This window comes from Danio rerio, chromosome 20, assembly GCF_049306965.1.
Source record: "Danio rerio strain Tuebingen ecotype United States chromosome 20, GRCz12tu, whole genome shotgun sequence".
NCBI lineage: Eukaryota > Metazoa > Chordata > Actinopteri > Cypriniformes > Danionidae > Danio > Danio rerio.
The window spans coordinates 21,379,703-21,668,060 of record NC_133195.1 but is presented as its reverse complement, the minus strand read 5'-3'; the positions used below and the strand labels follow the sequence as shown (position 1 = coordinate 21,668,060).

At 35.7% G+C, this 288,358-nt stretch overlaps 7 protein-coding genes and 3 long non-coding RNA genes across 61 annotated transcripts in view; 2 read left to right on the top strand and 8 right to left on the bottom strand.

Annotated features, from left to right (window-relative positions):
• fndc4a (fibronectin type III domain containing 4a) overlaps positions 1-5,720 on the bottom strand; it is a 70,149-nt gene extending 64,429 nt beyond the window's left edge. The window contains exons 1-3 of one of the 2 annotated variants that reach the window (XM_073934074.1): positions 5,680-5,720; positions 5,547-5,597; positions 4,923-5,070 (exon numbers count right to left, since the gene is read on the bottom strand). In XM_073934074.1, coding sequence (XP_073790175.1) covers positions 4,923-4,932 — 10 coding nt within the window. In that variant the 5' untranslated portion in view covers positions 4,933-5,070; positions 5,547-5,597; positions 5,680-5,720. The remainder of the gene's footprint in view (positions 1-4,922; positions 5,071-5,546; positions 5,598-5,679) is intronic. The other variant, XM_073934075.1, reaches the window with a different exon arrangement.
• Positions 5,721-13,513: 7,793 nt separating this feature from the next.
• Positions 13,514-35,721, bottom strand: blk (BLK proto-oncogene, Src family tyrosine kinase). Of its 43 annotated transcripts, none has more exons than XM_073932991.1 (18): positions 35,673-35,721; positions 34,697-34,767; positions 34,536-34,623; positions 32,583-32,695; positions 32,138-32,179; positions 31,423-31,487; positions 31,260-31,338; positions 30,826-30,862; positions 30,214-30,307; positions 29,236-29,334; positions 28,907-29,010; positions 26,089-26,238; positions 18,440-18,592; positions 15,513-15,692; positions 15,342-15,418; positions 14,544-14,694; positions 14,068-14,199; positions 13,514-13,958 (listed from the first exon to the last, which is right to left on the bottom strand). In XM_073932991.1, exons 7-18 carry the CDS (start codon positions 31,335-31,337, stop codon positions 13,756-13,758), a joined length of 1,458 nt encoding a protein of 485 aa, XP_073789092.1. In that variant the 5' UTR covers position 31,338; positions 31,423-31,487; positions 32,138-32,179; positions 32,583-32,695; positions 34,536-34,623; positions 34,697-34,767; positions 35,673-35,721; the 3' UTR covers positions 13,514-13,755. The 43 variants fall into 43 exon arrangements, with proteins under 43 accessions (XP_073789092.1, XP_073789098.1, XP_073789106.1 ...); XM_073932997.1 differs by having other exon boundaries at positions 32,583-32,692; XM_073933005.1 differs by having other exon boundaries at positions 32,583-32,645.
• Positions 35,722-55,247: 19,526 nt separating this feature from the next.
• On the bottom strand, positions 55,248-58,109 carry LOC141379553 (uncharacterized). Its single transcript, XR_012396398.1, has 2 exons — positions 55,679-58,109; positions 55,248-55,596 (listed from the first exon to the last, which is right to left on the bottom strand). It is a non-coding gene; the product is annotated as an uncharacterized lncRNA (long non-coding RNA).
• Positions 58,110-59,075: 966 nt separating this feature from the next.
• On the bottom strand, positions 59,076-127,609 carry rp1l1b (rp1 like 1b). Its single transcript, XM_017352701.4, has 7 exons — positions 127,431-127,609; positions 120,995-121,137; positions 116,648-117,160; positions 89,752-89,902; positions 84,212-84,833; positions 75,253-75,430; positions 59,076-72,296 (listed from the first exon to the last, which is right to left on the bottom strand). Exons 5-7 carry the CDS (start codon positions 84,719-84,721, stop codon positions 61,225-61,227), a joined length of 11,760 nt encoding a protein of 3,919 aa, XP_017208190.1. The 5' UTR covers positions 84,722-84,833; positions 89,752-89,902; positions 116,648-117,160; positions 120,995-121,137; positions 127,431-127,609; the 3' UTR covers positions 59,076-61,224.
• Positions 127,610-131,641: 4,032 nt separating this feature from the next.
• Positions 131,642-134,939, bottom strand: sox7 (SRY-box transcription factor 7). The gene is given in 2 exon segments (NM_001080750.2): positions 131,642-133,452; positions 134,527-134,939. Coding segments are annotated over 2 exon segments (1,173 nt in total). The 5' UTR covers positions 134,759-134,939; the 3' UTR covers positions 131,642-132,511.
• A 1,422-nt stretch (positions 134,940-136,361) lies between these two features.
• LOC103909310 (uncharacterized) lies at positions 136,362-140,542 on the top strand. Of its 3 annotated transcripts, none has more exons than XR_012396391.1 (7): positions 136,362-137,071; positions 137,369-137,424; positions 137,825-137,878; positions 137,985-138,106; positions 138,488-138,602; positions 139,257-139,362; positions 140,302-140,542. It is a non-coding gene; the product is annotated as an uncharacterized lncRNA (long non-coding RNA). The 3 variants fall into 3 exon arrangements; XR_012396392.1 differs by having other exon boundaries at positions 137,005-137,071; positions 137,988-138,106; XR_012396393.1 differs by lacking the exons at positions 136,362-137,071; positions 137,369-137,424 and having other exon boundaries at positions 137,988-138,150; positions 138,444-138,602.
• Positions 140,543-151,547: 11,005 nt separating this feature from the next.
• On the bottom strand, positions 151,548-203,365 carry pinx1 (PIN2 (TERF1) interacting telomerase inhibitor 1). The gene is given in 7 exon segments (NM_001013265.2): positions 151,548-152,150; positions 191,486-191,571; positions 201,445-201,528; positions 201,797-201,878; positions 201,962-202,054; positions 202,841-202,950; positions 203,330-203,365. Coding segments are annotated over 7 exon segments (1,068 nt in total). The 5' UTR covers positions 203,349-203,365; the 3' UTR covers positions 151,548-151,556.
• An 8,678-nt stretch (positions 203,366-212,043) lies between these two features.
• On the bottom strand, positions 212,044-217,387 carry tdh (L-threonine dehydrogenase). 4 transcript variants are annotated; one of them, XM_073932337.1, is made up of 9 exons: positions 215,927-217,387; positions 215,237-215,872; positions 215,068-215,110; positions 214,898-214,968; positions 214,402-214,551; positions 213,864-214,036; positions 213,692-213,782; positions 213,134-213,403; positions 212,044-213,057 (listed from the first exon to the last, which is right to left on the bottom strand). In XM_073932337.1, the coding sequence occupies exons 2-9, from the start codon at positions 215,424-215,426 to the stop codon at positions 212,918-212,920; spliced, it is 1,128 nt and encodes a 375-aa protein (XP_073788438.1). In that variant the 5' UTR covers positions 215,427-215,872; positions 215,927-217,387; the 3' UTR covers positions 212,044-212,917. The 4 variants fall into 4 exon arrangements, with proteins under 4 accessions (XP_073788438.1, XP_068071509.1, XP_005160513.1 ...); XM_068215408.2 differs by having other exon boundaries at positions 215,237-215,436; positions 215,974-217,387; XM_005160456.3 differs by having other exon boundaries at positions 215,237-215,436; positions 217,284-217,387.
• Positions 217,388-217,824: 437 nt separating this feature from the next.
• On the bottom strand, positions 217,825-265,007 carry mtmr9 (myotubularin related protein 9). Of its 4 annotated transcripts, none has more exons than XM_073932884.1 (12): positions 264,962-265,007; positions 262,540-262,745; positions 254,461-254,569; positions 253,256-253,381; positions 251,850-252,023; positions 251,545-251,762; positions 248,178-248,339; positions 244,361-244,502; positions 241,139-241,359; positions 237,182-237,333; positions 226,434-226,611; positions 217,825-218,778 (listed from the first exon to the last, which is right to left on the bottom strand). In XM_073932884.1, the coding sequence occupies exons 2-11, from the start codon at positions 262,719-262,721 to the stop codon at positions 226,448-226,450; spliced, it is 1,650 nt and encodes a 549-aa protein (XP_073788985.1). In that variant the 5' UTR covers positions 262,722-262,745; positions 264,962-265,007; the 3' UTR covers positions 217,825-218,778; positions 226,434-226,447. The 4 variants fall into 4 exon arrangements, 3 of the variants coding, with proteins under 3 accessions (XP_073788985.1, XP_005160521.1, NP_001038535.1); XR_012395636.1 differs by lacking the exon at positions 217,825-218,778 and adding an exon at positions 223,643-225,696 and having other exon boundaries at positions 225,866-226,611; XM_005160464.6 differs by lacking the exon at positions 217,825-218,778 and having other exon boundaries at positions 223,643-226,611.
• Positions 265,008-266,907: 1,900 nt separating this feature from the next.
• Positions 266,908-273,609, top strand: si:dkey-155d18.1. The gene is made up of 9 exons (XR_001796750.4): positions 266,908-267,232; positions 268,301-269,311; positions 269,940-270,101; positions 270,302-270,399; positions 270,500-270,550; positions 271,240-271,621; positions 271,705-271,881; positions 272,090-272,219; positions 272,391-273,609. It is a non-coding gene; the product is annotated as a si:dkey-155d18.1 (long non-coding RNA).
• Positions 273,610-288,358: the final 14,749 nt, after the last annotated feature.

The following is a 288,358-nucleotide window of genomic DNA, read 5'->3' as shown; positions in this document are numbered from 1 at the left end:
CTTCATATCTGTGAAAAAAAAACAATAACACTCGGATGAGCACATTCCATCTGGCATTGCTTCAAAATAAATTAATTAGTAAATGCAGAATAGGATGACATGCTGCATTTGAAAAATACTGGCTTGGATAGGATGTTCCTTCAACATAAATTCATCAGCCCTTCTCTTTCCAATATGCATATTACTTACACAAATGAGACTTTAGATATCAAAAAATGAATCATTTAAAGAGAGGGGGGAATAGAAGTAAATTAACCATTAAATATTTCCAAAAAGATATTGAAAATGAGAAAAATATTTTATTTTTATGAACTGTTTTTTTTATGTTTGCAGGATTGAGAACTGAATATAGAACAGCTGTAGAAATACTATGGCGAAAAAAAAAAATCAATGGAATAGTAAATGAAATATCTGAGGAAGTAAATTCCCACCAAAACAAAGTGTATTTTTGGTTTGTTTAATAAAAATAAAAGAATGAGCACGTACGACTATTGATTTTTCCTGCAACAGGCTCTCTAGGGCTTTCTAATTGTTTCTGGGAGAGGAAGAGAGAAGGCGATGGTCAATTCCATCATCAGCAAGGACAGTACTCTAGGTCAAAGAAACATTAATTTGTATGCCAACAATGCCAGCTTCTGTAGATTGATATTAATCATCCACATACTTAATTATGCGCTCTAGGGATCTGCATTGTTGCTCAGTATATTTAAAACTCCCTCAATTGAATTAAATTCAATTCATCTTTATTTCTATACAATGTAGATTGTGTCAAAGCAGCTTAACATCGAAGTTCTAGTCAATTGAACCTGTGTTAGTCCAGTTTTCAGAATTGAAGTTCAGTTTAGTTCAGTTCAGTGTGGTTTCATTTTCACTGCTGAAAGTCCAAAATAATATATTTAAAAAGGTGGCAACACCAATTAGGATTAGGATAAACTTTATTTGTCCCTGGAAATTTGTCTTAGACAAAAAGGTGCTAGACCATTGCTCTGCAGCCAATAAAATAAATAAAACAAACAAAACAATTAAGAACAAACAATAAAGAAAATACATTGTTTACAAAATCAGACAATATATAAAAATTAAACGTATAAAAGCACAAAACACAGTCAGGTTTTAATGTGCTACAGGTGCATAGTTCTTTGTAGAGTTTAACAGTTTTATCGAGGCAGGAACAAATAAAATCTTTAACCAGTTGGTTTCACACATCTGCATTCTAAGTCTTTTTCCTAACGTTAACAGCTGATATTCACAGAAAAGAGGAATTTGGACAATATACACCCAATTTATATATACGCCTTGAATCAGTCTTTTTAATTTAATAAATTGGTGTTGCCGCCTTTTTGAATACATAATTTAGCACTTTTTGCTGTTTGGCGCAGTTACCATTTAAAGTGATGTGTATGCTTTTGGGCAATTTTTCACTGCTGAAAGTCCAACTACTGAAGAGGCTGGCTGCGCAGCTCCACAAGTCCCAAATTGAAATACATATCAGAAGCTTTTGTAAGAACTTGGCTAAAATTCCTTTGTTAGAAATAATTCAGGAAACTAGTCAAACTACAAAAGTGAGGGGGATGTGACACCATACATGAGCAGCATATATGTCTGCATATTTGTAAGTTTTAAAATTCAATCTAAAGTGCTATTCATATTCACACTTCATGCCACTTTTTCTATTTAAATAAGGGGAAAAAAAACTGTCAACAAATGAACGATCTAAATTAAAATCATAAATGCGCACTATTTACACAAAATAAGGTGTATATACACAAATAAAATTATTTACTTAATTTGGACTCTTCTATATTATTAGAGCTACAGATATACAAAGAGCAAACCATATAGTTAGAACATTACAAAACTCACTTCACAGATCTCTGACAACAACCAGTAATGGCTAACAATATTACAACTGTAACAAACTTACTTCAATTATAAGAAATTATCTTTATTAGTGCATATGAAAACTCACTTACCAAATTTTTTTAATATTATGAAATGAAGAGAATGATATAGGACTGGTTTTACACCATCAATTTGAGCCTGAGGGATCTGGAAATGTAGGCAAAGGCAACTTTACATTCACAGGGAGTAAAACAGTGTGTGTTTTTACATGGGTACCAATAATCCGATTTTAATGCGATTAAGACAATACTCTAATTAGGAGGCTACCATGTAAACAGCAATTTTTGATTAATTTAATCTGATTAAGGTCATAATCAAACTAAACAGAAATCACATGTGGAATATGCCGATTTTAGTCGCATTATTAAAGTGCAGTACAGGATTGTAAAAATTGAAATCAAACTATCACCGTTGTGTAGGATTTTTACCACATTTTTGTGACAGGATAATTATGCATTTTTCTTATTTATTAAAACAATAATACAAAAATATACACATTTTGAAGTAGTGACTTTTCTTTGTGTTGTTGTATATGCCTCTGTTTGTTGTGGGTCTCTTCTCTCCGCTGTCTTTCCGACAAATTTAATTTGAGCGCACATGTGCAGTGAATCAGGTGTTGACATGTGGAAGCTTGCCGGCGTGTTGGTGAAGTCCATTTAAACCGGGCTAGAACATCATTCGGAGAGTCTCCTCTCTCCTGGTTTGTTTTGTTCATTTGTGAAAAAAAAAAAAAACTAGTGTTGCATTTGCTCAGTAATGTTGATGAATTGGAACATTGAGTGTTGACTATTATTAAGATCAATACAGAGACACGTGATGAGGAGGATGCCTTGTTTTATTAAGTTTTCTCATGTTTTGCGGTTAGATGGGAGGTAAGTGAATGTTGTTTAATTTGTATTATTTCATGTGCAGGTAAGAGGGGTTAAAACTTAGTTGTTGAGTTTTTTGTTTGTTATTTTGGCTTTACGTCCGCAAGATTTTTATATCTCCTTTAAAGTTAAATGTCAAATTAAATTGACTATACGTTATTTCTTGGTCGATCGTCTTTGTTGTTGTGTTTTTTTTGAACGGGAGATGAGACTCCGGGCTCCTCATAAATTTAGATGTGTCCTATTTATTTTTATTTTATTTTATTATTACGGGTCTGGCTTTCTTTGAAGAGCCGTGCAAAGTTAGATAATGTAACAATGAATAGTCTATACACACTTAGGCATGGGACAGTAACCATTTCCAAAGTTTACCACGGTTTAGAAAAGTCAAGGTTTTAAGACCACCAAAAATTTCTGTAATTCATTGCTAAGGTATTTGTAAGATTTTTATTTACATTTTTTTCTTTCGTTTTTAGGACAACAGTATCTCCAGCAGAGACGATGTCCAAGATGCCGTTTTAAATCGTAAGGAAATCTGTGTTTTTAAAACTAATGAAGACAGCAGAAATCAATGACTCATTTGAATTATTCAGCCTGACATGTTTACTGTTCCAAAATATATTAAATGTTTCTCAAAATAAAATATATTGTGTTCAAAGGGGAAAAAGTTTTATTTTTTTTTACCCAGACATTTAAAAAGAACATATTGTAGAGCAGTAATCACAATACTGTGATACCGTGATATTTTTATCTAAGGTTATCATACCATCAGAATCTTATACTGGCCCATGCCTAATAACACACAGCTGTTTGACACTATTCTCTGCACCTACAAAGTCCAATTCCAATAAAACAACACTCTTCCAGCAGTTCATACTTGCATCCAATATCTCGTTTTTCACGGGGGGGCATGCATGAAATGTTCCTGAATGAAAGTAAAAGTGCCAAACTGCAGTTAAAGTCTGAAAATTTAAAATAAAACGCCGGAAATTACATGAAACTCAGAAGCAAAATGTAGATAGTGTGGTGACACGATGACATTAATCAAATTATGTGAAAGAAACATGCAACTCATGTAAACACCTTAATCATATTATTGTCTTATTCAGATTAAGGCAAATTATTTGATTACTGATGTCCATGTACAGTTAAAGTCAGAATTATTAGCCTCCCTGAATTATTAGTCCCCCTGTTTATTTTTAACCCAACTTCTGTTAAACAAAAAGAAGATTTTTTCAACACGTTTCAAATTGTTTCAATAACTCATCTCTAATAACTGATTTATTTTATCATTGCAATGATGACAGTAAATAATATTTGACTAGATATTTTTCAAGACATTTCTATACAGCTTAAAGTGACATTTAAAGGCTTAACTAGGTTCACTAGGCAGGTTAGGGTAATTAGCCAAGTTATTGTAAATGATAGTTTGTTCTGTAGACGATTGAAAAAATATATCGCTTAAAGGGGTTAAAAATTGTCCTTATAATGGTGTTTTAAAAATTTAAAACTGCTTTTATTCTAGCTGAAATAAAACAAGTAAAACTTTCTCCAGAAGAAAAAATATTATCAGACATACAGTGAAAAATTCCTTGCTCTGTTGAACATCATTTGAGAAATATTTAAAAAGGGGACGAATAATTCACACTTCAACTGTAAACACTGATTCATGAACTGAACACCTAACTATTTATGGGCAGCCAGTGAAGACCAGAGACTGGTAGAATTGTTACAACCCAATGTTAGCTTGTGCAGAAAATGAAGCTGAAATGACTGGCTTCAGTAGTATTCTTTTGGGAGATAATAATTATGTATTGTGCACTTTAATCTCAGAAATTCTTACATTTACAAAGAGCAACATTACAGACTGCAGGAAAGATAATGCAGCAAAACAGCATAATAGCAGCACTTTGAAATTGTTCAAAGAAATCTTTCAAACTTTAAAATTTTATAAAATTTTATTAGTTCTAAACATTGTTCTGGTTTGGTATATGCTTATCACTGAAGCGAATAAATGTGCAAGATTTGCAATTGATTGAATTGCACACTACTCTTAAAATGAAGACTTCTGTAAGGCAGCATATTAGTCTTCAAATAAAAAGAGGGATGGGTAATTTTAATGAGGTTTCTCGTTAAGAAAAGAATACCCACCTGAATGCATCTTTAAACTGGGACAATGAATCGTTTTATTCTTCTACATTTCCTTACTGTTTTGTATTCATATCACTCTCTGTCCACTGATGGTGAGTATAGGAGGGAGGGATGGAGTGATTGTGAGGAGAATATTTCGGTCTTCCATCTGGGGTGCGTAAATGAAACAAAGCACAGCAAAGTCAACCCAAGGACAGAGGTTACATTAAACACATCCAACAAGAGACCCTTTTGTTTTTTGGTCTTGTCTGACTGCCAAAAGCATATCATTTTGTGTTACGTGAAAAGAATAACAGTAATATACAGTAAGTTAATATTTTGTGACTGGTATGGCATGCAAATTGCAAACTCTATCAGTCCACAGATTTTTGATAGAAACTGTCAGATTTTTTTTTCCTTTTTGCTGTTCTCAATTGTCTCAAGTCTGGACTATGTTAGTAAAATTTGGACAATGTAATTTGGAGACACAACTTATGTCTGAAATACAGAATGTATGGTGTATGGGTTATGGAGTAAAATGTTAACTCAAGTTCACCAACAAGCCACCAGTCTTGAGCTGCACACATTTGATGAAAATAATACGCAAACATATTTCAGGTAGGCTATGAGGGTTACGGTACTCACCCCTCGGTCAAGGTTCAAAATCTCACAACGTGTACTGACAAGTTGATGCTGCTGATGATTGAAGGATAAATTAGATAAATGATACGATTAACATTTGCAAAAGCTCAATAAAAGTGTCAAAAGTCTATTCAACCTGGACAACAGACACCATCGATCATGAGGAAAGTAGCGTTTGAATCTTTCAATGAATCAGTTTACAGAACATGTCTGCGAACCGACTCTTGCGCAAATCCAACAGACTCGTTAAGAATAAAATGTTATATATATTTATAATGGAAACTAGTCTTTATACTGTAAACCTTCTAAGCACAGTGTAAGAGAAATTAACGATGAAGATCTCTATTTCCATCACTTCACTGTTCATGTGAAAAGATGCTTGAATCTTATTAACGAATCGATTGCTTCACAAACAGTGATTCATTGGCGAATCAGAAGTTTAAAAGAAACGCGTTTTTATACAGTTCATGGTTTGTCTGTAATATTATCAGTATAACAGTTTTTAAAAAAAAAGTTACTAAATGTCTGAGGAGAAGAGACATTGAAAAGATGTAGAGATTTATACATTTTATAGATTTTATAGATTTATAGTGTTATACTATATATAGTATATAATAGTGTTTCATTTATAGAGCTTTATAGTGTTTTAGCATCTAATTAAGAGATATTCGTGCTCACAGCCAGGCAGTGGATTTTTTTGTATGTTTAAGATGAAAAGTACAGTGTTTGACTAGGTATCATTTATAATGTCAAATAATGTGTGTTCTCGCACACTATCAGAGGCTACAGATGCTCAAAGAAACCTAAAATCTTAATTGTGCTTGACTACCACCTAGTGGAAATGCCAGAGAGAGACAGAAAAGAGAAGAGCCCATTAAGAGAATCTAATATCAATTCACTCTCTGGCCATCAAAACAAACAAATAAAATAAATTAAAGGTTTTACTGTTTCTAGACTTTTTACTATTATAATTTGAGTCTAAGTTAACTCTGTGCAGAATGCTTACATATTACCTGCATTTTTATTTATATGTTTAAATAGGCCTAATTTATTTTATTTGAATTTTTATAATTTCAATATATTTTTTCATGCAGCCAACTCACGTATATATGTGTAGCTTAATGATTTGTTTTTATCCATTTTTAAAAATGTAAAATGCTTTTCATATCAAAACCATACTGAAGCATTAAGTAAACAATCCAGCATTGAGCAGTGTTGCCAACATAATATTTTATTGTAATTTGAAAATTGTAGTTTTATACAAAAAAGAAGGGGGAAAAAACAGTTTTACAATTGACAAAAACTTTGGCCTCACATGTACATTTCTATGAACTTGAAAATTCAGATAACAGGGTGGTTGTGTTTGCCAGGAGACAATGTAGAGTAAATGGAGCCATAAAGAGGTTTTGCAGCCTGATGGAACATGGCCAATCCGGATGTTAAATCAAGAGGTGCTCATTGCATACTTTTTCAGAGAAAACCTCCTCCTGTAATCTTTATAATGGGTTGAAGTTTTTGCAGATAAGCAATTTGTGATGATGCATTAGGATAATTGGTCTTCTGTATGTATAAATCACACTGTTTAGGTAGCTGGATAAAACCTTGCTGAGAGAGTATGCTGACTCCTTGTCTAACCCTACTATTTGTTTTATTCAAACAAAAACACTCATGCAATCATATGCATTTCATGATGCATCCATCTAACATTGCTGTGAAGAGCTGGATAACAACCTAATTATACAGTACGACAATAAATAACACTCTCATTTCCACTGCCACAGTCAATAAAGCCTAACCAGCCTAACTAATCACCGGTTAATTTATCAGCCAATGTTTAATATCATCATTCCATCAACACAATGTTACTTTCAGACAGCTTTAAAGAAAAGCTGTCATAATCTTTTTTTCCCCTTATTGTGACATATTTAAGAAAAAAGTAGGATTGAATTTTGGATTGGATTTTGTCCATCAGGAGACAGGAACTGATCGGATGGGATTGGTTTGCTATTAGTTGATTTTATGTCATCATATAAGAGAAACTGTAAGTGGTAGAGGAAGTGAATTTGATGAAAGATTAAAACACACACCCACATATATATTGTATGTATGTATGTATGTATATATGTATGTATGTATGTATGTATGTATGTATGTATGTATGTATGTATGTATGTATGTATGTATGTATGTATGTATGTATGTATGTATGTATGTATGTATGTATGTATGTATGCATGTATGTATGTATGTATGTATGTATGTATGTATGTTTGTATGCAGGTTAGGTAGGTAGGTGAAAATATTCATGGAAATATTCCCACATAGCAAAATTTCTCTGGCCCAGGCCCAGATCTGGCCAACACAATCAGCTTTTGCTTGACCCACATGCTGCAGTGAATTACGGTACATGATTGGACCAAGTCTGGCTTCCAGACAAGAGCCAAACATGGCCCATATCTTCCTGTTCCTGTCTAAATTTGATAAACATATGAAGGATTTCACTTTATGGACGCACTTTTATCTCGAAGTGACCTGATTGGTAGAATTTTTTCTTTACTTAAAAATTATTTAAATGTGTTTTAAATGTGGGTCAAGATAGGCCAAACTTATGTGGCCCACACATCAATTTTTAACATCTGCCACATTAAAGACAATGCCACCTCTGCCAAACCAGGGCCATGTTCGGCCCACATAATGTATGACAGTGCCAGACAAATGCAATATGATGAAATAGTCCCACCCTCTAATTTAAAAAGCCATTCACTAATTGGTACAGTCATCGCACCACCACAACTGTGTTCTAAAACGTGTGCCTAAAGGGACATTTCACCCAAAAATAAAAAGTTTTGTCATCATTTACTCACCATATACAATTGATAGCTTTCAGTCGCATGACCTGTGCAGAGACTTGGCGGGCAAAAAAACAACAGACCTTAATGGTAGATACACTGGTATCTCCATAAAAATGCAGCAGAAACCGATTAATAACTCATATATACCAAACAAACAGAATAGCAATATGATCACAAACTGAATAGATGTTGGGCACTTGCGATCCATATTCTGCACCTAGCTGTGTTTCAAAGTATGAAAGTCTCTGTCAGAACTCCAATTCAATGATGTTTACATCTGTCTTTCGGATATTTCTTAGCAAATTAATGACTGGTGACGGTTACAGCAAGTTAATGTCTGCTTTTGTATTTAGTGTCAGTTGCTTTTGCTTAGATTGATATTTGTTTGCAGGGAAAATCTATTCATTCATTTATACTTAAATTTCAATTTATACTGCAATTGCACTTAGAATAGAAGCTGAATAAAAAGCATACAAATCTACTGCCCTGGTTATACCGTAGATTGTTAAGAGTCAATGATGCTACCATCCGGTACAAATCCATAAATTTCTACTTTCGGGCTGTTGTTTCTTTGAGGGAATTCTGTAGAAGCACAGCACAGGCATATCTCCTCCTCGTTTAGTAATGCTGTGTGTTATTACACAACAATTGTTTGGCTTTTTGGCTAAAAAAGAGAAATCACTTAGACTGTGAGTTGGCAGTCAGCAGGAGTTTTTTCCCATTATGTGTTCTCCTAATGGTGTGACATCACATGAATACCATCAAACTATCCCAACCATTTTGAGAGACATTTCTCTGTTAAAAACAATTAAATATGCAGGAAGTAATTCATAGTTTATTTACTTGGTAATTTTAAGGCAACAGGTTTAATCACTATTTTAGGTAAAGTCAACTAATCACCTTTTTTTTTACAGTATCTTACATCTCCCCATCTTATTACATTTGCAAATACATTCGCTAATGCAGCAATTCCATTGGCTGTTGTGATTGTGGTTTCACACATTTCAAGAAGCAAGACTTTTGCCCTTCCGTTTTGCAAATCTGTCACAAGATCCGAGTCTAAGAGATTATAAAAAACCCCTGACTGCTATTGGAGAAAAAGGCTTCTCGGGTCAGTATGTAAAAGTAAGTCCCTTTGACTTAAAATGTTTTATAAATATTTCACTGGATCTCAACATGAGTCATCACGCCTCAATAAAAAGGCTTCCCCAAAACACTTCGCTTTACTGGGCCCCTTTGATTTGTCATGAATGCTGAGAAAAGTGTGCTTGGAATTTTATCACGAGAGGAGAAATTGCTGACTCACGCCTTCCTGTTTGAGCTGAAAGCGGCAGCAGGAAACCACAGCAGCAGAGGTCTGGGTGTTGGTTGTGATGTCGCTCACTTATCTCTATTCTCTAAACATTTAAAGCCCCAGGGGTGAGTTTAAGGCAGGGAGCAATGCAGGGCAGTTCTCATATTCATCTGAGCAACAAGAACCAGAGCTGCAGGAGAGATGTTCAGCAAAGGATCTGACTTCAGGAATGTGATATTGCTGAACCAAAGTTGGAATATTTACCTAAACATAAATGTATTTCTTAAATAGGCTAAAATACAATAAAAAAATGAAAATTTAAAGTAAACAAACATATGTATTATTGATTTTTGCATCGAAGGTCTAAAATGAACATTTTTCTCTGTCTGGTATAAAGAAAAGAAACTATTGCCGTAAAAGTGAATTTGCAAAACCTGCACACGAGTCTCAGAAAGAAAATGCCAATTTCTGTATCATTTATTTTTTTATATATGTATTATTATTATTATAATTATTTTAATTATTATAATTATTATTAGTAGTAGTAGTAGTAGTAGTGATTGTGGAAAGATTGTGAATGTATTTAAATTCATTGTTATCTCAGTCTTTTGTGTACTTCTAGGAAGTATTAATGCCTTTCTGTTACTGTTCAAGCATTGTTAATAAAAAAAAAAAAGAAAATAGAAAATGGCGATTTTTTTTTTATCCTTAAAGGCTTTTAATCTGATGTCTTAACTTATTTATTACAAAATCTGTATTTCATATTTAAAGATGGCTGACCTCATTTTATCTAGATTTAATCCTTTAGCGGGTGAGAAATCATGGAAACTTTTACTGACATTGAATACAAAATAATGTAAAAATATATATAAATAAATAATATGAAGGCTAAGTCATAAAAGTCTTGTAACCCCCAATAAGACTCCAAGACTTTTGCAATGAATATTTTAATGAGTGAGCTATAAAAGGTTGATAATGAAAATTTAAAAATGAACCTTCTTAAAAAAAAGATTATTGTTTTTAATGAATTTCCTGCTCCGTTTGGATAATAGTTTCCTAAAAAGTGCAAAAGTGAAATTGTAATATTTTGTCTGAAGATAAATAAATACCTTCTTAGCACAATAAACATACCAATACTATACAGTTTCAGCTACAACTTTTCAGTAAGAATTTTCTAAAAAAAACATTGCGAATTAGGGAGACGCAGTGGCGCAGTGGGTAGCACGTTTGCCTCACAGCAAGAAGGTCGCTGGGTCGCAGGTTTGAACCTTGGCTCAGTTGGCGTTTCTGTGTGGAGTTTGCATGTTCTCCCTGCATTTGCATGGGTTTCCTCCGGGTGCTCCAGTCTCCCCCACAGTCCAAAGACATGCGGTACAGGTGAATTGGGTAGGCTAAATTGTCTGTATTGTATGAGTGTGTGTGATTGTTTCCCTGAGATGGGCATCCGTTGCGTAAAAAACTTGCTGGATAAGTTGGTGGTTCATTCTGCTGTGGCAACCCCAGATTAATAAAGGGACTAAGCCGACAAGAAAATGAATGAATGAACACTGCAAATTATTTATTTGGGTTAGATTTAAACAAACAATTTATATTCAGTAATATTCAACTTTATTTATTTGTTTAAATTTAGGCCAAATCAATTGTTTACAACCACTTAACTTTTAAAAGAAAAAGTAAATCCAAGGATATTTGAGCATAAAAATATTTTAAATACTTTTATCAACCACACATGTCTGATGTAGTGTATATAAGCACTAATTACTGAGGCACCATTATCTAATTCTTCAATCAATTCCTGATGAACGGAAGCCTCACGGCCTGTTATCTCAGGAGGAAGCCAACAAATGACAACAATCATTTTAAGGTTTCCTGCTTAAAACTGCCTCTGATGCTGTTTTCAGTTTCTTTAAAAGAGACCTATTATGCCCCTTTTTACAAGATGTAAAATAAATCTCTGATGTCTCTACGGTGTGTGTGAAGTTACAGCTCAAAATACTGCACACATACATATATTATTAATTCTTTGAAACTGACCTCTTTAGACTTTATGCTCTTTAGGCTTTGAATTTAAAGCGACAGTTACCAAAATGGCACAATTTGGATAATTGTGACATTTTTGTAACTGTTGTTTTAAATTCAACTGAGATCTTTTTAAAAGAGGGCGGAGCGACAAATGGCCGTGCCTAATCATGGTGGCAGATTTAAATAAGTAGTAATGTTATCTAAGTAAAAAAAAAAAAGAAAAAGGAAATGTGAAAAGAAGTGTTTCAGGAGAGGGCAACGTTGCTATGTAGACTACAATGTTCAGTTGTGCATCCTAAAACTCCACATTTATAATCTTTCCTCACTCACGGCTGTTTATGCTAATGAGGGGAAGATTGTCACTAATGGGCGTGGCTTTCCCCCTAGTGAAGAATGTCAATATAAGTGTTTCTGCAGACTGTTCTTATCAATATATAATGTTACTTAATTTTTTTACCATTAGAGGCTGGCTATTGTCACACACTGATGCCACACAACTGTATTTAAAGCCATTATAATGAGATTTTTACATAATAGTTCCCCTTTTTTTGCATATCCAAATAAGATAATAATAAAATAAGAAAATTAAAAACGAAGAAAGAAACTTCTGTACATTAGCATCTAACATTAAAGGGCAGAAATGTCCTTTCATCACATTAGAAATTTCAGCACTGACTGCTGCCAATTAACTGATGATTTATTTTTTTATACATCTCACAATTCACAAAATAATTTATTTCTAACAATGTCCATTACCATATTATTAGGCTACATTTGACCAAAGTAGTGAGGTGCTGTATCGCTACAATCGTATTAAAGATGAGGATACTGCCGTTTTTACAGCACCTTTAATGAATGCAACTTATTGTATGCAACAACAACAAATCAGCTACTCTCAACCCAAGTTACTTTTTTTTTTTAACCAAACCACATTTGTACTATTATAAACAATACTTGTGCCTTGTTACTAGGAACTTAAAGGCAATGTCACTGCAATGTCAAACTTTTTCATCAGAGAAGAAATCGGGTGTGTTTTCCGCTGTGATGAACTGATGCTTATCATAATGATCTTTCAAAAGTATGTGTAGTTTAGACAAACTTTAATCAATAAGGATAAGTCAATACTTTTCATCCAAAAATGCAAAATTACTTTAAAATTAGTAAAATTTGTAAAATTATTACTTTTCAAATTAGGCAGCGTTTCCATCCAATGAGTCAAAGAGAACAAAATCGTCATGTCCTGATTATCTGGCACCAAATATCAACAGTAAAAACAGAATTTGCTGCTTACAGTAGGAGAAGCTGCGTGAATCTTTTCTTCATTTAATAAATGTCTTGTGCCTCAGAACGCAATCCTGACACGCAGTGAACACATGGTAGCGTTTAAAGGCGTGAGACGCGGAGCGCAGACACTATTAATTTTGTAGGTAATCCATAATATAATAACACTAATACTGAAATAAAACAACATTTGAAACAACATTTCATATGGTTTACAATGTGCTCAGCCTGCTGGTTTGTCAAAATCACATCACTTTTTATAATGCGCACACTGGAATTTGTTTGGTAAAAGTGTTTCCATCGTAGTTTATGCATATCTTTTCTTATCAAATAAAACGTTTATGCACTTTTTAAAAATGTATGCGCATCTTGCCGTTTCAATCAAAAAAAAAATTTTATGCGCATGTACAAAATGCACATAAAAATAGGTGGATGGAAACATAGCCACTGAAAGCTGTGATTGAGTCTAAACCTTCTGCCATCAATCTGAATGTCTGGCCAAACAAGACTAACTGACAATATGGACTAACTTAAATATTTTATTGAAAACAATACAGACTTGAAAGAACAATGAAACAAATGTAAAAAGAACAACGTAGAAATAGATGGAACTGTGAAAATGTGCCAAATAAAATATTTACTAATATACAAGGAGGCAGTTTTCTTGCTACAGTATATTCCCCATAATCCATTTTGGTGTGGATTTAGTCCATTCTGTGTTTTGTACATCCTTATTACAGTTCATACAGTTTCCACATGGAGGTTATGGCTGCATCTCATACTGGCCTTCAGTAGCAATGAAGAAGTCATTGAGTGTGTCCTGCAGATATTCAAAAGTAGGCCTGTCCTCTGGCTTTTCCATCCAACACTTTGTCATGATGTCATAGAGCTCTCCTGGACATGCGTCTGGACACGGCATCCTATAGTTCCTGTCAAGGTTACGGATCACCTCCGGATTCGTCATGCCTGAAATTGTGAAGAAAATCCCAACCTGGTTGCTCAAGATCTACTCATCTCTCCTACACAACACAGCTGTGAGTGGAAGCCAAAACCCAAGTGAGGAAAAACGTATTACCTGGATACGGTACTCGGCCATATGTGACAATCTCTGTTAAAAGAATTCCGAAGGACCACACGTCTGACTTGATGGTGAAAGTACCGTAGTTGATGGCTTCAGGAGCCGTCCACTTAATAGGGAACTTTGCACCTGATCAATAAAACAAGATGCAATGATAGGCCATGAATAGTGGTGTGGAACATATACTGTAAGCATGCATGGAAAATACATTTATAATTTGATTGAATCAGTTACTGAAATTACTATAAATAAAGCCAGAGTGATCATGCAATCACGCTGTAAAGTGGAAAAAAAGTCACCACGGAAAGTTCAACGCAGATAGAAGGTGGCGTTTTTGAATATCAGCAGCTCGTATCAAACTTTAAAAATCAGATATGTCTGTGCATTGCATTAGAAACCAAATGTCAGAACTGACTGGTGCTTGTTAATTTGTGGTAGTGTAAAAAAGTAGCTAAATACATTGGTGTACTCACCCTCTTGTGCAGTGTATTCTGTTTCTATGATCCTGGCAAGACCAAAGTCAGCTATTTTACAGTGCAGGGTCTCTGAGACGAGAATATTAGCGGCACGCAGGTCTCTGTGAATGTAGTTTTTTCTCTCGATGTAAGCCATGCCCTCCGCTATCTGTGAGAATATTTATTTAGGGTGAGTTCAACACAAAAATTAATCATTTAGTTATTTTTTACTCACACTCGGATTTAAACTTTAACAAATTTCTTTCTTCTGTTGAACACTGGGGGGCGGGGGAGTGGGGTGGGGGGGGGGGGGGGGGCTAATAATTCTGACTTCAACTGTATTTTGTGTACAGTACATTTGCATTGCAGACTATAAATATCAGACAGCATCAACAGTGGGCTCTAACAGGAAGCTGTGTGTTGCATACAGAGACCAAGATCACAGTCATGCACAGTTGGGGCTTCAGTGCGATGGAAAAATCTACGCAATATCCTGCCCGGAAGATATTAATCTGAATTTGTGGTGGATCTTAAAAGTGTTCAGCTCTACTAAATGCTCAGACCATGAGCTTACAAAACCAAAAAGGCCATTTCCTCTTCTCATCTCTGAATAGTTTTGATGCAAAGCAGTTCCTAAAATAGTTACAAAAGTTGCATGAATGTGCACAAATGCATACTATTAAACACAAATCATCAATGTGCACAATGTTCAAGTGTTTTTGTTTCAAATCTGCAGGGCCACAGAAATATTTAAGTGCTGCTAAGTAACGAAGGCAATCAAAAGAAATTAAAACAAAATAAATAAATGATTCTTACTTGAGCAGTCATATCAATCAGCTTGGAAAGTTTTAATTTATGGCCATCGTCTGTCTTCAGAAAGTCTAACAGGCTTCCTTAAAAAGAAAAAGGACAATTGCATCATTTAGACATTTGCCACATAATTTAAAAACACACGTGTTTTATTAAATATAATAATATGGTTCTAACCATTAGCCATGTACTCAGTGACAATATAAATGGGCTCTCTGGTGACGACAGCGTGCAGTTTGACCAGTCTCTCATGCTGGAGCTGCTTCATCAGATTGGCCTCCTGCAGGAAGGCTTCAGGCTCCATCGTGCCTTCCTTTAAAGTCTTGATGGCAACTTTTTGGTTGTTTTTGTAGAACCCTAAATACAAGAGCAACAGACACACAGGCTTGTTACTGTAAGTATTCGCCACAGCGGAATGAACCGCCTACTGTAAATATAAAGATTCTATTTACTGTTTGTGTGTATAAATATACTGTATATAAAGGAAATTAGGTCAGAGATTGCTGCAACTTATGTCATAAAAACTATGTATATTTAGTTTTTTTATGACTGATTATTTTGGCCATATGTTTAGATTAATAAGAAATCAAGAATTCCTTCACAGAATCTTTTATTCTGTAATCATCTTTGAATAATTTTCTTTTGTTTCTACTTTCAGAAAGTATAAATACACAAACATACTACACAAAATACATTTAGAAACAAATTGTCATTGTTTACAAAGAACATTTAACTCTTTTTTACACATCTGGCAAACAGCCTAGTCATTTTGTGGTTTAGTTTAGTTTAGTTTAGTTTAGTTTAGTTTAGTTTAGTTTAGTTTAGTTTAGTTTAGTTTAGTTTAGTTTAGTTTAGTTTAGACTTTATTGTTCATTCTATTTGGCACAGAAAGGAAATTTGTCTTTGAAACTGGTAACTTACATACAACCATACATTAATCACATAATATCATCACTTTTTAAGACAACAACATTAATTAAAAACTTTAAACCAAATTAGCCCCATACATATTACTGCAGATCATTCTTAACATTCACCCCATCTACATCAAACAGTGATCCTATTTAAGACAACAACTGCAATTGGGATAAATGACTTTTTGTAAGAATTTCTTCGGGCTCTAGGAATTTTAATCCTGCATCCAGATGCTAACATTTCGAGTGAAGGGGATGTGTATTATTTTTAAACATTGCAGTTGGTCTTTTTCCATGAAGGAATCAAATAGAAACTGCAGCAAATGTTGTTTGTTGCCAGTTATCTTATTTGCCTGATTGATAATTTGCGATGATTTTTTTTTCTGTTTGAGTGTTGTGTTACCAAACCATAAAAAGAAATATTATATGTGAGAACACTGTCTATTAATGGTCTACATGCCATGTTTAAAGTCTGTGTACTAAGATTAAAATTTCCCAATTTTCAGTGGAGACTGAGACGCTGACTTCCCTTCTTATAAACAGCCTCTACATTATTATCAAAATTCAGTTTATTGTCAATAATTGTGCCTAAATACTTCAAATTTGAGACCTGCTCTACTATTTTTCAACTTATGATGAACTAGATAAAATCTAGTATCTACTGCTCTTTTTTAAGCATAAAACCTACTAAATATATAACGATAAAACAATTATTATACATTTTCAAATACACTTAAAATAATTCTGTTCAAAAAGCAACAATAAATATTCTATATTATAAACACTTACAAAAACATATTCTATTAATAGTATTATTTTTCCACCATACAAGAAAAAATAAAGTAATTTATAAAACCATTTAGCAAAGTATATTAAAGTACATATTGTAGAATTTACAACACATTAGTTAATTAATGCTAAAGAACACTGCAGTATTAATTATCTTAAACTAATAAACTGCAATTAATGCTGTAGTATCCTTTAGCTACAGTAAACTGTGGTTTATTGTAGTATAATATACCCTATAGTTGTAGAAAACAACATTATTAGGTAATGTGTTTTTATTCCTAGTTATGTATTACCACAGCAACAACCACAACACATTCATTCAAGCACTTAACAATTATATGAACCAAAATCACTATAGTATTTACTATAAATGACTATATTATTTATTTCCTAAGGGAGTCTTAAAGTTCACTGTGATAATTAAAACATGATTAGAATAAACATACATTTAGTGATGATTTGCACAGACACATACAGTAAAGGAAATTGGGTCAGAGATTTTTGCAACTATTGGTTAATGCTCACACTCGTGGTCAAAATCAAAGCTATTGCAAGATGCAAACAATTTATCATTTTTTGTGGTTTGCATGTGACAATATCATACAAAGCCACATGACACACAGACACATGGCCTTAGACAAACCTATTTTGACCAGGGCCATTAAAATAAGAATTTGACTCTGAAGTGTGCAGAATGCAACTTTTTTGTTAAATTTAGCATCTGAATACATCAAATACTGAAAAACATATTTGGTCAAAAATTGTATTTATGGAATTGAGGAAACACTGCCAGATTAAACACATGCTTTGCTGATGTCAGAATATTGAAAACTGGCTCCTACTATTGTTTTATTCTTAATTCAAATTGAAAATTCATTCATTCATTTTCTTTTTCGGTTTAGTCCCTTTATAAATCCGGGGTCGCCACAGCAGAATGAACTGCCAACTTATCCAGCAAGTTTTTACGCAGCGGATGTCCTTCCAGCCACAACCCATCTCTGGGAAACATCCACACACACACTACAGACAATTTAGCCTACCCAATTTACCTGTACCGCATATCTTTGGACTGTGGGGGAAACCGGAGCACCCGGAGGAAACCCACGCGAAGGCAGGGAGAACATGCAAACTTCACACAGAAACACCAACAGAGGCGAGGTTCGAACCAGCGACCTTCTTGCTGTGAGGCGACAGCACTACCTACTGCGCCACTGCCTCGCCCATTGAAAATTTTATTTAATTCAATTTAAAACCATTAATATGACTCTACATGATTATATTTTATGCGTTCATATGTTTTAGTATTGTTAAAAACTATCATTTTAAATTAAGAATATAACACAAATCATCTTTTTGACCCTAACACCCAAACTCAACATTGCTGAACTTTCTGCTTCTTACCCATCCACACTTCTCCAAACTGACCAGCACCCAATTTCTTCACCAGCTTCAGAGTTTCTCTGGGAATCTCCCACTCATCCTGAGCCCAGGGTCTCTGAGGGGCGGTGCTTTTACAGGGATTTCCTAACCTCTGGCACAAACCATCCGCTGTCCCTATAGGTAAAAGAACAAAAATCTTCATGGCAATGACTCTAGCAATAAGGATGTGAATAGCCACAATATTGTTGTTTTTTTCTGTTTTACCAATAAAAATTTATTCCATCAAAGCAGGACAAAAAAAGATTTTTGTTGAATGGGACTTTTTTAAATAAATCGAGTAAGTTAATATTTCAATTATCCATTCATAAAGACAGTCACTTGTTTTGTTTCTAAATTAATCAGTTGTTCTGAATATCTTTGAATAAAGGATTCAGGGATTTAGACAGTGGGACTCTTCAAATTGCCCACACTTGCAGTCTTGGCCACTTTACTATTTAATAAATTACATAATTTATTTTATCTATTTGGTCCATGTTTGGGCAAAAACAATTCTCATCTACATTTACCAAGTGCGAAAATATGAATCCAGTGACAGTGATTCTTGTTTATTCTCGACACAACTGAGTTAAGTTTGATGACTTTCTGGTATTTTAAATTAGTTTTTCATAGAAACAGAGGTTGTGGAATTTAATACTAAGGAAATTAACTACATTTATAACTGACAGGAATGTTAAAACACAATGGGTCTTATTCACTAATAATTGCATGTACTTTTTACAAATATATGCGCACATTTGAATTTACAAAAACGTTTTACTAAATTCTGAACACGTGCATACAGGCACATGAGCTTTAAAAATTTGTTCATTTGTTAGTCAATTTGGAGCGTTCTAAATGAGCACCCATGTGCGTTCAATCGTGTCCATGATTAAAGTTTGCATTTACATATTACAGAATATGCATCCGTTATATATATATATATATATATATATAGTTATATTCATTCATTCATTCATTTTCTTGTCAGCTTAGTCCCTTTATTAATCTGGGGTCACCACAGCGGAATGAACCGCCAACTTATCCAGCAAGTTTTTACACAGCAGATGCCCTTCCAGCCGCAACCCATCTCTGGGAAACATCCACACACACATTCACACACACACACTCATACACTACGGACAATTAAGCCTACCCAATTCACCTGTTCCACATGTCTTTGGACTGTGGGGGAAATCGGAGCACCCGGAGGAAACCCACGCAAAGGCAGGGAGAACATGCAAACTCCACACAGAAACGCCAACTGAGCCGAGGTTCGAACCAGCGACTCAGCGATCTTCTTGCTGTGAGGCGTCAGCACTACCTACTGCGCCACTGCCTCACCTATATAGTAATATATGTGTATATATATATATTATTTATTAATTTCTTTTTTTGGTCAATAAACTATTACCTCAATAAATCGTTTCACAGCACTATTATATATGTATGTATGTATGTATATATATATATATATATATATATATATATATATATATATATATATATATATATATATATATATATATATATATGCAATAGAAATGTAGATATATGTGACCCTTTACCACAAAACATATACAGTGTGGTCATGTACATTTAGCATTTTTTTTCTCTAAACTGACAAGAGTTAGGTTAGAAAATTAATTCATTCATTCATCTTCTTTTCGGCTTGGTCCCTTTATTATTCTGTGGTCGCCACCAACCACCAACTTATCCAACATATGTTTTCCGCAGCGATACCCTTCCAGCCGCAACCCATCACTGGAAAACACCCATACACTCTCATTCACACACATACACAATGGACAACTTAGCCTACCTAATTCACCTTTACCACATGTCTTTGGATTTGTGGGGAAAACCGGAGCACTCGGAGGAAACCCATGTGAACACAGGGAGAACATGCAAACTCCACACAGAAATGCCAATCGACCTAGTCGAGGCTCGAACCAGCAACCTTCTTGCTGTGAGGCGACAGCACTACCTACTGTGCCGAAACATCGCCCAGGTAAGAGAATTTCTTTGGTTTGATTGTTAAAGATGTATAGTTTAAAGAGGCTTTTGTCCTGGTTTGAGCTGCATTTCTACCATTGTTGTAATGAATATTGTCTGAATTGATGGAATTATGAATGTTGAAATGTACAGATAGGCTTTAATACATTACACCATTCTTTTTGGAAAGGACTTAAGTAAAGAGACTGATTGATCATACAGTATATTGTGCAAAAGCCTTAGGCCAGCAAAGCTGGTATAGTGTATATATATATACATAAGTTGCAGTTTCATTATAGAAACTGAAACTCTGGTCAAATCAGTCTTGTAGGTTTCATGACTAAATTTGAAATTTCCTGATGGTCAATCTTCTTTGATTGCAAATTCCACCAGTAAGAGCAGAGTGTGAAGGTTTAATTAGCAGAGTTATAGAACAGTTTTTATTAAAATATTGCAATGCACACAATAAATTGTGCTGTTTGTCTCACGGGCGCATCTGCTTAGTAAATGAGACCTATTGTTTTGCAAGTATTAAAGTATGTTAAATACATATTTGAATCTACAGTGCTCAGCATATGTAAGTACACCCCTCACAAATCTATCTTTTAAATTCATATTTTTAATAGTAAGCTATACAATATTGTAAATGCATATACATTAGATTAGTCAGTACTGAAGCCAAATCTGGAACTTTTCTAACAAAATAACTCAAAACTAGTACACCCAAAGTTATATGCTATAGAGAAATCAAGAGAAGCAAAAAAATCGAAACATTTAGTTGAAATTTTGTACTGTAGGTTTTGTGTTTTGTTTGTTTGTTTGTTTTTTGCAATATTTTGCTTGATTTTAATTGTATTATCTTTCAATTTCTAATTATGTTTGGTGACTATAATGTTATTTTAATAAATATATCTGTTTAATAAATCTGTTTTGGTTGAATGCACAAACACATTGCCTATATTCACTGAGAAATGGATAAAAATATTCATTTTCAAAATGGGGTGTACTCAATTATGCTGAGCACTGTATATTGTGCTCTAATCTATAATGTATAAATAATGTATTATTTTTTACACAAAACTGGATGATTTATCAGCGTTTCTGCAAGTTTCACCAAATCACATTTTAAAACATTTAAGCCATTTTAAGACAATTATGAATAAAATTTTAGACTTATACAGGGCTAAATGCTAATAAAAGTTTTCTAATATCCCCGTCCGAATAGATTTTTCACTTGCCCTATCAAAAAATGATTAAAATTGAAAACATTTAATAAAACAATAATAATAATTTTGTTTAAATTCTTTTTAAATGAATATTAAATAATAATATTAAATAAATCCATTCACAAACCCTATAACCCTTACCAAGAATAGAACAAAACATCAATTACTTGTCAATTACTTTAGTCTACAATAATGATAATAATGAAATAATAAAATAAAAAAATAGGTCAGGTCAGTATTCTCAGCAGTAAATAAATGGAGAACTTTTAAGGAAATGTTACTGTAAGGAAAGTAATTAAATTATATTTTTAAATAAAAAGTTATTATTTTTATTGAGATGGATTGCTGGTGATGGCCAGATTGGGTAGCTAAAACAAATGAGCAAAGGAAAATTTAAGACCTGTTATAAAAGATTTAAGACCTACAACACAACATTTCAGTAGATTTAATTTTAAAGGCCTAAAATTTAGCTTTTGAGATTTAAGACATTTTAAGACTTCTTAAGTCCCCGCGGATACCCTGTTTTTAAACAAACAACGTATGTTTAATTGCTGTGTTGTTTCTAAGAGAGGTGCAAACATTTTATACCAATATTTAGGAAAAATATTCTCCGCAACACATTTTACAATGTAATTATCAATAATTTTTAATTAACACTGCAACGATTTCCACAACATCTTGTGAGATCTACAAATTAGCATATTTAAAAAGACTCAGTGATTCACCATCACCTACAGGAGGTTTTAGTGTCATTTTTATATATCCATGACAGGCCAAACTATGGCACAAAAACACAATTAACTTAATACTTTACAATTCTCATTATCGAAAATATATTGAGATTTCTTTTTTCTTATTATCATACTGATAGTGTGGACGCTACTATAGTTATTATTCTTGGTGTGACTGAATAGAGTCACACAAACATAAAAAAACGTTAAAATAATTTAATAAAACAAGCATCTACTGTAGTTCACTGCAGAGCCGGCCCAAGGCATAAGCGAGCTAAGCGGCTGCTTAGGGCACCGGGGCCACCAGAGGGCCCCCAAGAGTGTTTGAAACAATGACTGTAAAAAATATGGACGACGCGACAGCCCTTTTTCCCATTGAACGCCTTGAGGGCAAAACGCCTGCTTGACGGGCACAAACTGTCGCAAAAGACTGCTGAAATTGGAGCCAGACATGCGCAGAAGGATTGTCTGATGGAGCCAGAGGAGGAGCCGCGAAAATGAGCGGAGTCGAGCTTCCAATCAAACGCTTTATGTAAAATCAACTACGCCCCCCGAACTGCTCAGCATGCGTTTGCTGTCATATCAACACAAATGGATGTAATAACGTTAACAAATATGAGGGTTTTATATATTCAATCGCGCCAGCTCCAGGCCGCAGCGCATAACTTTACTCGCGGCGTCGCGGGCTGATTCCGGCTCGCATGCGGCAGCACCGGCTCGCTCGGCCGCCGCATCTGGCTCGATTGACTCGGACTGGAATCGGGCAGTGAGTCCAGGCATCCGGAGTAGGTCCAGCAGAGGTAACATTAGTCAGTCTGAGCTCTAAGAGATAAGTTCCCGGCAGGCGAGAATCTAGCCGGAACTGTGTTTTGCTATCTGGGTGGCTAGGCGTGTATCAGCAAACTAATAAAGCCCGAAAAAAGCCCTGAACTTAGCGAATAAACAGTGTTCCACCAGGATCATGTATGTCAGAAACTATAGTTTACTGCTGAACTCATTTTGTCATGGTAAAATAACACAGAAATCGAATAATAACATTTCAGTCTACTTCAGTCTCCTGCCGAAGCTCAGACGCCGCGCTTTGAGAAACTGTCAATCACAGCTGTAAATCACGATGACACGCCCAGCATTAAATTACTGCTAAAAACAAACTGTTTACAAAAATGAAGATCTGCACCTATTTCAGCACAATAACCAGTGCCTTAATCGACCAGAACTATCTTTCGGGACATTTTATTGCAAGTGTAATATTTTTTTTTATTTGGGCTCAAGTCTCCTTCATTAACACGGGGGAGGCGGGCTTTATGACTTGTACTGCAGCCAGCCCCCAGGGGGCGATCTAACGGCCGAAACCTTCACTCAAACGTAGGCTTGCGGCACACTTGGTTTGAAATTATTGTGTGACTTTCGTTTTAGTTTGTTGAGTTGTTGATTAGTGATGGGACAAAATATGTGCCCATTTATAGTGTTATTTCTGACAGCGATACATACTCAGGCGCCAAGATATTTACCTAAATTTACAAAAGATCTGATTTAATTAATCAGTTTTCCACACTGACTGCAGCAGATAACCGCTTTAGCTACAGTACACCCAGCCGCCACCAGGTGGCGCTTCGCGTAATGGCGGATCATCGGACATACACCAGCGTCATGTAAACCACTGAGATGAGCCATTGCAATGGTGAATATCTCAGGCATACAGACACTTTCTTCTGTCCAAGCTGGGCCAATGTATTTGTGTGTTTGAGACATCCAGCTCCCCCGAATTCGCCACTAGTTTCTAACAGACGCGCTTTCACTTCGCTATATCACTCGCGCGTGCCCGCGGCCAGTGCAACTTCTTATGTGCTCAAACTTTTTAACTCCGCCAAAATATATAAAGATATCAATAGGACATGAACATATAATTACAAGGGTCTTGCGTTTATTTGACTCTTACAGAACTTGTCAAAGTCTTGTGGGTGGTATTTTGGCAAAAAATATTAGGGGAATTAAAAAACTTAAACAGATAAGTAAATAACTAATGTTCTCCACTGCTGAAAACATACGTACTCAGAGGAGTCTGTGCTCACCTCTCAGAGCATTCTGATCAGTTGAAAAAATAGTGGGAATACATATTTTTTTATTAAAAATAAACCTGGTTTAAGCATAAAAATTTTCCATGTTTACATAAAATGAGTTGGTCAAGTTGTAATGTTTTAAGTTTACAGAATGCAATAAATTACTTTTTTGACAGTTTTTTTCTTAAATGCACATTGCACAAAATTGAGATTCTGCTGCTGTGATAGATGCTCTTCAGTCATAAACTCCTCTCTGCACATCAGCATTTTTAAGCTTGTTTGACAGATGTGCACTTGTTTTACATTGTTGCAAATCTATAAATGCGTGTTTATAAAAGAATATCATAATTTTTTTTGATGCATTTTCCCCCTCGTTTACCAAAATTGTGATATATTGTGGCTGGTTTTCTTGTGATCTATCAATATATCTCAGAATCATTGATATCGTGATTGAAGCAGCAGTGCCCGGAACAGCAGCAAAATGCTTTTTCATGAACTTGGTGATAAAAAATAAGCTTCTGATTTATTGACAGTTGGTAAATACACTGCAAAAATGATTTTCTTTCTTATAGTTTTTGTGTGATTTTTAGTCCAAATATCTAAAAATTCTTAAACCAATACACATTTTCTAGACAGATTTTTAGTCAAAATTATGTGAATTTTTCATTAAAAAAGCTCAATAATCTGCCAATTAGGGTAAATAAAGAATATTGTTTTAGGTTTTAAATAAGATTATTTTACTTATCTCATTGGCAGATTAATTTGTTTTACAAAAAAAAAAAAAAATCACTTAATTTAGAATTTGTTTCTGAAAACTGAACAATTTTTGTACATATTTAGTAATTTGACTAATATGCGAGTATGTCTAGAAAATGCTTCCTGATTTACTTTGATTTTAGTTTAAATAGATGTTTTAAGTTATTTGAACTACAAAATACAATATGATTTTTTTTCAGTGTTAACATTTATATTCAATAAAAAATAAATGTATCTTTATTGTCACTATGTTTGACAGCGTCTTGTGCCTGAATAATAAAAAAAAAAGTATTTTATTGGCTACTTCCAGCTGCTTTTGTTTCTGCCAGCCCATATTAATGTTTTGTGTCAATTATTTAGATTTGGGCAAGTAGTAACATAAAAAGTTGGATCAATAGGAAGTTGTTTCTGCAGAATAATATTTAGAATTGTCTTAAAACATATATTTTATGATGTAAGCAACACAGCTACAGCGAATAAAATCGATAATGTGTGTTTTAAATTTATAGTGTGCGAATTATCAAGGATTTACGATAATTTGCCATATTGTTTGCACCAAGGGGGCCCCAAATAAAATCCTGCTTAGGGCCCCCTGAAGGCTTGGGCCGGCCCTGGTTCACTGAAATGAAACTATGTTTACTGGCTTTATAATACATCCCCAAACCAAAACGTAGAAAAATGACTCGTACACAGTTCTATAAAAAGACACAACAAACCAAAACGGTGGCGATGGTGCAGTCTATGAGCTCTGACCTATTTATCTAGTGGTTAAAGCAAGTGTTTATCCTGTTCTTTGCTGCTTCCACCACAGAAACTACACAGTAGAGGAAACAGAAAAAGCCTTTGCTGCAGCTCTGAGCACTTACTAGAGTAATACTTCACCAGCTCTTGAAGAGAAGAAAAGCTTGTGGACGGGGAGATGTAATATCCGCCATTATCCAGGGCTCGAATCTTATAGTGCTTGACCACATCACCCTGCTCTGGAGTGGAGTCTCTGATGGACAGAGAGAACGCACCTGTGAAGGAGCATTCACAAACATGAGTTAAATAAAGACCAGCTTCAGATTCAGACAAATATGTGATTAATAGATGCTCAAGTGAATTCAATCTGACAGGCACCACTGGAATGAAAACTAAAAATAATCATAAAAGAGTTTCATAAACAGATCATTGGTGGGTTTAGATGTAACTAAAATAGCTGATGTTGATTAATGCACCTTGTATAGTGTGATAAATTCTTCGATAAACTGGTCACAAGCTGTTTAGTGGGGTTTTGTAAGTGTAAACCTCCCTTAAGGTATGCTGTAAATAAAATTCTCCCTGCCTTAAATTTTTCAGAATCAAATGAACTTCATCTCAAATCATTCAAACTGACTAAAAATACAACAGTAAATTTTGTACAACAAAAAAGAAACTGGTTATTAAAAATTAAAGAAAGAAACTAAAAATTAAGAAACTTTTTAAATTAAAGGCAAAGTAACATAAAGGCATTTGTTTTCATGACTTTTTGTCATATTTTTTTACAGTGTAGTAATATAAAACTGATGATATAATGAAAAAATAAAATAATGATAATGAAATAATGACAATATAACTGTATAAAAACTAAAAAAAAAAAAATATATATATATATATATATATATATATATATATATATATATATAAATAACATTATAAACAAGATATAAATATTACGCATACAAATTTATTTATCAGGTTTTGATACTTTATGCATAAAATCAAACAATATTAGTTATTTCAAGGTTTACTAAAATGAAAAATAATAATAATCTGCATAAAAAAAATTATAAATTCCAGTTACGTCTAGTTTCTGCACCTCCCCTGGCTCTAAAATCAGACAAACAGAAAAGCTTAGAAAAAAGTTAGAAAAGCTATTTTTATCTCTACTTATGCTCTGAGCAAAAACACAAGCAAATCTCAGTACATAGTTTGACATTTATTTGCTCTTTCAGCGCTCTGCATGATGTGAACTGAAGATCAGCAGATCAGACCGTAAACTTTGAAAAATGCATCCTTTATCAACAAAGAATTTGAGCAGAGTCAAATAAAAGTAACATTCTGAACGCTGAATATTAGGAGTTCCTTCAGATATTCATTTAGTTTGAATGGTCTGATGTAAAACACTCATTTACAGTGATAGAATAGTGTACACTAATGAAAAAAAAATTAAAAGTTCTGCTTCTCTGGATTTAGAGGATATGGATTTATTTGATATTGGTTTAAGTAAAATATTCATATGGACCCTTTTCACAAGACTGTTATAACGTGTTTAATGGTCATCATGATCTTAAATCCTTGAAAGTTTCTAATGTTTGATAAAATGTTAAATTTGATCAATGTTTTTAGTTAAAGCTTATGTGAGGTGTTTCTAATGCAGCGTTTATAGTGCTGAGAGTAAATTTGACGTTATTCTCTCCTCTGGCTGCCGTCATCAGTCTCACACAATTTTTTTTCCTTTTTCTAAAAGTCTTGATAACACCATCGAGAAGTTTTTTTTTTTATTGTTACAGCAAATAGAGTTGTAAAAAAATTATTTGTTGTACTCTCCCATTCACTCAGTTTACCCAGCGATGTTGCCTTCCGCTACTGAGCAATCCGGAAATGTGAAAAGGGTCTGTTGGTTTATTTTATAAAGGTTTGATAACATTTCTTTCAAATCACACATTACAGTATTGATATTTGTAGCATTTTCCCTAAAAAAAAATTGTCAGATTTTTTCAATTCGTTTATATTTACTATGACAAACATCTGCACTGTAAAAAAAGGTTCACTCAACTTAAAATTTTAAGGCAACTTGCTACAGAGCTTTTTGAGTTGACTTAACTTTATTAGAGTCAAGTGCAAAATTTGGGTTGAAAACTGAATCATCTCAAAAAAGCTCTGCAGGAAGTTGCCTTACAATTTTGAGCTGATTCAACAATTTTTTTACAGTGGGTTTTTTGACCAAATATTGATTTCTAAAACTGAATACCAGCATGTTCTAAAACGTGACACTTTTTTGTTATCTTCTGCACCAAAAATGCTCAATTTGTAAAAGTGTAAAAAATTGTTTTATTTTAAATTTGGAGAAAATATCACAGAATAACAATTATTATTACTTGCAAACTAAAACCTCAAACATAAAAAATACTAAATCGATATAAAGTTTTTAAGTGGTTTCTAAAATGTTTACACAGATCGACAGTACTATATGATTTCTTTAGTATCAGTTAGGTAATATTGGTTACTTTATTAGACTTATTTTGCAGCCAGGAGTCCTAATTCATGACACAATGCCTCACAAAATCTTACAGACAGTAACAAAATCAAAGCCTTCAAGAGTCCAGTCCTCTCACAAAATTAATCAAATGAATAAACCAAATAAATCCTCTCTTCTTAGTCCAAATGGTATATAAAATAAAACTACAAGCAACAGAAACACCTCGGCTTTAGCCTATTTTTGTATCCTTAAGTTCTACAACTTGACACTTGTATTTCTTTTTAATATTGCTAAATAATTAATTAAAGGCAAAAGCCCTTAAACAACTGCGTGCAATAAGCACTATATTACAATGTTATTGTAATAAACTGCAGCAACAAATTAATAAATAAGTCATTGATCCTAACCAGTGAACCACTGACATACAGTACAACACAATAAGTGATAATGTGGAAATGTCTGACCTTTGGTTGTTTCACTTTCTCTCACAAGAAAGGAACCAGGTTTATTTCCTGGTGCTAGCAGAAGACGCTCTGTATCTCTACGATTCATGTCCTTAAAAAACCATCTGGAACAAAAACAGGAACCTTAATAATATCATTCTTCTCCAAGTAAGTCAGCAAATTATACAACAGACAAGGGACATTCCAAAGATGCTGATATTATTAAGCACAGTAAAACAGCAGAGCAACATTTGGAGTCCACAGCTGAAATACAGCAAAAAGCAGCAAACACTATTTATCGTGAGAAAAAAAAAAAAAAAAAAACATTTATTGATCATATTTGCTCTTACCGCTCCACCTGTAGCGTTTGCGCTCTTGCCACATACGTAGATGGAATAAATCCCTCATAACCTGTGACCAAGGACTTCGCCAACCACCATTCTCCATTTCTAAACAAACAAAAAACAACCAAGACATATCAGATTTAGCTTTTTCTTTTTACTGTGAGATTGAAGTTTGTACTAATTTACATGACTTTGGAATTGAAACATTTAAAGCAAATCTGGAGTGAGTTTAAATGAAGCATAACAGCAATATTAACACTTTTTAAAAAACATTTTTGAGGGTATTTTTAGCGCCATCTCTCAGCAATTCATAATGTTTTGATTTAGCAACTAATTCAAATGAATTCGTCAGATCTTATTCATACATTTTAGTATAACTTGTTCATGTCCCAAAGAGGGGTAGGGTAAAGGGGGAGTTTGGGGGCACAAATATCATAAATTTTTTATACAAACGGAATTGTATGAATTTGTATGAGTTCCCTTCTGTTCTGACGAGTTACATTGCCTTGTGACATCAGGTTGGGTACTTTTGGAACACAGATTCAAATTTAATTAGATTTGATTGATTTATTTCGAACAAAATAATAAAACCTTTAAAACAATTATTCAAACACTAACAAATGTTATCATTATGAACAGAACATCTGAATATCTGTATAAAACAAATTTCAATCATTAAGAAATGCACAAGTTTAATATTATTCATTATTCTTTGTTGCCCCAAATACCCCATAATTTGATTATCAAATTATTTAATCTCTTATCTTTTCATCCACTTTTATCTATTCTGTTCCCTTATAGATACCATTTGTACATTTGCTTAAATTGAGCGTCATAAAGTTAATAAGTTCTAACTTAAGCTTTGGATTCTTGTACAAATAAATACCCAATACTTCACAACTTCTTGTTATATTATAACATGTTAGAATTTGTGCTGTATTTTAGTTATAGTCTATATTCATATTTAGCAAGTTGTTTACTCACTCCTTAATAATCCTGAGTCTGTCCCCTTTTTTGAATTGAAGATCATTTTCACTAGCAGGCTGGAAGTCATATTGTGCAATAACAACATCTTCATCTGAAAAAAAAAAGTTAAATTTGTTAAAAAATTCCTTTCAAATAATCTTACATCTGCAACATCTCATCATGTAAACCAGGGTTAAGAAATAACATTTTCTCTTATGAAAAGTGAATTTAATTACCTCTATTTTAAACATTTACCTATTTTAATCAAAATACTCTAATACATAATAACCAACTGATAACTAATAGCGCCAATACAACTCATTTTTACATTTCATTTTGATCAAAAGCTTAATTATTTTTGGGACATGTTTTGTCTGCTTTTCCTTGCATTTGTGATGTATATTATTGTCTTTATTTTAGACAATGCAATATGTTTAATGATGTGACCATAGCATTATAAAAGTTTCCTTTTCCTTTCTTTTTTAGAAAAGATTTTAACATTTTCAGTAGAAACACAGTGATTAGGCCAAAAACCATAATGACTATTCAAATATTACTAAATAAGTTGCAATAAACAGATACTCTTCACTAATGCCAAATTCGATAACTGAAATAAAACATATGCATTACCTTGGTTGTTGTTTTGCTTCTTGTGATCTCTTGACGCCTGTAAATAACAAGAATAATATATAATATATATAAAATATATATAACTTATTGACCAAAATGTTTGTTTTTTAAAAACAAGACATAATACATTTTTAAATATAATTTAAGATAACATTTGTAATTAGTTACTTTACACCACTGGTAACACTGCATTACAACATACCACAATGTTATTACAAACTATGCTTCTGTGACTTTAATGTCATAAACATAATTTTTACAAACATAAAAAGAAAGAAAACACAGAATACAAAAACTATTAGCTTTTTTAAACTTAAAAAAATTAATAATAAAATAAAATAAAATAAAATAAAATAAAATTAAATTAAATTAAATTAAATTAAATTAAATTAAATTAAAAATTATAATTAAATACTAAAACCAGCAATACTTACGTGAGATGTCTTAGAGTTTGTTGAATTATAATGCTCATGACCTTTTGGATGGTTCTGGTCACTACAAGCACAACCCATCCTTAAAAATGAAATGTGATCATCTTCTTGTGTAGGGTTAATTAACATTTATTTATAAAATTTGATTTGATGCTGGAAATCACACCTTGTGGAGTTCAGTAAAAGTCCAAAAGATATGCTGAAAGGTCCAGATATTCATCATTCTTGGTGCTAAACAAAAGAAAAAAGATTTTTAAGCTCATCCACATAAGTTACACATTTATTTATAAATACTGTACAGCATCAACAGTTAATGATTTCACTATAATTAAACGATTTACTCAACCAGACAGTCATTGAAAATGCAAATCTCATCACACAAATAATAAACCAACATATTAAATATGAAGTGTCATCCATACAATTATAAAATGAACACAGTGTCTTTATACTTTAGTTTGTAAAATACAATAGTTTGCTAAGTTTAGATGACTTGCTCTAGCAAACAGAAATCTGAATCTGATCACATAAATAATAAACCAACATTTTAAATATGAAGTGTCATCCATACAATTATAAAATGAACACAGTGTCTTTATACTTCAGTCTGTAAAATACAATAGTTTACAGTAAGTACAAACAGATGACTTGCTCCATAGCAAACACAAATGTGAATCTGATCACAAATAATAAACCAACATATTATAAATGAAGTGTCATCCATACAATTATAAAATGAATAGTCTCCTTATGCTTTAGTCTGTAAAATGTAATAGCTTATACAAATAGATGACTTGCTCTATAGCAAACACAAATGTGAATCTGATCACACAAATAACAAACCAGCATATTAAAATTTGAAATAAAATGTGACTTCTTACCCTTATGTTATGAAAACAGATTCCATCGGACAAAAGTATGAACTAGTTCAAAAGATAAACAAGACATTTCTTAGACAATTAACAGATCAGTGAGTTACGTAAAAATGTTAACAGTGATGTTGAGAATACTTTGGAGATGATTGATGATCATTTTTACATTACCTTTTTAAAATTATTAATAAATACAAGCATCATCATTATCTAAATCACACTTATTATCTGTAAAGATGATGTAAAACAAACAATTTTACTCAGAAATTACTAGTAAATTTCTCAAACAATTACAGAACAACAGCCATTAATTAATTTTAAAGTTAAACTTTTTGCGTGTCATGGTTAACATGGTCAAATAATCTAAAAATGTAACTTTAAAAAACTCACTAAGCAATCATGGTCAACTGCTGTGCACTTTTATTTTAAAGTAAATTATAAAATTTGTACTTACATGTTATGTGTCCTCGGCACTCTTAAATATGTAATAATCCAATGTTAGGTTTTAGGTATCTCTCTTGTTCATATATAAAAAATAAATAATTGAAGACATGGAGAGACTATCTACTGCACACACAGACACAGAAACACACAGGTTTAGTCTGCATTAGAGGCCCAGCACATATGCCCTAAGAGACCCCATTAGTGGAAAGAGATAAACAGAGATCAGTAGTTGTGTTTATTTAGCTTTCCCCTCCCTCCCTTTCCTCTGTCACTGGTTAATTCACAAACTATGTAAATGCCTTAAAGTAAAGCATGCATATGATGACCATGTGATGTCAGACAACGAAGCTGCACCCAACAGCATTTTCAACATCCTTATTCTGGGAAACTGTTTCATTCTTGAAGAGTTTAGCCAAATTCATGATGTTGTTGTTTCTATGCATGTTGGCAACAAGGAAGCATGAGCACTTCTTAGAAACACCGAAATAACAATTCCAAATATGTTTCAAGAAATGAAACCTTCTTTAAAAATCATAGAAGGAATCTGTTCTCATTATATAGACTGAAAAAAAAAATTTGGTTTAGAAATTATGTTTACACAGAAACTGCAAAAAAGTTCACAAATAATTAGACCACCAAAAAAGGATTACATACTTAATTAAATGTGAAATTTTTAAGAATATACAGTGCTCAGCACAAATAAGTACATCCAAAAACTAGTACACCCAAATTTTGGCTATAGAAAAATATTAAATACAAATTTAAAAAAGAGGAAAAATCAAGAAAAGCAAAAAATGTAAAAATTTTGTAGGTTGCATTTTTTTTTCAATATTTTGCTTGAATTTAATGTGATTATCATTCAATTTCTAAGTATGTTTGGTGACTACAATATAATTTTAATAAATATATCTCTTTAATAAATCTGTTTTGTTGAAATGCACCAAAATACATAGCCTAAATTCACTGAGAAATGGAAAATTTAAATATTCATTTTCAAAATGTGGTGTACTTAATTATGCTGAACGCTGTAATTTGTGTTGTTAAAATATTCTCTAATTATCATTTAAAAAAATAGTAGCTTCATATTATGCCTAAAGATAAAAATATATACTAAAATATTGTCAAGTTGAACAAGATACAGCTGATTCAAGTTCAAGTCTGCATCTAAATAGGATTTAGCTCTACACAGCAGTAGCTTTTTTCACAGGATGTTGTTGGCTAGCCCCTACAGACAGCGTTTCCCTTTATAGGCACTGCGGTTTTCTACGGTTAAATTTCAGTTAATCTGATGTCTATCTTTTGCACATTCATTTTCTTTGCAGTTTTTAAACCCTGTTAGGTCTTGAATATTGGATTAAATCACAACTATTTTGTGGCTTTAAATTTTCGTCATATCACATCATCTTTAAAACTTGTAAATTCACAACATCCTGACTCCTTCTGCACTACACAGAATTTCGTCCAGCCAGTCTCGAAATGAGAATGTCCCTCCTTTTAATGCCAAGTATCAAAATTACTTGAATGATTTAGATTTTTGGGAAGTGGCATAAATTAAAAATGCCAATACCTTTTGGAACAACTCACTATCTTCTGTAACACAGCAAATGTCATGAAGGAAGTTAGGTAACTGTACACTCTCAGAAATAAAGGTATGCTAGCTGTCACTGGGGTGGTACCTTTTCAAAAGGTACGGTTCGATTTGTTCCTAAAAGGTTCATATTAATACCTCAAGGGTGCATATTAGTACCTAAAAAGTACAAAAGTGATCCTCTTAAAATGTGTAGGTACTAAAATATACCTTTGTAGTACCATTATAAACCCTTTAAGTACAAATGTGTACCTTTTGAAAAGGTATCACCCCAGTGACAGCTTGGGTACCTTTATTTCTGAGAGTGTATTTCGGAGTAAAATGTAACAAAATGATGCAATATTTTGGAGGGAGACATTTTGTGAAGGTACATACTGTGAAGGGCAGCAATTATATCACACCTGCAGGTTCTGTCACGATGGACGTCCAGCGTTCTCCATTCTCTGGCGCCTAGACAGCAGCTCTGCAGAAAAAGTTTGGCCAGGAAATGTTTATGCCCAACTGAGCCTGGTTTCTCTCAAGGTTTTTTCCTTCACCTTGGTCAATTGGTGAAGTTTGTTTCCTCGCCGCTGTCACTAATGGCTTGCTTGGTTTGGGACTTGTGAAGCTGCGCATCAAAAGATTTGCTCTTTAGTGTTTCAACTTTTTAGCAGTAAAAATTAAACCACACTGAACTGAACTGAACTAAACTGAACTCTGAACAACTCTGAAAACTGGACTGACAGTTTCAATTCACTAGAACTTCTATCTTAAGCTGCTTTGACACAATCTACATAGTAAAAGTGCTATAAATAATAATAAATAAGAAATAAAGATGAGTTTTATTTTATAAATCTGCATAGAAGCCTCACAGCTCATCTATATTTCTGCTTTTCTTACTTGTTCACTATGTAGGGAAGAGCGAGCACAACCAAACACTTTTTAACTTTCTCAGTCTGTCTGAATGTACATGGTGTTCTTGTATTCCTTTTTAAATTAATTTCACACTTGTCTGGTACAAATATTGCTATGAACATTAACATAAATAACATTTGAGTTTAACAATAAGCCCACTGTACAGCATAGAATTCAAAACAATGTGGGAAATGGTTGATAAAGAGAGACAGTATGTCACAGAAGCTTAGTTTCTAATAACACTGTGGTATGTTGTAATGCAGTCTACAGGGTTTTTCTGTAGGCCTACAATTTAAACTGGTTATATTTTCTGCAGTAGTAGCAATTCTGTGTGCTAAATTAGAGTCTAAAGATTAAATAATAGCAGATTTGTCTCATTATATAAACAATAAAAAGATGAAAGGTTACTTCAGACAGGAATTTACTGGAATCTTCAATGACATCTTCGAATATTTTTGTTGTTGTTGCGTCGATATGACAACTAGTGAATACCGTTTGTTGTGTTATGTGTTAGAAACATGCTTGTCAACTTACCGATATAAATTACAACAACCTTACTTATAAATGTAACGTAATACTTTATAGAACAACTGAATATTTTCAGGCCTATATACTTACGCATGCTGAATGAAACTTCGACGAACACGTGCAGTTTTGTTTATTAACCGCTAGAGGGTTGCCATGAGTTGCATTTTTCCACCCAAATGTTAACTCGAGTATTCAAGCAAATTCAACACAATATTCAAGAGGTAAGCATATCGTAATTTGCAAATTTCAGTTTATGTGTTTTGTTATTGAATGATAATATTGATATACAGTATCTTGACAATGACTTGTATTGAAATCTGGCTTGAATCTATTTCTGACCTAATTCCCCCTCTTTTACCAGCTTTTTTGTCTTTGTTTATCTGAAAAATGAACACCAAAACACTAAGAGAAAGCCTGACAAAAAAATAAATAAAAGGAATGATGACATTGCTTAAGCTTTACAGAATGTTTTATTAGCAATAAACTTGGATGAATAAAGAAGACATCATATCACATAATTATACAATTAACTGAAGATACAAAAAAAACAAAAAAAAAACAAATAAACATTTTTGGTACAACACAATTTTTTCTGCACATTAAATTTTTGCCCAAACAAAGTTAACCTTTTGCACAAGTTCCTTTTTTTGAACACTAACTTTTTGGCTTAAACAAATTAATTGTACAGTTTTTTTTCCTTGCAAAGCACTAACTATTCTTTTTTTTTTTTTTTTTTTTTGCACAATAATATTTAGCTTTATTGTTTAAAGTTAGTGCTTAGTTAGTGTTTTGCTGTGTGGGTGTGTTTTTGTGAACATGTCTTTTCGCACAATACAAACCTTGTGTCCACACTAACCTTTCTGCCCAAAAGAGTTGTTGTTGTTGTTGTTGTTGTTGTTGTTGTTTATGTGCAGATTTCTCATTGCACAGCACTAACTTTTTTGTGCACACTAACATTTTGCTCCAAAGTATGTTAATGTTGTGCAATCCTGAGATCTCAATATCTATGCAAATAGAATTAGAATTTATATAGAATTATAGGCATGAAAACGTTGGTGGGAAAAATCAAGAAACCCTAGACTATACTCAGAATACATCCATGACATTTAGCGTTGTGGACCTTTTTGCTCAACACTATAACATGTAATAGTTGGTGTTGTGCAAGAGTTTTGCACATTTCTTTACGTGAATCCTTGTGTTGGGCTTGTCCTTTGTGTACAATTTTTCCACATTAACATTTATAGGCCAAAACTTTCTTCTTTTATCTTCATCTCCTCATTCTTATCCTTATTCTCCTCTATATGTATTTCAGTCTCTTCTCTTTTATCCTTATCTGCCTTCCCAATTAATAGTGTGGGTTAAGCTTACCTCTCTACCAATCTCTTATTATCAAACTTGACACAGCGGTTTTCATTGTTTCATATGTTCTTTTTTCATTTTCTGTTTAGCACTTCACATCTCTTCATTCTTCTCTCCATTTTGAACATGTCACTGTAACTGGGCAAAAGCAAAAGATCTATCAACTGGTCAAAAGAGGGAGAGGGGAGACATCACATCATTTTTATTTAATAAAATACAACATTGTACTCATATAAAATGCCAAATAATATTTTTTAACAAAAAATATTTATTTATTTATTTATTTATTTTGTTTGTTTGTTTGTTTGTTTGTTTGTTTATATTTATTTACTTAAATATTTTAATGAAGTTGCCTTGATGAATAGGAGGAATCTCTCGATTGAGTTTGAATTTGTCTTAATAATTTCTTCCATGAGTAATAATTTTTTTCCAGGATTTTTAATCATCAGGTTTCAGTTGGTTTTAGCTGTAGAAAATATCAGAAATTAAAAATTAAAATAGATTCAAAAACAAAACACGAGGCCATTACAAACCGTTCACAAGAGGGCAGCAAAGTTTAATTTGGACGTTATGCCTAGAACACTTTAATCTGTCTCTTCTCAGACACCCGCAATAAAATGTTGCAATTTCTATATAATGACTACTGTTTTTAACGGTAATAAAATTTTTGATTACAATTTTAGATTTTTTTATTTAGCCTAATTTAGGAATGTCATTAGTCGTTGTCACTGTACCCGTTATCTCAATTTCAAACTTGAATTTTTGAATTCCAACAAATTTCCATTTCCCATGTTATTAATTTCATGTTCCTTGTGAATAGAGTAAAAAAGTTATCATTGTACACCCATTGCTGATTGATTACATTTAGAACTGGGGGGGGGAAGTCTAAATGAGACTTTTCTTTCTTTTTCTTTTCTTTTCTTTTTTTTTTTTTTTTTTTTTTTTTGTAAAATAAACCATCTAATCAGGTTTGCAATTCTGGTTTATTTATTTATTTATTTTTTGACATATTAGAGTCAGGTTTTTACAGATGAATATTTTTATCACTTAATAGAAAAACATATTGCTAACATATAAGTTTACCAATTCCCACTATTAGTGTTTATTGCTTTATCCTCCATATTATCAAAATATTGGCTGTTGATTAGTACTCATAAAGATCTTATTATCTACACCCATAATCCTATCCAGTGGCTAAACCCAACTACCTTAATTAACTGTTAACATGCAGCAAATTAGAAGTTTACTGAGGCAAAAGTTGTGTTAATAAGATTTGTACAATTATTTTTGACAGTCTTTGTGACATAAAATGTTGTCTATAACCAGGCAGAGTATGTATAAACACATTTATCTGTATCTATATGTAGCCTATACTGTAGATAAAAATATTGATATGTATAAAACTAAGGAAAACAAGTTTGGTGTAAGTGCTGCTAAAGTGTATATTTATGGCTCAGAGTAGAAAAAAAAAACTATTTCCAGAAAAATACTTAAAAAAAGATTTTTTTATTATTAGTAGTATTTTTGTAATTGAAATCTAAAGACACAAACTAATAAATTACAATAAAAGAAGCTCTTAAAATGTGAAATGTTTTCTTAACACAACATAGATTTAAAAAACACCATAAAAATCTCAAATTGTAAGATGTTTGATAAAAAAAATGTTTTTGGCATGTAGTTCTCTTTCCTAAAGACATTATTTTACATCTTATTCACGATTGTTATAGTAATTTGTATTAAACTAGAAGACCGTCATTAATATCAAAGATGTTAAAACAAACGTCAACATTATACGTATATTAACCAGTGCAAAATTGTTTATTACACTGTAAAAAGAGGAAACTTAAACAAATCATTACCCACTAACATGGGAAAAAAATCATTTGTACGGAAATAAAAGTATTTTTACTATTATTATTACATTACAATACTATATTGTATTTGTACTGTACTGTATGTACTGTTTCATTCTTGTTTTCTTAAATAAATGACTAAAACTTGTTATACCTAAAATGACTAACTTAAAACAGTCATAAATTAAGTTTGGTTTGTCAAACTTAATTTCTTTAATTGTATCAAATTGAAGAAATTTGTTTAAGTTTTCACTTTTTACAGTGAATATGAAAAAGAGAGTATTCTGAAGATGACGTCACTCTATACGCGATCATTAAAAGAATTCAGAGCAACAAAGGAAACAAACTATCATAAGCATCAAACAATAGGTTGTTGATTAATCATTTTATCTAAAGTAAACTCAGTTTTCCCATATAATCAGGAAGACATTTATCACATTAATACGAGCACTACATAAACAATTATATCAAGGAAGTGCAGTTAACTTAAATCACTTCAAAGTTGTTTCCTCTCAGTTCCTGTTTTCCTGTCAGAATCACTGTTTGATTGTGCATGAATGAGAGTAAGTGTCAGGTTTTTAGAGGACCACCTGTGTGTGTGTGTGTGCGTGTGTGTGTGTGTTTGTGTGTATTGGGGCCTTTGACATGCAGTGCAGGTGTGTGATGGGAGTTTGTTAAGGGTGTCCTGGTAACACATTCATCTTTTTCCCACTCTGGTTTTCCCAGAGATTGCGGATACTGCGTCCCTACAACCCAGGTCCCCAGACGCTGCATCCTGTCCAGCGGAGTAACCTGAATAACAGTGGAAGCGAAGGAGCGGAGAGAAAACCTCCATGCCCTGCCCACGTTCACAACAATGTGCAAACCCTGCAGAATTCATCCTGCACCATCTCATTGTGCTGTGAATATACATACATGTGAAACCAGGGCCAGCTGTCATGCTTTCCACTCGTGAGTATTTCTCAGGGATGGTTATTTTTGAAAGTCAGGTTTTGTGCAAGCACATGAAAGTACAAATATAGACAGGGCGCTTCCAGTGTTGTTAACCAGGAAATATACAGACACTAACTTTATGTTTCACCATATAAGGCTAGTTGTCACAATGAAGCATATTTAATATGTTAATTTTTGGTTTTTATAGAATTATTGAATATACTTTACAATAAGGTTTCATTAGTTAATGTATTTACTAACTTGAACTAATAATGAATTGTAACGTGAAGTGGACGCTGACAACAGGGAGTGCAGATCCAAGTGCAGGGTTTATTTAACAGGAATGGTCAGGGAAGCAACAGTCAACACAGGAGCAAACAGATGTAGCTGTATAGTGGCAATCCAGAGTCGTAGTCAAAGAACAGGCGGATGGTCAATAAAGGCAGGCAGGCAGCATACAATGTAAACAAACAAAACAAAGCGAAGGTCAAACACACAGCAAAGCAAGGAAAACGTGTCGTAATGTTCACTTAACACTTCAACAAGACTCAGCAATGAGTGTCTCAAAGTGAGCCTTATATATGTGTGTGTTATCAGTCATTGAGCAGCATCAGCTGTGAGAGTGTAATCAGTGGTGACTTGGAGCAGGTGTGTGTGTGTGTGTTGCATGACTGAATCTGTAGTCCATGAAATGGCGGATTTGTAGTCTGTTAGCAAAACAGCTTATGTTTTACACATTGGATAACCTTCCAGCTGCAACCCAGTTCTGAGAAACACCCATACACACTCGCATTCACACACACATACTAAACGGCCAATTTAGTGTATTTAATTCACCTATAGCGCATGTCTTTGGACTGTGGGGGAAACCGGAGAACTTCGAACCAGTGACCCTCTTGCTGTGAGGCGACAGTGTTAACCACTGAACCACCATGTCACCTTGAAGCATATTTAAGATGTTAATATTTTGTTTATTTTATGCACCATAAAATATCTGTTAATTGTTAAATATCTATTAAACGTCTTCAAAGTTGTTTCCTCTCAGTTCCTGTTTTCCTGAATCCATGTTTTCATAGGACCACCTGTGTGTGATGTGAGTTGGTTATTTTTGTTAGATATATTCACAGAATTGTGTATTGTGTAGAGAATTAACGAGTTCTGTATTTTGCGGTTCACATGATGTCTTTTGTTTATTTACAGTTATGAATTGCATTATGGTAGGTTTATCTTTGCTCTGTTGACATTTGATGTTGAATATTCAACACTGCACATTAACAAAGTGACTTTATTACAATTTTAGTAGTTTGAGATATAACAAGATTGAAAAAAAATATAGAGAGAATTAAGTCTGTAAAACAACAGAAAATGTACGGGTATTTTATTACCAGGACTGTAATTGACAACACAAACACAATGTATCACTTGTAGACAATGTATGACTTCAAACTATTAAAAAAAATTGTAATAAAATTATAGATAAATTAAATAGAATAAATTATATTTTAGACTTTTCATCATTAAAAACGTTTGAAGAAAGCATAAATAAGTGAAAATAAATAAATCACCAAATATGGAAAACGATTTAATTACAGAAATTGTTTCCAGTGTGTATTTAATTACATTTTTACATTTTTTAATTAATAACTTATCTTTTGAGAAATTTAACAGTGTTTCTAGAACAAATATATCAACATCTGCTTATGTGTATAATGTATACACAAATACACAAAGAAATGAAGACAAAACTATTAGTCCTCCTGTTATTTTTTTTCACATAAGCTGTTTAACAGAGTATAATAATTTTTATAAATAATTTATGTTGTCTTTTGCTTTGATGACAGTAATATTTTTCTAGTTGTTTTGCAAGGCACTAGTATTTAGCTTAAAGTGCAATTTAAAGGCTTAACTCTAGGTTAATGAGACAAGTGAGGTTAATTCGTCACCTTAGAATTATAAGGTTCTATCTGACATTTTTGTCAAAATTGAGTTATTGACATATTCTTATTAATTGACAACTTATTTACATTATGGGATGTTTTTGCAAGTTGTTTGCATTTTAAGACTTTATTTAAAAAACAAATGTTACACACACACACTGTTTGCTATATGGAATTCAAAAGCTTTAAAGCTTAATCTTAAAATCGTTCAGAACGCAGATAGAACCTTATAACTCTAAGGTGACGAATCATTGAGAATTGTTTTGTTCAGTAGCCCATTAGAAAACATATATTTTTTAATGGGGCTAATAATATTGACTTTAGCAGTTTTACTCAGCCGAATTGAAAGACAAAAGACTTCCAAAAAGAAGAAATAATAAAACTTACTGTGAAAAATAATTGATGTTCTTGTTGGAAAGCCATACCTTTTGTCCAGTAAATATATTTGGCCAAGTCTATGAGCTGTCTTCTGAAGTTCAGGTGGTTATCGCAGAAGTTTTGGAGAAAGTGCCCAAATTGCATGGGTATTCATTTCCATCTGTTCATTGGTTTGGGGTTGGCAGTTTGTGGATAGACTAGTGGTCATGTCTGTCCTTGCTATTTCATGAAATTTGTTCAAACCACAAAGAGATTAACATGAGACCTCTGCCTGAAACAATGTCCTTGGGATTTTTAAACATCTGAAAACAAGTTTGAAGAGAACAGAACTCTCAGCTGTTTACATTGGTCAAGTGTGAGCCAGATCAGATAGACCTTTCCCAAGTCCCTGAAGGCAGCCATCTTCTCTCACTAAACATAATTTAATCCCTGACCACCTATAGCTTCATAGTGCTCCTAGTGGTGAGGAAGATAAACTACAGGAATGACATGGTAACGGTTCATAGATTGTTAATCCACTTAGAGGAATTAGTCTGCAGGATATGGGGTATCTGTCTACTATTTGTATACAGGAATAACCTTGAGGAAGGTTGGTGGTGAAATTCACTTCAAGATGACATCAGGGGTGAATGGGAACAATCAGATGAAGGATCTGGAAAGTGGAAAGAAGCGAGAACTCTGTGAGATGAAGTGCAGTCAGAATGATATGATGTTTCTTATCATGTCACCAGAATGATTTAGTCAAAGTGAGAGGGCTTGATTGGCCTTAGTGGGGCTGGTGCCAACAGATGGGCAAGCGGAATTAATGAGCTTGTTTCGTTTATGGTTTAGGTTTGGAAGACAAAAAAAGTGTGATTACCTAATATTTATAGCTGCCAAGAGAGCTCAAACATGCTGCAAGATAAAAATAAAACTACACATGTAGAAAAACACTAACAATCTGAGAAAACATCATAAATTTAACCACACAAAGACGCAACTTCTTACAACACATGCAAATAGAGCAACAAGCTACAAAGAGCGCAGATCGTGCTGTGAAATGAAATGAAATAAAAATTTGGTCTGCCATTTGTAACATGTTTCTGTATTTGCATTTGTTGTGAGAAGTTGTGTGCATGCCATGTGATGTTTCTTAACAGTCATTGTTTTTCTATTTGCATGTATTTTTTGAGCACATTTCAGCTCTCTTGGCCTCCTTAGTTCTAAAAAGTCCTTTGCTGCGTCCCAATTCGCATATGCTATGAACTAATAGTAGTAATAGTATGTACTTTTTTTTGAAGGGAAGGTTTATACTTTTAAGTGTGTAGCAGAGAATGCCACACGCTACCATCTCGTTAACAGATCATTCTGTTGCTTAGTTATGAGCTCTGTCAATCATCCACACATCATCTACAGTACATTTCTTTCATATCTAATTTCCTACCTTAAAGGAGAAGCAGCAGGAGGTTAATCTGCTATTTGTGTGTCTTTGATGCAGAGAAATCTCCTAAGGTCTTTGGATAATCATATGCATTCAGACGTTGATAAACATATCTTGGTATAAGTTTACGAAGTTGTTACAGATGAAATATAAAACACAGAATTGTGCGCACATCTAAAAATCTTGAAGGCAGGTGCTCAATCCAAAATAAACACAGTAGCAAATGATCAAGAGAAAATTTACACTGCCACTTTAGCTCTCAAAAGTCCTTTAATATCACTCACAACGTTTTGACCCACATGCTCTTCATTAGGTAAAAGATTAAACATAACACGGAAAACGTGATTTAAATGTTTTGCAGTTGGTTAGATATTGATTAACAGTCATTCAAACATCTTTTTGGAAGCCTCTCTACTTGACGGTCACGTGTCCACCATGTTTGTAAAAATTCAGGATGCGCACGCAGTGAGGGAACAGAAAAAAAAAAAACAGGAGCGCTAGCATTTACAGCGAGGGAATGACATCCGATGTGGTTGTTGTTGTATTAGAAATAGGTTATATTGATAACATATTATATATTATTTACACAATGCTTTTAGCATATTATAACAGCTTTTCACCCAGTAATTAGCACAGTGATTTGGCAAAATTAATGTTAAAGTGAGCAGCGTTCATCTGACAGGACCATTTGTGATTGCACCCTCCCAATGGATATTGGATAAGACGAAATGACCAAGCATCCAGCCCGAAATATCTCATTGAAGTGTTTTTACAAGAGAGAAGTTAAAGACCTACAAGTCTTTGGATGCCAGCAATTTTGTTCTGTGTGGTCATGTGTAAGAAATAATGTTCCATGAAAACCAGATTCAGAACTTTGCAGTGCTAAAAACCGAGCTTCTGCCTGGCCAAACACAAGGAAAGAAGACGGAACTGTACAAGGCCTGGGTAATCATCAACAAGCGAAACACCTGCATTCTGACAGCAAACTGCACCTGTATGGCAGGATATGTGAACTTACACTTTTACATTTCATTCTAAGCATTCAGTGTCTGCAGTTTAATAACCATAATTACTTGTTTTTGCTGACATCATTGCTGCAATCAAAAACAAGTATTGTGTACGATTCAGCATAGCGTGAAGGCCTCACTCCATCCAGCTCTTCTGATGGCTGTTAGCCAAAGACGTCTGCAGTTGGTATTAAAAGCAGTGTGGTGTACATTAAAATTTAGGTTTTCATTCATTCATTTACTTGTCGGCTTAGTCCCTTTATTAATCCGGGGTTGCCACCGTGGAATGAACCGCCAACTTATCCAGCAAGTTTTTACGCAGCGGATGCCCTTCCAGCCGCATCCCATCTCTGGGAAACATCCACACACACACACACACTCATCCACTACGGACAATTTAGCCTTCCCAATTCACCTGTATCGCATGTCTTTTGGACCCAAATTTGAAGTTTTCTATTTTTGAATTCGAGTTTGGCCTCCTACTGCACAACACGACATGTTTGCTATTGCAACCGGGGGTTTTTTTGCAACCGGTATGCACCTTTGAACCCATGTGACGTCATGTGTGATGTAGGTTTGTAATTCCCCTATTCACATGCACACATCAACATGCAATGTATTGTGGGCAATATCAGCGGTTAGAGTGTGGAAGGTTATACACTTCGAATTTTTACTGGAAATAGTAAACCATCTCGGAACCTTTGGCATACTCTTTTTAACATACCACGACTTGGGACATCCTAAATCTATTTTCAAATACTATTTAGGACAGATAGTTTGCAAATTGGGATGCAGCAAATGTAAAAAGTCTTAACCTGTGCATGGACTCTCAGGCAATGACTGTGCATCAGTTATGGACTCTCAGGCATTAACCCACAGGTAGGCCTTACAGTATATTAGACTTTTTAAAAGAGTGCTCTCTCCCAGACTGTTTGCGTGCACCCATTGCTTACCGTGCCAATCCCGCAGCACCTGAGGACAAAAGAGAGAGCGAAGCCCCCATTCACAGCCTTGTAGGGGTGCTTCCTCAGCGGACGGGGGAAAGCGGCGTACTTCCTCTCACCGTGTGGGAAAACTCCTCTGCCTCTCTCACACATCAAGCCGGACAGAGACTCACTCATTTATTCGTCCTTTATTAAATGAGACCATGGACACATCAGTCACAATAACAGTGAAGTGAACAATGCTCTCAAGGGCCTGTTGTTGAGCGCAGGTTTCCAGGACTGCTGTATACATGCCACTTCCTTTGTGGAATCAGTTTTTGTCAGGAGCTGTAGCTCTGAAAAGACACGTCCTTGGCACCAGAGCCATATCCTACAGTAAAAAGACATGCCAGGATTGATACAATTATCAATGATTGGCTCCATCTCAGGGAGTTTTGCTGTTTGTGTCCTTTGTTTCTGTTCCCAAGAATCAGGTTATCTATGAAATTTTGAGAAAGCTTAATATACAATATATAACAGTAATCAAACAAAAAATATATATTTCTATTTTGAACTTTGATGGGAAAAATACTTTTGCTTTTGAAATTGTTATATGCTTTTTATGTTGTTTTATTCTACAATGGTATATTAATTTGTCTTTGTCCCTTGCTTCCTGTTTCCTTTTAAAACAATGATGATTTAGATTTTTTTTGGCATTTAATTTAATATTACTAATTTATTTGACTTACATGATCATATTTTGTTTAACAATACAGAGTTTGAACACTTTTATAATGGTAGTTGTTTATACTGTATATATGTATATGTATGTATACTAAAATTTATGTAAAATGTGTTTGTAGCATCTGGGAGCGTATAGACAGAAAAATTAACTACTTGTAGTACATTACTACTTTTTCAGACTACTTGCAAATTGAACTACTGTATAACTATTCAAAATACAAAGAAAGTGAGAAAATTTGTGTGTGTGTATATATATATATATATATATATATATATATATATATATATATATATATATATATATATATGTGTGTGTGTGTGTGTGTGTGTAGTTGGAAGTCAGAATTGTTAGTCCCTGAATTATTAGCCCCCTGTTTCCCCAATTTCTGTTTAACGGAGAAAATATTTTTTCAACACATTTCTAAACATAACAGTTTTTTTAACTGATTTATTTTATCTCTGCCATAATGACAATAAATAATATTTGATTAGATATTTTTTCAAAACACTTCTATACAACTTAAAGTGACATTTAAAGGCTTAACTTGGTTTATTAGGCTAACTAGGCAGGTTAGGGTAATTAGGCGAGCTATTGTATAAAAATGGTTTGTTATGTAGGCTATCGAAAACAAATATAGCTTAAAGGGGCTAATAATTTTGACCTTAAAATGTTTTTTATAAAATGTAAAAGCTGCTTTTATTCTAGCCGAAATAAAACAAATAAGACTTTCTCCAGAAGAAAAAATATTATCAGACATACTGTGAAAATGCCCTTGCTCTGTTAAACATCATTTGGGAAATATTTTAAAAAGAAAAAAAAATTCAAAGGTGGCTTGATAAATCTGACTTCAACTGTATGTATATATATATATATATATATATATATATATATATATATGTATATATATAGCCTTATTAGTACTGGGTTGGACGCCCTTTTGCCTTTAGTACTGCCTTAATCCTTTGTGACATTGAAGTTACTGGAAATATTCCCCTTAGATTTTGGTCCATACTGACATGATAGCATTACCTAGTTAGTGCAGGTTTGTTGGCTGCACATCCATGATGCGAATCTCCCGTTCCACCACATCCCAAAGGAGCTCTATTGGATTGAGTTCTGGGCACTGTGGAGGCCATTTGAGTACAGTGAATTCATTGTCATGTTCAAGAAACCAGTCTGAGATGAAATGGCATGTTATCCTGCTGGAAGTAGCCATCAGAAGATGGGTACACTGTGGTCATAATGGAATGGACATGGTCAGCAACAATACTCAGGCAGGCTGTAGCACTGACATGATGCTCAATTGTTACTAATGGGCCCAAAGTGTGCCAAGAAAATATCCCTCCAACAATATGAAAAACATAAACACCATTACAAACAAACATTTAAAATACAAATTCTCACTATAGACTTCCTTGGAGACAGTATTCTATAGGCTAAATAGATATAGTGCATCACACCTGCACAAAATCACATCAATCAAACACAAGGCCAGTAGACCTAGGGGCAAAAAACATTATGTAAATATTTAGTATACAACAATTCATTCATTAATTTTCTTGTCAGCTTAGTCCCTTTATTAATCCGGGGTCGCCACAACGGAATGAACCGCCAACTTATCCAGCAAGTCCCTAGGCAGCGGATGCCCTTCCAGCTGCAACCCATTTCTAAGAAAAGTATACAACAATATAGAATGCAAATACACTTACAAAAAGGATTTTAAATCAAAATCCAAATTTAAACCTCTCGGAGATAAAGTGTTTAGTGTGTAAATGTAAAACGTTTCCCTCTGTAATAAAAGTCTATCAACATCGCCACCTCTTCTCGGCACCTTCACTTGTTCAATGCCAATATGTGACTATTTCTGGAGTACTTCCATTTGCAATGCTTTACCTGATGAAGACCATGTCGGTCGAAACGTTGTGATATTGACAATAAAAAATTTTTTTTTTGAGAGCTAAAGTGGCAGTGTGCCGATTTACTTTGAATCTTTTGCTACTAATGTTTGTTTTTTGATCGTGCACCTGCCTTCAAGATTTTCTAGATGTGCGCACATTTCTGTTTTTTGCAAGAAAATATCCCCACACTATGACACCACCACCAGCAGACTGTACCGTTGATACAAGGCAGGATATATCCATAATGTCATGTTGTTGACGCCAAATTTTGACCCATCTGAATGTTGCAGCAAAAATTGAGACTCATCAGACCAAGCAATGTTTTTCTAATCTTTTACTGTCCGATTTTGGTGAGCCTGTGAGAGTTCTGTCTTAGCTGACAGAAGTGGTACCCGGTGTGGTCTGCTGCTGTAGCCCATCCGCCTCAAGGTTGGACGTGTTGTGCGATCAGAGATGCTTTTCTGCAAACCTAAGTTGTAACGAGTGGTTATTTGAGCTACTGTTACCCTTCTATCAGCTAGAACCAGTCTGGCCTCTGACCTCTGGCATCAACAAGGCATTTGTGCCCACAGAACTGCCGCTTACAGGATATTTTCTCTTTGTCAGACCATTCACTGTAAACCCTAGAGATGGTTGTGTGTGAAAATTCCGGCAGATCAGCAATTTCTAAAATACTCAGATCAGCCTGTCTGTCACCAACAACCATGCCACATTTAAAGTCACTTAAACTGCAGCAGATAGTCTTGATCATGTCTACATGCCTAAATGCATTGAGTTGCTGCCATGTAATTGGCTGATAAGAAATGTGCGTTATTGAGCAGTTGGACAGTCAGTGTGAGTGTATATTAATAATACAATGTCAATAAAACAACGTAAGAATTTCAGACTTTATGAAAAGCCAATAATGAATTTAATCATAAAAATATATACAATTTAAAATAAGTATTTTTACACATTAACCAACATCTGCTACACATGCAGCTCTTTCTGCTAATTTCACTTTTTCCCACACTCCTCGACAGATAGGGAGAGGGGGTGGAACTGGACTACTGATTTTCAAAGAATGAAAATTTACTCTGAGACCGTCCCTGGCAAAGATCAGCTCCTTTGAGTTCCATGCAGCCACCGTTATTCACCCCTTCTACATAAATGTGGTTGTCATCTACCGCCCACCAAGTACATTAAGTCTCTTCTTCGATGAACTGGATGTTCTTCTCTCATCTTTTTCTGATTATGACACTCCCCTGTTGGTGCTGGGTGACTTCAACATCCACATTGAAATACCTTAAGCTACTGACTTCCAGACTCTGCTTGCCTCTTTTGACCTCATAAGAGCACCTACTTCTGCTACTCACAAATCAGGTAATGAGCTAGACCTTATTTACACTCGACATTGCTTCGCTGATCAAACACTAGTAACTCCACTACACACATCGGATCATTTCCTCCTGTCTCTCAACATCCACATTACTCCTGAGCCACCACACACTCCAACGCAAGTTGCCTTTCACAGAAACCTACACTCTCTCTCACCCAATAGACTATCCACCATTGTTTCAGACTTTCTTCCTCCATCTTGCAAACTCACTGCACTTGATACGAACAGCGCCACTGATACACTCTGCTCCACACTAGCATCATGTCTAGACAGACTATGTCCTCTTACATCCAGGCCAGCCCGTGCCAGTCCTCCTGCACCCTGGCTCTCTGATGCTCTCCGTGAGCATCGCTCAAAACTTCGGGCTGCAGAGAGAACTTGGCGGAAAACTAAAAATCCTGCATAGCTCATAACATACCAAACTCTTCTGTCCTCGTTCTCAGCTGATGTTACTTCTGCAAAACAGACATACTTCCATCAAAAAAATCAACAATGCCACCAATCCTCATTTACTCTTTAAAACATTTTCCTCCCTCCTCTATCCTCCTTCTCCCCCCTCATCCTCCACACTTACTACTGATGACTTTGCTACATTCTTTTGCACCAAAACTACAAAAATCATGCTTAATTTGCTGCACCTAAAACAAACAGGCAAGATACACCACCACACCACACACATTCACCTATTTTTCTCAGCTCTCTGAGTCTGAGGTTACCAAACTTCTGCTATCTAGCCATGCAACCACCTGTCCGCTTGATCCCATTCCTTCTCATCTCTTGCAAGCCATTTCTCCTGCAGTCATACCAACACTGACTCATATAATTAACACATCTCTTGACTGTGGTTTATTACCCACTTCATTTAAGCAGGCTAGGTAACCCCACTGCTAAAGAAACCCAACCTGGATCAAAAGCTACTTGAAAACTACAGACTGGTATCCCTGCTTCCATTCATGGCCAAGATTCTGGTGAAAGTCGTGGACTTTCTTACTCAAAACAACCTCATGGACAACAAGTAATCTGGCTTTAAGAAAGGCCATTCAACTGAGACTGCCCTGCTCTTGGTCGTGGAGGATCTCAGACTGGCTAAAGCAGACTCTAAATAATCAGTCCTCATCTTGCTGGATTTGTCAGCTGCTTTTGACACTGTAAACCATCAAATCCTGCTATCTACGCTTGAGTCACTGGGCTTTACAGGCACTGTTATTAAGTGGTTCAGATCTTACCTCTCTGACAGGTCATTCAGGGTGTCTTGGAGGGGAGAGGTGTCCAACCTACAGCATCTAAACACTGGAGTACCACAGGGCTCTGTTCTTGGGCCACTTCTCTTTTCCATCTACACATCTTTAGGATCAGTCATCCAGAAACATGGATTCTCCTACCACTGCTATGCTGATGATACTCAGCTATACCTCTCTTTTCACCCTGATGATCTCTTGGTTCCAGCTCACATCTCAGCCTGCCTGTCAGACGTTTCACACTGGATGAGAGATCATCATCTTTAGCTTAACCTCATGAAAATGGAAATGATTGAAGTTTCTGCCAACCCGACTCTACATCATAACTTTTCAATCCAGATGGATGGGGCAACCATTACTGCATCTAAAATGGTGAAAAGCCTTGGAGTAACGATTGATGACCAACTAAACTTCTCTGACCACATTTCTAGAACAGCTCGATCTTGCAGATTTACACTCTATAACAAAATCTATCACACTATATCAGAAAGGTTCGACCCTTCCTATCTGAACATGCAGCTCAACTCCTTGTTCAATCTATTGTTCTCTCCCGACTGGACTATTGTAACTCTCTACTAGCTGGGCTTCCAGCTAACTCTATCAAGCCTCTTCAGCTGCTCTAGAACACAGCAGCACGAGTGGTCTTTAATGAACCTAAAAGAGCACATGTCACTCCGCTGCTCATCTGTTTGCACTGGCTGCCAGTTGCTGCTCGCATCAAATTCAAAGCTCTGATGTTTGCTTACAAAGCGACTTCTGACTTTGCTCCTTCTTATCTCACTTCCACAGATTTATGTGCCCTCTAGAAACTTGCGTTCTGTGAATCAACGTCGCCTCGTGGTTCCATCCCAAAAAGGGAAGAAATCACTTTCTCGAACTCTCGCATTCAATCTGCCCAGTTGGTGGGATGAAGTCCCTTACTGCATCAGAATGGCAGAGTCACTCGCTGTCTTCAAGAAACGACTAAAAACTCAACTATTTAATCTCCACTTCCCTTCCTAATCTGCAATTGCCTCTCTGGTTCTACCGCTAACTGTATTACAAATAATAATAATAATTACTTATGTTTTGCTTCTTACTCTTTACATACCTGAAACTTGCCTACAGCACTGCGTTCACACCAGACGCAGAACGCGTGTCAAGTGATTTCCATGTTAAGTCAATGCAAACGCGCAAATAGACATCCTGCGGCGCGATATACGCGAATGGCGCGGTGAGAATGACGCAAATTGCGCAAATGTCGCGGCGCGAATTGGCCGTTTTGCGCGTTTGACGCGAGTCACTCGAGTTCGAAAATCTGAACTTCAACGGACATTCACGCCGCGTTAACCAATCAGGAGCTTGCTTCTGTGGGGGCGTGATTGTGACGTATCGCCTGTTGTTTGTGTTCCGAGGGAAATCCTCCAGCCTTCACCGACAACAGTTCATCAAACTCAGCTTGGCTCAGTCAGAAGCACCGCTGAAAGCCTCCGTCATCCAGGTTAAGTTTCTGGAGGAGTTTATGAGCTCACAGAGCTGGATGCACCTCTGAAAGGATGTAGTGGACTCAGACACGACCCTAAACGAATCGACGCTGTTTTTTAGTCTTCATAAAGCACATGAACACTGTTATTTTCTTCATAAAATCCATGTTAGCCATTTAGCTGTGAAGCTAGAGTCTTCGGGCAGACAGAAGCCCTGCCCATCACGCGAATCCGCGTCTGTTCTGAAGTGAATTTGACACGCGAATGAAGCGGGGTTTGACACGCGAATGAAGTGAGTAAACTCAAATGTTCACGCGGCTATTTACGCGCGAATAGCACGATTTATCCGCGCGTTCCGCGCCTGGTGTGAACACAGCATTATAGTTGTGTAAATTGCTTCCTTGTCCTCATTTGTAAGTTGCTTTGAATAAAAATTTTAGCAAGTCTGCTAAATGACTAAATGTAAATGTACATCAATGGAAATAATATGCAACTCTAATCCAAACAAAACAAGAAAACTTTTGAGCTAAAATTTTTTGGAATTTAATTTTTGTAGCTTTTTTGGAGAGTATTGTATTGACTTAAACTGCACTATATGTTTTGTTTTGTTTGGCCAACTGGAGTAAAGATAATTAAAAAAACATCGGTCATCAAAAACATAAAATTACTCCTGAAGTAATAAAGATAAACACATTTAATATAAAAATAGCTACTTCTTTTTTTTGAATTGAAATTATTTTGTTTATTTATTTGGTGTGACTGAATCTCTCTGTCTATGTGTGTTTATGTGTGTGTGTGCACTCAGGGATGTGTAAAACACTGAGAGAGACAAGTGTGCTGCACTTGTGTTTTTCCTCCACCTGTGTAGTGTGTGAAGCAGGAAGTCCTGGCACACATGCAGCTTAAAATGATTTCTCTGAGCGACAGACTGGCACACTTGTTTTTCCTGGAACATCTGGAAGCATGAGAGACTAAAGTCGCACCGACCGGGTCTTTGCAGCTGGTCTACAGGCACAACACTCCAAAGGTAAACAGGGAAAAACAGGGAAAAACCCCCCGCATTATCCTCCGGAATAGATGTCTGTGTATCCCAGTGCTGAGGGTGGAAACAGCCCCCCGTCACAGAGCAGGTGCTTCCTCCTGCAAGTCTTCTTATTTATCCACATTTACAGCCATGTTTGGGCAACCGGGGACACCAGCACAAGTTCAAGAGCCAAAGCCTTTCAGTGCCAACAACAGCCAAAAAGTGCCTAATGATCTGATGTGTGACAGGTGGATGAAGGAATGTGTTTGGAATCATGAAAACCCCGACTATTCTTCATTAGGCTTTCACTCAGTCTTCAGGAAATGCTGTTTATATATATATATATATATAATTTTTAAGCTTGGGTGAATTCCTTTAAGAGCTGGAAATTAATCTAGATTAAAATGGCTTATTTGAATTCTGCTAAAGGCATTCAGAATATGTGTGGTACCCAAATAAGAAGGGGTTTCTCAAGCCAGGTGGCGCATTAGACCAGGGGCTCATCTCCTGTTTCCAAATGCATCACAAACTTCTTAAGAACCTGTTCTACTATAATAATTGGTGATGAAAATAAATAATGTTCAATAGGATGTACTTGTGTTTACTTACTGTTTATTCAGTTAAACATGAATTGTGAACTGTAGGCCTACATAAGCTCCAAACAGCAAATTTTAAATACCTCAATCCGACTAAAGTCATAACTGAACTAAACAGAAATGGAATTAAGACGTGGAGTATATGTTAGTGGCATTATTGAAGTAAACATCGCGATCAAACTATTACCGTCATGTAGGACTTTTCACCATATTTTCCGGCAAGATCCACACACACGACTGTCACACACACACACATCACGAAACGCGGAAGTTTTTTTCTTTCCAATTTGCGTCCATTAAATTCCATAACAGACTCACCAGTCCTATTTGCATCTAATACCCCAGTTTGCCACAGGGGATGAATGAAATGTTCATAAGTTAAAATATCAAGGTGAAAGTCATCATAGCTTGCGTAGAATAGACCCAGCTCCCAACCCAACTTTGAGAATAGATTAACGGTGGTATTTTTTTATAGTGCGATAAGAGTCTCGTGTTAACGCAGCATGCTAACGCCACTAACGGCCCACCACTATTTGTATATATACACACACAGTTGAAATCTGAATTATTAGCCCCCATGAATTATTAGCCCCGTTTATTTTTTTTTCTCCAATTTCTGTTAAAGGGAGAGAAGATTTTTTTCGACACATTTATAAACATAATAGTTTTAATAACTCATTTCTAATAACTGATTTATTTTATCTTTGCCATGATGACAGTACATAATATTTTACTAGATATTTTTCAAGACACTTCTATACAGCTTAAAGTGGCATTTAAAGGCTTAAATAGGTTAATTATGTTAACTAGGCAGGTTAGGGTAATTAGGTAAGAAATTGATGGTTTGTTCTGTAGACAATTGAAAAAATATAGCGTAAAGGGACTAATAATTTTGTCCCTAAAATGGTGTTTAAAAAATTAAAAACTGCTTTTATGCTAGTTAAAATAAAACAAATTAGACTTTCTCCTGAAGAAAAAATATTATTAGACATACTGTGAAAAATTTCTTGCTCTGTTCAACATCATTTGGGAAAATAATTAAAAAAGAAAAGAAAAAAAGGGAGGGGGGGGGCTAATAATTCTGATTCATATAAATAGTTTTTTATATAAACTCACTGGCAATGTCATTCAAAATGTTTAGGCATAGGCTTGTATCCACTTAATGATGATTAGATCAGTTTTGTATCATTAGTTTTGTATCTTTTTATTTTATTTAAAATTGTACAATATTATTTATCTGGTAACTACTAATGTATCTAAATTAAGGACTGGTGAAATAATAAAAATTATTTATAGTTATTAATGTGAGAGTATTATCAATATTATTTTTTATACAAAATATAGCTGTCGCACAGTATCAGTGTCATTTCCACCACAACACTGTAATGTTGCTTTAAAAGTGTGTCAAAGATTATTTAGGTGGTTTCAGTGAAAATGAATAGTCTCTGAGAACATGGTCAAGATGGAGGGAATTTAAATTTGATCAACACATGAAGAAAAATCAAGGTAAATATTGCTTGATTAGGAAATACATTTATTCTGTCATTTCATTTTGTACCTTCAAAGATGTTTTTAAAACCAAACAAAATTAAGGTATATATGAGTGTTTTGTATACATGAAAGGCTAGTATCAATTCAAAGCTAATCGGTGAAGCTATTTTTCATTTTTTCACTATAAACTGTTCAAATGTCATTTCCATCACCACACACATTTAAAAAAGTATTTCATTAAAAGTGTATTCACAATGTATAAGTTCATGCTCTATTTAATATACAAATTCCGTTTATTTATTTTCTAATAAGCTCTTAACCAAATTAATATTACATTTTGGAGTGTGACAGATATACAATTCAGCATACAACTAATTTATTTCATTAACAAATGTATAATTATTATATATAGTGGGAAAATTGGGTAAACTGGATACAAAAGTGATCTTAGACAATGTTTGACTGCCATAGTTTATTTTATTTTGAAATAAAAGCTGTATATTGAGATGTGGTGGAATAGACATTTATTCAGTTCGCGATCAGTTCTCTTCTTATCTAAGTTTGTCCTCTTCCAGATCTTAAAACTAGACAAATTGTTTAATCTTATGAGGCTATGTTGGGTTAATTTTAAACAAGTTTTTTTTTTACTCAACTTCACAAGTATAAAAGTGCCTGTAGTTGACGAATGGCCCATATACCATAAATGTGCTATACTGTGAACTATCCCTTTAAGAGATTTCTTGATTTAGATTATTAAGGAAAAGACAGTAATCCCCAAATCACTTCTAAATTACCTGCATACTAGCAAAGCACACTTAATTATGCATGTTAATCCGCATGCTGCTAAAACAGTCTGATCACCTCATCACCATCATCTCCCTCTCTCTCTCTAAGATGTGGTGAGAACTTGTGAGATCAGACAGCTGTGTTTTGTCAGCTGCTTCAGCCCCGCCTTCGAGTGTGGCACTCGGTCGATGGGACTGACACCAATTATTTATGTCACATTCCCTCCGGAAGCAGAGGATGGAAACTCAACGAGAGAGAACCATCCATCAGACTTGTCCAATGGGGCTGTGTGTACCTGTGACTCCAGCACTGCAAAGGCAGGGAATGAAGTCTCTCAGGACGCTTTCAAATAACCAGCCACACACTTACCCTGTCAGAAGGAGACAGTAATTAAAAGTCCCATATACATACCGTTTAGTCTGCAAATATTACCTTGAGATGAACGCATAGGAAAGGTGATGGCGGATTTGGGGAGTGTTCACTTGAGTAATTGGAGTCGTCATTGACTCCTTGTGCTCTGCCCCTGTTCTGTGAACTGGTCGGCCGGTTTAAAACAGCGAAGTTAAGGAGCAAAAACAAAACGCAGGTTGTTTCAGGTGTCTCACTGGCTGGGAATTGACTCTTTAACTAGGTGCTTGATGGATGAGGTGGGTCAGGTTATTAATAGTTTGCTGATTTTCACCTTCAATATTTTCAGGGGGTATTTTTTATTGTGTCATGAAAGTCACGGTATGATCTATTGAAGGTTCAGAGACGAAGTCAGCTCCCTTGAAATAATTCTGCTCTTACTCAAAACTTCTGAAAGGCACGGTGACCAAAGCATCAGGGCTTCTGTGATGTGAGTGGACTGAAGGGTTACTGAACACTAATGTAGTGTAAGGTGTTTGTCATGCATGCATTTTATTGAAGGAAAAATGTGTGAAGTGACAAGAGCTATACATACAGAAAGACTATGATAGTCAAAAGAGAGTAATTAAGGTCTGTAATCTCACCACTACCTACACTGAGAAACATGGTGCCCAAAAAATTTTGCAAACAGACAACCTTTTTTCGATTTTGGCCAAATATAAAAACTTAGTAAAAATGTCGTAATATAGATTTAAAAATTGATAATGAAGCTATAGAAAGAGTATATGTAATTAAGTTTCTTGGTGTTGTATTGGACCATTAGTTGGAAATTAGTTGGAAATTAGTTGGAAACCGCAAATAAATGATGTGATATGAAAGTTATTAAAAACTGTAGCAATAGTGTATAAAGCAAGACTTATCCTGGACAATAAATCAATGTATGTATTATAAAGGGTCCATATTGGTACCTCAAAATATATATTAGTACCTAAAAAAAATTAAGAGTACCAGTTTTGTACTTTTTAGGTACTAATATACACCCTTGAAGTATTAATATGGACCTTTTAGGTACAAATGTGTACCTTTTGAAAAGGTACAACCTTAGTGACAGCTCATTCTTTCATTTGCTTTTCAGCTTAGTCCCCTTACTAATCTGGGGTCGCTACAGCGGAATAAACCGGCAACTTATCCAGCACGTTTTTACGAAGCGGATGCCCTCCCAGCCGCAACCCATCACTGGGAAACATTCGTTCACATTGATTCGCACTCATACACTACGGACTATATGGTCTACCCAGTTCACCTGTACAACGTCTTTGGACTTGTGGGGGAAACCGGAGCACCCAGAGGAAACCCACGCAAACGCGGGGAGAACATGCAAACTCCACACAGAAATGGCAACTAACCCAGCCGAGGCTCGAACCAGCGAGCTTCTTGCTGTGAGGCAATAGCACTACCTCCTGCGCTGCCACGTTGTCAGTGACAACCTGCATACCTTTATTTTTACTTATTTATTTTATTACACTTATGTTGCCATATATGAGTTAGTGTGTTGAAATTTGTGGGAATACATATAAATCTAGCTTACAATCCTTTCATACACTGCAGAAAAAAGTAATTAGACTGAAAATGTGGGGTATTTGGAGCATACAAATCCTTTATTTTCTAAATTGAAGATACTAAAGTTCAATGATTTGGTTAACTTAAAAAAGCACAGTTTGAAGCTAGGAATAAATTACTTCCGAAATGCATACAAAAGTTTTTTGAAGAAAAACAAGGGGGAAATAATCTGAGAAGAACAACATTTCTGGAGCTTGAAAACAAGGACAAATCTAAAAGAGTTTGTATGTATGTGGTGTGAAATTATAGAACAGTCTAGAACAGATTCTTAAACAATGTCAGGGCATTAATTAATTTAAAAAGTTGTATAAAAAAAAAAAAAAAATATATATATATATATATATATATTATAATTAGATTAGTATATATATATATATTCCCAGGTTGCAGTTGGAAGGGCATCCGCTGCGTAAAAACATGCTGGATTAGTTGGCTGTTCACTCCGCTTTATTTATTAATAAAGGGACTATGCTGACAAGAAAATGAGTGAATATATATATATATATATATATATATATATATATATATATATATATATATATATATATATATATAATGATGAATAGAGGTGATTGAAAAAGAATAAAATGAGAAAAGTATAATGAAATTTCAATTAATGCAGTACTATACAGCTATACTTGCTTTGATTTCTTAAAACAATTTAAATAATTTCCTTGTTTCCTTATTTAAATAATAACCCTTGTCTCGGATTATCATTCAGGTCAGGTCAACAGTATGGCAAGTGTCTCCACAGAGAGCCATTATTAGATCTGGCTAATGCTTTAGCGACAGACTTAAATAACAATAACCCCGTAATTCAATTAAGCAACTTAACTACTATAAATGTAGGCATGTAAAGAACATCCTAAAGATTCAGACCTTATTTTAACACTGGAACATTTTTGGCTCTTAATCAACTCTTAATCTACTCCAACCACACACAGTGTTGTAGCTTCTGCATTTTTAAAGCAAGTAAGTCAATTTTCTAATCAATTCTACTGTATGAGGAGCACCCGGACTTTGTCAAGTTTTGATTCATTTCATCAAGTCAGAAATAAAATAACATACGAAATAAAAAAAATAAAAATAAAAACAATAAAGCTTAAATATATTTATTTTAGGCAGGAAATTAGTACATTCAAGTAACAAGGACTTAATATCATTTAAGTTAACAAGTAACCATTTGGCCAGCAGAGAATAAACTGCAATGAAGGAACCACATTCGCATCATCTGCATCAGTGTAATTCATAGTTTTGTCTGAACAAAACCCTCAGTCCTATAGACGTACATCCTTTATGTGTTGTGTGCAAAACATCTAAGGCAAGTCTTATTGTATGCGCCTCAGTCCTTACAATACGCAGTATTCTTTATTTGATGATTTCTGGTGATGTTAATCCTGTGCATTTACTGCACTTACTTTAAGTAAGCATGCATATTCCGACTAATTCAGATGGTGATTCTGTCATGTATTTTAGAAGGGATACAAATGCTTTGCTTTAACCTTTTAAAAAGGTATGATCTCCCCCAAATAACCTTTAGGTAAATCATATTAATAAATAATCCATATTGCTACAATGCAGGAAACATTTAACATAACATATGCAACCACTTTCACAACAACACACATTAATTCTCATTCATTCGTTCACACAGATCTGGTCTCCTGATTTCCATTACGTCACTATAATACCTGAATTTTCATTTACAGTGTCTTTCAATATATTTTAAAACTGCAGCAGCAAAACAAAGTATATGATACATTGACTGATACATTTATTAACAGTCCCTTATGTGGCTAAGGCTTACAATCATTGAATTATATAAATAATTGCAATTAAATATGTTCTTTTGTTATTGATTGAATACAGTTTCTAAAGGTTTTATTATCATTAAAGCTAACAGAGCTTCCTCTGCTGTTCAAGTTTCAGTAATTCCCTTTTTACAGTACCTCAGCACTAATGCTTTGTGTTTGCATATATAATCTGCATATTTTAAGGAATCATTAGAAGTAAAGTGCATTATATATTACTCTTTGGAAAATAAAATAAGGAATCCAAAGGGCTTTTGAAAAGCAGGATTTATAAGGGTAAGATGAATAGTGTATTGTCACCATGTCAAAACCTTCTGTTCACACCAAGGACAATAACTATGATGATAACAATAAAGATGTTGTTCTAAAAATTGTTTGAATAAAGATGTAGAGGAATTATACCATTTATCGTTTCAGAAAAAAATATTTCCAGCTAATAATCTATAAAACCCTGACAGTGAGTCAAAATTCATCAGACTAAAAAGAGCTTGTGCAACTTACGACATTGTGGAGATCCTTTGCTTGTTGCTCTTTTTAAAGGTTCTATAAAGATAAAATTATCTTGAAAATAATTGGTTATACAATTGAAGATAATGATAAGAACAAATGGAAGTTACACAGGCCACAATAGCAAACCGAAGCAAAAAAGTACCTCAGATGTCTAGTATGCTGTAGTTTCAGCTCCTTTATGTTTTCTCCTTTATGTTTGCTGGGAGAAAATAATTTGTATTGTTTTTATTTCACTACATCGACTGCAAAATTCCCTGTTTAATTTTACAGATTACATGTGCTAGATTCACTGCACAGATGCTCTTGAAGCGAGGAAACCTCGCTAAGGAAACCTGCTGGTTACAACAGGGTTATCAAAAAAAAAAGAAAAAGGATAACCTAAAAATAAAGTTTGTTTTTGTATGCTAGTGTCGACACAAATATAGTTATTGTTTTATTTATAGTTATCATGGATGGTGTGAATGACCATTACAGCATGCTACTGTAACAGAGGCCAACTAGTGAAGTGCTGTGCAGGTAAACTTTACTCAGACCCCTAAAAGGAGCACAAGCGACAGATGCTAGACTATGGTCTTTAGCCTCCTTGTTTGAGCAACCAACCCCCATGTGGAAAGTTGCCGGTTCAATCCCAGCTCAAAGTTGGTTGGGAGGTGTAGCATCGGCGAGGGTTACATTGGTGCAGTGACCCAGCTCGGAGCGGGTTGGGTACAGTAGGACCGGCGAGTTTACTAAAAACATTTACAGTTTCTTTAAGTATAATGAATCTGCTTTAAATTTGTTTTTGCAGACCTTGTTGTACTCATAAAAAATTTAAACCCCCATTTTAAAAACCCAAATTAGGGATTTTGATGTCTTTTGACGTCACAGTAGCAGGACTCAACCCTCAGTAACAGTAACACCCTCTCTGAGACCATTTTAGCTTGGTCACTTTGGTTTTTTCTGATGCTGTGGAAGTATTGGTTGAAAACCAAAGTTGGTTTGCAAATGATTTGAACCCATCTGTTTTTTTGTCGGTTCCTCATGAACTTCTTCAAAGGAACCTGGCTGAGATTCCAGTGAGGACTTTGTTATCTGCTTCTGCAAGGCATTTTCCAACTCACTGTCCTCTGAACCATCATTAGTGTCATTTGTCTGGTTGCCCTCTTCTCCTGTGTCCTCAGTGATATCTGAGAGTTTGCCCTTCTCTTTTTGATTTAACTCTTCCACCTCGTCTTTTTCCACACAAGAACTCTCTTCCGCATTATCACTCCCATCCTCTGGAGTCTCCTGGTCTTCATCCTCATTGTCATCTTCATCCTTCTTTGGTTGTCCACTACCAGCAACTTTGAGGAAATTCAAAGTATTTACGAGCAGCTTGAAGGTCTTGAATGCAGTTTTCCTCTGTGGTTTATTCTCTGACTCAGAGTTCAAATCTATGACTTGGCTGTGTTCCTCAGTTTCTGAGTCTTCTCCATCAGCATATGCACCATCCTCAGACTCAGAGTTGTGGTTTATCAAAACATTTAATGAAGCTGCTCCATCTGGTTTGCCATCTTTTTGCTTTGGCTGTAACATGGGCTGTAAATTTGGAGTGTTCCCATCACGTTCCCCTTCATCTGTCTCCATATCTGGTTCAGTTTCATCCTCAGCTTCGTCACCAGCTTCAGCTGATTCGCCATTATTGAAAACAAGACCAGCTTTTTTTGCCAAGTCGTTTTCTTCTTTATCACTTTCTTCATCTCCATCAACAACCTCAAGATTAGTTGAAACATCTTGACTCTCTGTGTCCTCAATGTTAGAAAGAACATCTGCTGCTTCACAACTGACAGTGTCCTCATCTTCACCCTCTGTTTGACTCCTGTCAGTGTCTTCTGCAGTTGTTTCATGATCAGGAGTTTGCTCTGATGGCTCTATCTCAGCATTCTCATCTTGTTCTGTTGATCCATCTTCAGTAGCTTTCCCTTCATGCATTTCAGATTCTGCATTGGTGGTTCCTTCATCTTCTGATTCTGCTTCAGAAGTCTCCTTTTCCTCAGCTGAGACATCTCCTGTATTGTCAACATCATCAGTGTTTTCTCCAGTCTCATCATCATCATCTGCTCTTTGTTCCTCAGTTCCTCTTTCTTCAGCTGATGTCCCCTCAGCAGTTTCATCTTCAGCCGTCTCACTGTCTTTTGTGGTGTCCTCATAACCTGTATCACTCTCTTCTGCAGTGTCAGCTTCATCAGTCTGCGTATCTTCTGCATTGTTGTTGTTATTGTTGTTAGCTGTCTCACCATTTTCTGCAGTTTCATCATTGCTTCTGTTGCTCTCTTCTACACTTTCAGCTTCAGCTATCTCTTCATCTTCTACAGACTCAATTTTAGAAGATGTTTCACACTCGTCTGCAGTTCCATCCTCAGTTGTTTCATCTTTTATAGCAATTTTATTTTCGTATATTTTATCTTCAACTGTTGCACCTTTCAGTGCAGCATCATCTTCAGTGGTCTGTATGTCTTCTGCATCTCCATCTTCAGCACTTTGTCCATCATCTGAAGTTTTATCATCAGCAGTTTCATCTTCAGCAGTTTGTCCATCTTCTGAATTTTTATCATCAGCAGTTTCATCTTCAGCAGTTTGTCCGTCTTCTGAATTTTTATCTTCGGAAGTTTTATCTTCAGCAGTTTGTCCATCTTCTGAAGTTTTATCTTCAGCAGTTTGTCCATCTTCTGTAGTTTTATCGTCTGTAGTTTCATCTTCAGCAGTTTCTTGATCTTCCACAGTTTTGTTTTCAGCCATTTCCTGGTCTTCTGCAGTGTCACCATTTACTGATTCACCTTGGTCTGCAATTTCATCTTCAGCTATCTGACCATCTTCCAAAGTTTGATTTTCAGGGGTTTCACATTTTTCTGCAGTTTCACCTTCAGCAGTGTGTACACCTTCTGCAGTTTCATCTTCAACTGTTTCACTTTCCTTTGCAGTTTCACCTTCAGCAGTTTGTCCATCATGTGAAGTTTGATCTTCAAATTTTTCAATTTCTTCTGCAGTTTCTTCATCTACAGTAAGGTGTTCATCTTCTGCAGTGTCTTCATCAGCAGTTTGTCCATCCTCTGATGTTTTGTCTTCAGCAGTTTGTCCGTCATCTGAAGTTTTATCTTCAACAGTTTGTCCATCCTCTGAAGTTTTGTCTTCAAAATTTTTAATTTCTTCTGCTTTTTCATCTTCAGTAATTTTTCCATCTTCTGCAGTTTCATCTTCAGCAGTTTGTCCATCCTCTGATGTTTTATCTTCAGCAGTTTGTCCATCATCTGAAGTTTTATCTTCAGCGTTTTGTCCATCATCAGAAGTTTTAACTTCAAAATTTTCAATTTCTTCAGCAGTTTCATCTTCAGTAAAGTGTTTATCTTCTGCAGTTTCTTCATCAGCAGTTTGTCCATCCTCTGATGTTTTATCTTCAGCAGTTTGTCCATCATCTGAAGTTTTATCTTCAGCGTTTTGTCCATCATCAGAAGTTTTAACTTCAAAATTTTCAATTTCTTCAGCAGTTTCATCTTCAGTAAAGTGTTTATCTTCTGCAGTTTCTTCATCAGCAGTTTGTCCATCCTCTGATGTTTTATCTTCAGCAGATTGTCCATCATCTGAAGATTTATCTTCAAATTTTTCAATTTCTTCCGCAGTTTCATCTTCAATAATGTGTTCGTCTTCTGCAGTTTCATCATCAGCAGTTTGTCCATCTTTTGAAGTTTTATCTTCAGCAGCTTGTCCACCATCTGATGTTTTTTCCTCAACTGATTCCCCATCTACTGTAGCTTGATCTTCGTCGGTTTGTTTATCTTGTTTAATTTTGTCTTCAGCAGTTTGTCCATCTGCACTTTCACTTTCAGCTGCCTCATTCTCTTCTGCTGTGTCAATAACTGAGTCACCTTCATCAGTTTCATCTTTTGCAGGTTGTCTATCTTCTGCAGTTTCACTTTCAGCCTTCTCAGATACTTCTGCAATGTCATCATTATCTTTCTCACTTAATTCTCCTGTTTCATCTTCAGTTATCTTATCTTGTCCAGCAGAATCGATCCCATCTTCCTCTTGATCTTCATCTTGTTCTGCTGCCTGATGTTGTGCAGTCATTGAGTCATAAGACAACTTATCAATTTCCCCATCATCATCATCATCATCATCATCCACAACTGCCCGTAATTGACTAGGTGCATTCGACTGTTTCTCAGAACTATCTTCTACATAAGTGCTGGAGGCATTGTCTTCCTCATCACCCTCCTCACTTTTTCGTTCCCTAATTTCTTGGATACCAGAAAAAATAATTTCTCCTCCCTCTTTCTCCTCCTCCTCTTTTACAGCCTCAAGCCCCACATTTTCTTCCTCCATCTTACTGGACGTAGATGTACTGGCGTTCTCCTCAATCTTTTCATTGGCTGGAGACGATTTTTTTATCTGGAGTATTTTTCTCAAATCAAAGTCCATCATCACAGGTGCTGAATTCAGTATTTCCACAGGTAACACAGGCTTTGATGCCATTTTCTTTTTTAAGCATGATTCACAAGGACAATATTCATCATCACTACGTTGATCGCTGAAATCTGTGCCTGTCATTGTGTAGTCATCGTCACTTTTAGCAGGTTGTGGATCAATAGATTGGTTACGCATCACCTTCAGACGCCTCCGCCTTTGCTCTGTTTGAATGGTTGATTCACGGGATATTGTTTCTTTTGGTGGCTTTGGCCTGCCAGCTCTGCCATGGATCTTCTTTAGCTCCTTGTCAATACTATATTGTATGCGTCTCTGGACTTCATCTTGCAATTCGGATATCATAGTGTCAAGCTGCTCGTTTTCATCCAGATTCCAACGGACTTTAAACTCAGCCATTGCATCCACATAATGAGTCATAAATTGCTTTTCTAATTTGTTCAATAAATTCAGAACCCATACAGGATCTGGATCTTGAGAAATCTTTTTTGATAACTGACCTCTTTGTAGTGTTGGAGCGCTGCCTGAACTTGTGTCCTCTTGATGGTCTGATTGGGGTTCTTCCGTTTTGGGATTATTCCCAGAACTTTTGTTTGATGAAAGAGGGGTTTCAATGAGTTCCCTTGGGCTATCATAACTCCTGATTGTCTCATCAGAGCCTGGAACATCATCTTTTAGCTTCTCTACATTTTTGTCTGGTGTCATCTGAGTTTGATTTGCTACATCTGGAGTGGCTGAATCATTTTTTGACTCTGGTGTTTTTGAAGTTTCTTCTTCTACTGTTTCTTCAACTTCCTGTACCTTTGTCAGGGTATCCAAGCCTTCACAATCAGTGTTAGGTTGGACTTGGGTGCCATCATTGACACTGCTTTTCCCAGAACCTGTCGAGCCACTGTTAACATCTACACCTGAGGATGATCTGGCTTTCAATTCCTCATCCAGATGTTTGCCTTTCTCTTCTGATGTCTCCTTCTTGTTTTTTGGGTCACAAAGCCAAAGAGATTTAAGCATGCTCATGAGCTCCTGGTATTTTTCTTTTTTACCATCTTCATCACAAGGACCAAAGTCTAACAACTGAAGATTTGCCAAACAATCCAGAAGACCTTGTGCAGATGCAGAGAGTTTACGTCCATACACCGGAGATACCTCAGGTAAGCTATTGCATCTATCGAGTTTGGGGCTCAGCAGGACTTTCATCACCAGAACTGAGGAATTAAACACCTTTGGTTTATCTTCTCTCTGAGACAAATCATCCTCAACAGTTTCAGGAGATTTATCATCAACAATTTCTTCTGCATTTAACACATGATCATCTCCTATCTTATTCTTTGTTTCAAGCTTGGTTGCATCACTTCCCTGCAATCTTTCACGATCAATTTCATCTCCCATAGGCATATTTGATGTGCAAAGTGGCTCTGTCGATTCACACTTTTCATGGAAATCATCAGCCAAGTCACACAAGGCAGTGTCCAATGGGATTTTCCTCAGCCATTCATTCACCACCTCAGTTGGGGAGGCATTAGGCAAGAAAGAAGGGCTCAGCTCAGACATGTCATCATCCATCTTGTGGCAAGAAGAATCACTTCCCATTCTTTTCCTGCATTTGCTACTTTTTTCACTCTTAATATCACTCATATTATTATTAGATGTGCAAGACCGAGGTTTTTCTACTGCTGCTACTGCATTTAAATGGTCATTCTGTTCTTGTCTCGGGTCTTTAGCTGGCCCGCTCTGGGATACCGCACTACCATTAGAGCCACCAAGCAGAATAACAGGTTTTTTTGATTTCTTGGGAGATTTTGGTGGGATGGGACTTAGTTGGTTTCCCGAGGTTAAAGATAAAGTTGCTGAATGACACCTGGGCACACTGTCCTCAACTTTTTGTCTCGACTTGGTGCTTAATTTATCACTTCTTCCACTAATAACTGTAGCTTCAGCATTATTATTTTGACTGTTTACTTGAGAGGATGAACTAGATATATTACTTTTTGGTCTGTCATTTATTTCTGCAGTATGTTCTTCTTTTGTTTTAGATATCCCAGAGTGTGAGATTGCAGAGGCACTTGAAACGGGTGACATTTTACTCTTCTGTTGAGTAGAACTACATTTTGAGCAGATGCTCTGAGGTTTATGGGTAACATCTGGACTTTCTGTTCTCTCTTGACTTGTGACTTCAGTGTGTGCAGACATACCAGAGGCTTTACTAGATGGACGAATCTTGGCTGATAGCTGTCCATCAGGTGATGTTATTAAATACTTTGTTTTGGAGGATGTATTGCTTGCTATACCATTTATGTCCTGGTTTGTGTCTGTATGACATGCAGAGCTGCAATGAGAACATTTGGACTTAGATTTACTAGAAATGTTAGAATTGGCTGATGCAAAGCTTTTAGTTCTTTCCTCTGATGCCGGTATTGCTTCATTTGCAATTCGTACGGGAGAATCTGATAAACACTGTTCAGAATCACCACATACTTCAGATGTTCTTGATTTTACTGAAACAACATCTATTTCCTCACCGTCATCAGCTTCGTGGTCATCAAATATCCCAATAGACACTGAAGTGCTTGATGGTGTTAAAACTCTTTCAGAGGCCGAACCTGCTGAACTGATTTGGGACTTTCCTGACTTTTTAGACAGAGGACTTACAGGTACTTCTTCATAGTCAGAGTCTCTTTCAGATAACACAATTGGACTTGCTGACTTGTTTAATGTCCCACAAACACATTTGTTATTTTTTTCAGGTTTAGATACTTCTGAGTGATCCGACACTGGAGTTTTTACACTGTTTGTCAGTGTAAGATCCTCGACCTCAGAAACTTTTGATTTCTTGGATCTCGAGGACATATTTGACTTAACTGACAATTTGCTCATTGATCTCTTTGCTTTTTTGTCCACACCATCTTTGGATACAGTGCATGTAGATGGACATGACTTTACAGACAAAGAGCTTGTTGTTCTTTCTACAAGAGCATTTGCCTCTTCATCCTCCTTAGCTGTTCTTTCAGATGTACCAGATTTTGCAGACATTCCACTTGATGACCGTACATCTCCAATGTTTTTAGTGTCTTGAGGACCAACTCCTGAAATATTTGACCTCTTAGATCTTGCAGATGTTTTAGATGTAACCGATGCTGTACTTGGTGCTTTCTGCACTATATTGTTGATTAGATCAGATTGTTCTGACTTGTCTGTCCTAGTAGAACGATTAGAAACAGTGGATAAAGCACTTTCTGACCTTACTTCCTTATCTTTTTTTTCAATGTCAGGCCAATGACCAGATCTCCCAGAGACTTCAGATTTCAGAGACCTAGAACTTGGTGCCCTATCTGATTTTTGTTCCTCTGGTTCATTTATGATTATTTCTGAAACTTTTGATTTGCTGGATCTTACAGAGATATTAGATTTTGCAGAGAGTGCACTTGGAGCCCTTTCTTGTATTTCTCCCTCATTTGTTGCTTTATTCTCCTCAGGTGAGGCTTCAGATATTACTGAAATTGCACTTGGAGATCTATCTAGGTTATGAACCTCTTCAGGCTGTATTTCTGAAACCTTTGATGCTTTGGACTTTGCAGACACACTGGTTTTGGTAGAAATAGCAGATCTTCCTGACATTGCACTTGATACTCTATTCTCTTTTTCCTTGTCATCAATTTCAACATCTGTTGCATTGGATTTTTTAGATTTTGCAGAAATGTTTGATTTTGCTGACAAAGCACTTGAAGCCCTGTCTTCATTTTCATCAGGTGTGGCATCTGATATTACTGAACTTGCACTTGGAGATCTGTCAGGATTCTGACCCTCTTCTTTCACTGAATTCTTTGTCTTATTGGATCTTACTGAAATGCAGGATTTAGTAATGCTTGGCGCTTTTACTTCATTGTCCTCATCATCAGGCTCTTCAGCCTTTACTTCTGAAACTTTTGATGCCTTAGATTTTGCAGACATGCTAGTTTTGGTGGAAATATCATATCTTCCTGACATTGCACTTGATACTCTGTCCAGTATTTCTTCGACATCAGTGTTACCATCTATTGCAGAGGCATTTGACATTTTCGACTTTGCAGATATGTTTGAGTTTGCAGACAAAGCACTTGAAGCCCTTTCTTGGATTTCTCCTTCATTTGTAACTTTATTTTCATCTGGTGAGGCTTCAGATATTACTGAAATTGCACTTGGAGACCTATCTATGTTCATAATCTCTTCTTTATCATCAGGCTCTTCGGGTTCGACTTGCAAAACCTTGGATGCCTTGGATTTTGCAGAGATACTGGTTTTGGTAGAAATATCAGATGTTACTGATGCTGCACTTGCTACTCTGTCCCCCTGTTCATTGTCATCAGTGTTGACATCTGTCATAGAAGCATTTGACTTCATTGATATTGCAGAAATGTTTGATCTTGCAGACAAAGCACTTGAAGCTCTTTCCTCTTCTTGGTATTTTGCATCAACAAGCTCATCAGTCAAAACATCTGAAAGTTTAGACTTCTTGGATCTTGCTGAAATGCTTGATTTTTCCAAAAGTGCACTCTGAGCTCGTTCATCTAGTTGGCGTTCTGCTCTTTGAGGTGAAGCAGTTGGCACTTTTAAAGTTTTGGACTTATTTGATCTTCCAGAGGCATTGGATTTAGATGACATGGCACTCAGAGCCCGTTCCTCTGCAACTTCAACTTCTTCACTTACAATTACTCCTGATTGGTTAGACCGTGCTGACAAAGCACTCTGGGCTCGTTTTTCTGCATGGTCAATTGTTTCTACCTGATCTTCTGTGATGAATTCTGATTTTGCAGATATGTCAGATTTAGAGGACATTGCACTAGCAGATCTCAAATCATCTCTATTTTTATCCATATTACTATCTGCTGTCATATTAGATACATTGGATTTCTTTGATTTAACAGAGGTATTGGATTTTGTTGACAATGCACTTGGCCCTCTTTCCTCTGGTGATTTATCTGAGCTTTCACATGTTTCTTTAGGGGCTGTTTCAGAGGTACGTGATGCTGCATGAACAGCAGATGATCGATCATCATCTCCTCCTACCTCTGACATTTTGGACCTTTTAGATCTTTTAGAACTATTTGATTTAGCCGATAATGCACTTGATGCTCTTTCTTCCAGTTGTTCAATGTCTAATTTTTTTGACAATGTGGAAGCTTCCGATTTAACAGACAGAGCACTGGAAGCTCTGTTTTCTGTTTCTTCATTCTCAATCTTGGACTTATTTGATGTCAATGAAGCATTTGATTTGAGCGACATAGCACTTGGAGCCCGATCTTTGATTTTGTCTCCTGATCTTAGTATTGGTGTTGTCTCAGATTTCCTTGATCTTGCAGATACAGAAGACTTTACAGAAATGGCACTTGATGCTCTTTCCTGATCATCCTCTTTTTCCAGTATTTCGTCTTGGTTTACTTCTGAAAATTGAGATGCTCTGGATATTGTAGAGATATTTGATTTTGATGATGCAGAGCTTGGAGATCTCTCCACATGTAGCTCCACTTGATGAGCTCCTTTATCTTCAGGTTTGTTTAATTCAACAGAAGTGTTGATTGAATTTAAAGATTCCTCTTCTTCATGGAATGAAATTTCTTCTGACATTTCAGATTTTGTTTTGTGTGAGACATTTGATTTGAGGGAAACACTGCTGGGGGCTCGGTCTTGATTGTAATCCTCAGTCTCACTCAGTTCAAAGGAGGTTTTAGATCTTGCAGAAATATTTGATATTATCGAAACAGGACGGGAAGCCCTTTCCTCTGTTGGATCGTCATGTGTTAGTTCTTCAATTCCAGATTTGTTTGATGTTCCAGATTTCACACTCAAAGCTTTTTCTTCTATGCCCTCCTCAAATGCCCCATGAGTGGAAATATTTGACCTAGATGACGCAACACTTACAGCCCTTTTCTCAACATTGTCTTGTAATTTGCCGAGCTCACCAATACCATGATCTGATACTCTGGATCTCACTGATATATTTGAGTTGACAGACATGGCACTTGATTTTCTTACTTCTAGGTTTTCCTCCTCACACACATCACCTGAGACTCTTTGAGACTTGTTTGATGTGGCACTTAGTGCTCTTTCATCGTAATCTAAAACATTTGTTTTAACTGATTTTCTAGAGTTGTTGGATTTTATAGAGAGAGCACTTAATGATCGCTTCTCTGGTATTATTTCAGCAGGATTTCCATTCTCACACGAGGTTGATAACTCAGACAGAGACTTTGTAGAAGTTGCACTTAGTGCCCTTTCCTCAGTTACTGAAACTTGCATGTCTTCTACCTCATCATTTGTTTCAGAAGCTTCTGGAGTGTCCTTTGTCACTACACATTTACAGGTTTTGGGTCCAGACAAAATGTTGGGGGAAGCAGATGCTTCAGACCTGACCTCTTCAGTGCCAACTTCAGGACTGGCAAACTTTCTGTAAGTTTTAGACCGCCCTGAAGATGAAGCCTTGCTCGGTGGTCTTGGTGACAGATGCCTCAGAGATGCAGGAGATTTACAGGGTGAAGCAGAACATTGGTTTGTTTCAGGATCTTTGCTCTCCTCATCATCCTGTTGGTCATGGGATGCTCTCGAGATAGTGGGGTTGACGTCATCATCTTGATCCTCCTTCAGTGATGCTAGAATTTGTGAGGAAGAGCTCAAGACAGATATAGACCTCTCATCTTCCTCTACTTGCTGAGTGATCTGAACACTTAAATGATCTTTAGGGAGGTTGGAGGAAATTACATCAGGTCTGTTCTCTTCATTATCAGATGCATGAATGTTCTCACACCTATCATCTACAGTACTTGTGCTCTTTGGTTTAGGGGATATTGAGGATACTTCACTTCGACTGCAGCAATGGTTGATGGTACACTGTTCAATTGTTGTATCTACTTGCTGTCCGAAGGTCTGTTGAATGCAAGTTGCCTTTTCCACTACATGCTCTGTGTACTCCTCACTGGACACTGTGCGAATGCTGTCAGTAGATGCCTTTTTGCACACTATTCTTCTTGAGGATGCACTTGAGCTTGAGGATCTGATGCGTCTTACAGCTCCTTGACTGGGAGGTACAGGATTCTTCCAGATGTCATATTCCTGACAGCGAGCACAGCAGTGCTGACAGTGTGACTCTTCAAAATGTCTTTGGTAACGCTTTGTGTGGTATGTTTCATTTGCTTCACCAGCAGAAAGAGAGTCGGCTTCGGAGCAGCTCTCTGAACTGCCATGCGAGACTGAGCAAGCATCATCAGATACTAAATGGGAATCATTAAAAGTGCTCTTTGACTTTTTGACCTCTGTGGACCAGTGCAATGTCTCGTTGTGCAAGAGTCGAAAACGCACTTTCATCTCCATTGACAGGCTGCCATCTTTATTGACCAGAACTCGCTTTTCAATATCATCATCCATCATATTTTCACCTGCATGGACACAATCACCTCTGTCCCCTGGTGGTAATGAGTCAAGTCGATTTGGAAACAATTTTTCTGATGAGGCAGAGAGTCTTGCAGACCTGTTGCTTGAGTCACACCTTGGGTGGATGACACTTCTCTTTGTTTCAAGTCCAAAGTTGACTACAAGAAAGTAAACAAAGTAAATAAGTTAACATTAATAAATACAAAGTAATAACTTCATGAATGTGGCACAAATTTAAAACAACCTTTTTCATATCATTAATTTTAAATTAAATAGATGGATCCAGATTTATTACTCAGCTTATTTCCAAAACAATCCAACAAGAGCAGTTAACTCGAAAGACTGGGACACACCTAGTTGACGCCAAACAACTAGCATCGACGTAAACCAACTGTGTTGTCGGTTTGCGACCACATCTGGACTAAGGGCCTACTCACACTATGCCATCCGTACCGTGCCCAGGCCCGTTTCCCGGATCGTTTGAGAAGTGTGAGTGCGCTGAATCGGGCTCAAGCACGGTTCACTTGGCCGGCCCTGGCCCGATTGGAAGAGGTCTGCCTGAGCCCGGTTCACTTGGGCTCAGCCCAAAACTGAAAGCGAGACGTGACTTTTAAGGGGCTGTTTCATATGGATTTATTAATCATTCTTACTGTTCAGTGAACGCAAACTGCCGTAGTTTATTAAAGACGCAAACCCCTCACTGCACGACAGCTGCGCGGCTTCAGCAGACCTCCTCATTCCTGCAGCACGAGAGCTTTATGATTGTTTATGAGCGCCAAAAGTGGCGGATCTGTTTGGCAAAATATTTGATGGCATATCAAACGACTGAAACGATATAACTAGACAAATCTCCACTGTGCTGCTGAGTGGGAGAGTGCTTCTCACTGAACAGCGCAGCAGCGATGACGTAAGCGAGCCGAAGCCCGTTTGTGGTGTGAGCGCAGGCCGTCGGGGGAGACGGGAGGGGGACAAAGCGTGCTTTGGCCCGGTTCGAGGCAACTGTACCCAGTGTGAGTACGGTCTAAAAAGCTGTCTGTGAACATATTAAATGGGCAGCAGCAGACTAAGTTATCACAGTACTTGTCAATCACCATGTCACTTATTCATCAGGGGCTGCCACAGTGGAATGCACTGCCAACTTATCCAGCATATGTTTTACACAGCGGATGCCCTTTCAGCTGCAAACCAGTACTGGCAAACATCCATACACACTCATTCACACAAATACAGTACAGACAATTTAGTTTATTCAGTTCACCTATAACGCATGTCTTTGGACTGTGGGGGACACCGGGGCACCCGGAGGAAACTCAAGCAAACACAGGGAGACCATGCAAACTCCACACAGAAATTACTTGAATCAGCGATCCACTGAGCCACTGTGTCGCTTGCATAGTCTAATTTCATTCATTCGTTATCTTGTCGGCTTAGTCCTTTTATTAATCAGGGGTCGCCACAGTAGAATGAAACACCAACTTATGCAGCGCATGCCCTTCCAGCTGCAACCCAACACTGCGAAACACCCACTCACTCTTGCACACACTCACATACACTATGGCCAATTTAGCTTATTCAATTCACCTAAACCACATGTCTTTGGACTTGTGGGGGAAACCGGAGCATTCAAAGAAAACCCACGCAAACATGGAGAGTACATGAAAACTCCACACAGAAACGCCAACTGGCCCAGCCGGGGCTCAAACCAGCAACCTTCTTTCTGTGAATCGATTGTGCTACTCATGGCACCACCGCGCTGCTCCATAGTCTAATCTATTGTTTGCAAATAATTGAGAGATGTAGCAAAGGCTGACCATCAGCTCGTTTTGTACTGGTTTTAAAAAAGCAGAGTTGATAACAATCAAATGCAGGTAATCTACTAATAACATAGGCACAAAATAGGTAAATGCATGCTTTTTCTGGAAAAAAAAAACAATGTTTCAGAGTTCACTTTTATTCTCTCCTTTTGAAAATGTGTCTAATATAATACAAAACTACAAATGCCTACACAATAATGTCAGCATCAAAAAAATCATTGGGCCTCATTCACCAACCATTCCTACGAACAAATCACTTTTCACAAAGATTCTGACATTCACTTGAGTTTTTCTAAGTACAAAATGCATATTTGAGTATGATAGTTTTAGAAGAACAATTCAGTTGACAATTTGTAGTACTTTAATGTGATGTACTTGTGGCCTTTCAAAATTATAAAAAAAATAATAAATAAATAAATAATATATTGTACTATCAGCAATTATGACTAACAAAATCCAGCATTATTCTGTGATGATCACTCTATTTAAAACCAATATTTTGTGCGCCTGGCTTGTTCTCAAAATGGCAAGGATAGTGAGTAACTTTTTTCATAAATAATTCTCAAAAAATAAGAATGTATCAAATAGCAACACTGACAATCGTGCACCTGTAAATAAAGAAAATAATTAAGCGTCTTTTGTATTTGGGAGAGTGGGTTATACAAAAAAATTAATGTAAATGTCATTAATGTATTTTAGTTATCTGTATAACAAAAAAAAAAATAGATCAAATTGTTTCATTTAGCCTATATTGACAGTAATTACAGAGCTCGTCTTTTGCATCTGTAATAATGTTTTCCCGGAACACGAGTTATAGCCTACATATAAAATCATTTGCATGCCATATAAGATATATACCATACATTTTTTTTTTTTAATTATAGTAATCAAGACGTTCTGTGGATCTCTTTGACATCCCACCTTTCCTTATAGCTGATAAGATGACATGCCTTTTTATGGGAAATTGCTGGGCGTTTCCTATGCTAATTTGAAAAAAAAAAGAAAACTAGCACATGCGTTCAATTAAAAAGACACAGGATTCCTAAAAATTAAGGTGAAAACAATTCTTGGGAATCTGGTGTAGATTTTTCTTAGAGACAAATTAACATAATTTCTTAAGAAGATATTGGTGAATGAGTCCCAATGTCCACTCCTTTCAGCACAAAATTTTCACTGTGTGTCTTTACTGAATCCTGGCATAAGCTGATAATAAATCTGGCCCATGTTGTTTCAAATAATAAAGTAAGACAAGAATTGATGATTAATGATAAAGAAAATGTCTTTTTGCGGTGTGACCTACCATTTTTCTTGGCTGCCTTTTCATCGCTGCAGACACTAGAGCGTGACTTTGTGTTCAGCCTCGGAAGTTTGTCGTAAGAGTGTTTCCTGAAGCTGTCCAACAGAAGCGGGTGGAAAGGCTCACGTCCCACACAAACCAAAACGCCTGGGCACTGCAGCAAACTTTGCACACTGTCAATCTGAAAAACACAAATCGGTTGATTACAATATGACATAATCAATTTGATGGAGATCAGCAATATCTGGCTGAAATTAAGTCAGCAGGGATTGTTCCAACTGCCAAGTTCTGATGAGGAAATGTGCTATGATGGATCGAAGCCATACCAATTAAAGGTTAATGGCCCTGGGAAGTCAGCCCATCTGGTGCATACATTTTCCCACACTAATTTTTAATCATGAAAACAGTGATCTGAAAATGTGTGTGATCCATTGTGTAGGGTGTTTTCGACTATGCACGAGCTGATACCCATGGGTCAGCATAAACAAGACATCTACAAACAATTAGGTTATAGGTCACCTCAAAAAACTCCATTTCTTCAATTAGCAATTCAGATCATACCAGAGTTCATGTGAGGACAGTTCGTTACAGATGAACTCCCATTTTAAACAATCCAAAAAGGTGTTGTGCAAGATTTCAGACTCATGAAAGCAGAATGTATGGTATACGTAGAGTAAAAAGTACCCACATCGACATCTCATATCACTCTTTAACATGACTAACTTTAAGCTAAATCTGCATGCTCTGCGCTTTTATGCCTTTAAAACTTTTCAATTTTCCAGCAGGTTTGAAGATAATTAATTGGAACTGTTGTGGATGTGAGTATTTCAAACTGTATGTTTTCATAGCATTGACCTGCTTCTGCTGGTTCAAAATAGCTCTGATTTGAGCAAGATTAATAGTTATTCTCTGGATGCTGGTGCATCACTGCTGTGCAAAAAATACCAGTAAAGGAATATCTTGATCATATCTAACAAGAACAGAAGGAAAAGACTTATTCACTTATATTTAAAAAGAAGAAAGGGTGCAAGACAATCAAGGGAATGCGATATTAAATTGTACATGAAATGTTAAACTAATTCTTTTTGGAAAAACGAGAATTTAAAGAGCCCCTATTATGCATTAAAAAAGGGTCATGTTTTGGTTTTAAGGGTCTCCAACAAGAGTCTAATATGCATGCAAGGTATAAAAAAAAAAAAAAAACACTTTCATTGTCTTATAAAAAACATGTATTTTTACCTAATTATCTTAGTAACTCCCATTTGATTCATTCAGCAATTTATTTGTTCCCAAACCCCTCCTTAGCGCAAAGCTAATCTGCACTGATTGGACCGATGACAGCCTGTTGCAATTGGTCAACAGCGTTCAGCGCAAGTTTATCGAGTTTATTTGTGAGCACACCTGCCAACACCCCTGTTTTTCCCGGAAGTCTCCCACCACCCTCCCGTTTTGTTATTTATCCTAGATAACCTTAAATAAAAATATCACGGATTGACGGTATTGTGATTATTGCTCTAACATAGGCTTTTTAAATGTCTGGGTAAAAAAAAAAAATTTAAATCCCCTTTCAACACAATAGTTTTTTTTTTTTTTTGAGAAAGATGTCAAATATTTTGGAGCAGTAAACATATCAGGCTAAATAAATCAAATGAATCGTTGACCTCTGCGGTCTTTATTAGTTTCAAAAACACAGAAATATTCTTTACAATTGAAATCGCATCTTTGGGTAGCTTTTCTTCCGGAGATACTGTTGTCCTAAAAAAAAAAATATTAATAATAAATCAATAAATAATATTACATATACCATAGAAATGGTATAGCAGAACATTTTGGCGGTTTTAAAACCTTGACTTTTCCAAACCGCAGTATACCTTAAAAACAGTTATTGTCGCATGCTTAATTTTCTACCACATCAATGTGTTTTGTAGGAATATTACTGTCTAGCTGAAGTTCATAAATCTTTTTCAATGTAAATAAACGACATCTCAAAATTTTGTGACCTGCACCAGTATACTTCTTTATTTTCATAAACCCTGATTCCATTTAGACCAAAAAAGCTCAAATCATGATTATATTACGTAAATATGGCAACACTTTGAGAGTACACTTAATGTAGGTACAGTAACAACATTTGAAAAATAAACAAAACATGACTTCTTTGTTGACTGTTGATTCAATAAAATCATTGAACATTAAGAGTTTTTATTTACTTTAACATTACCATGGTCAAAAATAGTGAATACCAAACAAATGAGATGCCAGAATATTGCTATATTTATCCCAATGTCAATCATTATCACTATTTCAAATCCTGAGTTGGGTCATTAATGATAAATTATGCGTCTATGCACTATGTATTTAAATGCTGTTGTCACTCCAGAAACTTTACAATGTTTACAAAGCCATACATTCATCTTGTTCAACAGCACTTTACAATACGGGTGGACTAATATGCATTAAGTAATTCCTAACTAAACCACAGATAATCATAATCTTAGTTAAATATTCACTTAAACAATTTCTTAATATTGACGGCATCAACAACAAATGAACATGTACAGCATAGGTGTCAGTCAATTCCTAGAGGGCCACAGCTCTGCGCAGTTTTGCTCCAAGATTCTCAGATGATTGTGTTTGATTAGGGTTGGAGCAAAACTGTGCAGTTGTGGCCCTCCAGGAATTGACTTTGACACCTATGATATACAGTATAAACACATCTTTGTGAACACAATTGAACACATCTTTTGTGGGCACATAAAATAAAACTTTATTCAGCATACTCATTCCTGTAAATGTGCACCCTAAACTGACATTGAGGAAAAAAAAAAAGTTGAATAAAGTTGTTGCACACAAAAGTCTTCTTGTAGATTGATCATATTCCCATTAAACCGCTAAAGCCATAGGGTCAGTTCAAGGAATATTTTTGGGATATTTTTCTGGACTTTGAATGAGTCAGGATCGTTGCTGTCTACGGAGGATGAGGGAGCTCTCAGATTTCAAACAAAATATCTTAGCTTGTGTCTTAAAGACGAACTTAGGTCTCGGGTAATTGGAGCGACATGATGGTGAATATAATTAATAACACAATTAGGGCTGGGCGATGATTTATTTAATCACAATAAATTTTTTTTTCATATCAGTCGATATCGATAATTATCACAATAAATGTCAAATCTTTATATCTATTAATTTTAAAAGATTTTTAGCATGCCAATCGCTCTGTGTAGCTGATTTAACACATTTGGTGAAATGTGTTGCTGCCTGACAATATTAATGATAAAATAATAAACAAAAGAACAATCTTAATTCATCATTTACTGTTCAAGTTTTCAACAACATTACCTACAAGTTATTAGATTTTATTGTTCAACATCAGAAAAAAATAAAACAAGTTTGGGAAAAGTAAAAGGTGAGCTAACAGTGACAGCATTTTCAGTTTTAAATGAACTGTCCTTTTAATGGTAAGTATGGTGAATTTAGGGTGAAATATCCTTTAATATATTGTATTTAGGAATGCTAATGATTACTTGATGATCTATTGATTATTGTCAATAACCCCTTAATCGATAGACCTTATTGATGACTGATTAAGGATGGACATTTAAAGGTTTAGTTATGCTTAATTTTAAAGCGTGTTTGGCATGCTGTTCCGGGAGAGAGCCCTGAGCTCGTGAGATTCTCGAGCCCGGGGCTCCCTCCAGTTGCAGGGCGAGAGGGGAGTCTGAGCTCAGGTAGGTCTCGAGAACTCCCCTGCTTGATACTGGTAAATGTAGATCATGAATAGCCATAGAGAGTGTATGCCGAATTCAACGTTTGTCTATGATTTCAATTTAGTTTTGCCAATGTAATTATGATACATGTTTTTGGTCTGTGGGAGGAATCCAGAGACCCCGGGGAAAACCCACGCAAACACAGGGAGAACATGCCAACTCCACACAGAAATGACGACTTTGCCAGGTAAGATCTGAGCCAGTGACATTCTTGCAGTGAGGCAATGATGCTAATCATTGGGCCTCCATGATGATTTGACAAGGAAAGGAGAGGAGTAGGGGTGGAAGGGGGGGATTCTTCAAGACGAAGATGGCTAAAGTAAGATACTCTGATTATTTATAGTGATTTAGGAATCGTCTGATTGGTGTATCGTGTGTTAGCTAATGAGGACCGGTTGCTATTAATCATAAGCCTGTGCTCCTCTCGAAATTAGTTTATAAATAAACTTCACTTATGCGCAGAACTATTATATCCATGGGTGTTTTAACCAATTATATCCCATGGACTGGCATGAATAGGCCAAAGCAGAGTTTGTAAAGACTGTCCAGCTCATGCTGCTCAAACTGCGCTTCTTTAATAAATTAAACCGTGAAAACAGTTTAATGGATTGTTTTGGTGCTAAAGCATATACAATTATACTTTGGTGCTTCACCTCAGATGTTATTTGTTCTTGTTTATGTTGTAGATATCTGACTAAATTAGAATTAAGCTAGACATTATACATGACAAAATTTGTTGCAAAAAGATACATTTTCAAAGAAAAATTTATTAAGTGTGTATATTTTAAGTTTGTGCCCGTCTTAAACAACTGTGGTGGATAATGCTTTGCTCCGTGGAAATAAGGATTTAATTAACGATCCACTGCTATTGTAAACATATGTCATATATTTGCTGCATTTTTAATATGTCATTATTTTAAAGATTATGTCTTGAGCATCTAATTTCTCCTCTGGCTGGTTATTTTACCATAGATGAGGGACAATAGTGCTATTACAGATTTCAAAGAAATTATCTTAATATTAAAAAGGAAACATGAGCTTGACAACAAAAGTTCCTATCAATGTCGTAACAAATGCCCTTAAATGCAGCTTGTAGTTTACAGCAAGCATCAAGTGTTCATTGAGATGTGTTTGAGATTGTGTTGTCTGTCATATCATTCGTCTGTCTTTTCAGGGGGTTTTCTCGTAAGGCACAGCTTTCGAAATTCATGACATGAAACTCTGCTGGGTAGTTGCGTTGGTTTACAAACATTTGTTTTTGTCTGTAAATTTATTAGTATCTTCATTAGGTGGTATTGATTAAACAGGTTTCCTGTTATGATGACACGAGTCGTCTGTGCAGTTTGCAGTGCACGTTTTTTTTGTTTTGTGTCGAATTGCAAAAAAACTAAGTAGCTCCAGACTACTGAAGTTTAGTGACGTTTCTTGTCAAGAATGTCTCTGACCTTTTTTACCTTATTTTTTTCTTACTCCTCCAAGTGTAACTAACACTGTATGGCTGTAAACTTGTACTGCGTGTGGCACCCGGAAGGGCAGGCTGCAAAATGCCTGCGCAGCGTTACGCATAGTGCGTAAATATTATCGAACACTTATCGAACTGTCTTTACCGTTTTATCGAAAAAAATATATATTGTGATAATTATGATTATCGAATTATCGCCCAGACACAATGATCATTTTTGCTTTAACTAACCCTTTAATAAATGGTTAAATTTTTTAACAACTCATGATTATCTTATAATTGGTTAAGCATTATTTATAGCTTATTATATTGCAAAGTGTTACCAAACCGTTCGATCTACAAAGACTCACAGGGGTCAAGCTAGATCTTGTTCTTGTTCTCTTACGTACAAAGCACAACTTTCCAGCCTCTGACAAATAAACCTTTACTCTAGTGATCTTCAAGCTATTTCTGGCATTGTCTCGGTGCCATTCGTAATGTTATCCATGCATCAGTCAGGCCCCTGTGGAGGGGTGTGTGTCACTTTACAGCATGTTTTCTATGGGAAGTACATGCCTGTGGCAGTGCTAATAGGATGTGCCTGAACTAGAGCAGCAGAGGACCAGCAGCACTGACCATCGTCAGCAATGACTACTGAGTCCAGCTCTGATGGGCAGGAAATGCCTGGATCGTCTCCAGACATTCTGCGGACTCCGAGCCAAGAAGTGTTCCCCTTTTAAAGCGACAGCACTTTCTCTGCCAACAGCATGATGCCACCGTTAGGACCATGACATACTGGGCCATACAGTTGCATGCCAATGCCCAGAGATGTGCCTGAGGTTGCCCTCGCACTGTATAAACTCCTAGCCTCTCACCTTTTATCAGGGTTGCCATAGCTCAGTCCCAGGGGGGCTATTTCTTACACTGCCCGGGCCACCCTGTCCACCTCTTATCTACCCAAACCACCTGCAGACTGTAATTCTTTATTTTTTCCTCTTCCGTGGTCTGTGGCATTTGCCCTTAAGCGCAAGTGGGAGTGATGGTAACCAAAATGAACTTTGCGCTGACTGATCTGCTCTGCTAATCTTGTTCTCAGCATTATGAGCTCTTCATAAATCAAACAGCTCAATCTGTGGCGACTGTCACTTTGCTTTTGTAGACTTGGATAAAATAGTGTGCAAAAATCAAAAGCTTAGAAATCACATTTCTGGGACTTTCCAGCTGTCAGATGTGGCGTCACTTACACATATCTAGTTTCCTGTAAATGTGTTTTTTACTCAGATGCCAGCTGTGATTGCAAACGGAGGATTTATGAGGTTTGATAAAAGATTTGTTGAATGTTTCTTCTGTATCAAAGCTTGATAGATCATTTCTAGTTTCGACCACTAGAGGCCTCTGTATCCTCAGCACATTTGCTTCTCATGCAAAACTTGGCATATCTTCCATACTTAAGGTCAGTTTACACTCAATGTAAATAGCTGCATGTACTTTATTTACAATTCGTAAAAATTAAATCATCTTGAAAAGTCAATGCTATAAAGCAACCGGTAACCAGTGTCATATAAACACAAATAAGTAAACCTAAACAATATCTTCAAATATTTTCTTTTAGACTTTGCTCAGATATAAGTTTAAGATGTAGACAAAACCACACAGCTATCTGAAAAAAAAAATCTTGAATGATCTACTGAATAAAAGTTACCTACTAAAATGTCACTACTCTTAAACTTAGTTTAATTGACTGAAATAATTAACTAATTTAATTTGTCAGTTTTCACTTCCTCACTATCCTTCAGCTTAGTCCCTGATTTAGGAGTCACCACAGCGAAGTAAACCACCAGTTACTCTGGTGTATGTTTATGTATCAGATTCATCAGTTATATTTATACAGTATTTTTTTTATTTCATTTGTTCAAAGTTTACTTTTTGTTTTAATGTCATTTTTTGACTGAATTCTACAATCCATTTTTCTTTATTTTTTTCATGTGCATGACATTCAAATGTGCATAGAATTCCATCACAGTTGAATTTGTGAATATCTGGATTGATGGAATCGCATGAAATATCACTATTTGTCCAGTCTTGATGATTTATTATAGTGTAGGGAATAAACATGTACATTAAAAAATATTAATTAAATTTAAAAAGATTAGTTTAGTTTTTAAATAAGCCTCTTCTTGCTAAATCGGCATTTATATGTGGTGTAAATACAGCAATAATGAGAAATATTATTTTTATATTTTAATATAAAATGTAATTCCCGTGATGCCAAAAGCTACATTTTCAGCATACATTAAAGTGTCACATCATCCATTATCTCACATTCCTCATTATTATCAATGTTAAAACATTGGCAAAAATTATGTTTGTAGATATACGGTGCATCTGGAATAGTGCTTCACTTTTCCCACATTTTTTTGTTACAGCCTTATACTAAAATGGATTAAATTCATTTATTTCCTCAAAATTCTACACACAATCCCCCATAATGACAATGTGAAAAAAAAAATATTTTTTAATTGTAGCAAATTTATTTAAAATAAAAAACCTGAAAAATCACATGTACAGAAGTATTCACAGCATTTGCTCAATACTTTATTGATGCACCTTTGGCAGCAATTACAGCCTCAAGTCTTTTTGAATATGATGCCACAAGCTTGGCACACCTCTCTTTGGGAGTTTTCGCCCATTCCTCTTTGCAGTACCTCTCAAAATGTATCAGGTTTGATGGGAAGCGATAGTGTACAGCTATTTTCAGATCTCTTCAGAGAGATTCAATAGGATTTAGGTCTGGGCTCTGGCTGGGCAACTCAATGAAGCCACTCCACTGATATTTTGGCGGTGTGCTTTGGGTGCATTTTCAAATCATGTCCAATCAACTGAATTTACCACAGGTGAACTCCAATTAAGCTGCTGAAACATCTCAAGAATGATCAGTGGAAACAGAATGTACCTGAGCTCAATTTAGAGCATCACGGCAAAGACTGTGAAAACTTCTCTAGATGTGATTTTTCAGGCTTTTAATTTTTAGTAAATTGGCAACAATTTCCAACAAAAATATTTTTACACATTATCATTATGGGGGATAATAAGTAAATAAAAATAAAGTTGTAACATATAAATGTGGAAAAAGTGAAGAGCTATGAATACATTCCAGATGCACTGTACATCTGTTTCAGGATTCTCTGATGAATAAATACCTCAATCTTCGCAATATCATAAATCGCTGTAAGGTAATTTTCAATCGACTGTCTTAATAAAAGTATGAAAAAAAGAATCTTATCACATAAAAAAACACTAAGTCACTTATCATAAATTCTAGTTGTAATTTTGCACCGTACTGTGGTAATTCTACAGTGGCTGTGGTAATACAACAACTAACTAGTAATGTAAACAAATTACCCAATACAATAATTTCTGTATATATATATATATATATATATATATATATATATATATATATATATATATATATATATATATATATATATATATATATATATATAATTATTCCAGCAATACACTACCGTCAACTGTTGTAAATACTAATGTACACTACAGTATTTATTAGTTTATCACTAGTTAATACTACATTATGCTGTAACATTAATTAAGTATTTAGAATATAATGAAATATACAGTGCAAAACACTTTGCTATAGTATGGTTCAAAAACACAACAATGATTTTTTTAATGTGGCTACTGACCCTAAACTTTGGAAAGCTGATGTATATTTCAAGAGGAGACTCACCTTGTGGCCTTCCAGTGTGTAGAGCTTCCTGATAAGACATTGCATGAGTTCAGAGACCTCATCCATAAAGAGCGCCAAACTGCGGAGGCTGCGGCGGTGCAGAACGATGGTCCTCCGCATAGACGGGTCGCTGTTTTTCACAAGCACAATCTTCCTGGGGCTTCTATGATGATGATGGTGATGGTGATGACGATGGTGATCTTCAGCCTGTCCAGAAGATTCCTCAGGTCGAGCAGGCCTCCTGCTGCTATACTGCTGAGCATGTGGAAGTGTCTGGGAATGATACCATGGACTAGAATAAGCTCCTGAAGCCTCTGAGGCTGTAGTTTTGGCTGCTTGGTGATCGGCACACAGATAACATCCACGACTCTCCAGCGGCTCCAGTCGAGTCGTGCCTGAGGAGCCTCTGAGGGATGTTGAGGAGCAGTGACCATGAGGGAACGGGGGCTTGACAGGTGGGTCATCCGTGATGGTGTCAAAGCATTGAAAGCTTTGCTTGTGGGACGCCATTTTTAATTCATCCAACTAGCCTGCGGAAGATGCTAGTTGGATTTCAGGGTGGCGAACATAGCAGGGCTAAACTCAAAGGCCAAGCAGATCACGAGCATCCTCTCCTTTCACTCTGAGAAAGACAAAAACACAAAGGCACATGGTTGGGTTAATATTCCCTTTAGAAATTCTGTTGAGATGTACATTTGCATCTACATGTCAACCAGGAATTATTAAAGATTTACTAGGTTGTTTATGGAGATATATTCCAAAGAAACACATTATGACCAACGAATAAATGTAAAGCGATTGACAAAAACCAAGCATATTCACAAAATATGTTTTAAAAAACATGAAATGAATTTACAAACAATATAAGACTAAAATTCCCAAATTTTTCAATCCATATTTGTTGATTATTTATCGATCCAAAATTCCCACATTTGTCAAGATGGTCAACTGTAGGTAATAATGTTGTAAATAAAGTGCAGTTTCTCAGATCAAGTGTTTCACTTCATCACACTTTAGTGTATCATTAAAAGCCATGAGTGGTATTTCTGTTTTGCCTGTTTTCTTTTCTTCTTCTGTTTTGGACTTTGTAAGTGCTGATGGCCATTGTGTTTTTAAAATTACCTAGGACCACATTTTAACAACAACAACAACAACAATAAAAATCTTTTTTAATGGTCAATTGAAGAAAAAAGAAACTTAAAACAATCTTGAATGGCCTGAGGGTGAACAAACTAATAGCAAACTTTCATTTTATGTTGGACTCCTCCTTCAATGTCTGCTAATACTTTATTTTAAAGGTCTGACAACAGAAATTGCACTAAATAGAAGTAATTTGCAAGAACTTTTTAACCTTTTCTAACCTGTAATACTATAATAACAATAATAAATGAAAAATAAAAAACGAGAGTTGACAAAGTTGCAGTTGCAGTTATTTTAATAGCTCATCAAAACAAAATTTGCATGAACTTTACAGCAATTATGCAAACCCTTCAATTCAATTCAATTCAATTCAGCTTTATTTGTATAGCGCTTTTACAATGTAGATTGTGTCAAAGCAGCTTCACATAAATGGTCATAGTAACTGGAACAGTGTGGTTTAGGTTTTAGTGTTTAAGTTCAGTTCAGTTCAGTTTAGCTCAGTTCAGTGTGATTTAATCATTACTGAGAGTTCAAACACTGAAGAGCCAATTCATCGATGCGTAGCTCTACCAATCCTGAACCATGCGAGGCAGTGGCGACAGCGGAGAGGGAAAAAAAACTTCACCTGATGGGAGTGAAGAAAAAAAACCTTGAGAGAACCAGACTCAGTTGGGCACGACCATTTTAATTTCTCCGCTGGCCAAAAGTCTTGTGCAGAGCTTCATTCGCCGTGGTTTAGGCTGGAAGATGGCCTCAGCGAAGACTCGTCTGTCCCTGGAGCGTTGCTGGAATCAGACTCATGTTTTCCACTCCCCACGACCATCAGCGCAGCAGCAGCTAAGGATATGGCCTGGTCCCGGATATGGAATCCTTAATGCACTTAAATGCACATTCTGACAGATTGCACACTTTCTTACAAAAAAAAGACTTTCATAAAGGCACTGATCGTAAAAGGAAGAATTAAATACTACCGCAGATTTGTTTATTACAATATTCCCTTTGTATTGAACAATCCTTATAAACTTGGGCCTAGCTAAAAAGCTTAAACAAAGATAAATTCACAAGCTTAAATGAAAAGACTGGATGCTTACAACTTAAAAAATATATAGTACAAATATCCGCTTGTTAAGGGTGACGTCACACAAAGCGGCTTCCGGTTCCAAGCGCTCTATCAATCTGAGTGGAGACTTAACAAATGATAATAATAAATGTTTACAAAGTGATGTAATACTTTTGTAAATCACGATCGCAATGTATATATCCATGCCTAATATCTGATGGCCAGAACATGTATAATTTTAATTAAATTATTAAAATAATGGTGTCTGTGATGCATTAGACACCGTTGTGTACACCATGATTTAATATAAAATCCCCTTTAATGTGTGATATGACTAAAAGTGTTCAGAAACTAATATTTTTCTCAATTCAAATGAGCAGCGGCTTGGACCCGGCAACAGAATTCCATACGCCACAACTTAACAAGTGGATAGTACAAATCAAAATACAGTACAGAATTATTCACAGTTGTTAAACTAATTGTCTTTTAGATCACATGATCTGTGGTTATTTAAACATAATTTTCTAAAACCTTTTCTATCACACATGACAACTTTATGTGAATGGGCAAAGTCTAATCACTTTTACTCACTGCAGCTAATAGAACTGTAAGAATCTGTGGTGTTGACGTCAAATCAAACCTTAAAACAAATGTGACCTTAAACAGGTCCATCTGCAGGAATCCCACTGGCACATCCTAAGGCACATCCTATTTGTACCTGGCACTCGCTACAGCAGAGGGAACATTACTGAGCTCCACACACAGAAATGATGGACAGATATCAGAGACTAAGCAGGGATAAAAAGAGCAGACTTCGCCTGAATTAGACTAAAGAGCTTATCAGCAAGTGCAGGGAGAAAGTGGAAGCAACATGTGACAGGATGACGCTGCAGCAGGGGCCTATTGTTGTTTCTGATTTGAGCACAAATGCAAAAATTAAATAATACCAAGTCAAGTGATTTAAGATAACTAATGGGGTGCTTAAAGAGATATTGGACTGTTTAAAGAAAGAAGAATTGTAAATATGTGGAATAAATAAGATATAAGAGAATAAATCTCTCAAAAAAAAAACAAAAAAAAAAAAACGTTGAGTTTAAGCTCTGTTTTTTCCCCCACTCTAGCTATCGGAACAATAATAGGGAAATGATACAGTCTGAGAGGTTTATTGCATAACATGACCAAACGAGACTCTTTAAGCCTTCAAAGCACATAATACTGCTTAAAATACAATACTGTTTAAATTATAAGAGTGGGTCAATCCCATTTTTTTTTTAAAGAAATCAATATTTTATATGGCAAGTCATGAAAAGTGATGTTCTTTTAAACTTTTCTATTAATCAAAAATTAATGACAAAATGTAGATTTTTTTCCACAAAAAGGAAAGAAATATTCCAAAAAAAGAACATTTATTGAACACTAAATTAGTATACAATTAGTGTTGCAGTTGTTTTTTTAATAAATGGATTGTAGTTATTATTTCATATAACTACAGTTATCTGAGAAATCGTTATGTTAGTAGTGCAGATTCAATTTCAGTCATATCTTGTTATTCAAATAAGAGATATTTAAGTGCCAGTAAAATGGAGGACAAGGCTTGATTTGTAAAGGTTGGTAAAATTCTTTTACTGTTATTTAACATCTACACAAAATGTATTGGTGTTATACTATAAATTACACACACAAAAACAATTAGATGATTAATCGCAGTTATTTATATGACAATAAATCATCAACACAAAATTCATGATTAAATAATATTACACAATATACACTACTATCTATTTAGACATATTTCACATTATTTTAATATAATAAATGGAGCCATGCAAGGACTAAGTAATAAAATAATCAAAAACAAATTAATAAAAAAATAAATACATAAATAAACATATATATTTTTATTGTCTTTAAAATATACATTTCAAAAATATACATATTGTATATTTTATACATATACATCTACAAAATATGCATAGATATGAGAGAGAGTGAAAAAGAAAGTATAAGTTATACACTAAATTAGATTAATCAAATGAAATAAACTTAATAATGAAATTAACTTCACTGAACTTAATAGAACCAAGTTACATGAACTCAAAAAGTGATTGTATTAAACTGAACTTGAACTGAATGAGTTAACTTCTAGTTCCCAGCAATCTGTCAGACTGGAAAATAAATGTATATGTGTTATTGTGAATTTTTTGAGTACGATCAAAAATGAGACGTGATTTAGAATGTAATGTTGTGTTATGTTAAGATTTTCAGAGGTTTCAGTAAAAAATTTGTTATAAAACCTTTAAAAAAAGAATTACAGATGAACTCAGAATACAGATGCAGTTAAGTCAACTAAATTAAATGTACACAATATAATTAAGGCATATTTTTATTACATATTAGTTATTAGTAAGTCATAAATATTTAATACAATAAAGTTCAAATGACTTGATCGAATTAAGACCAATTTTTATTTACAGTGTAGTAGATAATGGAAACTAAACTACACTGAAAAAAATGCAGGGTTCCACACAATTCGTTCATGTTGTCCCAACGCAAATCGATTAAGTTAACACTTTTAATAAATTTATGTGGATTTAACATAAAAAAATTAAGTTGTCCCAATGAAATCTCAAGAATTGTGTTGTTTCAGCTCATTTTAGAGTACATTAAACAAGTTAAAAAATGTTTTTTTGAGTGTAAAAAGGGATCAAAGTCATAGTGTCCAATCACGGTAAAAAAATTCACCCATCTGTAACCAGGAAAACCATTTCTGTCACAAAAAAAGTTCTTATAAATGTCCCAGAGGCCTGTTCCAATATCTGCTTTTCATGAAGGCATTAGAAGAAGCCAGAATGTAAATAAATATTAAAAATCATACAATACCAATTTAGTTTTCCAAAACAAGAAAATTCCAAGGATGCAGAAGATCTGTAAGCTCAAAACAGCATATGAAAAAGATGTTAAACAAAACTGAGGTAAAAATGTTTTAAGTATCATGGATTTCATTCATCATGGACAAAAACTGACCGATCCTATAATGAACAGTAGAAAACAGCACTGCTGTTTCAAGTTATTCTTCAGTATTATTGATGAACCTGTTTTAATATAATCACCTAATGCTAATCAACTACCAACTCCATTAAAAAGGCAACTTAAGCATGAAAATCTGAATTACTCTGCCACTGAAGATATTTCAAACCCAATAAACTTTCTCCAAGGTCAAGGTGGAACCAGTCACTCAGACAGTCTTAATTACATTTTAAATAACTGCATTCAAAGTGAAGCAGGAATATCGTCAATGCAAATGCAAACTGTCCCCTTCACAGCACTGCAAAAGACTCACCATTAAAACAGAGAAACTGAAGAGCTCAGAAAAGCCTCCTCTGGGTTTCCACACAATAAGAGCAGAGAAGGAGCAGGAGCTGCAGTGAAGTGGCAGCTGAGAAGTGCTTGTCCCGCTGGGGTCCTATACCTGCTAATCGGTCCTTGGGAAGCTAAGGATAGAACGGAAAGCCTTCTTAATCACCCTGAGACTGAATTGAAATCTGCTGAGGCTTTGGACACATGACTAGAACTTGGCCATTGCATAAAAGTGCAGACAAACTTAGCATACTGTCAGAAAAGGACCCTGGAGGACAACTGATAGTTGATGTATTTTTGGAGGATTTACCAAAAAAACAGCTTTAAAGTGGCCTTGCTGTGTCCCTGACTACTCACTGTTATGTTCTGTAAGAGTCTTGTCAAGTAAGATGCTCAATTGTTTTATGTTTAATTCATTCAAATTAGTGAAAATTAATAAGTTAAGGGTGGCACCTTGGCTCAGTGTCACCCCACAGCAAGAAGATTGCCGGTTCAAGTCCTGCCTGTGCCAGGTGCCATTTCTGTGTGGAGTTAATGTTCTCCCTATGTTCACACGGGGTTTCCTTTGGGTGCTACGGTTTCCCCCACAATCCAAAGACATGCGCTATAGGTGAACTAAATAAACTAAATTGGCCATAGTGTATGAGTGTGTGTAAGAGTGTGTGGGTGTTTCCCAGTACTGGGTTGCAGCTGGAAGGGTATCCGCTGTGTAAAACATAAGCCGGAATAGTTGGTGGGTTATTCCTCTCTGATACTGTAAATCAGAGACTAAGCTGAAGAAAAATGAATGAATGAATGAAAAAGTTAACTTAATTCCTTCATGTTGTCCCAGCAAAAATTGGGTTTCAGCATTTCAAAGAGTAACACTAAAACAGAATTTCTTTCCTTAGAATTTTTGACATGTTTTGCAAACAATACGCTAACAATTATTATCGAACTATTACAAACAGTGACCAACTAAAAGGGACTTATGGCTCACCAAATATACAATAAACACTGAATTATGCAGGGTGGATCAGAAGCTTTTTTTTTGTAAAACATGCACATGCGCACATTACTTGTAGTCCACCATTCATATTTTTTGTTTGCAAGTTCTCATTTGTGCATAGACTGAACAAGTAATGTACATGATTTTACACTTTTTACAAAACCTTTGTAAAGTTGTAGTTTATATGGGGTTGATAACATTTTCTAAATATTGCACTTTCAAACCATTTTATGTTATAGGCCCCCAAAATGCCAAGGTTGTTCACTAGTGGCAAATAAATGTCCCGATCAGATTTTTTTTGCACTCAAGTCTGAGTCATTTGTTTTTCAGTATCTTCCAATACCAAAACCCGATCCGATACTTTTTATAATACATAGAAAAATAATAAAGAGGAGCGAAGTAACAGATCCATGATGTTCCTTATTTTTTATTGAATTCACCTTATTTTAACCTTCAACAACTCTGTTAACAAACAAAGCACTTCTGTGAGGAAGCTTGAACAATCAAGTAATAAATAACATCAATTCTTCACTTTTGGACTTTAGTGCAACAGTAAATATATAAAAAAAATGTAATATAAAAACAAATAGCACCTCAACTTAAAAGACCCAGCAGGCAATCCCAAGTTTACATATCTCACAGTTTGCTACGGCAATGTTGCCGTCATTAACTTTATAATATCTCCAGACCGCAGATATACTTTCTATTTCCGCTTCAACCTGCTTTCGTGTTCTACTTTGCTGTCATTTAACCAATAGCATCTCTGCAACACAGTGATGTCATGCTGCATGCTTTGCTGTTTCTGAGAGAAATCAAGAAAGAGGTTCAACTCTATGCTTCTGCACAAGTATAGATGTGTTCAAAAACAATTACTATATATATATATATATATATATATATATATATATATATATATATATATATATACACACACACATACATACATACGCAGTTGCAGTCAGAATTATTATCCCCCCTGAATTATTAGACCCCTTGTTTATTTTTTCCCCAATTTCTGTTTAACAGACCCATTTAGTTTTAATAACACATTTCTAATAACTGATTTATTTTTATCTTTACCTTGATGACAGTAAATAATATCTGAATAGATATTTTTCAAGAAACTTCTATACAGCTTAAAGTGACATTTAAAGGCAATTATGTTAATTAGGTTAACTAGGCAGATTAGGGTAATTAGGCAAGTTATTGTTCATGGTGTTCTGGTGGTTTGTTCTGTATAGACTATCAAAAATATAAAGCTTAAACGGGCTAATAATTTTGACCCTAAAATGTGTTTTTTTTTTAAATTAGTAACTGCTTTTATTTTAGCCAAAATAGAACAAATAAGACTTTCTCCAGAAGAAAAGATATTATCAGACATACTGTGAACATTTCCTTGCTCTGTTAAGAATAATGTGGGAAATATTTAAAAAAGAAAAAAATTCAAAGGGGGGCTAATAATTCTTACTTCAACTGAATATTTGAGTCCTGATCGGGAGGTAACGTCCAATTCCGATCGAGTCTGAATGTGAGTCACGTGACCACACCTGAACATCCCTTGCAAAAACACAAAGTTTTCAGTTTTTATTTAACAGTTTTAAGTAAACAGCCCCTCAATCCAAACAAGGATACCCCACAAAATAGTAAGATCTGCTCTCCAATATTATGCCACGCACACTATCTATAAAAACTACAGAACAAACCACTGTTGTCCAATGACACGCCTAATTAACCTAACTTGCGTAGTTAAACTAATTAACCCGGTTAACCCTATAATTTGCACTTTAAGCTGAATACTATCTTGTAACATAGTAAAAGGTTATGTACTGTCATCATGGCAAATAAATTAGCTATTAGAAATTATTTATTAAAACTATCATGTTTAAAAATATGTAGAAAAAAATATTTTCTTCATTAAACAGCTCTTGAAAAATATTTGAAAAATAATTAACATTTTTTTACAGGAAGGCTGATAAATTAGTTTTCAACTGTAGGTATGTATTGATATCTACAATGCTCAGCATTTATAAGTACACCCCTCACAAATCTATCTTTTAAATTCATATTGTTAATAGGAAGCTATACAATATTATATTTGTGCATACACATTAGATTAGTCAGTAGTGAAGCCAAATCTGGAACTCATCTAACAAAATAACTTACAATAACGGTCCATAAACTAGTACACGCAAATGTACTGTATATGCTATAGAAAAATATTAAATAGAATTTTTAAAAAGAGGAAAAATGCAGAAAATAAAAGAAAAATAATAAAAAATTTGGAAAAATTTTGGAGGTTGTCATTTTTTTGTGATATTTAACTTGAATTTATTTGTATAATCTTTCAATTTCTTAATGTTTGGTGACTAAAATATTATTTTACTAAATATATCTGATTAATAAATTTTGTTTAAATGCACCAAATTACATTGCCTATAATTACCGAGAAATGGATAAAAATATTGATTTTCAAAGTGGGGTGTACTCAATTATGCTGAGCACAGTATAATGCAACGTACATGACTGTAAAGGCAATGAGACCTCAACAGTACACATTGCTAAGAGAGCTCAGGAGGGTATCTGGGATGATCCAGTTAACCTGATGGGTGGCCCAGATTGGGAAAATGGATTAATGGCTCTTATTCAGCAGTAATTAGAACAATGCATACCAAGGCAACAGTTCTAATCTGAACCAGCGTTATTTTCACAGAGCCTCTTCCAACAATGAAAAATCCAATTGATTGTCTACATACAGCCAAGAATCTGATTCACAAAATCTCTTGCACGGTGCTGAGTCAAGCAAAATTGCACATGAGGAGCACGAATCTGCTCTTTTGATTATTGAACCAAGCAATTACTGCATATATAAAATATGTGACTCAACTTTTATCTTCAGCTAAAAATACAGCGATGATTGCCTGCATGTTTACATATATCCTGAACACGTAGTGTAAGGCTTCTGGGAATCGGCATATCCAAAGCAGTAGGAAACAGCTTGTTGCTGAATAGTAGCCGAACAAACATACACACAAAAGCAAACTACTCAAGGCTAGTCACCTGCTAATGTAGTTCTTATCAGAAACTGCACCTTGTAAATATACCCCCAACCCCTGTTACAACTTGTTTGCTGGAAATTGCAAGGGTAGAAATGCTTATTCATCCGAGAGAGCGTCTTCCTACCAATGTACTAACTCAAGGGTGAACTTGCGGTCTCGCCATCTGCCCGTGTGTCATAAGAAGCTTGGCTGAGTGCAGACACGAGATTGTTTTTCTCCTGAGTCATGTGCCGTAAGACCCCCGTAGAGTTCACACCCCTGCCTCCTCCCTCTCTGTCTTTCCTGTGTTGGAGAAACTCCCAAAGATGTTTTAAAACTGTGGAGCCAGACTGCAAAGTACTGCAAGATTTCCAAAGGAACATAACAAATATCCCTGTGGTTTGGAACAAATGGAAACGAAGATAAATAAACAGTTGATTATATTTTGAAATTATATAAGGTTGTTCAAAAGACATTATGTTCTGAAAAGGTACTAAAGTGATGCTAATCATCAATAGTGCAAATATATACAGTATTGTCAGAATCACACGTGAGTTGTGACACTTTAGCTTAACTGCTGCTTCCTACAGTGACATGTCAGGTCTAATTACTGCAAAACCTGCTTTGATGCAAGCTGTAGCTGTGTTAGGGTGTGTTCACACAGCGTTTCATGGACCAACACACAAAAATAGATAATTTTGTCCTGGACTGCTTTACGTGCTATTCTCATTGTCATTTTAAACGAGAGCTAAAAGATATTTTATGATGTATATTTTGTGACAGATATTACAAAACAAAAAATAAATAATCTACACAGTCTACTGTACTGTAATTTCAAAATTTATTTTCATTTAATTAACTACATATCTAAGTTTATGGTGTGTTCACATTATTTTTGAAATACTAAACATTACTTGGCACTGAAAGGAGGCAAATTATCACGTCTTCATGAGAAGGTTTGGGAAAACATGAAGATTCAGCCCAATCTCACAAAGAAACGTAACTATTTTGCTGACTGGCTATTTTGTACAAATTCATATGATTTCATTCGTATTAAAACCAAACGGTTTTTTAAAATGAGGTATGCCCCTAAGTTTTGTAAGTTACTAATACTAATAATTTCTAATACTAATAATAATGCCAATAAAGCCTCCAACAGGCAGGCTGAGATGCGAGCTGGAACCGAGGGATCATCAGGATGAAAAGAGAGGTATAGCTGGGTATCATCAGCATAGCAGTGGTAGGAGAATCCATGTCTCTGGATGACTGGTCCTAGAGATGATGTGTAGATGGAGAAGAGAAGTGGCCCAAGAACAGAGCCTTGAGGTACCCCAGTGTTTAGATGCTGTTGGTTGGACACCTCTCCCCTCCAAGACTACCTGAATGATCTGTCAGTGAGCTAAGATCTGAACCATTGTATAACAGTGCCCGCAACGCCCAGTGACTCAAGCGTAGATAGCAGGATCTGGTGGTTGACAGTGTCAAAAGCAGCTGACAAGTCCAGCAAAATGAGGACTGATGATTTAGAGTCTGCTTTAGCCAGTCTGAGATCCTCCACGACCGAGAGCAGGGCAGTCTCAGTTGAGTGGCCTTTCTTAAAGCCGGATTTCTTGTTGTCCATGAGATTGTTTTGAGTAAGAAAGTCCAGGACTTTATTGAACACTACTTTCTCCAGAATCTTGGCCATGAATGGAAGCAGGGATACTGGTCTGTAGTTTTCAAGTAGCGTATGGTCCAGGTTGGGTTTCTTTAGCAGTGGGGTTATCCTAGCCTGCTTAAATGAAGTGGGGAATAAACCAGAGTCAAGAGATGTGTTAATTATGTGAGTCAGTGTTGGTATGACTGTAGGAGAGATGGCTTGCAAGAGATGAGAGGGAATGGGATCGAGTGGACAGGTGGTTGCATGGCTAGATAGCACCAGTTTGGACACCTCAGACTCAGAGAGCTGAGAAAAAGAGGTGAGTGTGTGTGGTGTTGGTGGTGTACCTTGCGTGTTTGTTGTAGGTGCAGTAAATTGAGCACTGATTTTTGCAGTTTTGGTGCAAAAGAATGTAGCAAAGTCATCAGTAGTAAGTGTGGAGGATGCGGGTGGAGGAGGAGGATAGAGGAGGGAGGAAAATGTTTTAAAAAGTAGGCGAGGATTAGTGGCATTGTTGATTTACAGACGGTAATATGTCTGCTTTGCCGAAGTAACCTCAGCTGAGAAAGAGGACAGAAGAGTTTGGTATGTTTAGAGCTGTGCAGGATTTTTAGTTTTCCGCCAAATTCTTTCTGCAGCTCGAAGTTTTGAGCGATGCTCACGGAGAGCATCCGAGAGCCAGGGTGCAGGAGGACTGGCACGGGCTGGCCTGGATGCAAGAGGACATAATTGGTCTAGACATGATGCTAGTGTGGAGCAGAGTGTATCAGTGGCGCTGTTCGAATCAAGTGCAGAGAGTTTGCAAGATGGAGGAAGAGAGTCTGAAACAATGTTGTGCATGGAAGGTCAAAAAACACTTTTGTTGTCTTTAAATATGCATTTCACATAAGTTCACACTTATTGTTTGATACAATTTGCAGATTTGACATGCTGTCCTGGGAAAGAAACCCTGAGCTCGAAGATCCTTGAGCCCAGAGCTCACGCCTAGTCATGTAGCATGACAGGGGCTCCAAAGATCAGGTAGGTCTTGAGAGCTCCCCCTGGTAAAGGAGGAAAGGGGTAGATGGGGTGGATGGTGGGATTGTTCAAAACGAAGAAGGAAGGTAGGATGAATTGATTTATTTTTTGGAGGCTAAAATTCATCCGATTGGTCTAGCAATAATATCTGATTGGACCATACCTGTCAACCCTTATGTTTTTACAGTTCTCTCCTATCATCCCGTAAAGGTCTTTCTCTAAAGGGTTACAATAAACATTAAAGAGCCGATCTTCCCTATACGCCATACAACCGAACCACCAAGGGGCCACCCCTTGCTTTTAAATGTGAGCTTGTTCTGTGTATTCGTTTTACTTAGGCATTTAAACACTGAAATAAATATAAAAACAGTGGGATTCCCTTTACTTTTAAAGGCATTTAAACACTGAAATAAATATAAAAACAGTGGGATTCCCTTTACTCTTAAAGGCATTTAAACACTGAAATAAATATAAAAACAGTGGGATTCCCTTTACTCTTAAAGGCATTTAAACACTGAAATAAATATAAAAACAGTGGGAATCCTCAAAATCATATTGATATATAGTCATATAGCGGTGCGTGACTGTCAGCTGACGTGCTCCATAGTGATAAATAGGTGCTGTTTCCCAAACGGATTCTGTAAATGCGATTTAAAGCGGCATGAACGTCTGGGTTTTGGGTGCGTGTTCGAACAGACATATACACATAATTGATAATTAAAACATCTAAAGATGTCGATCTTGGAGGGTTTTTTTTCCAAACACAACTAATTTTGTCCTAAATGAGCATAAAAGGTTAGGAAAGTTTTCATTATAACATTAGATGTGTGCATTTTTAAAGTGACACCTGTTATTTAATGTAATCAAACAGAAAATCAAAAAAAATGTGATTCATTAGTTGCTCTTTAATCAGAATATGTACATCATACGGTGAAGAACAGATTAATGAGATTTGATAACTTGATTTCTATTTCTTATTTACAGCTTCAGAAGTGCATATTTATTAATTTGGGGATATTTTGGGTGGTGGGGGGATATCCATTATCATAGTGGGCATATCCCTTATTTTCACATTCCAATGTTGACAGGTATAGACTGGACTAGCAATGATTATTGATGCCAGACCCCTCGTGATCAATCATATCACGTGCTCCTCTTAAAATTTGTTTATAAAACTTTATTTGATTTACGGCGACGCAGTAGCACAGTGGGTAGCACATTCGCCTCACAGCAAGAAGGTCGCTGGTTCGATCCTCGGCTCAGTTGGCGTTTCTGTGTGGAGTTTGCATGTTCTCCCTGCGTTCGCGTGGGTTTCCTCCGGGTGCTCCGGTTTCCCCCACAGTCCAAAGACATGTGGTACAGGTAAATTGGGTAAGCTAAATTGTCCGTAGTGTATGAGTGTGTGTGTGTGTATGTTTCCCAGAGATGGGTTGCGGCTGGAAGGGCATCCGCTGCGTAAAAACTTGCTGGATAAGTTGGCGGTTCATTCCACTGTGGCGACCACGGATTAATAAAGGGACTAAGCCGACAAGAAAATGAATCAATGAATAAATGAATTTGATTTACCAAATTAACCCAACAACACCCAAATGATTTATTTAGTGATTTGTTTTTCCAAACCCCTCCTTTCCATGACGCTAATCTGCGGAGATTGGCCCAATGATCAGGCTGTTGTGATTGGTTAACTGTGCGCAGCGCAAGTTTAGTCAGAAACGAATCACCTAAATGATCTGAATGCATGGTGAATCACTGAATTCAAATGCATGGCGAATCATTTCTTAAACAGCAGTTTTATACACAATGCACTTTCATATTTAAACCTCAGCATGATATTTTATTTTACTTAGAGCTGTGAAAGGTCATTTTGAAAAAAACATAAGGTTCTTTTAACCATTCTTGCAAGGTTGCCTTAATCTGCCTTTGTTTTTGAGCAAAAAAAAAAAAAAAAAACGGTCACACTTTATTTTGATGGTCCATTTGTTGAATTTAAGTTACTTGCAACTAATTCTCATTAAATTATAAGTAGACTGTTAGGTTGGGGTTAGAGTTAGTGTAAGCCGACATGTAATTGTAAAGTTTCTTTAAACAAGTAAATGTCTGTTGAAGGAGCAGTATCAACAAATATTAAGCAGGCAGTCTACTAATATTCAAATAGACCATCAAAATAAAGTGTTACCAAAAAACAGATCTCAAAATTCTATGAACATATCATGCATATAATCAAGTCCTCACCTTTTAAAAATAATCCACTTACTCTACTTACATTTTGAAAATCTAATCATTTAAAGGGATAATGCACCCAAAAATTAAAAATGACTCTCTAGTTACTCTCCCTCAAGATATCACAAACCGTTATGAGTTTCTTCTTTTGAACACAAAAAATATATATTTTAAAGAAAGCTTAAAACCTGTAACCATGGTAGGAAAAACTATGAAAGTCAATAGTTACAGATTTCCAGCTTCCTTTAAAATAAACTGAAACAGGTCTGGGTCAAGTGAAAAGAGAATAAATGATAACAGAATATTCAATTAATAAATAGTGTATACCTGCTATATAAATATGTTTAATAAACTGCAAATCTGATGTTCACAGAACAAAAAAGCGAAACGCGTTATGTTGCAACAATAGATGGTGTTGTACTGTTGGAGTGTTTAAAATAAAAGAAAGAGAGAATAAAAAGTGAAAAACAATGAGGTGGAGATAGATTAGGAGGAGGGCAAAGAGGAATGTGAGCATCACAAAAAAGGGCTGTGTGAACATGAGACACTTTATCAAATGCTAATTTAGCTATTTTTCCATAATCAACATCTCATGTATAAATAAGCAGCTGAATTAATTCTGACACTTATGCAAGGTTGCATTCACACCTCCCTGCTTAAGAGCACATCTTTACCTGCGATACGTGTATTACACGGGGTCCAAGATTTACTGGTTAGCATAACCTGCTGCAGATGTCATAACTACTTTACAGCATGGCATTCAAAAGCATCTTTGCCTTTTTATAGACTTTATAAAGAAGTCATTAATTCTTGCAATGTTTAAAGAGCAAATATTTCACTGTTATAGTAGTTTAAGCAGTATAAAATTAGATTAGTTTAGTTATAATATATCGTGACACATCCTCTAAAACTTCAAAAGACCACCTACTCTACTGTCAATCATCCAACTATGCTAAAACAAAAATATATATATTTGGCTCACGCACATTCCAGCTGCAATTCATATTAAAACCTAACAAATAACACCTAACTATATTCCAGACTTCATGTTGGGTTTTTAGATTAAAATGTGAGTACATTTACAATTAAATAAGTTAATAACACAATGACATTTCGATGATCGGTTATATTATCAAATGCCCTCAAAAACACTTAGTTACATCAAGGTATGGGCCTGTATAAGTTTCTGACGGAATGATTACATTCAATAAAATACCACGGTTTCATGGCATCATGGTATTGTGATTACTGCTCTACTCTAAGTTATTTTTAAATGTATGGGTAAAAAAAAAAAACTTTTTCCACATTTAACACAATGATTTTATTTTAGGAAACATTTATAATATTTTGAAGCAGTAAACATGTCAGAATAAACAGTTAAAATAAATAATTGACTTCTGTTCTCTTCATTAGTTATTATTACAATATAGTTATAGTTATATTATTACATTAAAAAAACCCTTACATTTACCATCGGAACGGTATGACAAAGTTTTAGTGGTTTTATAACCTTGAATTTTCCAAACCGTAGCAAACCTTGAAATCGGTTGTCGTCCCATGCCTGGTTACATCAGCTAATTACATTTCATGTCCAATGTATAATGTATTAATTCAAAGCATTCCTGTTGTGATTAATTTGAAACAATGTTTCATTTTGGTGTTGATAAATCCTTATTCATATATGCTTGGTCACTGAATACTTTTTTAAAATTGTTTTTAGGGTGGGAATTTCTGCCCAGGGACAACCAATAAAAAGAAATTGAGTGATATTCTCTTTTTAATTAATTCATTTTCTTTTCAGCTTAGTCCCTTTATTAATCTGGGGTCGCCACAGCGGAATGAACTGCCAACTTACCCAGCATATGTTTTATGTAGCGGATGCCCTTGCAGCTGCAACCCATTTCTGGGAAACATCCAAACACACTTATTCACACACATGCACTACGGACAATTTTAGCGTACCCAATACCACATGTCTTTGGATTGTGGGGAAAACCGGAGCAAACCCACACCAGCACATGGAGAACATGCAAATTCCACACAGAAATGCCAACTGACCCAGCCGAGGCTCGAACCAGTGACCTTCTTGCTGTGAGGTGACAGCACTACCCACTGCGCCACCTGTTCTCTTTTTTTTTCAACCATAAAAAAGACAATACATTTAAAAAATGATTCTTTATTGAGAGTTGATGTAAAAAGTTTACATCATTCATTTAATTCCTTTTTTGTTAAATGTCATTAATAAACATCAGTTTAGTGGTACCAAAATCTTGTTTTAAAATTATTGAGAAAAAAAAGGTAGGTATATATATTAGATACATACCAAGAGCCTTCTTTATCGTCCCAACAAGAAAGACATTATACTCAAAAATGCTGACTTGCTAATTTTGATTAATTTTTATTTGCAAAAAGTTCAAAGTTGTGGGGTCACCACAAGGAAATGAACCGCCAACTTATCCAGCATATGTTTTACACAGCAGATCCCCTTCTAGCTGTAACTCAGTACTGGGAAACATCCATACACTCTTATTCAACCACATACACTATGGCCAATTTAGTTTACTCAGTTTACCTACTCCGCATGTCTTTGGACTGTAAGGGAAACTGGAGAACCCAGAGGAACTGAATCCACTTAAATTTGTTACGTTAAATTAATCGATTTGTGTTTGGACAACCTGAATGAATTGTGTGGAACCCTGTATTTTTTTACTGTTTCTGGCAAATGTATTTAATTTTTAGGATAGTATTTGTATCTTTCCATGTTTTGAGTCAACACAACATGTATTGATAAACAAATCTTTAAATAAATATCTCTAATTTCTATGCCGTATTTCCATCAACGCATTAACATTTTTCTGTATTACTGCAGCTTTTATAGTATTCTGACACTGTAAATTAATGAAGGCCAAGAAAAATGCTGTAAAAAATTCCTTTACAATAGCTGCATACTCAAATTAAATTAACGTCATCTTCCCTTATACAGTATGATGATCCATGAAAAAACTACAGTGAACATCCTGTTATGCACCTGTCAAGATGTGTCATGACAAACTGTCAGGCTTTAGGGGGATTATGACTCATTTCCACGATTTTCATTTGAAGTGAAGTCTTAAGGAAACAGATCCGACCATCCACCAGGAAAAGATGCCTTGCGAACTCATAAACAACATCGCTCTAAAATGTTTGCGCACATGAGGGGGAAATGATATTACTTTGTGAAGTGGCCAAGGTCAGTGGCTACTGATCCTCCCCCTGTTGTCACACTGTAAACACATGGGATCAAGGCATCGGAAATTCTCTTTTGTCAGAATAACATGTTTGAGGATAAACGCAATGATTTTTGCTATTGCTGTTGCTGTGCTAGTAGAGAGCATGGGATCAGAGGTGAAATGTGCTTTTGTTGCCTTCACAACCAAAATGCTTGAATAATGACGTCAGTCAACCTCACTTTTAAAACTTGTGTGATTTGTCTAGAAAGCAGGTATAAAGTCCAGGCCAGACGTAACAGGACGGTACAGATTAAAACATCTCTCATCATAATCATTACTGTGGTATCCGGAAATTAGTTGGGTAAACACAGACACAATAGCTGGTGACTTCAAACAAGATGTTATTGAAGCTGTGGTTGGTCATAAGCATCACGATGGGCTGAACTTCACAAGAAAAATGGTTCTTTGGTTGGTCTGTGAGCCTGCAAACTGAAAGTACTGCTGACAAGTTCACTTTTTTTTAACATTTTATGATTCATGAGTGGTTAAAGTGGTTCTATTAGACTTTCAATTAGTTTTTATGGACTCCTTCAATAGGTTTACATGCATGCAAAGTTAAAAAGCAATTACATTTTCTTATAATATATATTATAGCATTCCAGTCTTGACTGACTCATTTGATTTGTTCTTTCTAAATGATCCATCTGCCGGTCAAATGGCTAAGCCTGCTGTGATTTGGAATGCACAACATACTGGCTGCCATTTTAGTATCAGCCAATAAATGATTATTTTTAATGTTATCAGCACGAATAGAAAATGATCAGCCTGATCAATTAAAGACATTCTTTTTTTGTGCAGGTTGATTCACTTCAGATGCATGCTATAGCCATGAGAATTCTGATTGGGGCCTTCTGCATTACGACATATCACACAGGAGTGTGTTTCCCAAACAACAGCATAATGTAAATTCGCTGCTGAACTAACATAGCATAATGCATTTTTTGGGAAATAAAATATGTAATGAATATGTTTCCTGAAACCATAGTTGCTAGTTGCTCTGTCACAGATCTATTGTTAAAATAATAAAAATAAGATTTTGGGATTTTGGGATTTCTTATTAAAAATAAGATTCATTCACATCTTCAGCTGACATCACAATAGCAGAAGCCGTTGCTCATTCACTTTAGAGCTAGTGTTTGAATGATTCTCTAGCGTAATGTCTAAAAGTTGAGAGATCACAATATTACTATGGTATAAATACAGCACCACAACATACAAAAAAGAGAGAGGTCGACTTAGAAACTCATTTACCTGTTTAATAATGATTTGATTAGCTGTAGTTTGAAATTATGCTGTTTTTCTCTTAGGGCTTATTTTGCGGTCTCTGTCACCATCTTGTGGATGAACATCAACCGTCTTTGCTCAAAGTCTCTCAGAAATGATAAACATTTTGAAAAAGGCACAATCCTTATAAATAAACTGCATAGCTGCAATTTAAACAACCACATTCTTGACTAAAAAAAGCCTCAAAAGTACATTATGTTGGTCGACAGCAGCAATATTTGTCAAACTGTAGTGTCTTCTCAGTGGCGTAGCGGCTGGGCCGGTTGATCAGAGGGCCCCGCATCGTCCCCCCTGCTCCTGTTTGCCAGATCTGGGCCACAATTAAGCCATAGCAATACCACATATCAGCCAGAATTTAACCGAATGAACCTGAACTGACCCTATTCTGGGCCACAGTTTGCTTTTATTCTGGCCCAGATCTGGCCAACACGTTACACTTGCTGGTTGTGGCAAAGTACAAAAATCCCAGCATGCATTGCAGTATGAATAAATTATATAGCTTATTTATGAAAGTTTTCATTATTTGCTGTTGATTCTGCTGTTTACATTGACGTTGTTGATTTTGTCACTTTTAGTCTCCTGTTTGTTTTTTTCTCTGGGCCACATTAGGCTCACAACCACATTAGCCAGAGTTTACTGTGCCGAATATTTGTCAAAAGTGGCCCGCATTTATTTTAGGATAACTGGCCCACATTTGCCATATCTTCTCTGGGTCGCTTTAGGCTCAAAGCCACATTAGCCAGAGTTCACTGTGCCAAATATTTGCCAAAAGTGGCCAATATATGTTTTAAGATAACTCAACCACATTTTCCATATCTTCTCCGAGCCACTAGGCTAAGTTGCATTAGCCAGATTTTTGAGTTTTGTCGAATATTCGCCAAAAGTGGCCCACATGTTTTAAAATAACTGGGCCACATTTGCCTTTTTTTCACTGAGCCACTTTAGACTCACAGCCGCAATAGCCATACCTTACTGTTGCCAAATATTTGCCAAAAGTGGCACACATATGTTTTAAGATAACTGGGCCAAATTTGCACTTATAAGTGTGAGCCACTTTAGGTTTAGACCCAGATTACCCTTAAATGACTAGGCCACAGTTTTGCCAACTGTGGCCCACATTTGTACTCCATCATTTGGGCCAAATTTATAATTTTCCACATGGGCCACATTAGGCTCACATTAAGATTACATTTAGCCATATATGCCAAATCTTTGCCTTAATTGGCCCATATGTAAATTTGAATCTTTGCCCACCCCCCCCAACCCCCTTTGCCATTGTACAGGTGGGCCAATTCAGGCTCACATTAATTTTGTCTGGGCCGAAGGAATACCACCAGCTGCATAACTGCCTAAAGACACCTAAATTTGTTTGCAATCAGGGATGTATATCAGCTATGGTAATGAAACAGGGATTACTAAAGTCTCGTTTCAGTGTTTCAGAATCTATTATTTCTTGAAGAAACCGTAAATGTCTTCAAAACTCTCATAGCATAAAAGAGAGGTGAGATTTGAAAAAGCATAACAGGGCCACTTTAAATAAACAGCTTAATGCGTTTTTGCAGTTCATATAGGTCATAGATCACTGGAACAAAAAATTCCAGAGATCTTGGGCTGCCACCAAAAACTCTTGCCAGCAGCAGGACAGGAAATGACGTGACTTTTACACCGACTAAATGAAAGATCCACATTGCAATTAGGAAGCACAATAGGAACATCCTCCTCCACATTGGGGTTAAGAGTTATGACACTCCAGGGAGCTCCTGTGCTTTACAAAAACAAGCCTGTAGAGTTTGCAGCCTACTCACACTGACCCTGGTAGGATGTTCACAGTGTGATCTGCATCAGCAAAGCATTCAGCAAGTCCCACTCTCAGACACTGATTACACCTACAGTACATGTTAGACCCCTTATGGGGATCGCGGGTCACAAGTGAGGAAGATCCTGACAAATATGTCACATAAATTGCTGAAACTATTCTTTTACCTGTAGCTTTGTGTTTTCTCAGAATGCTTTATGGGCTAAAATGCAGTGACAAAACCTGCACTTTGACCTTTATGTCATAAACATGACTTAAACAGACCGTCAAGAATATCCACGCCAAACACATCACTTTATAATTTAGAAGTGTAAAAAAGGATTACAAAACGGTTTCACTTCATAAAAAATGCCCGTTATTTTTACTTACTCTCCAACTTTCCTTCAGATATATCAGGAATCGCCACAGTGGAATGAATCACCAATTACTCTGGAATATGTTTTATGTGGTGGATGTTTTTCCAGCCACAACCCAGCACTGAGATTTGTGAGCTAATTTGTGAGCTCTCTCAGTCACATACACTTAAGCCAATTTAGTTTTTATCATATTCACATACACCGCATGTCTTGGGAAAGTAGGGGAATTTTGAGCACCTGGAGCAAACCCACACAGACATGGGGTAATCTTCTGAAAGACCTCCTGACCCAGTCAGGATTTGAACCAGTAGCCTTCTTGCTGCACAGCAATAGTGCTAACCACTGAGCCACCGTGACACCCCTGTCATTTTTTTCCAATTGTCAGAATTTATAATGTACAACATTTGGAACATAAAACAAATTGTTAAGAGTTAATTAGAGCTTGTTTACATTTTAGGTCTGTATTTCACTTTTTACAGTGTAATGGATTTACACACTTGAATGGATAGCTCACCCAAAAATGAAAGTTTTGTCACAATTTATTCATACTCAAATGGTTCTAAACTTTAATGAATTTCTTCCATTTGTTTAAAACAAAACAAATTCTGAAGAATGTTGGGATAAAGCAACCACTGCTATTCATAGAAGGAACAAGGAATATTTTGGAAATCAATTGCTGCATTGCAATGGCAACATTCTTCAGAAGAAAGAAACTTAAACGGGTTTGGAACAAGTAGAGGATGAGTAAGGCCCAATCCCAATTCTATTTTTTACCCTTACCCCTTCTATTAGCCCTCGCAACCGAGGGTTAAGAGGAAGGGCTTCAAAATTTACCCCTAAGAGTTGGGACAGCACTACATCACCTGCACACGTCATCATGTGTCCTTGCGATCTCTTGCTTCATGAGTTCAGATTATGGCGAATACTGTAGTGATTCTAGTTGTGTTCATTTTTGGTATTTATCTTCAGGAAATCACTGAAGCCATGTATTATGTTATCATAATGATCTAATGTGGCAATAAGATCTTAACAGTACTGTGCATTTACATTGTGGCCATATTCATTATTGTAAACACACAAAAAACAACATTAACATTATAGAAGACACTGTAAAAAGGCCATTGCCAGCCACTGGACTTTTCTGACAGGGTATTTCAGTGTTATCGAGTGTCAGAATGTTGTGGGACGCTGTACAGGAGTTATTATTAAGCATTATAGATTGTGAAATTTAGGGGTTTTTATTTTAGTGTTTTTTTTAAAGCATGAGGGTAAAACACGAATGCGGTTATGAATATATTAAAACGTGTTTGTTTGTTGTAAAAATTCGTAATAATTACAAAAAAAAAAACTAATTAGTGGAACTCCTTACTTCCGGGTGTAGCTGGAGCTGGTGTATTCTGGGAAATTTTTCCTACCCTTTGGTTTGAGTGTGGTCCTGAAAAATTTTCGTTTGAAGGGGTGTATACCCCTTGCCCTTAGCCTACGCCTTTAAGCTAAAGAGAATTTGGACACCACTACCCTAATCAAAACGAGAGGTAAGGGGAAGGGGAAGGGCTAAAGGGTAGAATTGGGATTGGACTGTAAATTATGACAGATTTAACATTTCTGGGGTGAAGTGTCCCTTTAGGAAACAGTCACAGAATGTGAAAGAGCTTATGTTTAAAGTGAAATACTGAAATGAATAATGCACTGTGAGCCAACGAAAAATGTTCTCTATGATCTCTGATGTAATAAGCCTGGTTTTCTTAAGTCATTTACTATTTTTGAATGCTTATTTAAATGTATGTAGAAATTAACACCTATTTTTACAAGATATGTCTTTTTTACACTTTAAGCATCTACTATAGGACCGATCTGCTAGCTCAAAAATTATGCATTCACAATGGTATGATGAACCATTATACGGGTTAGGGGTGGGCGATAAGACCTAATTAATATCACGGTATTTTTCATCTTTTGAACGGTGATGGTATAATATCACAGTATAATAAGCTTTTTTTTTTTTTTTACATTTTGGGAGTAGTAGCCTGTCCTGTCCCTTAAAGGGTCACGAAACACCAAAACACATTTTTTGAGCTGTTGACAGTTGTATATGTGTCCCACACTGCTAAAAACACTATTAGGACACCTATATTTCACAAAAAAAGTGTAAATTGGTTGTTTTTGCATTATTTCAAGCAAATTCGGACTTCCGGTTTGAAAGGAATTTTTGAAGCTGCGTCACGGTCATGACATAATAGCGTTGTATTCCAGTGTGCAGACTGGACGTCTGTGCCAGAGTGTGTTTTATTACGTCTTATAGTGTGATGCATTAATGCATGAGTAAGGCTTGGTTCAAACCAATCAGCGCGCTCCATTGTGCAACTTCATTAATATTCATTAGTGTCATAGTGTTTAGACGGCAGAGACTCTGCGTTTTGGCAAAACAAGTGTTGCTTTTATAGTTTGCTGCCGTTAAGTTTTGTTTTCATTTTCTCTCTGTGAGAACTCAGCTGGAGTCACGTGTGGATTAACAGTGTACGCGACGCTCGACAACAATTACGTGTCTAAGGAGGATTATTGTTTATCTGAGAGCTGTTCTCATCTGCAAACGCTGAGATCCGGATTCGCTTGTAGTCTTCTCTTAATAAAGACGCGGCTCTAGTTGCTGGTGATTGTCCTGTCTCTACAGATTTGGTAAGTGAGCGACCAGTGCTCTTTGTTTATTCAGTTTGTTCGTATCGAACTAAGTTAACTATTGCACCGAGTACAAACATGTTAGCACCACAACCAAACTTTAACCTCGTGTAGGATTTTCGCCGCATTTAGTGACCGGAATAACAAACGCGGCTTTCTGATGCTACCTGCCGAGTGCATCTAAGTTTCCGGGAAATGCTGAGTTTTTTTTTCTCTCATTCGCCGTGCGGTATCAAACATTGCATGAAAAATACACGCTTAGAGCAGTTCCTCGAATCAAATATTTTGTTTGTCGCGAGGAACATGAATGAATTCCCTGAATGAAAGAGCCAAACTGCAGTTAAAGGCCACCATTTAATATTTTGGCAAATAATTAGACTACAGATGTCCATGTACACACCGTCACTTTGTCCCCTGTGTGGGTGTGTTTTGACTCGGAAAGTCAGCGCGCCCAAATAGACTCTCCCACACCATGCCTCTTTACTTCCTCCGACACTCCCCCCTAAACAAAGCTGGACACGCCCACTTTTCTGACTTTTTCCAAAGTAGAGGTGTGAAAACACCCTGCTGAAACAAGGGGGTTTCATGGCCCTTTAAGTATGTGAATACAGTTAATATTTTTATAATATAATAAGTAAATTGTAGGTATCATTATCAAAAAGCGACATGGGAGAGTATTATGCATTCTAAACATATTTATTTTGCAAAAAACCAAAAGAACACCAAAAAGAATTTAGGATCATCAGAAAAAATTTGGGAGCACCCACCAAAAATCAATGAGCACCATTGCAAATTGTATTTTAAGGAATTTATTGTATTTTTAAAACAACATCAATTAGGACTAACAAAAACCAGAATCAACTATCTAACTAATGCTGAGATGACATTGATATTTGTGTGCAATAATTCCAAAATGCATGTCTAATAATTATAGAATATTAATGATGATAAGAATGACAATAATAGTAACAATGAATTACATTTCTCATTATGATGCTGCCAATAGAATGTGCTTGAATGTAAGTTATCTGTTGTAAAAGTTTGTTACTTTATGAGAAATAAATTTATGGTCTGCATCAAACAAAAATGAAGCATTGCAGTATGAAATATTTTTTGGAACTATTGTTTTAATATGCATGTCACTTTAATAAATAATATTTCTGCTACAAAACAAATAAAGGACTATAATAAATCATCCAATTCAATACTGAAAGCTGCAAAACAGGCATCAGTAACTAAATAGCAAAATAACATCTCAAAAAAGATAAAGAAAGTAAGAAAAGTCTCACTTCTGCCACTCTTTAAAGGTTTTGTTTTGTTTGTGTCATTGTAAATGCTCAGTCTCGTTATGAGCTGATCTTCATTTTTCTGTGTTTGTGGAAAGCATGCGACTCAGCCGACCCAATATATGAGCAGGCAGAGCAGGATTCTTGCGATGAACACCACCGCAATACCGCTTTTTGTAATAAGCTGCAGTTACAGTGTAAACTTAATAAAGGCGAGCTTCTTTAGCTATGATGTGTACAGTATTAGAGCTTACATTTAGCGAACATTTGCGCTGAACACACTGTGAATGCAACGCATTGAGATTTGGGCGCCTTCTCCGAAAACTCTGAAAACTCAAGATTTCTGACACTCGATTGATCTCAGCTGGCGGATCAATATTCACCACATGTCATGATCGCTCTCATCTGCGCCTTTATTATTATTATTATTTTTATTATAACTAGGTGGGGTTTGCCGTGTACTTTTCGCTCTTCAGCCGCTTGCATTCCCGCCAGTCACAAAACCTCCCTGTCATCTGACAGCGGAAAGCCTTCAGTGATTGACAGCTAATATGAACCAATATAGCAGCAGGGAAGAGCGATTCAGCACGTTTTTAGAAAAAAATCAAAACAGGTTTTGACTACAACCATTATATTTAGTCGCACAAATGCTCCCAAATATATTATGAGGTCGCATGGCTTAAATTTCTGGCGCATATAATAGATTTATTACGATATTGACGTTATTAGAAAATCCATGTCGTGGCGCAATGTCACACCGGTAATGACTGTGACACCAGTGTACCGCCCACCCCTAATACGGGTTAGTCAAATGTATACTTATGTTGTTTTTTATTATTAATATTATTAATATAATAATATATTTAAACTTTTATTCCTTACATTTATATAGCGCTTTTCTGGACACTCAAAGCGCTTTACACATTGCGGGGAATCTCCTCATCCACCATCAGTGTGCAGCATCCACCTGGATGACGCGACGGCAGCCTTATTGTGCCAGACCGCAGACCACAAACCAGCTGATTGGTGGAGAGGTGAAAATTGTGATATGGGAATGGTTAAGAGGCCATGATAGACAGAGACCAGTGGGCAAATTTGGCCAGGATGCCGGGGTCGAAGGATTTTTAATGACAGAGAGTCAGGACTTCGGTTTAACGTTACATCCTAAAGACAGCTCTCACTGAGCAGTATAGAGTCCCCATCTGGGGGCCGATAAACGATATCATATCGAATAGCGATCAAATTTATGTTGATAACAATGACAACCTATGGACATTTTTACTCAATATTAATCTAAGAGCCAATCACACAGCATACATATGCAACAACAGGAATCTGTAATTGTGTTGATATTAGAGATATGTAAAGTCACAAAGTATTATTTATTGATTCACTTTCCCGCCAGCAGTATTTGCAATTAAACTTGTTTATTTTTTAATGATGGCTATATTTACCATTTTGAATTTGGTAAAACATATATTTAAAAATACTTCTGTATTTGTTTATTTTTAGGAAATGCAATAAGTATATTTTTGTTTGTGTACTGTTTACTATATATGCTGTCAGTTACAGTTCTTCAGAATATTATATTTTATATTAAATATTATAATCATATTACAGAAAAATGGAAACTCCAAAACTGTGTTTTTTAATAAACACTACTTTAAAATGTTATTTAATGAAGCATCTAATCTTTGTGGTTTATGTCAATGTTGGGATACTCTTTTGAAACTGGAGGCACTGATAACTTATATCGAAATATATATTGTTGTCGTTCAATATGGAAAAGAATTATGAAGATAAAATTGTTGCCATATCGCCCAGCCCTTACCTATATTAATAAATCTCTCACACCATCAACCCCTCACTCTTTGAATAAGGGTAATAGCCCCTTAAACTTGCTGCCCTTCCCTATTAAGACAATTCACACCACTTTTTCTCATGCTGTAAACAGCTGTTTAACAACTTTATGTCAGTGAAATGTAGCTATTACCTTAATACTTTTACTGTTGTCATCCAACTCACCACTATATTAAATTAGTAATATTTATCACTGTGATCTTCCTTGCAAATATCAGAATTACTTGCTGTGGCTTTAATTATTTTCACTTCTTTTGCTTATTTATTTCCTTTAATTATATTGTATTATACAATGTTTTTATTGCTGATGCTTTTTAAGAGAGCTCCTAAACTGCATTTGATTGTTTTCTACTAAACAATGACAATAAACTAAAACTAAACAGTTCATAAGTAGCCCTCATTGAGGACACTGAAGACAATCACTTACTGCATAGTTGTCTAAATTAGTTATTCATGTTAGGTTAAGTGTTCATGTGAAACTACCAGGGCTTGATATAAAATTTTTTGATCACCAGCCACTGTAGTAGTTTTTCAACATTACCATCTACCCGCCATTTTCACAAGCCATAATTTTGGCTGTTAGAATCTTTTTTTTTTTTAAAGAATTAATGTCATGCATCTAGAACTATGCACAGAAGTCTGTCCTTACTAAAGATCCCAGATCACCAGTTCACTATACATGCAGTTAAAGTCAGAATCATTAGCCCCCCTGAATTATTGGCCCCCCTTTATACCCCCACCCCTTTTGTTTTTTTTTAACAGAGAGAAGTCCTTTTCAACACATTTCTAAACATAATACTTTTAAGAACTCATTTCTATTGACTGATTTATTTTATCTTTACCATAATGACAGCACATAATATTTAACTAGATATTTTTCAAGACACTTCTATACAGCTTAAATTGACATATAAAGGCTTAACTAGGTTATTTAGGTTAACTAGGCAGGTTAGGGTAATTGGGCAAGTTATTGTATAGCGAAGGTTTGTTCTGTAGACTATCGAAAGAAAAATTTGCTCAAAGGGGCTAATAATTTTGACCTTAAATGGCTTTTAAAAAATTAAAAACTGCTTTTATTCTAGCCGAAATGAAACAAATTAGACTTTCTCCAGAAGAAAAAACATTTTCATACATACTATGAAACTTTCCTTGCTCTGTTAAACATCATTTGGGAAATGTTTAAAAAAGAAAAAAAAATTCAAAAGGGGGTTAATAATTCTGACTTCAACTGTAAATGGGAAGTAAATGCTATTGTAAAAGATGATAATTAAACCATGAATAAAAAAATAACTGTAAAAGTGAGTAAATGAAAAACATACTGTGTGCGGTAATGAAAGGATGATCACCTGCTAATGGTTAACGTTAGGCCCATTAATAATCTGTTCAAAGTTAGAGCGAAAGTGGCAACCTCTGCTGCTTACACATTTTTTTAAAGAATCTCAAACTCTTGAGAGCAAGCATCGCATTTTATCTAGTCTATTTCAAAGGGAACCGATTGCATTAATTGCATTTTCAGGCAAGGAAACGGGAGCATGCAAGCATTTAAAAACTCACACGCATCACATCAGCTGTGTACATGACACTAGGGTGCTTTCACACCTAGACTTTTGTTTCGGAACCTGTCTTGTTTGCCCAGTTAGCAAGGTTCGTTTGGGATATGTGAATCCAGCAATCGCCCTCGGATCCGCGCCAAAACAATCGCTCTGAGATCTCCTGAATGAGGTGGTCTCGGCTCGATTGAAACAAACTCTGGAGCGGATCGATTGTAGTGAGAAAGCGATACGATCCGAGCCCGGCTATATCACAGTGTTTTATAGATATGTAACAGGCATACGGCTATATAAAGAGAGAATTATGAGTAGGGCGGGAGGTCATTCCAGACATCCCAAGTTCCAGGAGTCTCCCGTAAATGCACAGAAACTCTCAGATGCCTGCAAACGAGTGATAATCTCCCAGAAATTACGCGTCTCCCGGTCCTCAAATACGTTGCACACCCCTCTCATCCCTCCTCACCGCATCCCTCCTCAATCTTCAGACACACCGCGCACACCCTGTCAAACACCACCAAACCCCTACTGTCTTTACACAAGACACACCCCCCGGTCTCCACATTGCTTATATTGTCTTATTGCTCATCATCATAACTTAAATAAGGACGCATGAGAGCTGAGCGGGACAAAATAAAACCTGAAACTCTGATCAATGTGAGGAGAGTTTACTCATACATGACTTGTTTTAGCTATTTCGGTCTGTTTAGAAACTTTGCAGTGTGAAAGCGAACCGCACCAAGAGCAAAGTGCAGCAATGTAACAATTTAAACCCCTGTTTCGGAACAAATAAATCAATTCACAGGTGTGAAAGCACCCTAAAGCCATTGTCAATCAATGAGAGCCCTTCCATGTGCGTAATTAGGGACCGAGCACCGAACGGTGCAAGGCCCTATTGGAATTGCTCCGTTTCTTATTATTCTTCTTCTTCCGCGGAATGAATCGCGGTTTTGAGAGGCTAAACATGCCCGAAAACTCACGAAACTTCGCACACGCCTCAGAAGTGGCGAAAATTTACGTTTATTATGGGTCTCGAAAAGGGGTGTGGCAAAATGACTCGACAGCGCCACCTAGAATATTTAAACGGACGAGCCCCCGATCCACGAATCACGCACATGTACGTAAACTGGCACACACCTCAAACATGCCAAAACATACGAAAAAGTCTCTTGTAGCCATATCTCAAACCCAACAGGAAGTTGGATATTTTTTACTTCCTGCGGCGAAAAAGTGTCGGTTTTGCCATTTCCAGGCGTTGTATTTTAACGAACTCCTCCTAGGGATTTTATCCGATCGACACCAAAATTGGGTTTTGTCATCTAAAGGCCTTGGCGATGTTAAATTGCGAAGCTTTAGAGTTTTCATCGATGGGCGTGTCCGTGGCGGCCTCGCAAACTTTGACGATTCGCCACAAAACAGGAAGTCGTTATAACTCAGGCATGCATTATCAGATCTGCCTCAAAATTCACACGCTTGATAAGAGTCCTGACCTGAACACGTTTACATGCTGATATCCAGATACAGTTTTAGCGCCACCTGCTGGCCACAGGAAATGACATGTTTTACCGTGTGACAAACTCCTCCCACAAATTTTATCGTATCAGCACCAAATTTAAGTGGTGTTATCTGAAGGCTCTAGCGATGATATATTGTGAAGATCTAGAGTTTTCGGAGAGGGGTGTGTCCATGGCGGCATGACAAACCTCAACGCTTCGCCATGGAACAGGAAGTCCTTATAACTCAACCACACAATGTGCGATCTGCCTGAAACTTCACAAGGTTGATAAAAGTCCGCTCCTGAACACATCTTCATAACAATGTTGAAGTGGGCGTGGCAAAATGACTCGACAGCGCCACCTACAAAAATTAATCGGACGAGCCCCCGATATACGAATCATGCACATGCACGAAAATTGGCACACACCTCAAACATGCCAAAACATACGAAAAAGTCTCTTGGAGCCATATCTCAAACCCAACAGGAAGTCGGTTATTTTTAACTTCCTGTGGCGAAAAAGTGGCATTTTTGCCATTTCCAGGCATTGTATTTTAACAAACTCCTCCTAGGGATTTTATCTGATCAACACCAAAATTGGGTTTTGTCATCTAAAGGCCTTGGGGATGTTAAATTGCGAAGCTTTAGAGTTTTCATTGATGGGCGTGCCCGTGGCAGCCTTGCAAACTTTGACGATTCGCCACAAAACAGGAAGTTGTTAAAACTCAAACATGCATTATCCGATCTGCCTCAAAATTCACACGCTTGATAACAGTCATGACCTAAATACGTTTATATGCTGATATCCAGATAGAGTTATAGCGCCACCTGCTGGCCACAGGAAATGACATGTTTTACATTGTAATACACTCCTTCCGCAAACTTTATTATATCAGCACCAAATTTGAGTGATGTTATTTGAAAGCTCTACCGATGATATATTGTAAAGATCTAGAGATTTTGCAGAAGGGCGTGTCCGTGGCGGCATGACAAACCGCAACGCTTCACCATGGAACAGGAAATGCTTATAACTCAACCACACAATGTCCGATCTGCCTGAAACTTCACAAGGTTGATCATAGTCCTCTCCTGAACACATCCACATAACAATATTGAGTCTGTCATAGCGCCACCTGCTGGCAGAAGGTAGTTTGGCTTGTAACTCGGCCACACAATGTCCGATCTGCCTAAAACTTCACATGGTTGATGAAAGTCCTTTCCTAAGCACATCTCCATAATTATATTGAGTCTGTCATAGCGCCACCTGCTGGCAGAAGGTATTTTGGCTTAGAACTCAGCCACACGATCTCTGACCTGCCTGAAACTTAACATGGTTGATTAAATTCCTCTCCTGAAGACATTTACATTGCAATATTGAGTCACAGTCATAGCGCCACCTGCTGGCAGAAGATAGTTTGGCTTATAACTCAGCCACACAAAGTCTGACCAGCCTGAAAATTTACATGGTTGATTAAAATCCTCTCCTGAAGACATCTACATGCCAATATCGAGTCACAGTCATAGCGCCACCTGCTGACAACAGGAAATTACATATAACTCAGCCAAACAATGTCCGATCTGGCTGAAAATTCACATGGTTGATAAGATTCCTCTACTGAAGGCATCTACATGCAAATCTTGAGTCACAGTCATGGCATCACCTGCTGACAAGAGAAAGTTTGGCATGAATGTGTGATTTTCTCAGGTTCTTTATAAAATTCGGCTTAAATTAATATTGTTCGCTGTTCTCTGTCATCCTGAGGCCAACGGGCGGCGGTGAGCCCGGGTGCGAGGTCCCTATCATCGCTGCTTGCAGCTTTAATCACCCATTTGGTATTCTTTTGCTTGCGCGAATACAGTTGTTTTTCTTCTTTTTGTTCTTCTTAATGGGCAATCTTATTGTTGAACTTTGCTTTTAAGTAAACTACAATTTAAAAAATATTTACAACCAACCAAAGTGTGGTTGTCTAACCTGCAACAGCTAAAATCTACCCGCATTTGGCAGGTTGGTGGGTGTTAATGTCAAGCCCTGAATACTACCAGCCATTTCCTCGTTTACTTGTCAAAAACAAACCATCATTCTAAAGTCTTTCCTTTATTTTTCATACGTAGTTGCAACTATTTGCAACATAAATTTGAAATTTGACTTGTTATTATGACTTATTATTTCGTAAAATGAATTCATTACTCATTCAGTAAGGGATTATTTCATTTCTCACCTTATTCTCATATGCTGTCAAAACATTTCCATGACTTGAACTCTGTGACATTTGTTGATCTATTTATTTTTTAAACATTTTATTTTGCCATTAGTATGCATGGCAAAAGTATCCCAACAATGCGGAGCAGGAGGAGACAAGGCGTAAAATGGTTGATATTGGAATCGCTTACCTTCTGAGTGGAGAAAATGAGGAGCTGTATTCCCTGTCCCACGGTTGGCAGCGGAACCCCAGCCTCATTTTCTGGGTTAATGGCACCTTTCAGTATCTGCAGTAAACAGGTGCTGGACTGCACGCGGCTGGCGTATTCACACGCAGGTACAGGTGGGTGGCCGCTGGCTGCCTGCTGCATCCCTCAAGTTTTCCAGGGGTTCCCATCTGTACCCGTGCGCTGGCATCACCGCATGGCACGGGGCCCTGGGCCGGGTCTGGTCCATTCTTTAGCTGGCCTCGCACCACGCCTGCACCACATCTGCTTGCCGACTCTGTTGTTCTACCACAATGAGCAGGAATGCTGGAGAACGGCTAGACCTATAATCCCCAGCCACCGGTAATGGATGCCAAATATGAATGGTAAGCAGGTTATTATTCTTCTCCATCCACATGCTGGTATGTGCGGTGACCATACTGACAGACAGAGACTCCTGGTTCTGTCTGGAAGGTTTGAGGCTGTGACCGAGCAGAGCTGTTAGAAAGAGTGTTGTCATAGTTAATGCCACATGTTAGTTCTGTAAAGTCACAGCTTTTTATTTCAATTATACCCTAATAATGCTACTTAAATTCTCATAACTTGCACTTAAAGTTTCAGAATTTGAGCTTTGCATTTTCACAAACAAATTGTGAATTTATTTTGCACAACTGTGGCTACCCAGCAAACAACTTTATGTTTAATAGACATCTAATAGATATCTAAGCGTAGACAGCTTGGCTAAAACAAGGCTAAACTTGGGCTGTCAGTGAAAATCTGATAGACATCTGAAACTAGCCCAAAACTAGACTAGTCCTCAAATAGACACACTTTATATGTGTAGTCATTCATTTCTGTTTATTTGATGACTAGTCTAGTTTTGACCTATTCTTAGACATCTATTAAATTTTCACTGAATGCTTTCTGGGTATTTTTTCCCTTATCGTTCACAGTAGCAAATGTTTTATTTCATAAATGCTTCTAGATCTCAAAACTACAGCTTTAATCCTCATAACTGTTGCTTAACATTTAACAATGTGTACTTTATTTTAATCTTTTTTTTATTATTATCTTCCAATTGCCTTTAATTATTCTTTTAGTGTGGAAACTTTTATTTTCTACTCACAGTTTGTGATGATTATTTCTCCTCCTATATGAGATACTCAAAAGTATACTTTTGATACAAAGTCAGCTTTATGGAATATTTCTACTGCTAGTTGCCATTACTCTATCTTTACAGTAGAAGTTCAATAATTTAACACAATTAGGAGACTTTAAAAACTGACTTCACTAAAAAAAAACAGAAAATGACTATGAATTAATGTCATGTAAAATCTCATTGTCTGCGTTACAGACAGATCATAACTTGAGATTTATAGTATGACCTCTACTCCAGTATAAATAAAGTATGCTGTTCCATTTTTAATTTTACATAAATTAAAAATTGCAGTAATTTAATGCATAATTAAATCATTTAATTTAATTATGCATTAAATTACTGCATCTCCCTGCATTCAATTTGTAAATATTACAATATTTTATTGTTGAATCTTGAAAAACCCATGCAATTTTACAAAGTAAATTATGTACTGACTAACTCATTTTAGCATGTTATCAGGTGGCTTGTATCTCTCACAACTATGACTTTATCTTTTTTGTTTACTTCTCTCCCAGTTGCCTTTTGTCTCTCTTTCTTATAAAAATAGACTTCCAATAATAATTATTACAAGGTGAAATCTTTTTTTTTTCTCATCGTTTATAATGACCACCCTCCCCCAATATGTGATAACCAATACATGTTCATGACACAAAGCTCCAAAATGCCAACATCATAGTATATTTCTACAGCTAGTTACATTATATTATTTTTTTATGAGTGGCATTTAATGTAATTTAATACAATAAACATAATTAATAGACTGACTTCACTGCATTGAACAGTAGCAGAAAATGACTATGAGATGTAAAATTTGCATTATAGCAATCGCATAAGCAGGGTATATGCAGGAATCCTAAAGGTAGTTTTAATACCTTACTAAGACTTTTTAAAGACCTTTTCAGAATATTTTAAGACCTCAGCACCCCTTCAAGTTCTAATCAGTATCAAACCTTTTACTTAATAAACTGTTGTTAATAAACAGTTGTAGTTAAATGATTCAATGGAGCACAACCATGCATAAGAACTCAGATAAGCACAGAAGAAACAAAGCTTGAAAGAATAAATCACGCGGTTGTTTTCAGCAACAGGTCTCAGCCACTGTTTAAACTCCAACCAGGAGTGTGCAAACTTACATTTTCCATCTGTTTCGCTCTACGGTTTCACTATATTTGGAGAGCGTCACATCACCTTCCATCGTTTGTCGCAAATTATGTGACATCACCTACACGGAGGAGCTTGGCCAGACGTGCACCAGGTAGAACCAATCGCGTGGATCGAGCACAACGTTGGTAATTTTAGGAGGAAAAAAACTATATTTATGCTTTTTTGGAGTCAAACACTTTAGACAACGATTAAACAAAATGTAAGACCTCGTAAAATCGCAATTAAGACTTTTTAATACCTTTTAAGGGCCTTAATTTTCACATAATTGATTTATCAACTTTTAATACTTTTTAAGACCCCACAGACACCCTGATAACTGTAACTTTAGGACCCCTAATCCTGCAAAACCATAACAATTTTTTTGTTGTTGAACAGTTATATTTTTTGGCAATAGCCAAAATTACATTGGGTCAAAATTATACATTTTGCTTTTATGCCAAAAATCCATTGAATATTAAATAAAGAAAATTTTGTACATTTCTTGCTACAATAATAATATCAAAACTATTTTTTGTTAATAATGTGCATTGCTTAGAACTTAATTTTGACAAATTTAAAGGTGCTTTTCTCAACATTTCAATTTTTTAAGATTTGAGATTTTCAAATATTTGTATCACATTGTCCTATATCCTAACAAAGTATACATCTGGAAAGCCTATTTATTCAACTTTTAAATAGTTGCACAAAATGCAAACAGCACATCTGCAGTTATGTATGCATATAAATTCATTTACAATACCAAAAAATGGACGTTTATGACCAGTGTTGGGGAAAGTTACTTTTGAAAGTATTCCCCAAAAAGTAACTAGTTGCATTACTTAGTTACTCTTTTAGGTAAGTAATGCGTTTGAGTCACTTTTTATTATTTTTTTGAGGCTGAATCTCTTTCAGAAACTTCCTTCTTTTTTTAAATAGAGGAGCTCTGCAATTAACAACACATTCTATAACCTATACACCCTCATTTACCTTAAAACACACACACACACACACACACACACACACACACACACACACACACACACACACACACACACACACACACACACACACACACACACGCACACGCACACACACACACACACACACACACACACACACACAAAGAATTAGGATAATGTTATCTTCTGAAAACCTTCTGTGTTGGCTACTTTTGTACTTTTTGTCCTATTAACGTAAAATCACTATTTAGACAATCTCCTTTTCTTTTTTTTCTTTGCCTTTATAATAATAAATGAATCATAATAAAAATATTGAATCATTCTTTTATTCAGTGTGTGATTCAACATGACTACATTAATTTTAATTAATATATTTAAAATGTATAATTGAATATTTATAATTCAATATAATATGTATAACTGAATTAAATACAACAAAAATTATCTTTAAAAAATTATACATTTTTAAAAAAGTAACTCAAATAGTATTACTTAATTATATTATTTAAATATATCATTATAAAAATATAAAAATTATACATTAATTTGTATATTTTATAATATATAAATATATTATAAATAATATAAATTAAAAATATATTTTTATGATATATAAATAATATATAAAAATTATAAATTTTTTAAAAAGTAATTAAAATATTATTAGTATTACTTAATTATATTATGCGTTACTTTACTTGTTACTATAATATTTAATATTACTTTAAAAAGTAGCATTATTATATTTCTCTTGTTACTTGTAATGCATTAGCCGCAACACTGCTTATTTGTGGTCCAGGGTCACAAATTTTTCAGATTTTTTTGTTTGCTACACAAATATTTTCCTAAATTACTGCATTTTTTTTTATTACTGAATATTGAAACTCCTGCAATTGTTTAGTGTGGCCTACATTATGTACTGTCCCACTCATTTTAGCATATGGGCTGACATTATCAGGTGGCTTGTGTCCACACCCAGTCAGGCTCGCGATCAGAGCCTGAGCCAGTGTGTCTCCGACAGGGGCGTCAATATGCATGACCTCCTCTCCCTTAGGACACTTAATACTTTACCCAGATGTGCTCAGCAAGGTCGTACACACGCAGTGTCACACCATCAGATACCCGCCGTGAGGAAGATGGCGCGTGCTCGAACGCTCTCTTGCATATTCGGCCGTGACGTCACTGCTGGGGAAACAGGAAACAGTTGAGACTACCTGACATCCACGTTCCCGAATGGAGCCAATCCAGACAGCAATCAGGGAGAAACAACAAGAAGAGACCATTAAAAAGAGGACATTTGTTAACTTAAACTAAACTACATGCCATGTAGTGTTCAGTGACTCATTTATATTAACTTCATTGTAAAAGGTGATTAGATACTTAAAAAAAAAATAATTGAAGTGCAACGTTGCCTTAAAAAACATGTTTACTTTATTTTAAAAAGTAAGTAAATCTATTTTAACTTGGAACTGTTAAGTAGACTTCATAATTGATTTAATTAGTTTTAAGGCAATCGGATTATGCACTTTTCAAAATAGTCAATTAATTGTTTTTAAAGCAATGAGTTTAGAGTTTACTTACTTTTTTTAAAGTAAAGTCAACTAATTATTTTAAATACAATGGATTTACTCACTTTTTTAAGTAAACTCATTTAACTGACTTAAAAGCAATGAGTTTACTTACTTTTTTGAGGTAAAGTCAACTAACTCTTTTAAAAGCAACGGGTTTACTCACTTTTTTGAAGTAAAGTCAAGTAATTGTTTTTAAAGCAACGGGTTTACTCACTTTTTTGAAGTAAAGTCAAGTAATTGTTTTTAAAGCAACGGGTTTACTCACTTTTTTTAAAGTCAAGTAATTGTTTTAAAAGCAACGGGTTTGCTGACTTTTTCACGTAAAGTCAACTAACTGTTTTAAAAGCAACTTATTTACTCACTTTTTTAAAAATGAAGTCAATTAATTGTTTTAAACCAACGTATTTACTCACTTTTTCAAAGTAAAGTCAACTAATTGTTTTTAAAGCAACGTATTTACTCACTTTTTTTAAAGTAAAGTCAACTACTTATTTTAAAAGCAACGGTTTTACTCAATTTTTAAAATAAAATCAATTAATAGTTTTAAAAGCAACGGTTTTACTATTTTTTAAAATGTAAAGTCAACTAATTGTTTTAAAAGCAACATTTTTACTCACTTTTTAAAAATAGTCAATTACCTATTTTAACTCATTTTAATTTGTTTTTATCTGTTTTTAATAATTTTTATTGTCTGCATTTTATTTTCCTAAACTTGTCTTTTTTATTCCTGTTTATGTAAAGCACTTTGAATTGCCACTGTGTATGAAATGTGCTATATAAATAAACTTGCCTTGCCTTGCCTTGCCTTGCCTAAAAAGCAACATATTTACAATTTTTTTAAAAAATAGTCAATAAATTGTTTTAAAAGCAACAGGTTTACTCACTTTTTTAAATAAAGTCAATTAATTGTTTTAAAAGCAAACGGATTTACTAACTTTTTAAAAGTAAAGTCAACTAATTTTAAAAGCAACGATTTTACTCAATTTTTAAAGTAAAGTCAATTAATTGTTTTAAAAGCAATGTATTTAATCACTTTTTAAAAATAGTCAAATAATTGTTTTAAAAGCATTGCATTTATTAACTTTTTAAAAATAGTCAATCAATTGTTTTAAAAGCAACGTATTTCCCCACTTCTTCAAAGTAAAGTCAACTAATTGTTTTAAAAGCAATGAGTTTACTCTCTTTTTAAAAGTAAAGATAAGTAATTGCTTTTTCCAGTGTTTGTTATTGGTCATATTTCAAAATGTCATTTAATAACTTTGTTGTATTTCCTTTGCTGCAACAACTGCATTTAAAATATAAATATATTTTATAAATATATAGATATAAAAGAGAGTTTGCCCTACTTCCATATTTCAAAATAATATTCAATGTTTTAGATGGTTTTACAGATAAATTTATCAAGATAAAAATTGAGAAGTTCAAAGTTTGCAACCCTAAAAATATTTTAATGAACAAAACATAATAATGAAACTTAAGAAATAAATAAAAAATCTGTAAATTCTGATAAAGTGTGTATGATTATTAAAAGTGAGACAAAGTAAAGTCAAACATTTAATTTTTTAAAGAGTTTGTCATGCTGTAGTAAGTGTGATAACAAAAGTTTGATGGACACTACCAAACAAACGAGTTACCAAACTAAACAAGTTGACTGTTTGCTCATTTAATGCATAATTTTAGGCATATGAAAGCATTCTGCAAATGAATGTAATTCTCAGGCACAGTATTGTATTCTGTCCTATTTAAGGAACATGGAAATAGAGGCCATGCTGTGGGTGACACTGAGCGCAGTGTATTCTTAGTGTGTAGCATGGAGAATTATTCAAGTTTCACACAGGAAGAGATTGTAGCAGATGAGTTGATTGTTTGCCCTGGTTTCCTGAAGGTCTCCACTCTGACTACAATGAGCTGCAGTGCTTATGAGAAATGCTAGAGAAAAACCTTTAGAACATATGTTGTCATGATCATTGTATACTTATCAACACTTACTTATTTTCTTTGCAGTTAAAGCGTCAAGCAAAATATAAACATATCATTGCTACACGTTGCTCAAGTAAATGCTATGTGGTTTTTTACAGAAAAGAATAATCATATGCAATTACAAAAACTTAATTTTTTTGACTAAACTGTGGCAGATATACCAGCCTGATCTCACAAGGAAACCTATTTTACGCTTTGTCAGATTAGTGGCTAATTCGTACAAGTTCAGTCGTACGAAAATGTATGATTTTAAAAAAGAGGCTTGGCACCCAACCCCACCCATAACCCCAGCTGTCATCCGTTAGTTAAGTGTGACGTCAGGCGAAGCGGCTTGCGGGTCCAATCGCTCTATTCAACTGAATAGGGAGACTCATGAAATGGTAATAATAAACGTTTACAAAGTGATTTAATACTTTCGAAAATCATGATCGCAATATATATGTCCATGCCTAATATCTGATGGCCAGAAAGTGATTCATTTTTTTTTATAAATTGTAAAAAATTTTGTATTTGTTATGCAACAAGCCCAGAGATTGTTGTGTACACTATGACTTTATGTAAAATTAATTTTAATGTGTGATATGAATAAAAAGAGATCATAATTGAATGATTTCTCAACTCAAATGAATGGCGACTTGGATCTGGAAACAGTATTACATGAGTCACCTCTTAACAAGCGGATTGGGTGATGAGCAAATCGTACTAAACTGTACGAATTAGATTGTACGAATTTATACGAATTAGCCACTAAATCAAAAAGTTATGAATTGCCGTGAGATTGCGTTGGATATACAGTATTTAAACATTGGATGATATTTTCAAATTTGTCTAGTTCCAATCAAGATCACTCAATAAAAGCAGATATGATGCTACATTGTCAATCCTCCCCTTGACTCTCACTTTTGTATAATTTTTTTGTATAACAATATCAAATTCCCTGACTTTCACTGACTAAAAAGCTAAATTTCCATTAACTGTAATGAATAGAGAAACAAGCAGTTGTGTTAAGCATTCCCTCTAGAATTTTGAGATTCTGCGATCACCAAATTTAACACAAAACGTATAGAAGTTTGCCAATTTTTATAATTGCTGCAGGTTTTGGCCAAACAGGACACTGTTCAAATTCCTTCCATGCCATCTGCATTGTTTTATGCACTCACTGGCTACTTTATTAGGTACACCTGTCCAACTGTCGTTAACACAAATATCTAATCAACCAATCACATGGCAGCAACTCAATGCATGTAGGCATGGTCAAGACGATCTGCTGCAGTTCAAACAGAGCATCAGAATGGGGAAGAAAGGTGGTTTAAGAGACTTTGAACGTGGAATGATTGTTGGTGCCAGATGGGCTGGTCTGAGTATTTCAGAAACTGCTGATCTATTGGGATTTTCACGCACAACCATATCTAGGGTTTACAGAGAATGGTCCAAAAAAGAGAAAATATCCAGTGAGCAGCAGTTCTGTGGGCACAAACGCCTTGTTGATGCCAGAGGTCAGAGGAGAATGGCCAGACTGGTTCAAGCTGATAGAAAGACAACAGAAACTCAAATAACCACTTGTTACAACCAAAATATGCAGAAGAGCATCTCTGAACGCACAACAGGATGAACCTTGAGGCGGATGAGTTACAGCAACAGAAGACCCCACCGGGTGCCACTCCTGTGTGCTAAGAAGAGGAAACTGAGGCTAAAATTGGCACAGGCTGACCAAAATTGGATAGTAGAAGATTGGATGAATGTTGCCTGGTCTGATCAGTCTTGATTTCTGCTGCGACATTGCGATGGTAAGGTCAGAATTTGGCATCGACAACATGAAACCATGGATCCATCCTGCCTCGTATCAACGGATCAGGCTGGTGGTGGTGGTGTAATAGTGTGAGGAATATTTTCTTTGCTCAATTGAGCATCGTGTCAACATCACAGCCTACCTGAGTATTGTTACTGACCATGTCCATGACTTTATGACCACAGTGTACTCATCTTATGACGGCTACATCCAGCAGTATAACGCGCCATGTCATAAAGCGCAAATCATCTCAGACTGGTTTCTTGAACATGACAATGAGTTCACTGTACTCAAATGGCATCCACAGTCATCAGATCTCAATCCAATAAAGCACTTATGGGATGTGGTAGAACAGGAGAGTCGCATCATGGATGTGCAGCCAACAAATCTGCTGTTGTGTGATGCTATCACGTCAATATGGACCAAAATCTCTGAAGAATATTTCCAGTACCATGATGAATCTATGCCATGAAGGATTAAGACAGTTTTGAAGACAAAAAGGGGGTCCAACCCAGCACTAATTAGGTGTACTTAATAAAGTGGACGGTGAGTGGATTAAATAACAGTATATTTGCGTATTGAAAGTGGTCATCTTGTGTGACACCTCGAAACATGATGCAGCAATGTGACATCATCACACTGCATTGCACAAGCATATTTAATAAAACACAGGGCGTTGTGTTGATCACTAAAATTTGAAAATTTGACATTGTTTGTGTATTGATGTTGTTGAAATATATGGTTTTCATGTATCAGTACCCTGCTAAAAAATCCAGCTTAAACCAGCCTAGGCTGGTTGGCTGGTTTTAGCTGGTCGACCAGGCTGGTTTTAGAGGGGTTTTGGCCACTTCCAGGCTGGTTTCCAGCCATTTCCAGCCTGGTTTTAGCTGATCAGGCTGGAAAATGACCAGCTAAATCCAGCTAAAACCAGCTTGACCAGCCTGGTTTAAGATGGACATAGCTGGTTTTGGCTGGGCTCCCAGCCTGGCTAGGCTGGTCAAGCTGGTTTTAGCTGGATTTAGCAGGTCATTTTCCAGCCTGACCAGCTAAAACCAGGCTGGAAATGGCTGGAAACCAGCCTGGAAGTGGGCAAAACACCTCTAAAACCAGCCTGGTCGACCAGCTAAAACCAGCCAACCAGCCTAGGCTGGTTTAAGCTGGATTTTTCAGCAGGGTAAGCTTTAAACAATTTCTCCCTTTATAAAAACTACTGAGGGCAATGGTTCATTACAAAAAATTAATGAAATAGCATGAGTAAATAGGTGTACATTTTCTCAGCAAAACAACACAAGAAATGCCACACATATTGAGAAAATCAACAGAAAATCTGTCATCTTAGGCTGCAATAACAAGACATTTTTCCACTACATTCAGGAGGGACTGGTTGAGCATTGAGCAAAAAAAACGCAGCCGAAGACAGCCTTTTAACAGATACCACCTGGTGACTGCATTGATTGCCTGTTGACAAATGGTGAAAACATTAAATGGCAATGGAAAAATAGCCTAACAATGTTATTTAAAAAAAAATGTATTTATTTTGGGAAAAAACAAATTTTGGTTAAATGTGATAAATGGGAAGTCAATTTTTAAATGACTAACAAAAATCCCTGATATTCCATGACTTGGACTTTAAATACTGTAGATACTGTAATATTCCCTGACTTTCAATATATAGAAAATATTTTTAAATTCTATGATATTCCATAAATCACAAGACCTGTGGGTATTTTAATGCAGCTAATGCATCCAGAGAAATGCAGTTAAACTATGATATTTTAAAATATGCCCAATACCAAAAGTGACTAAATGCTATATGATAAAACTCTTTTTTATGTCTTATTATCATGGTTTAGAGGTTCGGACAAATTTGTTCAGTAACCAAGCTACACTCTATAGCACAACAAAGTAAATATAATCAAAATGCTGTAATGTTACCTTAACTCCACTAAGATAAACAACTGACGTTTTTCTGAGAATTAACGTAGATAACGTTACATCTCATCTATTATAAACGGTGCTCATATTAACTCATTCTTATTTTCAATGAAGAGTCCCGTGAAATGTTACTAAACGATTTGTAAAATGTCCAGTAGGCCATTGTAACGTTAGCTATCTTAGCGAAAAGCACGACTATGTTTTAGCTAAAAGAATAAACAAATACACTTACCTAAACGGCTCTTTAAAATGTCTTGTTCAAATCTGGGGTAATGTGTCCTGTAAAATATTGCTTGGTAGATAGTATTTTCTACTGCATTAGCTACGTCACTGTTTTACGTGAGAAAAACGTGCTCTTCTGTCATTTCTCTGAGGATTTCAAACGAATCGGTTATATCATCCATGAATCACATGAGTCATTTTAATAATCAGCACAGTCAGCACGTTTCCTCTGAGAAACTTTGTGAAGTTGACTCATTCTAGACCGGTAAGTGACCAATTTACTGAAGAGACTTATTTTTTATCTGTGTAATTTTTCTTTTAGTTTTTTTTTTTTTTTTTTTTTTTTTTTTTTTTTTTTTTTTTAGTTTTATTATTAATTTATTGAATATTGAGAAACACATATAAACATATAAACATATAAACACAATGTTCGAGCTCAATATAATTGTAAACAATTGATGTGATAAACACAATTTAGGGTAAAATGTATTTTGTCTTATAAATTGTATTATTATTATTATTATTATTATTTATTATTATTATTATTATTATTATTATTATTATTATTATTATTTACCCCTTTCTTTCGTTTGTTTTAATTCATTGTAAAATAGAATCCAGTAAGTTTTTTTTTTTTTTTTTTTTTTTTTTTAAATTAACAAGAACCAGCATGTACAGTTACAGTTGTTTTGTTATACAATACAATCACTTTACATTTCTTAACAAGAATGAAATAAGTGAAAAAAACAAAGAAGAGAAAAAAAGAAAAAAAAGAAAAAAAAAACAGAGGAGAGGGTACATAATTATCAAATTACATACAAATATGTTTCGCACATTTTATAATTTTAGTGATTTACAAGAGTTAGTAATGCACTTTTTTTTCACAGGAAATGCATATATACAAACATTTTATGTAAAAATGTTAAAGGAGGAGCATATATTAATTGTTTTAATTGCTTTTCTATTTTGAGACTTGGAAATCACTTTTATATACATTTGAATCTCTTTTTCTAACACCATGAAGAGAGGTTTGCTTTTGGAAAACTTGGATTTATGTATGTGAAATTTACATAATAATAAAATTAAATTTATAATAAAACCAGCAGTTTTGAAACTGTTGCCCTATCCTAATTAAGAGTAAAAAAGGAGTCCCGTTTTGGTGTCTGCATCAAATTAGTTTACAAATTCTGTATAGGCTACAAATATATTTTCTATAGAAAGCAATGCAAGTGCGTTTATATTAATACTTTATTGCCTACATTTTGTATAAAAATAGGCTATTTCACAAAGGTGAAATAATGTTGGTTGTTCAGCAAAACAGATACAAGTAAACATTTAACAACAAGCTGGCCTTCTTAAAATATACATATTTTTAAACATAGGTGATCATGTAATTTTTATTATATTTTAGATAAGTAAAAAAAACTCTTGCTTTCTTACGGGTAAAATCACTGAAAGTGATTACAAAAACTAATCACAAACAAGCACCCTGTGATCAGAGTCTTTTGATTTCATCAAATGATTCTTGATCTATATATGCCTGAATTTTTGATAGGCTGTACATAAGCAGGCCCGCACGCCAGCCTGGTGAAAGCGGTGGTTCTTTTTACTCAAAAAGTGAACTTTTTTAATGTTATATGCCTCACTTTTAAATTAACAATGAGGTTTAAATACTGAATTTTAGTGACATTTTAAGCAATTTTTTTAGCTGGATTAGCTGGTCGGATGGTCATCATAACTACACTTTTTGATGTTCCAAAATTATTTCCTAAAGGTTTAGAATAAAGAAATGTGAAAAAAAAAGCTTATTTGTAAAATACAAATGTACTACATTACTAAATCTGTTAACATGTGAAATTAAAAACTGTTGCCTATTGTCATTTATTATTATTATTATTATTATTATTATTAATTATTTTGTCAAATAAAAAACTCGCCAGCACATTCAACTGTCCTCACTCACAATTTGGCCATTTGAATAAAAAAACATTTGAATAATGATTATAATATAGTAAATAATGTAATCTCTTTTTAAAAAGGACTTTTGAAAATCCATTGATAACAATAATAGCCAAAATAGTAAACAAATAAATTTAAATATAGTCCTGCTTTGTGCTTCACTCTTTTTTCTTTTTTCTTTTTTGTTTCAAGAATAAGGTCCAAGATTATAATAAAACTTACCTGTTAAATGTTTTCTCTATTTAAAAAACCAATACAGTAACTTCACCTACGTCTGATTGTATGCTTTCTTGCATAGCTGGATGTTGGATATAAATATTTGTTAGCATCAGCCAAAACTGATTAACTGAAGTCACACTGAAGCCAACAGAGGATTCTGCTTGGTGATAAAGCCTTTTTCCATAGTTTATTTTCACTATTTATGATGGCATAACAGTCAAAATCGGACAAATGATCTCATGTATGGCACAAATTCGGGACCTTTGTCAGTGAGGGGAGGATCTTCAGAACCACTAGAACCTCTTTGGCTACAGGCCTGCATAAGCCCACACCAAATTTAGTGGGTGATATGGTATGATGTAATAAATAAATACCTATCATGGTATGGCAGAATATTATTATATAGTCAACAAAAAAATATTTTTATCCTGCATTAAATCTCTTAGTCAACAAGTTTATATAACTAAAAAGGCCTATGTTTGATGAGGATTTGAATATTTGCTAATGATGTTGCACAACACCTCTGACTTTTAGAGCAAGCGCGCAGTGACAAAGACGAGGTCAACAGCAGACAAATTATTGCTTCAGTTGGAATAAAATCAAATGTTTCAAATGTATATAAACATACTTATTGATGTCATATTGTGTGTGGCTCAGCATTACACAATGCCCTTCCCCAAGGCCAGTTGAATAGGTGGATTTGGGCCCACTGATTTTATAGGTGTCTGGGTCAAAAGCCACAATTCAGGCCTCGGCCTGGGGGCCCTTAAACATTGAGTCAAATGCCGTTAATAACAGCTCGCTTGTGAAAAGAAATTGGACTCACAAAAGATGAATGTGCCTTGAAACGTTTCATAAAAACGAATGCGTCGACTCAACTCACATCATAACCAAGAGCAAGCAGCACTTGTCTTCGGAGCCAGTGACAGAGACAGATTAAGAAAATCTGTGCTGAGCCGGTGTGTGGCCGAACCAGAGGAGGGTCAAATCGAAGCCCTAAAAAAACACGGCGTGAGATATTAATCAACGAGGGCCATGTTTCCTCCCTGCTAAAACGAACAGCAGGTTCCCTTTCCCTCGCCATGGGCTCTTTTAATGCGGGGACCGGCCGGGGCCCAAACATCCTGACGGAGAGAGGCTTTACTCTTATCAGGCAGGAAACACTGCTTCTCCGCCACATCCTCTTTACAAGAAACACGACTCAACCGTTCCCAAAAAACGCAGGAAGACCAAGCCAGACTCCAGGATTTGTCAAACGCCCGCCACTGCCTCCCTCTTTCCCCCACTTCAGATTCCTTTTATCAGAAAAGAGGAGGAATTTGAAAAGAGAGACAGAGGGAGAAAAATAAAAACGATGAACGTGTAAAACAGTTGACGGGGACGAGGTGTATTTATTTATTTCGCAGAGATTATGAAAGTCTGCATCAGCAAGATAGGACAGGCAGCAGAGGGGGGCGAAGGTATAGGGTAGGAGGGGAGTTCCAGTGCTCTGCTTAAGACACGCACCCAGAATAAGACTGGGGGAAACAAAAGGCCTATGGAGATGGAGGCGGGGAGAAAAACAGCAGAGCCTGTTTTACACTAATCCTCTGATCCGCGGAGGAGTGAAACTGAGTGCATAATGGGTGTTGCTGATAGCAAACTGGGAACACAGGGTGGATACCGCCAGTGGTTATGGTGACAACCAGCCACGCACAACACAAAAAAAAATAAAAAATGTTTTGAGGTCAGCCTCTTGAAAGGACCACAGACATTCAATACTACAATAGGAAAAGTTTTAGCTGTAAATATTTACATTTTTTAAATTACAAAACCTCATATAAAGCAGATTATATACACCCTAATAACAAAAATATCGATTTGTTTTTTAAAATGTGAACAAGACTTTTCTTGAAGCAATATTTGTACTCATGAATATTAATAATGAAACTGACAAATGGATTAATAATAATGAAACATCAGATATAGATAGCTATTAGAAGAGAGTCGAAAAGGAAGTAATAATAAATCTACCTATCAATTCCAAAAGCAAGAGTCATTTCATCTTTATATTGTGTTTTTATTTAGCGGCATCTAATTCAGGTGGGACCTCAAAACATTCATTTTAATACACATTACAAAATAAACTAACATTTTGTTTCTCAAATCCTGACAGACAGAATGACTGTGCTGTATTTATATGGGTAAACACAATGAAATTCATCATGAAATCTGAAAATCCAAGTCCTCGTCACCGAAACCGGCTAAACTGAGAGAAATATTGAGCAGTACTCATCCGCTCTGTGTGGATATCAAAAGCAAGAATGCCAAATGTATCAACTGAAAAATTTTATTTGAATTAAATTAATAAGGCAAACCTAAAACTGGCATACAATAGTATTCATTATTATTGTTCTTGTAAATGTTTATGAGTATACACATAATTTTGTTGAAATGAATGTAAAGGGAAAACAAAAGGTTGTCCTTCGAAATCATGTCCTACATTGGAAGAGACCAGCCTCACTTAAATAATTCTTGAGGTAAAACAATTGAGGTTTTTAAAAACATCAACAACTGAATATATCTGGACTGGAAAACAAAGCAATACAATAAGCTTTAATGCAAAGCAATTTGATATATAAATAAGCTTTATAGCATATGTACATGCTTTTGTGGCAAGATATGAGGGCATTTCTATGTTTGTCAGTTTTTTTTTGTTTTTTTATTCATTCTTTAACTTCCGTTCTCCTTTTGGAAACAAAGATGGGAATGAACTTCAGTTTTTTTTATCTATGCATCCCTGAGGTGTCCTTTGACTTCCTGTAGCTTCTTTTTTCCACTTGCTACACAACCCCCCTTTTACCTGCCAGTCATATTGCTGACCCATGATGAGCCCACAGTCTCTGTCTGTGACAATTGTCTCTGTTTTGGCGTTTATGAAATGCTGTAGTTGTTGTAGTAGGCTGCCGTGGCATCAGCCAGTACAGAAATGAGACTGGTTTCTGTAGCGCTGCTGGAGCAAACGGAAGCCGGCGTTACCTGGATGTGTCCAGTCACTGTCATCCCACCCTGCTCAGGGTGATAACTAGTGGAATTTAGGTACTGGTCGAACTCATCCCGGTCCACTTCACCCAGCAATTCAGCCTGGCTCAGCTGGTCCAGACCCTCTAGGTGCCCCTGTTCTGGAGGAGGTGAAAGCTGCCCCAGGTGCCCCTGGTGATGGATATGAACCTGGGGGAACGAAGGGCTATAATATGACAGCGGAGGGCCAGCGATAAGAGTCGCCCCACTTGCTTGGTGGGACATCGGGATGTGGCCCAAATGTGAGTGCAAAGCTGCCTGCTGGGAGTAATCGGGATGGTAAGGGGGTGGACTGCTCATGTGTGCCGGTGTGGGACGTCTGTCTTCTGGGCAAGAGTTGGAGGACGAGCAGGAGCTGGTGGAGACTGAACTGGAGGATGAGTAGTAGGACTGGTGTTCATGATCCACTGCGTCCAGAGGGGACATCTCAGGTGGAGTGGGCAAGCCGTACGGGTACGTATCGAAGCTGCTGTTGGAGCTCGCAGGATCTCTGAAGACCCTGACGCCAGGTAAAGCAGCGCCGGGAGAGCCAAAGCCACCACTCACGCCGCTCTCGTCATCTTTATCAAGCGGGTGACAGCAGCCTCTAGGATCCGGAAGGGAGTTTTGGTCGGGGCCGAGGGTGGTCAGGAGGAAGCCTGGGTCCACACGTTTGCAGATGCGCTTTAGCTGCTTCTTCCTGCGTGGACGGTATTTATAATTGGGGTAGTCCTGCATGTGCTGCACCCGCAGACGCTCGGCTTCCTCCACATATGGCCTCTTTTGCGGAGGAGTTAAAGCTTTCCATGACTTTCCTGTTGGAAAGAAAAAAAAAACATACATGTTAAACTTAATTATATTTGTGTTAAAGTTTGATTTGGTGATTGACTGAGTACAAATTATTCAATTTCCAGAACTAAAACAATTACACGGTAATTACGGAGTTACAAAGCTGCATTTAGAGTGTGTTTATTCTGCAGTTTAAAACAAAATTGAATTAAATTTTTATTTTGTGAATATGTTTAAATAAACATAAAAAATAATGATCAGTTAGTATGAAATATTATAGTTGTAAAATATATTATTTACAAAATATGTTATAGTTGTAAAATGTGTATTTTTCATATAGTTTTAAAAACTTTTTCAATGTTCAATATTTGTGACGTGGCATTAGTTTATATTTGAGTTTATTCATTATGTTAATTATATTAATTAAATAATTTTTAGTAAAATAAGACGTAGAAATGAAAAAAACTGAAATCATTCATGTAAAAAGTGTCATTTAAAATATTCTTATTAGTGATTTGATTTTTACGTTTTAGTGTTTTATTTAAGTTTATTGTCATATAAACATGGAGATCAGATTTATTGAAAATATATTTAGAATTGAAATTAAAATAGATTTAAAATGTTTTATGTGTTTAATTTAGATATCTTTATGTATTGCTGTTTTAAGTGTAGTTTAAATAATGATAGCATTTCTAAACTGTATAAAAACGTGTTTAAAATGTATTTTACTTATTATCATTTTATGTATTTAATTTTTAAAGTAGGAAATATCGTATAGCCTACGTGCTCTTATTCCAAAAACAAAACAATCCTTACTTTAGATTTATTCCATCATTCTTTTACGTTATATTCATTTTAGGTAGCTTAAAAAAATCATTCCACTCAATCTTCCAAAACAAAAAATATTTGTACATTTTATTTAATTTTAATCTTTAATTACGAAGCACAAAGTGAAAGCGCTGTGTAACGGAAGATTAAAGTCTTACAAAACTTGCCCTTAACATTAATAACATTATAACAATTATTAATTATTATTATTATTATCATCATCATCACTATTATTACTAATAATTAAAGAAAACACAACGTTAAAATCTTACCAAGCATCTTGCTGAGCTCCGCATTGTGGAGGTCTGGGTTCTGCACTGCGAGTCTCTTGCGCTCATCTTTGGCCCACACCATGAAGGCGTTCATGGGTCTCCTGATGCGCGGCTCCGACACCTTGTCCGCGGGAGCTCTGTGAGAGGTGTGTCCGTCAGGTACGTCCGCGTTTCCCGCAGAGCACTCAAAGCTCTCCGGCCAGGACGAATACGCACTTATCAGAGCCGCCATGTGCGCTGTCAAAACTTAGGCTTCCTTTTGACTCAAACTTTGTTTCTCGGGCGCAGAGGCGACCTATAGTTTTTCTTTCGGTTCTGAATGAAAAGTAATGTCAAAAGCGCAATAATAAAAGATGGGTTTGAGTGAGCAGCTGGTGGTTGAAGAGCTCAGTGAGAGAGATGAGAGTGTGGTGCTCGACTCTCCCTCTGTGATTCACTGTTTCCTCCGGCATTGGGAAGCGCTTTATATGTGAGGAGCAGCTTCCAGCACAGGCCCACGGGAGGATTTCAGCTCCTCCTTGACTGCAACCTGAGACCAACGACAGAAGAAAAGAAAAAAACAGAGGTGACAAAAATATTTCAACAGCTTTACTACTAAATCACGTCATTATGGCTGTTGGTTGGGTTTGTTTTCGTGACGCGTTATTTAGGTGACGGGTAAAGCTTTTGACTGTTATCAGTCAATTCACAGGTTTTTTTTTTTACTGAACAACCGATAGAAATTGTGCAATAATTTAAATGCTTTTTAAAAATACTATGTATTTTTCTGGTTTAGGCCTATACATTTTACAGAATAAAGCTCTTGGCTCTTCAGTTCAGCACTTTCTCTTCTAAGAACAAATGTGACCCTGGATCACAAAACCAAAGAAGTATTTTTATGACATTTTTACACCACCTAAAAGCTGAATAAATAAACACTGTACGTATTGTTTAGTGGATTACAACAATATTTGACAGAGATGCAACTATTTGAACATCTGGAGGAGCTCAGAAAAAGTTGAACAAATGACATTTTTAGCAATTCATAATAAAAGAAAACACACACTGTAAACGATTTCTGTTGTTTTCACAGTATTATACTGCATTTCTCAACAGTTTTTTACTGTATAAGCTGTGCACAGTGTGTTACTGTATATATTGTTGTTTTCACAGTAAAATAATGTATTTTCAACTTTTCTATACTGTGAACATGGTTAACAGTATGTTACTGTAGATTGTATAATGAATTTTGGAGAAAAATCCGTTACTGTGCATCTAAATACAGTACTGCAAATGACCAAGAACAACTGCACACACACTATATATTATGATTATTATGTTTATTTATTTTTAGACAAATTATTTTGTGAAGTAAATAACCTAACCAGTTTCTTCAGACTGTTCAGTGCATTAAACTGTCCCCTGGTTTTCCATTTTTGGGTGCACTTTATAAGGCAACATGGAAATATTAAATAATATTTAATAAACATAACTTTGTGCTAAACCAAAACGTAAATTGGAACAAAAATAAATTGATTCACGTAACCAAAGACTGTTAAACACACAAAATGATTTCAAAGTCAGCTTAAATGTCAGAGTGACCAACCTGCTTTAGACGGATTCAAGAATATTGGGCGCCCATATTGGCCACCGTAGAGGTCACATATCTCCGCATTTTCAAAACAACATTTTAAAATACGCACTATCTTAATAAATAAACCACAGAATTGAGTTTAAAACAACTACATTCTCGCATGAAAAACGGTTAAAACTTTATTTCATAACACATTTATTATCTAGTCATCGAAGACAGGGCATGTCTCAGTAATGTCTAGGCCGATTAAAGCATGAGGTTTGCCGGATACATGAGTGATGGAGCGCCGTCAACCCCTGGAGGTCAGAATCTCCCCTATCGGCAAAGCACACTTAAAATTAGACATGATATCTAAAAACAAACCACAGATTTGAGTTTGGAAGAACTACATTCTCGCATGAAAAACTGTTAAAACTTCATTTCGTGACATATTAAACGCAATATTTATGATATGATCTGGCTTTTCTCATCCGCCATTATATTTGCTTGTTGGTGTGAAATGAACTCAGGGAGAAAAAAATATTAATTCTCAAAACACTTCAAGCGAACCTTATTCTTATTGTTAAAGTCAGATATATGTAATATTTTCGCTGGTAAAGTGAGAAGAAAAAAACAATATTACTATTTTATCAATATCACGTTTGCACTGGTTCGGTTCAGCACACAAACGACACCGAATCGGATTGAACCGTTTGCTCGGGAATTATTTTAACACACGTGTTCACAAGCACATTCGGCAATATGTGTATAAATGTGTGTGGCCGAGCAGTATAACGAAATAGTAATGGTTCATTGTTGTGTCTTACAATAATATACAAAAAGGAATCGGTTTTAGGCGGATTCGACTCTTTACTGTTCTAAGGAGCCGATTCATAAAGCCGAGCCGACTCGATTCGACCTTCACCAGGCAAGCAACGGCTCTTCTAATTTGAAATCCACCTGTCGCCTTTTCTTCCAGTGAATTCATCCTCGGTAAGTGTTTAAAAGTCAAATTCTGTTCGTTAAAGGATTGTTTTGTGTATATTTCCGTGTAGTGTGTGTGTGTAATTTAAAATAATTAACCAAGTTACTTTAGTTGTACTGTAAGTTAGGTACTTATGTCACGTTATTCGACGCCAGACCGTGTTTGTAGTGTTTGCAAGGTATTAGATAAGGTAATTACAGTGAGTTTATCTTGAGTGAGTTTTTGACCATAGTAACGTTAAGTTACCTGAAAAAAAACGTAACTTTTACTTTGGGTTAACTGCATTAATGAATTCTCTATTTCAGCACAACACTGAGATGAAGGCAAAGTCACCATGAAAAGTTAAACGTCTAACGTTAAGGTAAGCTCTGGTCTTCATGTGGTCATTATGACCAAGTTATCATTATGGTTAAATTTGTAAACTGTAAGTTAGTTATTCAAACTAAACTCACAATGAAACAAGTCTAACTGTTTTATTAAATTGAGCTGATAATAAAATTCAGTTGATGTCTTTTAAGCTAACGTTAATATTAACATAATACATATTAATTGTCTATTTCTCACTGGTTAATGAGCTTATTGTATAACGTTATTGTGTCATTAATTGTACATTTTATTTTTGGTGTTCAGGTGTAGGGAATGATTTGTATACAAATTTATTTGAACCCCATACAGATTTGTATGGTTGTACCATAGATTTAGATTATTAAATGTTAAGTCTTATTTTACTCTTATTATATTTATCTTTTTTGCAACTACAGCAATTGATGCTGAAAAACTGATGCTACCAATCTCTCCTCACTTGATTATTCAAGGTAATGTTGATGTCTTCCTCATTTTGATTAGATTTTGAAATGTCAAGTTGTTCACAGATTTGTTGTGAGGAGTTTCATGTACAACCTCTTTTTCTTCTTCTTCCAGTAGCGACGCAGTGGCACAGTAGGTAGTGCTGTCACCTCACAGCAAGAAGGTTGCTGGTTCGAGCCTCGGCTGGTTCAGTTGGCTGAATACAATGGCATAATGATTCTGCTTGCTCACAGGAGGTACTTGATTTAGTTTTCCTCAAGCGATACATCAGTTTTTATGAGTAATGCGTGACACTTGAATTGAAGGGACAGTTCACCCAAAAATGAAAATATTGGCATCTTTGGCATCCTCCACTTGTTTCAAAATAGTTAGATTTTTTTTTTGTTCCATTGAACACAAACTTATATTTTTTTTTAAAGAAATTTTGTTCAAATATGGATGTCAATAGTTTCTGGTTTCTAACATTCTTCAAAATATCTGCTTTAGTGTTCAACAGAAATTTAAATGGATTTAAAACACATGTAGTAATGGTGGCAGAAAAGTAAACTATCCTTTTAAATATTTTATTCTGAGACTTATTTAAATGTGTCTTGTCTTTTGCCATATTGTCTTTCTAGCTCAGATTGTGAAGGACCTGGAATGTGACACCAGTTACTCTTAAGTCAAGAACCAAATAAAGCACAGATGTGGAGGGATCTGCAACTAAACTAACTGGAGGAAAGGAACCTTTAGGTAAAAACACCTGCTTTATTTAGATCTGAAGTATTTTATTTGGCATAGAGTATTATTTTTTTTTATTCTTATTCTAATTTTATGTTATGTATATACTGAATATAAGTCATTTAAATTTCACAAATGATTGAATATAAAATATCATCTAGATGTCTTATTTTTTATTGTCTTAAACATTGGTGCTCAACCCTGTTCCTGGAGATCGACCTTTCTGCAGAGTTTAGCTCCAACCCTGATCAAACGCAACTAAACAAACTAAATAGTATCTGAAGGAGCACTTGGTAAATAAAGACAGGTGTTCTTGATCAAGGTTGCAGGTAAGCTCTGCGGAAAGGTAGATCTCCAGGAACAGGGTTGAGCACCCCTGATCTAAATGCTCAAAAATGCTGTTTCAGAGGTGAGGTTGGATGTAGTTCAGAAATAGATTCATTAGGATCAATGCTTAAAGTAAATGTTTACTTCTCTCTGTTGACCAAACATGCTTAGTATCCCACACATTTTAATGAATTATTTATTTTGGTTACTTTTACATCTATATATGGGTAAGCAAGTATTTAATAAATAAAATAAGTTTAAACCACTTAACCAAATGACTCTATTACCCTAGCTTCTGGGAAAAAAACATGTAAAATAACAGATTTTTTTTTTTTACAGTGTGGGTGAACATACTACCTTGATGTCCAACAAAGACTGCACAAAAGCTCATTTGATGGCACATATTCTGTCCTGTCTACATCTCTGACGAAGTGCTTCGACATCAGTGAGTAATAAATCTTCATATTATCATGCATTCAGGATTTCTGTAAGCCTATCTTTAATGTTAGTTTGTAATCAGCAGTGACTGTTTTAAAATTTGGTATTTAAATTATTCTTAACGTTTTACTGATGCTGTGCACAGTAACGTTATGATGATTTAATTTGAGGAAATGTCACTGGAGAGGTGTAATAATATTTATTTGTCTCACTGACATGCCATCACTGCATATTGAAATACAGTAATACGAATTGACCGCAAAATATTATCACAAACATTTCATGAAAAAGACTGCTTGACTACTCTTCATTTCTTTGCTCAACTTTAACACATTTGATCGTGTTGCTGTGCCTTTCGGCAGATTTTGCCAAAAATGAATGCTTAGTGATTACTTTGTTTTATGCGAACCAAATGTCAGTAACTTATCATTAGCATTATTATTTTTTAAATCACCCATGGCTTTCATGTTCTCTAACGTAATCTTGTCTGTAAGTTAGAAGTAGATTTTCACATGTTAAAAGCCTAAAAGTACTTCATTAACATTAGTCACGTTAAATTAATTATTTTATTTATTTATTTTTAATATGTAGCCTCTTAAGGTCAGAATGAACTGTGTTCACCCCTCTTAAATTCGTGGAAGCGCTAGTGTGGTCATGGAATCAGATATTCATGCTATACAGAGTCAGACATTAAGTTAAGATGAGACTTTATTTTTTACATACCTGTGTGGACACTTGACTAGTGTTGACTTGACTGATCTTTTCCCCATTAACGTTAGTGTAATTGTAAATAGACAACAATCTGTATTTTGCCAACAAAAACGATAAAAAACAGTGTTTTATATATATAAAACAGCAGTGCGGTGTTTGGTTTCTGAATGAATGAAATAATTTGAGGCATGATTAGTTTTTACTCCAGTGATTGATTTGCTTGTCGTTTTTGCAGGATCATCAGAAGTGCTCCTGCCCTTTTTCACTGTCCCTTTTCCACAACATCATTTGGCCTTTATCATTTCGTGTCTTGTAGCAATATTTTCATCTGTTTTTAAAATTGTAATACTTTTTGATGCATTAATTGTTGACTGGTTTTACTGATCAATTTTTCATTAGTGTTCTGTTGCTGTGTTATATTGAATAATTGCTACTGTTTCAGTAGGGTTTACACAATAAACTTTTATTGTGAAGTTAAAGTTTCAGTTTCTTTATTTTTCTTGTATTTCTTGAACAGTTAAAATAACAATTGTGCAATTTTTGAACCTTTTTTGCTTATTATAAAGTAGCACTGTTAAATACAATAAAATAACATTTAATAACTGTAAAATACTATACAGTAATAATGAAAGTAACGTTAAAATACCGTAGTTCTGCATGGTAAAAATGTACAGTAAAATACTGTTTTCAGTTTTGCAGTATGTGTATCACTACTGTAATTGGTGTTACAGTATAAAAAGAAAACAGTAAAATGATGTATTACATTTTACAGTAATTCTAATACTAAAGTAATTAGTAATACAGTAATGCTACTGTTTTATGAAATACAGCAGCTACTGGATAATTGTTGCCAGTAACTTACTGTTAATTTAACAAGAAATCGTTTACAGTGCATTTATATATTTACAGTAGAAAATTTACAAAAGGCATAAGATCATTCCTTAATATTGTAATGATTTTTGGCGTTAAATTAATATTTCTAATTTTGATCCTTCAATTCATTGGCTTTTCTCACAAATATACCAGTCCAACATATGACTGTTGCGCTGCAGGGTCAAACATTTTCTCCAAAACGAGTTCTTGTGTTGGTAATTTTGGGAATAAAATGAGTTCAAAATGTCACATTAGAACAAATAAGACATTAGTTGTAACATCTCAGATCTGTGTTTTGGGGTTCTGGATTTCTTTGATCCCTAATAGCCTACATCCTTAATACTTTACTTTTTCTTTAAAATAAAGACCAAAACATGTTTTCTTTTTCTTTTTTTTTCTTTTTTTGCAGTGATGCCACAAAAGAGTTTGTGTGTTTGTTTTGTTTCTTTAGAGAACTTTTTTTTTAATTCTTAGTGTAAAAAATATAAAGGCATTTTGTATTGTACAAAGCATTTGTGCATTGAAAAGGCTTCAAGTTTCTTACTGAATTCAATGATTGTAGTAAAGACCATAACAAATAAATATTTTTAAAAGTGAATCTCATAAAATAACCTCAAAAACTTTGAAAAAACACATTTGTTAAAATAACTTAAGAATGTTTTTGTTTTTAATGAAGAGCTTGTTTTCAATTTAAATAGCTTTATGTGTGTAAGGAATGGATTTAGTCAATTCATGTCTTCGTGGAACCACTGATCCCAAACAGTTTTCACTCAGAAATAGCTTTATAATAATAATATTTTTTTTCACACTAAGAATTTTTTGACTGCAAAGTTCTTTAGGGAAACAAAACAAACACACAAACTCTTCTGTGGCATCACTGCAAAAAGAAACATGTTTTAATCTTTATTTTAAAGACAAAGTAAAGTATTAAGGATGTAGGCTATTACTGATCAAAGAAATCCAGAACACAGATCTGAGATGTTACATCTAATGTCATATCTGATCTAATGTTACATTTTGAACTTATTTTATTGCCAAAATGACCAACACAAGAACTCGTTTAGGACAACGCTTTTGACCCAGCAGCGTAACACCAGTCTTATGATGGACTGGTATATTTGTGGGAAAGGCCAATAATTTAAAGGAGTCAAAAATATAAAAATTTATTTTATGCCAAAAATCATTAAAGTATTAAGAAAATATCTTATTTTATTCGCAAAGTGACCAACACAAGAACTCGTTTTGGAGGAAATATTTAACCCCTGCTGCACAAAACCAGAATAATCACAAAGAAATTACAAGTAGCATACTAAATCCAAAGTAGAAAGTTAAGTATTTCTTTCTTGTAAAACATTGCTTTGCAATCTTTATTTGATTTACAGAATAAAAAAAATCATTTAACAGTGTATGCATCGAAAAATAACCGTTTTGGTTTAATTTGAAACATTTATGTGGACAATAAACTGATTAATCAAAACACGATACAAATAACCTCTCCATCCTTAAATAAATTGAAAATAGGAATCCAATTCAAAATCACTAGACACAAAAAGTATATAAGTAACTGAAGTCTATGTTTTATTGTGTACAGTCCCCTCTTAAGATTGCTTTTAGACACATCACACACACACACAAACACACACACACACATACTGCAATCAGAAGCCAGGACCAGGATTATCCATTTATGAATTTTGATTTAAAATTTGGAAGCCTGCAATAAATGCTGATGCCAGGGGTGAGTGGGAGTGGGGTTAGCTGGCATACGAGTATACAGTTCATTCATATTGTGGTAGTTGGCACAGTTGCACAACATCAATTTATTTATTTATTTTTCACATTCTGTCCTATCACAAATGTTTTAACCAACAAGAGATAAATAATGTGTATCTTAAGCACTCTAGACACATTGAGCATCGAAAAAAAAGTCTGCTAAAGGTTTCAAAACTGCTGTTGTTGAAGCAATGAAGATTCACTACAATTGTCTAGCGCTCTAAATATAGAACAGTGTTGAAATGTTGCTATAAATGGCTTGCTAGTTGCTAAAACTTGTTTTGATGCGTCCGTCTGTAAACCTTCATGAAGTCGTTTCATCAGAGACCATGACGTCTTTTACGTCATTTTTCATTTTTGCTAGAGGAAACTGTAACTAAACTTAACCCAAGCATGACACAGACCAGTTTTCCCCTTTCAGAATTTACCTCACTTACTCATCAAAACCGGTCGTTCAGCACCGTGATTCACATCTCAGATCATCCAGATCCTCCCGTATGCTTCAGGTGCTCTGCGCTCACACTTTCCACACGTTTACGTCCTCTACTGAAACTCAGACGCCGAGATTCCTGTTGACAACTGATGAAAGCTGAAGGAAAGACGTGAAGGGTTCAGAATTAACAATAAGCTTTACACAAAATCCATTCTTTAATAACTGTTGTGAATGAATGTTAGAAGTACCGCTGACTGACCCTTGAGGTGCCTCTTTGGTACACGACAGGTTTCCAGCAGTGAACAAGCAGAGGATGAGCATCATTAAAATGTGGGCTTTATTCCTCCAGGAACAGGAAGAGGAGCTTGATGCCCCAGATTGCAAAAAAACATTCCGACAAAAAATGACAGTCCACTTCCTGCTCTCCTGGTCCTACCTGCACATTATTTTTGGGTGTGAAGTGCCGAAAGCGAGATAAACATCTTTGTGGTTCTGCATTCGGAGGCACTTCTTCCTATTTCGTCTGATTAGCATAGGGGAAATGCAGGCGTGCGAGTGGTTTTGTGAGCGCTGTGTGAATTAAACAGCAATATAATGTAATGCTAAAAGTTTACAGGTGAATGTTGGTGTTATTGGGATCTATGATTTGCATTGAGACCTCAAGTTTTGCCACAATATCAAACAAATAAAAGACGTGTTTTTCAGTTTCAGTAATGCACATTTGATAAGGGATATGACTATGTGTTTTATTTTATGTGAAAGCAAATGTATCTGTAGTGACCAGAAAGGAGAAGCATTTTTTGCAAAAAAAAAAAAAAAATCCAAAATACTAATTCATTGTAATTTTATTATTTATACCTTTTACTGTCTTTCTAAGATTGTAAATGTGCAATCATTTAAAGCACAAATATATACATATATATATATATATTTAGCATGATCTATATTTTGTTCCGTATTTCACCCATATTTTAACATTTATTTTCAAGCTTGACTAGAAATATACAATAAGCTTTCTAGGAATACTACAAATAAAAACCAGGATTTTTATGGAGCCAGATCAGTCTCAAAAATAATACATTTACAAAATAAAATTAATGCACAACTCAAAATTTACAAAATCCAAATTGTAAATGCAAAACACAACTCATAAATACAACACACAATTCGCAATTCATAAATATCGTAAAAATAAATATTTTCGCTAAATGAATTGGATTTATGTATTTACGAATCGTGTTTTGAAATTACAAACGGGATTTGTGTTGTCACACTTTCACTCTTCTAAAAAAAATGCTGTGGTTCGCAGAAGTTATCAAAACAAACACTTATTTATTTACAAAACACTCACGAATCGTGTTTTTAACTTATGTATTGTATTTGTGTATTTAATAATCGTGCTTTGAAATTACGAATTGGATTTGTGTTGTTATGCTTACACTAAAGAGATGCACTGGATGACAGAAGTTATCAAAACATACATGCATTTATTTACAATACACTCAAGAATTGTGGTTTGAACTTATGAATTGGATCTGTGTATTTATGAATCGTGTTTTAAACTTATGAATTGTTCTTGTGTATTTAACAATCATGTTTTGAAATTACCAGTTGTATTTGTGTATTTAATATTCCTTCATTCATTCATTTTCTTTTTGACTTAGTTCCTTTATTAATCTGGGGTCCCCACAGCAGAATGAACCGCCAACTTATTCAGCATATGTTTTATGCAGGGAATGCCCTTCCAGCTGCAATCCATCTCTGGGTAACATCCATACACACTCTTTCACACTCACCCACTACGGACAATTTGGCCAACCCAATTCACCTTTACCGCATGTCTTTGGACTGTGGGGGAAACCGGAGCACACGGAGGAAACCCACGCAAACGCAGGGAGAACATGCAAACTCCACACAGAAATGCCAACTGACCCAGACAAGGCTCGAACCAACGACCTTATTGCTGTGAGGCAAAAGCACTACCTACTGCGCCACCGCGTCACCTATTTAATAGTCGTTTTTTGAAATTACGAACTGAATTTGTGTATTTATAAATCGTGTTTTGAAATTACGAATTGGATTTGTGTTGTCACGCGTTCACTTATCTAGAGACACACTGGATCGCAGGAGTTATCAAGACACACACATTTTCAGGGGCGGACTGGCAATAGGGAGCACCGGGACATTTCCTGGTGGCCTGATGGTCAATCTGGCCTGCTGCCGTGACCCCCATACCCCCCCCCCCCCAACCCCAACTCTTTACTTACTGATCGCAAATTAAAAAAAATAGTGTATTTATGGATCGTGTTTTGAACTTACGAATTGGATTCGTTTATTTATGGATCATGTTTTGAGTTTACGAATAGGATTTGTGTATTTACGAATCGTGTTTTGAACTTGGATTTGTGTATTTTTGAATTGTGTTTTGCAATTTAAGAATTGGATTTGTGTATTTTTGAATTGTGTTTTAAAAATTACAAATTGGATTTGTGTATTAACAAAGCCTGTTAAGAACTTACGAATTGGATTTTTTGTATTCACGAATCGTGTTTTGAAATTACCAATTGAATTTGTATTTTTGTATCGTGATTTGAAATTAGGAATTAGATTTGTGTATTTTATGAATCATGTTTGGAAATTATGAATTGGATTTGTGCATTTTTTGAATTGTGTTGTGAAATTACAAATTTGATTTGTGTATTTTTTTTGGGGGGGGGTGATATTATGAATTGGATTCGTGCATTTTTTGAATTGTGTTTTAAAATTACAAATTTGATTTGTGTATTTTTTTTTGGGGGGGGGGGGGGTGAAATTATGAATTGAATGTGTATTTTTTAAATCGTGTTTTAAACTTACGAATTGGATTTGTGTATTCACAAATCATGTTTTGAAATAACCAATTGGACTTGTGTATTTTTGCATTGTACATTGTGTGTTAATGTGATTTGTGTTGTGGATGTATACATTAAATTTTCCAAATGTATTATTTTTGAGACTGATATTGCTCCATAAATTTCATTCTTGGGTCAGAGATATTTCTGAGTATTATCATGAAATGACATGAAATGTATTAATACATTTGGTCACACTTACAACAAGTCTATTAGTCAACATTAATTAATGAAAAAATATTTTAGCTACTGCATTTGCTACAGCATCTTACTGTAAAACTATGCAGGCTATGGTAACCTTGATCTCTGATGCTGAAAAGTGGAACAAAGATTTATTAAAAATATACTGGGTTAATATGTGAATTGTGGTTAACATAAAAATAAAGTGATTTTCTATAATGAATTCTGTTACTTATTTACTTGAACATGAATGATTTATTATTCTACATATTATCTACAAACAAGTAAATATGTCAAAAAGTCACCTAAACTTTAGGGTTTCATTTTCAACATCAAAACGTGTAGGAGCAGAGACAGATTGCAACACATTTTTTACAGTCTATGCTACAAAAATACAGCGTGTTCCTATAATTTACTAACATTCTAAACTCAAAGATGTATATGTTCATGTAAAAATAAACCCTAAATAAATGCGTTTGAGGGATTTCCTGGTTAATTAAATGTATAGTTTAAATCTCATTTCTCTTTCCCTATACAGGACAAGTAAACATCTTTTTAAATAAGAAACCAATTTAATCTCATTCCTTCTTAGACCAAAAAAAAAAAAAAAAAAAAAACTCAAAACGACAGGCTGTCCGTTGTGGCAATAGGTAGGATGTATCTCCATTATTTAATCGTCACAAACGGGTTTGACGGTGCTTTCAGATTTACCTCAAAAGCAGATGCCATTTTTAGCGGGTTGCAGTCACTTGTGACACATAAACAAACGAAGCCGTTGTTGTGTGGCAGATTCTGCATTTATTGTTCTGAATAACATAAGCTGTCCATTTCCTTTTCCCTTTTTTTTTTTTTTTTTTTGCTCCACACACCCACTCGGACTCTAAACAAGATCATTTCGAGCTCTTGAAATTCATAAACGTTTTGCTCGAATCCTCAATATTGCCCACACAGGTGAACAAACAGTCCACGAGGACGTCAGTTCCATTGGATTTGATTAATCTGGTAAAACAGGACATCCTTTGGTATTGCAGATTTTCAGAGGATCAATATTGACCGTGTGACAAGGTCATTAGGATATTCAACAAAAGCCTCGTATTTGCTGCCAGTTACTCCGCAGCAGCTCAAGATTTCAGTCATGTATGCTTGACATACATTGGATAAGCTCGGCCCAATGGAGGACATTATCATTATGAAAAGAGCTCAAAGCTTCGCATTAGCCTGACAAAGGGAAGCAGGTTCACACCGAGCGGTGCACTATTAATCATGAGCTCAAAAAAAAGGAAGAAAGTGTTTGTTTAGCGTCGTCATTAAGGATACATGGATAATAGGGGAGATTTAAAATAAGTCCCATGATCCATGTCCCAAAACCGTCCATTTGTATAAATCATGCTCACAGTAAACACTTCTGACATCTTGGGCTGGTCGAGGTAACCTAGATGGCAGATTGGAATCAAGACTGAAATAATAATCATAATAAAAAGTCGTATTTCTTTTAATACTAAGAACAGATTAGGAGCAATTTGATCAGTGATCTGTACTATTTTGTCACTGAAATGTAGCCTATAAATTGATCAAATGCTGTCATTTTGTCACTCTTTTTAAAACTGCAACAGAAACGTTTGTCGAAACTCGATAATTGGCTTGAAAAAGACTTATCAGAAGGTTACAATTTAAGATTTTTGTCATGCACTCGATTAGATTGACAGATAAATGAAGTTTCAAGAGTTCACACTTAGCTGATAATCAATAAAGCGTATTTGGCATGCTGTCCCGGGAGAGAGAGTCCTGAGCTCGTAATATCCTCGAGCCCGGGGCTCCCTCCTGTTAGAAGGGCGAAAGGGGAGTTCGAGGTCAGGTAGGTCTCGAAAACTCCCCTGCTTGTCACCGTGAGAAGTGTGAACTAAGGTTGTATTGGGTGATAATTTGTTTTAGTCGATTGGCTATGGTTCATGTTTTGGACGGTGGGAGGAAACCGGGGAACCCGGGGGAAACCCACGCGAACACGGGGAGAACATGCAAACTCCGCACAGAAACACCGACCGGCCCGAAAGGTTGGACCGGCGGTGTTCTTGCTGTGAGGCAACAGTGCTAGCCACTGGGCCACCGTGTCGCCCAATCAGAAAAAGGAGGAGGATGAAGGGGTGGAAAGGGGGGAGCTTCAAGACGAAGATAACTGGAGTGACAAACTCAGGTTATTTATAATGCTTCCGTAATCATTTAATAGGGCTGATTACAGAGCTAATAAGGAGCCAGCCGTGTTGATTATAAGCACGTGATCCTCTCGAAATTAGTTTATGAATAAACCACACTTCAAAAGCTCAAAGCAGTTTTAAGTTTGTAAGATTCTCAAAAATAGACTAATGTGATTGCTAAGACATGTTCGTATGCCACAAAGAAGCGTACGCTCCCAGCAAGCACAGGACATCAACATGACGTCAGATTGATGTTGTACCCCAACGTCATGGGACCTTGCTTTTTGTTTGGAAAATAAAATCGGATTGACAGCAGAACCCAATGCAGGCCGACGTAAACCTCCAACCTAAAATCAACTAAATATCCATGTCTATTGATGTTACAGTTTGACGTTGTGTGGACATTCCCACTATTTTGGTTGCCATACCTGAGTGACGAGTAAATGTCAGTATTTGACGTCAGTATGACATTGGTTTAAGATGTTGGCTCGACGTTGGATTTTGGTCACTTTCCAACACAACCTAAAATCAACCAAATATCAACGTCATTATTGGATGTCAAAATAATGTTGTCCTTAAACAATTTATGTTAATAAACCAATGCTATTTTTTTGAGTTTATGCTAAAAATCAACTTGTTCACTTTTAAAATGCTTTTAAGTGATGCTAACAGCAGTTTAGCTTTTCAGGAAATCACTGAAATTGGTTCTCAAATAAAACAACATCAGCTATTTAGGATTTATGTTATAACATTGAAACAATGGCTTTGATTTTGCGCAGATCAATAGTATTTGTAGGAATACTGGTTTAGTAATGTGAAAAAATATATATATATATTTTAAAATATAAATACTAGAACTTTAATAAAACAAAGGTTAATTTTTAAAAGGGCTAAGCTACTTTGTTGGCTTTTCTAGTTATGGTAGACACAAAAACAAAATTTTAAGAGGTATATTAATTTGAACATTCCATCAATGCAAGTCTTTGGGATTCACCCACTATTTACATTATAGGAAACCCGTTGTTTAAATAGCATAATAGTATGTTGGCTTTCTCTAAACAACATAAAAAGGAGGGAACGGGCAGATACCTTTACACAATTAGTACAAGCAATACTCACAGAGCTGGTTTGTCAACATTGCATAAGTTGTCGATGTGAAAAATGATTTTTGTGTGTGTGTGTGTTGAAGCTCAAGGTGACTGTCAGCACCTGCCACAAATTTCACAATACACCACCAATGTCTAGAAATCTGCACTGGAAAACTTTTACACGGATGTGGAAAAATAATAAATAAACACCCTTTGTTTTGAACATTAGTCATCTCAAATAATTTCAAACCTAAAGAAGCTTGAAAGAGTGCTCGTGAGAGCATTTTGCCAACCAAACATTCAATATTGTTGATCTTCATTAATTATTTGAGTATTAGTTGGATGGTTTTGGGAATAGAATTTGCCATATTAGAAAGCATATGAATTGTGGGGCTACGATGAATAAATAAACGTTTCTTTAAAAAAAAAAGAATTAAATAGAAATTATCAATGAATCTGGCAATTTCCAATAACAAGGTAACTTACTTGTATTATTGTGTTTAAGTTGTATATATAGTTGAAGTTAGACTTATTAGCCCTCCTGAATTGTTAGCCTCCGTTTATCTTTCCCTCATTTATGTTTAACGGAGATTTTTTAACACATTTCTATTCATAACAGTTTTAATAACTCATTTCTAATAACTGATTTATTTTATCTTTGCCATGATGACAGTAAATATTATTTTACTAGATATTTTCTCTATACAGCTTAAAGTGACATTTAAAAGCTAAACTAGGTTAATTAGGTTAACTAGGCAGGTTAGGGTAATTAGGAAAGTCATTGTATAACGATGGTTTGTTGTTTAGTCTATTGAAATAAAAAATATAGCTTAAAGGGGCTAATAATTATGACCTTAAAATGGCTTTTAAAAAACTATTTTCATTCTAGCCAAAATAAAATAAATAAGACTTTCTCCAAAAGAAAAAAATATTATCAAACATACTGGGAACATTTTCTTGCTCTGTTAAACATAATTTATGAAATATTTAAAAAAAAACAATTCAAAGGGGGGCTAATAATTCTGACTTCAACTGTTCCTGCTCTTTAGAACAAAGCAAAAACATTAGTCCAGATATTGGTAACACCATATATAAGTGGTTGTGTCATCAGTGTTTACTTTAACAAAATTTAGATTAAAGAATTAAGCTTCCACTTTAATATATATAGCATATCATTTTAAATGCGTAGCAATACATTTTATTTAAAAACAAACACCACAAAGACTAATAGTGTTGTTTAATTTCTGAAGATGTGTAAGTTTCTCTCTCTATACAAACATTGCTATGTCCCCTTTTGAGTCATAGAGGTCTTGTGCCTACAATTTTTCCTTGTTTCATGCTTTATTTTACATTTTGCACAAATTATTGTTTCATGATGGGTTTTGTCTGTCTGTTCCTTGTTTAAAAAAATAGAACAATAAATTATCAAAAAAAAAAAAAGAAAATTTAACAAATGAAACCTTATTAACACTGTACTATTAAAATACCTATTAGTTACGTCACAATTTTCATTTGAAGCAATTGTTATTTTTTGCTGTTTCAAGCACTGAATTCCAAATTAACTACATTTACAGTATTTAACAGCAATAAATGAATGACGTATCAAAAGGATCATTGACTTGATCAAGGCTGTAAAAGGGCAAACGTTTGTTGTGGCAAACTCTAGTGAAAATTCTCAAAATGGATGAATTTGGGTAGCCATCATTAGGCTGATATTGTAAAAGAAATCTGTCAGGGAAAAATGAAAAAAAAAAATTATTTATGGCAATTTTGCCAAAAAAAAAAGACTGAGCACAAGAATTAAAACTGCAATTGGCAGGTGAATTCAGATCATACAAATATTATAAAACACACAAACCTGATAACAAAGAAACAAAAAAGAAACAACTGCAGACAGTGTGTTTTTTAATGTCTCATTGTTTAGTTTAAATGTGTTGATTCAAAACAATTGTCAAACAAAATGAATGAATTCATCAGGATTCATTTTGGTGATCTCAATCCTAAAACCATGATGATATCAAAAGAGTCCGGGAGTTTTAATAGCAGTCCATTGCACAAATTCATTTTTTTTGCTTTTTCTTCTTCTGTTTGGGTATCATTTCCTCAGTCACTTCTTCCTCCTTTTCTCCATCATCCTGCTCTCTTTTTTTCTTCTTCTTTTTCTTTTTCTCTGAAACTTTAGAGTCCTGATTCTCGATTTCTACAGTCGGCTGTTCATCTGCCTCAACCTGCTCTCTGCTTTCTTCTTCCTCCATTACTGTAGAGGCGCCGTTCACCTCATCCTCCTCATTCCTCCTGCTCTTCTTTTTCTTCTTCTTCTTCTGTGAGTGATTCTGAGGCTCTTCAACACTCTCTCCTGTTACTCTGGTCTGCATATCTTCTTCTGCGGCATCTCTATTGCGCTCTCTGTCTTTCTTATTCTTCCTCTTTTTCTTGGTCTGCTCTGCATCGCTGGCATTAGGCGTTGAGTCCTCTGTGGATGCGGGTGTGGATGGTGCAGATGTAGCAGTGTTTGTCCTCTTGAGGAGGGCCATACGCTGAGCGAAATACTCCTGCATGGTCAGAGAGCTGGTCACAGTGTTGGGTTGAATCTCTGGGTTAGCTAACGTTTCGCTGTCTTCTTTGTCTTCCTGAGAGTCAGAGCCACTGCTTCCCTAAACAACAAAACACGAGGACAAGCAGATGTTATGATATGGGGGAAAAAAACTAAAAACTTTAACAGAGGTAGGGCTGGGGGATTAGTATAAAATCACAAATGACATTGAGCAAAGCTTTGACCCTCATGCACATCTGTCATGGAAGTATGGTTGTGTGAACAATAGTAAACCTACTCCGAAATCCAGAGGGCGCTCTCATGTGGAAACTCCAAACACTCATGAAGAAGAAATCCAAGAAATCCCTAATAGCAGTTGCTGAATAGACAGATTTAACCACTTGGATTGATTCAGCAAGACTAATAAATCACACGGCTATGGAATCATTTATTATAAGGTGAAGTTTTAATCACTCGACTGGAATTTTGACATGAGTTTGGAGTAAAATCTTTATTATATGCATATAAAATTGCCTAGCTTGTCAGTAAAGGCTGCTCCATCTGAAAGCATGAGATTGAATCAGGTTTTCTGAAAAATGCATATGAAAATTGCTTCCGATCAATCAAAAGCCCTAAATTTATGGTTATTGTAATTGACAAAAATAACTTCAAATGTCAGGTGTTGGAACATTGTGGCAGATTGTGGCCTATTTCCACTGAGTGGTATGGTATGTCAAGGTTTGGTTCGGTACACTTTTATGGCCATTTACACTGTCTAAGGGTACCTAAACGCAAAACGCACCATACCACTTTTTGGTCCCCCTTTGCAAATACATCACTCGCAGAAGCAGGAGAATGAAAACAAAGGAACCGCCATTTTTAAAAACACAGCCGAGACATTACACTATTATAATATATACATAATAAAAAGCCATGGTTGATCTGAGCTTAATCAAACCTTGTCGTCGTCTTGAACAGATCAAAAGCCAAAAAGAACAAAATCTGCTGTGTCCGGTTGTTGTTTTACAAGCCAGTTTAACAGCGCGAGAGGTTTTACTTTCTCCAGGGAGCTCGCGATCGCTTCAATATTTGAAATAATGAACTTCTTGAGCTAATGGTAATAACGTGCATCTGATCCTTTCAGAAACGGACAAACGCAAGAGTGAAGCGCGAAAAAACAAAGGAGAAGCCTGACAAAACAAAGAAGCAAACTGTTTCAGAAACCTAAATCATGAATAAAATGCCATGTATATAACTGCCTTTGACTATTATGAACTGGGAATGAAAGAATTACTCTCTAAAAGGTAACATGAGCTAGTGAAGATTAAAGATACAGATGAGAGGTTTGCACGGACTATGGATCATGCGGCATGTTGTTTTTGAACCCAAATAAGGACTAAATGTATGCTGTGTAGTTGTTCTGTAGTTGGTAACATATCAGAGACTGTTAGGGTCTATTTGTGTTCATATATGTTGCATTTATTTATTTATTTTATGTAATCATTGATCCGCAGTTATAATCAAATTAAGTTCATAGAAAAGTTGGTAATAAACATATAGATAGAAGTATTTGTGTGTTTAAAACATCTGTTAAGGGAGAAGTGCTTCTCGTATGATACGCAAGCAACCCGACGGCGACTTTCTCGTACACCACGCCCCATCAAAAGGGTACCCTTGGTACCCTTTAAGCAGTGGAAACGCAAGCCTGAGAAAGGTGACCCATACTGACCCGTACCGTACCAGTAAGTGGAAACGGGCTACAAATGCACCCCATTAATGGCAACAGGGCAAGATATCATCTTGCTAAATAAATCAAATTATCTCACACCAAATAATCAAGCAGTGACTTGCGGAACAAACTGGTGAATTTCAGTTAATGCTTTGGCCTCCAATTGTACCTCACACGAACCAAAGCAAACATTTGAGATTAAACTTGGGAAAAGTGGGTTCATGTGGTTTTGAATTAACTTAGTTCATCTAAGTTAACTTATAAATGGAATCTATTTGTGGCATTATTTTTGAATGCATCCACACTTTACAACATTTTACACAAGAGCTTTGCACTTTATACAGTACTACAATACCTGACAAAAGCCTGTCATAGGTCCAAGTTGTAAGATAATAATAACTTTCTAGTTGATCATTTGGAAAAGTGGCAGAAGGTAGAATTTTCTGATGAGTCATCTGTTGAACTGCATCCAATTCATCACAAATACTGCAGAAGACCAATTGGAACCCACATGGACCCAAGATTCTCACAGAATCAGTCAAATTTGGTGAAGAAAAAATCATGGTTTGGGGTTACATTCATCATGAGGGCATGCAAAAATCTGCAGTAGTTGGCAACATCAACAGCCTGAGGTATCAAGACATTTGTGCTGCCCATTACATTACAAACCACAGGAGAGGGCAAATTCTGCAGAATAGAGCTCCTTCTCATTCTTCAGCCTCCACATCAAAGTTTCTGAAAGCAAAGAAGGTCAAGGTGCTCCAGGATTGGCCCGCTCAGTCACCAGACATGAACATTATTGAACATTATTGATTATGGAGTCCTGCAAAAATACTTTCTTTGCCATTCCAGATGACTTTATCAATAAGTTATTTAGGTCATTGCAGAGATGTATGGATGCAGTCCTCCAAGCTCATGGGAGTAATACACTATAATCATTCTGTTTCCACTGCACCATAACTTTATATTCTCTACTGTACATTATTTCTGTTAAGTGACAAGACTTTTGTCTAAGCAAAGTCAGACCTTAATGTCCTAAATGAAATAAAAATTAAATCAAGGCATGATCATTTTATTTTGGTACAATAGGCGTAATCTAGAGGCCTTTGCCTTTCTTTTAAGCCACTTCAGATAGCAAATGATCAACTACAAGTCAAGTTATTATTTGTTGTTCCTAAAACTTGAATAGGCGACAAGACTTTTGTCAGGTAATGTATAGCTTTGCAGGCAGTTTTCTTGAAGTGTTAAACTTTTCTGTTTTAAAAGTATTTAGCTAATAAAACAATAAACAATAATCAAATTACTATCATCATTACTAAAAAAATTTTAATACATTTGTAATGATAACGATTAAACAATATTAGCAGTATTATATGGTTGTTATTAGTAACAATAAAAAGTCCCATATTCCAAGAGTGAGTGAGAAAGAGAGAGTGTGTCAGTTAGAAAAGAACAGGACAAACCCCTCAATTCATTTAAAGCACCATGTTACACACACCCCTCCATCATTGCATGCATGTTATTCAACACTTGTCAGTCAACAACTTGTCATGTTGAGACTTGTCCTAAGTGTCTAATGACATCACAGAGTTGACAAAACTCTTTAGACTAAATCAATTCATTAATAAAAACCTTGCCTTTACATCAATCCATCTGTTAAAGTTTCCTCAAAATAATCCCTGATTATGCTGTGTTGTATAATAATCTCTAGTCATGTCAATAAAGAGGAAACTAAAAAAAGTGACGTGTGTTGTGTCATGTCACTGTGTAAATGTCTGATTCCTGAAAAACTTGCCTGATGAGTGAGAGTTAAACAGCGATTATGAGCATTAAGAGTGAGAACAAACTCTAGCACTACTAACAGACGACTACAGCAAGATACTAGCAGAAAAAATTAAAAAATAAACCCAAACGCGAATTAAGCACATTTGCATCATTTGTTAGAGCTGGTGACTATAGTATTGGTTGCCTAGTAACCAACAGTACACAAGGCAAAGCCTAATGGCTATAAATGTTCAGTCTTTTTATTCAGTAAATGAGTTTCCATCCCCCATTATTTACAGCATTAACCCTTTAAGACACAATTCGCAAAGATTATATACTCGATTTGAGGTGGTTTTTGGATTTTTCATCACCCTTTTTTTTATGCGATACTTCAAAACGCACATTAACACAGGGTGATGGAAACCCAGCTAGTGTGACCATGTTGAAAGACCACAGAGGAGCACTTTAGAATAAACTGTCCTCCTCCAATACTTTATCACGGTGACTCTCCGTCCCATTCGTCTTCATTTTGCTAATGGCCTCCTCAATGCATAATGATTTGCAGTGAAGAATACCTGCTCTGAAGCCTGCGCTAAAGCACGACACTGCTCTACATTACGCCAGAGACGCCACTGAAAACAGCATTTTTCACAAGATGTATGAACAGACTCGATGGAGAAAAACAGGTTGCAAAGGTATAACCAAGAAACATACCAAAACAAAACAAAAAATGATGAGCTTTAAAGAAGTCTGAGCATATAATAAACAGTAACAATGGCTTGAGCCCCATTTCAGAGCTAAATTTAAAAAAATATATATAAACTGTGTTCAGTTTCTGCAAACATTACAGTGCAAGACTTTTGCAATGATTTATCAGTGTTCATGTGGAGAGCATCTAGATTAGTGGTACTCAACCAATGACTGCATAAAATATGGAGGAAGCGACAGCGCCATTTTTCTTTTGAACGCATTGAAGGCAAAACGCCTCATGACGGACACAAATTGTCGCAAAAGACTGCTGAAATTGGAGCCTGGGCATGCGCAGAAACACTGCCTGACGGAGCCAGAGGAGGAGCAGCAGAATCAAGCTATCAAGCAAATGCTTGTACACCCCCCAGACTTCTCACTTGTCCGCCGGTATCTGCACTCTAACAAAGGCTTGCTAATATAAAGCACTTACATTTAAAAGCACGTAATAATTTACGATTTATAAACTGTGTGATGTAAGCTGTTATAATTTAATAAAAGCAATAAATGTTGGACTGCAGAAGCAAACAATCTTTCATACACTCTATAGGCCTGAGTTAGACTAAAACGAGCACAAATTCTCTTATAACAGGGTTGTTGGTATTTGTTGTCTTCACAGAGGTAAAAATAACACTTGTAAAATATGAACAATATACAACACATACATTTTTAGAAAGGTTTTTTTTTTTTATTAGCAATCAACAGAACCCAAAATATAGCCTACACACCATTGATAACGATTTACCATGCGGGAAAAATCATGCGTTTAAAATGATAAATACAGCAAGATTTCGAAACAGGATATTTACACATCCCAACCCAGCACTATTTAAAATAATCCTAGTCAATTTATACAAATAAACTTGGCAGTATTAATACATCAACTAATGTCTATCATCTGCTGAACATCGTTTATTGTTTATCGTTTTTTGACTCCGTTTTCATTTGGATTATTGGATGCCTTCATTATATCTGGCTAAGAGGAATTTACATTCATTGGAATGTTTTAGGAGTTTTCAAATACAAAGCCAACGATATGATGTATATACATAACATTTACAGCTCTATTTGTTATGTAAGATTCGGTTTCTAGAACATTATAATACTTTATAACAGCAAATTCAGTAGGTTAACTCAATAACATGCTGAAACTCTAAATGCAGAGACGTCCTTTAAATCAAGTTCAAATAACCTTACAGGAGATCAAGGTGGAGATCGGCTCACATTAGTTTTGTTATCCTAATTATTATTTCAGACCCATAAAAAGAATTACTGCTAGTTAGTGATTACCTGTATATTCCCTGTCATCGTTAATTAAATTAGTTTACAAGTCATTTATTGTGCAGTTGTATTGTCATTTTTATATTAAAATTCTTAATTCTTTTGCAATACAAAAATTTGTTCTATTTTATTATTATTTGTTTAACACTTGTGCAATCAATAAACGTTTATTATTATTTAATTTGTCCTTTGTTTGATTATTTGCGATAGGATATGTATGCTGTTTGCATTTTATTCCAAGGTTAAACGCAATGCCTCCTTGGCGATTGCATAGTAGCCTGAGATGCTGTTATATCAACACAAATGGTTGTATTAACGTTAACAAAGGTGAGGTTTTTCGCTTACTGCCGCTGCATCTGGCCCAACTGACTTGGGCCGGAATCGAGCAGTGAGTAATGTGCGCTGCGAGTAGGTAAAGCAGAAGGAGTCGGGCCAAGGGGGTAAGTCTCCGGCAGGCAAGAATCTAACCGGAACTGGCCCGAGTGTATTTTTGCTATCTGGATTGTTAGGCGTGTATCAGCAAACCAATAAAGCTTAATAAAGCCCAGATCTAACAGAATATACTGTGTTCAACGAGATCCTGTATGTCAGAAACTATAGTTTACAGCTGAATTCATTTTATCAAGGTAAAATAACACAGAAACCAAATAACACTTCAATCTCCTGCCGAAGCTCCGACGGTCAGCTTTGAGAAGACGTTAATCACAATGACACGTCCAGCAATAAATTACTGCTAAAAACATACTGTTTACAAAAATGAAGATCTGCACCTATTTCAGGATGATAACGAGTGCCTTAATTGACCAGAACCATCTTTTGGGACATTTTATTGCAAGTGTAATTAATTTTTTTATTTGCGCTCAAGTCTCCTTCATTAACACGGAGGAGGTGGGCTTTATGACTTGTACTGCAGCCAGCCCCCAGGGGGCGATCTAACGGCCGAGACCTTCACTCAAAAGCAGGCGTGAGGCACACTTGTTCTCAACTGATGGGTCGCAGGTCTATCATGATTTAGCTTGACAACAGGAGAGAGAAAAGCCAAAGAAGTCCAATTTTGAAAGTGCCAAAAGCTCTTTTTCTCTGGAGGGTGCAAATCGTAGTTAGTATTTCATGGTGGATTAGGGTGTAACTTTTTACCCAAGGCGGATGTGATGCAAGGCGACAACACAGCTGGTATTTGTGACTTTTAGTTTTGTAATCTCAAAGACTTCCACACACTTCCCACTGCCATATCCACACTTTAGAACCCTAGGACCACCGGGATTAGAAAAGGTCAATGTGGTGGGACTTGAACTCAGGATACTTGAAGCGCATTTGCGGTATATGTTTTAAACGATAATCCACTGATATTTATAATAATAATCCAATATTATTCCAATATGGTATACAGCACTACATATTTATTCCCCTGAAATTAGACAAATTTCTTCTGCATACTTCTGCATCAAGTGATCACCGTGACCCACAGCGCATGCCTTGCGTGTAGTCGTATATTTATACTTCTGCATACTGCTTGTGTTGCTCTGCAACAACTCTTCCGAAATGCTAGCTGGCAGTAGGTTATGTTATGTTCCTCTGTATAGAGTTTCTTCATGGGAGTTTCGTTTTTTCTGAACGCTACCTTAATGTACAAGTAGCTAAAATTCGCTCATTCATAGGCAGGAACCAGCAGAAGTGCATCAACTTTAATCATTAGATAAACAAAACATCTGGAGTTCCTTCATGGGACTCAACACTTCGTCACCCTAGAATTATATAGTTCTACTTACATTTTTGTCAAAATGGATGTATTCACTTATTCTTATTTAATGACAACTGTATTATGGGATGCTTTTTGATAAGTTGTTTACATTTTAAGACTGTTTATTTAAAAAAAAACAAATGTTATACACATACTGTTTGCTATATGGAATGCAAAAACTTTGAAGCTCAATCTGAAAATCATTCAGAACGCAGATAGAACCTTATAGTTAAACACTCGCTGCAACAGCCTTGCGGCTCTCAGCACTGCCCACGCTCGTCACTGAAACCAAGCCGACTAATCACAGAGCTTGCACAACGCGTTGTTGCGAAAGATGCGCATAAATTATGAAAATGCACATAAAAAACATCTGCGCATAACTGAGTAGGATAAACTGTTTATTTGATAAGAAAAGATGCGCATAAACTGTGATGGAAACACCTTTACTGAACAAAGTTCTGTATGCTCATTAAAAAAAAAAAAAGTCATGTGACTTTGTTAAAAGAGATCATGCGATGATAAAAATGTGCCCAAATAAATAAACCAGCAGGCTGAGCACATTGTAAAACATCTGAAATGTTGTTTTGGTAATTTTAAAATGCCTTAACTGTTTCAGTATTAGTGTTATTATATTATTAATGACCTCCAGAATCAAGAGCATCTGTGCTCCAGGTCTCACACCTTCAAATGCCACTGTGCATTCACTGATTATCAGCCTTCTTTAGCACAAGTCATTTATTAAATGAAGAATGAAGCAAATTTCGTTTTTACTGCTGATATTTGGCACCAGTTAATCAGGAAGTGACGATTTTGTTCGCTTTGACTCGTTGAAAGGAAACACTGCTTTATTCACACATCTTTTCTGCGAAATTCCTGTTTTGCGCATAAAGTTAACGCGCATTTTTGGATGGAAACATAAAAAGTGTCATAGTCAGACGAGGGCTATGCAACTGTGCCAAGGCTGCACCGGACTATACATGTGCGATTGATGCAGAAGTAGAAATTTGCCTTGATAACTTTTAAAGGTTGATTTATACTTCTGCATCAAGTGCACACGTATGCTCCAGTGCAGCCTGCGCGTAGATGCATGGCCTTCGACGTGGTGCCCCTCTCAAAAAATGTAACCAAACATCGGAACAGCGCATAGTTCAAGCACTGTGGTTGGTTGGCTTACAGGGCCGAAGTGGGACTCCTTTTCAGCCCTGGAGTTTCAAGCCTTAGACCGGCCCACCTCAGTTCACAGACTATATTAAAATAACGTCATTTCCAATTCAGTTAGTAATGACACTATCATATCTTTTTCAAGGAAACAGCTGCTTTAGAACGTCAAATGTTTTACATAAACATATGAAGATTAAAGGGTAGCTAAATCTCCAACACTATTCTTTAAAACAATGTCCTTTGCTGCAATATCTGAATAGATATTCTGTGCAAAATTCTTTATAGATATCCAGTCCTTTGCAACGGTGGTCACACAAAAAATAAGAATAAAATATGTACACCTACATAAGTAACCCAAACACTACTATATGTTTTAACACTAAAAATGAAAATAATAATAATAATAATAATCTACTCCGGTGAGGTTCAAACTCGGATCGGTGGCGTCATAACAAATCATACTGACCCCCTGAACCACAATGGCGCTGTTATGCTGGCACGTTTGGAAGAAAAAATAAGTATTGCACTGTTATCTGCAAGACCCTTTTAACCACAGTGTTACTTTCTATTTATGGCCTAATCTTTTTCTCCTCTTTTAACATTTCTGATCAAGTTATGTCAGATTAATGTAGTGAATCATCTGATTTTCATTGAGCAGGTGTAATATTCATTAATATTAATTATATCGAGTTCTTATATTCACTAAGGTGCCGCTGTTTGGGGTCGAATGATAGTTACATCATTAACCTGCAGGCTGCATTTTGCTCATGGGGCTGTGAAAAAAAAAATAAAAAGAGCGGAACTGTGGCAAAATAATGAATAAAAAGAGTAAGGCTATGGTCAAATAAATGAAAAAAGTGCGACTGCTGAGAGTGCAAGCAGCTAGAGACACAGGCCCTCGCGGCCATAAAAATGGACCGGCCCACCGGGAATTCTCCCGGTCCTTCCGATTAGCCAATCCGGGCCTGTCGGCTTGGTAGCACTGACGAGTGTGTGCAGGACCGAGAGCCGTGTAGACCTGATGGAGTGAGTGTTTACAAGTGTCGATTCCCATGAGGGAGGTCCAGATGGAAAGGGACCTCTAGGACTTCTATCTAAACACAATTCAGGTCTTAGAGTCTCTACTGAAGAGCTGATGTAATCGTTCTGATGTGCTTCAGAGCATAGAGACACTCAACATCAGGCTCTAGGTTCAGAAACCACTCTTCTAGATGGTCACTGTGACTTGTAACAACAGGTCGAAAGTCAGAAAGTCGCCCAGAGGGAAACTGGAGAACTGCAGATGCAGACTCATTAAGACAGAAGTCTTACTTTTAACCCTCTCTCTCAAAAAAAAAAAGAAAAATCTATATTTCTAGTTTGGTAGGGAAAGCGAAAGGTCTTCAGAGGCGATGTGGCTGACAGCATGTAGCAGGGACTTAGAGAACCGACTGGGGGGCATTTTGGAGCCAACTGTGAAATTACTCTCTGGAGAGAAAGAAGGAGGGAGAAGGAGAAGAGGAAGAGAGATGGAGCGAGTGGGGAAATCCTCTTCATCGGAGAGGTGCTGATAGTGCGAGAGAGTGTGTGTGTGTGTGTGGTGCGACGTCTCAGTGCCTGGGGACCTCCATTAGGCTTATCTCTGTAATGTGCGAGAGAAGTGCTGCTGGTAGCATTCCCTCAACAGTGCTGAGCCTGGATCAGGTTATACCACACACATACATTCACACAAACAAACAAGTGCGCAGGAAGGCTGACATGGAGATAACGCAAGTCCAGGTTTCATGACTGCGCTTGGACGTCTTAATGAGGGTGTAAACACCACAAAAATGGTCCACCGAACGTTCTCCCTGGCTTCTTCTGCTTCACATTCCCCTCGTTCTTTCTCTCCTCCTGGCAGATGGAGGCCCCAGGAAGAGGATGCGTTCCCTGAACTGTGTGCAGTGTTCAGATAAGGGCCTTGCAGCAGGAGCTATGAGCTCTTTCCTGCTCCGCATGGGACGGGTGTGGGGTTGGGTCTTGAAGGGGAGGGGGGGCGTCGGGACATTCAAAAGGCTGTGATGAGGAAACCAAAGAACAAGACATCGTCGCTGACGCCAACACATTACAGAAGACTGTACGAAGCAGCAAGAAGGTGAGAGGAGAAAAAAAAACAAGTCGAAATGTGTCTTACCTACCAAAAAAAGCCAAATCATGACAACACTCTTGAATTTGCTGCTGAAAACTGCAACTAATTTGTCCCACTCTGTGCTATGTCAGAGAGTCCCTAATTTATAATAGGAAAGTAATATTCCTCGCTGCAGAGAGACACGGCGCTCTGACTACGCTAGTTTAGCTCTGCAAATGCTGCGTCAGCAATGAGAACTTCTAGTGTCCAGGGATTAAAGACCGCAATATGGTACAATGAAACTGAGCTATATATATATATATATATATATATATATATATATATATATATATATATATATATATATATATATAAAGTTGTGATTATTTGTAGAACGGATATTTTGCAATACTCCCCCCAGTTCACAGTTAACCCAAGATGAGGGTTTTAAAATATTTGACTATTAAAAAAAATACATGAGGCATACAGTACAAGCATTATAAGCCTTATAAGTCATGTCACAATTTGATAGTACAGCACCACTATCATAAATTCAATTATTATTATTATTATTATTATTATTATTATTATTATTAATATAACAATAATAACAATAATAAGAATGTCAACATACAACTTATAGATCATTACAGTGTGTGTTGTGTACATTAAATTACAATGTTAAACTAATTAGCTATGACTAACCATTACCAAATCACAAATTATTATTATTATTATTGTATTAAATCTGTATTTTCTATTACTGTTTTGTGTTATTTAATAAAATAAAATTAAATAATATATGACAGGGCTTCTCAAAGTTCGCAAGGGTATTAAATTCGGACCGGATTAAATTCGTATTGTAAGACCATATGTAAAGGATTCAAATTGTGGATTTTCTTCATAGATAAATGCATAAACCTTGAAAAATGAACAGTTTAATTTTTGTCAAAAAAAGAAAGAAGAATACAGGCCGAAATAAAATCGAAGGCAAAATATCTAAAGTTTTCCTACATGACTGTTTTCAAGACATCCAGTGATCATATGAGGCTTCACGTCATCGAGCGGGCTAATTGCACGTGCACCAGCTTTAACGCACCGCAGCAAATCGATCATTTGAATGGATGAAGATGTCGGTCTCTTCATCCATTCAAAAAAAAACCATCCATTCACGGAAAAGCAAACTTGGCAAAGACAATAGTTCAGTGTTGAATGGCTAGATAAGTAGGCGTTTATTTTGCCACAAACCAGCACAAAGCCATTCTGTTGATTTGTGAGACAATTGAAGTTGTAAAGAGTGTAAATGTGTACGCCACAAAATGAAACAGACATTTTGAACAGCAGTGTACACATAGCAAAACTACAGCGCCTAAAGTTAGCACGTCTTTTGCATTTTTTTTTACTTTTTTGGAGGTCTGGATGCAGACCTGGTGCAGTTGCAATTTGAGCTGCATGCAATGCGCCAAAGTCTAGCCCTCACAGTGATGTAACTAGCTCCATTGAGTGCATTGTGTCTGACATTGCATCTCTGAGATACGCAGTCCAGTTTGCATCATCATGGCTGCATCCAGATACTATTGGCCTACCTTTTGTTGTGTTTTGTACAAAAAGTACTTATACAAGTAGTTTTACCATATTTGCCTTGTATTTAATGTGTTTTGACCACAAATGTCACATTATTTTAAAGAAAAATAGATAGTGTTCACTTAGTGATGCATGTTATGGATGTTTATTAAAAGCAAGTTATGCAATATTTCTACTTTGACCTTAATAAACATTTAAATTTGGACCTTTTAATGTAGACAGATAACCCCTGATATATGATATCAAATCTGAATAATACATATATAAAAATAACAAAAAAAATGTATATTGAATTATACTGATTTTTTAAATTAAATATAATAATAGAAATAATAAAAATATATATATAAAAATTAAATAAAACAAAATTTTGGCCTCTTTGATTGTATCTTTAAAACTGGACCAAAAAAAAAAGAAGTCAGAACTACAAAGATTTCTTTTAACAATGTCTAGTATAATTCCTCTTTTGCTAGTTTTGACCTTTAAATGGGGGAGGGCTGGTTAAACATAAATGAAGGTCTCTGACTAAATGAAAGTCTGATTCTTTCTAGCTTTTGTGGCATCAACTGTAGAAACATGCATTTGAAAAGAGCTTGGTAAAACGCAGACTCTGAAAGACCAAATCAATCATAATTTGAGAAAAAGCCTTTCTTTAAGACTCCAACGCTGTGTTTTCCTCTCCTTATCCCCTCAGTTACACAGACTGGAAGTGTTTGAGGATAATTTACTCCTCTGAGGGTTCTGAGTTAAACTATATTCTAACTAAAACGGATCTGGGTCCATTACTCCCGCCGACCTATGGCTAATATTGAGACAATATTGGGAAGAGGCTTGATTGTGCGAGTGTGTTCTCATTGTCCTGCCACTATTATAAATTTGGTGGTGGCCTGGGCTTATGGATCGGGCCCCAGATTACCCAGCTGTCCCTCCCTGATGAGGAGCAAGGCCCCGCCGCGCCATCCTTCATGCCACTCACGTGGGCGGACAACAAAACAGGTGGCACCCACGCAATACACCACTTTGCATGATTTAATGAGCATTTTAACATGGATCATGATTTAATACATCCTGCAATGTACATAATGAAATGAAGCTAAACTAAATAATAGCCCAATTACAAGGCTTTCTTTTTTTCTTACGCAAATTCATGTTTTGGTTTAAGACACCATGTAAATCATGAACAAGAAGATAAGACATGCACAAACTTCTTGAAAAAGAGGCGCGAACACACACACACACACACACACACACACACACACACACACACACACACACACACACGTATAAAATAGTTATAGCACTGGAACAAATGATATTCTGATCAGGATTTTTGAAGCTGATACACAGTACCAATTCCTTGTTATGGTGATTGGCCAATACCGATAATAATGAAGATCTCTCTTTATCTTTTATTAGTATTATCTAAGTATTCATTCATCATAAGTTTATGTATTTATGAGGAATTATAATTATAAGACTAACAATGCAATTTAGAAACATTTGGAAACAATTCAACAAAAGTTAAAATGCAAAACTATAAATCTATTACTTCTTTACTAAAAGGACTATTCATGTTAAAAAATATATTATTGAGTTTTATTTTATTTTTTTAAATGTATGTAATATTTTCAGCCAGGTTTTGGTGAACTTGCAATATTGTCAAAAACACAGAGTCATTAAATATCGGCCTATATATATATATATATATATATATATATATATATATATATATATATATATATATATATATATATATATATATATACACACACACCATTAACAACAACTTAAAAAATACATTTATAACTATTTAACTCTAAATACTATTTATAACAGTTACAAAACATGTTAGCATTAAGAAATTACTACTACTACTACTACGACCCCCACAACTACCATTATTACTACTATAGTTCAAGAGACACCAGGCAAAGACAGGTTGCATGTTTTATAATAATAATAATAATAATAATAATAATAATAATAATAAAATAATTCAGGCTACACTATTTGTTAACCTTTATTATTTTTATAATACTTATTTTATTATTATCATCATCATCATCATCATTATTAACAATAATAGACTAATTTAGGCTACACTATGTTAAACTTAATTTTTTTATTATTTAAATTTTGATTATTATTTTATCATCAACAACAAGAACAACCAACAACTAATTTAGGCTACAATATTTGTTAAATATTGCAAATCTCATTAAATAAATTAGTTATTACAATTATACAAATTATGAATATTTCCTATTTAATTAGCATGTTATTATTCTTACTCTCATTATTATTATTAAAGTTAGAACATCTACATACAGTTTTTGATTTGACAATAAAGTCAAATTATTAAACGCCCTTTGAATTTTTATTTTCTTGTTAAAATATTTCCCAAATGATGTTTAACAGAGCAAGCAAATTTTCACAGTATGTCTGATAATACTTTTTCTTCTGGAGAAAGTCTTATTTGTTTTATTTCGGTTAGAATAAAAGCAGTTTTTAATTTTTTTAAAAGCCATTTTAAGGTTAAAATTATTAGCCCCTTTAAGCTTTATATTTTTTTCCGAACATACAGAACAAACAATTATTATACTATAACTTTCCTAATTACCCTAACCTGCCTAGTTAACATAATTAACCTAGTTTAGCATTCAAATCTGTATAAAAGTGTCTTGAAAAATATCTAGTCAAATATTATATACTGTCATCATGGCAAAGATAAAAAAAAATATCAGATATTAGAAATAAGTTATTAAAACTAATGTTTAGAAATGTGCTGAAAAAAAATCTCTCTGTCAAACAAAAACTGGGGAAAAAAAATGGGGGGGTAATAATTCAGGGGGTTAGTAATTCAGATTTTAACAGTTCATATAATTACAAATAATATCAGAATAATTTATATTTTACTACATTACTACCACACATTTTCATATCCACCAGCTGACACACTGAACCAGAATCAATGAATAAGTAATGCAGAGGAACTTAAATCACACAGACCTCCAGTTAATGCGTGCTGGAAGGTAGTGTGATGCAGCGCCAGCCTTCATTACTTCTCACCAGTAACAAATGAAGACAACGCTCTGCATAGGGCAGCATCACTAAACTCTGCTTGCTTTACAATGTAAAGTGCTTGCCTTCCCGTGCCCTCGGAGGAGCCGATGTGTCAGGCCCCAAAGATGGAGGACATACCATTTATTCTCTGCCCTGCGGTGATTTATTAGATTAAACCGGCGGTGATTAAATGCAAGCCAAGGCCCATGAAAACAGTGGTGGCGGTGGTTCTCAGGAGCGTCAGGCGCTTAGTTTCTTCTGCTAATACTGTAATCACCATGCCAGGGCAGACCTGCATGTGCCAACAACCACTGCCCACTTCAGCTAGCCCTCTGAGTCAAAGGAGACATATTACGACACTTTTCATAAATTGTCAAATAAATCTCTGCTGTCAACAAAACACGTCTATATAAAGACTCAGCTCAAAATATTCCATAGATCATTTATGACAGCTTGTCATATTAATGATTATTTGGGTTTGATCAATCACATTGGGTTTGTGTGTCTCTTTAAAGGGTCACGAAACACCAAAACACATTTTTTGAGCTTTTGACAGTCGTATATGTGTCCCACACTGCTAAAAACACTATTAGGACACCTATATTTCACTAAAAAGTGTAAATTGGTTGTTTTTTGCGTTATTTCAAGCAAATTCGTACTTCCTGTTTGAAACGAATTTTTGAAGCTGCGTCACGGCCATGACATAATACCGTTGTATTCCAGCGTGCAGACTGGACGTCTGTGCCTGAGTGAGTCTTATTACGTCTTACAGTGTGATACATTAATGCATGAGTAAGGCTTGGTTCAAACCAATCAGCGCGCTCTATTGTGCAACTTCATTAATATTCATTACTGTCACAGTGTTTACACCACAAAGACGCCACGTTGTGTTGGCAAAACAAGCGTGAAGTGTTGCTTTTATAGTTTGCTGCCGTTAAGTTTCGTTTTCATTTTCTCTCTGTGAGAGCTTATCTGGATCACGTGTGGATTAACAGTGTACGCGACGCTCGACAACAATAACTTACGTGTCTAAGGAGGATTATTGTTTACCTGAGAGCTGTTCTCATCTGCAAACGCTGAAATCTGGATTTGCTTGTAGTATTCTCTCCATTAAGACGCGGCTCTAGTTGCTGGTGATTGTCCTGTCTCTACAGATTTGGTAAGTGAGCGACCAGTGCTCTTTGTTTATTCAGTTTGCTCGTATCGAATTTAGTTAACTATTGCACTGAGTGCAGAAATGTTAGCACCGCATTTAGTGACCGGAATAACACACGCGGCTTTCTGACGCTACCTGCCGTGTGCATCTAAGTTTCCGGGAAATGCGGAGTTTTTTTTTCTCTCATTCGCCGTGCGGTATCAAACATTGCATGAAAAATACACGCTTAGAGCAGTTCCTCGAACCAAAAATCTCGTTTGTCGCGAGGGGCATGAATGAATTCCCTGAATGAAAGAGCCAAACTGCAGTTAAAGTCCAACATTTATTAATTCAGCAAATAATTCGATTACAGATGTCCATGTAGGTTAAACACCATCGCTTTCTCCTGTCTGTGTGGGTGTGTATTTTGACTCTGAAACTCGCGCGTGCACAAATAGACACTCCCACACCCTCCCACTTTAGTTCCTCCGACACTCCCCCCTAAACAGAGCTGGACACGCCCACTTTTCTGACTTTTTCGAAAGTAGAGGTGTGAAAACACCCTGCTGAAACGAGGGGGTTTCATGGCCCTTTAAATGCAAATGAGCTGCTGCTTTCCAGAATAGGGCGGAGCTTTTAATAGGGTTCCCACTCCAGGCCAAATATCAATGATTTCTCCAAATCTTTCTCTGGCTAAATAGATGATAAACATGCTGTTGCGTTGAGCAGTCCTTCCAGAATTTTGAAGTTCTGCAAACAATACATTTAAATGGAAACTTTGGAACAAAATTTAGAGAAGCTTGCCATTTTTTATGGATGCAGATCTCCTGGAAATTTAATTTGGTTAACTTTTATTTTGTGATTTTTTTTTTCATTTATTTATGCATTATGATATCTTATGATATCTTTATCCAAAAAATTTTCATATAGAAATGTTTAAAAAGTGTCTTTTGATTTGACATTTTAAATAATTTAAAGTGTTACAGTATATTGTCTAAGCTGGTGTTGTAAATTATGGTACTAAATCCTTTAACATAAGCCAGTACTTTATGGACTTATACTATTTCTATAACAAAAATATTCTATTTCTATAACAAAAACATTACCATAAAGTCTCTGATTTCCTAAGTCTGAAATGGTCCTTTTAAAAACACCATGACATTCCAGAAAATTTCATGACTGTGGGAAGCCTACCTTACAGGACATCTACTGACACTCCAGAAAATCTTATGCAGTCAAAACGTCAGAATGGACCAGTAACAGATTACAAACTATAGTCAGACAATGATGGAGAGGAGAATATGGGTCAGATCACACCAAACACGCTTTTTTTTTGTGCTGAGAGAACCCTTTTTTTACATTTCTATTGGCGGCGAGCATTTGTGTGGATCATGATTGACGAGCAGATATTGCCAACATGTATAAAAGCACTGCATATTCAGCCTATCAAAGCAAATAAACATGTTGGCCACATACTCATTTACTTCTGGTTTATAGTAAATTTTAAAAAAAAGGAGAAAAAATAATTTGAAATCTGAATCAAAATCTGCTTATTAACTAGTTGAAAAAAAAAAGAAAGAAAAAACAAAAATAATAAACAGAAGAAAAAAAATCCCGATCGGTGCGGTTACATTGTTGTCCTTTTTGTAGATGCACTGGGGACCCAATTACAGCACTTAAAACATGGAAAATGTCAGATCTTCTTGACATGGCTACATTAACTCCACTTTTATTTTCACGCTAATTTGTACGTGTCAGTGGGTTGGCATGGGCGTCAAAAGCCAGCCGCCGGAGGGCCTGTAGCAGGCAGTCAGTTTGGTCTGTTTCTTCATTATCCAGTAGCCTTGTCAACAGCACAAGGGAGGCCGCGCTTTTGTTTGAGGCAATTAGATGTTATCTGAGAGCATATTAGGGCTCTCCCGCCTGAAAACAAACATGCCTTTGAACAGCAGCACACGGGGCGTCCGTTACTGCATTAGCAGAGAAGTTAAACATGCTGGAGCACATGGTTACAACGTGCCAGTTTGCATTGCTGTCTGGTCCCAACTGAATCTTTGGGTCTTTTAGTCATAACATGCAGTTATACAGCTTATGATGCAATAACGCGGGAACACTCGGAAACACTGCCAGCCAAATCTCAACACCATAATCAGCAGAACTCAATGCTAAATACTAAGCTACGGCTCCTACAAACTTACACAAATGTTCAAAATTTATAGGTCTGGATAGTTTTTAAAATGGTATTTAAAATAATTTACCATTACTATTATTATTATTGTTGTTGTTATTAGTAGTAATAGTAGTAGTTTGCAATAATATTTTTTTGCATCATAATGCATAATAATGCAAAATAATGCATAATAATAATAATAATAATAATAATTTTTATTATTATTACTATTATTTTTATTATTATTATTATCATCATATTTTTATCATCCATTATTATTATTATTATTATTATTATTATTATTAAATGAATTAAATTTAAATAAATTACAAGCTGTGAAATTTTTAATTGTAATACTAAACATTAAATTTTACTGTACTTTCTAAACATATTAAAAGCTTTGGCAAACAAAGACTCTTAAAAACAAATCAAGAAAAATGAAAATAATCAACCATGAAATGTTAGTAAATAAAGAAATAAAATTATTAAATAGTTTTATATAAAATATTTTGTTTCAGATAGTTTTAGTCCATCTTCAATCTACCTACATGTCCTGTTAAAAGTAGCTTTGTGTTATAGTTGTATGGGCAATAATATAAAAAAATTATTTAAAAAAAATCAAAAATTTGGTGGTAATAATAATAATACATAAAATATTGAACGAAACTCAGCACTTTTCTTACTGGCGCTCCATCAGCTTTGCTGGCACATTCGGAGCTTAACTTCTGCCTCCTCAGCATCATTTGAGCCTTGAGCTCCGCCCACCAGCGACTCCCATGCGGCCAATGAGAGGGCAGCGTTGCGCCCCTTCACCACATCTGCCAAACGCTGCGCCTGGACTCCTCATTTGAGTGGAGCGGCCAGCGATCCTTCATGAGGACGGGCGTGGGTGAGTCACAGCAGCTACAGGTGCCAGTCTCTGCACTCAGGGCTTTGTGTTGGAGATAGCGTGGGAGTGGGAGAGACCACATGGGGTCACGCCAACCCCGAAAAAAACACAGCCAGAGGAGGTGCCGGACTGGCTGACTGGAGCCATGGAGACTGGCTCGCCACATACTTCATAATTATTATAATAAAAAAAATAATAATACTTCATAATTCATAATGTTATATTACACAGGCACAAATACACAAATAAAAGCGTAAAAATTAAAGTGCCTAATGTTTGTCAAATCAAACAATTCACTAAAATGAGTGAAATAATGTTCCTTATTCAAATGTAACCAATATATCTATGTAAAAATCAGTAAAGATGCAAATCTAAGTAAAAATTATAATATTATAACCACAGTGCTCAGCATATACAAGCACACCCCTCACAAATCTATCTTTTAAATTCCCATTTTTAATAGAAAGCTATACAATATTATATTTGTACATTAGATTAGTCACTACTGAAGCTAAGTTTGGAACTTATCTAACAAAATAACTTATGATAACAATCCAAAAACTAGTGCACCCAAATGTTTGTTATTAAAAAATATTAAATACAAATTTAAAAAGGTGGAAAAATTAAGACTTTTTTTTTTTTTTTAATTTAGTTAAAAATTTTGTAGGTTGTATTTTATTTTTTGCAACATTTAGCTTGGATTTAATTGTATGACCTTTCAGTAAATAGTATTTAAAAAATATATTTCTGTTTAATAAATCTGTTTTGTTTAAATGCACCAAAATACATTGTCTATATTCACAGAGAAATGGATAAAAATATCCATTTTCAAAACGGGGTGTACTTAGTTATGCTGAGCACTCAATTATAAAGTATGAGGTTAAAATTGAATTACTAAATTATCCCAAAAAGACAGAATTTTCTTACTAGATGAGTTTATTTATTTTAAAGTGTAATTTTATCCTGTACTTTAATGCTGAATATGCTAATATGATGATTTGTGCTTTATTATTATATATTTTTTAATTTGTCAAAAAAAGAGATCAGATTACTTAAAAAAATAAATAAATACAAAATTGTTTTTTCAGTTTTATTTTGTACTGGAAGTTAGAAAAGCATTTATTTGACGTAGTAATATTTGGTAACATTATGAGTATCCCTGCAAAACCCAAAAAGTTAACGTAACTCAAACCATTCGAGGAAACTGATTGCAACAAACCATTTAAGTTCAAAAACTAATCCTAATGAGAACTGTCAACTTAATCCATTTGAGTAAACGAAGCAATTTGAGTTCAGTAAAACCCAATAAATGAAGAGAACTCAAACCAACTGAGTACTGTAAAACCCAATAAGTTTAAGCAACTCAAACCGTTTGAGGAAACTGATTGCTACAAACCATTTGAGTTACAAAAACTAATCTATATGAATACTGTGAACTTACTCCATTTACGTTGAAGTAATAAGGTATTTCATTAACTCATTACCATCAACACTGAGTTCAAAACTCTTTTCAAATGAGGAGAATTAACTTTCAGTCAATTTTGAGTTCACTACACTCATTTCACTTTGAAGTTGACTGAGGGGTTTTACAGTGCACAGTCTTTTTAATCAATCTATCATTGCTGAATAAAAAGTAGTACATACATTCTAAACATTGATTTTAATTTTAGATAGGGAACTTCCAGCAACAGGTAGCAATAGATCTCTTTTAGCCTAAAATAAATTGCAAAGGGACAAATGAAAATTGTCAAATTATTATTAGCATATATTTAAAATTAAACGGCACAAATCATTCAAAAACGTACTTGTATTAACCCACAAGAAATCAAATTTATCACTGCAGTTTTCAAAGTGATTGTCTATTGTTCCCGGCTTCAAACTGAAAAATCTGGGACACAGATAATATTGAGACGGAAACTTTGATGTGGACATTATGCTGAATAGACAATATTTACTGAGCAATTTAAAGTGCGCCGACCAAATCAGACAATTGTCTCTAACACACACACACACACGCACTCCACATACACACACAGATGGAGTTTCACACGAAATATATAAGTGTAGGCCTTAGCGATCCACCATTGACGCAAAGAGCAGTGGTAAAAAATGACTAAGTTTCACTGATGTATGAAGCAGGAGGGAGTCCATTTATCAGCGGGCCCTCAGCGGTCGCCTGCTCGGGTCCCTCAAGTCACAGGCCGCGACGCTCCCCTTTTGACTGATTAATTAGCCAATCACAGGACATTTTTCACCAGCAGCAGGAGGGTTTATTTCAGCTAATGCTGGGGCCTCGCAAAAACCAAGCAGACTCGGCTCTTTCCTCTGGGCTTGCCGAAGTGGAGGGGGCTGCGCAGGGGCCGAGGGAGATAAATCACACCCACTCCTCATGACTGCGTACACACTAGCCAACAGACTAACTAGGGCCCCCGAGAAGAAAACCAGTCGGCGACGGGGAGGGAACCAAATAATAAGAGAGATATCAAGAGTAAATACTGAAAAAAAAGATACAAATACTGAAGAGATGTGATCAAGACAGCGGTTGTGGAAATACCAAAAAATTAAGCGTCAGGAACATCAGTGTCAGATTTTTCTTTGTCGCTGAGAGATAAAAGGCCTTAGACTGTGTCTGCTCTAATTTGCTCATGACAGCTATCAGTTTTAGCAGGGCCCAGGGCCCACTAGGGGGCCTCAGCACACTTAAGAGGACATCAGGATCAGGTCTGCTGCCCTTGATTAATAGTTTGAGTGTTTGTTCTTAATTCTATTTAAAGTTATTTAAGATGGTAGTGATAACCACAGAAAGAAAATTTTAAGGATAAGTGCATAAACTGAAGACAATCAAATATCTGTATACATAATGGTTGAAAAATATTTTTAATGCAAATCGAGCGCAAGATTCTGTCAAGAAGTTTTATGCACAATTAATGACATGAAAGCAGCATAGAGAACACAAGCACTGCTGTAAAAAGGACAGAGATGGTAAAAAGACTATATTTATATATTATATTTTCAGTGCATTAAAAATCATATGGGCCAATGAAAAAAAAAATCACCATCATAAGAGCAACAATTAATTCATTAATTCAGATTCATGGAGGGAATTTATTTGGAAAAATGTAACCAGGTTCTTTATGACACCTTAAATAAAATACTTTCAAACCAGAGATCACAAAAATGTATTGGCAGATCATTTTCACATACTTTGGGATTGTAATATTATACAAATTTATTATAAAGATTTGAATAAGGAGATTATGCAATAATGGCATTGAATATGGAGTGTAATTTTTAAACTATGTATCTGGGAATTTAGTCTTCAAAAATACCAAAAAAAATGCATATCTTCTTAATACACAACTAACAACTAGCAAAAAGGCAAATACAAAGAAATGGCTCAGGGACGATCCTCCATCTTTAGATGAATGGCATGATATTGTAAAACAATAATATGTGTATAATATGAAAGTACTGACACTTCCTTGAGACAACAAGCCTTTAAAACTTCTGCATACTGGGGTAAATGGCTATATATATATATATATATATATATATATATATATATATATATATATATATATATATATGGAGCCTGTTGAAATATTTTATCAACCATAAATACGAATGTGAATAAGATTGTATTCGGTGACCTTTGACACTTGTATTGTATGGCTTTTATGTTTCCATGTTCCTTTGAAAATGTTTTTGTTTGTTTGTTTTGTTTAGAAAAAAAAATAAAAAACAATTACATTATTTATTAATAAAATCCTTGAAATTTAATCAGTCAAAAAAAACTTTAAATGAGCTCAAATAAATATCAATTGTGGCGTTGCATTTATTATTTTCATTTATTTCTGCAAACAACTGCCCTTTTATTATTTAGGATCAACGATTTCCAATCTGTGAATACATATAGAAAGTTACATGAGTTTTGAATTCACTTGTCTGCATTTTAAAAAGTTTATTATGCACGTATACAGTTGAGAATACGTATACAGTCAGAATTATTAGACCTCCTTTGCATTTTACTTCTTTAAATGGAGTAAAATAAAAGCATTTAAAAAATATTAGCCTCTTTAAGCTATATATTTTTTCATAGTCTACAGCAACGGGGCCTAATAATTCAGGGGGAGCTAATGATTCTGACTTCAACTGTGTGTGTGTGTATATGTATATATATATATATATATATATATATTATAAACTGACTTTTAAAAATGTGAACAAGTGAACTCAAATCTCAAGTAACTTTCTATTAAGAATGTATTTATTTTACTTACATCATTTATGCATATTTAAGTAAAATATCAGTAATAACAAACATTTTGCATAATAATAAAAGTTCACATTATATGGGCTAATTAATGAAATACACAAGTGAATTTCCATACATAATAAAGCAATTAAATCATATCCTATAATGTTTTAAATACCTTGCTGTGATCTTGCTGTGACTTTTTCATTGTCATTTAATGCTATTGTTGATCAAACTATACCTAGCAAGGGTTTTGGCATACAAACTACTGCCGCACTAAAGGGTGGATGTCCATGAACAATGTTGTGGTCAAAAAGGTTGTTACAGTGTCCATCAAAATCAGTGCATTTTTATACAAGTGAAAGAGACGTCAACTGAATTTGAAAAAAAAATAAAATAAAATAAAAAAAATTTTGGAAAAGCAATTTGGACGCTTTCCATGCATGACAAACTTTCTTAAAGATGTGACTGTACTATCATCAAGACTAGGGTTATAAAGGTACGCAATTCAAATCAGGGCCACAATGAACACACACACACACACACACACACACACACAAAATACTAAACCAACAAAATACATACGCAGCCCCGTAACAGCTTCTTAAATCAAGGTAATGAGATCAGGGGCGACTTGGACGGGCCTCCCATGTGTATGTCAGAGAGCACTGTGACAAGAGATAAGGCTCCGGCAGGAAGCTCTGAGAGAAAGGAGGAAAACCCCTTGGTGCAGGAGGTGGGAGTGAAGCCGCCAAGACACAGCACTAGTGAGATCGGCACGGTGCACGAGCACTAACTGAATAATGCACAACAACCAGACATGCACAATCTACAGTACATTGATTTTGGTACTCTTGGTGAACATGAGCAAAAAATAAATAAATGAATAAATAAAAGTTTAACCGTTTGCTTAAAACATCAAAAAAAAAATAAAAAAACAACTGCTCGAGTTTGTTTTCGGATTAAAGTACACGAATTTCTTGAAACCAATTCAGACGATTAATGATGTAGATGAGTTTAGACTGTAGTTTTGGAGACTTTCTGACAGCGAAACCATTGATGTCAGATTTTTGATTTTTTTTGTCTACTTACAGCATTTAAGCAAGAGAGACATGTTCTCTTTTAGGCCGACTTCCGGTTAAGTGGATTTTCTGAATTATTTTGGACATAAGCATTTTTGTGGCAAATCACAGCTCTGCTCTTTTCCATTGTGATGAATGACTGAGTGAGTTTGGCCTGTGCTTTACCTTCTATTTACACCGCAGTGTACATAACACCTTATAACAACATGCAATGCAATACTTTCTCATACGCATTTGTACACAGCACCTGATAACTTGTATATTGATCAAAATCTGGTAACACTTTACAATAAGGTTCATTAGTTAATGCATTTACTAACATGAACTATTCATGAACAACACTTGTACAGCATTTATTAATCATAATTCAACATTTACTAATGAATTATTAACATTCAAGTCCATGCTTGTTAATATTAGTTAATGCACCATGAGTTAACATGAACTAACAATGAACTACTGTATTAACGTTTATCAACATGAATAAATACTGTAGTAAATGTATTGTTCATTGTTCGTTCATGTTAGTAAATGCATTACTTAACATTAACTAATGAACCTTATTGTAAAGTGTGACCACAAATCTATACATACAATTCAACATCCAGAGCTTATTGCATCTCTGTTTAATGTTTGGCGTATTTTCTCATTTTTACACTGGAAGCTTCTGTAGCCAAAAACAAATTCCTTGTGTGTGTAAAGCACACCTGGCAATAAAACCGATTCTTATTCTGAAGACAGGAGGTCAAAATTTAACAATTTCCTCTTCATAGTTACCCAGGTGTTTTAAAAAAATAAATATATAAAAATTAATAATAAAAAAATATATAAGAATATACTTATTATTATTATCAATAATTTCTATTTTGCTAAATTTTTATCTATTTCTGTTGTAATTGTATTTTAATTTTATTAGCTTGCTAATTCATTTCGGCGGCAATGTTCAAAAATTGGGGAAAAATATACAACCTTGATTATACAAAATGTTTTGTTAAAGCTTGAGAAAATAATCACAAATAAATGTAAAAAAAAAATTATATATATATATATATATATATATATATATATATATATATATATATATATATTTATACAGACATATGTACACACATACATACACACATACATACATACATACATACATGCATACATACATACATACATACATACATACATACATACATACATACATACATACATACACAATTAGTTGTTAGCCCTTCTGTGAATTGTTTTGTTTTTAAATATTTCCCAAATTATATTTACCAGAGCAAAGAATTTTTCTTTTCTTTTTTTTTCTGGACAAAGTCTTGTTTTATTTCAGCTGAAATAAAAGTTGTTTACATTTTTTTACAGTCAATATTATTATAGACATACAATAATTTGCCTAATTAAACTAATTAACATAGTTAAGCCTTTAAACTGCACTTTAAGCTAAATAATAATATCTTAAAATATATCTATTAAAATATTATGCCACTGTCCTCATGGCAAAAATAAAATAACTTAGTTAATAAATCTATTATGTTTAGAATTGTTGTAAAAATTATAATTTCGCAAAAAAAGTAATAAAATAATAATAATAAAGTAATAAAATAAATAACAAAACAAAAATAAATAAATAAATAAATAATGCAGGGGGGGGGTTAATTTTTCTTACTTCAACTGTACATACTCATCTCATATGAATTAATAGGGGTGGCAATAATTTTGAAACAAATATTTAACAAAATGTTTACATTGGTTCTCAATTAGAGCATTTCTTTGTTAATATTTTGAGCAAAATTTTAAACCAAAATATTTTTACCACAGCCTCCTTTCCTCATATTAACCAAGGGTACCAACATTAGTGAGGGCACCTTCTCCCCGCTACGACTAATGAGTTTACAATCATGCGTATGCAGGGCATCACGTTGTCCTATTGTGAACACAGGATGCTTCTATGAGCAGAGGCAAAAATCTTCCAGCGGCCGTATCGCCACACAATGCTCACATAAACAACGCCCCCTCGTTGGCTTCCTATGCAGGCCTAACTGCCCCGCGTTTACAGGGCTCGCCACCAGCCCTTCGCCACACGGCCTCCTGGGATGCCATTGTGAGCCTGTTCAGATTGGTTTTCAATCCGGTCGATGAAGTCCCTACAGAGTAGGACAATAACAAACTGCAACAAAACGATTAGCGAAAGAAAAAAAAAATTAAAAACTAGCGCACTGCCGGCACTTCCAAATTCAAGCGAAGCATGAGCCGATGCTATTGTGCTGCTTTCTCAGTAAAAAAAGGCGTTTAGTCTGGGTCTTCAAGTACAGATTGTGTATGTGCTGCAGGTCAGAAAGTACTATGACACAAACACTGAGGTGACAAATAAAAGGGTCAAGGAAATTAAACTTGGATGACAAAAAATATCTGAAAAAAAAAGGGATTGTAAATTATTAACTGTCAAAGCTCTAAGATGGAAAACATTGCTGTTTTTATATAAAAATAGAAACTGTTCTTCAGTTTCCAAATATTTTAAAATCATTGTCAAAACTGACATTACACATTACATTAACAAATGCTTTCTACACACTAATTAATGCATTAGATTTCTAAATGATCATGTGACACAAAGACTGAAATAATGCTGAAAATTCATCTGTCGAACTAATAATGTTGTATTAAAACATTAAACAATAAAACTTATTTTATTTTAAGCCATAATATTACAAAATTTTTCTCAGTGAGGATAAGTCACTTCATAAAATATAAGCCTAAAAAATTATAAACATTTTAATTGAAGTGTCATGTATTCTTATGCCACAAACCACAAAACATTAAATAATTTGATTTAGTTCATTTCAGACTCCTAATTAATCTATAAAATTTCATATAGTTTTCAAATTTAATCTCTTGCATAAGCACTCGCAATATCAAATGAGCTCACTGTTGGGTAATTCTATACCCACTGCCACTTAGCAACTAGATCACTAAAACTAAACACAAACTCAAACAGGTAGTTGCCCAAATAATTTGTTAAAAAAACTATTTATTTAGATAACACTTCCTTCAAGGCAACAAGCTCTTCCTCTATTTCAGGTCTGTCATCAGACAGAAAATAAACAACTATTATTTAGTCTTACCCTATTTTGTTTTTGGCAACTTTCTACTTTTAAAGAGTTACATTTGAGAATTTTTATGTTCTATTTGGCTTTTTATTGCCAATGTGTGAACAGTAGTGAAACCTAAAAAGCAAGACCTTCCTTGACCCACTAGGCTGTTTATGAAAGCCTGTAGACTGATACTTATGTGAAGGACATGGGATGTTTTCGCAAGGAAAATTAAAAGCATTTTAATTAAAATGTCTTTATTTAGGCTACTGAGCCTAAAGGTGATATTTAAATGTTTATCAAAATGCCCAAGTCAATAGCATGGACAGATTCTGGATAATCATAATCGGCATGTCATCGCAAAGGTATATTTAAATTAGCACTGCAGTATTTAAATTTTCTGTGATATACATATCAATACGAATATAATTTCACAAGATGATTTTTTAAATCTATTTGGAAGGAATTCATAATTTTACATAGTTTAAGATTTTGTTGTAGAGGAGTAACATGTTCATAAAATAAATTAATATATAACAACAAATATAAAAAAATGAAATAAGCTGTGCTTTAGGGTTTTCTGCAGAATAGAAAAGAACAGTACAGATGTACTGAAACTCAATCAAATATAACATAACTGATAGTCGTCAATGTATGAATAATAAAAAAAACATCTTTGCTAAAATGTATAACACCTTGGTTTAAAATCTTTTTACATTTTTTACATTATGGCAAATTTCCACTGAGCCATACAGTTCAGTACAGTATGATATACATTTACCTCCACTGTCAAAGGTCACAAAAAAGCATACTGTATTAATACTTTGACACCATTTTCAAAGGAGTTCACTTTGGCTGTTTCTTAATTGCAAGAATGCAGAGAATGGACTTGTATTATTGTGAAGACCGGTCTTGCCATGCCACCTCGGAAAAACGAATTTTGGAGACCGCGAGAACAGAGAATGTGGCCTGTGAGAAATGAGATGCTGTGTTCTTCCTGATAGTCACATGACCTTCACACAATTATTTAAACATTACAGCATTCATACAACCATTTATTGTTTTTCCCCTTTTTCAAAATAAATACTATGCATAAACTTACAAATGTTGCACAATATAAATAAAACAGATTTTAATACGAATTTCAGCAATAACTAGCCTTAATGCCTTTATTAAGATTTTAATGGTTATGTTTACTTTGCCAGACACATTTAGGGAAACTCCTGAAACAAGTTATATCTCTGGACTTTAAAAGTAAATCCATATAAAATGCTGTGCTTCAGTCGCAATGACTTCTAGAGCGAGTTTGGTGCTCAAGTCTGCATAGGTGCATCCTCAATATCAAGAACACATCCCGTAACTTTCACGCATCCTCTATTCTTGCGGTTTTAAGTTTTGGAACTAAACTTTGGTGGTTGATGATATTACAAGAAAACACGAGGACACAAAATTGCTGAAAAACGAATATTGAAAAACAGCCCTAGTACAATAGAACAATACCAAAAGGTGGAGCTAGAATCACAGCTGCACAGTATTTACATTTACAATTAGTCATTTAGCAGAGGCTTTTGTCCAAAGAGAGTTGCAACTGAAAAGGCATTCAGCGGTTCAACAAAAACAGGCAGCACGCACAAAACTCGCTCGAGAAGTCCCAGAAGTCATTGCTGCCGAATAAAGGAGGTGGGAAGCCAGCATTTAATATGGATTTATTATTAAAGTTAAGAGATAGAACTTATTTGTCTCAAGAGTTTCCCTAAATGAGACTGTGAATGTAAATATCACCATGAAAATCATTATGAAGGCATAAACAAATTAAGGATGCTAATTTGCTTAAATTCATAATAAAAATTAGTTTGATTTGTATTGAGCAACGTACATTTGTAAGGTCTTTATGCATAGTATATATTGTGAAAAAGGTTAAAACAATTAATTGTGTGAGTGCTGTAATGTTTAAATACTTTTCCATTTAAAACATGTAAAGGACCATCTGGAGGAACCAGGGAAGAACACGGCATTTTATTTCTCACAGTACATGTTCTCTGTTCACGTGGTCTTCCAAGTTTATTCTTCTAAGGTAACTTGGCAAGACCGGTCTTCACAAGAACGCAAGTTGTTCTCAGCGTCCTTGGAATTGAGAAACAGCCTCTGTTAAAGTGTTAGAGAGATAAAATAGTGTGCTTTCTGCAGGTGGTTTGTCAAGTTCACTCACCTGTATGAGCACACTTTGAAATTAAAATTATTTTGGGGTTGGAGTGTGGTGAGGTGGGGGAGGGAAGAGGGGTCTTGGGTTTGCTCACAGGAGTTCAGGTGATCGTGAAACAGATGGGCTTTTAGTTGTTGTTTGAATGATGTCAGTGAATCAGCAGTCTGTGTGGGAATGGGAAGATCATTCCACCAGAGTGCAACATTAAATGAAAAGTTTTTGGAAAGTGACTTAAAACGGCTGTTCGACATGAAGCACGGCTGCAGCCGGCAACCGATGAAATTATATGAGCGCAGGCGGAGTTGAAAACGGAGCAGTTAAGCTGGACACTTCGGGGCTCAAAGTTGCTGCATTCATGATAACCAATCACATGGAGTGATCATTAATTTATTTACTGGAATAACAAAAGATTTACTGTACAAATAAAACAGAATACAGTCTCTACAAACTATTGTTCATTTTTAAACAAGGGAATTATAAATTAAATTTAAGTAGCTTATAAAACAAAAGCATGAAAAAAATCAGGGGAAAATGAGAGGGCACAAAAAAGAAAATAAATATCCACGAATTGGCCAATTAAACATAAAACAATAAGCACAAAATCTAGTAGTTGAAGCATCAGTCTTCAGATGTTGAATGGTATGTCGATACTGTTCCAATTTTTGTTAGAATATGCTAAAAAGAGGTTTACATTTATTTACTTTACAGATATAAAACTTTAACCTATAAGTGTAAACCCCAAAACTGTTGTTGTGATGACGTCTTAAACAATGATTATTTTGGAGAATGAAAGCATTTTTAAAAAAGCACTTTAATCCAAAAAGATTAAACAAAAGGACTGAAATAAATGAGCTACACTTCTATCATCTATTTTTCTCATTAATATTTTTTTTTTACTTCATTTGTTAAACCTTTATAGGGGTGTCAGGATCAATGATAATTATTTTATTACAAGTCTGTGTTACTTATGGAGTTAATATTTAGGCCATTTACTAAATTATATCATTTACATTGTTTATACAATATAGAGTTGAATACAGTAGTCTGTATAAAATAGGCAGAATAAACCTATGCAAACAATCTAGACATTATGAACAAATAATTCAACAAAAGATGATACTGCAGTAAAATATCTGTAGACTTTTAATAAACAATATGTGTACAAGTTAGAGAGGGTATAAAAAAAAAGTTATTTGTTTGTTTTGAAATTTGTGAGACGGAATTTGTCCAATAATAAACCTGAAACACATGTGGTTGCTGTCATGTGGTGAACTCAGCCAATTGTGTAACATCAGTGTCGTCATTGCAGCTCCTTTAATGCCACATGTGACACGTTGCGTCGGTGCAGCATCAAGCCGGACAAAATTTCTAACCGGCATGCACTGCTTTAAGACAGATTTTAATCAGTCAGCGCAGCACTGCATGAAGTCGAACGCACCAATAGTGTTTCTGCGAAGGTACCACAAGGCAGGGAGGGGATGTGGACTATTGCCATATAGAGAATTTTCAAACAGCGCGTGCAACAAGTCAGGAAGCACAAACTTTTAAATACACAACAGAGATATGAATTCCTAATGAAACAGTGACGGCGCATATTTGTCGTCTTGTGACAAACAGCCATACACTAATAAGCAAGAATAAAATCTGCTATATGTTCTCTATTGCTGTTTACCAGGGCATCTTAAAATGTTGAAATTGCAAGTGGTGTCTCTATTTGCTTGTGCTTCCTGCATGTCTATATTTGAATAATGATCTTAAGTTCACAAAACCTTATTTATTCTTTATACGAGAATGACATCATTCAGTGCTCTGGCATACACCATATTTACCAAAAGGTTACGGTTGGCAGTGGAAACGCAAGTCTGGTTAGGGTGACCCTTATCTAACCAACTTAACTGAACTGAACAATACCGCCCAGTGTAAACGAGACATTACTAAGGAGAGCCGCCACAAGAGCAGTCAAAGTAGCTGGATGCCATTCACTTTCAATGTGAGCCAGCAGGGAGCTCCAACGAAAGTGGTGCGGCATGTTTTGGATAGTGTGGGTCATCGAGGAGAGTTAAAATCAGGTCAACGTTTTGTTAATGAGCTATGATGCAACCTATATGAATGCAGTCCATTAAACTTTGATTCCGACCACATTAGTTCACAAGCAAATTGAAAGCAGGGGCTGGTTATTGCTATGCTGATTTCCCAGTTTGTATTGAAGACCAGGGGCCTGTTTCAGTAAGGAGGTTCAAACAACTCGGAGTTTAAACTTGAACTCTGAGTTGATTTACCGAGAGATTAAAAACTCTGAGTTTTCGGTTTCAGAACAGCTGATCTGAGTTGGTTCAATCAACTTTGAGTAGACCAACTCAGAGTTAAGCGCGCGCACCGTGACTATAAAAAGGCATTATCAATGGAGTGCAGACATTACGAGTGACTACGGCAACATCTTAAAAAAAAGAGATCAGCATTTCTTTTTCAAGCTGAACTTGATGTTCTCATGCAAAGTTATAGCAAATATGAGTGTAAATATTTAAAATAAAGCAACCATCAGTGAAACAGAAACAGCGAGGGAAAACAGCTGCTCAATTTAATGCATAATTTTTAATTTTAAGTATTTAAACATTTTAAGTATAATAAAATAAGTAATGTAATGTGTGACATTTATACTTTTTTCTAAACTTTTATACACTTTTATCAGTTTTAATAGATTTAACAGCGCACTTGTTCTGTGTCTGCCTTTTTATTTATCAAGTGATAGAGGTTGATATAACATTAAGAAGGTAAGCAGTAATAAAATAATTTAGACAGAATAATAATCCCATTAATCTAGTAACAGTGCATGTCAAAGGTTAAGCTAATTATTTATGAAAAAAAAGGACAAGCCTCGTACGTGACTTTGTTCTGTGTGTGACAAAAATGTAGGCAATAGCTGTGTTTCCATCAAAATATAGGCTATTACATAAATTTGTGCAAAACTGGAATAATGCCTAAAAATAAAGCAGCGTTTTTATCCAAAGAGTCGAAGAGAACACAATCGTCACTTCCTGATTAACTTGCGCCAAATATCAACAGTAAAAACAGAATTTACTGCGGCAGAAGAAGCTGCATCAATGATTTTTTATTTAATTAATGTACCTGAGCCTCAGAAGACAATTGACACAATGAACACGTGGGGGCGTTTGAAGCCAGACGCGGAGATCTTGACACGCTCCAGATGCTCGGAGGTAATTAATAATATACACTAATAATGAAACAGTAAAGGCATTTTAGATTGACTAAAACACCATTTAAGATGTTCTGCAGTGTGCTCAGTCTGCTGGTTTGTTTTTTCACACACATTTTTATCATCATCTCTAACAAACCATTTTTTAATGTACATACTGTAATTTAAGTGCACTTCGTAGTTTATGTGCATCTTATCAAATTTTTATGCACATCTCCAAAATGAGCTCTAAAATAGGTGTGTGGAAATGTAAGGCTAATGCGAGAAATGCCGCTTCATCTTTAAAAAAGGGGAGGAGACCGACAGAAACTCAGAGTTTAGAGAATAAAACCTGCTCCGGACCAGGTTAGATTCACAGAGTAAGTTACCACGGTAACTGACTCTGAGTTAAAGTTAACTCTCTTTTAGAAACAGGCTTGACTTACCCTGCTTTCTCGAGTTTAACAAACCTGCCATTTTGAAACGGAAAACCCAGAGTTTCTCTCATTTCAGGGTTAAACTACTCTGAGTTTTCACTTAACCTGCTTTCTGAAACAGGCCCCAGGGCTAGCAAACTTCTATAAAACAGCACGCTGAAATTAGATTAGCACTTAAACAAGAACTCAAAAACCTTAAAACACAAACAGCTTTTAATTGGCTTATTTTCTTAGAAAACCTGTAAACATGTTAAGACTGCGCTCTCGCTGGTGGTGCTGTGAAAGCACAGTCATTCGCAGGGTGGCCACAACTAATTCTAATGCTCGTCAGCACCAGTGTGAATGCACGATTAGGGTTGTAAACTAGTGCTTAGTTAATTTAATTTTAACTATACATGGCAAATCCTGTGACATGACCATTTCAGATCACACGGATGTTGAAATAATGTATTGTGCTCCCAATTAAAGTTTAAAATTCTCCACTGACAATACAAGAAGATTTAAATAACTGTGTTTGTTTTCCTTATTTATGCACATACTGTACACGGTGGTAGATACACGCAAACACCAAAATATCCAGCCTTTATAACAATGAATAGGAATCAACATACAGCACAACACTGTCTCTGCACAGCAGCCAGAAAACAAGCCACGTGCTGCATGTCATGACAACAGCAAAGCAGCTCTGAAGCGACATTTCGTTTACGAGCCAAAGCTTAAAACCTAAGCTCACCTAAAACTATTCTTCTGCAAGCCCTCGTATTTCCTTGTGGAAGATTACCAAGAACTAAACCACAAAAACACTGTAGATTTACATCACAATAAAATGAACAAATGCTTGGTCCGCTTATTTTAAAATAAAATTACAATGCCAAATTCAAGGTGGACAAACAAAAAGAGCTGGTAGCACCCCTTTAAACTGAACTATTACAGCCACATAAGCCAAAAACTCCAGTAAATAATCCCTTCCAACCAACTTCTACAAGTTTGGAAGGTTTGAAGGGATCATCAGAAATTCTGTTTTTTTACTTCCATCATGTACCTGAGAGATGATGGGGAAGGCAGTTTGATCGTGCCCACCAGCACCGCATCAGAAATACACTACCTGATTTGACCACACAGGCAGCTGACAGGACGATGGGGTGAAAGAGGAGAGAGCGGGTGCAAATCCGTTAAGGGGATTTAAGCGGGATCCCTGCCTACAGTGACTCATGTGTAAAGTCAGGCTGCACGCTATCACACGGCTCATTATCGGCCTGTAACTCGCTGCGAGCGATCAAATGAAAGCAGAGGTCAGTGGTGCTTACAAGTGGGCTGGACAGTAAGGTGACATGCAACCTGCTGCAATAGCTCCGTCACATCTCAATATATATTATCCTCCCATTCTAGGCAACTTTTCACAAATGAATAAATAAATAATATAGTAGTCATTCATTCATTTATTTATTTTCCTTCGACTTTGTCTCTGATTTATCAGAGGTCACCACAGTGGAATGAACCACCAACTATTTCAGCATATATTTTACACAGCGAATGCCCTTCTAGTCGCAACCCAGTACTGAGAAACACACACACTCATATACTACGGCCAATTTAGTTTATTCAGTTCACTTATAGTGCATGTCTTTGGAGTGTGGGGGAAACCGAAGCACCTGAAGGGAACCCATACCAACACGGGGAGAACATGCAAACTCCAACTGGACCACCGTGCTGCCCTTTTATTACACATATATAATTAAAAACAGTAGGCCGATGTGTTTGTAATTAAAATACTTAAAATATTTGAATGTAATTTAATACTTAGATAATATGAGAACTGGCAATTCTTTCTGCGGTGGCGCCCCCTGATAAATCAAGGACTAAGCTAAAGGAAGATGAATGAATGAATAATATGAGAACTTTGATCACCATGGACGACTAAAATGAATTTGACCATAAAAAGAAATTACATAAACACTCATTCTGAATACAATGTGCTCATTGAGAACAATAGACAACTGTTTCAGAGTGGTTTAAAAGACCATATTTAAATTGGCTAAATTCAACAAACCATAAAATCCTGTGTTTTGCTCTTGTGCTTACTTAACTATATCATATGATACAAATAAGACTTTTTTGCCCCAATATTGTACATTTTAGATCCATATAATTGCATTCTGTAGACTGCATGGTGTGATCAGTATGATATGCAGGACGAGCTACTGTACATGAGTCTGGGGTGGGTGTGATTAATGCATCAAAAACCAATGCGTTAATGTTTTCCATAACTTATTAATATAATTAGTAGGGGTGTAATGATACACTCAGCTCACAATACGATGTGTATCACGATATAATGTTCACGATTCGATATGTATCACGATATTTGGAATAAACATTGAAAATTAAACTGAAATGCAAATTTTACCAAGTATACTATTTTTAATGTATTTCTTTTGTTTCAACTTGTTAAACTGAACCTACTTTAAGAAAATAAATTAAACAGGCCTGTCTCTGGAAAATAAAACAATTTAAAAACTTCTTAAAAAATATTATTGAAATGACAGAGACAAAATTAAGGAACAATTTAAATAAAGGTGCAAAAAAAATAAGCTTTCTATTCAATTGAATTTAACAGTAAGAGCTTAAGGCTTTGCTTGGCCACTTGCGTTTTTTGTGTGTGCAAAAAAAAAAAATCCACATTTCCAGGTATTTAATTCATATTTAATTAAATTCATTTAGAGATATCTCTAATTACAATTGTGACAAGTCAAAACTCATTTAGAGATATCTGCAAATATTTTTCAATGGAAGTCAATGGAGGAATATGACTAGTCATAATATATTTGCAGATATCTCCAATCTGATTTCGTACTAGTACAATTGTAATTGCAGATATCTCTAATTGTCATTCTGACTAGTCGAATTATAATTATGACTAGTCAAAATATAATTAGAGATATCTCTAAATATATATTTATGGATAGTCAGAACAAAGTGATGCTAAAACGGCTTGCCATACGCGCGCGTCTATCAAAGTCCGCCCTCTGTAGTAACAGCTCACAGTCAGCTCACGTCATGTGTGATTTTGCGGCGAGAACATTATATGAAGACAGAATGATATTTTAGGGTGAATTGTACCTTATAAATACAGTGTGTGACTCTTTCAACACCATTAGGAGGTATCCCTGTCGCTGTGCAAAGTATGTAAATCACTGTGAAGACTTTAAAACATAGGATGTTTGACCCAGTATGCGTGACAAAGCGGACGAGTCTAAAGCAATGACTGTACAACCGAAATGTTGCCAGACGTCTGATTTTGAGAGGATGGGCCATCCTCTATTTCAGCTCCACTCATCTTGGTCTGCTAACATTACTGCTGCTGCAATCTGAACTCACGTGCGACAGCAGGTGGAACGTAGCTCACGTGCAAACAGCTCAACTAATAAGAGAAAACGGACATCATATCGTAATCAAATCGTCATAACGCCACGATGCATATTGTGACATTTTTGCATCGCAATAAATCGTACAACGATAAATCGTTACATCCCTAATAATTAGCACATTAAACTTACAACACTCAGTGTTTCTCACACATGGACTTTACTTGGGTGGGCCGCCCAGATGTATTAACTGCTGCCCAAATATATTTAGGGACACTTTTTTTTAATATTATTATCATCCTCATTATCATATTTTTGTATCCGTCTAATATAACCAAACATCCGCGAGCGATTAAGTAGTGGAAAATTCTCTCATTTACACATTTCGTTCTGCTCGTTCTGTGGGTGCAAGACCGGTCAACACTCCCACAAGACAGTCTCACGTGCTCTGCAGACCCACAGAGAACCGCACCTTTTTGTGTCCAGATGGCTTTTCTAAATCTGCTAAAATGTCAGGGATTTGGTTTTGGTTTTGTTTTCTAAACTGTTGCTAATTTTATGCGCACATCTGCTAGGGTGAAAGAGACATTAAATAATTAGTTCTTTAATCTAAACAACTCAGAAAAACTTTAGTAAATACTCTGAGAGGACAAAACGACAACAAAATGGGCTGCAAAATATTTGTACACCATTAGCAATGGGTAATCAACTCATTTGCCTTATTTAAATAATCTACACATTTAATTCTTGTAATTTGAATTTTTAGAGACATTGTGTTTTATTGCTTTTTCCGTCATTTATATTTCATTTGCTGTAAATGTTATTATTTGATGGTGAATATATTGTCATCTAAAATGCTTTGGCAATATTGTACAAAATGTCACGCCGATAAAGCAACCTGAACTTGAATGAGATAGAAAGAAGCATATTTTACCTGTCAGTGGGTGCACATGGCCCCTGAATAGCATATAAGAGAAATAGTGGATTTATATATTTTCTTAAGCTTTAACCCTTTGAAAACAAAGTTTAAAATGCTGCTTTATTAGCATATAGTTAACTATTTATGTGCTGTGGTTAAAAGGTGTGTTTCAAACCTGTTACCAAAGCTAGTATATTTCAAACCTGTGGGAAGCAGTAACACTATTAAAATGCTTTATTAAATACTGTCAGTAGTGTGCTGCATGAAGAGAAGAACACATAAATATCACTTAAAGCTAACCAAGTCGGTCAACTGCAAATCAGTGAAAAAAAAACCCTGCAAAACCTGCAGGCAAAAATCTTTTCTCTACTATCTAAAAGACTGGATTTTGCCTATGAAAATTCACCCCATAACAGTTAATATTACTATACCATAACAAAAAAGGAGAGAACTGGTGCAATTGGTGCAATAAACATAATGGTATGACTACTGGTGATTGTACTTAAACTTACGGCTGGGCCGATAAAACGGTATCGTTATTATTGTCGGACACCATTGTCAAAAATGATTTTTTAAAAAAAGTTTGGTATGAAGCGCTATAGTTTAATAAAATGTGTCTGTTGAGCGCACGCCTTAAAAGAAAGGCCAATAAAGCTTAGAGTTGAGTTTAATCAAGGAGCTTAAATTGCACACGTAAATAGGGAGACGCGCACATGCGGTGCAGCGGCGTGCACGCATTTTTCCAGGCGCACCTAGTACAAAACATCTCAACTTTCCAGATTGCCGCATGGGTGCCGCAAATCATAGAAGTGGAACTAACCAATCTGCTTCACAATTTGTATGGAATGTACACATTTCAGTAACAATGATAGACTAAATTGCCTCAGACACAGCGTACCCAAACAATGCAGTGCTTTTTTACTTTTCTCAAACATGACTGTAAATAAAAAAAGGATGTCATCAGAGCGGCTTTTTGGTTTCTTTTCTTCTGCATCCCAGCCACTAGCACCACATCTGAAAGATTTCTTTAGCGTAAAGGGTAATTTTGTCAAACACCTTCACAATTTGTAATGCTGCAATATGTACTTGTAATAATAATAGTTGGTTCCTTGAAAGCTCAGATTTTAATTATCATGAGGTGTTTTGTTTACAGAGTTTGAGGTTTACTGTTTCATTATTATTGACATTTTACAGATCTTGATCTACCTTAAAGTTTGCTTTGATTGTTCAGTGTTTACACTTTAGCATTGATTGCACACTTTGGAACATTTACCTATCAAGTTTAAGAGTCTCTTTAACACATTTGTTTATCATAAGAAATAAGAAATATTTGTTTGTTTGTTGAATATTAAAACCATTTGCCTCAGTAATGGTGGTAAATTAAAATAAAGTGGTTGAATAAATACAAAAATCCTAATATTCAAAAGATATTCAATAATCATTGATACTAAATGATATGAAACATTATATATTATATATATATAATTGTTTGCTGCGTCGCCCAGTCCTTAAATCAATAAATAAATGTTTATACAGTAAATGCACTTGTCGCCAAGTTACACTGCTTACCTCATCTTGGTCTTTGGTTTCTTGCTTCGCTCGTTTTCCAAAAATACAAGCCAGGTCTGTCTCGCTGCGACTGGACAGGTCCTTTCCTGTGAGAAAAGGTTAAAATCTTGAAGACTTTTTATAGATCTTTGACATTACTCCACACAATAGAGCATTTGTGTAAACATTTGAGTTTTGCTTCAACATGAGGGGAGCAAGTGGGGGGTGTTTTCAACCTGCACACACTCCTGCCAAACTGACACCCACCACCAAATACACATTTAAAAGGTTTTATCGATCATTCCTCCGCGATTTAAAAACAGAACAGTGTTTATTATGCACTTCATAAACGTCTGGAGAGATGAAAAGGAAACCTTTCCGGTCGCAACCTGTTGACAAATGGAGATTTTTCCAGTGGTGTTCGACTGTGTAAACTATTGATTTAAATGGATAAGGGTCACAGGACGGTTTTGAACTCCTGCCGAGAGGAAAGGTTTAGAGGTAAAAGAGGGCACGTTATGTGGTCGCAGGGGATGAAACGGCTGAGGAAAAACAAACGGTGCAGGACCGGCCCCACCTCACACCTCCCGTTTTCCAGCAGCTCAAAGGCTCCAGGAGAGCCTGGGCGCCCGTCTCAGCCGCGAGTCCTGTGCGTACAGCTGCATCCTCTTCCTCCAAGCAGCTCCTGATAACACTCGCTTATTTATTGCTCTAGGGTCTTTTTCAGCTTGCCTTTCAAAGGGGAGACCTTGCCTTCAAGTAACTAAGGTATCCTGTAAGCAGTCTAAACAAAAGGCCAGAGCGAACAAGCTTTCCACTGATCACACAAGACATCAAGTGGAGCCCAAAAATGACCTTTTTACTTTTGGAAAAAAAAAATCTATCAACTGACAAAGGGTTAGTTTAGGGTGTAACTAAAAGTGGCAAAGAAAAACGTAAGGGTTAACCCAATCAAATATGGACATTCTGAATCGTGCACTGATTTGGTTCTTAGATATGGACTATATTATGAAATGATGCAAATGTACCATACAACCACATTTATATTATGTATATGTATATATGACTGCCGGTTTTTATAACGCATGCATTACATGTACCAGACATTTAATTTTAGGAAGCAAGTGAATCCCAAGAAGCAGATCAGTTTAATCTATGATCTGTGAGTCAGACTTAAGAGCCATATCAGTCTGGTTCATAATAAAACGCTATATTAGCGAGCTAAACTGAAGAACCAGAATACTGCAGAACTCACACGTTGTAATGAACCACTAAATCAGCGTGTTAAACAGAATAACTGGATTGCTTAAATCATGGATCTTAACTCCAAAATGTTAAACTGGAAACTTTTTTTAATGGTTTGTCAGTTCATTTGCACAATGCCTTTTTTGGGACAGTAAACTAATTGTTTTTAAAAAAATAAAATTTAAAGACTTTGTCATGCACACAGAACAGGTCTATATTTAGTTATTTTATTGAACAAATCAAATAGCCTCATGCCATTCATCTCATCTCTCGGTATATCACCCAAGTAAGCAAATTACCACCAGCAGAGAGAGCGTGCTTCGTAAAAATGTTGAAATGTAAAAATTTCCAATCAGATGGAAATTAATCGCACTTCGCATCCAGTAAGTGAACAGTGTCGTGTGACAAGGTCGCAACATGCATTCAGCCAAAGTCTGAATGTTTGAATTAAGCTGTGTGCTGCATCAATTGCAAAACCTCTAAGAGATTCCACATTATAAAAGTGTGCTTTTTCTCACACACATGCTCTCTGAGTGGCATAATTTCCATAAATGTGCTCAAATAGCCAAAAAGAAATTACTTTGTATTTATTTTCAAGAATTTGTTTCATTTTAATGTGAACTAAATGCTAAAAGGGCTGCTTAATACATCTGACTTAAAGGACCATCAGATTTATAGTGAAAATACAGAACAAAAAGCAGCAGTTTTATTTGAATAGACATTTAGTGAACAAATGCAAAAAGCAATTATAGTCCACAAAAATATGTAATATTCATACAAAATTTTTAACTCTACATCAGTGTTTCTCAACCACGTTCCCAGAGGACCATCAACACTGCATGTGTTGGATGTCTCCTTCATCTGTCATACCTATTAGAGGTCTTTTAGTCATGAGGTGATCATCTGAATCAGATGTTTGGTTAGGGAGAACTGGAAAATGTGCAGAGCTAGTGGTCCTGAGGGAATTTGGTTGAGAAACACTGCTCTAAATCTCCCGATAATTTGTCTTTAGAGACAAATATTGCAACAAATTGAAAAGACGCCATAAAACCTAATATTTTAGGTAGCAAGATTTAATAAATGAATTAATTAAATAAAAAATAATAATTATAATAATATCAGCCCTTTGTTTACATTGTTGTTGTGCAAACAAAACCACAAGCAGTGAACTGAAGATAGATTAATTGTTAGCCAGCTAACTTGTGATACAAAGCAAGTTTTTAATTACTACAAAATGTACTGGGAAAAATTTAATTAGCCCAAGTAGAAACATCCGATAAAAAACATTGGTTGAAAAAAGTCCAACAATGATGTATATATTTTCTGTAACCAAATTAGGCATCTTAACAGAGCTGTAGAAAATGTTCAGTGTACAGTTAAAGGCAACATTTACTGCCATTGTGTTGACAGGCAAAGAAAAAAAAACATCTTTAAAACCGCTTCAAATTGCCTGAAAGTCATAAAGGAGTGTCAGTACAGTCTGGCGGTGCACATGAGGTTATGAAATCCGGTTGGCAGCAAGGTCACTGCTGCGATGGCAACGACTGAGAGAACTCTGGCCAAACCAGATTAGCAATCACAGGGGCTTTTTCAGATCGACTTGCTAATCTGACAAGCGAAATGCTAATTGACTGCCTCATAAGACACCTGGTTAAGTTCGGTTGCAATTAAACCAACACGGAAAAAGGATTTTCTGGAACATGAAGAGAAGGCGACAAAAAAAGAACAGAGGGGGTGTTCTTTTAACTGCCTGAGCAGGAAATAGCAATGAAATAAACTGATATGGTTCTCAGGCGAATTCAGGTCAATTATTAATGAAGGGGTCCAAAACTGTTCGTTTCATCTGTATAACAGCTTGACCCACTCAGATGATGAAGTGCTTGCAGTTCAACTCGCATCAAGAAATACTGGATCAGTTGATAAATGGGCAGCCAATTAAATCTGGGTTACTGGTTTACGCTGCTTGTGTCTGAGATGGGCGCTGGAGACGCTGGTGCCTTTCTCCTGTTCTGAAAGCCATCAATCTTTGAAACAAGTAACCTCGCGGCTACCTCCATCCTGTCTAGAGCGGGTCTCAGTCTGCTTCTTTTCCAAAAGCATCAGAATAAAACGTCTTAAAAAATGAGACAGACAAAAAAATGCAGCTGCTCTACACTCAGGCAAAAAAGCAGATGATCCTTCCTTAAAGCTGCTAATATTATGGTCAAAGTTTTAGACCTTAAAAAATTGTATTATTGCTATTTAAGTAATAAAATAAAAGCAAAAAAGTGTGTATATTGAATTATTTGTTCAGTTGTTTGTGAAAAATAGTCACTGACCTGGAGAAATTATTTATGAAAAATGTTATTTATTCTGGAAATAACTTACTACATTTAGCATGGGGCATTAACTAAGTGACAGTAAAACCACCAATTTACTCTGAATTTTACAAATTTCCTAAAGTTTACACAAACATTTTAGCAGCCCGACTCTTTTCATTTTCACTCTTACCATTTACATCATATATATGCTTACTAAATAGCCAATTATGATATTAGAACGCTTTCTGAAGGATCATGTGGACCATCAAGACTGGAGTAATGCTGTTACAAATCCAGCATTGCATCAAAGGAATAAAATAGAAAAAGATACATTGTGAATTTAAATAATTTTACTTAATTCCTTTTTAATCGTATTTTTGAACTTGGCAAGCAAATCAATCCGCAATTTTAACATCCAAGCCTACATTTTTTTATGGCTTAAGTTGAATAATCTTAGTCTACCGTATTTACATTTGCGAAGAGCAGCATACATTGAAACATTAGATATAACTAGTTTATCTCTGCTAAATCCATTAAAGGCCTTAACCTGGCAACGGCTTTAGTGGGGCGTATTTAGGAAACGTACAAAGGGTGAGGCCTGCTATGGGTTACAAAGCAACCAATATCAGCAAAAGGTGATCCAATCAACAAAAGCCTCCACAGGGGATCTTGCCGAACCCAAGCTCAATGATACAGCAAGCCAACTGACATGACAACAAACTACAAATCCATTAACAACCAGTGTCACGGTTGCCGTTTCAAAGACGGTTAGACATGTAAGTTCCACTTTCAAAGCAGTAGAAACCTCAAACAGACTGCTACGGATCAAATTACTGAGAGAACAGAGTCTTTATTTATTGTAATATAGATTATAATCAATGAGGATTTCAGCAGAATTAGTTCACACTTGGCCGATCTGGTTTAAATCAAATGAACTGGTAGAGTTCGAGTAAGTGTGAACACCGACATCTTTATAAAAAATAAATAAATTTAAAAAAGACCATTGGAAAGTCATGTGAGGTCACCTTTAAATCAAAAAAGGGCACAATGTTACAATGGGCGACTATACAAGGACAATACCAAAGCATACCTGTTCTCTCAGAGTCACAATATTGTCATTTATAGCTAAATATGGTGGCTGGTAATATGTTTCTTTGCAGCAGATCTTCATTTGTATGTGACAGAGGAAATCCTGAAGCTGTTTTTGGTCCAGACCAAACGAACTAAACTACAAGTGTAAACACACCCTAAATCAGGAGTGCTCAATGCTGTTCCTGGAGATCAACCTTTCTGCAGAGTTCAGCTCGAAACCTTATCAAACACAACTAAGGCTCCTTTCACACCAATACATTTTCGTTTTAAAATGCATAAGTTTTGCTATGGAGTTTCTGAGAGTTTGGAGTACCCCAGAGTTTCTGAGCGTCGAAAACTGAGCATTTTGAAAATGCTTAAGAGGCCGTTTCCATTTTAAAACAAAGCTGCTCCATCTAAGTGTGGATAACGGAGACATCAGAAAACGGAGGCGTGGCTGCAGACAGTCACCTCTCTGATTGGGGCTTTTTCCTCAAGATTAAGTAGCCTACACAAAGTTTAGTCTTGCATCTTTTCCTTGCAAGTTCAGACTTTGCAAGTTTGATATGGAAAACAAACTCCCGAGGACATGTCGGTTAAAAACTGTTTACTTTATAACGTCATTTGCATCATACTGGCTAAGTTGTTTCACTATGTTAACAATAAAATCAAAATATGACATAAGGAACTGTCGATTTTCATTTTGGTATTAACAACCTAACAAGAAACAGAAATGTGCGCACATCTAAGAATCTCAAAGGCAACTGCTCGATCAAAAACACAGTAGCTAAAGATCATTAAAAATCTGCACACTGCCACTTTAGCTTTCAAAAAATTTGAATATCACAACGTACATGTTCTTCATCACCTGAATATAACGTTTAACAAATAAGAGTGAGATGAGATTCATAACTAGACTCTAGATGAACCATCCGACATGCACAGCTCTCGCCTGGGAAGCTGTGCTCAAAGCACCCGCTGACTGCCTGGAGCTCAGACGCAAGCGAGTTTGTGAAAAAACAAAAACAAATTCAAGACACTAAAAATTAATGATGCCTATGGTGTACTTATATGAGCATAAATCTAGCGCACATCATGTGTCAAGCACTTGTTTGCACCATAGAGTGTAAAAGATATAGATGTAGTACCCATGACGTCTTCCATAGGTTTCTGAAGAGCGCAAATTAAGCTACAAGTAGGTATGGCCAACTGTTGCCATTTTGTTCACACGTCATTGTGCAGACCAGGGGTTACCAAAAAAGGCAAAGGCGGAGCGTGAGTGGAGCTACAGATGCCTACTAGCATTTTGCTTGGACTGGCTTTTCTTTGTGAGAAACGCTTATTACTTCATTACCTGCAACTCGTTTGTGTTTTGACCATGTGCTTGGTTGAGTACTATATCAATAAAATGCTTTGACTCTTAAAAACACTGTTGTAATACTTTGAGCCACTAAACATTGTTCTTTTGCCGTTTTTCTACAGGAGGAGAACGGAAATTCCTTCCAAAAACTTTTAAATAGTTTGTGTTAGTAAGTTAGCGAGGCTATTTATGAAATCCAGGCATAACATTCTATGACAACATTTCAGAGATGTTTTAAAGCCTACAGCTAATCAATCCGTCATATTCTGAGGTGCATTACAGATCAAAAGCAATTTATAAATGATAAATTACCTTAAATAAAACAAATACATATGGTATACAAGTATTTAACATATACAAGTATATAACTAAACAAGAAATTGAGGCCACTTGAATGGTTTGTGAACGCAACTAAGAGCACACAGCATGCTATAATATCTGATAATTGTAGCAAATAATTCCAAAAGGCAATTGACTGTGTAAAGCCACATAAAACAAAACAAAAATACGATGTATATGCGGTGTTCAGCGGCTAATCAGAAGTAATCAGCTGAGGGAAAGTGACGGCGACCAGCAAGACCTAGCTGTCGCTCAAGTGGCCATGCATTAATTATATAGACTTAATATAACTTAATAAAAGCTAAACCAATGAGTTAAAAAAAAATTCACCCCCTAACAGTTGTCATGAAGGGTAATTTTAGCTATATACACCAAAATAGTTTTTGTACCAGGCTGCAAACCACTTTTTTTCTGCTGTAAAGCTGGTCGTTTTAACATTGGGGTCAATAGAAATGAAGCCAGGCCTAGCGGAATTTCGATGAATTGCAGTTTCAGTTACTTTCGTATAAACTTCACAAGGGAGAGCAGGATGTTGCCCCTTGATTTGTACACACTATTGATCTAACAGTATTAATATATTTAATATATTTATATGGGATGCGCTGATACTGAAATTCACAGACATATCGATAGACAGACGTCAATTAATGAAGAGGATCAAAGAATCCCTAAAACTATTGAACAACACTCAGTCTTATCTCAAGGGCAATTTTGAAAAACATTTTTGATTGACTTCAGATTGACTACTGTATATACACATACATTATATATTTGGAAGCTGCTAAGAAATGATAAATGGGCAAACAAATGTAAATCTCAAACTCATTTTTTTCTAAGCTTAATTACAAAAACCAAAACCACTGTTTTATTTTGCAACCTTAACAGCAGAAAACTTCAAGGCAAAGTCTCAAACCCTTCACAAAACGTCCAAGTCTTCCAAGTCATACAGGTTTGAAATTACATGATGGAAAGACCACGACAACAGATTCTTCCTTTTTGGTTCAACTACACCAGTGTTTTGTTTTTTTAAACAATAGAATGTCAATCATACCTAGAATAGGAAAAACCCTTGATACTAATGAGTTTGAGTGATGCTTTTTCACCCCAGGAAGACACAAACTGTGCCTCCTGGAGGCAGAGGGCAGCACATAACCAATCAGAGTTGAGCTGAGGTCACGGACACCAGGTTAATGAGGCGTCCCAATTACAACAAGGGGGTCATGATGAGATCGAGCGTGTGAGATGTCCAGCCTGTCTCCTGAGACACAAGATCCACTGAGAATACGCTCTTCCTTCTTGTCGTTAAACAAAGGCTTTAAAAACACAGAGACAACGACAACAACAACATTGTTTGGCATGCGCTGTTATCTGTGGGACTCATCAGGTGCTGATTGAGGCCATTTTGAGAAGTAAGTGCACTGGCCTGTGCTCCTCGCAGGAAACAGGAAGTCAAGCTTAGGAGCGGTTTGCTACGGTGTCCTCTCAGGTGATAAGAGACGGCGAGTTTTTCCCAACATTCCTGGCATTTTTTTTAATAAACATCCATCATGGAAAATGAGACAATGCCTAAAAATACCAGCCTTTAAAGTGTCAAACCATCATAAGGCCAAATGAATTTCCCACTCATAGAGACCACCAACATGCTTTCCATGCTGGGAAGGATGTGAGCCATTGCGCAGAGGTCAAATGTACGTGACAAAACATTTAAGAGCCTGATCAAACTCAGGTTACTTGTTTGTCTACATGATGAGCTTCTTGACTGGTTGTTCTCAGGGCGGCACAGCTTTCTGGTTAAGTTGACCGCACAGTTTGATGTACTGCAGCAGTGACCCGTGAGCTTTTACTTCAGCAGCCAAAGCATACAAAGTTCAGCTACTGAACACAGGAAGTGATGGATGAGGGGGGCTTTATTTATAAAGGAAATTTGTAAAAAATAAAACAGAAAAAAATGGCTTGGCTGCATGAATGTTTTTCAAATTAACACGTCATTCGGTTATTTTAGAAAAGAAAAAGAACCGTTCTCCAGCGGACTTAAATAGAAAAACCTGACTAGGTATAAAGCAATTGGAATGAGCTCTTTGTGAAAAGGTCAGTCAACGAAAATAAAACTGTTGATTACGAAAACTATTTATACAACAGCAATGCATATCAAGTGAGTCATATCAAGCTTTAAGATTATTTAAATCACTAACACAAAACTAACAAAAAAATGAAAAAAGTTAATTAACTTTCAGCAGCAGTTTTTTCTCCATTTATTATTAAATTATAATTATATTATTGAAATACCTGAATATATGCAAGCCTAAATAAATGTAAAAAGTGTTTACCTGGGTTGTTGCTAGATCAGATATGGTTGCAGCTGGAAATTAATGAAAATAGTGTATTCATTCATTCTCTTGTCGGCTTAGTCCCTTTATTAATCTGGGGTCGCCACAGCGGAATGAACCGCCAACTTATCAAGCAAGTTTTTACGCAGCAGATGTCCTTCCAGCCGCAACCCATCTCTGGGAAACACTAACACACACAGACACACACACACACACACACACACACACTACGGACAATTTAGCCTACCCAATTCACCTGTACCACATGTCTTTGGACTGTGGGGGAAACCGGAGCACCCGGAGGAAACCCACACGAACGCAGAGAGAACATGCAAAAAGCCAACTGAGCCGAGGATCGAACCAGCGGCCCAGCGAACTTCTTGCTGTGAAGCGAACGTGCTACCCACTGCGCCACTGCATCGCCCCGAAAATAGTTTATATTATTTATTAAATTTCCCCCTAATTGTGTTTTATTAACGTCTGGCCCTACCCCGACCATCACAGTAATGTATAAACAGATCTGGAGTCTTCTCTATTAGTATAGCTCAGTGGTTCTCAAACTGTGGTACGTGTACCAATAGTGGTACGCAGGCTTCCTTCTAGTGGTGCGCGGAGAAATTAAATGTCATGTATATGCAACACACATTTAAAAATTGATCAAAAACGATGTATATAATATGCCATATATGACAAAGCCTATATCTCTGAGGTAATCTGCCACGTTTTTTTTAACTGTGCAGAGTTGTAGCTGCTTTACTGGGCCTACTACACTACTGTATTTCAATACTGCTCATTTTGGTGGTACTTGGAGAGACAATTTTTTTCTGAGGTGGTACTTGATGAAAAAAGTTTGAGAGCCACTGGTATAGCTGATTAATCACAATCATTTTTATATTCTTTATTAAATTTCCCATTGATTGTATTTTATTAACATGTACCCCTGCCCTGCCCCGACCCTAAACCCAACCTTCACAGTAATGTAAAAACAGTAGTTGTACAGAGTAGTATTCATGTTATTTATTAAATTACCCAATAAATTGTATTTTTTAACATCTACCCCAACCATAAGCCTAAACCCAACCATCACAGTACTGTAAAAATATTAATCATTGTTATCGTGATACTACTATATTGATGTGCATATTGCATTTCCGGCCAGCCCCATATACTACCTAGACTTATACTGCCCTGTACCTGGAAAAGCAATGTTCATTTTAAAACATGAAAAACTGTGAAGTTATTTTAGGAGTCGGGATTGCATCAAAAATGTTCGCCAAGGAGACAAACTAAAATATACTTCTGTTGCCTAATGTTGCTAGGAGACACCAAATGGCTCACCTTTAGTGAATTTCATATAATGGACCCTCTTCTTGGATGTCTTGGATTTCTCTTCCAAACTGAAACCCTTGTCCTGCGTAGGGTCTGAAATTATAAGAAAAACTAATTACAAAAAAAACACACACACAAAAAAGACACATTTTATAACCTTTTAAAATAAGATGTTTGTACAACTAAATTATCAAGAGGCACAGAACTTGGCAATGACAACTGAACATAGCTCATGTCAGTTCAACATCACAATAGCACCACCTAGTGAACATTCAGAAGAATTAAATAATTTTCAGAGACCAAAACAAAAAATAAATTAACTCAAACGATGCATTTTCTTTCATTTATAAATTCAGCTTACTCTCCGTGTTGTTCTGTCCATGGCAGTTGTTAAGGTCAGCAAGGAGTTGATTAAAATCATCCTGGTGGGCTATCCAGTTATCCTAATGACACAAAAAAGCAACAAGACTGAATAAATGTGAAAAATAAAGACAAACACTTAAGCTGAATATAATTGGTTCCTCACCTCGTGGTTTACTGCAGTCCCCAGACCCAGGCTGTTGTTCTTGACTTTAACCTTAATGTGTTCTGTAGACCCTTGTTCAGTCTTGCCAAGACCCTACCAAAAAAAAATAAATCAGGGAAACGACAGAAACACGTGCTAAAACTATTATAATTACCGTTCACACAAGCAAAACATCAAAAAAGTACACGCAAAACAGTACAGTTACAAAAAAGTACAGTTTAATGACTATAAAACTGACTACAAAACAGAACAAACTGGCTTTAATTTCATTACATTTTGAAAAGTCAAATATAAAGAAACTAAATTCTAGAACAAAATAAATCTGCATGAATGAAATTGAACGAAACAAAACATATGACTTTTTATACTGCATCAAATAACACTTGCAATTGTTATTAAATTTATATTACAGTATTAAAAAAATCATATTACATATTTAATTTCTTAAACCACATTAACCGGAACTGTCTTGTTTCCTGTCAGTGCTACAGTGCATTTTTTTATTACAAATTTTCTAACATGTTGTTTAAATCTGCCTTTGAGGTATTGTTAAATTACCAAATTCTCATCAACATGAAATTCTCAGAAATTAGCTTTTTATTTTATGTATATTTTTTTTTACATCAGAAGACAGAATCTAAACCAGTACTCAACAATACATAATCTTAAATGTACAATGCATAATAACATATGAAGCGCCATGTCAAATATCAACAAATTTAACCGCCTAAGAGTCAATTTGACAGCTGTCATGGCGAGTGACACATCTGTCATCTGGCTGACAACTTTCTCCATTATTTAAATAGTCTTGATGTAACACTTCTTACACGATATTGGACTTAAGACTTGATTATATAACATCATTTTTCAGCCCATTACCTTTCCTTTGGACCAGCCCATGCGTTCCAGCATCTTCTGTCCAAACTTGGACTCGTCGTTGCTCCATGCGCTGTTTCTGGGGTCCACAGACCACTTCTGTTTACGACGAGCTGATTTAATGTCAAAAATAATGACAGATGTGTTAAACACGGTGCATATACTGTAACGTTACACACTAAACTAACGTGACTGCTTATGTTATGTTTGCACCAAAACATATTAGTAATGTCACGGAAGGTTTTTACTTTGAGGAATAATATAAAGAAAGGTATTTAACAACTCCCTCTGATATTAAAGACCCACGGTGGCTAGACTGCTAGCATACATGCTAACCAAGTTGCTAAAACATGGAGAATGCAAGGAAAAACTTGAAAAATGCGATATTCATCCGCATCAAACAAACATTCTGTCTTTAACGTTACAAAAATGAAAACTAACTTCTTCTAACATTATAACTGTACAGAAATATACTCCAAGTGATAAACTCACGTTCGGCAAGCATGGACATCTTTGAGAAGGGTCCTTGAACACATGGGGAAACAGGCAGGTTGTCCCATTTGTGCCTGCTTGAAATGAACATGCACTTCATGTATGCCATTTCAAACGCGATAATTTGTGCACTTATATTAAAACAAACAAACATGAGTTTATATGTTTTATGCCACTATTCAAGACACCGTAAATGCATTATAATAGAAAGTTTGCTTTTAGATGAGTGCATTACAGCTGTAAATGAAAATTGCCTAAGAAGTTTATAGCCTACTGCTAAGAATCATTTTAACAGAAAATAAAGTTATTCAAATTGATTAGTTAATGTTTATGGATCTTATTTTAGCTTTTAGAAACTTTTTTTTATAATAATAAGAGTCTTGGTTCTAAATCCTTATGTATTTACTCATGGTTTACAACAAATAGAAACAAAATAACATGGTTATTAGATGACTACAATTAATTAGTTTTGCAATATGGTTAAATGGTAATAAATGTGCTATAAACTTACTACACTTTTACATCATCAATTCATGGATAACTTTTGAAAGAGAGATTTTTATTTAAGTATCAATAACACAACATGTCAAACTACTTATTATTGATTTGCTGTTGTAATAATTAGTTTTAAGGCTAATGAACTGTCGAGAAATTGAATTGCAAATTAATCTCTCCATAATGTCTACACCTTGCAGTGAAGCTCTAAATTGAGCTCAGGTACATTCTGTTTCCCCTGATCATTCTTAATCAAGATGTTGCAGCAGCTTAATTTGAGTTCACCAGTAGTAAATTCAGTTGATTGGACATGATTTGAGAAGGTATACACCTGTCTATATAAGGTCCCAGGGTTGATAGTGCATATCAAAAGCACAAACCAAGCATGAAGACAAAGGAATTGTTTGTAGATCTCAGAGACAGGATTGTCTTGAGGCACAAGGCTGGGAAAGGTTACAGAAAATTTTCTGCTGCTCTGAAAGTTCCAATGAGCACAGTGGCCTTCATCATCCGTAAGTGGAAGATAAAGAACCACCAGGACTTCTTTTTGTTGTGAATAAATATAAAAAGTAAGTAGGCCACATTCTTATTGTAACATACTTGAGAAAGCATTAGGTCTACCGGATGATATTTTTATATTGAAAACAAATGTTCATATAGGTCTAAAAAAAAGTAAATTTTCTAGGAAAATTAGTCCTAGAATAAATGTGCAAATGTGTATAAGTAGTAAATTTGAAACTTTGGGATAACATTTGTTACGTCTGTTTTAAATAAAACTTAAAGGGTTTTTAATATTATTTTCAGTGTTTTACAGTGTTGTATTAACAATCGTTGAAACATTTAAACATATTGAGTGAAGTTAAACAGTACTCACTGCAGAGCCAAATGGGTGAAGATGGCTGCACCTCCTGGCTGCACTTTCTCTGCAAGTGACCTCACTGGGGGTTGGTGTTGGGTAGGGTTGGGTGTTAGTTAGGGGCGGGGTAGGTGAAGGTGTTAAAACAGCATAGTTGGCTCTAGAGAGGGGGTTACAAATTATATATTGTCTATATACATTTTACATATATGCATGAATGGAAGCTATAAGGGGAAATGAATAAAACAATTAAATTTAAAATGAATTGGATTTATTTAATCAAAACATCAAACATTTTAACTTTTTTTTGCAGGTTTGGCTTTAAATAGTAAAGTGAGATGGTATAGTTTAAGAATAAATACTGATATATGTTTTCCTCTGTATTAAAGGCAAATATGTTATACTAAAAAATAAAAATGCTACTTAATAAATAATACAATATCACACAGTAGACTGTACTTTGTATAAAAATTGTAAAAAAAAAAAAAAATAAGTCAAAATATTAGACAGAGAGTGTCAGCAGTAATTTATTACCTTTATTTAACCAGGAATTCTCTTCCGGTATTTCCAGTACTGCTTCAGCATTTTGACAGACATGCATGTGTGTGTGTAAAAACATGAGGAGGTGTGTCCATATCAGGGCTTACACAACAACACGTCTGTGGTCTGCGCTGCTCACTTCTGGGAACCTCACAGGGGTTTCTTGAATTAGATGTTTAAGATTAGATGTTCACCTTAGGATGTTATGCTGTCAAACCAGTGCAGGAGCAAGTGACACTTATGTAATGTTTGCATGATGTTACATGTATATGATTAGGACAACCTACCGTTCTGTTTGATGCAAACAGACTTCCATATGGAATAAAATATCTCGAAAGGTTTTGCTGTACACAAATCAACTTCAAAGAAAATGTTTGTGTTGTAATTTCATTCAAGACGCTTGGAAGAAAACAATAATAGAATAGAGATTATAGCACTAACACCATCTAAAACACCATGGAAAACACCTATTTTTTGGGAAATAAAAGATATAAAGAGTTCAGATGCAAAAGTCAAGTGTCATCTTAATTCTTTCTCAGCCTCCTATGCTCATATTCAGTCATTTCATCTTAAACACAATAAAACAAATCTATTCTTCACTATAAAAGTGAAATTATATAACCTTCAAAGAAGCCTGAGAAGAAAAGGAGCCTTTTAAAAGAAAATTTCTCTCTGAAGTTTTCCATTTGTATGTAGTTTGGAGTCTGATGTTTGAGAAGATATAATCACTTTATCAATTCTTTCACTGAATTTTTTACTGAATTGTACCTTAAATACTCCCTTAATGACAGCAAAAATAAAAACAACTTTTAAAAGAGATTTACTTACATTGTTGAACACTTATATGGTATGAGTGCTATTTTTTATTATGCAATTATGAATATTATATCTTTTCTCCATGATTTGTCAGACCTCTAGAAACTTTTTGAATAAGTCACAATCGCCAGCGATCTAATCCTTGCATATCGCTGGTAAGAACTAAAAATCTGCCGTTACATGGACCACAGATCCATTCATGCATCACACACTCACACTTGTTTCGGTTGTCTGCTGATTGCTAACATACACAGCTGAATCTGTTCAGAACCGAGTACATGGACTTTAAAAGCAGTCCAGACACACACACTAGTTGCTGAGTCTTGTTTAACTGTATTGTGAACTTTACTGCGTGGTTTCCTTTGCCTTGCTTGTCTTACTGTGTTTGACCTTCACCATGTTTGATTTTATATTCCTGTCAACTGCCTGTCTTTTGACCACTCACCTATTTTGACTACGACTTTGGATTCTTTGTATGTACCTAATTGTCCCAATGTTGACCGTTGCTTGCCTATTTTTAATATTTGGATCCGCACCTCCTTGTCAGCATTTACTTAACATTGTCACACCGAAGTACAACAGAACATAACAATTTTATAGTCGTTCTGAAAAAGTTAAATATGTGAAAAATTCGGAAACAAAAAGTCAACAGCAGTCCTTCAACTAATTCAAGTTTTCTGAGTGAAGTGCACAATTTAAATAGATCATAGTCACCATAATTATATTTAAAACCTATCAATTTAATATTATATCTATAAAAAGATTTACCCCATATATTTCCATAAAAATAGGAATTTTCAGTAACAAAAATGTATCAATTCCTATGTTTTTAAAAAATATATGGATAAAAAATTATTACCATTTTCCAAATTAGAAATTTTCAAAATTAGGCATGAAGTATTTATTAATGATTTTATGATATATTTTTTTTATTGTAATTCATTGAACTATACGCTTAAGACAGTCACGCCAAATAGGATGAATTTGAAATTTAGCTCAAAATGTACAAAATGCAACCCCAAAGGGTAACACTTTAGTTTAGTTCACAATTTGTTTACTCCTGGCCTATTACTAAGATATTAACTGTTTATTAGTAGTTATGAAGTATGATCTTATTCATCATCCCTAATCCTACCCAAAACCTAAACCCAACTTCTACCTTAACTATTAATAAGTTTGAGTAATGAGTTTTCATTAGTTCTAATAGAAAGTCTTGTACCTTGGTCCAAATAATGCAATTTGGGGACATTCCCAGAACATGTATCACTCACTTTTTTTAATGTTTAATCCTGCCCCTTTTCAAAGCGCCTTAAAACAGAATTTCGCACGCACAAACTCTAGAGTGACCGCAGCATTTAAGCTGTGGTCACACTGCACCTTTCTCCCCACAGACTTCCATTTATACGCATGCTGATGCGTCAGGCCAGAAACGCAAATTCATGCGACAAGTTTCGCAGTTCGCTTATAATTATTTTAAATACTCATTTATTTACATTTTAAGTCTGTTCTTTTATTCTTCCATGTATGTACTGTTTAAGTTAGACCAAGTGTGACCACTTTAACATCTGTTTATCACCAGACAAGATCTGAATACGTTCATGGTGATTTAAACAAGCTATATGTTCGGGTGGGAGGTCTGAAATATAGATGGTCAAAAATGAAGTATGAGCATTGATGTAACTGTGATTCATTCTGTATGTCACTGATGGCCTTGTGGGCATTACATGATAAAAAGGGAACACATTCTGCTTTCTGTGTCAGAAACCTGAGTTGCTGTATGATTGTCTGACATTCTTTGCTACCTTATATTGGGTAAGAATTTGAATTCTTGACCACTGAGAGAGCCTCCTTGAAGGAAATAGCCACTACACTGCGTTGCAAAGTTCAAGCTTGGTGAACTCTGACCTGCGAAATCGCATCACTTGACTGTGTGAGACCAATCGAAGATCAAAGCATGACCTCTCTGGACAGAAATAAAAAAATATGGACCAATATCTCGCTTTTTAAAATGTCTAATCATCTTGTTTGATCCCGCCCCTTTTTGCAGCGCCGTATGACTGAAACTCTTGTGTGACTGCAGAATAATTCTGCTTGCTAACAGCACGTGTACATTATTAATGCTCAATCAACACACTTAATCATTAATCAACTCATTACCTTCAACACTGATTTAAAAACTCTTTTCAAATGAGTAGAAGTAACTTTCAGTAAATTCTTAGTTAACTACACTCACTTTATTTGATAAATTTGACTGTTTTACAGTGCGTGTTTTCCCATTACTTATGCCGTCATCAAAGTAATGGAACAAACCTGATTTTATTTTGCACATTCTCATGTCTATCCATTGCCTGAGCTTTGCATTCCTCCAGTTTAGTCTTTTGTAGTCAAGGAGAGGCTGATGTTTGTTTAAAGTCATACCTCATGTCAGTGAGGATTCCAGACGGTGTGTGATGTGGGCAGGCTTCGACATTCTACAAAACATTACGAAATGACAGAATTATGAAATATGTTATGAAACAGTGGGAAGTCTTAAAGAGAACTGTAGAACTTTGAAGGAAGAAGTAAAATAAGTCACTTTGAGTGTAAACCTGCATGCATGGCGACATTTTCATCACAACAAGCCAGTGTGCAGACAAAACAACTGCGTCCATAGATATCTCAATCATACTTTGCTAAGATGAAATTTGATTTGGAAAGATTGCTGACAGTTAAACTAAACTCAGCTGATGCATAACTCTCCTCTTACAGGTGCCAGAGACTCTTTGCCAAGCACTTGACCACAAAACCAACGCATGCTTTGCACAGTTAAATGATAAAACCTCAAAGAATTTTTCTTTGATAATTATTACTAAACTTCATTATATAACTAAACTTCTCTCTTCTGGCATAACACCACTTAGTAAGTCACTTTTGCCAAGTACTTACATAACCAATTATCAAATAACTGCCATCCATATTATTGCCCCGCTTTACGAAAGAATGGCAGGTCTTTTGTTACTGGATATATTGTACAAACATCTATTATGCAACCAGTGTATGTTTGCAATCTAAATAAAAAGGAGACTCGGTCTCATGACACTGAAATATTTACATGGACCACCGCCAACCAAAACAAGCAAAGGCACTGCTGCGGCTGAGGCAAAAACAAGTCAGATGGTTGAGCGATAACTGAGGGAGATTATGGTCTTAAGTCAGTGTATTATGTATGTACTGATTACCTTGATGTGAGATGACAAGATGTGCATTAATGTACAGCGCTTATGCAGTCATAATCAAAGCAAGCGACTGCTATCGCAGCTCCTTTAAAAGTTAAAGAGATGGTTTTATTTCAAACATGAGAATTCTTTCCTTACTGAATTTTTTTGTCTTGATTTTAGTCTACAAATTCTGAGATCAAGAATAATTGATTTTTTTTTAAGTTTTAAGAAATAATATGCCAAAAAGAAGTGAGTTGTTCCTTAAAACAAGCAAAATAATCTGCCAATGGGGTAAAAAAAAATAAATATTATGTCAAAATAAATAACTAGATTATTTTTCTTACCCCATTGGCAGATTATTTTGCTTGTTTAAAAAAAAAAAAAAACTCACTTGATTTTGGCATATTATTTCTGAAAACAAGACAGATTGTTTTGCTTGCTTAGAAAAAGCTTCTTGATTTTTTTTCAATTATTTGTTTTTATATGAATTGTTTAGATATTTGGACTAGAAACAAGACCAAAAAATAAAAAGAAATGCCTTTTTGCAGTGCTGTCATTATTTAGTCCTTCACTTGTTCCAAACCAGTGAGTTTTTGTTCTGTTGAATTGAAAAGAAGATATTTTGAAGAGTGTTCCATTATAGGAAAAAAAAAAAAAACATAAATGGTCAGGGTTTCCAATATTTTTCAAAAATATTTTCCTTTGTGTTCAGTAAAAAAAGAAAAGAAAAAAACTCAAAATGGTTAGGAACATGTAAAAGATTAAACATTCATTTTTTTTTGGTAACCTATTCCTCCAATAAGTTTTAATGTGACCGGAAGCAGTCGACTAAAATGACAGACGTCAGGAAACTGAAAAAGTGAAATACAACATATCAAACAAAACAATAATTAAAAAATCATTCAAACATACATTAGAGATGAATATGATTTAGAGTCAACAGAAGGATACAACCAGCGTGCGAATTACAGGGGGGGTCTTTACAGTATCTAAGGCTTGATCCCCCTGAAAGACGTCAAAAGATGTACTGTATGGGGAGTCAGCCCTTTGAAACTAAGAAAAAGTTCACTCTGGTCGGTATTTTAAAGAATAATGTTAATAATTAAAATAATAGATATCCATTTGACATCTATTGAGGTGTTTGTTTCTGCTTAGTTTGATCTAAAGTAAGCGGAAATAGCTAATCAGCTCAAAATACACTTAATAGCTTATCCCACAAAACACTGGAAAACTTACATACATTTTATTAAATACATTTGATTACACTGATAACAACTTGGAGCCTACAGTGTTAAACAAAGTTCAATTAATGCTCCTCTGTGAGTCTTTTTATATGCTATAAACAGTATCACATAAAGGATGTTTTTGTAACAATTAGCTTGAGCCCAAATGTGATTTAAAGTTACAGATATATACAGTTCAGTAAATAAGTTGTCATGTTCAATAAATGTTGTGAGCTAACTACTGTTGTGAACTAAAAACTGAACTACCATGATCCAGTTACTATGATGACCATTTATGTGAAGCTGCTTTGACAAAATCTACATTGTAAAAGCGCTATACAAATAATGCTGAATTGAATTGAATATTGACTGTTTTGTCAGCGAAAATATTACCTGAAGTGCATCTCAGAGGAAAAAAAAACTGCCGTTTCGACACCAATCAGGCAAACCAAATGATTCAATTATTGATTCTTAAAAAGAGCCGTTAGCTTAAGTCCTGAATGAATCAGTCACTCAAACAATCCAAATTATTCACTTAAGACAATTATACAGTCATTGTTATCGCCATTTACCGGTAGGTTTAGCTGTTATTTAGAGGATTATTATATTAAAAATATTTTTATTTATTAAAAATGTATATAAAAAGCACAGAATTGTCAAAGATTTACTCCCTCGTGCTGTTTCAAAAAAGAACGTTGGATAGTTCATCCGAAAATGAAAATTTTCTCAAACTAATATTAATTTCTTTCTATTGAACAAAACAAAATATTCTGAGGAATATTGGAAAACAGCTTCCACTGACATCAATTTTTTTCCAAAATATCTTTCCGTGTAACAAGAAACAACAACGGAAAATATTTGGAACAAGTGGAAGGTGAGTAAATGTTGACCAAATTTTTATTTTTGGATTTCGGTTACCACCGATTTATACTGTATTAATTAAAATGTTATGCATTACTTTAAATTAGCCCATTGTAATCAAAGGCTTTAATGAATTAACTATTACTGTACATCATTTTTTCACAGGATCAAAAACTTAACTCAGAAATTAAACATTGTTGTGTGAAATGTTATTTTGATCTCCAAGTGCAATAATCCAGTGTAATTTATTTTAAAAACGTAAATCTTTCTGTGAGGGATGTTTAGGGGAAGGGGATAAAATCTAGTTTATACAACATAAAATTAAAGTCCCCACAAATATATCTCTGAAGGTGTGTGCATGACAAGCAGTTTCTTCCTAATGTATAGTGTCACTGGGTATGGCCGAATGACCCACACAGGGGAGAGCAGATTGGCAGCATGTTGACTCGAATGTAGGTCAAATGCATTACTGACACCTCTGTCTTGCAGTGACTGGGATGGAGGCATGGTGTTTAAATAAACAGGAGACGAGGAGAAAGAGCTAAAACCAGAGAGACGTGTAGAGTGCTTTTGAAGTGTTGATGCTAAATTAAAACATTGAGCTTACCTTAAAAATCACCAAGTCTGCCTTCTTCCTCTCCCTCACAAGAACTTCATCACACACTTAGTAACTTAATTTACACTACCAACTGAGCATATTCCTTAAAATAAAAGACAGACAAAATGTTAAAGATAAAAAAGCTTTATTGACACAAGTTTTGTGATCAAAAGATGTGGATGCAAAGCTTGACTAAAAAATAATAATTTAAATTTGCTTCCCACGCTCCCCTTCGTACGGGATAATATATATATATTTTTTTTCGTGTGGGAAATTATGTTTGGGCAAATGCAATGACAGAAATTGCATTCATCAGAAAGTGACAAAGTATATAGCAGTTAGTGTGGAATCTGGCGTTTCATCTGTGAGCCGTCTGAATAAATAGATGTCGGTGTAATAGTGCACAAGAGAGGAAAAGCAACCGAGAGGGATTTATTTATCACGATGTCCCCCCACTTTCCCTGAGGACCTGCATTTGAGTCCCACCCTGTCCAAACCACAGAGTCTTCTGTCTGTTTATTTTGGCATGGCCTGCAGCTGTTAGAACCATTCCTACTACTTTCCCCTCAAATATTACCTTCTTCCAAGATACAGTCAAATTATTATACTTAAATAAAACGCAAAAAGAAAACTCAGAAAGAGGCAAGAACTAGGATCTGCCACGATCATATTTGGATTGATTTGGTTCATGTTACCTGGAGGTATGATGATCCTTTGATCACTAAATGCAAAGCACAAGAGGATCACGTCAAGTTTAAACCCATTCATTTTCTGCGCTCCCCAACAAAATACCTCTGCATCTCTGGCGGTTTTCCTAGAAAAGAGACCCGACCTCTTTGTATAATTTGCAATTATACACAATTAGCCTGCGCTAGCCAAAGAGCTCTATACAGATGACACAAAAGAGAACAGGAATATGACTATTTACAGACCGTGGATCTCTCTTCTGCGTCACTAGAAATCTTTACCATATATACAGATGTCCACAGTTCATAAGCAGACTCAGTTGGCTTGAGCTATGCGGGACTCTGATCCGATGTAGTTGAGCATCGTCTGAACCAATTCTGGCAGGTCATAGTCGTGTTTCCAGCCCCAGTCATTACGAGCGTTGGTGTCATCAAAGTTCATCGGCCAGCTGTCAGCTGTGAAGACAAAACACATGCTTTTTCAATATTTTGCACGCTTTGTTTACATTGAGGTTTGCTTTTTGGATCTTACCGATAGCCTGTCGTACAGAGTCGATCTCATATGAGACCTGAAGGTCAGGCAGCTGTTTCTGGACTTCATTCGCAAGTTCTTCAGGAGTGAAGCTCATGGCATTGATGTTGTACGTGCGCATGCTGAGTGTTTCCAACGGTGCCTCCATCACCTCCAGCGTCGCCCGCAAACAATCGTCAATGTACATCATGGGCAGCCGTGTGTCTGGCTTTAGGTTGCACTCGAACTTGCCAGTTTTGACAGCATCGTGGAAAATTTGCACTGCATAGTCTGGGAACGAAAAGAAAAATCATGACTCCCTAGCTTTTTTTTATCTTATCTATCTGTAGAAGTGCTAACAGTAACATCTGGAGAAGCACTTTTGAGGTTTTTGCATGTGACTGCAGGCAGCTGGAGGTGTGGTTCAAATGCCTGACAGGCATTGGTGCAGGATATTGGTCTAAAAATACGCAAAGCGAACAACGCCCCGTTCTGAGCGTGTGCCAGTTGCATAACTTCATTTGCGTACATGTGCAAGGTCATGTGCTAAAAACACAGACACAGCAGACGGCGCCGTACCTGTTGTGCCACCGCCAGGCTGTGAGTCTGCAGAAATGATGCCGGGGTACCGCAGACAGCGGAAGTCAAGGCCGTAACGGTGGTGGTAGTACTGTGGATAGAGAATATTATGAATAAGGAGATGCACAATTAACTGATAATATGTGAAATACTTGGTGACTTGTGTCTTTACCTCTCCCATAAGCTCTGCATGGACTTTAGAAACGCCATATATAGTGCGTGGTCTCTGCACACAGAGGTCAGGAGTGGGATTTCGAGGTGAAGTTGGTCCAAAGGCACCAATGGTGCTAGGCACAAAGAGACGAAGCCCATGTTCTGCTGCAATGTCTAGGATGTTGTGCAGCCCTACAGAAACACAACAAAAAAAGATTTTCATTAATACTACTTCAAGATCAAGCTAGAGTTAAATAGAAAACAGTAAACATGCTTTTTTACACTTATTTGATATAATTTCTAACATTTGTCCTGGTAAAATGTTTCAAAAACATTTAACAATATACTTAAAAAATGCAAGCAAACAAACAGATATTATGCAAGTATGTACAAAAATATATAGACAAGAATAGATGGTTCCTTATTTAAAAGACCTAAATCATATTCTGTTTATATTATAAAACAAAATGACTCCATACTTAACTTCAAATTTAGTATATTCAAATTTCTGAATTTCTGAAAATCTCATTTGTATTTGTTTGTTTTGAAAGTCTTACCTGTGATGTTGACTGCTCGTGCCAGAGCCACATTAGCTTCTCCGACAGCACTTAGAAGAGCGCTGTAGTGCACCAACCAGGTGATCCTGTTGTTTACTACAATCTCTCGCAGGTTCTTGTAGTCCAGAATATCAGAGTAGATAAACGGGCCTGTGAGTTGAGAAATGAGACATGGTTGAGGCATGTTAATCTACATATCAGTGCTTGTGAGCTGTCAGAGACTGTGCCTTGAACTCTTAATAGATTTCAGGAAATTAAAAACTGACTGGATGAGGGTTTTAAATTAATAGAATTATTCAATTAAAATGCTATAATAATAAGCATTTATATTTACTAATCTAAATTACTTTAACATAAGGATAAATGATTCATTCATTGTTTAAAATAGTATGATTCATGTAATGCATAATACAACAATTGAAAAAAAGGAAATAATTTTTCTCTCTAATTAAATCACATATAAAAAATTTATTTTAAACTAGAACAGAAGACATACCACTGTGAAAGACATTGCTGGGTGGTTTCCTGATATCCGAGAGGATCACATTGTTTTTTCCAAATCGCTTCCTATAAAACAAATTTTTTGTTAAACCTGAAATTGAAAGAATTAAGTTTATAAATGCATAAACTGAGCATGCTTACTGTACGGTACTGTGAAGTGCTTACCTTAACAGTTTAGCAAGCCCAACCCCTAGTTGCCCAAGGCCACCTGACAGAGAGAAAGTGATAAAATCAGATATTTCACAAGAAACACAAAAGAAGAGCCAATAACCACCCTTCTAAAAAATGTGCTAATCAACGTGCATGATTCTAACTTGCGTGGTTTTTCCCATACCTGTGATGAGGACTTTAGGGTGGTCTGTCTCTGAGAAAGACACAGAATGAAAGCTGGCATCAGATGCAGAGGTGACCTGACGCGGGGAGAAACTGATGTTGCGAATCGCCACCGTTAGAGGTTGGCATCCACATGCAGGGGCCAGCAGGGCCTGCTTTGCCACCTTACTAAGGGCTCTGATGACTGGCATACTCAGTTACCTGAAGAAAAAAAAAAAGGTAGATTGAGTTCACACATTATCATAGCCGAAAGAACAAAAATTTACAGAACAGTTCAACACATAAATGTGATTTATCACCATTCACTCAAAACCACGACTTTCCAAACCAGTTTGACATTCATTCTTCTGCGAAACAATAAATGTCAGGCATAATGACAGCTTCAGTCACCATTCACTCTCTTTACAATGCAAGCCAACTTTTTTTCTGTTCCACAAAAAGGAAGTAAAGCAGCTTTGGTAGAGACATCTAAATATAAAAGTTGGTGATGTTTTTGTGCAAACATTTCGAGCCAAACATCTAACATATGTTTCTAACATCAGGGCTATTTCAAACTTAGTCCACACGAGGCTCGTGATAGTCAACTTACAACATACAAACAAACTAATGAACTCAACTGAACTTAAAGTAAAGCTTTCTATATATATATATATATATATATATATATATATATATATATATATATAAAAACTGAAATATATATACAAATAAATGTTCAAGTTTCATCGAACTTCCTACCTTGAAAAAGCGAAGGCACGAAAGGAACTAGGATTGTAATTTGAGCGTATTTATACAGCCCTGCCTTCGCCGTCAGCCAATCAGCAGGCGAGAACTGAGCTGCACGGGCACCACGCCGAGGACGGTGGCAAGATGCCGAACACATCCTTTATTTCGACCTCTAAAGACTGCATTGTGGACAAGTCTGTGCGGACTGTTCTGTTCGTGTCCTGATTTTTCTTGTCCACAATACCACTACAGACAATCCGAGCCTTCTTATCAGCCGGTGCGATCTTGAACTGAAAGCTCAGTCAGACTTCTGGGGATTTAAATCGGTTTAGACTAGTTAGACTAGTGTGTAGCGTAATCGGAGAACTACCTTCGCAGTTCCCATGCTTCTTCCTGGGATAGAAGTAAATACTTCAGATTTCAGGCTGAGAGTTTCGTTCTGATATACTAATTTGCATATTTATCGGGCTGATTATAACGCAGCACTCGGACAACTTTAATAAACGCATTTCTTCTCGAGTATTGCCGCTTTTGGTTGCCTCAAGTATTTACATATCATGAAACAAATAATAATATTAATAATATCGTCTCTTTGCAGCCAATTTAACTTACTCCATCCGTTATCTCTCCTTTTAACAGTTTCCTTAGTTTTCCATTTCCTCCATATGCGCTACACGTGACTCCTCGTGAATATTAAATATGCAAACTGAGGAAGCTTCTGATTGGTTGTTTGTTGCTAAACAACTCGTTGTTACAATCTTGCGCCTTTGTCGCTGTATTTCGGCAAATCAAACAAATAACGTTAGGCTACAAACGACTACATAAAACGACAAATGACCAACGCGAGGGTGAAACTAGCCTTTATTGCGGCGAGGGGACTGAAGTGATGTGCAATCCGTGAAGTTGGCTACGTGAGCAAACCGACGTGTTCACGTCGACGACTCCCTATGAATGAGCGCCTTAAAATAAGGGTCAGTGGGTTTAGGATGCGATGTGTTTTACACGAACTACAGTGTTTTATTAAGCACTAAAGGGAAATCGTGAATGAGGAAGAAACATTTGATGAGCTCCATTAACTTACTGACCTACAACTGCATATTATCAATATAACGTCATTTGACATTTAACGCAACGTTTGAGGGTAACGTTAAAGGGTGACAGGACATATACAAATAAAAAGCGATTTAACAGACAAACAGTGACTTAACGTTATCACGCATGCTATCTGTCCAGTCAAGGCCATAGGAAGCTATTGCTCAGATAAGGTTCATATAGTAACTTAATCGATCCTAAAAGGAAAATCAATAATTAAATCAACTCACCTAGTGACTTGAAAAAGATACAGAAATTCACCAAATAAACGTGCTGCTTTGGTCGACGTGAGTCTAGCTTCCCGTCACTGCCTCTTCATTCACTATCTTCCAGTATTGCATCAGCCCGCCGCGGAGGTTTTATATCCGCAGCCCAAGAGGCTTTCAAGAGAAGCCGGCAGCGCTCTGATTGGCCAGCGCCGGAGGAGAGGCCCTGACCACGCCTTCCTGACGTCTGTGAACTGTAACATGACGACTGAGGGGTCTGTTCAGGGTCGCACATGTTCAGCCCTCCTCCTCACCAACACACTCAACGGGATGTTTGATTATGGGATGGGGTGGAAAGTCAGAGACAGAGAGCTCGTAGTAAATTTTGTTTCTTGTAGCACACTGTCATCTGATATGCAGGACCTAACCTACAAAATAAATAACTGCAAGGTTTCCGCAAGTTTTAGGAATGTAAAAACTCTGTTAAAAGACCATTGTGAGACCAAGTGAAAAAAATGTAACGCATAATTTGATAGAAATAGAACAAATGAAACACTAAGTCAGTATGGTAACACTTTACATGTTTAATAACATGAACAATACCTATATAACAGTGCATTAACTAATGTTAACAGCCACATAATTGGATTCTTATAATGCATTAGTAAATGTTGAACAATGATAAATAAATGCTGTACAAATATCATTCGTAGTTCTTGTTAGTAAATACACTAGCATCCATTAACTTATGGAACCTTATTGTAAAGTATGACCAGCTTGTCTTTATGTAACGGGATCACTTCAAATGTATTCACTTTAATTTCATACATTGACATTCACTCTACGACTTTAATTTAATTAACACAGATTCATCTACATACAATACAAAATCTGTTAGATAACATCCAATTTATTGCTGGAATGTGTTATGACGAGTGCTCGCGGTCAGTTATCAGTTCTCTCTTGGCACTCGTCAACAGATGATCAAGCAATTCTGGTAAATGCACGAAAAAACCAAGCACACAAACATGTCCTTGTTCTTGATATTCAAACAGAGATGAAGATTGGTTTGATGAAAATAAATTATACAAGAGATTGCTGAATCTCAGAAATGCTTCACCAACTTCTATATAAAACCATCAAAGCACATGAGTTTACGCAAATTTAATTCATTGCTGTGAAGAATCTCAGCTCTAATTATTAATCCATGATCTATTGAATTCTTGATGCTGATTGGCTGGAAGGTGTGCAATGAAATCATTAAAAGTGGTTCCACTTGAGTTCAGAATGAATGCGCTACACTCAGGTGCCGTTTACAGGAGTGTGTTTTTATTTTATGACAGCATTCAGAATGAAGAGGGACATGGTGGCTCAGTGGTTAGAACTGTCGCCTCAGCAAGAAGGTTGCTGGTTTGAGTCCCGGATGGGTGAGTTGGCATTTCTGTGTGGAGTTTGCATGTTCTCCCCGTGTTTGTGTGGGTTTCCTCCGGGTGCTCCGGTTTCCCCCACAGTCCATGCACTAGGTTTAACTGTTTTAAAATACTGGGTTGCAGCTGGAAGGGCATCCACTGTGTAAAACATTTGCTGGGTAAGTTGGTCGTTCATTCCACTGTGGCAACCCCTGATGAATAAAGGGACTAAGCTAAAGGAAAATGAATGAATGAATTTCAGAATAAAAACGGTCCTTGTCCAGACTGGTGTTTCAATTGAATTTCAGGACAAATGTGATCGTTAACGCTGACTGAGCATGCACATATTTTGCCAGAATCCATACTTGCCATGTGTAATGGTCAAATTAGAGGGGCTTGATGAATCACCAAACAAATATGCATTAATCCAAAAGACAAATCCGCAAGCGATTGTGGATGGCTGCATCATCTTTTTTAAAATTCAGCTTTCAGTTCGTCTACAATAAAATGAAACACTGGAATTTCCAAACCAAAAGCGATAGAATTTCCAAACTGCTAGGGTCTTTCAAAACACTCTTATTTTCGAAGATGCCAGAGTAGTGTGGCGTAACCGTAACAAAACTTATGCTTTATACACTGTAAAATGTGATTAGTTATTTAAAGCAAGTAAACCAATTGCCTTAAAAGCAACAAGTTGACTCTACAAAAATAATGTAAGTAAATCCATTGTAACTTGGAACTGTAAAGCTGACTTAATTTTTATAAATATACTTATTGTACTCACTTTTTTTAAAGTCAACTAATCCTTTTTACAGTGTCAGACTATTTTAGCACGTCTGTTTTTAAATAACAACTGCAATTATTACAATATTACATATTTGGTGCTCTATTAAGTCTATAAAATCTACTATGTATTGAATTTAGAAGACACACTGGAGTCTAGAAGAGCAGATCTATTTAACTGTATGTCATTTTGCTAGACACAGAAAAGCTGGAAAACACAAATATAATAAATGTGTATTGGTAAAAGGGATTAGTTTACTTTTATGCAAAAAAAAGTGAGTACAATTTGCAGAATAATAAAAATTAAGTCAACTTAACAGTTCCAAGTTACAATGGGTTTACTTACATTGTTTTTGTAAAGTCAGCTTGTTTTTTTTAAGGCAATTGGTTTACTCGCTTTAAGTATCTAATCACTTTTTTCCATGTATATTTAAAAATGAAAATAAAAAATGGTCCCATAATTAATAATAGTAATCATAATAAACAGCAGGAACTACACCAGAATGTTATCTTTCAATATAACAAAAAAGAAAACAATATAAAAACATTATCATTTAATACTACCAAGACTAAAACATGTTTAATATTAGTGTAAAATTAAAATGAATCCAGGTAAAACACCTGTAAAATAACAATAATATTAAAAGAAGCAGATTAATATAGATTATATGTTTATAGTGCATCATAAATCAGCCTTTCTTGTTGTTTCAGCTGTTACCTGCCAATGTTTAGAAGGCAAGTCAGCATTATTACAGGTTATGGTCGGCCTCACACCATCAATATGATTAAACCTTATGTGATGCTCCAAGGCCATTTGCTTTCAACTGAATTGATCTACTCTGAAAACCTCTTAAACTCAACACAATCACTCCAGATCAATAGTAGAATAGATGGAAAAAGAACAACAAGCTGTTTTCACCCCCATATAGCACAAAAGGTGAATGAATAACTCAACATGACACAGTTTTAGGTGTTTGTCTGAGGGGTTACTTCAGGTCTGCTGCCGTCTCCGCGAGCCTAACAAGTGTTGTCGATGTGTCCGTTAGACACAGTTCCTGTTTAAAGCAGCACGGTGTGCGTTTCAGCTATATAACATCATCTCCAGGGTATGACGATATGTATGGGGGTGTCTGAAACTTGAGTTGAGTATAGCCGTGTGCAGCCCTTCCCCCATAACACTGCATGCTCCTGATAATGATGGTTGAATACGCACACGTTTATGCGATGAGAGATATGCTGCTTTACACTGACAGACAGTGCTGTGGTAAAGATTCATATATAGAGCAGTGCAATGTAAACACACACACACAGACATTTATATACCATTATTTAAATTATGATTAAAATTCTTATTAAATTATTTAAGCGCATATTTGATTTCCAGATGTTACAAAAATTATATCATTATTAATTTTATGTTGGTTTAAAAACACAGAGCCTGATGCACTAGAAAGTAGAAACATACTTCCATTGTATATATTGTGTGTATATATATATATATATATATATATATATATATATATATATATATATATATATATATATATATATATATATATATATATATATAATTTCTTATATCAGTTTTAGATCTTGTAAACACAAACTGTCACTGTTTTGTAGCACACCAGCTTATACACTCACTGGCCACTTTATTAGGTACACCTGTCCAACTGTTTGTTAATGCAAATTTCTAATTAGCCAATCACATGTCAGCAACTTAGGCATTTAGGCATGCAGGCATGGTCAAGACGATCTGTTGCAGTTCAAACCGAGCATCAGAATGGGGAAGAAAGGTGAATTAAGTGACTTTGAAAGTGGCATGGTTGTTGGTGCCAGACTGGTTGGTCTGAGTATTTCAAAAACTGCTGATCTACTGGGATTTTCACGCATTACCATCTCTAGGGTTTACAGAGTATGGTCCAAAATGTGATAATATCCAGTGAATAGCAGTTCTGTGGGCGCAAATGAGGTCAGAGGAGAATGGCCAAGCTGGTTCGAGCTGATAGAAAGGCAACAGTAACTCAAATAACCACATGACAACTGAGCTATGCAGAAGAGCATAACATAAACGCACAACACATGCAACCTTGAGGCAGATGGGCTACAGCAGCAGAAGACCACACCGGGTGCCTTTCCTGTTAAGAACAGGAAACTGAGGCTACAATTCTCACAGGCTCACCAAAATTGGATAGTAAAAGATTGGAAAAACGTTGCCTGGTCTGATGAGTCTCTACTTTTGCTGTTACATTCAGATGGTAGGGTCAGAATTAGGCTTCAACAACATGAAAGCATGGATCCATCCTGCCTTGTATCAATGGTTCAGGTTGGTGGTGGTGGTGGTGTAATGGTGTGGGGGACATTTTTTTGGAACACTTTGGGGCCATTAGTACCAACTGAGCATCGTCTCAACACCACCGCCTACCTGAGTATTGTTGCTGATCATGTCCATCCCTTTATGACCACAGTGTCTCCATCTTCTGATGGCTACTTCCAGCAGGATAACGCGCCATAAAGCGTAAATCATCTCAGACTGGTTTCTTAAACATAACAATAAGTTCACTGTACTCAAATGGCCTCCACATTCACCAGATCTCAATCCAATAGAGCAAATTTGGGATGTGGTGGAACGGAAGACTCGCATCAAGGATGTGCAGCCGACAAATCTGTAGCACCTCCGTGATGCTATCATGTCAATATGGACCAAAATCTCTGAGGAATATTTCCAGTACATTGCTGAATCTATGCCATGAAGGATTCTGGCAGTTCCTGAAGGCAAAAGGGGGTCCAACCTGGTACTAGTAAAATCGGTGTACCTAAAAAAGTAGCCAATGAGTGTAAATATCCTTTAAGACTAACATACTGAAACATGTGAAAAAAAAGATTTTTATTTCACTAAAACTTTAATAAAAACCTGGTCCAGAATGCTTCGATCAGGACAGGCATATGGATGACTCTACAAACATTCTCCAGGTTGCCAATCAGAGCTCAGATTTGGAGAGGGGGGGCTGGATGCAGACCTGGTGCAGTGTAATAGTGATGGGTCGTTCATGAACGATTCGCTCAGTTTGAACGAATCTTCAAAATGACTCGGGAACTACGAGTCCTCTCAGGGAGTGATTCGTTCATCCGCGCGTGCGCACATTTGTGCAGGTATCGTTAATTTCAAGTCTTCATCACATTGATAGAAAGCCAATCATATGCGTTTAGAGCCGGAAAAAGAATTGATCCGCTCACCTCTTGAGTCCACTATCGGGTCTGAGTCACTCGTTCATCACGGGCCAATCATACGCGTTTAGAGCCGGAAAAAGTTTTTGTCTAACCCAACCCCTAACCCCTGCCTCCTCACAGTGATGTCACTAGCTCCATTGAGTGCATTGTGTCTGACATTGCATCACTGAGATGTGCAGTGTCAACTTGAATCATGAAGGCTACATCCAGGGACTATTGGATTCTGACCAAAGAGATAACAAATCTTTGGCAAAACTCTAAAAATGGCCAATTATTGAGAGTGCTCATTCAACCTGACAAAGCTTATCATGATCTGGGGAAAAAAAGGAGCAGATTTCTCCCAAAATGCAGATTTGCAAAACTTTATGTAATCATTGCCAGAGATATTTAAAAATATTTAAATATAAATATATATATATAATATATTAAAATATATAAATATATATTAAAAAGTATTAAGATTAAGAATGTGAACACATATGCAACGGAATAATTTCCTTTGTAATATGTAATAAAAAGAATATGAAGTTTTTGTTTTTACATTATCAGAAGTGTCATGTAGATAAATGTGATAAAAATGAATGTGGAAATACACTAAAAAAGTAGCAAAATGGATTCTGCCAAGCAAAAAAAAAAAAAAAAAAAACTGCTTGGATTTAAGTAGGTTAAAAAATACATCTGAGATTATGGCTGGAAATGTAATGCAGTGATTAATACATGTTATATATTTGGCCATATTATTTTTAAGCCTAACTAATTCAGTGGTGTAGCTTTCTTTATAGTTATGTACACAGTTTGTTTGCTTATTCATTGTAACGCAAATCAAGTACTAATTGTAATTACACCTTATCAGAGCTTTTACTGCACTGATAAGATGTCAAACCAACTACTGGTTATTCCTATTTTATTGCCAATTGCAACTTAGATACAGATAGGAAATTTGAAAACGCCACACAGCTGTATATTAAACCATTTTTTAATGCCCACAGTGCATGACATACTTCAATGAAACATCAATATTACATTTTGTAAAGCAAGACCTGACACTGATCAGGTAGTGATCAGGTTATGGATAGCCAAAGTTTGTGTCAGTTGAGTGCCAAAACAAATTAATAAAAAAATCATCAATTGTGCACAAGTACAAAAACAAAACGTATCAAAACTTAAACGCATTCATAAAGACAACAGATTATATTTGATTTTGGATAACAGGACAGAGAAATATATTAAAATGACAGACAAGAGTCACTACACAATTTAACATCTCATCTTTATGAAACAAATAGACCCGAAAATCATTAACGGCACATTAAGCGTAAATATATATCCTTCATGTGCATAAACCACAAGACAATATTATTTAGAGAACTACAGCCAATGAAATGCCTTTGTGTGGAACGGAAATCTGAACAATCCCAGTGGCCTTTTTATTTTTAGATGCTTTGTGTATCTCGATTTTTCACATAAGAAAAGACTTTATGTAACTAAGAGTCCTAAAGGTCACGGATGGAGATTTATGACACACTGTTTTGACATTCAACATGAATATGTGTGTTTTTAGACGATATACTCAACATCTTTACTCTGTACAAGTATTACCCATGCACAAATGATCTTATGTTAAAGAAAACAGCTGTACTTTTATCAGTCAATCACATGGTTTCTTTGGAAAGGAGGTTCATGTAAGATATGTAAACCACAAGTATTACAATACCAAAAGATATGTCCAGCTTCTCTTAGTTACTCGCCAATTCTTTCCCTTTTAAAACGGCTGTCTATTGCACTTTGTGGCAAAAGACTTAAAATCAAGCTTGGCACATCAACAGTCCCTTTTTTAGAGAACATTCAAACCACTATTTACAATCTAAAGTGAAATGACGACTATATAATAACCAGCTATTCAATGTTTTATGTGAAATGAGCAATATTTCAAGACATTTTAACATATAAACCATGTTACTATGCACTTTCATGCTACTAGTACATACTTTTTAGATGCTAGAATGATTTACTAGCATGTATTCTACATATACTAGTGGCAATTCTTTAGTTACCTGATAACCTTTAATAGATTGTAGCATTTATTCATTAGACACAGGATGTATTCTGTTGTTAATAAGAAATGTACACTTTTTGTCATTGAATTATTTGGTATATATATCGAGTTATCAACTATTCAGTTTTGACTAATATCCCAACATTCTTTATGTACTAGTAGTTATTCATTAGGTACTCATTTAAAATACTACTTAAGTATACTACTTTGAGATACTACTTAAGTACTTAATCACCAGATAGTCCTCATTTAAACCATTCCTAGAAACATTTTTTGTATTTTTTCTAGTAAGCTTTAAACTTAATTCTGACTAGTGGCAACATCAGACAAGTTAAAAAGCAGTCATGACTAGTAAAATAAGAATTATTAGTAGTAATGAGTACCAGTACTTAATAAACAACTACTGTACTAGTTTCTAGTAAACAACTGCTAACTTCAATTTAGTAAGTACAACTATCTTTTTAAGCATCCAATAACAAAGTATACGTATTTGATGATTATGTACTAGTATCCATTTAAAAGATACTAGCATCTAAAGTGGTAGTACTAGTGTATAATTCATGTTCTAGTCACCATTACAAATCCACACCAATCAAAACTGAATAGTGACATTGATAGATTCACCTAGAAGTCAAAAGAAAAATGTGAAATTTGTTACTGGGAAAAACAGAAAAGATACTACTAACCTCAGAAATAAGTACTAACATGTAAAGCGTGTGTATATATATATATATATATATGAAGAGTTTAGATGCAAAAACCTCTAAAAGCCATCTGATATTTTCTTCTGAAATTAGCATTTTTCTCCAACTACTGTGTGTAGGCTCAGTAATTTTAATTTTAGTGACAAATAAGTTATTTACATTGCCTTTAAAGTGAAATAACTAAACATACATGTAACTAAACATAAACATAGGAGGCTGACAAAAATGGTCATTTTAGGACAGTTCCTGGAGGGCTGCAGCTCTGCACAGTTTTCCTCCCACCCTAATAGAAAACAGCTGATGCAACTAATTAAGGTGTTTGAGACTCTTTTGAACAACTTGATTGGTTGGATCAGGTGTGTTTGATTAGGGTTGGAGCAAAACTGTGCAGAGCTGCGGCCCTCCAGGAATTGAGTTTGAGACCCATGTTTTAGAAGACCATTTCAGATGGCATTTAGAGGTTTTTGAATCCATTTAAAAAGGTCATTGTAACTACGTACTAGAATCGAATTATTAGTACCAGTATTTAATGAATGATTAGTAGTATCTACAAATACAAGTACTAGTTTCTAATGAATCAGCACTAATTTAGTAGCATTATCTAATAAATAATAACTATTATCTAATGAATTGGAAGTAGTATCTTTTAAAACGTTACCTATATCAAAACAATAAGCACTAGTACAGTAGGTAATGACTAACTGTAAGATGCTAGTATCCAGTGACTAAGTACTAGTAGCATGAAGACAGATGCTAGTATGTTATAAAGATTCATTGTTAAGACAGCGTGCTGTACTTGGAATAAGTAATACAAGTGCGGTATAGTGTTTGAGGAAGTAAACCACAATGATATACTAATCATTGTACGAATATACGGATCTAGTGGCTGTAGATTAGAATCCATGTATCTGAATATGAATGAAGTCAGAAGGTAAGGGAACAATCAGAAGGAAAAGTGCGCAAGACGTGTTTCAGTGAAACAGAAATGTACCGCTGTGCCGATGTCTACGGTGTCTGCAGGGGACTGTCCTCCGTCTCGAGTTGGGCCAGTTGTCTACGCAGGCTGTTCACTTTGTTTTGAAGCTCCTTATTGTACTCTATAATATGGACCATTTCTTGATAGGCCTCGTCCAGACACTTTGTGGAGCGATTCCAGCGGAGGAAGACCCCTATGGTGAACAGAACATACCGTGGGAATGTAAATATTGGGAAAGATACAGTGTCCTAGAAATGATGTTATGTAATGACATAATCTTGATAAAATTCTTGCTTTTTTTGTTGAATCAAATTAACTTTTGTAGTCTTCTTAACTTACATCAATCAAACGGATTAAGAATATGAAGTGAAACTTTGTATAATAAATGTAATTGAAACCTGATTTACTTACTAAAATAAGTTAAATCAACAAAAATGTTTGCTGTCTTGACTTATTGTCATTACATTGTTAGTGTATATTTTAATATAATACAGTAGGTGTGCACAAATGCAGTATTGTTTCTAGGCATAGGAGAAATAGACAGTCGATTAGGGCAGCAATGAGCAACACCCGATAAACAAACAAACACACACACATGCACAGACACGCACGCGCACACACGCATGCGCACAAACGCACGCGCACACACGCACGCGCGCGCACACACACACACACACACGCGCTCACACACACACACACACACACACACACACACACACACACACACACACACACACACACACACGTATTTTGTTGATTGTGGGGATTTTCCATAGTTTTAATTGTTTTTATACTGTTCACACTGTATTTTCCATTGCCCTACCCAAACTCTATGCACCTAACATCCTAACACTTACATCCCTTATCGTTTTATTTTATAAACCACTACTTTATATATATATATATATATATATATATATATATATATATATATATATATATATATATATATATATATATATAAGATTTTTGAAAAATGGAGACATCAGCATAGTTTCTTATCTCTTTGTAATACACGCACACACACACGTTCTAAATATAAATTACATGTCCTCATTCAACATAGCTGACTGAAACCACGTAAAGGAAAATCCCTTTGCAAAGGCATGGTATACCTCAAGGTTATGTAAGGATACCTTAAATCTACAGTATGACAGGAACCCGTGTGGCCCTGCCTATGCTTCTGCACACGTACAGCTGAGAGAGTTTAATGATGTCAGCACAGCGCACTGGTCAATACTCGCCCAACTGTGAAATTAACAATAGATTAGCTCTTTCTCAAAGGACCTTGACATTCTTACATTCTCCAAGCACACTGAAGAATGTAATAACTTCAGAAATTGTTAAAGGTCCCCTTGAAGTACTATAAAATGCACATCTTTATTCGTAGTTTGTCAGATTTTGCATATTAACTAGCATCTCCCCTTTTCGAAAAAAAGCATTGTTTATATTGCAGCTAAAGCGCATCTGACTCCTGACAACCAGAGTCTATAATAGTAATGCTGAGTCTGTCGTGTGGCTATCCACAATAGCTCTCGGATTGGTCTTCTGGACTATTACGTATTGCTCGTCAATTCGTCTAGCCCCTCTCACATGATCATTACTGTGCTTTCACACCGAAAGCGGTGAGGGCGTCAAAGTTCACTCTGGCTGCCCTGGCGACAACGCTGTCTGCCTTCACAGCTCCGACAGCAAGAGCGGCAAAATTCGCTACATTGATCTTGTATTTAAAGGAGCCGTTGCAGCATATTAGCAAATCACTTACATTCCCACATAAAAACATGCTGTCTGGCATGAAAATGTTGCACACTTTTTTAGCTATTTCATTTAACAGTGGAAGACCAAGTTGCATGCCCTATGGCTTTGATCCAGTTATCCATTATGTATCCATATGTTTGAAATACTCTGAGCAGCAATACTGTTTTCTATTGTCGCATGATATTCCCGCTTTTTTAAAGAAAAAGAAAATATATAACATTATTGCACATCAGTAGCCAGTAACCTTTTTAATGCATGTCCCTGTAAGAAAACATTGTAAGTAATTGGAAAAGTGTCTCTGAACTCCTCTCAAGCGCTGCACTTCTACATTTCGATTGCTTGCTGCCGAACTGCATAACTGCTCATTACCATGAAGTTGACTTGATTTCAACTCTCCTCGATGCTCTCTGTGTATTCACAGCAAGACTGGCGAGAGGGTCAAAGTAGCCGTAAATCATTAATTTTCAATGGGAGCGGACAGCGATAAGCGGCGAGGAGCCACGCAGTGCGTCTTCACCGGTGTAGACGTTGAGGAAAGTTGAAATCAAGTCAACTTTATGGTAATAAGCTATATAGCGGTTCGGAGGCAACCAATCGGAATGTAGAAGTCCAGCGCTTGAAAGGATAAATGCACAGCTATGCGCGTTGCATGCGTCGAGGGTAACGCCGGTCACTTGATGCAGAAGTAACAACCAGGCTTTACAGAGAACATAGCCCTGTGTGAACTTTGGTTCCGACCACAGTTGTTCCCAAGGGTTTGATTATTGCGGTTGCCGGATTTCCAATTATTATTTACAATGTTTTCTTTCAGGAACATGCATATAAATAAAGTTTCAAGAGTTCACACTTAGCTGATGATTTACAAAGCTTATTTGGCATGCTGTCCCGGGAGAGAGCCCCAAGCTCAAGGGCTCCTCGAGCCCGGGGCTTCCTCCCGTTGGCAGAGCAAGAAGGGAGCCCGAGCTCGGTGGATCTCAGAACTCCCCTGCTGCTGTAGCTAAGGGAACGTAAGGAATTGGACAAGCTTGATTATTATGTATGTTGAATGTCTTTGGATGGTGGGAGGAAACCGGAGAACCCGGGGAAAACCCACGCGGACACGGGAAGGACATACAAACTCCCCACAGAAACACCCACCGGTCCTATAGAACTAGGACCGGCAGTATTCTTGCTGTGTGGTTCGCAGTGCTAACCACTGGACCGCCGTGCCGCCCAATCACAGGTAAAGGAGGAGAATAGGGGAGGAGGGGGGTTTCTTCCAAACGAAGATAAAGTGAACTGAAAACTGAGGCTATTTATGGTGCCTTAGGGCTCATGATTGGAAGATTAGTGATTAGCAAATACGAGACTGGCCGTGATAAATCATAAGCACGTGATCCTCTCGAAATTAGTTTATGAATAAACTTCACTTCTGGTGAGTTACTGATGTGCATTAATGTTTTTTTTATTTTATTTAATAAAAAAAAGGGGGAATCTCATGTGACAAAACAAAACAGTATTGCTGCTTCAAAATATTTCAAATATATGGACACATATTGGATTAGTGGAGCAAAGCCACACCACATCTTCCATTGTTAAATGAATTTGATAAAAAGTGTGCAACTTTTCACGTTAGAAAGCTAGAAAATATATTATGCAGAAATGTAACTCATTTGCTGATATGTGGCAACGGCTCCTTTAAATATGAGATCAATGTAGCAAATATTGACGCTCTCGCCACCGGAGCTGAAGGCAGACAGCGTTGTCGCCAGGGCGGCCAGAACAACTTTTGACACTCTCGCCGTCTTCAGTGTGAACGCACAGTCACACCGGCAAAGATGCGCTGCGCTGCTCCTTTTACCGCCGGTTCCCAGTAAACCAACAGGGTGCTTTCACACTTGTGGATCGATTCTCTTGTTCCGAAACAGGGATTAAAATTGTTACAGTGTTGCTCTTTGTTCTTGGTGCGGATCGCTTTTACACGGCAAATTTCTAAATGGACCAAAAGAGCTAAAACAAGTCACGTGCGAGTAAACTCTCATCACATTGAGTTTCACGCAGAGTGCTGCTGTCATGCATCCTTATTTTAATTTATGACAATGAGCAATAAGATATTATAAGCGGAAAGCTGTGCTTTCATTTTGAATGGTGACACCCACAGACATTGTTACCAAATATAAATTAGAGAGGTATAAGATTTTCTCATACATCCCGCCCTTCTCATATTGTTATCTTCATATTGCACGCCCTACTCATAATTATCTTTTTATGTAGCAATACATATGCTTATTACATATCAATAATACACTGTGATATAGCCGAGTTCAGATCGTTTTGCTTTCTCACTACAATCGATCCGCTCCAGAGTTTGCTTCAATCAAGCCGAGACCACCTCATTCAGGCGATCTCAGACTTGGATCCAAGCACGATTGCTGGATTCACAGATGCCAAACGAACCGCACTAACAGGGGAAACGCACCAGATTCCAAAACAAAAGTCTAGGTGTAAAAGCACCCTTAGACAAATGTTAGATAGCAAGTACATGTGCAAAATATGCACATGCCCAGTGAGTGTAAATAGCCACTAATCATGCATTATATGTACAGTTTGGACACAGATGTAGTAAAAAGTTACAGTAAAACAACAATGCACTAGTATAAAGGCTGCATGTGTATGTGTTTGTTCTCAGAATCTAAGCGTGTCCACATTGTTCCAATAATAAACAGAGATAAACAGCACAGATTAGATTAACACTGTGTCGACTACTGTTTATTATTTTCTTATTTATGCAAATGATTAGATGCAAAAAAATATAATTCCAGCTACGTTTTGTAGAGCGCTTGAAGATTTAGATATAAGAAAGCATCTGATTGGTCAAGAGATCTGATGAGAAATTCATAGTTACGTCATACATAAAAAAAATCATGAATTCTGATTGGCAGAAGAAACTTTTGAATCTTCTAAATGTGAATGTTATTACTGTTTTGAAGCACAATAGCTTACAAATAACCTAAATCCAAGCACACATTGTTAGTTTTAATCCACTTTTTTTTTTTTTGGTAATCTTTAATCAAAATAAAGCCATTTGCTTCTGCTCTGGAATGGCAGTCCTTCCCTGATGATGTCAGTTTGATGGCTTGGGTGGAATATGCTTAGCCACGCCCATTTAAATGTCTCTTAACTAAAACTGAAAGATGAGAGGAGGAGGGTTAAAAATTTAACCCCACCCATACTCAATATTCCCTTTCAGTTAGGAATTCCTCTAAAAACTAAAATAAAAGTCTGCAGCAACTTCTGAATAACACAGAATTGAAGGACTATTGTTAATAACTATATATTTCAGAGGGACTTTAAACGCAAAAGGCATTTCAGAACCCAGCTTTTAAAAGACCTATAAACCAAAAGACATTTTAAACCTAAATGAGGGTTAAATTGAGCTTTTTGTTTAGTGCTTAATCAATTAGTGTCCTTCCATAGTTTAGGCAATGTGACTATTATTTTAAAATATGGAAAACACTGCCAATAAGGAATGTTTTGGAGTGTGTAAACGTTACAGATGGTGTATATGAGAGGTCTAAACATATCTGCGAGTTGTTTGAGAACTGCTCATGTGACTGAAAGTGAACCCCATTGGCATTAGACTCGGTGTCTGCTCGACTGCTCTTCCTGAAAGAGTGCCTTTCACTGCACCTTTAAAATAGATGCATGACAGGCTCCGGAGGTGAGAACCAAAAAAAAAAAAAATGAATGGCTCGGGGGGGTCATTGGGGTTAAATCATTGTCACACTTGTGAATTCCATGTGACGTTAATCTGCATCCGCTGAAAGGTTTAAAACCAACACTGCTGAAGTATCAGTGCTACTTCTTTAATACTTCAAAAGTATCTTGTGTCTCATTTTTAAAATATCATGATAAAGATATAGTGAAGTTAAATAAAGATGGATTAATGCATTGTTACATTCAAAACAAAATTATCTGGAAAATTTAGCTTATTTTGTCTTTGTCTAATTTGTGTCTATAAAACCCACCATAATACATTATAATCAAATATTATTGCTTTATTGTAGAATGAGTTAGTAATAATAATAATATTAATAATAATAAAATAAATAATTACATTAAGATTTTATAAGATTTGTTATTTTACATTTTCATTTTAAAAAGGTTTTCTAAATTGATTTTTGTTCAAAGTTATTGTAGTATTTTAGGTCTTATTACTAACTAAATAAGAATGGAAAATATTTCTATGCAAAATGGCTGATTTATTTATTATATTTAATATTTTATTTAACAAATAGTTTGTTAACTATTATAAAATTGATATATAGTCATTATCAACTATTTTACTTTATATTACTACATTTAATTGGTTTAAAATTTTCATTTTTTCCATATTTGGTCAAAATAATAATAATGTTTTAATTGGTTCTAACTGAAAATCAAGGCTATTCTACCAAATACAGATTTTTTTTACTCTTTTGCAGTTTTGTTTGGCATTCTGTTGTTTAAAAATGACTAAAATGTTCTTTTGTGCGAACAAACGCTATAAAATAATTATAAAAGATTACATTTTTTATTTTAAATTTTAAACAAATGTCATCAGCAGCTTACAGTATAAAATAAAAATGATGATATAAGCAAACACATAAATATAAATCAGAAAACTGAGAATATTTAATTGGTCTCTTACATTGTTTAAAGGTATATATATACACATTTTTGTTCAACAATGCAAGGGAAAGTTTGTTATTACTGTGTAAGATATATAATATGTTCCACTTCAGCATGTGATGGAAAAATAATAACATGCCTTTGTGGTCATCTCAAAACACATGATCTTACAGTCCCACACATTCTTTAAGAATCTGTCACGTCCGAAACGGCCCTGCAGCAACAGCCACATCACCAAACAACACGTGACTTCCCCCTTCAGGCAGCATAAGTAAACACATCCTAGATTATCTGTATTGTGAAGCATAACATTCACATATTTACGTTCAAAACCTGCATGTGCTGGAACTCATATATACAGTTGAAGTCAGAAATATTAACCACCCTAAATTATTTGCCCACTTGTTTATTTTTTTCTCTAATTTCTGTTTAACGGAGAGATTTTTTTCAACACATTTCTGAACATAATAGTTTTTATAACTCATCTCTAATAACTGATTTATTTTATCTTTGCCATGATGACAGTAAATAGTATTTTACTACATATTTTTTCAAGACACTTCTATACAGCTTAAAGTGACATTTAAAGGCTTAACTAGGTTAATTAGGTTAACTAGACAGGTTAGGGTTATTATGGCAACGATGGTTTGTTTTGCAGACTATTGAAAAAGAAAATAGCTTAAAGGGGTTAATAATTTTGACCTTAAAATAGTTACAAAAAAATTAAAAATGCTTTTATTCCTGCCGAAATAAAACAAATAAGACTTTTTCCAAAAGAAAAAATATTATCAGACATACCGTGAAAATTTCCTTGCTCTGTTAAACATCATTTGGGAAATATTTAAAAAAGAAAAAAAAAATCAAAATGGGGCTAATAATTCTGACTTCAACTGTATATTCCGCATATGAGGATGACATGCAGAAACAGGAGTGAAAAAGTCAGATGCTGCATCCCTACTTAATCTACGCCCTAAAGCTATTGACTCTTTCAGCATGTAAGAGCAGACAAGATTTTTATATGTAGCGTCAGTGTTGGAGATGGGCCAACACAATCATTTGTGATTTGCGAGTCTTTAATGCATCATGTTTTTTTAGTTGTGTCTGTTGTTGCTGTTGAAATGTAATGTGGATAATATGAAATGAATATTTTTCGCCAGGTTAGATTTGAATCATTAATAATCCCTCTACTCAAGTTTTCTAATTGAACTGTTATGGGAAACTCATGTCAGATAAATTGATTTACAAGTTGAATTCTTTGCTCTTCATTTTCTATAAGCAGAGTAAACACCATCTTGTTCCAACAATAGTGACTTAAACACAACTGGCATTGTTATTACAACTTACATCTAACTTATTACAACTTGTCAACTTTTAAGTAGGAACATCCCAGGAGGACTTGAATACAGCATTAGTCTCTTTCATCTACCATGTTTGTAGTTTTAACACATACAATTGTAGTTTTTAGAGTTAAAAACTCTTGAGAGATAAAATCTGAGCTTTTCAAAATACGTCGCTATACTCTCTCAAATCGATCCTGGGCTCTGTGTTTACCAACAGATGGCACTGTATTCTTTACAATTGGTGGTACTCTGCTTGCGTCCAATTCCTTACACATGCTGCTAGAACCTAAAATAATTATTAATCCTTTCAGGAAATGTTTAAGCAAATTATAAGAGTGTTCATAGTAGTGTTGTCCAGTTACCAAAATTTCAGAACAGAAATTATAAAAACGTCCATTTCCCGATAATATTTAAAATATGTTGAGTGCATACTTAAACAGAGCTGATTGCCCATTGTGTTCACGTGCTCTTCACAAGGCTTTTTAATGCTCCAGCGTCCATGTTTGTGTGTTTGCACGCTGGGAACAGCAGTGAAGTGAGGTGACCTGATGACTGTTTTAGCCAATCACAGTCATTTTTTTTTAGCACGTGAGCACTAGAGATGCGCGGATGGGCTATTATTTCATCCGCAACCGCATGACAAAATTCATCATCCGTCCGCCATCCACCCGCAGTAACATTTTTGACCAATTTTTAAAACCGCACCCGCCCGCCATCTGCTGATTGGGCTCTTTATTTGAATGGCTTATTCCTTTTTTTATTAAATGAATGTTTCTTTATTGATCATTATATAATAGAGAATGACTTTAATGTAGACATGCAGTTAATCCAAACGTGCAAGTCATTAATTGACGACGCTTTGAAGTTACGCTAAAGATACGAGGACGTGTCTTTTCACTTGATTCCATTCCTCGGTCCATCAGTCTTTTCCTTGCGTCCTTCCCTCGTACCGTTATCCCGGTGGGGTGGAAACACGGGAAAGAAAGCAAGGAAAGGAAACGAGGATGCACAAATAAGAAATGAGAAGCACCCGAGCTCTCAGAATATCAGCAGTGAACTCCGTCTCCAATCGGCGCACAGGGACAAAAGTAAATAAATAGCCTAAATTAAACGCACTGTACTATACAACTTTTTTTTTATTGTAGCCTACTAGAAAACGCATTGACACATCATTTCAACATGCTGCTATTTAGCCTACTACTAAATGCCTATTTCACTTAATTTTTTAGTAAATAGATAGAATAATAAGTCATTTACATTATAGCCTAATAATGTTTACATTTGTAGTTGTCCATAGCAACCCCAAAAACGTACCTGATTGCCTTGCACATCTAATTAATGGGCACAGTTTTTCGACTATTTTTTATTTTTTGCTGTGGATGTTATTGAGCTTGTAGAAATCGGAAACAACACAGTTCTGCGACACAGATGAACCTTTATTGATATCTCTATCAGACAATACCTATTTTATATGCCAAAAGAAACAACAGGCAGTAAAAAAAAATATTAACATAAATATCTTAATGTAGGCATAGGCTATAGTCGCATGCTTTGGCAAACAGTTGAAAATTTTTTAATAAAAACGTCATATCGTGCCTAAGCCTTGTAGGCTCAGTCACCCCCACAATTAGAAATTAAATTAGAAAAATAGATATGCCATCCCTCTTTGAGCGAACATAAAGTCTGACCAGGCTAAGTGCATGTATGACAAGTGCCCCAATAACCCATGGAGGATCATCCCCATTCCCCTCAAACTTGAAGCATAACGAAATACTACGCCATTAAATTTGTGACAAAGAAATTCTGTCAAAATAACCTTAGCCTCGAAACGTAAAAACGAGGCCAACATGTCTAGAATAGAATAGGCTAAACCAATATGAATGTAAAATTATCAGCTGACCGAACTCAAAAGTTTATATTGAACATATGTGTAGCCTAAATAACACAGGCTAATTGGTTTAATATGCCTGACCTTAGGTCTAGTTTGATTTTTTCTTGGCACAATGCAGGAATAAAATAGCATCTACAGTGTCAGGATTCAGACGGGAGTGCCTGCATAGCCACTATAATGCACCCTGCTGCACTGAAGGAGCGTTCGCTCGCAGCACTTGTTCCTGAAATGCATAGAATTCTCTTGGAAAGGTGCTTTAGTCGTGGGAATGCCTGGCCTTATTTCTCCCAAAAGGAAGTAGATTTTCCTTTGCTGATCTGTCTATACGGAAGTTTGTAGAGGAATACTTCTGTACACTTCATCCAGAATTAGTGTATCCGATTCCTCCTCCCATTCTGTGAAGTCAGTCCTAGGCTTTTTTGTTGGTGCGCCAGCTATGAATATAAAAACAGTACAACCGCCCGCCACCCGCCCGAATTTAATTAAAATATTATTTTTTCGTAACGTCATCTGCCCGATCCGTGGTTTATCCGGGGAGTCCGTGGCTATAACCGCCAACCGCGCATCTCTAGTGAGCACAATTAGCAATCAGTGTTGTTTAAGTACGCACTCAACAGTTATCGAGAAAGAAATATCGGAAAATATATTATCGGAATTTTTTTTTTTTCAGTACCAATTGGTGCCAAAATTCCAGTATCTTAATGACACTAGTTGCAAGTGAGTTGTTTTTACATTATTCTCATGACAAAAAAAGCCAACATGACTCGAAGTGCTTTTCAACTGCTGTCAGTTGAGCGCCATCTGCTGTTAAAAACCAAGCAGAATCAATTCAAAAGTACATTAGAGAATCGATTTCTCAAACAAAATTTTAGTCCTGCTCCAGTCATTTTAATACATTTTTTTGTCAAACATGCAATATATTGTGGGTAATATTAGCCATTGAAGTGTGCTCGAATCTGCACTTCAAATATATACCTGAAATTGTCTCCTACTCATTTCAATATACCATGATTTGGGACAAACTAATTCTTTGGATTATTATTATTAGTAGTAGTAGTTGTAGTAGTAGTAGTAGTAGTACAAATAATTTGTAAATTGGGTGTGTGTAATTTTGAAGCTCTCACCCTCCCACAGCAGCAGGCTCTGAGGAGCCACGGAAGGCCAGATCACCAGGTTATTGGCCTCATACAGTGGGTTGAGATATCGCTCCAGCTCCTGAGGTCTGTTCACCCACGACCACAGAGAGACAGTTTTGTGAGACAGCTGCAGCTTCGCTCTGAAACATTACACAGGAAGCACCGCATTTAGATTTACAAACGTGACAGAACAGTTTATGTTATGAGGAGCCAGACACACCAGCCAAGTGCCATTCATTTTTTGACAATACACAAAAGAGAAAGGCTTTTGCAAACATGAACCTTTTGTTGTGCATTTTACCATATTTTTTTCCGAGTAAATGTAGAAGTAGATTTATCATTCTCTTTTCTGTTCAAAACAACTGCATGTAAAGGATTTGTTGTGGAGTGGAACTAAAATACATATTTGAAAAGTTTGTTAGCACTTTGTTAGAGCTGCCAGTTACCTATTTTACATAATTTCTGTATGAAATTACAAAAGGTGACTTGTATAGATCAATGAGACTTGGCAAAGCAATTCTGACATAGTGAAACTTATTTTCTGGAATGACAGCAGGAACTCAGAAGATCTGGATAACACAGGAGCACAATGAACTAAAATATGCAAGTTTATTTTTATTAGTACTTTTAAAGTGACTAATGTAATGAATAATAGAAACTGGTGAAACTGTAAAAGACGTTATCACTGAATTCTATGGACAACTCGGTTTATTTGGAGCATACTTTAACAAGGTTATATTACCTGGGTTTTTATGCAGGTATAAAAATCTATAAAAAAAACATAGATGTATACAGTATATCATAAATAAAGGGAAAAAAACAACACCAAAAATGTTTTTTGGGCCAAATCTTTGACTTATCCCTAAGCTAAACCATTTTTTTTTTCTCAATAAAGTCTCTAAAGGAGGTTTTTCACAGTGATTTCAAAGAATAATCATTCAGTCGAAATATAATAATTCTTTTTAAGGTTGTGCAATATTCTCTAGGAAAATGTGTAATACTGCTGTTGAGTGTTGCGATAATGAGGTTTCTTATAATATAACTATAACTTTAAAGCTTAGTGATAAGTGTAATTCCTAAACGCCGCCAGCCAAACACTAAGCATACAGTAGTCGCTTTAGGACAAAGCACGTGACCGAGTGAGACCAGCGATCCTTGCATGCATGAAATATTGCACATTATGACAAGTTTTGCTTGCTAACTACATACCTGAAAACATAATATAATACAATGTTTCGTTCAGAATTGTAGTATTAAAGTACTATGAAGTTTTCTAACTGGTAAACGACATGATCTAATCTCCGTCATCTTTAATGTGCACGTTTGTGATTTCAGGAGGCGTGGCTTTGGTCGGCAGGAGAGGGATTGTGTTTGAAACATATTATGCTAATCGGTTAGTGTTTAGGCAGATCACCTACTGCACCTTTAATTGGATTTCTCAGCGATATGGATGTTGCATATACTATTAGAGTGATACCAATAATTTGTTATATATTATGCAGCCCTAAATATTATTTTTCTTACTTGAGTTAATGATAAAACTGATCTTTAATAGTGTACTAAAAGAAAACACTCACAAATGTCAACATCTGTCATCTGAGTCTAAAGTTTACCTTTATGACATCACACATTCACTGACAGTAAATGGCTGTACCAATTCTGGACATTTTGAAATCTGATACACAATTGAGCAACAAGTAAAAAAAAACACATTTCACAACACATTTACCTCCTCAGAATAAAAGCAAAAGCAAAATGGTAAGGACCTCTGCTGATGTCAGAGTGTTGACGGAAAGAGTCATGACCTCAGTTCCTGAACATTTATTTCCATGTGGATAGAATTACAACCGGCTAACTTCAATTGGAACACAGTGCAAATGTCAGGTGCAAACTTTGTGAACTATGATCCGATCTGAAACCCACCATGCCATTTTCCACTAAATTCATTTTTATTTTGATACCATGGGGGAATACTGCCAAAATATTTATTAAAATGACAATATTTATGTTTTTACATTTGTCAATAATAAAGGTCTTGTGAATGTGCATTTTTGTATTTGATGTTTGATTAAACCTCAACTAAAACCCAAAGAGCAGTTGTGGCATAGAATAGTCCCTCCCCTTTTTAAAAAACAGGAGGGGTTGAGTTCAAGTGCATCAAATGAGAAGTATTTGAAGATGGCATGTAAGATATTAAGAGACCATTTGATTGGTCAAGATTTGATGAGAAACTGAAGTATGAGGTGGTGTGAAAAGTCCATTTTATCCAATTCGTTGATCCATTTATACCGAAGTGACAAACTTTGTATGTTTATATCAGGTTTATATCTTAAGAAGGCAGATATTGTCACAGTTTTGTGGCAAACTAGCTTATATATATCATTAAACAAACATACTGATAGTCCTTCATTCATTCATTCATTCATTTTTTTCGGCTTAGTCCTTTTTTAATCAGGGGCTGCTGAAGCGGAATGAACCGCCAACTTATCCAGCAAATGTTTTACGCAGTGGATGCCCTTCCAGCTGTAACCAATCACTGGCCAACACCCATACACTCTCATACATACAAATACACTACGGACAATTTAGCTTACCCAATTCACCTATAGCGCATGTCTTTGGACTTGTGGGGGAAACAGGATCACCCGGAGGAAACCCACGCAAATGGGGGAGAACATTCCACTCCACACACTCCACACAGAAATGCCAACTGACCCAGCTGAAGCTCGAACCAGCGACCTTCTTCCTGTGAGGCGATCGTGCTACCCACTGCGCCATCGTGACACCCATATTGATAGTAACCTCTAAAGAATATTTTAATTTCACTGGACCTTTAAACCTCAAGAATGAAGCAATATTAAGGATTTTTACAACTTTTCCAGTCAGAATAGTTGTTTAGATTTTCACTTGCCTTGTCAAAATATTCACTTGCCCTGCTGAAAACTAATAAATAATGGGAAAAAAATTAAATATGTGCTTCATGTTTTGCCCATGTAACATTCTAAACATAGACTGTATGAAACTATGGCCGTAGCATATATAGTGCCATCTTAGTTACACAGAGTGTGGTAAAGTTTTGAATAGAATATTAACTATATAGACCAAAACCTATTTTTTTTTACCTGGATGTCAATATTTACTCATTTATTTTTTGCTGAAAATGGTATCAGTTTACCATGGTGAGTCTATGGGATTGACTTCCTTTTTTAACCAGCCTCTAGTGGCCAGTCGATGAATAGCAGTTTCAGTCACGTGCGTGTCAGTTTCAAGAACTGCTTAATTCTAAAATTGTCATTTAGCTTTTTAAATAAAATCCACCTATATCAATATTAGAATACTACTATTCAAACCTGTATAACATATAATCAAAATGTTACGGATGACAAGTACACAATAAGTAATAAATAAGCAATCTGCTAGCAATAAAAACTAACACAAAAAAAAACCTGTTGAAATAAGAGCTTTTTTTGGGGGGTACTTAACAATTTTGTCTTTTGTTGTTGATTAATGTTCATGACAACAGCTGAATTATCTTCCCCACGTTTTACTTTCACTTTCAGATGTAACCTACTGTTATTTGGCATCTCTTAATGCACAAAATCACAAAAAGAACTCAACGTTTGCACACTAACAAAAAGAGATGCACAAACACCAGATGAATTAACTGATGAAGCACGAAAGGCACATGGTACAAAGTATCTGAAAACTTTGCATAAATGAAAAAAGGGAAACTGATATAAAATCATTTCAAATATTCCAGTATTGGTTCATATTAAAATTTCAAGACATTTTCAAGACACAGTTTGTTAGTTTTGTTTTGTTATTTGGGACGGAACCTGTATTGGCTTGTTAAAAATGAGGCTCAAACAATAGAATTGAAGTGTTTTTGTATGTGATGTTTTACAGTAAACAAATGACAGCACTGTGATGGAGGGAATAACTAACCTTTCAGCCACACTGTTGCCGAGGAAAGTGCCAAACTGTGAGGCATAGGTGTGCTCGAAGAGCATGATGAGAAAGCTCTCGCTGAACTGAAATGAGCAAGGGAACTGACGGAGGATCTGCCACACACAGTCCAGGAAGAGCAGAAACACCGGTGCTTCACTGCGGGGCTTCCCATTGGAGTATGCAGACTGAGCACAGCGCTGTTGGAACGGGTGACCAGCCTGAAGAGAAATTGTCACTGGTTATCCTGTGCTTCATATTATCAAAATATCATATTACCAATATTTTAAGAAATATAACGTAAGACTTTATCTCACAAGAGGCAAGTGGGCTTGATAAACCACCTGTTGAAATACTCATCTCTCTATATGCACTGAACACTTTTCTTAAACTCCATCTTGCAAGGACTCAATCAGGAAAACAATGTTAACTTGTGAATGTGCCACACAATCATGTTGCACTACTTGTTTTCATCAACCTCTTTTGCACAATATCTCTTGCACAATATTGTTCTGCCTAATATAAAAGTGGTCTGTCTTGGGTTATGTGTGTAGTTAAGTATTTATAGCATACGTATAGTTAGATTACCGCTCCGGTATGTTAGACATGCATAGGTTTAAAATAGCTATTACGTCCACTGTTGTTTTCATATTTATGACTATGTTTATTTATGTAGCACCATGGTCCTTATAGACACGTCATTTCTTTCCACTGTATGTCCAAACACACAGAAGAAAGACAATAAAGCTCAACTTGACTTGACTTCATTACTTTCACTATTTTGCTACATTGTTAATCAGCATATTGCTGAATTTAGGCACGAGTAAGAGATTCTTTATTGGAAAAATAATGAATCAAATGGGATTATGATGAAGTAGCTACTTTTTTATACATTTATTATATGACAATATGAAACATTTTTTAATCAAGAAAACACACACACAAATGTCTCTCAGACATTGAACATAATTTTAAAAAAGTAAAATTTTGATGACCACGCATTACCATGCAAAGGTTTATTTCATCGCTATTCAATTGGCGGCCCATGGGCCAAACCCGGCCCCCGAGGCAGTTTGTTCCGGCCTTCCAAATAGTGTGACCAAGACATCAAAATTAAATTTTGTTCAGTCGAAAAACAGCCGCTTTAGTTATGAAGTGACGTGCGTCTGTCTGTTCATTACAGCGCGAGCTGCAGAGGCTGCGCAGAGCGTGAGTTACCACACGCGAGTGGTGCGGACAGCCGGAAACATTTAGATATGTTTTGTAGAAAATGCCTCTCACTGTAATTGTTAATAGGGATACAACAATTAGATGATTTCACTATTAACTGCTCTTTAATTCGTCACAGTTATTGAACCGTAAAGGCTTCTCTAAGCCGCATTTCTGTTGCAAGGAAAAGTTATGACAAGTTGTCACCTGTGGGCTAGTTTAAAGTTCCAAGTAGGCTATGTACACCGAGGCTAATATGCACGCACACCCGATTAACTATAGCAGTGGAAGTTCCCATATCACGTTTATTATTTTATTATTGCTAATGTAAGTATGACAATATGTGCGCACAATCGGAGCAACGCGCTCGCGTCTTTCCGGGCGCACGCAGTAGAAAACATCTCACGGTGAGAGTTGTGCGTGCCTTTCAGTGCAGTGTAAAAAAAAGATATGTTAGACGAATTATTATTAAAATGATTATGTATGTATGAACGCAGATGGCAACAACAGTTCATCTAAATGGCTACTTACCTAATATAAAACTTGAATTTACATTAGATGTGATAACGGTGAAACCATGATTATTCTTCAGACTATAATTATCAACCAAAATCTATAATTGTTGCATCCCTAATTGTTATGCAGTTCAAAACATAACATATGAATGTGTCTGAATGTAGAAAAAGCCATACTTCAAGAATGCACTGCTTTTGTTGTGCTCTGAAATGCAACATTTGAATGTTTATTAAAAAAAAAATTATAAAAAATCATTTTAAAATATATTTTTTTAAATTATGTTGTTTTAAAATACAATATATTCACATTTTAATGTAGAAAAAGCCAACGTGGGTGTCTTTATGAGCACAATTACAGCATATGGGCTCTTATATGCAGTTGTGTCATCACTCATATAGCAGGTTATATCTCTCCGGCCCTTCGTTTGGGATGCTTTTTATGAACCGGCCCCCATGACAAACTAATTGAATAGCCCTGGTTTATTTGTATTTTTTTTTTTTATAATATGGAGTAACATCAGGAATATTGTGAAACAGTCTAATGGTTTAATATAAATTAAAATTTATCTCAAAATTTAATTTATTCCGGTGATTTAAAGTTGATGTAATACATTTTCAGGATCATGTCTAAACAGAGCAGGAATAGAGAAGCATTTATTTGAAATGTAAACCTTTAGTAATTTTCTAAATATATTTCCTGTAACCTTATTACAATTAATTTGATACAATTTAATCGAGAAATCTAATACATTTTTGTTGAAAGAAAATATAAATTTCATTTTAAGAACAAATGTACTGGCTTTTGCATGGTAAAGAAGTACACAAATTAGATATCATGGCTGTTGACTCAATATACTAATTTGATTAATCGGTTATGGAAAAATGAACACACCTGCCCCAGCAAGTCATAATATAGTTGACTCATGATAAATGTGATGCGAAAGAACAATTTTTTGGGCAGGAGCTAGAAGAATAGCATTATGGATATAAAACGTTAAACACTAGGGGCAAAAAGTGCTCCGTATGAATTTCTGGTTTTAAGATACATCACAAGTATCAAGTTCATAAATACTTAATTGAGTGCTGTTGTTGTCCAGAATAGCAAAAGTAATTATATTTTAGATACAGTATTGTCTTTGCTTTAAGCTATAAAAGCACAGCAGAATAGACAAAAGTAAAGGGCTTTCAGTAACTAATGGCACTATACTAGTGGTAATAAAGTTATAGTAACCAACAATATTAACTTTTCTGATTTTGATGTAATGTAATTATGTCACCTTTTGTAAAGCTGCTTTGAAACAATTATTGTGAAAAGCGCTATACAAATAAACTTGAATTAAATTGAATGTAAATCTCCAAAGAACGTACTGTACAGCAGTTTCCTTTCTGAATGAAGACTTACTCGTCTAGCACCACCTAGTGGCCGCTTTGGCTTTTTATTCATAGCATTATTTCGTTTCATATACATCCAAAAAATATATCAATAAAACCGTTTCACCTGTAACCACTCTCGCTCAATCAGCGCCTCAAATCCCCGGATAGTTCTGCATGCGGGATCGAGAATGATCTGGGCAAGAGACGTCACCTGAAGTGTTGAATCTGTGCCCTCTGAGCCATGAACCAGCACTGACGCCCCTTCCCTACAGAACACCACAAAAATACACATGATCAATGGAGAGGGAAAATAAAAAAACATTTCAGAGATTGTTAAAAAATAGTTCAGTCATTATTTACTCTAAATAATATATATATATATATATATATATATATATATATATATATATATATATATATATATATATATATATATATATATATATTTTTTTTTTTTTTTTTTTATTCGTTCATTCATTTTTTTTTGGCAACCGTCAACTTATCCAGCATATGTTTTATGCAGCGGATGCCCTTCCAGCCACAACACAACACTGGGAAACACCCATACACTCTCATTCACACACATACACTATGGCCAATTTAGCTTATTCAATTCACCTATAGCGGAGGACTTTGGACTGTAGGGGAAACCTACGCAAACACGGGGAGAAAAGACAAACTCCTATTTTGGCTTTAGCTAGTTGGAAAATATCTAAGGATATGTATTCAGCAAAGTTTTAAATGTAAAACTGAAACACAAAAGCAAAATAAAAAGGCTAAATTTATGATTAACCGATAAAGGAATCGTACAGTTTGTCGAATGACATGCCTGACCAGTAAATGATGAATGATGAGTAAATGAAGGCAGAACTTACATTTTTGGGTGAACTAGCCTTTAACTGCCCCACCAAGAAAGCATTTTTTGGATTGCAATTTTTTGGATTGCATTTCTTAACTCCTAATGTCGCTAGTTAACAAACAATAGGCATTTTTTTCAACACATGCTATAATTTCTAAAATATTAACCTCTACCAAATGGTAGATATGTTGGTTTATGGTAAAAGTACCGGAATTAATACATATACTATAAAAAATATGAAAATATAAAGTATAAGACCAATTTATTTGAAAATTATTTATTTATTAATTATTTATTTAATCAAAATAAAACATTTTTTGAATACTAAGTGAAATTTCACAAACTAATTTTGAGGGGAGCATGTGATATTATTGATCGCAGCGGGTCTCACATCAGTAATCAATTGTAAGCCAATCGGATCATTTCAAACTCACAAAAAATAGACTGACATGCATTACTCCCTCATCTTTATTTTTTGAAGAATCCCCCATCCACCCCATCTCCACTTTTCCTCCTATACTAAGGGGGAGCTTTCGAGAACTACCTGATCTCGTACCCACTCACATGCTCATTGAACAGGCGGGAGCCCTGGGTTCAATTATTTCCACGCTCAGGGTACTCTCCCGGGACAGCATGCCAAACCTGCTAGTATTATCATCTAATATCTAAGTGTTAACACTTGAAATCATCTTTATTTTGTGAAGTATGCCACAAAATATTTCAGATTTTCATTTAACATGAATTCTTGTTTTGTTTATTTTAAATAAAACCAAAATCATGTGTAGTAGTGCAACAGGATTATGTTTGATTTTTTTTGTAAACCAACAATGCTGTGTGCAAAGCATTATCTAAAACTGTCATTCTTTAAATGACTTTAACAGTCATTATTTAAAACAGTCAAAATATGGTCGACCATTTGGTAGAGCAGACAGTTAAAGGGTTAATCAAGACAAATAAAATTAAAATTACACATTAGTGTTGATGCAATTTGGGGAAAACAATAATGTTTATTTTAATAATTAATTATTATTATTTTAAATAATCACTAATCATTCAGAGTGATAAAAAAAGAATACCACAACTTTGAAAATTGAAAAAGAAAAAAAGTAGAGCTAAGCTCTTTCTGTTGTCAATTTATAGGAAGCTCTGAATTTTAACATATGAGGAACTGCAGCTATCCAAACTGTTACGCCTAAGATGCTACAGAGTATGGAACGAGTTTGAGTATCGGGTTGATGTCACTCGAGTGTTTTGAGAGAGTCATATTGAACATCTATGAACTTGTTTTCTACTGAAAAACACTTTGTTAGATACTCTTCACATTAATAACCCAAGGTTCCATCATTTTTCTTTGATTAAATACATATTTTCAAAGTTGGGGTATTCTTTTTGAATAACCCTGTATTTAATGTAAAGTAACAAATTATTTGTTTTATTATGAAAGTATTGATTAAAAGCATATTTCGTTTGTATATTCTCTGAATTACAGTTCTTTAGAGTCAACCACAACAAAAAAAATGGTATGGGCAGGTCACATTTACAGTTGCAATCAGAATTATTAGCCCCCTATTGATTTTTTTTTCTTTTTTAAAATATTTCTCAAATGATGTTTAACAGAGCAAAGAAATGTTCTCAAATTGTCTGATAACATTTTTTCTTCTGGGGAAAGAAAGTTTTTAATTTTTAAAAAGCCATTAAGGTCAAAATTATTAGCCCCTTTAAGCAATTTTTTTCTCGATAGTCTACAGAAAAAAACATTGTTATACAATAACTTGCCTAATTACCCTAACCTGCCTATATAACCTAATTAACCTAGTAAAGCCTTTAAAAGTCACTTTAAGATGTATAGAAGTGTCTTGAAGTGTCAAGTAAAATATTATGTACTGTCATCATGGCAAAGATAAAAGAAATTAGTTATTAAAAATTAGTTATTAAACTATTATGTTTAGAAATGTGCTGAAAAAACTTCTTTCCGTAAAACAGAAATTGGGGGGGGGAAATAAACAAGGGAGCTAATAACTCAGAGGGTTTAATTATTCTGATTGCAACTGTACATAAAGTCAGAAATTTTAATGGTAAAAAAATTGCAATTGGTCCATCTCTAGTAAAGACCACTCCAAACCTCAAAAAGTGGCAAATTTGAAAACTATTATAAATAATATGCGAACTATTAACAACAAGGGGTGCCCAAAAATTTTGGTATGAAGGGCCAAAAACCAAATATCATCGAGAGCCATGGGCCAAAGATAAATATACCAAACTAGTTTTACATTAAAGTTGCCATGGGTAATTTTCTTATTCATTTCATAACATTAAAAAAGAAAAAGAAAACATTACTTTAAACTGTATTAACTGATGCAGTATACATTATTTTTTAGATATAAATTATTTAAATAACAACAACCATATTTAAAACACAGTGGAGCTCATTGCTGAATATACTAATCAAGCAGAATCTCCCTTTGTCTTGATTCGCTCACCAAAGTCTCTGCATTGTCCTCTGTCCGTTGTGTGTACATTTCTAACTAAATCTGATTAATTTACACCGTTTACATTGAAATGTTTAACTTCAGCTTTTTTGGTAGCTTAACAATAAAACAAACAAATAAAAAGTTACATTAAATTAGAAATGATAATCTCTAAACCATTTTCAGATAGGATGGTGGGCCAAATCAAAAGTTACCATGGGCCAACTTTGGCCCGTGGGACCTAGTTTGGACATCTCTGCTCTTAAAAATACTTCCCCCGATCCCAGTCTCAAAGCGCACTCAATTTTAAGATTATTTAACACATTTACTTCTAGCACTACAAACCTTATAATGAACTGTGCACCAAAAGCAGCATTTAAAACAGCAGTGCCGGAGTGGTATTAACATAATGATGATTACAGCACGACAACAGCACTAATTATCGACACAATGAGCTTTGCAACAAACGTAGTGGCAAATAGGGAGACGGCAGCTTTTCTAATTAACTTTGAACAGCGCTAAAACAGTAATTAACACAGCTGCACAATATGGCGTCTGCAGAACTGTGTTAATAATGGACAAGAACAGACAGACAGACACATCAGCAGATGTACCTGTCGATGCACTGTGCAGCCAGGCAGGCGGTGGTCAGGATTTCTTTGACATGACTCTGCCAGTTGGAGGCCTCGAGTTTACTGAGCCAGCGGTCCATGTTGTGAGACTGATCATTGCAGGCCTCCACCAGCTTTATCAGGCTCTCCTGCAGGATGTTAGATCTGTGGAGGAACACAGGTCAGATTATAGTCACACTTACAGAGATCATTTGTGATTCACAGGGTCCCTCTCTAAGTCAAATGTGAAATATCCTGACTTTCCCAACACTTTCACTTACTAAGAAGATGAATTTCAATGTATTATGAAAAAAGAAGGCAACCTTTGAGCAGTCTCTAGAATTTAGCAATTACAGAATCACAAAACCAAGCAAACGGTATAAAATTTAGAGAAACTTGACATCTTTTTTTAATCTGCTATAGATTTTCCACATTTTGGCCTGCCAGAAAACTGTTCACTGTTTTATATTAAATAACAGTTTATTTGTACATATTTGCTGCGCTTCTCCTTTAATGTGATTCAGCCACAGAAACCACAAATATTATATCATATTTTTATTGTTTAATGCCAATTATCAGCAACAAAAGCAATTTTCGTGGCAAAAACATTTAATTTATAAATTAACAATTATTAAAAACCACAAACAATTGAATACAAACATTAGATAAGATGTTTTATGTTAATACATGATAAAAAAAACTACATTTCTACCTGGCAACACTGCTGAATAACTCAGAGCGAGACACCACAAAACAATACAAGAAATGCCACAAATACCAATTTCAGGACTCTGACAACGGCAATGTTTTGTGAACGAAAGTTCGAAACCATATAAAACCTTTGTGGATTGATATAAATACGTTGCTATGTGGACGGGACCTCAACACATTCATAAGCAGAACTGTTAAACCAAAAATAAAAACTATATAGGCATTTTGGGAAAAAAAAAAAAAAGATTAAAAGCTATAAAGATTAAAGCTACAAAAAACTAAAATAAATAAATAAAATAAATAAATAATAATTTTGTTTCACAGAAAGTTAAGAAATATAACACTAATAATGACAAAATTACATATTATTATTTATACAACAGTTCTGTCTGGTTCTTGAATCTGATTGGCTGACAGCCGTGTGATATTCAGCCAGTAACAGCACTCTTCCACCCTCTTAACCCTTGTGTATTACTCCGCCCACACACAGCAACAAGCACAAAACACTCTACAGCTTGACAAATATTGCTGCTGTTGGACAACATAATGTACCTTTGAGGCTTTTAAGTCGAGAATGTAGTTGTTTAGATTGCAACTATTCAGTTTATTTATAAGAATAGTGCCTATTTTTAAAATAATAATTTCTGAGAGACATCACGTCGGCAGCCATTAGCCTGTCATTAAGCAAAGACAGTTGTCGATGTTCATTCAAAGATAATAAGCATAAAATAAGTCCTAAGAGAAAAACAGCACAATTTCAAACTACAGCTGATCAAATCATTATTAAACAGATAAATGACTTTCTAATACTGCAGTCACACTAGAGTTTGAACTTGTAAAACTTTGCAGTATGGCACTGTGAAAATGGGCGGGAATTAACAAGATGATTAGTAGGGATGTAACGGTATTGTAAATACCGTCATACCGCAATATTAATTTTTTTTGATATTACCGTAGTCGCATGACTCGGTAAAACTATAGGTCTTCTGAGAAAATTTGCTCAGGTGAATGAAGCGAACGGGAGGTAGCGGAAACTACAATTCCCATCAGCCCAGGCTTTGCCATCATCCCTTGCGGTCTGTTGTCGCTACAGATACAGTAATGCGGAAATGGAGTGTGCTGCTAGAAGCGGGCATCAAAAAGAGCTGGAAATGATCGAACCTGATGCGGGTGTTGTCGCCGCACGCGTACTGAATAGCGGTGTTGTTGCGCGCGTTCTGATCAGCTGTGTTGTCGCGCACGTTCTGATCAGCTGTGTTGTCGCGTGCGTACTGTAAAGCGGGAAGGGGGGGTTGAGCGCGCATACTCAAGAGCGGTGTTGTCGCGCGCCTACTGAAGGGCGGGATGGGGGGTGTGACACAGCACACTGTTCAGATTGATGCAGACATGAGATCTCTATCTCACTCATGGCTTGTCCTCTCAAGTGGGGGAAAGACAATGCACAACGTTACCCACTACTGTCAACCTGAGCCAAGTCATATCTCTCTGTTCCAGAAACCTCAGTCCCAAATGAGAGGGGTTTTTTCTGTTGCAGGGGACATTGTAAATGCCCAGAGATACCAGCTTTTACCAGATTATATTTATATGATAATTTTCCTTAAAACCCATCTCTATCTAAGTGAGTGAGTGAGTGATTAAATGTTGAATGTGATGAGTTTTCAACAATACTAAATTGAAACTTTATTTTTTTACATGGTTTAATAATTTTTTGTTATTAAAATTGAAGTTTCTGTTTCAAAGCTTACAGATAGATGACTAATTCGTATGTCATTGACACTTTTGGCACTTTTTTGGAGTATTTTCATAAGTTTTGTTTTTTCCTGTAAATGATTCAATAAATACCGTACCGTGACATTCATACCGAGGTATTACCGTACCGTGAAATTCTGATACCGTTACATCCCTAATGATTAGACATTTAAAAAAGCAAGAGATTGGTTCATGTTTTAAATTTCTGTCCAGAGAGGTCATGTTTTGATACTCGATTGGTCTCACTCAGTCAAGTGATGCGATTTCACAGGTCAGAGTTCACCAAGGTTGAACTTTGCAATGCAGCAAACGGTGAAACTTGTCGCACAAGCTTCCGTTTTTGGTCTGATGCATTCACGTGCGTATTAATGAAAGTCTCCCGATTGCAACAAAAATACTGGCAGATATGTCTGTAGATTGATGGCATTTTACACCGTTCAGCCTTATAATCTTAAAATGTGAGCAAAATCACCTGTTATAACATCACTACAGACATTACGCTAGAGAATCATTCAAACCCTAGCACTAAAGTGACGTTAGTGAATGAGCAACTGTTTTTGCTGTTCTGATGTCAGCAGCAGATGTGAAGGAATGGTGGAAGAACAGAGTTTCTTCTACAAAACGCTTTTGAGACTCTCTGTGTTTGATTTTCTTTTTTTTATACACACGATTTTGCAGTCGAACTGCTGTACAAACACAATATCCCACTCATAGCAGTGCGATGTGGCTGCACTGGTGGGAGGCATGCGTTGTGTCCCACGAGTGATGATATACAGCCACGTTGCACTGCTACTCGTGTGATATTGCTCATATATATATAAACCAAGTCAAATAAATGTAAATAAATAAAAATTAATACAGGAATATACAAAAATTTATACAAATATATAAAGATTAATCGGATACTAGCCTCTCGATGGCTTTATGGATCCTCCTCCACTGCGGGTAGTTCGCTTCTTGTTCAAATCCTCCTCCGCGAGCTTTAGCCTGCTGCGCGACAGCTATAGTACGTGTATCGATGATGTAGCCACGTTTCCCTGCGCAGAGCGTGGCGTTGATCAACTTCTCGTCCTCTTTGCAGCGTCGCCCATTGGTTCCGGTCAGCGGCTGTGCTGCTCGCATCATCACCTGATGACCACAGATAAGAGCACATTATCAGATATTACACAGGTCTACACTTGAGTGAACAACATTAACACAGAGAGCATTTCTGACCATGCCGTTCTTCTTGTGGTAGTAGCTAAGCACAGGAAAACGGCCGCCATGACGAAAAGAAGCAGCTTTGATAAGGCTTTCATCATCGATGTCTTTGGGCACAGTCAGCAGAGACGGGTACGACGGGCACACGCTGAAGTCTTTATTTACCTCGCTCAGTCTCCATTCATCTGTCTGAGAGAGAACAGAAGAAACTTTACAACAGACACTAGCTGGATTTACATCACTGTGTTAATGTGGATTTTAAAGTATCCCAGGAGAAACAATGATAAAGGATACATTTTCAATAAAATTTAACAAAAAAGCTTTAATGTTTGCTTAAGGTGGTGTTAAACTCAAAGAGGTTTGTTTGGACTTGAAAAAGGGTTAATGCCAATAATGGGAGATGAAAACTTATTTGACGAATAAACGTAGCGAATGTCACACCCAAGTGACTTGATAAAAACGCAGCTTCACTTTTTTTTTATTTTGCTTCACGTTAGGATGGAAGCCGGGCTAAAGCATAAAATGTAAACAAATAAAGTATCAATAAAACATTTATTTTATTTCAGGTAATAAAAAATTACAATAAAAGTTCAGGAAAACTGATACAAAATTAACTACTGAAAATATTTTTGTCACTGAAAATGTGGCAAAGAAGAAGTAGAAAAAGAAGAAGAAGATATAAAAACAAAAATAACATTATGTGTAGGAAATATTTCTTAGTCATCATGGCGAAACTTTAGATGTTTAGAAAATGTTGACTTTTTTTAAGTGGAAATCCTAAAAATCAACAGCAGGCAAGTCTTGTCAGCAGGCAAGTCTTGCTTGTATTCTCAATGTATTGTTATAAATAATTATGAGCCAATAAGCAGTTTGAAATACTTACAGATTTACAGTATCATCAGCTTGAAGTTGTAGGATTTTTGGATATAAATTAATACATTTGATTTGCAGCTTGCACAAATCATTGATAAAATAAGAAATGCCTTGAGCAGCATGTTAAGCATATGAATGATTTCTGAATATCACATGACACTGAAGACTAATGATGCTAACAACTTAGCTTCGCATCACAGAAATAAACTATATTGCAAATATTTCACATGAACAATAACATTTATCAAATAAAATCAAGCTTTTTAATTACAGTGCAGTGTTTCCTCTAGGATTTTTTCCAGCTGTGGCGGCAGACCTTTACACAAATCTACCAACTACCTATAGCGTTATTTCAATGACAAATGGAGAAATGTGGTGAGCGCATTATTACAAGACAAGATCGCATTTATGCAATACGAGCATGATTTGATCTGCTGGTTCACATAGAGAACGATCTTAACTAAAAAAATTGAACACTGATACACTGAGAAGCTGTCCAAATTTTTCTGATAACCTCAGTGTCATGACGTCCAGAGATAAAACAATACCATTGACTCCAGGTCTTTGAAAGCCTCTTCTGGTACGAACAACTGCCATCCGTCCTCAATGACCTCGAACAGCGGACGGTAGAAGAACGGGTACATCAGAGACACAGAGTCCAGCGTGGACAGAGCCTGGAGGAGAGATCCTCATAACATAAACACTGACAGCCTACACTGATCACTAGAAAATGTTCAGGTTACCATCAACCAAATGTGTTATTGTCAGCACAACGGAACTTCCATTCAAATAACTAAAATAATTCAATAACTGAAACAAATCATTTTGAATATTAAGGCTGTGAAGCAAATAAGCCATTTCCATAGTGAAAACTGAATGAAAGGTACATGCTTTGAGACCCAATTTGTTTTCCATAATGAAAATAATTGTACACTTTGTGTTGTAACATTAGTATCATAAGCATATTTGCGGCTCTTCTGAGGATATTCCTCCAGATTATTTTCTCTTAGTATTCCTAACAAAACAGTAATATTCAATATCCTTATTTTTGCTGTGGGAAGACATGTTTCAGTTATTTTGGAATATTCGTGGTCTGCTAAAAGTTTTTATTTTTTTTGTTTTAATTAATTAACTTTTAATATTTAAACTGTGAAGAGAAAAATAACACCTCATTGTACACCTCATTTTATTTTATTATTATTTTATTTCAAACCGTTTTGTATTGTTTAAATGTACTACCCTTTCATTATGCTAGTGGCTGTTTTGCCCCCATTGACTTTCATTATAATAACAATTTGCAATTTTAATTGTAAAGCCATGACAGAATATAATCATGCAGTAAATATTGCCAATTTTACCTCTTCCCAACATAGGTAAACCACCAACAATCAAGAATCCATGATAATATGGTGTCATGGTTAACAATAAAAAAGTCATTATAATGGAAGTCAACAAGACAAAAACAGCCTTCAACATAACGGAAGTGTAGTAAATTTGCCCAGAGATTATTGTTGGTTTGTTGAAAACTTACAAAGCCTTATGTCAAAATAATGCTTGCAACCAAAAATCATTCTATTTGCTGAAACACAGAGAAAGTTATCGCCAAATTAAGACTCAAAAAAAATCACCTTGTAGTGGATGAAAACATCCCCAAAAGCACACACTGTAAACACTTCACTGACTGTTTACAGTTTAACAACGGTTACTCCTAGTTCCTTATTATTTTTAAGAGTGAGAATACGTGCATTCTTACCTCAACTGAGCTGGCAATATTAAGACACTCCTCCATGCCTGGGATGTCCAGCTGAATCACTCGCAGGTCTTTACATTTGACAATAATCGTTCCCAGAGACCCGACAAACCTGTGCAAATGTACAGTGAAATGTACTGTTATATTGTGAAATATTATTTCAATTTAAAATATGTGATTATTTGACTGTGTTTTAAAAGTGTCATTCATTACTGCAGTATTCAGTATTAAATAATCCTTTAAAAAACAATTTTTTTTGGTGTTGTGCTTAAAGGTTTAAAACACCCTGGAGTACTCTTTTGAGATTTTAACAGCTTTGTGTGTGTTGAGCATCAGTTACGAAAACATTAGCACTTGTTAGCTTTAATTGTGGGGTAAACTGGATAGTTTTGAGCTTTTGTCAGGTAATTTCATCTTCCGGTTTAAAATAATTTTTGGGGCAGGATCAAAATCGGTGATGTATCGCAAATCTGCTAGTGGAGTGATGACGTGTCGGCTGATCATTATTATTCATAGGGGAGTTTTCTTGTGATATGAGAAGACCTGCTTTTTAAGTATTCATGAGAGCACGTGCTTTCCGAAGGCAAGGTAGACCTACCAAGCTGTGACACCCAATGACTGGGTGAGACCATGTACGCACACATCAAGCAATATTTAGCCATTCATGAAGGGTCGTACGTGTTTGTTTCCATGATTCACTGGGTTTGTTGCATGTTTTTCCCCGCATTGCTGTCAGGGCCGATACAGCAAAGCTGTTGGTTTGCAGCAAGCAGTTTTGTCGGGAGAGCTGTATGAGAATTGAAGAATGGCAGACTTTTATTTTATCAGTTGAGTTTGTTAACATTCACGCCTTTATGCGTCTGCCAACACGACACCTATATCCGTGCTACCATGTTCGCCTATTTTAAAAATTCTAGAGATTACCGGCAGGGCTAATGGTTGGAATAGACAGGGAAAGAGACCAGCTGCACTGCTATTCCCTCTGTCTAAATCCTCCTCATTTGTAGTGTTTACATGATTATCTTTATAATTATATAACAAATTGTGGTTATGTGTATATGAAATTCCGAATAACAAATGTAGTAGGACATTAAATTACAGTTTATTTCTTTGCATTTTAACTTTGTAAACTAAAAAATCATGCGTCTCCTCATGGTTTGGGTCTCATTTTGTGAGCTCCCCTCTTTTATTCCTGGCCACAGCCACTTCATCCTTTTCTCACAGTGCTCCACGGCCATCATGAAGCATTTTATTTTTTTTGAGGTCTACTCTAAGGTAGACTTGAACAGAAAGAGCCGAAAGGTTAAATGACCCTTTAAGAAACATTTCTTCTTAATATAAAATAGACAGTTTTGCTGTTAGTATGTTATTACAGTAGAATACTTACAGCATTATAATATTAGTTATATTATATATATATATATATATATATATATATATATATATATATATATATATATATATATATATATATATATATATATATATATATATATATATATATATATATATATWWTTAGGGATGTAACGGTATTGTAAATACCGTCATACCGCAATATTAATTTTTTTCGATATTACCGAAGTCGCATGACTCGGTAAAACTATAGGTCTTCTGAGAAAATTTGCTTAGGCGAATGAAGCGAACGGGAGGTAGCGAAAACTACAATACCCATCAGCCCCTGCTTGACCATCATCCCTTGCGGTCTGTTGTCGCTACAGATCCAGTAATGCGGAAATGGAGTGTGCTGCTAGAAGCGGGGATGAAAAGAGCTCTCGAGCGCCGAAAACGGAGCGTTTCGAAATGTGTGGATAATGTCTCAGTGTGGATAATGGAAAACGGAGACATCTGAAAACTGAGGCGGGGCTGCAGACATTCGCCTCTCTGATTGGTGCTTTTCCTGAATATTAAGTAGCCTAACACGCACAGTTCAGTCCTGCATCATCTCCGTGTAAGTTCAGACTTCGCAAGTTTGATCAAGGCTGCAGTCTCTTCTTCTCAGTTTGATATGGAAAAGCAGACTATACCGAGGACACGGGTAAATCTTCAAAGGGAACAGTGTACTTTATAACTTCATTCACATCACCCTGGCTTCGTTGTTTCACTTTATTAACAATAAAATGTAAACATGATTTAAGGAACTGCCTATTTTCATTTTAATATTAGCAACTTAGACAGCAGACATGTTGAGGCGTCGTGCTGCATAAGATGAGCGTCATCTTCACTGTGTGGATATTTATAACAAAACGGAGCCGATAACAACACTGCCTCCTTTCAATTTCAGTGAAAATACGAAACACAGCCTCTCTTTTGCTGAGTATCTGTTTTAATAATCGATAATGGCCATTTTAAAAGTATAACATACAATAAGTTTATACATTATAGGAAATAAAGGCAAGCGATCAGTCAATATACAGAATGTACGTGGTTACATTAATCATTAATCATTTTGCGCTCAGCCAAAACACGTTACCTGAGAACAAGTAATAGATTCCAATGACCAAAGTCAGGGAATATGTCGTTAGATAAAGACAACAAGATAAATGAAATATCCCGTTTAATAATTAAATATAGTGAGATTAGATCCAGCGGGAGATGCTTGATGAGAAGTCCGACTAGCAGAGCTCTCATCTGTGTAGATGGGCTGAGTGTGATTAAATGTTGAATGTCATGAGTTTTCAACAATACTAAATTGAAACTTTATTATTTTTACATGGTTTAATAATTTTTTGTTATTAAAATTGAAGTTCCTGTTTCAAAGCTTACAGATAGATGGCTAATTTGTATGTCATTGACACTTTTGGCACTTTTTTGGAGTATTTTCATAAGTTTTGTTTTTTCCTGTAAATGATTCAATAAATACCGTACCGTGACATTCATACCGAGGTATTACCGTACCGTGAAATTCTGATACCGTTACATCCCTAATATATATATATATATATATTTAGAAAAAACCTTCTGATCCAAACTTTCAGTCAACAAAAATATTAAATTGATTAATTTATTATTACAAAAGATATGTTATTATATAAAGAAAATGCTCACAATAACACTTTTTACTTGTTGTCAATGAAAGTCCAGTTATTCCACCACATATTGATTACTTAACTCTTCTGAAGTTATTGATATTAATATGATTTTTTTTTTAATATGGCACTTTTGTTTACATTTTATGCCAAACAAAAAAATTATAAAAAATACTCTATCATTTATTTGATTTTTATTATTATTATTGTATATTTGGACAACACATGCATTAAAAAAGTGAATGCAGAGAATTCTATATATAATTGTTTCCACATACACAGAATATATGTTATGGTAACACTTTATTTTGAGGTATAATTCTCACTATTAGCAAAGCATTAACTAAGACATTTAGCACAATAAACTCTAACTGGCTGCTTATTAATAATTAGCAATAGAATTTTGGAACATAGAACAAAGCCACACTTTAAATAAATACTAACAAACAGCCACAAGCAGGTAATAAAGAGAGTAATTAATAGTGGGAATTGGTACTATAAAAATAAAGTGTTAAACAATTTTTTCATTAATTTATTTATTTATGTGCCTTTTATTTCATATGAGTGAACTTTTCTTCCTTCTTGAAACAGTTTTTCTTTGTGACATGCTGTTTACTGGACGAAAAGTCTTGAAATGTGTAAAAATCTGATGGTTTCAAAGCATACAGTCTGACCATGTCGAGGAAACAATATTTATGGAAGGTGATAAAACATTATATATTAGCATAAACACAGTATAAAATTATGATTAGAGATGCTCTGATCCAATATTTGGTGCTTGTATTGGCCCAATACTGCTATTCTTTGCCAAAATGAGTACGAGTCAGAAGTTCTGAACAGAACTGACGCTGTGCATATGAATATTTATTACTATTGTGCTCCACAAGTCAGAAAAAATAAATGACATTAAACAGAAAAGTTTTGCACATATTGCAAGTCCTCCAAAGCCATTCAAGCGCATAATGTAAAAATTGAGAAATATTTAAGTCATTAAATTAACTCTTCTGTCTGCTACGGCTGTCACTCATTCAGCATGATAAAACTCTGCTAGATCCCTCACTGTTCCCTTTATTATACTTTATGTGCAGATAAAGGTCTGTGGTTTTGCACAAAAGAACTTTATCTTGCTAGATTCTTTTCATTCTGGAGCGCTGCATGCTGTGCGTCTTTCTTTTTTGCATTTGTGTTTTGTGCCTCTCTCTATTGAAATCCTTTAAATTAAGACAGATTTGCACACAGAAAAAAGATTAATAGCCTGTCTTGTTCTGCTTTAACATCACATATAGTTGTCCCAGCTAAAAGCAGTGTAATCATTTTAATTTGTAGTTTTTCTTGAATGCATTTTTCTTTTCTTTTTTATTAGAATATGCAAAAAAGTACATAAATTGGGATTATACAAAAACAAAGAAACATTAAAAAAACAAAAACAACAACAATATAGTCAGGGATTGGTAGGTGCGTGCGTGTGTGTGTGTGTGTGTGTGTGTGTGTGTGTGTGTGTGTGTGTGTGTGTGTGTGTGTGTGTGTGTGTGTGTGTGTGTGTGTGTGCGTGCGTGTGTGTGTATGTAAAGGTAACTTGGTCAACAGGTCAGAGTACATAAGGAACAATAACAGTCAATAAATGAAGCAAGTATCGCAGATATAAGTAAAACAGATAGAAAGAAACCAGTGGTAAGGAGTAACAACAATGCTTAGTAATGTATGATGGTAATAATGACAGTAAAACAAAAGAACAACAGTAATAATAACTCACAATAATAATAAATCACAAGTACTACACCAACTACTACTACTACAGAAAGTTACTTATATTACAACTACTACTGCTTCTACTACAGCCACAACAACGACTATAGGTATCACAATGTCTACTAATACTGATACTACTACAATGACTACTACTACTGATACTACTACAATGACTACCACTACTGATACTACTACAGCGTCTGCTACAACTAATACAAAAACGTCTACTACTACTACCGCAATCACTGCTACTACAATATCTACATCAACAACATCTACTACTGATACTACTACACCAACAACGACATCTTTACTACTTCTACTACCACTACACCAACGACATCAACTACTACAGACTTTTGCTTTTTTATTTAGACTTACGATCAATCTTTTGATTATTTGGAACTTACATTTTCGTGAATACATTTTCTCATATTTACATTTTACTAGCTATAGCAATACTGAATTTTCACATCACAGGATATGCAATGTCAAGTAGGGGATTATAGTTGAGCAGACCTCACAGTCAAGAACAATGATTTGTGGATTTACTGCAAAGTTCAATTAGCAAAGAGCTTATCAACTGCATATGTTTTAAGGTCATGACAATAACATAATGCACTGTTGGTTTTATTTGAGTCTTTGTTTTATTATATTTATCTAGGTTTTTAATTTACTTATTACATTTTATGCACATGTACATGTACATCCCCTATAAAACGAGAAATTGTTTATATATTTAGAATTCTTTCCAATTAGAGCTATTCAATCATCTGGTGAAGTTGATTTCATTTGGCAATGCACAGCTAGAAATAAACAAATAAAAATAAAGAGACCACTTGTAAAAATGTCAGTTTCTCTGCATGAACTGTATTTAAGTAAGTGTGGTTGTGTAAAATGTTAAAATTAGTTTTTTTTCTGTAAATTTCTAAAAAGATTTCTTCTGAAATTCAAAAACTGAAATGCTGTAATTTAGAGCTTTTTTTTCAGAAAGTAACAATTTGTCAGAATAAAAAGTGTTTTCATTTGTTGCGATTGAAAATCAGGGTTATTCCACCAAATACAACCTGGACTAATTGAAAAAGCATGCCTCAGCCGACTTTTTTTGTGAAACCTAAAATGTGGTTCTTGTTTTGTTGCACGTTTTTAAATATTAAATCCATCAGAGGGTGCTGTCTACATTGTGATTTTTGTGCTTGTACCATCCACAAGAAGGTAGGGTTTGGCGTACATTCAACTTTAAATTATGAACATTGTTAAGTTGTGTTGCTGTGCAAAGAACTGAAGGAAAATAATCATTTATTCATTAATAATAAATCCCTGTAAATATCACTAGTGTGAAAAGAAACAAACGTTGTTGGCAAAGAATTCATTTTACCTGGAAATGGCAGTCAAATGGTGTAGGCTACACAAAGGTGTAGGCTGAAGCATGTATTTCCAAAAAGTCTGCACTGTTTTGGTTTTGTGCAAAAACTATTATGAACATGTCTGAGAAAATTGCATCTTTTTTTATTTATGCTCTAAATAGCTGTGTTTCCACTATCGCGCTTGAAGCGAGTGAGCCAGGGCGAGCCAGGTCCAGTCGTGCTTCCACTGTCACTTCCGGGGCAAAATCAGGCCAAAGCAAGGCTTTCTTGGGGCCAGCGGCCAGCCTTTTTCTGCCCGCCGAATTCCTTGAGCCAAAGAGGGCCAGCTGGGGCTTCGAGGAGGAGTGAAAGGAGAGGCGGGCTTTGCCCGAGTCTGGTAAAGATGGCATGCCGTCATTAAACTAGTTTTCCGATTGCACACGAGTACATACGTCAAACAGATAAATTAATAAGGGAAAGAAAACATATAGCTGGTCAGTTTAAGATATGCTATTCCATAAAACAGGCTAGAGGTATTTTTGCTTATGATCACGCTTATGTTTCCCTTTTAGAATAAAAAAGTTTTCATTTAAAAGGGATTTTTCTTTGCTGCATCCTCCTTGATGTTTCAAAAACGCATAATAATCTTTACACCATATTAAAGACACAGCAGCAAGTAAAGGTTGTCGAGACTTTTTGTCAAGTTTAAAGGTGTGTTTGTGCATGATACATGCGTACTGTATGTGAGTGTGAGACCGGCAAAAGAGCACTCGCTTGACAGCTCTGTTGATGCCGCTACCGGCTTCTTTCTTTTTTTATTTATTTTGGAGATAATACACAGAAGAAATACAACAGAAAGACATAAAACTTTACAAATGACATGCCCATTTTTTATGGCTCAAAACAATAGTGTCATATCTTGAAAAAGTAGCCTAAGCTTTATTGAAATAATTAAAAATAAAATCTGCTGAGGGCAATGAAATAAAGGCTATATTTTATAACTTGTTCTTATGTGCTGAAACACTTAACACTTTGCTTTACTTAAGATCACCTTATAATATGCAACATCTTTAAATAAAGGGAATTAGCTATTAATTGTCATATAGCCTATAGGGAAATATTAATATGTTTTAGGTCTCTCATTTGGGCTGAATGTTTAAGGACGTCTATCAAAACGAGGATGTTATAAAACACCTTTCATACCGTGTTATTACCAGATAATTTCTGTGGTTCTATATTATGGATGGGTGCGCTCACTGCGCTGGGTCCCTCTGTTAGTGGTAAGACCACTGGATACACGATGACAACAGTCGGTCGGCGAGTAAACAAATATAATGAACAGAAACACACAGGCCTGTGCGTATAGACATATAATGTAATGCTGTACAGTGATGTGTCGTTTGTTTGTTTCGGTTGTCTTCATTTTAATGAGTTCAATATGTTGCGATGGTGTGCTTTGTCTGCCTGATTCCCGCTAAAGTGGGCGGGTTGTGTGACGTTTGATTCGGGGGACAATCTGGAAGCAGGGTTTGCGCAACGCGCTGTGAGCTACTTGCCCGATAGTGGAAACGCGACATGATTTCAGCCTCACTGCTCAACCTTCCATGGGAGATTGGCCCGGCTCGATAAAAGCCCTGGCTCACACTGGCCCGACAGTGGAAATGCGGCTAATGATAATTCCATTTTACTCAAGAACATAACTATAAATTTTAAATTCAGAGCAATTGATATTTTTCTTCTTACATTTTTTTGCTATTAAACAGATTTTTAGATAGCAGTAGGTACGTCACATGTGAAAAATAGTACAATCTGCTGGGTTTTAAGCATCCAAAGTAATAATTGAATATAACTATGCAAACAATCAAGACTGAATTTCAATTTTAAAAAAAATCCATAGCAATATCTTAGTTTTTTATTTTACTATCTTAGAAGAAACCACATAAAAAATTGGCAGAGGTACCTTTTCTCAATAGAGTCAATGTTGGCATGGAGCAGCCAGAGCTCCTCAGTGTTGTCCTGGCGGGAGGACAGGATGATGTGATGTCCTGTCAGGCACAGGGTGCCCTCCACAGTGGGCATGAAGGGTCGGTGGAGGATCACCCCATCCACACGAGGAGTTTTGATCAGCTCTGCAAACTCCATGATGATTTGAGCGGTTCAACAATCCTGGGAAGTCAATGAGACCAAAAACATTAAGTGAAACAGTGATGAATACTGCAGTACCACTTTACTGTTGTTTTTATTTAAAAGATTGTTAATGTGTCATTTCTGGTTGCAAATGTCAAGTAGGCATGTGATGGTTTATTATTATTTTATTACAGTTAATAAAAATATATTAACATAATATAATGTAATATCTGACATAAGCTGTAAAGGGGTTACTTTAACTTTACTTTTATAACAATAAAAAAACGAACACTACATTTGGTATTTTGCTTTATTGTATATACATTTTCAAAATACACAAATGTTTTTAATAAACTGACTTGCAAAATATTAATAAAGAACAATAGATAATACTTTACAAAAGTATTAGTTAATGCATTAACATCAACAGTGTTTGTTAAACAACATCACCATTTTTATTGTCGGTTATGAAAGTCACTATGTGAGATGATGAGATTTTTTTCTTGATTAAATCTTGACTTGTCGAGGGTAACCAATGTGCAAGACTACACGTACCTTCAGATAGGATTAAACTTATGATTCCTTTACAATATTAAGATGTTTTCTTTGAAGATTAAATATATATTTCCTGCCTTGGGTTTCTTATTAAACACTTCGCCTGAACTGCTGCGAAAGAGACTAGAAAATGAAAGCAAATAAGCAGCAGCAGCAAGGAAAAATCAGGCGTTATGTTACTGTTAGTTTAAAAAATACAGCTGGATGCTATCCGTTATCAAATCCATTACAATAAATAGTGAAAACTATTCATTTTAATTACTTATTAAACATTAACTAGTTTACATCAGCTAATTTAACAAATGCTTTACAAGAAGTTTTGATTGTCAATGTAATTAACTCATGTTAACAAATTGAGCCTGTGAGGAACACCTCTGCCAATACAACATTCTGAATATTCATAAAAGGCACTGGACGTTTAAGTTTATTACAGTTACACATATGGCAATTAATACCACAAAAAAAAAAACTAAAACAGCATAACTACACCTCTACTATGGACCATTTTTAGGGATGTAAACAAAAACAATAGTACAAACATATTTTCCTGTTTTACATTCGTCATTTTTATAGCATACGAGAATTCAAAAGAAGCCACATATTGATAAAAATGTTACGATAGCTGTTTTAACGTGAAGTTATGATGAAACTGCCTCTTGGTAAAGTTATGAAATAGTTTGAGAACAAGCAGGAAATGTTCATTGGTCGATGACATGACCACATTGAAATGGTCTATAATATAATATAATGTAATATAATATAATATAATATAATATAATATAATATAATATAATATAATATAATATAATATAATATAAGGCGAGGCAGTGGCGCAGTAGGTAGTGCTGTCGCCTCATAGCAAGAAGGTTGCTGGGTCGCTGGTTCGAACCTCGGCTCAGTTGGCGTTTCTGTGTGGAGTTTGCATGTTCTCCCTGTGTTCGTGTCGGTTTCCTCTGGGTGCTCTAGTTTCCCCCACAGTCCAAAGACATGTGGTACAGGTGAATTAGGTAGGCTAAATTGTCCGTAGTGTATGAGTGTGTGTGTGAATGTGTGTGTGGATTTTTCCCAGAGATGGGTTGCTGCTGGAAGGGCATCCGCTGCGTAAAAACTTGCTTGATAAGTTGGCGGTTCATTCCACTGTGGCGACCCCGGATTAATAAAAGGGCTAAGCCGACAAGAAAATGAATGAATGAATAATATAATGTAACGTTATCTAATATAATATAATATTATTTTGGTCGTATTTTATGACGATCAATTACTTATTCAACTAATTATATTCAATATTAATACGTAATTTAGATGCATTTGATGAGACGAAAATAATTATTGTCTTTGCCTTTTTCACATGATTCAGGACAGGTTGCAAAATAAGACGATACCGAGACAACACGAAGAAACAATAAGACACATTGCTCTATTTTAACGTTACTTGAATCAGTTTATATTATGACAGCCGCGTGCCTTTATAAATGATAATCAAGACATAATTAATACATTTGTCTAATATTTTTCTGTTCGCTGTCATCACACTGGGAGTACAACAGACAGGATTCGTGGCTATGGGTGGGAAAACGCTCGTACTAAAAACGGCACAGTGAGAAATCTGCAGATGCAGTTTAACGTGTCAAGAGCTAAATATGCGTCTTAAAACATGTTCTTAGATCAGACAACAGCGGTAAACACAGCATTCAACTCACCTGACTCCTCCACTTCCTGGACTTCCACTCCTTTGTTGGACTTGACAACAAACCGCAAACAAATCTGACCCAATATCGACATCTGCTGGTTTGGGTGAAAGTGACGGGAAAAGGACAGTTTTTATGGTTTGTTTTATTTTTGTGGCAGAAAATGTCAGATATAGCGGTGGGTGTTCTAAGAATATGTGGCAAAATTTCTTAATTTAGTCTTTCGTTGTTTTTCTTGTATAAAAAATCGAACAGCCTGCTCGACCAAAAGATTGAGCATATTTTGAGGCACTATGTTTATTAAGAGGAGTCCCGAACTTAACCTGACTGAACTGTCTGGTTCATGTATGTTATGCCAAAAAAATCTACTAGTTGTCACTAAGTAAATCAACAGCACTCGTCACAACACTTCTTTACCATTGAAGTAAAAAAAAAAAAAATAATAATAATAATAAATAAATAAAAAATCCCTCCTGCCATGTGAACTGTTGCAAATTTGCAAGGTAATCATATTTTTTTGACATATTACGAGAGCATAACCAGGCCCGGATGAAGAATTCAGAGGCCCCTGGGAACAATGTCTTGTTGGCCCCCTACCTGGTCGCACCCTTATTGTTAAATTAAAAAATAAGAATAACATAATGATATTTAAAAAATAAAATTAATCTATAATGTATTGCCCACATTTTTAAGTAAATGATATACAGTACATCTATTTCTAGTCTACAGAGATTTAACTTATTTTTAAAGCATTTAAAGCACACTTTAAAAAAAATACTAATACAACTAGGGGAAACTAATAGATTTTAATATACTTGTTCAGGTTCACTGAAGCAGTACAAAAAATATATTTAATGGTATTTTTTAATGTATAACGTCTACACACTTATAATGCACATGATTTGGATATAACACCTCTCCAATAATACACACACTTATTAATGATTCCCCCTTGTCTTCCTCGTGATGAAGAGTATAGGCAAAATTTGATATGTAGTGAGGGGAAAAGAAAAATTAGTTCATGGTTGCGTCAAGTTGCCATGCGCTTTAAGCTACACCACTCAGTTTAGTTGTGTTGTCTCTGTCAATGAAACAGCTATGGACAGGAATCACTCGATTAGCTTATTCAAACAAGGTCAATTCCCCCCAATGACAAACACATGACAAATTAAAAACACTCACCTCCTCTTTCTTCACCATGTGTGATATGGACAATCTCCTCCAACCGGCAATAAAACACGAAAACACAGATAAAATATGAAAATAAATTTAAAACAAAGTAAATAAATGTAAATAAAATGAAATAAATAAATAAAAGTAAATAAAAAATAAATAAAAGGAAAAATAAGAACAAAGCTACAGTACAGCAAAACAAATGTTTAATGAAATAATCAGAAAACAAGAACTGAAATAAAAAATGAATAAAGAAATTGTGCTCTTTAAAATTAGTCTTCTCTCAGAAATCCTCAAACAGCTTCAGAAATCTCAGGATTCGCACAGAAATGCTCTGCAAATGTCGCCTCGTCTCTCAAACAACAGATTGCGATGGTTTGTTTTTATATGCACTTTATGCAGACAGAATTTATGGTTGTTGCTAGAGCGGGTACGTTTGCGGCCGGAAGTTAACGCGAATTACTTCTATTATTTATTAAATTTTTCATTTGTTGTATTTTATTAACGTCTACCCCCACCCCAACCCCAAACCCAACCGTCACAGTAATGTAAAATCTGTAGTTGTACCGAGTATTAGTTAGGTTATCAATTAAATTACCCAATAAAGTGTATTTTTTAACGCCTACCCCCACCCCAACCCTAAACCCAACCCTCACAGTACTGTAAAAATATGAATTATTGTTATAAAATTAATAATTAAATAATAAATTAATATATAATAAATAAAATATTAATAATTGTCAAAAAAATGCAGCTTTATTAATGTGCATATCACACTTCCGACCGGCCGCATATCCAATCTAGACTATACCAGAATTTATATCATAACACGCTCAACGAACTTGATGACGAATAAATAGAACGAATAGAATGCCGTTACGTCACGGGACAGAATACAGTTCAGAATTTCCTCAGAGTGACAAACGAACAAGTCAATGAGAAGTGATTTAATGACTTTAGCGACTTGTTTTGCATCTCAAATGGAAAATAATATGTCAGCTGTGATTTTTACTCGAGTTAATACGATCACGACTGACTTTGTCAACGAAAATCATCAGAGTGACACGATGGCTTCTCTTACACCTCCAACCGTAATGAGAAGCCCAACAGGTGAGATGAAAGTTTACAAAAACGTTGTATTCCCTCATATTATTTAATATTACAGTAAATTATTAAGTAAAAAGTAAAATAATAATAATATATCGCCATGTAGGGTTATTAGTGTACAGACTTAAGAGTCAAATATGTAACGTCTCTTCATTGTAATGTGTTTTTCTGTTATGGTCTTGGGAAGCATTTCTGTATTAGCCTACTTCAATTTGAATCCTATGTGTAGATCTACAGAGTAATTGTCTTAGTTTTTGATGTTGTCGAGGAATATTTGTTATATTTTAGCAAACTGAGTGAGAATATTATATTTAAGTCTTCATTAAATTTGTTCAAGCAGTGATGAATAAATAAATGTCTAGCGCTCTGTTTCTGTACCTGAATTTCTGGAGCAAGACTTCTCTTTTCATTTGGATTTCTAAGACTTGTTAAATGTTCTAATGATTGTTAAATGTTTTAAGCTATAATTTACTCACAGATTTCTTGACTGAAGATCCAGAGCAAGAGAAATAGTTCACTTTGAGTTTGATGATTGCTAATGGAAAGCTGAAAAATGCTGATGTAGTTTCATTAGTTTTTTAGTGGTGGAGAAGTGGCGCTTGAGGAAGAATGTAGATGTAGATGTAGCACCCACTGACAAAAAAATATAAGGCTTCATAAATTTGATTAAACATTGTGATGGTGATTGTTAAATAGCTCAAACTATAACTGGTAAAACTCAGAATATTGACTCAAAAGTGAGTTATTATAGTAGTTTGCATTTTGTGTGAGCAGGAGTGAAATGTTTATTTTCGCTAAATAGTTGCTTATAGGATTTTTCCTGATGTCGAATTTGGACTTATGACTTACCGACTATCTGTCAGCTTGTATTTGTCATTTTAAGTCATAGAAATTATTTGAAATTCCACGTAATTTATTTCAGTTTTCAATAATTTTCTATTATAATTGTACATTTATTATTGTTGTTTCTTTTGTGTGTTTGTCTTTTATATTTCTAATTTACAGAAGTCTATTTTAAACCTGTGGTAAAAGAGTTTTCTAATACTTCCCTGTTCATTTGCTTTATTTTAGAAAACCAAGAGAAAAGGAGGAAAGGGAATAAAGTCTCTGCTTTCTTTAAGAGAGCATGGAAGGCGGTAAAGCGCCCTTTCCTTTGCTGTGACCGGAACAGAGTGGTTCCCTTTGAACCACGGTCAGATATCGACGATTTCAAACACCTGCCTGTTCCAGGTCCCTCCAGGACCGTCACAGCACATGCAGCAGATCTTGAGCCGGTGTGTCCGCCAGGCCAGGTCTGTGAAGATCCTAAGCTGTTGAGTGTTCCGGGCCCTTTCAGCATCAAGCAAACAGCAGATGTGCCAAATGCAGATCCGGCCCGTCCTGAGTCCTCAACGGCCTTCACAGGTCATGTTGAACTTGAGCAGATGTGTCCGCCAGTCCAGGTCTGCGACCGTCTCGAGTCGTTGGCTGTTCCAGGATTATCCAGGATCAAGCCAACGACCATCGCAGATCATGTTGAACCTGAGCTGATGCATCCGCCAGTCCAGATCTGTGAAGACCCTCAGCCGTTGAGTGTTCCGGACCCTTCCAGGATCAAGCAAACAGCAGATGTGCCAATTGCAGATCCGGCCCGTCCTGAGTCCTCAACAGCCTTCACAGGTCATGTTGAACTTGAGCAGATGTGTCCGCCAGTCCAGGTCTGCGACCGTCTCGAGTCGTTGGCTGTTCCAGGATTATCCAGGATCAAGCCAACGACCATCGCAGATCATGTTGACCCTGAGCTGATGCATCCGCCAGTCCAGATCTGTGATGACCCTCAGCCGTTGAGTGTTCCGGGCCCTTCCAGGATTAAACAAACAGCAGATGTACAGAATGCAGATCCGGCCCGTCCTGAGTCCTCAACGGCCCCTACAGGTCATGTTGATACTGAGCTGGTGTGTCTGCCAGGCCAGATCTGGGAAGATCCTCAGCCAATCAGTGTCCATGGCCCTTCCAATATTAAGAAAATGACGGATGCAGATTCGGCCTGTCCTGAGTCGCCTCCGTCTGTTCAAGACCCCTGTAAAATTGATGGGACTGATGGTGAGTCATTCTGAATTTGGTTCATTTTATTTTTGATGCTTTGTTGTTTGTTTTTAGCTTATAAATCCGGCAGTGTCAATTGTTGTACTATTGGTTGTGTATCAATGAATACAGTGGTAAACATATATGAGTACACCCGCCACAAATCTCTCATTTAAATTCATATTTTCTGTAGGAAGCTTCACAATATTATATTTGTGCATGAACATTAGTCAGTACTGAAGCCAAATCTGGAGCTTATCTAACAAAATAACTTTCAATAATAGTTCTAAAATTAGTAGCCCAAATTCATGTTCGGGGAAAATATTAAATTGAATTATCAAAGAGAAACAAAAAATATAGACAATGTACGTAGTTGAAATGTTGTAGTTTTGTTTTTTGCATTAATTTAATTCTATTATCTTTCCATTTCCAAAGATGTTCTGTGACTAAACTTTAATTTTAATAAATATATCTGTTTGATAAATCTGTTTTGTTCAAATGCATTAATATTTATTACGCATATTCACTGAGAAATGGATAAAAATATTAATTTTCAAAATGGGGTGTACGGGTTATATGAATATGCTGAGCACTGTCGCTGCAGCTCTGTTCATGGAGATGTTTCTGTTTGTTTTCTTCATTTTAGAAAAACCCAAGAAGGGAAGGAAAGGCAAAAGAGTCTCTGCTTTCTTTAAGAGAGTATGGATGGCTGCAAGGCGCCCTTTCCTGTGCTGTGACACAGATATAGTCCAGCATCTTACACCACATCCTGAGCCCGAGCCAGAGTCCGAGCCTGGGCTCACTCATGGTAAGTCATCATTTCCTTCTATTTTCTGTCATTCATAATTATATAAATTAGTCATCAGTTTACTCCTGCACTTCTCATGGAAGTTAACTGCTTTTAGCTCATTGCATTAGATCCAGATTCAAAGGACTGGAGTCATTTATTTGATCCGCTTCATATCAGACAATCCAAGTTAATCTCCTTGCTCTTTTTCTGTTTTTCAGGATCTACGATGTCTCTTTTTGAAATAAAAGACCTGATTGGAGAAGGAAGCTATGGCAAGGTGTATCTGGTATCTCACGTATTTGATCAGAGTCTAAAGGTAAAGAACTATTTTTTAAATTCAGTCAACATTTTCCTCCTGATTATTAAATATAAATCATTTGTTGGCTTCAATTTCATTTGTTGTTGTTTTTCCACAGTTTGCCCTGAAGCGAATCAAGAAGCGTAAACGGGACCGTTATCTCGATGTTGTAAGTTGAACAATTTACACAAAAATGAAAATGTGCTGAGCAATTACTTATTCTTCACCTGTCCCGTACCTGTCTGGACCACTTTAAGCTGAACTCAAAAGCAGATATGTTGGAAACAAGTAGCCACTGACTTCCATTGTAGAAAAAAAAAATCCTTTTAAAGTCAATGCTTACTGGTTTTCAACCTTCTTCAAAATATCTTCTTTTGTGTTCAGCAGAAGAAATAAACCCAGAGATGAGTTTTGAACACATGAATGTAGGGCTGTGGAGTTTATGAAAATTCATTGAACATTAATGGAGATAAAATGATCATTGCGTCATATCCTGACCCCTTGTAAAGCAGTCTGCATTCATTTCTGCACTAAGCTGGAAATGAGTGAAATCATGTAACGTGACTTTTGCAGCATGGGATGTGCTTGATTTATCAGAGTGTAGATGATACATTCATGTCTTTAATAGTGCTGAAGAGAGATTGTGCTGTTGTGTGCATGTGCTTAGCCTCAGAGACGGACAGAACACACGCATGTGGAGTCCTCTTTTAGTTTAAACTGCATGACTAAATGCTCAAATACAAGCAAACGTGTCAAAGCATGGAGCTTATTTATTATTTACTTAGTGACAAGTTTTTGTAACTGTACTTTGTCCCATTCTGCTTTGGTAATATTTTTGAAATCTGTTATTTTTTCTAGGATGGTCATTCTGAACCTGTGCTTGCGGAAGTGGCAATGATGCTCAGGTTGATGAATGACCCAACTTGTCCCAGCATCATCGGATTGCACCACTGGGTTGAGAATAAGAAGGACTTCTATCTCATTCTGGAGTACGCAGAGTCATCCCAGATCTTGGCTCGTTACGTCAGACGTACATCGGGCATTGATGAAAACCAAGCTCGCCGGTTAATGCGTCAGTTGATCCAAGCCGTCAAGTTCTGCGCTGAGCGTGGAGTTTTCCATGGTGATATCCACGCGGGGAACATCCTGGTGATTCAACCCCGATTAGAGCTCAAACTGATTGACTTTGGTTGTGCTCGACCAATTACCAGCGAACCTTTCAAAAGCCGTGATTATGGAGGCGAGTTGGCATTTTGTGTTGGTTTCTTTGGTCACAGTATTGTCTTATGAAATGACTGAATTCTGAAAATGTCTCTCTTACAGGAGCCATAGTTTACACACCACCTGAGATCTTGAGGGATCCCACATTCTTTCCTAACCCGGCATACGTCTGGACAATAGGCCTCATCTTGTATGAAATATTGCACAGACGATTGGCCTTTACCAACACACGTTCGATAATCATTGGAAAACTTAAGACAGACCTCACCTTATCTTCAGGTAAGCAGACACCTCAAAACGATCTCAGCCTCGGTGACGGAATGAAATATGTCAGTCACGAGCAAAACAGGATGAAATATAATGCTTACAGGCACTGTAGATATTACAGTTATTTAATTGTGGATGTTTTGTAACATTTGATGTTGTAAGATTTAAACACGTTCATGAATCTTGAGACATATTTCACACTCTCTGTGACACTTTTCAGCATGCCTGGAGCTGATTTCCCAGTGTTTGGTCCGCCATCCAGAGAAGCGGCTACAGTTACATCAGGTTGAAGAGCACCAGTGGTTCAATCCAACGAGCCCAAATCCTGCGCAGCAGCTAGACAAGAGGAGGTAGAGGAACACACCGAGCACAAAGCTACATCTTCATTCTTTCTTTGCTTCATGCTATTCCTGGTGTTTTCTCTTCTGCTCTTTTTAGAGTCTCAAGTCTTATTTGACAGCCCTCCATGTTACTGCTTAAATCACTTTGTGTTGTTTCTGATTGTTTTTCTACATTTTTAGAAAACACTAGAGAAGCGAGGAGGAGAAGAGCAGCATTTCCAGACATTCCACAAAACTGTTAAACTTATTAATTATTCCCTCATGTCATTCCAAACCCCTAAGACCTTCCTTTTCTTCACTGTCAGTCGTGGAGTGTATTGATGAGAGCTCTGTCCTGCACTGTATGTGTGTCGCACTGCTGACGTTTACCTCAGATGTGCCCACGCTTTGTTTAAATGAGAGGAAGTCGCGCAGGTCTCTGGGTTATACGTCAGCAGCGTGAGCAAATGCAACACATATACAGTGCAGTACAGCACTTCTCAAGTCATTATTTTTGTTTTATAAATGAATTTTCACTTCGAAATTACAGCTGTAGCTCCAAACCCCTGACACCTTTCGTCATCTTCAGAAAACAAATGAAAATATTTGAGATCTAATCATCAAATCATGAGAGCTCTGTCCTGCACTGTATGTGTATCCACTGCTGACGTTTACCTCAGATGTGCCCACGCTTTGTTTAAATCAGAGGAAGTCGCGCAGGCCTCTGGGTTATACATCAGCAGTGTGACAGGCACACATTGAACTCAGATTTCATCTAAAATGTTTTCATTTCTGTTCTCAATATGAACTAAACATGAATATGAACTAAGGACATGAGGTGAGCAATTAATGACAATAATGGTAATTAAACACCGCAGCTCTGCACAAGACGTTTGGCCATAGGAGAAATGGTCGTGCCCAACTGAGCCTGGTTTCTCTCGAGGTTTTTTCCTTCACTTTTGTCAATTGGTGAAGTTTTGTTCCTCGCCGCTGTCGCCTCTGGCTTGCTTGGTTGGGACTTGTGGAGCTGCGCATCGATGGATTTGCTCTTCAGTGTTTGGACTTTCAGCATTGACAATTAAACCACACTGAACTGAACTGAACTTCTACTCTGAAAACTGGACTGACCCAGTTTCAATTTACTTCTATGTTAAGCTGCTTTGACACAATGCACATTATAAAAGCGCTATAGAAATGAAGATGAATTGAACTGAACTGGATTTCTCCTCTAAAGTTTCATCAAAGATCTGCTCAACTTTTTCTGCTTTATAATTGAATCTGGTGTTCTCTCATAAGAGAGTCTGATTGTTTTATAATCAAGTATTCATAATTGTTTTGTAATGTATTGTTCTTTGAATTGTTTTGTAATGAATTGCTTTTATATGCTGTCAATAATTCAAATAAAATCCTGTGAATCAAATTGAAGCTCTGATCATCATTTCTGTAAGTTTTCTAAACGACTCCTTACTCAGTTAAAGAGATAGTTCTCCCTAAACTATTTACTCAAGTGGTTCCAAATCTATGAGTTTCTTTGTTTTGTTGAACACTAAAGGAGATTCTTTAAAGAAATCTGAAAATCTGTAACCATTGATGTCCATAGTAGGAAAAAAAATACAACAGAAGTCAATAGTTACAGGTTTCCAGCATTTTTTAAAATATTCTTTTGTGTATAACAGAAGAAACTCTTAGTAAGGGCTGAGTAAAAGATGACAGAATATTTATTATTGGGTGAAAAACAAAAATGTGGAGTCTGTTTAGCCAAATGGAACCACAGAGAAGGTTTGATTGTTAGACCAAATGTCTTTTTTTTTTTTACAATATTATATACTAATACAACAAATAGTGTACTGGGCTAATCTTTTATTTCAACAGCTGAGTTTCAGACTGGACATTAATAAACTGTAGCCTCAAACGACTAAAAGTACATTGGAGCAAAATAAAATCTCTGAAAATAAAAGTATAAATGTGTGCGCTTGGCCTCCAGTGTGCATTGGAGCTTTTCTTTTTCCCGGTTAAAATGGTGAGTGAACATCACACAAGTGAACGTTGTCAGATCTGTTGTTCATATATATTTGCCTCCTGGTATAGTCAAGATTGCAGACCAACTTCAAAGACTCAAAATTGTTCAAACGTTGACAATCTCAGTTTAAAGAAAAGTTTAGACTTGAGGATTGGATTTGAGAACTGCTCCTCTAAAAGAAGTTCCTGAATATTTTTTAGATGCCTTAGGAGGCCCTTGTTGGGTTCAGTAAACAGTTCTATATATAAAAAAAAAAAGTATTTTTGTTAGTGTAAAGAGTATTTTAAATATCTAAAGCACATTTGTCCACAATAAATAACCTTTTACAAAATTAGAAGTTTCCATTGATGTTTAATAAGATTAAACAATATATTACTGCACTGTGTAACATAAGAAAAAGAAAAGGTTCAAAAAACAATAATTAAATTGAATGTTTTATATGTTTATTTACATTTTCACTTCTTGCACCTGTGGTTTTAATATACTTTCTCTCATTTTTATTTTATCTTTTCAAAAAGAAATGTACTGTATATATTTGTACTACGTTTGTACATATTTCATTGTTATTTGATAATTAAAGGGGAAAAATTGAAATGTACTTTAAATGACACTTTAAGCTGTATAGAAGTGTTTTGAAAAATATCTGGTAAAATATTATGAGCTGTCATCCTGACAAAAATCAAATAAATCAGTTATTAGAAATGAGTTATTAAAACTGTTATGTTTAGAAACGTGTTTAAAAAATGTTCTTTCCGTTAAACATAAATTGAGGGAAAAAATTAAACAGGGAGGCTAATAATTCAGACTTCAACTGTATACGATTTTTAACCTGGAGTTTATTTCTCAAAAATGCTAGGGCCCTGAGTTTGGAGAGCCTTGAAGCTAAAAGATAAATCACACACAACAAACATGTTCACTGGTCACTTTTTTCACTCTTTTAATAGGGACTTGCAGTTTTTATTGAGCAACTCTGCAGTTTTCCATCATTATAATTGTTTCACAGCAGGGATGTCAAACTCAATTCCTGGAGGGCAGCAGCCCTGCACAGTTCCAACCCTAATTAAACACACCTGATCAAACTAATTGAGTCCTTCAGGCTTGTTTGAAACCTACAGGTAAGTGTGTTGGAGCAGGGTTGGAACTAAACTGTGCAGGGCTTCAGCCCTCCAGGACTTGAGTTTGACATGCCTGTTTTAACACTTTTTCAAAATATTTGCTGCACTGTGGTGCAGTGGGGTAGCACGTTCGCCTCACAGCAAGAAAATCGCTGGTTCGAGCCTTGGCTTGGACAGTTGGCGCTTCTGTGTGGAATTTGAACGTTCTCCCCATGTTTGCATTGGTTTCTTCTGGGTGCTCCAATTTCCCCCACAGTCCAAAGACACCCATAGGTTGTGTGTGTGGATGTTTCCCAGTGATGGGTTGCAGCTGGAAGGCCTTCCGCTGCGTAAAACATATGCTGGATAAGTTGGCGGTTTATTCCGTGTGATTGGTTTTAAAAAATATATATATACTTGAATCGTGGCCTGACCAGTAACTTTTGATGAACCTTTTCTGCTGGAGATTCTGTTGCCCTAAAAACCTAAATAAAGTAACTGTAGAAATAAATAGTAAACGTACATATCGTCATCTTGGAATTATAAGGTTCTATCTGTGTTCTGAATAATTTTAAGATAATGAGGTTTAAAGTTTTTGCATTCCCTAGCAAACAGTATGTGTGTAACATTTGTTTTTTAAATAAAAACCCTTAAAATGTAAAAAAATTATTTTTAAAAATCCCATAATTTAAATAAGTTGTCATTTTATAAGAATATGTCAATAACTCAATTTTGACAAAAATGTCAGATAGAATTTTATAATTCTAAGGTGACGATATATCTTGGAAATGGTATGACAGAAAATGTTTGCGGATTTAATACCTTGACTTTTCCAAACCGTTTATCGTCCCATGCTTGGTGCATTCATTCATTTTCTTCTCGGCTTAGTGCCTTGATTAATCCGAGGTCACCACAGCAGAATGAACCACCTTTTAAAATAATTTTCCAGAAACATTTTCAACTATGGTTGATTTGTCACTTTATGGTAAACAAAGAAAAGCAAACTTAATGTTTTTATATCATGCATTTTTGCAATCATAATGGACTGTTTGCTGAAAAATAGTAACTTTTGATAATTCACAGAATTAATAGGACACTTATAGAATAAATAGGTTATTTGTTCATGAATATACTGAGATAATTTCCTAAATATGTGTTGTGGATATTGAGGAAAACTAGAACTAATGTTTTTAAAATCATAATTATCAAAGACAATTAGCTCTTAGGGTGACACCATGACTCAGTGGTTAGCACTGTCGCCTCACAGCAAGAAGGTTGCTGGTTCGAGTCGCGACTGGGTCAGTTTGCATTTCTGTGTGGAGTTTGCATGTTTTTCCTGCGTTCACATGGGTTTCCTCCAGGTGCTCCGGTTTCTCACATACAGAGGTATCTTACCATACAGAGATAAGCAGTCAGCTGGTATAAGTGAGAAAAGGAAGGGCGTCATACCGCCTCGTAGCGTTCGTTTTTTTTTTTTTTTTTTTAATGCAGCCATACATACTTCTGGCTACATAATTCACAATCTCCAGAAATGTATATAGGGCTATGAATGAGCCTATGTTGGCTATATTTGTGCAGTTTGAGCCAGTGGAACTGAGCTGCTTTTTCGTCCGTTTCCTCTTATCACATGGGCCAATAAAAGCCTGATGTAGGTTAAAAGTGTGTAGTGATATGCTGTTGTGCTCTTGAAAGGTATCATTTTAGCACATTTTATCAGAGAATGACTGACAATTGTGGATCTGCGCTCAGATTCAGGAAGCAAAACATATAATATTTTAAACAGTCAGAATGTTCCTACAGACAGCTGTACTGTTGTACTGTACAGAATCACCCACCAGACTGTGACAGTAAATGTAGATGCTAAAATCTATGAATTCAGTACACCTAATCATATGTTGAAACAGCAATTATGGGCACATTAGAGCATGTTTATTATATTGTTATATATCTGTTCTAATGTCTAAGGATTCAGATGACTGTAATTTTTAACCACTTACAGTTTATGCCTACCTAAAACTAAAATTATGACTGTACATCAGTGTGAATCAGTGCCTCCTGCTGTATAGTCTTTAAATGCATGTATGTGTGTTTACTTGTTTAAGTGTTTTATGAGGACATTGTATAATGACATGACCTAGATGAACTTTAATAATGTGGTTTACAAAGACATGCCTTGTGTCTTCATAATACAAAATGTTTAGAAATCGTATTTCGCCTGGTCTTTTGACATGTCAAAGGTTTCCTGAGGGTTAGCTTTAGAGGTAGAGTTAGGGTAAGACCATATAATAAGTGTTCTTTTAGAGTATAAAATACTTTATTAAGAGTCCTCATAAGTCATACATTCAAGTGTGTAATAAATTTTACCAGTAAATTTTGTTCTCGTGAGAACACTTCCCATGAAGAAAACGTCTGACAAATCACACAGAATATCATTTAAAATGTGTTAATGTAGTTTCTGGGGGGGATCGAATACCTGTATTCTACCTTTGTACAGTATAAAATTCATTACGTCTATGGGAAGTCCCCATAAAGATATCCGTACAAGTGTATATGTGTGTGTGGGAGAGAGTGTGCACCTGTATGAATGTCTCCTGCTGTAGTCTTCACAGGATCCTGCTGGGTGAAGAGTGGCCTCCCGTTGAGGATGAAGATGAGTGTGTGTGCGATTACAGTCGCTGCATTATTAAGCTTGAGTTACACGTGTGCCATGAACCCCACACACACTCCCCCAAAAATATGCAGCTCCATTTGCTCTCATTAAAAATGCATGGCGTTTGTGGGGGGGAAAAACACTCCCCTGCTGAGAGCTGTTATTTTTGCAAATGTAACTCGAGCATTGTCTGAGGAGTCAGGCACACATAAGCATACATTTTCATCTTTCTGCTTTCAACCCTCAACATATCAGTGATTGGCAGCAGCACAGTTTTAAAAAAAAAATTAAATAACATCTGAGAAAAGCTGATTTAGTTATTTGGCAAGAAATGGAATAACTGTCTTTTTGTTATCACCGTGCAGCATGAAAATAAGATTAAATGAAATTAATTTTTTAAAATTGCCTCACAGCAAGAAGGTTGCTGGATCAAGCCCCGGATGGGTCAGTTGACATTCATATTTGGAGCTTGTATGTTTTCCCCGTGAATTGGGTAAGCTAATTGTCGATAGTGTATGTGTGTGAATGAATGTGTATGGATGTTTCCTAGTGATGGGTTGCAGCTGCAGTTGGCGGTTCATTCCGCTGTTGCAAGCCCAGATTAAGAAAGGGACTAAGCCGAAAATGAATGAATGAATGAATAAATAAAATACTATTTGTCTAAGCTTTATTATAATATTTAAGTGTTTGCATTTAATAAAAACACAATATGTGCAATAATTTCAAAATGAGTTACTGTAAAAATTATAACAAAATAAAATACATACAAAAAAATTCTCTAACTTTATTATAATTATTTAGCATCCTTAATTTATTATCAAATACAAAATGTGCAAATTTCTAAATACATTCCTGTAATATTCTAATTAAATTAAAAGTTATTCCAAAATAAATTTAAATAAAATACTATTTCTCAAAATGTATCATAATATTTTAGTGTTTGTATTTAGTAGAATACAATCTGTGCAATCATTTCTAAATGAGTTCCTGTAAAAATGAATAAAAATAAAACATTTGTTGTCAAACTTTATTACGTTTTAGTATCTTTCACTTAATAAAAATTTTAAATTGTGCAATAATTTCTAAATTGAGATACTGTCAAATTAAAATATACTGTTTTTCAAACTTTCTTATAATATGTTAGTATTTTGCATTTAATAAAAAAATACAAATTGCAATAATTTCAAAATGAGTTACTGTACAAGTTACAACAAAATAAAATTAATAAAAATAAATTCTCAAACTTTATTATAATAATCTAGCATGTTTAATAAAACTTACAAATACAAATACAAAATTGTGTAAAAATTTCTAAACGAGTCACAGCAAAAATCATTATAAAATAAATGAAAATAAAATTATATTTTTCTCAAACTTTATTATATTTTAGAATTTTTCATTTAATAAAAATACAAATTTTGCAATAATTTCTAAATAAGTTACTGTAAAGGTCTAAATAAATGAAAAGTTATTCCAAACTAAAACAAAATAAAATAAAATGCCTGATAATCTAGCTCAATGTGTTAAGCATTGCATTACTAACCTTGAGGTTGTAGGTTTGAAAACAGCATAGTCAATCATTCATGAGCTTTGGCCGGGTCACAGCAAGAAGGTCGGTGGTTCAAGCCTCGGCTAGGTCAGTTGGCATTTCTGTGTTGAGTTTGCATGTACACAGTACACAGTACTCATGTTTGCGTGGGTTTCTTGGGTGCTCCGGTTTCCCCCACAGTCCGAAGATATGTGCTACAGGTGAATTGGTAGGCTAAATTGGCCATAGTGTATGTGTGTAAATGAGAGTGTATGGGTGTTTCCCAGTGATGAGTTGCAGAGGGAAGGGCATCCACTGCATAAAACATAAGTTGGCGGTTCATTCTGCTGTGCCGAACCCTGATTAATAATAAAAACTAAGCCGAAAAGAAAATGAATGAATGAAAAAATAAAATTCTTTTTCTTAAACTTTGTTAATATTTTAGTATCTTTCATTGAATAAAAATACAAATTGTGCAATAATTTCTAAATGAGTTACTGTCAAATTCAAATCATATTACAATCAAAAATGAAACTCAGAACATTCTCTTTCTCTAAAGATATTTTTTCTCTGTAGATTAGATTAGCCAACGCTTATCATCTGACAGGTGTTTCGGCCAGAAAGCAGGATCACGGAGGTATAGCTGCATTTCATTGTTTGTCTTATTTCTATTTTTTCCCCCAAATTTTCTTAAAATTCTCCATCTTGCACACTCTACCTGCCTCTTCCTCAGCTCAACTGATGATTGCTGGCAGACTGGCAGTGTCTCTGAACCACTCACAACTCACACGTGTGCAGTACGGAGGGAACCATTATTCATTATTCCATCTTTCATAGGGGCCCCCGGTTTTGAATAGAAGTAATAACGTTAAAATCTTAACAGTTATAGACTGATTTTACTACATAAAATAGAAAATGTATAAAAAAAGCTAAATGATTAATATAGGCTTCTTGTCATTGGTCAGGATTCCCTAATTCCAAGGGGCCCTAAGCAGCTGCTTACCTTCCTTATTGGTCGAGTCCGCCCCGGATTATAATATGTTAGTATTTTGCATTTAATAAAAAAATCTGTGCAATAATTTCAAAATGAGTTACTGTAAAAATTCAAATAAACTAAAAGTTATTCACAAATAAAATAAAATGCCTGATGAAACTTATTCCAGTACTGCGTAATAATATTAAGCACATCATGTCAGTCTGAACATAATCTTACTGCAAAGGAATGCAAAAACCTTTAGACATTAGGCATATAGGATAAGAAATTACTGTCAGAATCTCATTTGACACTAATTTTCCTTTGCTTCAGGCCTCTTTGATACATTGCCTTCTTACATTAGTAGCTGAGAAGTGCTTGTTACTAGTAATGTATGGCTCTCATCAAACGTTTCTGTGAAGTTTCCACGGCTGTGAAACCCTGGAGAGCCACTGACGATTCGCTCTAATTGAAGAACTTCACATCAGACCTGCAGCACTGGGCACATTCAGAGTCAAGGCATTTATAAAGGATTTCCAAACATTTATACTTGCCGTAACACTTCATGGATGTGAGACAAGAGAGCAGAACATGCTTTCTCTCAAAATCTCACTGTCAAATAGATCACACCAAATGAGCATTGCAAGTAAAACCAGAAGAAAAAAGCTGGCAAAGGATGTCATTATCTTGCATAACTTTTTACTTTAATCAACAAAAAAGAAAAAGATACAGCAGCATTACAGTATTTATAGTTTTATTACGGCTCTCCTTAGATGACACAACTCTTATGGCAAGCCATTTTAACATTCAGTCTATAAACAATAATACAGTATCTTTTTTCATGTGGCCAGTACCTATTTAGATACTAGCTTTAGTTTCTAAAAACACATGAATTTTTTATACAATGGCTATTGCTTCTTGTTAATAGGTGCTATTTATTTATTTTATTATTCATTAGACCAGTGGTGCCCAAAGGTTTTCGTATGAAGGGTCAAAAACCATCTATCATTATGAGTTATGGGCCGAAGGTAAATATAGCAAACTATATTACATTAAAGTTGCCAGTGGTAATTTCCTAATTTATTTCATAATATTTACAAACAACTAAAAAAAGATTTGTTTAAATTGTATTCGTTAATACAGTATAACTTTTTAAGTTGTAACATTGCAATGAAAACATAAACGATGATACTTATAACACAGTGCAGTTCCATGCTCAATACTCTACTGTAGTAAAGCAGAATCAGCCTTTGACTTGATTTGCTCAAAGTCTCTGCATTTCCTGGTGACATGTATATTTAAAGGACACCTATGGTAAAAAATCTACTTTTCAAGCTGCTTGGACAGATCTGTGTGTTGGTATAGTGTATAGACCGTCATACTGGGGTGATATGAACACACCCAGTCCTTTTTTTTTTAATTTAACTACAAAAAAAAAGGGTCGGCCAATTGGAGCTGCTTTCAAATCGATCGCACCATTACGTAGGTGTGCGATCCCCCCGCCCACCGAATTGATTAACAGCTGCGCGCATTAACATGTTCCGGTAGTCACGTGTATATGTCAACAAGACCAGGCAGACATACGCAAAGCAACCGGGAATAAAAGCTCTGTTCTGTTCGCTAGGATCAGCAATCATCATCAAATGTGATTAAGAGTAAGTTTCACATGTTTAAAGTGTTTTAAAACAGAGTATGTGTGTAATTAATTACAGCGTTTTACTTCAGCTTTACTTCATCAGCACAGCCGCGTGTCAGAACAATTATAAAAGAAGACGCTTCAATCCCGGTTTGTGGAAGTTAAATCAGGTTTATTTTGTACAATAACATAACAGATATCCACACTTGAGGTTAGCCTTAACTAGGCTAAGTGTGATCTGTCTGTCTGCCTGCCTGCGTGTGTGTGTGTGTGTATCATCTGCGGTGTGTGTGTGTGTGTGTGTGTGTGTGTGTGTGTGCGCGTTAACTTTGTAACAATATTGTGTGTGACTCATCAATGCAACTTCACAATACTGATTAGTAAAGGTTAGTTCTTACTGTAGTATCTCACAAACGCTACGTGAGACCTTCTTCCTTTAAGTCTGTCTGTTGTCTGACGCAGCTGAGGGAGGAGGCATGTAGAAACAGTGGGCGGGAAAGAATCGGCTTAAAGGCGCAGTACGACAAAACCACCCCCTGCTGGAAATCAGTATAAAACAACATCTTGTAAAAGGTATAATGAAAAATCTGATGGGTATTTTGATCTGAAACTTTATATACACATTCTAGAGACGCAAAAGACTTATATTAAATCTGAAAAAAGGGATAGCCTAGGTGCCCTTTAAACAAAATCTGATTAATTAATGCCATTTAACTGAACATTTAATTTCAATTAGCTTTAAACAAACAAGGAGTTACATTAAATTTGATTTGACAATCTTGAAACATCCCCATTCTTCCTCTCTTCTTAAAAGGATGGTGGGCCAACTCAAAGTGACTATGGGCATTAGACACTAGATTCTTTTATTCAATACTACTACTTTTTTTGAGACACTAATGTTTATTCCAGTAGTAAATAGTGACTAATCTTTTATTAGAAGCAACAAACCTCTTCATTTTTGTCATTGACATCTATAGGCAACTCGTCACCTTAGAATTATAAGGTTCTATCTGACATTTGTCAAAATGGAGTTAGACAAATTCTTATTAAATGACAACTTCTTTACATTATGGAATGTTTTTATAGGTTGTTTACATTTAAGGCCTTTTATTTAAAAAGACAAATGTTACACACATTCCTTATTGCTATGGAATGCAAAAACTTTGAAGCTCATTATCTCAAAATCATTCAGAACGCAGAAAGAACCTTATAATTCCAAGGTGACGAACTGTCATTGAGATATCAGCTTTTCATTTTTTACTTAAAACGATTAAGTATAAGCAACAGTATGTGCATAAAAATTAGGTTAAGTCAACTTAAGTTCAAAGTTACAATGGGTTTACTCACTTTTTAAAGTAAAGTCAACTTGTCACTTTTAAGCAGTGGTGGATAGAGTACTGAAAAATACTCAAGTAAAAGTATCATTACTTGGCCAAAATATAGAGCAATTACAGTAAATGTATCTGTTGTAAATTGTACTCAATGTGTAAAAAGTAGCCCTTTCAAAAGTACTCAAGAGTAGCGAATAGTGAGTATTTGTCACGCTGGTAGACAAAACAGAGGTAGTTACTTTTCAAAAGTTTTATTCAAAACAAAGTCACTAATCACAAAGGGAAGTCAAAGGGTTGATGTATATGCTGGATTGATCTTCATACACAGCAATGAGAGTATCAATAGTGTAGCATTCAATCTCACTAGAAGTTCGCTCGCTGTACACACAGTAGGAGAGTGTACAGATACACAGTTCATCAAGTTGGTAGTGGATCTTCTGGTAAACACAGCACAAGTGTAAGAATTTGATCTCATAGGGTGTTTGTTGTCATTCAACACTGCAGGTGAATACTCAAATGTTCAGTTTATCTAGTGAATCTACTGGTGAATTCTACACAAGTGTAAGCTCTCCACTAGATCGGTGAGAAGGATCAGTAAGCAGATAAAGATCATCCGTAGATGAGTATACAAATAAACAGTTCATCAGAGTGATAGCAGATCTTCTAGTAAATATCAAGATAAGAATGATCCCTTGATCACTTCCCTTGATCAGTTTGAAGGACTCGAAGACTCATAAGGAACATCCATGGAAGAAGGTGAGAAGATGAAGGAGCAAAGGTGAAGAAAATTATCTGACTTCAACAGGGCCAGAGTGGGACTCCTTTTCAGCCCTGGAGTTTCAAGCATTAGACCAGCCCATCTCAGTTCACGACTGACTATTAAAATAAGGTCATTTCCAATTCAGTTTCTAATTACACTATCAAGTCTTTTTCAAGAAAACAGCTGCTTTAGAACTTCAAATGTTCAACAACCTTACAGTTGTATATGTCTGAACAATAAAAATGAAAAAAAAAAAAATTTACTCAAGTGAGGATCAAAGACGGGCCGATGACGTCGTAACACAATGTGCTGACCACTGGACCACAATGGCGCTATTACACTCATGTGGCCGGAATGATAGTTACATCATCATTACCCTGCAGGCTGCTTTTTGCTCATGGGGCTGTGAGACAATAAATAAGAAGAGCGGAGCTGCGGCAAAATGATGAATAAAAAGATTGAGGCTATGGTCAAATAAATAAATGAAAAAAAGTGGGACTGCTGAGAGTGCAAGCAGCTATAGAAACACCGGCCCTCGCGGCCGAAAAACGGACCGGCCCACCGGAAACTCTTCCGGTCCTCCCGATTGGCCAATCCAGGCCTGGATTTCAATACCAGCCGATGAGTGAAACAAGAAGGTGCATCTTTATAATGTTCATGGGCAATGAGGAACAGGTGCAAGTCGTTAAGGTGAAGGTTCACGGGATTGGATGGAGGTGGTATGTAAGGGAGAACGTTGATTGGGTGAGCAGGAACGAGCCAGGTATGTGACAGTATTAAGCTGCGGTCACACTAGAGTTTGTGTGTAAGATATTCTGTCTTACGGCTGTGCGAAAAGTGGTGGGATTAAACAAGATTATTAGACATTAAAAAAAATGAGCGATTTTAAATTTTTGTCCAGAGAGGTCATGTTTTGATCCTAGATTGGTCTCATGCAGTCAAGTGATACGATTTCGCAGGTCAGAGTTCAACAAGCTTGAATTTTGTACCGCAGCAACCTGCAAAACCTGACTCATGACCCTGCGTTTACGGTCAGTCTATGGGAGGAAAAGCCCAGTGTGACTGCAGCTTTAAGCTGTGAAATGCTGATGCATGTATATGCAATTTGTGCATGTGTGTGTAAACGTAACATTCTGTAGTGCATTTAGTTATTGTTTAAGACTATTTAGTGATTTCATCCCTGCAGGCACATGATATCAACATGGCGTCAGATTGATGTTGTACCCCAACGTCAAGGGGTGTTGCATTTTTGTTTGGAAAACAAAATCGGGTTGACATCAGAACATAACGTCAATGTCCATTACAACGTTACATTTTGGTTACTTTCCAACACAACCTAAAATCAACCAAATATCCATGTCTAATGAGGTTACAGCTTGGCGTTGTGTAGACTTTGATGTCATGTTGGATTTTGGTTGCCAAACCTGATGAATAAATATTAGTATTTGACGTCAATATGACATTGGTTTAAGATGTTGACTTGACGTTGGATTTTGGTCACTTTCCAACACAACCTAAAATCAACCAAATATCAACATCATTTCACGCCAGTATTTGATGTCAAAATAACGTCTTTAGACACTGGAGACCTAAATCTAACCTAATGTTAATGGCTTATGATGATGTGTGTCTGCTGGGATTAGTGACATGAACTAGTGTAAGCCCTGGTACTTAAGTGCTAGTAGGCCACTTAAATGAGAAAACAAGTACTACACTGTAAAACCCAACAGTCAACTTTATAAAATGAAATAAGTGTAGTTTACTCAAAATTTACTAGAAGTTAATTCTGCTCATTTCAATCAGTTTTCGGTTTGAGTTACCCCAACTTTTGGGGTTTTACAGTGTAGTAACATGAAAATAGCTGCTAGCAGTTTAAATGTTAAAATAGCCATACTGCGCCTTATGTTACGATCTAAGCCTTTTGGCAGCAGCGGGATGGTGAGATCATCTTATTAATGTAACAGTGCCACTGTCTTAATCCTGCTAATGCTTCCCCGGTGCTTCCGCAGGTGTTGAGGATTTACGTTGGCTTTTGGGAGGGTGAGACGGATTCCTGGCCGTGACTTTGGACAAAAGTACTACATTGCGTTGCTGGCAGACACTTCATTTTGTAATCAGGGCTCAAGTGTTATATGGTAAGATTTTACATTAGGATAAGAACATCAAGGCTTTGCCAAGAACTTAAGTTTTTTTTCTTTCTCTGTCATTTACTCTTGCTGTTTTTAAGTTGACTTGTAGCTGATGTTAGGTGTTGAGCAGGACACCTGCCAAACCACCAACTTACAAATGTGGGTAAATTTTAACAGAGGCATATAATTAAGGAAAGCCATTTTTATCATTTATTTGATTGCAGTTTTTCTCAGTGGCTTTGGTGCATTTTTCACAACACTATTTACATTTACACAAGAGTAAATGCATTCCTCAAAACAATTAGTACGAACTGCAAAACCTAGTTAATAACATGCAAAAGCGTGTCACTTGCTCAAAATGGAAAGCTTATTCCTCAAAAGCAAGTATTCATGAATGTGTCATCAAGATTAAAAGTCCTGACACTATTGTTTATGAACAAGACAGTCAAAACCCACATAGCAATATTTCTCTGGCCCAGCTCTGGCCCACACAATCAGGTTTTGCTTGGCCCACATGCCGCAGTGAATTACGGTACATGACTGGACCAAATCTGGCTTCCAGACAAGGGCCAAACACAGACCATATCTGGGCCAAGTCTCAGCCAAGTTAATAACTTATAACTGGGCCTGAACTGGGCCAGATAGGTTGGTGTGTCACGATTGCAATGAAATTGATAAACCCATGGAGTGATGCGCTTTAGGCACACTATGGGCACACTTTTTCTCAAAGTGAACTGATTGATAGAATTTTTTTCTTTACTCAAAAATGATTTTAGTGTATTTTAAATGTGGGTCAAGACTGGCCAAACTCACATGGCCCACTTATCAAATTTTTAAGTCTGGGGGAAATACTACGTTTTTCATCTGGCCCAAATCTTGTGTGCCGCCTTAAAAACGGTGCCACCTCTGCCAAACCCGGGCCATGTTTGGCCCACATGATGTATGCCAGTGCCGGATGAATGCCTGCTGTGCCAGCTTTTTGCCAAATCTGGGCCAGAATTCTTTGCTACTAGGGAAGGCTTTGTCATGTTTTCATTATGACAGTTTACTCTGTACATTTTTTCCAATGCAAAAAAAGATTTTGGTGACACTTGCTGAAAATGCTCAAGACAGCACTAAAGTATATACTATTTGCACAGACCTTTGAAAACTAAGGTAAACTTAGACATCTCTGCATTTAGTGAGGCATCTAAGTACAAGACACTGAATATGTATGTTTCACATTTTTACTGCATTTGCTCTTTACAATTCTAATTTGTTCACAGCATTGTGCAAAATAATAAACACACCCTTATTTACAACAAACATAAACTTCCTTTGGGTAGAGCTGTGTACAATTGTATACAATATTGCAGGACATGTTGGAACTGAACCTACAACACACATAGGTCTGTAAATCATTCATGAAATTGTTCATTTTAGAAGACATTTTCAGGAAAATAAAATATTTAAAATGTTTCATAAAATTAGCTTGACAGATTTTGACAACTATTCAACATTTTTGTATGTAATTACTCCAGTAATGACATGAGGACTATTAGTTTTATATGGATCATTCAGCATTGACAAGTTTAGTTTATTTTGACTGACATGACATAAGCTAATAATAATGTTAGAAAACAGCGGAGAGTTGTATTAAAGCAATTGATGTATGTCCAAAAGCATTTGCAATTTGTTGGAAGGAATGAGAAACTGCTACTATGATGTGCACAAATGACCAATTGTTTTGAGAAATGCATTAACTGTTGTGCAAATGTATAGTGTTGTGAGAAATGCACCAAAAAACTGTAATAAAGTTACATGTCGACACCAATTGGCTATTTGCTTTTATATTATAAAGAAACAGCTATTTTCCAAAAATGATTACAGTTTTTTTCCAATTGTTTACACACATTTACTGAAAGCAGGTCTCATATTGTCAGAACTCTACACACAAATCACAAAACACACACACACACATTGGGCAAAACTCTTCAATTCTTCTGCAAAATGAAACTCTACGTTCAAAACAGTGTGATTTCTTCTCAAAATGGTATTTTGTTTTCAAA

Coding starts and splice junctions, on each gene's coding strand:
- blk (XM_073932979.1), bottom strand. CDS start 31,385: ATGTTAATTAACCCTACACAAGAAGATGATCACATTTCATTTTTAAGG. Junction 30,308..30,825: donor GAAGCAAAACAACAACCAAG/GTAATGCATATG, acceptor TTTTTTTTTCAG/ATGAAGATGTTGTTATTGCA. Junction 29,011..29,235: donor CAAACGCTACAGGTGGAGCG/GTAAGAGCAAAT, acceptor TTTTTGTTCCAG/ATGGTTTTTTAAGGACATGA.
- rp1l1b (XM_017352701.4), bottom strand. CDS start 84,721: ATGGCGTCCCACAAGCAAAGCTTTCAATGCTTTGACACCATCACGGAT. Junction 75,431..84,211: donor ACACACTGGAAGGCCACAAG/GTGAGTCTCCTC, acceptor TGTGTTTTTCAG/ATTGACAGTGTGCAAAGTTT. Junction 72,297..75,252: donor AAAGGCAGCCAAGAAAAATG/GTAGGTCACACC, acceptor ACTTTCTTGTAG/TCAACTTTGGACTTGAAACA.
- tdh (XM_073932337.1), bottom strand. CDS start 215,426: ATGCCAGTCATCAGAGCCCTTAGTAAGGTGGCAAAGCAGGCCCTGCTG. Junction 214,037..214,401: donor ACGAGCAGTCAACATCACAG/GTAAGACTTTCA, acceptor GTGTTTCTGTAG/GGCTGCACAACATCCTAGAC. Junction 213,783..213,863: donor ATGCAGAGCTTATGGGAGAG/GTAAAGACACAA, acceptor CTCTATCCACAG/TACTACCACCACCGTTACGG.
- mtmr9 (XM_073932884.1), bottom strand. CDS start 262,721: ATGGAGTTTGCAGAGCTGATCAAAACTCCTCGTGTGGATGGGGTGATC. Junction 252,024..253,255: donor TCAAAGACCTGGAGTCAATG/GTATTGTTTTAT, acceptor GTTCTCTCTCAG/ACAGATGAATGGAGACTGAG. Junction 237,334..241,138: donor GGCAACAGTGTGGCTGAAAG/GTTAGTTATTCC, acceptor GTAATGTTTCAG/AGCGAAGCTGCAGCTGTCTC.